This window comes from Somniosus microcephalus, chromosome 23 (genome assembly GCF_052327205.1).
Source record: "Somniosus microcephalus isolate GS21.2 chromosome 23, FLI_Smic_1.0, whole genome shotgun sequence".
Taxonomy (NCBI): domain Eukaryota; kingdom Metazoa; phylum Chordata; class Chondrichthyes; order Squaliformes; family Somniosidae; genus Somniosus; species Somniosus microcephalus.
The window spans coordinates 58793067-59081424 of NC_141009.1; the positions used below are offsets into that span (position 1 = coordinate 58793067).

General features: G+C 53.1%; 1 protein-coding gene across 2 annotated transcripts; it reads right to left on the reverse strand.

Annotated features, from left to right (window-relative positions):
• Nucleotides 1-4729: 4729 nt before the first annotated feature.
• On the reverse strand, nt 4730-112625 carry LOC147101892 (discoidin domain-containing receptor 2-like). Of its 2 annotated transcripts, none has more exons than XM_085965914.1 (17): nt 112521-112625; nt 40335-40470; nt 37058-37160; nt 29446-29674; nt 28276-28423; nt 26909-27014; nt 23829-24015; nt 22890-23145; nt 22062-22271; nt 21242-21399; nt 17273-17471; nt 11887-12131; nt 10486-10610; nt 9879-10076; nt 7431-7665; nt 6563-6712; nt 4730-5981 (listed from the first exon to the last, which is right to left on the reverse strand). In XM_085965914.1, the coding sequence occupies exons 2-17, from the start codon at nt 40396-40398 to the stop codon at nt 5841-5843; spliced, it is 2754 nt and encodes a 917-aa protein (XP_085822040.1). In that variant the 5' UTR covers nt 40399-40470; nt 112521-112625; the 3' UTR covers nt 4730-5840. The 2 variants fall into 2 exon arrangements, with proteins under 2 accessions (XP_085822040.1, XP_085822039.1); XM_085965913.1 differs by lacking the exon at nt 112521-112625 and adding an exon at nt 43585-44932.
• Nucleotides 112626-288358: the final 175733 nt, after the last annotated feature.

Here is a 288358-nt window from a genome sequence, read left to right on the forward strand (position 1 = left end):
GAGCTTTTTGATGAGGTAACAGAGAGGGTTGATGTGGTGTACATAGATTTCCAAAAGGTGTTTGATAAAATGCCACGTAATAAGCTTGCCAGCAAAGTTGAAGCCCATGGAATAAGGGACAGTGGCAGCTTGGATACAGAATTGGCTAAGTGACAGGAACAGAGAGTAGTGATGAACCATTGTTTTTCGGACTGGAGGAAGGTACACAATGGTGTTCCCCAGGGGTCAGTACTAGGACCACTGCTTATCTTGAAATATATTAATGACTTTGTTTATATTGCCTGAGTTCTAAGTCTAAGTGGTACAACTTTAAAAGGAGTGCAGGAACAGAGGGACCTGGGGGTATGTGTGCACAAATCGTTGAAGGTGGCAGGGCAGGTTGAGAAAGCGGTTAAAAAAGCATACGGGATCCTGGGTTTCATAAATAGAGGTATAGAGTACAAAAGTGTGGAAATTATGATGAACCTGTATAAAATACCGATTCGGCCTCAACTGGAGTATTGTGTCCAATTCTGGGCACCGCACTTTAGGAAGGATGTGAAGGCCTTAGAGAGGGTGCAGAAAAGATTTACGAGAATGATTCCAGGGATGAGGGACTTCAGTTACGTGGATAGACTGGAGAAGCTGGGGTTGTTCTCCTTAGAACAGAGAAGGTTGAAAGGAGATTTGATAGAGGTGTTCAAAATAATGAGGGGTCGAGACAGAGTAGATAGAAAGAAACTGTTCCCATTGGCGGAAGGGTCAAGAACCAGAGGACACAGATTTAAGGTGATTGGCCGAAGAACCAAAGGTGACATGAGGGAAAACTTTTTTACGCAGCGAGTGGTTAGGATCTGGAATGCACTGCCTGACAGGGTGGTGGAGGCAGATTCAATCGTGGCTTTCAAAAGGGAGTTGGATAAGTGCCTAAAGGAAAAGAATTTGCAGGGCTACGGGGAAAGGGTGGGGGAGTGAGACTAGCTGAAGTGCTCTTGCAGCGAGTCGGCATGGGCTCGATGGGCCGAATGGCCTTCTTCTGTGCTGTAACCATTCTATGATTTGAAAAGGGAAAATTTGCAGATCTATGGGGAAAGAGCAGGGGTGTAGGATTAATTGGGTAGCTCTTTCAAAGAACCGGCACAAGCACGACGGGCCGCAGGGCCTCCTTCTGTGCTGTAAGAGTTGATGAGTCTACACCCATTTGCCCTGTCACCTGTGACCAGAGCTCACAAGGAATCAAGCCACTCATGCAGTAACGGGTGCCTGTACCGCACCACAGACCTGCTCCTGGCCCCCTGCGAGAGTCTTACCCACCTCTCCAACCCCAGCTCCTCCCTCGCCCCATCTCGGGATCCTTTCTGGCCCTGTGGCGAGAGTCACCAGGTGACCTAGCACTGTGCCATACGGAGGGCCCCCGTGCAGTTACCAATGTTGGTTGGACATATTCCTGGCAGTGTCCCACCGGCAACCGCCCCGCCCCCACACTCCTGCCATTGGTCATGCACCATGTCCGTCCTCACAGTGCTCCACCTTCCCACAGCCTTGTCATTACCCGATTGGATTCTTGACTGTCAGTCAAACATTTTTCCAGTATTCAATATTTTTATAACTAGCAAACTAAAATGTTTGAAGAATTTTTTAAAAAGTTTTTTTTATTACTGTTATGATTTTTCTCCTGGGTTGCTCGCAGCAGTGTCCTGGACATTAGTCTTTGCTTTCTGGAGTCTCCAGGGCACTCGGGGAGGGTTGGTAACCCCAGGCCCCAGATATCCTCTTCGTGCATTCCTGAATGGGGAAAAAAGCCACTGCCCACACGCGTTTGAGGAAAACTAATTTTTATTTGATTTGCTTAAGAGATCAGAGGCAGTGAGAGTTCTGTAGGAATAGTCCCCAGCAACACCGATATATTACAGCACAAATCTGCAATCCGCAGTTCAAACTACGAGTTGGACCCACAGTCACCGGCTCCTTCACAGAGACTCGACAGGCTCGTGTTTGTGTGTTGTTTCACCGAGACCCGGGAGAGTCAAAGCCCCCCACACCAGTCCGTGAGAAGAGAGTTAAAATAGGCCCATTAATGAGAGAAATTCAGAGACGGTTAAAATTCAGAAAGGATTAAAATTCATTTCAATGAAAAAGTGAATGTATTTCTCACGGGCATTAAAGATAAACACTCCTTTCATTCCAGTCCGTCCCCCAGCATCACGTTACTCCTCCCCAGTACCTCACCAACAAAAACTACACTCCGAGCTACAACCTCCCCCCCACCCCCCCAAAAAACCCCACTGAACCCCAACACCCCCTCCCCGCTGAACCCCGACACTGCCCCACTGAACCCCGACACTGCCCCACTGAACCCCGACACCCCCTCCCCACTGAACCCCGACACTGCCCCACTGAACCCCGACACCCCCTCCCCACTGAACCCCGACACTGCCCCACTGAACCCCGACACCCCCGCCCCACTGAACCCCGACACGGCCCCACTGAACCCCGACACTGCCCCACTGAACCCCGACACTGCCCCACTGAACCCCGACACCCCCTTCCCACTGAACCCCAACACCCCCCTCCCCACTGAACCCCGACACTGCCCCACTGAACCCCGACACTGCCCCACTGAACCCCAACACCCCCTCCCCGCTGAACCCCAACACCCCCCTCCCCACTGAACCCCGACACTGCCCCACTGAACCCCGACACTGCCCCACTGAACCCCGACACCCCCTCCCCACTGAACCCCGACACTGCCCCACTGAACCCCGACACTGCCCCACTGAACCCCGACACTGCCCCACTGAACCCCGACACTGCCCCACTGAACCCCGACACTGCCCCACTGAACCCCGACACTGCCCCACTGAACCCCGACACTGCCCCACTGAACCCCGACACTGCCCCACTGAACCCCGACACTGCCCCACTGAACCCCGACACTGCCCCACTGAACCCCGACACTGCCCCACTGAACCCCGACACTGCCCCACTGAACCCCGACACCCCCCTCCCCACTGAACCCCAACAGTGCCCCACTGAACCCCAACACTGCCCCACTGAACCCCAACACTGCCCCACTGAACCCCCAAACCCCCCTCCCCCCTGAACCCCAACACTGTCCCACTGAACCCCAACACTGCCCCACTGAACCCCCCTCCCCCTGAACCCCAACACTGCCCCACTGAACCCCGACACTGCCCCACTGAACCCCAACACTGCCCCACTGAACCCCAACACCCCCCTCCCCACTGAACCCCAACAGTGCCCCACTGAACCCCAACACTGCCCCACTGAACCTCCAAACCCCCCTCCCCACTGAACCCCAACACCCCCCCTGAACCCCAACACTGCTCCACTGAACCTCCAAACCCCCCACCCCACTGAACCCCAACACTGCCCCACTGAACCCCCAAACCCCCTGAACCCCAACACTGCCCCACTAAACCCCCAAACCCCCCTACTGCCCCACTGAACCCCCAAACCCCTCTGAACCCCGACACTGCCCCACTGAACCCCCAAACCCCCCTGAACCCCAACACTGCCCCACTGAACCCCCAAACCCCTCTGAACCCCGACACTGCCCCACTGAACCCCCAAACCCCCCTGAACCCCAACACTGCCCCACTGAACCCCCAAACCCCTCTGAACCCCGACACTGCCCCACTGAACCCCAGATTGAGTAGATTGGGCCTACATTCTCTGGAGTGTAGAGGAATGAGAGGTGATCTCATTGAAACATGTTAAGAGGCTATCAAGGGCTATGGGGAGAAGGCAGGGACCGGGGAGAAGGCAGGGACCGGGGAGAAGGCAGGGACCGGGTACTGAATTTGGATGATCAGCCATGATCGCATTGAATGACAGAGCAGGCTCGAGGGGCCGAACGGCCTACTACTGCTCCTATCTTCTATACATGATTCTGAGGGGGGTTGACAAGGTAGGAGGCGGAGAGGCTGCTTGCCCTGGCTGGAGAGTCTAGAACTAGGGGCGGGGCACAGTCTCAGGATAAGGGGTCGGCCTTTTAATACCGAGATGAGGAGGAATTTCTTCACTCAGAGGGTTGTGAATCTTTGGAATTCCCTGTCCCAGAGGGCCGTGGAGGCTCAGTCACTGAGGATATTCTAGGCTGAGATCGAGAGATTTTTGGACTCTTAAGGTAATCAAGGGATATGGAGATCGGGCGGGAAAGTGGAGTTAAGGTCAAAGATCAGCCAGGATCTTATTGAATGGCGGAGCAGGCTCGAGGGGCCGAATGGCCTAATCCTGCTCCTAATTCTTATGCTCTAACCCCAACATCCCCCCACACTGAACCTCAACATCCCATCTCCACTGAACCCCAACCCCCGTCCCCCAAACCCCAACACCCCCTCCTCCTGAACCCCAACAACCCCTCCCCCTGAACCCCAACACCCCCTCCCCTTGAACCCCAACACCCCACTGAACCCCAATGCTCCCCATCCCGCTAAACCCCATTTCACTCCTCCACCCGTTCCAAACATCCCACACTACTGAGCTCACCTAGTACCAAGAGCCTTTCCCCCTCCGCACACACTGAGGAGACAGCCTGTCCACCAAGGCCTCATTACAACTCCTCAAGCCTCTCGGCTCCCAGCCCCGAACCCCACCCCAGAACACCGAGCCCCTCCCCCGAACCCCACCCCCGAACACCGAGCCCCACCCCCACCCCCGAACACCGAGCCCCACCCCAGAACACCGAGCCCCACCCCAGAACACCGAGCCCCACCCCACCCCCAGTATTGAATGCTCCCACCAGACCCACTCGGAGTGTATACGCTCCCACCCATGTACGGGGATTTTGGATGCTTTTTGGAGAACAGGGCTCAATGAAATGGAGAGCTTCCCCCCTCCCCTCCCCCCAATAATAAAAATCTATCTGTGCAGCTCCCTCATGAGCTTCCACACACAGGAGTATTCCCGGTGTGTGCAGGGGCCTGTGATAACCTCTCACCTTAAACCACCGGCGCTGAAAGAATGTGACATCAGTGCAGATGCAATATGCATCAAATGTTTGGGCAAAGCATCAGTCAGTCGGGCAGATAGTCCATCAACAGGCAACAGGCAACGCTCAGCTCCTGGAGGACTAGGCTTGCTATTCATTGCACAGCAGTCCATCGCATTTAAAGTACAAACCGTTCTAACTTAAAAAACAGTGACCACAGCACAGTAACGCTCTCCTTCAGGCTGACGGAGATCTCCTCGAGAGTTACCGGGGTCGTGTCTCCATTCCTAGATATAGGACACCGGCCACAGCCAAGCCACCCCCCGCCCCACGGGCTTCTCTGCCTAGCCGTTAGCGTTCAGCTCGGTTCCCGTAACTCCAGTGTGAGGAAGCAACGTCAAAACTAAGAAAGCAGTGCTTGTAATCGCCACAGGGAATGATAGAGGAAAGTAGTCTTGTGTATTCAAGCTTTGGCCTCGTGCGCGTCTCTGGGAATTCAAGTCTCGGCCTACTTCAGGCTCTCCCAGCCTCAGCCTCTCTTGCGTTCTCGAAACACTGGAAGCCGCCTCACTGTGCAGATACTTGCCAACTGGCTTCAACAGCGACACCTCCCGGACGCCTGGTCCCTTGGGTGTCCCCACAGAGAGGACCTATCACGGGCCAGTGGACAACCTGATCGCCAGGGGGTGATGTCATCAGACAGGGAGTGATGTCATCAGAGAGGCATGAGATGGAAGTGCGCAGAGGAATGAGCTCATCGCACGAGCAGCCGCCACGGGCCGTTCCTGCACCAGAGACGGCGGTAAGGCGAAGAGGCTGAGTCGTTCATTGGCGTACAGAAGCATGGCACGACGGCAGCAACCATCACATCAGCAAGAAGACGAGGGTCCATCCCACCGTGCGAACGCTAGGCCGCATTGACCAACTGCTGCTGGAGGAAGTGATGGATCTGCTCAAAGCCAGGCCGGTCCTTGATGTCTCTACTCCAGCAACTGAGCATTAAATCAAAGATCTGTTTCGGACACACAGCTGGCTGTGACAGATAGATCTGTAGAGAGAGGAATAGGCAACAGAATGGTAAGAAATACATTAGTTGCCCAAGAATTCGTTGCTTCCCTGTCTCACAGTACATGACACAGTGACCATCTGCTCTAGACTAGTATCAGCCCTGGTTACAACTGTAAGGGGGGTGGGCAGGCATCTCGAGTGTCCATACTGAGGGGGTGCTGCACTGTCGGAGGTGCCGTCTTTCAGATCAGTCGTTAAACTAAACCCGAGGCCCCGCCTGCCCTCTCAGGTGGATGTAAAAGATCCCATGGCAGTATCTGAAGAAGAGTGGGGGAGTTCTCCCCGGTGTCCTGGCCAGTATTTCTCCCTCAGCCAACATCACTAAAACAGTTTATCTGGTCATTATCACATTGCTGTTTGTGGGATCATACTGTGCGCAATATGGTTGTCACGTTTCCTACATTACAGCAGTGACTACACTTGCTTCATTTGCTGTAAAGCGGTTTGGGACATCCTAAGCTAGTGAAAGGCATGAAAGAAATGCAAGTTGTTTCTTTTTTCAAATAGAGACAAGCGCAAAGGGGGGGCCAGAACCTGAGGCCGCTTCCCAGTTCTACTTACCTGCCGCCCCTGATTCCGGAAGAATTCTCCTGTATTCTCAATGATCTGCTCGTCCGACTGCTGAGAGTACGGCTGCTCCTTGCAGAAGGTGAACATCTCCCACAGCGTTACTCCAAAGGCCCACACGTCGCTGGCTGTGGTGAACTTGCCCTGCAACAACACGCATTGGGCTCAGTGTCAGTCCCACCAGCGTGCGAGACACTGCCCCCCACAACAAAACCCCCTCCTCTCCCCACCCCCCGCCGCCCCCCACTCCCAAAACCCTCATTCTTGCGTTTGACTATTCCAACGTTCTCCTGGCCAGCCTCCCGTCTTCCATTCTCCGTTTACTTCAGCTCATCCAAAACTCTGCTGCCCGTATCCTAACTCGCACCAAGTCCCGTTCACCCCTCGCTGACCTCCACTGGCTCCTGATCCGGCAATGCCTCAAACTTCAAATTCTCATCCTAGCTTTCACAACCCTCCGCGGCCTCGCCCCTCCCTATCACTGTAACCTCCTCCTGCCCTACAACCCTCCGAGATATCTGCGCTCCTCCAATTCTGGCCTGCTATTCATCTCCCGCTCCCTTTGCCCCACCATTGGCGGCCGTGCCTTCAGCTGCCAAGGCCCTAAGCTCTGGAATTCCCTCCGTAAACCTCTTTGCCTCACCACCTCTCTCCACTTCTTTCTCCTCCTTAAAACCTACCTTTTTGACCAAGCTTTTGGTCACCTATCCAAATAGCTCCGCCTTTGGCTCGGTGTCTGACGACACTGCTGTGAAACGCCTTGGGACACTGGCCTACTGTAAAGGCACCGTATAAATGCAAGTCATCGTTGTAAATTCAGGACGCAAAGTGGGGTGCGGCCGATCACAGTCCCGGCACTCACCAGCAGAATGCTCTCCCAGGCCATCCAGCGGATGGGCAGCACTGCCCGGCCCTGGATCCGGTAGTAGTCGCCACTGTACAGGTTGCGGCTCATGCCGAAGTCGGCTATCTTGATGGTGAAGCGGTTCCCCACCAGGCAGTTGCGCGTTGCCAGGTCGCGGTGCACGAAGTTGAGCGAGGAGAGGTACTTCATGCCCGAGGCGACCTGGGTCATCATGTGCAGGAGGCACCGGTAGCTGAGGGAGGGAAGAGTAGGCCATGAACCGACTGAGACACCGACAGGGAACGGAGCCAACCGAGAACCACAGAGCTGCCTGGGGATGGCAGACCCTCACTGTTGGGTTTATATATCGTCATATACCCCTATTGCCCTTAAGAGGAGATATTACAGGATATTTTCATATTGCACTTATTTGGCGTATTATGCAGGGGTTCTCAACCAGGGGTCCGCAGCCCTCCGGGGGTCTGCCAAAAATAATAAGGAATTAAGTGTCCACCCAGTACACGGCAGAAGCCGGCAGTGAAGACCTTCCTGACTCTGACCCTGCCCGGTTGTCAGTCTCTGTGGAGCCACTAAATGACCATCCAGTGACTGACATCAAGTGAGCAGCTCCCGGCAGAAGGGAGGCTGGGAATGGGGACTCGGGGCCAGTGGCTCCGTCTCCACCACGCAGACAATTTAAAGTCGATCTAATGCCACTCCCCGAAGGTTACAGTGTCCAAGGCACAGGGTTTTACCTTCCAGCCCCGAGTCACCGATCGACACCAGCACAGCATCACTTAGTCCCCGGCCCCCCTACAGGGCCTGAAACCCGCTGCTTGGCCTCAGACGCTCATGGTTATTGGTCTGCCGTGTTGTCAAGGAGCCGGCGGCCAGTCTCAGCGGGCGCACCCCGCTCGGCTCGTTAGTAACGGACAAGAGGAGAAGCGAGAGCTGGTGCGGCCCTCGACACCATCGGTCTGTCAGCTCCCGTGACACTTCACCGCCCTTGGCCACCCGCTCTCCCGCCCGCCCCCGGCCCCACGCCCGCCTCTCCCGCCCTCGGCCACCAGCAATAATTTTCACATCAAGTAAAACAAAAATAATAAATATATATGTTTAATTGTATAACTAATTTCTATGCAAAAAAAAATACTTCTTGTGTTACAGGGGTCCGTGGAATTTTTATAACATGGGAGGGGGCACCCCCCCTCCCTGAGAAGCAAAAAGGCTGCGAACCCCTGTATTAGAGGATATTGTCATATATTCCTATTGTCCTTCTGTGGAGGTATTATAGGATATTACCGTACACCCTTTACCTGGAATACAAGTTTGAGCACTGGGAAAAGCTGAAAACGTCCGGTTAATAATTTTTCTTATAACTCGCGTGCAAAAGATTCTTCGTCGGTTGATTGCAAACCGTCTTTACTCTTTCTGAGGCTAGTGTAAGCAGTAGAGTGAAATTCCCAGGAACTGCAGTGTGCTGTATTTTAATAGGTTTAAATGTGAGTACAATGTGTCGATGCTCTCGATACAGCTGCGATTAGCTGTTGTAATAGCAAAATACTGCGGATGCTGGAAATCTGAAATAACAACAGAAAATGCTGGAAATACTCGGATGCTGCATGGCCCGCTGAGTATTTCCAGCATTTTCTGTTGTTATTTTTGCTATTAGCTGTTACCATTTGTTGTGCATGATTTTGATGTCTTATCTCTTACAATCTTCATTGGAAATGAAAAGTATTCCCTGGAATCCATCCAGCAATCAACACTCTCTCCCACCACTTGCTGGGCTCGAGGCCTGGCTGGTATATCTGTGTGTCTTTCTGAAGTGTGTTTTACTTCTAGCTCAAAATTATATAATTCTACATAATGCCAACCAGCTTTTTATGTTTAATAATCTATACGTGCCTATCCTTGCACTCTCTGCAGCATCACAGCTCAATACAAGTGGCCAGAGGCAGGCTTTGCCGTCTCACCTCATCAGCTCAGTGGGTAGCACTCTTGCCTCGGAGTCAGAAGGGCGTGGGTTCACTCCAGGTCTTTGAGCACATAATCTAGACTGCCTTTCGGATAAGACACTAAACCGAGGCCCCAAATGTCCTCTCGGGTGGACATAGAAGATCCCACTGCACTATTTCGAAGAAGCAGCAGGGGAGTCCTGGCCAATATTTAACCCTCAACTAACATCACTAAAAAAAACCACAGATTAATTGGTCATCACTGTTGTGGGATCTTGCTGTGCGCAAAATGGGTCGTCACATTTCCGACATTACAAGTGACTACACTTCAAAAGTGCGTCATTGGCTGTGAAACGCTTTGGGATGTCCCGAGGACATGAAAGGCACTATATCGAGATAAGTGAATGTTTTTTCTCTGTATCTCTTCAGGGCAGTGTCCTCTCCTCCACACCCCCCCCCCCCGTTACCTGCAGTACTGTGTGCCATCACATACTGTGCTGACTCCTACCTGACGCTGGGGATGTTGTTTGCTAGGGTGAAGTGGTTCTCCAGCTCCCGCTGGGACAGGAACTGGTTGAGGTCCCCGTTCTCCATGTACTCGGTGACCATGCAGAGCGGGTCGTCACGGATACAGACGCCGAGAAGCCGGATAATGTTCGGGTGCTTCAGTCGCGACATGATCTTCACCTCTTTGAGGAAGTTATTCCTGGAAGGGACGCACAGAGGGTTAACGGAGAGCTGCTCCTGGCCGTGCCTCTGATACAGCAGGACATCATCCATCGCGCCGTCCCCTGCCAGCGCCCCCCCCAACCTCCCCTACCCTGGTCATTCCGGGGGCAGGCTGTGCAGGGGCGGCAGTTTGTGTCAGCCGTAATGAGCGCATGGCAGCACAGTCTGGCATTCGCGCCGCGTCATGGGAGCTCGCAGTCCCGATAGCGACGGTGTCTGGAGTCTCGGAGAACTCTCAGAGCACGAGCTTCTCTACCTGGGACCAATCCGCAGGCCCGCAGTTTCCATCAGTTCCTCAGCTCCAGTCATGAATCGGCTGGCTGTACAGGGCCCTCCGCCCTCCCAAACACATTACGGGTCGGGCGGCATCGCCCTGGAGCGGGTACCTCGCGTTTGTCGTGGCATCCGACCTCAGCATCTTCACAGCCACCAGGACCGACTTGTGTCCAGCGTTGAAGAGGAACTCAGGCCGTAGGAACTCGTGCAGACTCACCGCCTCACACAGGTGGACCTGGAGAACGAGCACAGGCTTCATCACTCAGTCACTCCCTCCGCGCACCCTCCCCGCATCCGACAAACCCTCACTCCCTCCGCGCACCCTCCCCGCATCCGACAAACCCTCACTCCCTCCGCGCACCCTCCCCGCATCCGACAAACCCTCACTCCCTCCGCGCACCCTCCCCGCATCCGACAAACCCTCACTCCCTCCGCGCACCCTCCCCGTATCCGACAAACCCTCACTCCCTCTGCGCACCCTCCCCGCATCCGACTAATCCTCACTCCCTCGACTGACCCTCACTCCCCCACTGACCCTCACTCCCCCCTCACTCCCCCGACTGACCCTCACTACCCCCTCACTCCCTGACTGACCCTCACTACCACCTCACTCCCCCCTCAGACCCTCACTCCCCCGACCGACCCTCACTCCCACACTGACCCTCACTCCCCCGACCGACCCTCACTCCCCCGACCGACCCTCACTCCCCCGACCGACCCTCACTCCCCCGACCGACCCTCACTCCCCCGACCGACCCTCACTGACCCTCCCACTCCCCCGCTGACCCTCCCACACCCCCGCTGAACTCACTGACCCTCCTACACCCCCGCTGATCCCACCGACCCCCGCTGATCCCACCCCCCCGCTGATCCCACCCCCCCGCTGATCCCACCCCCCCGCTGATCCCACCCCCCCGCTGATCCCACCCCCCCGCTGATCCCACACCCCCACTACACCCCCACTGATCCCACACCCCCACTCCACCCCCACTAATCCCACACCCCCACTACACCCCCACTAATCCCACACCCCCACTAATCCCACACCCCCACTACACCCCCACTAATCCCACACCCCCACTAATCCCACACCCCCACTACACGCCCACTAATCCCACACCCCCACTAATCCCACACCCCCACTAAACCCCCTCCCACACCCCCACTACACCCCTTCCCACACCCCCTCCCACACCCCCACTCAACCCCCTCCCACACCCCCACTCAACCCCCTCCCACACCCCCACTCAACCCCCTCCCACACCCCCACTCAACCCACTCCCACACCCCCACTCAACCCACTCCCACACCCCCACTCAACCCACTCCCACACCCCCACTAACCCCCTCCCACACCCTCACTAACCCCCCCCCCCCACCACATCCTCACTAACCCCCTCTGCCCTCAAACCGCCGTCAGAGAGTGGGCAGAGACTGGGTATCGCTCGTTCGGACCAGGAGCTGGCCCTGGGCATGTGCCACGGTTGCACTGTGGGCCTTTGGGCGACTCACCTCCCCAAACTGCCCCTCGCCCAGCTTCTCCTTGAAGTGCAGCTGATGTCGGGAGATCTCCCCCACGGCCAGCTCCATCTTGATGAGGGAGTCGACGGTCAGCGCGGGCACTGCGTATGTGTTGTTCCCAGTCACGCCCTGCAGGCTGACTATATCAGCCTCTGCGTAGTGCGGAACCTTGCTCTGGAAACCCTGGTGCGGAGTGGCCTTCGTTAGGTCGGGCTCTGCGTAGTCCCCGCTGCAGGCTGGGAAAAGGACACATGGGAGAGTTAGTGTACCAGAGGGACCGGCTTCGATGAAACGTGCCAAGTTACAAGTTCAGCGCCTCCCTCCTCCATCATTCCCAGCTCACTTACACTGCCCCTCCTCCCCCGCATCAACATGAGAGTTAACGTACCAGAGGGACAGGCTTCAATGGGAGAGTTTGGGTACCAGAGGGATGGACTGATGGGAGATTTAGGTTATCAGAGGGATGGACTGATGGGAGAGTTAGGGCACCAGAGGAATGGGCTGTGATATGCTAAATGGCCTTTTCTTATCTCTGATCTTGGGCAAACTGTACTGGGCACCCACAGGAGGCTAACCCCATTCCAGCAATTCTGGATCAGCAAGTGATAACCAACTTTACAGCTTACAAGGGTCAGAGTTGCAGTTAATGGCACCATCTTTCTATGAAGATGCAGTTTCTCACTCAAGACCAACTACCATACAATCATAGAATGGTTACAGCACAGAAGGTGGCCATTCGGCCCGTCGAGCCCGTGCCGGCTCTCTGCAGGAGCACTTCAGCTAGTCCCCCTCCCCCGCCCTTTCCCCGTAGCCCTGCAAATTTATTTTCCTTCAGGTACTTATCCAATTCCCTTTTGAAATCCACAATTGAATCTGCCTCCACCACCCTTTCAGGCAGTGCATTCCAGATTCTAACCACTCGCTGCGTAAAAAGGTTTTTCCTCATGTCGCCTTTGGTTCTTCTGCCAATCACCTTAAATGTGTGTCCTCTGGTTCTCGACCCTTCCACCAATGGGAACATGTAACTGAAGTCCCTCATCCCTGGAACCATTCTTGTAAATCTTTTCTGCGCCCTCTCTAAGGCCTTCACATCCTTCCTAAAGTGTGGTGCCCAGAATTGGACACAATACTCCAGTTGAGGCCGAACCAGTGTTTTATAAAGGTTCATCACAACTTCCTTGCTTTCGTACTCTGTGTCTCTATTTATGAAGCCCAGAATCCTGTATGCATTTTTAACCGCTTTCTTAACCTGCTCTGCCACCTCCAACAATTTGTGCACAAATACCCCCAGGTCTCTCTGATCATGCACCCCCTTTTAGAATTGTACCCTTTAGTTTATATGTCCTCTCCTCGTTCTTCCTACCCAAATGTATCACTTAGCACTTTTCTGCGTTAAATTTCATCTGCCACGTGTCCGCCCGTTCCACCAGCCTGTCTGTGTCCTGTTGAAGTCTATCCCTATATTCCTCACTGTTCACTATACTTCCAAGTATTGTGTCATCTGCAAATTTTGAACTTGTGCCCTGTACACCCAAGTCTATGTCATTAATATACATCAAGAAAAGCAGCGGTCCTAGTACCGACCCCTGGGGAACACCACTGTATACCTTCCTCCAGTCCGATAAACAACCGTTCACCGCTACTCTCTGTTTCCTGTCACTTAGCCAATTTCGTATCCATGCTGCCACTGTCCCTTTTATTCAACTTTGCTGGCAAGCCTATTATGTGGCACTTTGTCGAACGCCTTTTGGAAATCCATGTATACCACATCAACCGCATTGCCCTCATCAACCCTCTCTGTTACCTCATCAAAAAACTCGATCGAGTTAGTTAAACACGATTTGACTTTAACAAATCCGTGCTGACTTTCCTGAATTAATTCACACCTATTCAAGTGACTGTTAATTTTGCCCCGGATTATCGTTTCTAAAAGCTTCCCCACTACCGAGGTTAAACTGACTGGCCTGTAGTTGCTGGGTTTATCCTCCCTTTGACGATGTTACATTGTGGGTCTTTTTATTCCAGATATTTTTGGCTTCTGAATCTCAGACTTGTGTGGTGGGTGAGTGCTCACTCGCCACATCCTAAGTGTTTACACTTTCCCTGATCTCAGGGTGATTTCTGATAGTGGGCCCAGGATAATGAACAGGAAAGCCTTCTCTAAATGACTGGTACTATCAGAGCCTCCGCGGAGCCCTCCTCATCCTCGAGATGTGGCAGAGTGACAGACGCTAGACCTTGGGGGTTAACTTCCTCGGGACATAGAAACATAGAAGATAGGAGCAGTAGTAGGCCATTCGGCCCCTCGAGCCTGCTCCGCCATTCAATGCAATCATGGCTAATCATCCAAATTCAGTACCCTGTCCCTGCTTTCTCCCCATATCCCTTGATCCCTTTAGCCTTAAGAAATATATCCAACTCCTTCTTGAATATATTTATAGAAAAATAGAAGATAGGAGTAGTAGGCCATTCTCCCACTTTTCCTGTTGTGTGTAAACGGGGCTTCTGCTAAACCTCAGCCAACATTCTGCTATAGTCAGTGTCCTCTGAACTTTTCTCTCTTGTTCCTGCCAAGCTCCAACAAAGTCTATCTCTCTCTGCTTCCTCACCGTGTTGAAATCAAAACTCACTGCACTGTCTCCTACTAACTCAGACATTCCCAGGATCCATGGAGCATCTCTCCTCCCTTAGTCTTCCCCTTCCTCCTACAATCTACAGCAGAAAGAGAGAGAAAAAGAGAAAGAGGGAGAAGAGAGAGAAATTGCATTTATATAGCACCTTTCACAACCTCAGGATGTCCCAAAGCGCTTTACAGCCAATGAAGTACTTTAGAAGTGCAGTCACTGTTGTAATGTAGGAAACCTGGCAGCTAATTTGCGCACAGCAAGCTCCCACAAACAGCAATGTGATAATGACTGGAGCTTGGAAGAATGCGGTGTGATTATATTAAACCATATAAAATTCCTAGAGGGCTTGACAGGATAGATGCTGAGATGCTGTTTCCCCTGGCTGGAGAGTCCAGAACAAGCGGTCACAGTCTCAGGATAAGGGGTCGGCCATTGAGGACTGAGTTGAGGAGAAATGTCTTCACTCAGAGGATGGTGAATCTTTGGAATTCTCTACCCCAGGCGGGCTGTGGAGGCTCAGTCGTTGAGAATATTCAAGACAGAGACTGATGGGTTTTTGGACTCTAGAGGAATCAAGGGATATGGGGATAGTGCAGGAAGGTGGAGTTGAGGTAGAAGATCAGCCATGATCTTATTGAATGGTGGAGCAGGCTCGAGGGGCCGAATGGCCGACTCCTGCTCCTATTTCTTATGTCTGGATAATCTGTTTTTAGTGATGTTGGTTGCAGGATAAACCTTGGCCAGGACACCGCGGGTCCTCCCCTGCTCCTCTTTTCTATTTCTAGAGTCAGCCTAGATTTTATGCTCAAGTCTCAGAGAGTGGGACTTGAACCCACGACCTTCTGACTCAGAGGCGAGTGTGTTTTTTTAAATTCATTCACGGGATGTGGGCACCGCTGGCAAAGCCAGCATTTACTGCCCCCCCCCCGCCCCCCACCAAATAGCCCTCGAGAAGGTGGTGGTGAGCCGCCTTCTTGAACCGCTGCAGTCCGTGTGGTGAAGGTGCTCCCGCAGTGCTGTTAGGGAGGGAGTTACAGGATTTTGACCCAACGACGATGAAGGAATGACGATATATTTCCAAGTCAGGATGGTGTGTGACTTGGAGGTGGTGGTGTTCCCATGCGCCTGCAGACCTTGTCCTTCTAGAGGTTGCAGGTTTGGGAGGTGCTGTCGAAGAAGCCTTGGCAAGTTACTACGCTAAAGGCGCTATATAAATGCAAGCTGTTGTTGTGGTAGATGCCGTGACTACACAATGCAGACCACAGTGAGGTATCCCATCGTCATTCCTTCAACGATATACATCCTCCACACACTCCGTGAGCTGACACTAACAGGGCAGTTTTCTAGGTAGAGCTTCGGATTATGCGATTAACCGGGGTGGGGGATTAAGGACCATATTAAAGGGGAACACTGAAGGTCTAAATGGGAATACAGTCTAAAAAAATAACTATATAAATCCCCTGGCTTAGCCCAGGCCACAGATTGCTGCAAATTCTCGGGATGTGGGAGTCACTGGCAAGTCAAGCATTTATTGCCCATCCTTAATTGTCCCCGAGAAGGTGGTGGTCGGCCTTCTTCTTGTACCGCTGCAGTCTGTGTGTTGAGGGAGCTCCCACAGTGCTGTTAGGCAGGGAGTTCCAGGGTTTCGACCCAGCGATGATGAAATATCTGAAGCTAAGCCCTTCCCCATAGGATGGGAGATGGCGTGCAGCCCTCCTCATTCCAGACTGAACTGCAAACACATTCCCTAGACAAGTTGAGCGAGTGGGCAAATACATGGCAGATGCAGTATAACGTGGATAAATGTGAAGTTATCCACTTCAGTAGGAAAAACAGAAATGCAGAGTATTACTTAAATGGTGATGGATTGGGAAATGTTGATGTACAAATGTTGGGTGTCCTTGTACACCAGTCACTGAAAGCAAACATGCAGGTGCAGCAAGCAATTAGGAAGGCAAATGGTATGTTGGCCTTCATTGCAAGAGGATGAGTGTACAGGAGCAAGGAAGTCTTACTACAGTTATACAGGGCCTTGGTGAGACCACACCTGGAGTACTGTGTGCAGTTTTGGTCTCCTTACCTAAGAAAGGATATACTTGCCATAGAGGGAGTGCAGCGAAGGTTCACCAGACTGACTCCTGGGATGGCAGGACTGTCGTATGAGGAGAGATTGGGTCGACTAGGCCTGTATTCACTAGAGTTTAGAAGAATGAGAGGGGATCTCGTGGAAACGTATAAAATTCTGACAAGGCTAGACAGACTGGATGCAGGGAGGATGTTTCCCCTGGCTGGGGTGTTTAGAACGAGGGGTCACAGTCTCAGGATATGGGGTAGGACATTTAGGACTGAGATGAGGAGAAATTTCTTCACTCAGAGGGTGGTGAACCTGTGGAATTCTCTGTCACAGAAGGCTGTGGAGGCCAAGTCACTGAATATATTTAAGAAGGAGATAGATAGATTTCTAGACACAAAAGGCATCAAGGGGTATGGGGAGAGGGCGGGAATATGGTATTGAGATAGAGGATCAGCCATGATCATATTGAATGGCGGAGCAGGCTCGAAGGGCCAAATGGCCTACTCCTGCTCCTATTTTTCTATGTTTCTATGGAAGCACACAGTTCCTCCTGAGCTCAACAGATTCTGCTGCCCCGCTCCTGACCTGCTGAATACAGTCCCAAGGACTTGGGCCATCCCAGTGTGATTTACACCCCTCCCAGCATGGAACAGCCCGGGACAGCTACAGTACCAACCCGAGTCCTCCGCACTCTGAGAAAGTTCTGGAAGCTTGCGCAGCAGCCTGGCGGGTTCCTGGTATTCCAGGTCCAATGGAAAGACGCGCTCGTATGTGGGGTTGGTCTGGAATATCTGCTTCTGGTTGTTGATGACGATGGTGTCATCGCACAGGGACAGCCGCACAGTGACATCCTCCTCCAGGATTCTCCGCGGAGCCTTGGGAAACAAGTCGAGAGATTAGAGCACAGACCATAATATCCACACACTCAACAGAATAGTGGGGCCTGGACTAATGATCCAGATACGTGAGTTCAAATCCCAGCACGGCAGCCGGGGAATTTAAATTCAGTTAATTAAATAAGTCTGGAATAAAAATAAACCAGCATCAGTAATGGTGATCAATAAACTATCGGATTGTTGTAAAAATCCATCTGGTTCACTAACGTCCTTTAGGGAAGGAAATCTGCTGTCCTTACCCGGTCTGGCCTATTTGTGACTCCAGACCCACAGCAATGTGGTTGACTCTTAACTGCCCTCTGAAATGGCCGAACAAGCCACTCAGTTGTAACAAACCACTACGAAAAAATAATAAGGAATAAAACCAGACGAACCACCCGACATCGACCTAGGCACTGACTTTGGACATGTCAACGGCACACCCAGCCCAGTCGACCCTGCAAAGTCCTCCTCACCAACATCTGGGGACTTGTGCCAAAATTGGGAGAGTTGTCCCACAGACTAGTCAAGCAACAGCCTGACATAGTCATACTCACAGAGTCATACCTTTCAGCCAATGACCCAAACTCCTCCATCACCATCCCTGGGTATGTCCTGTCCCACTGGCAGGACAGACACACCAGGGGTGGCGGCACAGTGGGAAGGAGTGGCCCTGGGAGTCCTCAACATTGACTCCGGGCCCCATGAAGTCTCATGGCTTCAGGTCAAGCATGGGCAAGGAAACCTCCTGCTGATTACCACCTACTGCCCTCTATCAGCTGATGAATCAGTACTCCTCCATGTTGAACACCACTTGGAAGAAGCACTGAGAGTAGCAAGGGCACATAATGTACTCTGGGTGGGGGACTTCAGTCTCCATCACCAACAGTGGCTCGGTAGCACCACTACTGACCGAGCTGGCCGAGTCCTGAAGGGCATAGCTGCCAGAGTGGATTTGCGACAGGTGGTGAGAACCAACACGAGGGAAAAACCTACTTGACCGCGTCCTCACCAATCTACCTGTCACAGATGCATCTGTCCATGACAGTATTGGTAGCAGTGACCACCGCACAGTCATTGTGGAGACAAAGTCCCATCTTCACACTGAGGACACCCTCCATTGTGTTGTGTGGCACTACCACCGTGCTAAATGGGATAGATTCAGAACAGATCTAGCAGCTCAAAACTGGGCATCCATCAGGCGCTGTGGGCCTTCAGCAGCAGCAGAATTGTATTCCACCACAATCTGTAACCTCATGACCCGGCGTATCCCTCACTCTACCATTACCATCAAGCCAGGGGGCCAACCCTGGTTCAGTAAGGAGTGTAGAAGAGCATGCCAGGAGCAGCACCAGGCGTACCTAAACATGAAGTGCCGACGTGGGGAAGCTGCAACACAGGACTACATGCATGCTAAACAGTGGAAGCAGCATGCTATAGACAGAGCTAAGTGATTGCACAACTAACGGATCAGATCAAAGCTCTGCAGTCCTGGCACATCCAGTCGTGAATGGTGGTGGACCATTAAACAGCTAACGGGAGGAGGAGGCTCCATGAATATCCCCATCCTCAATGATGGCGGAGCCCAGCACGCGAGTGCAAAAGACAAGGCTGAAGCGTTTGCAACCATCTTCAGCCAGAAGTGCTGAGTGGATGATCCATATCGGCCTCCTCCTGAGGTCCCCACCACCACAGAAGCCAGTCTTCAGCCAATTCGATTCACTCCACGTGATATCAAGAAACGGCTGAGCGCACTGGATACAGCAAAGGCTGTGGGCCCCGACAACATCCCGGCTGTCGTGCTGAAGACTAGTGCTCCCGAACTTGCCGCGCCTCGAGCCAAGCTGTTCCAGTACAGCTACAACACTGGCATCTACCCGACAATGTGGAAAACTGCCCAGGTATGTCCTGGGCAAAGTGATGGAAGGTGTCGTCGACAGTGCTATCAAGCGGCACTTGATAGTCACCAATAACCTGCTCACTGATGCCCAGTTTGGGTTCAGGCAGGACCACTTGGCTCCCAACCTCATTACAGCCTTGGTCCAAACACGGACAAAGGAGCTAAATTCCAGAGGCGAGGTGAGAGTGACTGCCCTTGACATCAAGGTAGCATTTGACCGAGTGTGGCATCAAAGAGCACTAGTAAAACTGAAGTCAATGGGAATCAGGGGGGAAACTTTCCACTGGCTGGAGTCATACCTAGCACAAAGGGAGATGGTTGTGGTGGTTGAAGGTCAATCATCACAGCCCTAGGATATGGCTGCAGGAGTCCTCAGGGCAGTGTCCTAGGCCCAACCATCTTCAGCTGCTTCATCAATGACCTTCCCTCCAACATAGGGTCAGAAATGGGGATGTTTGCTGATGACTGCACAGAGTTCAGCGCCATTCACAACTCCTCAGATAATGAAGCAGTCCATGCCCACATGCAGCAAGACCTGGACGACATTCAGGCTTGGGCTGATAAGTGGCAGGTAACATTCACACCACAGAAGTGCCAGGCAATGACTATCTCCAACAAGCGAGAGTCTAACCACCGCCCCTTGACATTCAACGGCATTACCATCGCCGAATCCCCCACCATCAACATCCTGGGGGTCGCCATTGACCAGAAACTTAACTGGACCAGCCACAGAAATACTGTGGCAACAAGAGCAGGTCAGAGGCTGGGAATTCTGCGGTGACTGTCTCACCTCCTGACTCCCCAAAGCCTTTCCACCATCTACAAGGCACAAGTAAGGAGTGTGATGGAATACTCTCCACTTGCCTCGATGAGTGCAGCTCCAACACTCAAGAAGCTCGACACCATACAGGACAAAGCAGCCCGCTTGATTGGCACCCCATCCACCACCTTAAACATTCACTCCCTCCACCACCGGCATACCGTGGCTGCAGTGTGTACCATCTACAAGATGCACCGCAGCAACTCGCCAAGGCTTCTTCGGCAGCACCTCCTAAACCCGTGACCTCTACCACCTAGAAGGACAAGGGCAGCAGACGCATGGGAACACCACCACCTCCAAGTCACACACCATCCTGACTTGGAAATATATTGCTGTTCCTTCATCGTCGCTGGGTCAAAATCCTGGAACTCCCTCCCTAACAGCACTGTGGGAGTACCTTCACCACACGGACTGCAGCGGTTCAAGAAGGTGGCTCACCACCACCTTCTCAAGGGCAACTAGGGATGGGCAATAAATGCTGGCCTTGCCAGAGACGCCCACATCCCAGGAACGAATAAATAAATAAAACCATAATAACCACACACTCAACAGATTATAGAGCACAGACCATAATAACCATAACCCCAGCCTCGACAAGATTGCAGAGCTGGGGGAGCAGGAACCTCTGTACTGATGCTAACTGCACCTCCGCTGTGATGAGCACAGAGCGAGGATAGGAGCTGGTAGCACGTAGCTCCATTGAACAGCAGGCACGATTGGGGGTTGGGGGAAGAGAGAAGGGCACCAGAAAGTATTTGGAGGGGGTATTGGGGGGGGGGGGGGGGGGCAGTGCAGGCACAGGACAGGTTTGAGGGGCAGATGAAGGAGGGCACATGTGAAAAGGGAAATGGGAGAGAGTAGGGCAGAGGCGGAGGCAATGGAGCTTATGAGGGAGTTTCAGCGCGGGTAGAAACAGTGCCAGGCGGCTGGGGTTGTGAGGGCACAGTGGATGGGCATTGCCAGGTGAGACAGACATCCCGGGATGGGGTGGAGGGTGTTAAGGCGACACAGCATGGTGGCGGGGGGCAGCCTTGTTAAAGGGACACACACCTTCTCCAGGATCCTCTTCCAGTGTTGCCTCCACAGGATGATGATGATAATGATCAGGAGGAGGAGGATGATGGTCACCAAACAGCCAATCAGAATGGAGGTGTTGCTGTCCTCGGCATTGTTCACGGGTCTGCCGCTGGTGGGAGAAAGGGAGCTGTCTGCAGAGAGACAGGTACAGCAGTGAGCAGTGAGTGACACAGCAAAATACCCACCCTCCAGCATCGTCTAGAGAGAGAGGCAGACAGACAGACATAGAGTCAGAGAGAGACACTCCCACACACAAACTCAAGTGCAGACAGCGAGCGGAGGGGGCAGAGAGCGAGCAGAGAGCGCGGAGGGCGATCGGAGGGCGAGCCGCGGGGGATCGGAGGGCGAGCCGCGGGGGATCGGAGGGCGAGCCGCGGGGGATCGGAGGGCGAGCCGCGGGGGATCGGAGGGCGAGCCGCGGGGGATCGGAGGGCGAGGCGCGGGAGCGGAGGGCGAGCCGCGGGGGATCGGAGGGCGAGCCGCGGGGGATCGGAGGGCGAGCCGCGGGGGATCGGAGGGCGAGCCGCGGGGGATCGGAGGGCAAGGCGCGGGAGCGGAGGGCGAGGCGCGGGAGCGGAGGGCGAGGCGCGGGAGCAGACGGCGAGCCGCGGGAGCAGACGGCGAGAGCGGAGAGCGCAGATAGCGAGCGGCGGGAGCAGACGGCGAGAGCGGAGAGCGCACGGCGAGAGCGGAGAGCGCAGATAGTGAGCGGCGGGAGCAGACAGCGAGCGGAGAGAGCAGACAGGGAGCAGACAGCAATGACCGAATGTTGCAAACTTCAGAAACTCTTTACCGAGGATGATAGTGGTCAGGCTGGTGGGAGTGTCGGTCATAGCGGGACGCGGCGTGCTGGTCAGCATCACTGTTGGTGCAAGGCTGGCTCCCAGGCCCAGGCCTCGGCCCACGTCCAGCCTGGGAGTACTGGGAGCTGCTGGAAATTGGGAACTGTCCTCTCTCCAGGAAGGCTGAGGGTTTTCCACCAAAGGATTCGTTCCACCAAAGTCTGTCAAAGAACAAAAGATCACATTAAAACTCCATCATGGCACAGCTTCCAACAAAATAATCCTGAGGGGAGGGCAAGGGGAGGCCCAACCTCAACCTCACCGGCACCCGTGGTCCTCAGAGTGAGGGGACCGGGAAACGGGAATAAACACAGAGCGAGGGGACCGGGAATAAACACAGAGTGAGGGGACCGGGAAACGGGAATAAACACAGAGCGAGGGGACCGGGAATAAACACAGAGTGAGGGGACCGGGAAACGGGAATAAACACAAAGTGAGGGGACCGAGAATAAACACAGAGTGAGGAGACCGGGAAACGGGAATAAACACAGAGAGAGGGGCCCCGATTTTAATGAGGGTGCGGGTACAGTGGGTGTGATTTTTGAAGTGGGTGAAACCTCCCTGCCTGGGCCTCCTCTCCCCCCGCTCTCGCTAAAATTGCAGTCTGGTCCCAATGACCTAATCAGCCCCTGATCTGCATATTTAAAGGGACCCCGATGCCTTCCTACAAGATGTGGCGGGAAGGGAGCAGGATTAGAGATACGTGACTGGCCTCATGTTAACTGCCCCTCCACACGAGTTACAATCAGGGCTCTGATTGGGTTGTGCCGGGTCCTTACCTGCGATTGTCGATTGGAAGGAGATCTCACTGAACAACATCCAGCGATCGGCAAAGTAGAAGCGGCAGCGGATGGCCTTCCCCACTCGCAGCCCCAAGGGCACGATGACAAAGCGGGCACTCGGGTTCTTGTCGTCCATCACTGTCGTCACGCCCACTGACTCCCGCTCCCAGTTCGCCACCAGCTGCTGCTTGAAGGAACACTCGACCCGGTGGAAAATCTTCACTGACTTAGTGTACAGGTTGTTGCAGTGCACCTGTGGGTGAGACACAGTCAGTCTGGGACAGAGGCAGGGGGAGAGGGGCAGAGGCAGGGGGAGAGGGAGAGAGGGACAGAGAGAGGGTCACACACACACACACAGAGTGCGAGGGGGAGGAGGGAAACGAGAGGGGGGGAATGAGGGGAAGGGGGGAATGAGGGGAAAGAAAGAGAGAGCAGTGAGGTAGACAGAGCTGGAGTAGGGAAAGAGACAGACAGTAAACAACAGAGAGGCACTGAGGGAAAACCTGGGAGAGACAAAGGAGAACGAGAGGGAGGAAGGAGAACTAGAGGGAGGAAGGAGAGAAGCGAGAGAGTAATATGATTTAAAGAGAGAGAATTAGTGAACTGGGGGACAAGGGGCAGTGAGAATGGGAGGACAGGGTGTTGGGAGTTTGTGTTCAAGTCTCAGGAGTGGGACTTGAACCCACAACCTACTGACTCAGAGGCGAGAGTGCTGCCCACTGAGGCACAACTGACACCTGATGGTCAGGGAAAGGAGTTTACAGATGGTGTGATAGTTGCCGAATGTTTGGGGGGGGGGTGGGTGGGGGCAGGGGTTGAGCGAAGGTTTTCTTTTGGGGAGAGGGGAGGCAATGGTTTTCGGGGGGTGAGGGAGGCAGTGGCTCTGAGGGGTGAACAAACGGACAGTCTCAACCCGCCAGTGTTGGGCGCGCTGACCTTCATGGTAGAGAAGTTCCTGCGGTGGTCGAAGTCGAACTCCAGCTCCACGTATTGGCCGTTGAGGGTGTCGTTGCTCCAGCCCATATAGTCATAGCCGGGCCACACCCGGTACTCGTGGCTCTGAGCAAAGTCATCCAGCCCCAGCACCCCGTCCGTCAGCTGACCTAGACCGCCATGACTGCGCCTAGGCAAAGGACGAATCAGTGAGGCACGGGTCAGAGAACCTTCCCTGGTGTTCGAGCCGCACCTCTGACCCACGACCCCTTCAACAGCAGTTCCCCCACTGGGATTGGTCAAGGCAGCCCATGACCTCTCGGCCAGGGACAGTACATGGCTTGGCACCAGGCAACCCCTCCCTCCACACAGAGATTATCACACATAGCTGCTTACACCCCGCCACCCATCATCGCTCCATCTATTGGAGGGAGGGAAGGGTCAGGGGATTACTGTCAGTTGAGCTGTGGCCAATCACTGAGGTGGGCCAAGGCGCGAAGCCAGGAACACGGCCTGGGAACAACCACAAGCACCAATGTGGGAATCTTGCAATTCTGGATTGTTACCAGGAGAGGTCAGCAGCAGGATTGAAAATGAGATATTCCCCCTGGGGTGCTGGTCGTCATCGACTACCCGACCACCATATACAGCCCATCACTCAGACTGGGGAGCAACACCGCTCTCAGTCTCTAACAGTTCACTGCTGTACCGCCCGGACCCCCACCGTCACTCTGGCTCCTGATTCTCCCCAAAGATCCTTACTCTTCGGCTGTCAGTTCCTGCATCCCCCCGGTCTCCTCCCCGTCCCCACACCATCTCCCCCGCCCACCGTCTCCCTCCCGTCTCCCCTCCCCCCACACCATCTCCCCCGCCCACCGTCTCCCTCCCGTCTCCCCCTCCCCCCCACACCATCGCCCCCGCCCACCGTCTCCCTCCCGTCTCCCCTCCCCCCACACCATCTCCCCCGCCCACCGTCTCCCTCCCGCCTCCCCCTCCCCCCACACCATCTCCCCCGCCCACCGTCTCCCTCCCGTCTCCCCTCCCCCCACACCATCTCCCCCGTCCACCGTCTCCCTCCCGTCTCCCCTCCCCCCACACCATCTCCCCCGCCCACCGTCTCCCTCCCGCCTCCCCCTCCCCCCACACCATCTCCCCCGCCCACCGTCTCCCTCCCGCCTCCCCCTCCCCCCACACCATCTCCCCCGCCCACCATCTCCCTCCGGTCTCCCCTCCCCCCACACCATCTCCCCCGCCCACCGTCTCCCTCCCGCCTCCCCCTCCCCCCACATCATCTCCCCCGCCCACCGTCTCCCTCCCGTCTCCGCCTCCCCCCATCCCCACACCATCTCCCCCGCCCCGCCCACTGTCTCCCCCTCCCCCCCCACACCATCTCCCGCTCCCGTCTCCCTCCCGTCTCCCCCTCCCCCCCACACCATCTCCCCCGCCCACCGTCTCCCCCTCCCCCCGTCTCCCCCTCCCCCCCACATCATCTCCCCCCACCGTCTCCCTCCCGTCCACCATCTCCCCCTCCCCCCCCGCCCACCGTCTCCCGCCCGTCCCCGTCTCCCCCCCACACCATCTCCCCTCCGCCTGTCTCCCTCCAGCCCCCTGAACCATCTCATCACCCCTGCCCCCCCCACAACCTTCTCACCCCCCGCCCGTCTGTGGCCCCATCCGTCTCGCTACCCCCTCCCTCACTGATCTCTCTTCCTGCCCGCCTCCTAAAGCAATGGGCAGATAGGCTGAAGAATTAGCCATAAATGGGTGCAGACTGGGGTTTGCATCACATGTACTCCGCGGCACAAGTATCGGGGGCAGAGTATTCAGTGTCAATCTTTTCAGCCCATCTGATTCTGTTGGTTCCAATTGTCCGGCTTTTTTTTTTTTAATCTCCCACCAGTTCCGCTGCTCCATCAGTGGCTCCCCAATGGAAATCCCACATCTCAGCTTACAGAACCCAGCAGAGGGGAACCAACCATGTCAGGCTGGGCCAGGGCTGCTCCGTGCCCAGTGCCCACTCCTCAGACCCCACCTGCTCGCCCGCCCGCCTGCTCACAGGTGCAGTCACAGGTGTGCGTACCTCATTTTGCAGCTGATGAGTGCTTACGATGGCAAATATCTGGCCGCATCGATTGTAGTGTGCCCAGAAACAAACATACGTCCAGCCAGTTACCCTGCTGTATGGAGGGGCACCCGTGCTCTGCATTGTGCAGGCATTAGCATATTAAAACCCCTTGGGGGAAAAATCCGGTTGTTTTGCGCCTCCCGTTAGTGCCCTCTTAACTAGCGCCTGGGCGCAGCGCTGTCAACACCTCCCACGAAATTCAGCAGGAGATTAGCGGCAGCGGTAACCGTTAGCGCCCTGCGCCACCACAATCTTCAGTAGCGCCCCCTGGCTTACCGCCAGACGCTATGTCCGATGGGGTCAGGGGGGCCTAACTGCGACTGGGGCGCGCTAAAGGCGAGGTGCCGGGCGGCCACTTTTGTTGCTGGCCGCCTACCAGCACCTGCCTCCGCTGCCGTCCCCGGTCTTCTCTTCAGCCCCCCCCCCCCCCGCGGGGTGCCGGCTGCGCTCCGTGAGCCCGGCACTTCTCTTGAGTGCCGGGCTCTTTTGCCGGCACTCCGATCCCTGGTGGCCCAGCTGGGCCCCGGGTCGCGCTGCGCAAGGCCCCTCCCCTTTAAGAAGGGGAGAAAGGCCTGCAGTACTGCGGCACGTATCACCGCGATATTCCCTCGCAGCATCCCAAGAGGGAGGAGGGGCGCTTCCAGTAGCACCCCGCTTCCCTCTTGGGGCGCTACCGTTGAATTTCGGCTGCGGGGGCACTAATTTTTTCCGGGCACTAAGGGGGCGCGACTCAATTTTTCCTCCCTTGTGTTCGACAGGAACAAACTACAAGTGCGTTCACTCCCTGAGGCACACCAGGCCATGCATAATCTCTGCAGTTTGCAGAGACAGCTAGCAGTAACTGACTCTAAACCTGGGTGCATAATGATTAGCAAGAAAGAGTTCAATAATTAATAGCTAAAAATGCTCCATTGTCGCTTCTTCAATATTATAACATGTGCCCGACATCGAGCCTTACCTGGAGTCCTGGAACCCATCATACGTGGAGTCATTGAGGTAGACGACCGCTGCCCCTGGGTTTGCGATGGTCTGTCCCACGGGCCCACTGTACGAGTAGAGGCCGTCTAGACACAGATAGCAATGAGTTCATTAGGTCCACACACATGGCCCAAGTCAGTATCTCCCACACATCGCACTGTGCCACTGTACGTACAGGTAATGGTGAAACTAGTCTGTTGTGTAGTTCTGGCACATCCGAGTGTGGGCAGAGACAATGGCCGGGTAGAATGGCTGACTTTCCAATCAGCCATTTTATTAACATGCTCACCTCGGCACCTCTCGCATGAGATTTTCTAAACACTCAATACCCTTTGATTACAAAGGAAAGGTGGTGCCCAGTCACCGGTTTTGATCCAGGCTGGGTAGAGTGAAGACCCCTCGTGTTCGACAGGAAGAGACCACCAGTGCATTCAGTGCCTGAGGCACACCAGCTAGCAGTAACTGACTCCCCTGGGCGCCCACAGCGACAGCTCTGGTACGACACAGGGCGCGATGCAGGCCTCCCAAGTGGGAATCCTAATCTAGGGTGAAAGGATGGGCCAAAGCATGCCAGAGGACAGGATCCAGATGACCTCTCCCACCCACAGTCACTTCCGCCCCTCCCCACCCGCCAGCCCACAACCAGCCACACACGTGGCATTGGGTTGTACCACGGAGCAATCAGCACTGGGGCAGAGGTAGCTGGCCAGCTCAAACTGATCGCACCCCCCAATGGCCCAGTTTGTCGCTTCACTCCCCACTGTGAGACAGAGCCGCAGAGAGGATAGAAAGATCCCGCGTTCAATTACCTGATCTTGCCTGGGGCAGTGGTGGGACAATCACCTTGATGCCCTGGGCTACCACGGAAAGAGGAAGATAAACACTCTCCTGATCACCGGTGATATGAGCCGGCTGGACCGTGCAGGTGTGATGGGCGGCCAAGGAGGGGCACAGACTCCACTGTGATGGCCTCCGTGGTCAAATAGCTTGCTCACAATTTCACACAAAGGAGGGAGGCCAATTGAGCTCAGTGGTGAGGTCAGCCAGTGCCCTTGGAGCTGCCCCTCAACACGGAGTCCAACAGGAGAGGGGAGAGCAGGGAATCGGAGAAAGAGGCTCATGTGGGATACACAAAAACAGCAATGGGCCGAATGGCTCATTTGTCTGATGTAAATTCTATGTAAACTGTAAGCTCATGGCCGAGGGCCCCCGGGATGTCACAGAGGGAATCGCAGAGCGCTGGTGATAATCTCAGAATTGATTGTAATAAAAAGGGGACCTGTCCGTCCCCCAATCTTTAAACTACGGGGCAGGTCTGTGGGAATATCGAGGAAGACTTGGACTCACCAATCCAGATACAGCCGTAGAGCTCGACACGCATACACACGCTCGACGGCTGCTCGGTCACGGGGATCACCCGCACATAGCGGGCAATGATCGGAGGCAACAGGTCCTTCAGAACAATGTCGTAAGTGTTGACATTTCCCGGGATAACCTGCAGGGCGGAAGAATGTGCCAGAGATTAGAGGGGCCGCGTATCGGGATAGGGACTGCAGCAGTGCGGAAAAGAGGCGAACGAAAGCGCATTAAGCTGTGGGATTGAGCAATGAAGGCGGCCATTCGGCCTGCCCAGCTCAGCCTTTTACCGAAGCCTACGAGGCTGCTCCCCTGTCACAGCATCTGATCTGCCTCTTGAATGACCCCTGAATTTTTGGCCTCGATTTTTACCGGGGTGGCGGGGGGCTATGGGGTAGAGTATGGGTGCAGGGCGCCCGGTAGTGGGTGAAGAACCCGTCCGACACCCGGCCAGATTGACTACCTCGCTGGAGTGGGACACGTGGGTGGAGGAGTTCCAGGGCAATCAAGTTGCGGAACTGGGGGGGGGGGGGCTGGGAATTCCCTCACAATCGGGGGAGGGACTGGGGAGGCTTGGCGCAGAGAAGGTTAGGAGAAGATTCAATGGAGGCGTTCAAAATCATAAAGGGTTTAATGAGAAACTGTTTGTACTGGCAGGAGAGCCACAGATTTAAGATAATTGGCAAAAGAACCAGAGGCGAGATGAGAAATTGTCTGACACCGCGAGGTGTTGTGATCTGGAATGCACTGCCCGAAAGTGGAGTGGAAGCAGATTCTATAATAACCTTCAAAAGGGAATTGGAATATATACTTGAATGGGAGATATTTTGCAGGGCGGTGGGGAAAGAGCAGGAGATAGCTCTTTCAAAGAGCTGGCAGAGGCACGATGGACCGAATGGCCTCCTTCTGTGCTGTACGATTCGACATCACTATAACAGATTATCTGGTCATTATCATTACTGTTTGTGGGAGCTTGCTGTGCCCGAATTGGCTGCCGGGTTTCCTACATTACAACAGTGACTACACTTCAAAAGTATTTAATTGGCTGTACAGCGTCCTGAGGTCGTGAATGGCGCTATATAAATGCAAGTCTTTTCTTTCTTAAAATTCTAAGATTCTATGAGGAAGCAGGCAGGTGGACGGGGTGGGCGCGTTCCTCACCCGTTTCCCCTGGCGATCCTTCCAGGTTATCCAGCGCCTCCCGTCCCGGCTGTAATCCAGCTGGTAAGCACGAGCAAACTCGTTGCCGCTCCCGTAGGCATGCCGCCCCTGCGTGCCGAGCAGCTTGATGAAGTTGAGGGCGTGGAGGTCAATCTGCAGGTACTCCGCGCTGTCTGGGTACAGGAGGTCGACCGGACACCAGGCTCCGTCCCCCCGCTCCTTCCCCAGTCTGAAAGACAAGACAGGGCACTCGCGTCACTGGTGCACGGCCAGCAGGGGGCAGCAAGGCACTGCACTGGACCCACAGGCCCTTACAGTGTTCAAAGGTGGAGTCACATTTTACACCACAGTAACAGCAGCCAGGGCTTGCTGGCACAACGCTTACGGTTTAAACAATCTGTATTCCTCCAAACATCCCCCGTGTTCTCCTGCAGTTCCAGAGTTCTCTGGGTCCAGTTCCACAGGCGCTGGTAGAACTCAAATAGCTCACACCCAGGTGGACATTCATCATATGTGATCCCAGGCAGTCAAGCTATTCTGCCGTGAGAGCATCAAAGCCAAGTCCAAGTCTGGCTTCACCCAATGCATGTACACCCGCACTCGCTCCCTCCCTCACACAAACTCACACTCACTCACACTCACAAACTCCCCTCCACACACACACACTCACACTGACTCACTCACACTCACACTCACAAACTCCCCTCCACACACACACACTCACACTGACTCACTCACACTCACACTCACAAACTCCCCTCCACACACACACACTCACACTGACTCACTCACACTCACACACACAAACTCCCCTCCACACACACACACTCACACTGACTCACTCACACTCACAAACTCCCCTCCACACACACAAACTCACACTCACTCACACACTCCCCTCCACACACACACACTCACACTGACTCACTCACACACACAAATTCCCCTCCACACACACAAACTCACACTGACTCACTCACACTCACACTCACAAACTCCCCTCCACACACACACACTCACACTGACTCACTCACACTCACAAACTCCCCTCCACACACTCACACTGACTCACTCACACTCACAAACTCCCCTCCACACACACACACTCACACTGACTCACTCACACTCACAAACTCCCCTCCACACACACACACTCACACTGACTCACTCACACTCACAAACTCCCCTCCACACACACACACTCACACTGACTCACTCACACTCACACACTCCCCTCCACACACACACACTCACTGACTCACTCACACTCACAAACTCCCCTCCACACACACTCACTCACATCCACACTGACTCACTCACTCACATCCACACTGACTCACTCACTCACATCCACACTCACTCACTCACATCCACACTGACTCACTCACTCACATCCACACTCACTCACTCACTCACATCCGCACTGACTCACTCACTCACATCCACACTGACTCACTCACTCACATCCACACTGACTCACACTCACATCCGCACTGACTCACTCACATCCACACTGACTCACACACTCACATCCGCACTGACTCACTCACTCACATCCGCACTGACTCACTCACTCACATCCGCACTGACTCACTCACTCACATCCGCACTGACTCGCTCACTCACATCCGCACTGACTCACTCACATCCACACTGACTCACTCACTCACATCCACACTCACTCACTCACATCCGCACTGACTCACTCACTCACATCCACACTGACTCACTCACTCACATCCACACTGACTCACTCACTCACATCCGCACTGACTCACTCACATCCACACTGACTCACACACTCACATCCGCACTGACTCACTCACTCACATCCGCACTGACTCACTCACTCACATCCGCACTGACTCACTCACTCACATCCGCACTGACTCACTCACTCACATCCGCACTGACTCGCTCACTCACATCCGCACTGACTCACTCACATCCACACTGACTCACACACTCACATCCGCACTGACTCACTCACTCACATCCGCACTGACTCACTCACTCACATCCGCACTGACTCACTCACTCACATCCGCACTGACTCACTCACTCACATCCGCACTGACTCACTCACTCACATCCGCACTGACTCGCTCACTCACATCCGCACTGACTCGCTCACTCACATCCGCACTGACTCGCTCACTCACATCCACACTGACTCGCTCACTCACATCCACACTGACTCACTCACTCACATCCACACTGACTCACTCACTCACATCCACACTGACTCACTCACTCACATCCACACTGACTCACTCACTCACATCCACACTGACTCACTCACATCCACACTGACTCACTCACTCACATCCACACTGACTCACTCACTCACATCCACACTGACTCGCTCACTCACATCCGCACTGACTCGCTCACTCACATCCGCACTGACTCGCTCACTCACATCCGCACTGACTCGCTCACTCACATCCGCACTGACTCGCTCACTCACATCCGCACTGACTCACTCACTCACATCCACACTGACTCACTCACTCACATCCACACTGACTCACTCACTCACATCCACACTGACTCACTCACTCACATCCACACTGACTGACTCACTCACATCCACAGACTCACTCACTCACATCCACAGACTCACTCACTCACATCCACAGACTCACTCACTCACATCCACACTGACTCACTCACTCACATCCACACTGACTCACTCACTCACATCCACACTGACTCACTCACTCACATCCACACTGACTCACTCACTCACATCCACACTGACTCACTCACATCCACACTGACTCACTCACATCCACACTGACTCACTCACATCCACACTGACTCACTCACATCCACACTGACTCACTCACATCCACACTGACTCACTCACTCACATCCACACTGACTCACTCACATCCACACTGACTCACTCACATCCACACTGACTCACTCACTCACATCCACACTGACTCACTCACTCACATCCACACTGACTCACTCACTCACATCCACACTGACTCACTCACTCACATCCACACTGACTCACTCACTCACATCCACACTGACTCACTCACTCACATCCACACTGACTCACTCACTCACATCCACACTGACTCACTCACATCCACACTGACTCACTCATATCCGCACTGACTCACTCACTCACACATTTCAGGGAGTCATTGGCCACGACCAGTACCAGGAGTCCTGGATGACTCGGTTGTCTAGCGTCACTGAGGCCAGTTGTAAAACGAAAGGTGAAGCCCATTTGTCCAGTCTTAGTCTGCTAGACATCCTTTGAACTCAGTCACAAGACACAAAAAAAGAAAGACTTGCATTTATATAGCGCCTTTCATGACCACCAGATGTCACAAAGATCTTTACAGCCAACGAAGCACTTTTGAAGTGGAGACACTGTTGTAATGTGGGAAACGCAGCAGCCAATTTGCGCACAGCAAGCTCCCACAAACCGCAATGTGATAATGACCAGATAATCTGTTTTAGTGATGTTGATTGAATGATAATTATTGGCCAGGACACCGGGGATAACTCTCCTGCTCTTCTTCCAAATAGCGCCATGGGATCTTTTACATCCACCTGAGGGGGCAGACGGGGCCTCGGTTTAACATCTCATCTGAAAGACGGCCCCTCCGACAGTGCGGCACTCCCTCAGCACTGCACTGGGAGTGTCAGCCTGGATTTCTGTGCTCAAGTCTCTGGAGCGGGACTTGAACCCACGACCTTCTGACTCAAGAGGCGAGAGCGCTGCCCACTGAGGCAAGGCCGACAAGAGCCGGGGGTTTTCCTTTTCTGCACTCGCCATCCCATCATTTTCCGCCCAATGATTGGAATGGCAGGAAATCCCAGGTTGGCAAGTGGAGAAAGGAGAAATCCTGGCACAGGGGGTGAAGGAACAAGCTGCAGTCAGAACCCTGTCTCCAGACTAACTCGATGCAAATGCTCCCACAGTATTTGTTGGCTGTCTTCAACCCTCGAGGGAGGAGCCAAGCCACAGCCAAACAGATGCACACTGTGCGGTTTGCTCAGTCATGGGCAGGACAGGCCCTTACTGCTGAGTGTAGCCGACAGATCTTCAAATACAGGGAGCCCCAGGATCTGTGTCGGGACAGCTAATGAGCTGGAGCATGAACTCAGTGAATTAAGCTGTGTTGAGCGGGTTGGAACTGTTCGAATAAGGCAGGGTTGGCCAGATTCGATCCTGTAGTCGAAGAAAAGGTTCCCGTGTGTGCAAAAGACAATTAACTACGGAATAACAACTCAGCATGTGACCTCTGGCCATTTACTCTTTATTCTGCCTTATTAATTTACTCTGTCCTGGCTAACATTTATCCCTCAACCAATATCACGTGAACAGATGGGCCTAGAAATTCACTTTGGGCCCGCCAGCTGGCGTGCGCCCAAAAGTTAGCGCTGAGCGCAGAGCCAGTTGCGCCCATCAGATATTCAGTTTTTGCGCCTGTGGTAAACCACTGTCATACCTGTCTGTGTCTGTGTCTGTATGTGTATTCCACTAGGTACAGGTCTGGACATGCCTCGGCTGACTCCTCCCACTATTCCAGGTATATAAGTGACTACCTCCCAGTCCCTTAGTATTCTGGACGGGTCGACCACTCGAGACAAGACCTTCATTCTTTAGTTAATAAAAGCCTGATTGTTACTCGCTCAACCTCAGTCTTTTGAGTAATTGATGGCGCATCAGCGCCCCAAGTCGGAACCGGGCGCTATTCCAGGGTGTGCCCGCCCCCGCTTGGGGCGCTGAAACTGAATTTCAGCGCTCTAGGCGCCGCTGCGCCACCCGCTGCGGAGCGGCAGGCTGCGGTACTGCAGGACTCCTCCTTCTCTTAAGGGGGAGGTGCCTGCAACGGGGAGATCGCCGCTGGATAGTGCCGGTAAATGAGCCCGGCACCACGGAGAAGTGCCGGGTTCGCGGAAAGCAGCCGGCAATGCCGCGGGGGGGGGGGGGGGGGGTTGGTGGAGGAGGCCGGGGAAGGAGGTGCGGGCAGGCAGCCGCCGAAAAAGCGGCCGGCCGCACCTCCACCTTAAAACGCCCCACTAAGGCTACAGGACGGCCCCGTTTTCTGATCGCTGTTTGCGGCCGCTGCGGAAGAGGCGGCCGCAACTCAATATGGCGGTCGGGCCGGTAGCGGGGCGCTGCGCACACTGATGACGTCATCGGTGGCGGCGCAGCGCTACTGGCTAACGCCGCCATTACCGCAGCGCTGAATATCGGCGAAAGCTCAGCAAGTGGCGCAAAAGCCCTCTTTGGGTGAAAACTGGGCGCAAAGCCGACTGAATTTCTAGCCCATGATCTTTAATTTTCCCATTGCTGTTTGTGGGAGCTTGCTGTGCATAAAATTAGCTGCCCGTGTTTCCTACATTACAACAACGACTACACTTCAAAAGTACTTAATTGGCTGTAAAGCGCTTTGGGACGTCCTGAGGATGTGAAAGGTGCTATATAAATGCAAGCCTCTCTTTCTCATTGGTTGAGGAGCTGACCGGTAGATGGTAGTAATTAGACGTCATTCTTGCTCAGCTGTCTGTTAAGTCCAAAGCCGTGTGCTTGCTCAGAGTGGGAGGAGGTCCTGAGGAGGTGAAGGATATTCCGCCACCAACACAATTCCCCTTGTCTGATTTTATTTGGGTTTTACCCGATTTTACTGAAAGGAGAGGAGATTTGGCAATCTATCCTGCTGGGCCATTCCCCGGGGAGACCAGGAAACCTGCAGCATTCTGGGAATCACACGGTCGACAAACTCTGGGCAAATCCCCACAGGACCACATCATCTCTGGGCAAATCCCCGCAGGACTGCACCATCTCTGGGCAAATCCCCACAGGATCGCACCATCTCTGGGCAAATCCCCACAGGACCGCACCATCTCTGGGCAAATCCCCACAGGACCGCACCATCTCTGGGCAAATCCCCACAGGACCGCACCATCTCTGGGCAAATCCCCGCAGGACCGCACCATCTCTGGGCAAATCCCCGCAGGACCGCACCATCTCTGGGCAAATCCCCACAGGATCGGACAATACCTGGGCAAATCCCCACAGGACCGCACCATCTCTGGGCAAATCCCCACAGGACCGCACCATCTCTGGGCAAATCCCCACAGGATCGGACAATACCTGGGCAAATCCCCACAGGACCGCACCATCTCTGGGCAAATCCCCGCAGGATCGCACCATCTCTAGGCAAATCCCCGCAGGATCGCACCATCTCTGGGCAAATCCCCGCAGGACCGCACCATCTCTGGGCAAATCCCCACAGGATCGCACCATCTCTGGGCAAATCCCCACAGGATCGCACCATCTCTGGGCAAATCCCCGCAGGACCGCATCATCTCTGGGCAAATCCCCGCAGGACCGCACCATCTCTGGGCAAATCCCCGCAGGACCGCACCATCTCTGGGCAAATCCCCGCAGGACCGCACCATCTCTGGGCAAATCCCCACAGGACCGCATCATCTCTGGGCAAATCCCCACAGGACCGCACCATCTCTGGGCAAATCCCCGCAGGACCGCATCATCTCTGGGCAAATCCCCGCAGGACCGCATCATCTCTGGGCAAATCCCCGCAGGACCGCACCATCTCTGGGCAAATCCCCACAGGACCGCACCATCTCTGGGCAAACCCCCGCAGGACCGCATCATCTCTGGGCAAATCCCCACAGGACCGCACCATCTCTGGGCAAATCCCAGCAGGACCGCACCATCTCTGGGCAAATCCCCACAGGACCGCACCATCTCTGGGCAAATCCCCACAGGATCGGACAATACCTGGGCAAATCCCCACAGGACCGCACCATCTCTGGGCAAATCCCCGCAGGACCGCACCATATCTGGGCAAATCCCCGCAGGATCGCACCATCTCTGGGCAAATCCCCGCAGGATCGCACCATCTCTGGGCAAATCCCCGCAGGGCCGCACCATCTCTGGGCAAATCCCCACAGGATTGGACAATACCTGGGCAAATCCCCACAGGATCGAACAAACTCTAGTACTGGATTAGATTGGATGGGGTACGACTGGCATGTGGTGTTAAGGCCAACATTTCTCTACTTGGCATCCAAAGCACAGCTCTTTCCAGCTGCTGCCAAGCTTGGACTAAACCAGGCTCCTGGGATCTCAGTACATGATGGACACAAGGAGAGGTCGGTGCAGAGTACACCTCGAGGGGTGGTTTGTGGAGACCCAGCCAAGGCTGACCCCCCACCGCTACTGAGCACAAATATTCTGGGAAGCAATAAGGAACACGCAGTCCCGAGACTTGCCCCAATAGAGTGGTGGAAGGGGGACACAGAAAGCGGAGAACCTTTAGCTGGAGAAATACGAGCTGGCACATGTCCGGGGGCTTCATAGGACGGAGAGAACACCAACCTACACCATCACGATGAGGGTCTGATGTGTGAGCTCAGCACATGGTCCCACAGAATGAGGCTGCACCAGGACAGAGTGAAGAATGGGAGACTGAGGAGGTCGCGAAACAGAGGACAGACACACACCCCTGGGGGGCGGAGGAGCAGGCGGGGCCTGCCCGATGACAGCGATACATGTTATTTAAAGGGGGGGCAGGGCAGTCGCTGGGCGCTTGCGCCGGATCCATACCTGCCAAATCGGGCTGCGGTTGACCCGTACCACTCACTGGAGGCGGTGACGTCTTCATCTCGGATCGTCCCATCCTGCATACCCAACGGGTAGCGGCACAATCCTGCCAAATGGAGAGGAGTATGGCAATAAAGGACACCTCAGTAACAGGTGAACCGGCACCTGGGCAACTGCAAGGTTACACTTCAGACCCCACGCAGAATAAATCCCAATGAATCAAATACGGCCAACTGTGCTCCTTCATCAATTGCAGAATCACTGAATCCTGCAGCACAGAAGGAGGCCATTCGGCCCATCGTGCCCCTGCCGGCTCTTTGGAAGGGCTGTCCAATTAGTCCCTTTCAGGCGGTGCATTCCAGATCACAACAACAGTTTTAACTGCCCCTGTGCTGTGCCGAGTTTATGTTGCTGGACTAGTAATCCAGGTAAAAATCTGTGGGTAGAGTCCCCGCTTTGGACGCAATCTGCAATCCGGGCGCAAATTGCGCTCGAAATGCCGCCGGCTTTCCGAAGTGAAGTTATGGCTCAAGTTCCCGCTCAAACTCATTTTGCATAATCACAAACGTAAAATCTTCCGTGAACGGGCAGCGTTTTAGAACGTAATTGTTCATCTCTTTCCCCTTGCATGAAAAAATATTCCTCGGTATATTTAAGAGCAGAAACCTGGTCTTATTAATACAGCTGAAAATGGGTTTATCACAAAAAAGAAGCATTTTAATCAGTGTCTCGTCCACCACCCGTGAGTGAACCGATTTTAAATCACTGAAAATGACTTTATAAAAACTATACAGAACCATTTAATAGTTTCATTGGTCTACAGTAATCAGTTCTTAATAAATTGAATATTTTTTTATTTTTTAAGGCTTTTACTAAGTGCTTATTAATGTCCTTGTGCCTAAAAAAAAAAGCTTAACTTTAAGAGCCTCCTCAAAGGGCCACAAACGGGCGCAATCAGCGGCAGCTCACCATGGTGATTACGTCGATCTGGGGCCGGGGCCAGCTTCCAGCGCGATGTTAAACCAGTGCAAAAAGATCGCGGAAACTTGAGTTGCGCTGGATACAACTTCCTCAACCTTTTCCGCCGGTTTTGGGTTTTTGGCCCTGGAAAAACCAGCACAACCCAGCGGAAACTCTACCACCTGGTATCAGAGAAAGTCACCACGAAGCTGTCGGATTGTCGTAAAGCACAACCGGTTCACTAATGTCCTTTAGGGAAGGAAATCTGCCGTCCTTACCCGGCCTGGAATACGCAACTCTCGTCCCACACTAACATGGTTGACACTTAACTCTGAAAGTGGTTGAGCAAATCTCTCAGTTGTTTCAAACCACTACCAGCGGTTCAAGGTGGCCCACCACCACCTTCGCAGGGTATCTAGGGCTGGGTAATAAATGCCGGCCCAATAAGTGCCAGCAGGAAACCCAGCAGGAGAGAGCATCCCAACTGAGCCTCACCAAACCTTCACACAATTACCAGCAGCAATCACTGGGTCATCTCAGGAGCAACGACCTCCCCTGAATCGACCCTCAGTGCCGGAACATTCCCTGAATCGACCCTCAGGGCCGGAACATTCCCTGAATCGACCCTCAGTGCTGGAACCTTCCCTGAATCGACCCTCAGGGCTGGAACATTCCCTGAATCGACCCTCAGTGCCGGAACATTCCCTGAATCGACCCTCAGTGCCGGAACATTCCCTGAATCGACCCTCAGTGCTGGAACCTTCCCTGAATCGACCCTCAGTGCCGGAACCTTCCCTGAATCGACCCTCAGGGCTGGAACATCCCCTGAATCGACCCTCAGGGCTGGAACATTCCCTGAATCGACCCTCAGTGCCGGAACATTCCCTGAATCGACCCTCAGGGCCGGAACATTCCCTGAATCGACCCTCAGTGCTGGAACATTCCCTGAATCGACCCTCAGGGCCGGAACATTCCCTGAATCGACCCTCAGGGCCGGAACATTCCCTGAATCGACCCTCAGGGCCGGAACATTCCCTGAATCGACCCTCAGTGCTGGAACATTCCCTGAATCGACCCTCAGGGCCGGAACATTCCCTGAATCGACCCTCAGGGCCGGAACATTCCCTGAATCGACCCTCAGTGCTGGAACCTTCCCTGAATCGACCCTCAGTGCTGGAACCTTCCCTGAATCGACCCTCAGGGCCGGAACATTCCCTGAATCGACCCTCAGGGCCGGAACCTCCCCTGAATCGACCCTCAGTGCTGGAACCTTCCCTGAATCGACCCTCAGTGCTGGAACCTTCCCTGAATCGACCCTCAGTGCTGGAACCTTCCCTGAATCGACCCTCAGGGCCGGAACCTTCCCTGAATCGACCCTCAGGGCCGGAACATTCCCTGAATCGACCCTCAGTGCTGGAACATCCCCTGAATCGACCCTCAGTGCTAGAACATTCCCTGAATCGACCCTCAGGGCCGGAACCTCCCCTGAATCGACCCTCAGGGCCGGAACCTCCCCTGAATCGACCCTCAGGGCCGGAACCTCCCCTGAATCGACCCTCAGGGCCGGAACCTCCCCTGAATCGACCCTCAGGGCCGGAACCTCCCCTGAATCGACCCTCAGGGCCGGAACCTCCCCTGAATTGACCCTCAGGGCCGGAACCTCCCCTGAATCGACCCTCAGGGCCGGAACCTCCCCTGAATCGACGCCTCAGGGCCGGAACCTCCCCTGAATCGACCCTCAGGGCCGGAACCTCCCCTGAATCGACCCTCAGGGCCGGAACCTCCCCTGAATCGACCCTCAGGGCCGGAACCTCCCCTGAATTGACCCTCAGGGCCGGAACCTCCCCTGAATTGACCCTCAGGGCCGGAACCTCCCCTGAATCGACCCTCAGGGCCGGAACATTCCCTGAATCGACCCTCAGGGCCGGAACATCCCCTGAATTGACCCTCAGGGCTGGAACATTCCCTGAATCGACCCTCAGTGCTGGAACATTCCCTGAATCGACCCTCAGTGCTGGAACATTCCCTGAATCGACCCTCAGTGCTGGAACATTCCCTGAATCGACCCTCAGGGCCGGAACCTCCCCTGAATTGACCCTCACTGCAACAACTGCACCACCTCAGTTGAGACCAGCCGACTCGACACAGAGCAGGGACAGGACCTGGGCATTCCAGTTCCGTGTAGCTCAGTCACTCACTGGATTCACTAGCGGAACCAATGTGCTCCCAGAACCGCCCCCCCCTTCTTGATGAACAGATACGCCAAATCACCTGAACCGGGATTACTGAACCAACATTGGAGATTCCCAGAATTTCTTACCAGGATTGACTTGAGCTTTGGAATTCCCAGGATAGTGAAGCATCAGCAGGAAGCACCAAAGCATTATGGGTAGGAAGGCACTGCTCAGACAGCGAGAGCGTTGACTTTGCAACAAAGGAGGTTCTGGTCTACATCTCTGCAAGAAAGGAAAACAAACAGAATAACCACTGGCAACATAAACTGGGGCAGGGGTTCTCAACCGGGGCAACCGCGAGAAGATTTCAAGGGGTCCATCAAAGTCACTAGAAGCTGAGCAATAATAAGCCCTCAAGAGAAGCTCCTTGGCCAGGTGGAACCTCTCTGCCATCGGCTCATTCTCTTGTCCGGGGATACAATGCGTCCGAGGAGCGAGAGCGAGAGACCCAATGGAAGTGCAGGTTTCCTGCATGCACTGCGCATGCGCGGGAAACCGGCACTTCCGGTCCCCTGAACAAAGGGATTCAGAGGTGGAACGCGTGCGCCGGAGAGGCAGCGCGTGCGCATCGAACTTACGTTTTTTTCCCCCAGGTTTCCCCGGGAGGGTAAGTCTCCAGGAGTTACACTTTTAAAAAGCAGGAGCAAGGCCTGCTTTTAACAAGGTAAGTGGTGAATTAATTAAAATTAAAACATATTTTCCACAGGTTTATTATTTTTAAATACTTTAAAGAAAGGTAAGTTTATTTTTAGCCCCGTTAGAAAACGTAATACATTTTTTCAAATATTTAAATTATTGTTTAAAAGTTATTTTATATAATTTAGTTATTTTAAAAATGTGATTTAAAAAAAATGTATTTGACATTTTAGTGATGTTTTGGGGCTTATAGTATTTATAGGTTTGACAGCTCTTCCTGTCAAACTTATGAATGAAGCATTCCCTGCTACCATTGGCTCTTCATGGCCCACGTGATCCCAGGGACGCATCGAACTAACTGCGCCCCTGGGATACGCAAGCACTGCACGCCGGCAGTTGGAGCAGGCCCAGGATCGGAATCCCACGCGGGCCCACAGCTCAACGGCCGGCGCGCTAGGTAAGTGCAGGTCGGGGGCTTGCACCCGCGGGAAGCCCCCGACCCGAATTTCTGGGCCAATGTAATGGCGGCAGTGTTAATAACACGAGCGGCAGCAGCATTTGGAGCAGACTTCCCCAACAATCAATGAACGGCAGCTAGCGGCCACCGGGATAGATCCAAACCGGGCTGGGAGAGGGATCGCAGTTACATCGCAAATCAGTCGCGTTTCAGATCAGTCGCAGAGCTCCTTTACGTTCCCTTCCTCTGCCCCACCTGCTCCGAAAGGTGAACAGAGGAAAGGTGAAGTAAATGTGCGCGACCCTGCCTCGTGCGCGCGCGGATCTCGGCCCCCAGCCTCCCACACAAGACAAGACGGCCCGGCACCAGTAGGTAGAAAGCCAAGTGGGCACGAGGAGCTAACCACCGGTAACCTGGTTTGGGCATTCAAAAGAACGAAGTCAGCACTGATTGACTGACTCATTCAATGTGTGTCAAACTGAATCTATGGGGAGCAGGGAGGAGGAAGAGATAAAACAGCAAAAAAAAAGTAGGAAAAATGACACGAGGTAGCTGTTTACCCGAATAACACAGTAAAAAACAATGTCTACAATAGTTTCCTTCTCTCTGTTCCATGAATGAAAATAGTCTTTTGGACTATAAACCATTCATTCCATAAGTCTTCTTAATCCCCTCTCCCCTGCCTCCTCCACCCTCACCTCCAACAACAAGCGCGAGGAGCTCATGGACGTCTTTGTCACTAAGATCGAGACCATCGATCAGCCGCCTCTGCTGCTTCCCTCCCTTCCCCAGTGGCTATAACAATGTGTGTTGTGTTACTGGGGGGGGGGGGGGAAAGAGAGGGTCTGTGGAGTTTTTATAACATGGGAGGGAGGCCACAGAAGCACAAAGGTTGAGAAGCCCTGCACTAAGGAATAACAGCCGGGAACAGGAACCAGGGAATGACCACTGGAACATCAACCAGGGAATAATCACCGTGAACATCAACCAGGGAATAATCACCGGGAACAATAACCAGGGAATAATCGCCGGGAACAATAGCCAGGGAATAATCACCGGGAACATCAAGCAGGGAACATCCACCGGGAACAATAACCAGGGAACATCCACCGGGAACAATAACCAGGGAACATCCACCGGGAACAATAACCAGGGAACAATCACTGGGAACAATAGCCAGGGAATAATCACCAGGAACATCAAGCGGGGAATAAACACCGTGAACATCAAGCAGGGAACATCCACCGGGAATAACCAGGGAATGATCACCAGGAACAATAACCAGGGAATAATCACCAGGAACAATAACCAAGGAATAATCACCAGGAACAATAACCAAGGAATAATCACCGGGAACATCAAGCAGGGAACATCCACCGGGAAAATAACCAGGGAATAATCACCAGGAACAATAATCAGGGAATAACCACCGGGAACAATAGCCAGGGAATAACCACCAGGAACATCAACTAAGGAACAATAACCAGGGAATAAAAGGAATAATCACCAGGAACATCAAGCAGAGTAAGAAGCCGGAGGGTGTCTCTGCCCACACAGCTGTACAATAACAAGCTTTGTTTCCATACTTGTTGGCCTTTGTGTTGTCCAAGTCCTGAGCCTCCCCTGACTCAGTGATGGATGTATTAGCTCTGGTCAATACTGTGCAAACACAGGCTTGGCAGCACTCTGCAAATTCCTCCACGAGATCCCTTCCAGCTTCTCTCTCTCTCTCTGACTCCTTCCAAGCAGGCTGATGTCACTTCAGTAACTAAAGGGCCCTGAACAATCAGTCGATGCTGGTGTGCTCGGGTCAGAGAATGCGATCCGTCACAGCCTCATTCAACCCTGGAAATCAGCCCAGGAAAGCTGCCCCAAATTGTTCCTCCTTTCGCCGTGAATACTGAACCGGTCAGCAGTGACACGAAGGAGAGCGGCGAGGCCTTGGATTACACCAAGGACTGTGCCATTGTGTTCGAGTCTGAAGTCAGCAGGCCGCACTTTAGGTCAGCTTGCGAACAAATAAATTCTTCATTAATCCCAGTGTCTCCTTCCAGATAAACACACAGCCTGTTTTGGGCATGACAGCTGCTGACTCAAGCTACCCACAGGCCTGTCGAGGAGTGACGCCCCCTCTTTCAGTTTAAATATGTAGAAATAACGGAAAGTAAACACAACGTACAAGTTTAAATGAGTTTGCCATCCACCTCACCCGCGGATGATTGCAGGAATCTCAACCCTCATACCTCTCTCAACAGTTGTCCATCACTAATCAGCATCAACACAGGAACAGCTCACTTGACGGAGGTTTGTGCAGAGGGTGCCAACAGACTGTGGCCCCGCAGTACCTACTCCCTGGCCCTAGCTGCCACGAGCCCAGTTATTTTCCAAAGTCCTCCCACTCCACTCTTCAATTTTATCACAATTTGAACCAGAATTGCAACAGAACTCAAAGGGATATAGTTAACCCCGAACTCTCTGGAGGCATATCATTCCCTGTGATCGTCTGTCTGATCTTTCCTGCAGGTAACGGAACATTAAACGGGGTTTCTGTGCAACCAGGTTTGAATGACAGGCAACATGTCAATAGATACTGCAGTGGATGCCTAGTGTGTGAGGAGCAAAGAATCAGACTCATCATCTTCCTCTTAGCTTCTGCTAAAAACGTCCGCTATGCCAGGCTTGTATTAAGCAAGAGTATCCCAATAAAGTCCCGTACATTCTGTGCTATTATCAGTGATCTACGAGGAGAGGGTGAAGAGCCTGGGGTCCTCTGTTCAAAACTCTTATGGGAATAGAGGAATTGAAGACCGATAATAATAGGTGGCACAGTGGTAGCGCTCGTCAGGTGGTCGAGAGTTCAAGTCCCACTCCAGAGCTCCTAAACCAGTGCTGCACTGTCGAAGGAGCCGTCTTTCGGATGTTAAACCAATCTGCCTTCTCAGATGGACATAAAAGCAATTTTATTCCTGCGAAAATCCGGTGCAATTTCAAAGAAGGGTTAGGGGGGTTCTCCCTGGTGCCCTGGCCAATATTTATCACTAAAATGGATTATTGGGTCATTATCACATTGCTGTTTGCGAGAGCTTGCTGTGCACAAACTGACTGCTGCATTTCCCACATTACACCATTGACTACAGTTCATTGGCTGTAAAGCAGTTTGGGACGTCATGAAAGGCGAGATATAAATGGAAGTCTTTCTTATTGTGGAGATTGCCACAGAGCTCTCAAAACAGGGGACATGGGCTATAGTTTAGAAGGTGGTCCATGGGCAACGTAGGGTTAACGTGGGGTTAACTGCTTTCCACGAAGGGGTGAACGTGTGGAATGAATTAGGCAGGGTGACACGGAAACAGCGTGTGGAAAGATATCAGGGCAGATGGGAAAGATTTTTGAGCGATAAGGGAGTCGAGGGTTATGGGGCACGGGCAGGGAAATGGAGCGGAGGCCAAGATCAGATCAGCCATGATCTTCTTGAATGGCGGAGCAGGCTCGAGGCGCCGAATGACCTACTCCTGCTCCTACGTCTTATGCTCTTATAATTGAGAGGCAAGGCACTGTTCGCCCGCTCCCAGACTAAATCAAGCAGGCACTCTTCCCCCACCCCCCTCCGTGCCCTCAGTTCAGGTTGGCACTGGTTTGTTCCCTCCCCCAGTTAATGCTGGCATTCTAATTCTCCACTTCACATCAGTTAACCCTGGTAGCCCATCTCAAAACATTGCTTCCAGATTCTGCCCTTTCCCCATTCCTTTTATTGCCCCCTTTCCCCTCCCTCTATTGCCATCGAGCACCCCCTCGTCGCTGCCCCCACTTGCACACTGAGCCCAGCTGTCATTGTCCCAGTCCGGGGCCCAGTATTGTCCCAGTCCGGGGCCCAGTATTGCCCCAGTCCGGGGCCCAGTACTGCTCCAGTCCGGGGCCCAGTATTGTCCCAGTTTGGGGCCCAGTATTGTCCCAGTCCTGGGCCCAGTATTGCCCCAGTCCGGGGCCCAGTATTGCCCCAGTCCGGGGCCCAGTATTGTCCCAGTCCGGGGCCCAGTATTGTCCCAGTCCGGGGCCCAGTATTGTCCCAGTCCGGGGCCCAGTATTGCTCCAGTCCGGGGCCCAGCATTGTCCCAGTCCGGGGCCCAGTACTGCTCCAGTCCGGGGCCCAGTATTGTCCCAGTTTGGGGCCCAGTATTGTCCCAGTCCGGGGCCCAGTATTGTCCCAGTCCGGGGCCCAGTATTGCTCCAGTCGGGGCCCAGTATTGTCCCAGTCCGGGGCCCAGTATTGTCCCAGTCCGGGGCCCAGTATTGCCCCAGTCCGGGGCCCAGTATTGTCCCAGTCCGGGGCCCAGTATTGTCCCAGTCCGGGGCCCAGTATTGCTCCAGTCCGGGGCCCAGTATTGTCCCAGTCCGGGGCCCAGTATTGCTCCAGTCCGGGGCCCAGCATTGTCCCAGTCCGGGGCCCAGTATTGCCCCAGTCCGGGGCCCAGTATTGCCCCAGTCCGGGGCCCATTATTGCTCCAGTCCGGGGCCCAGTATTGTCCCAGTCCGGGGCCCAGTATTGTCCCAGTCCGGGGCTCAGTATTGTCCCAGTCCGGGGCCCAGTATTGCTCCAGTCCGGGGCCCAGTATTGTCCCAGTCCGGGGCCCAGTATTGCTCCAGTCCGGGGCCCAGTATTGTCCCAGTCCGGGGCTCAGTATTGTCCCAGTCCGGGGCCCAGTATTGCTCCAGTCCGGGGCCCAGTATTGTCCCAGTCCGGGGCCCAGTATTGTCCCAGTCCCAGTCCGGGGCTCAGTATTGTCCCAGTCCGGGGCTCAGTATTGCCCCAGTCCGGGGCCCAGTATTGTCCCAGTCCGGGGCCCAGTATTGTCCCAGTCCGGGGCCCAGTATTGTCCCAGTCCGGGGCCCAGTATTGTCCCAGTCCGGGGCCCAGTATTGTCCCAGTCCGGGGCCCAGTATTGTCCCAGTCCGGGGCCCAGTATTGTCCCAGTCCGGGGCCCAGTATTGTCCCAGTCCGGGGCCCAGTATTGTCCCAGTCCGGGGTTCAGTATCGCCCCAGTCCGGGGCCCAGTATCGCCCCAGTCCGGGGCCCAGTATCGTCCCAGTCCGGGGCCCAGTATTGCTCCAGTCCGGGGCCCAGTATTGTCCCAGTCCGGAGCCCAGTATTGTCCCAGTCCGGGGCCCAGTATTGTCCCAGTCCGGGGCCCAGTATTGTCCCAGTCCGGGGCCCAGTATTGTCCCAGTCCGGGGCCCAGTATTGTCCCAGTCCGGGGCCCAGTATTGTCCCAGTCCGGGGCCCAGTATTGTCCCAGTCCGGGGCCCAGTATTGTCCCAGTCCGGGGCCCAGTATTGTCCCAGTCCGGGGCCCAGTATTGTCCCAGTCCGGGGCCCAGTATTGTCCCAGTCAGAGGCCCAGTATTGTCCCAGTCAGAGGCCCAGTACTGTCCCAGTCTGGGGGGTCCAGTATTGTCCCAGTCCGGGGCCTAGTATTGTCCCAGTCCGGGGCCCAGTATTGTCCCAGTCCGGGGCCTAGTATTGTCCCAGTCAGAGGCCCAGTATTGTCCCAGTCTGGGGTCCAGTATTGCTCCAGTCCGGGGCCCAGTATTGCTCCGAGCCTTTAATGGCAATGATCCCGACCTCAGTATAATGGATGCAGGAATTTCTGCTCTCCGACAATTCCTGTCCACACTATGCAGCATTCCGAAGGCCCACCATTAGCTCTGAGGGCGATGGAGGAGAGAGGGGTCCCTAACCCTGTTCAGTAGGAGGGGGGGGTCACACTGATTTTGTCACCCCAGACCTTCTCCCCAGAGGCGGTTGGGTTCCTCCCGAGAAGTGGATCCCAGTGTTTGCTGGTCTGGGCTCCGGGGGCCAGCACGTCCTGCCAATGAGATGCCGTTGGGGGCAGTCGCAGCTCTGAGCACTCCACTCGTCACTCACGGCGCCTGGGGTGAAACTTATATCTGGGTCCTAAAGCGTCTGTTGTATTGAGCACAGACCAGGGCGGGGCGTGATGAGACTCTGCTGAAGATAGGAGGGGCAGATGAGGCCCTCGGCTTTTCCTGTATTCCAGTGTCAATAGAGAATGACCATCTCCACACTTTCAGGGTCATACCATAGACTCGTACAGCACAGGCCATTCGGCCCACTGTGTCTATGCTGCAATTAATCCCACTCCCCTGCTATTTCCCCAGAGCCCTTTCATTCCTTTCAAGTATTTATCCAATTCCCTTTTGAAAGTTACCATTGAATCTGCTTCCACCGCCCTTTCAGGCAGCGCGTTCCAGATCACAACAACTCGCTGCGTTAACAGGTTTCTCCTCATCGACCCTCTGGTTCTTTGGCCGATTATCCTAAATCGTGTCCTCTGGTTACTGACCCTCCTGCCAGTGGAAATGGTTTGTCCTTACTTACTCTATCAAAACAAATTCATACTTTTGAACACCTCTACCAAATCTCCCCTTAACCATCTCTGCTGTAAGGAGAACAGCCCCAGCTTCTCGAGTCTCGCCACAAAACTGAAGTCCCCGGTACCGTTCTGAATGTGTGGTGTCTGTCGGAACAAGCCGTTCAGGCCTCAAAGTGTTAATGGTTGTGTTTGCAGAGCGTGGGTGGGGGAGGGGAGGCGGGCAGGGGGAGACGGGGCTAATTGACTGCAGCTGAAACCCTGAACGTAATCAGGCTGGAGCTGCCTGGGGAACTCGGGCAGGATTCAGGGAGAGAAGCCAAAAAAACAGGGCCCAGAAGGTGGAACAGATGGTTAAGGTCATGGAATTAGTTCCCTCTGCTGCAAGTTCATCACAAATTCCACTGTCAGTCTCTCTTCCCCTCCCCTCCCCACCCCCCGCCAGCAGAATCTGTGCAACTAAACAGACTGGGAACTAAGCAGAGCTCTTACTTCATGCTGCAGGAAAGCAGAGGGGGTAGAAACCTTCGGCTGAGCGCCAGAGTGAGGCCATTACACAGATAGAGCACAGACAGCCCACAGCTCGGCCTTGTATCTTAGGAACATTACAAACAGCAGGAGGCCATTCAGCCCCTCGGGCCTGTTCCGCCATTCAGTTAAGATCACGGCTGATCTGCATCTTAGCTCCAAATCCCGCCATTGTTCCAAATCCCTTGATAACCTCACCCAACAAAAATCTCAGTCCTGAAAGCTACAATTAACCCCCAGCACCCCGAGCCTGTTAAGGGAAGAGTTCCAGATTCCCAGCTAAAATTTTATGACGATGATCTTCGGGGCTTTGGTCATTTAAACCACATAATTCCACCTCTTCCTCTCTCTCTGCCGCAGCCAGCCCCCACCCCGCGATACCTTTGAAACTGCGACTCTCACCACCACATCACGAACCGTCTTAACAAGACACACAAATACAGGTCAAAATGGCCGCCGCGGTAACCATTACTGCCTGTGTAGAACAGGCCTGTTTATTCCTTGCATCCCCTCTCGGAGGGCACAACAAAGCTCGAGGGTATTAGGTTGCCTCTGGGCCAGCATTATTCAGGCAGCCACATCTCGTATCTTAAAGCTCCAATTGCTTGCCGCCTTCAACACACCGGTGAAGTCACGGGCTCATGTGTTCCTCCCAGAATTGCATGGGACAGGTCGAGTGGAAAAAATCGTACCTGGCTGGTGAGACACAACAGGGCTGTGAGAGTACCAGGGTGAATGACAGTGGGTGTGAGAGTACCAGGGTGAATGACAGTGGCTGTGAGAGTACCAGGGTGAATGACAGTGGGTGTGAGAGTACCAGGGTGAATGACAGTGGGTGAGAGTACCAGGGTGAATGACAGTGGGTGTGAGTACCAGGGTGAATGACAGTGGCTGTGAGAGTACCAGGATGAATGACAGTGGGTGTGAGTACCAGGGTGAATGACAGTGGCTGTGAGAGTACCAGGGTGAATGACAGTGGGTGAGAGTACCAGGGTGAATGACAGTGGGTGTGAGAGTACCAGGGTGAATGACAGTGGGTGTGAGGGCAAAGGGGGGAAAATGATGAAGTGCGCGGAGGAGGAAAGGTATAAAGAGGAATGAGTGGCTAGACATGGGACAAGAGATAGCACAGCCTGCAATGGAGTGTATAACGGAAAACAGCAAGCAAGAGTGATGGCTATAGAATTACATAGAATGTACAGCACAGAAACAGGCCATTCGGCCCAACTGGTCTGTGCCGGTGTTTATGTTCCACACCAGTCTCCTCCCATCCTACTTCATCTCACTCTATCAACATCTCCTTCTATTCCTTTCTCCCACAGGTATTTATGTAGCTTCCCCTTAAATGCATTTATGCTAATCACCTCAACACTCCCTGTGGTTCCACACTCTCACCACTCTCTGAGTAAAGAAGTTTCTCCTGAATTCCGTTGGATTTATTAGTGACTCTCTTATATTTATGGTCCCTAGTTCTGGTCTCCCTACAAGTGGAAACATCTTCTCTACGTCTACCCTATCAAACCCTTTCATAGTCTTAAAGACCTCGATCAGGTCTTCTCTTTTCTGGAGAAAAAAAGCCCCAGCCGGTTCGGTCTTTAGGACTGGTCGATTTCAGAGCTAGTTGGAGATCTTCAATGACTTCACTCTCTGAAATCACCCCTCCCCCATCGAATTCTTGATTGATGAGTGTGTTCCCGTGCAGCAGACTCCTGACGTTTCAGAATTACCCCACCAACTATATGGCAGACCTCTGCCTTCAGTGTGGTGGACCTACCCAGGGAGGTGTGTGACTGGCCAGCTCCTTCGACAGTATAGCTGTTCAAATGCAATGCTGCTTACTAGGCTTATTCATCACTAACTGCTTAATCCAGATCCTCGTGTGACAGATTCTCCCACTGCAAGACCAAGTCTCCCCCCACCAACTCCCAGGGCATTGAGTGACTGGTTATGTAGGCCATCGTACTCCCCACTCTTTGCTGCAGATCTACCTCACAGCTCGGATCTTGCACATGGCTCGATGGAAGACCTCCTCCTGCCGCCCTAGAAGCTCAGAACCATGACTAAGAACAGTGTCCTGGTAGTCCCAGCATTCACTGTAGACATCAACACTCAGACACTTCAGTGAGCACACAGAGTCCGCCACTAGGTCATGGACCATACCGATTGTCTCAGAGATCAGGTCAACAGCCCAATGAGTAGCAAGGGTTGGCTGCGGAGACTGTGGGGAATTAACTATAACACTGGAGGCCAGAATCTGCCCTCGGACGTCTCGGCTGGAATTCAATGGAGGGGCTGGGCTCGGCTTCACCGATCCGGCTCCGGCGGGGGCGGGGCTTCGCCGATCCGGCTCCGGCGGGGGCTGGGCTTCGCCGATCCGGCTCCGGCGGGGGCTGGGCTTCGCCGATCCGGCTCCGGCGGGGGCTCGGCTTCACCGATCCGGCTCCGGCGGGGGCTGGGCTTCACCGATCCGGCTCCGGCGGGGGCTGGGCTTCACCGATCCGGCTCCGGCGGGGCTTCACTGATCCGGCGGGGGCTGGGCTTCACCGATCCGGCTCCGGCGGGGCTTCACCGATCCGGCTCCGGCGGGGGCTGGGCTTCACCGATCCGGCTCCGGCGGGGGCTGGGCTTCACCGATCCGGCTCCGGCGGGGGCTGGGCTTCACCGATCCGGCTCCGGCGGGGGCTGGGCTTCACCGATCCGGCTCCGGCGGGGGCTGGGCTTCACCGATCCGGCTGGGGCTGGGCTTCACCGATCCGGCGGGGGCTGGGCTTCATTGGCCAGCCTGGGCAAGGTTGGGCCGGGTTTAGCTTCAATGGTCTAATTATGACTGCGCTGTGCTTCACTGGCCTAAGTGGGTCTAGGCTGGGCCAGGCCCAACACTGTAATCGTGCACCTGTCCAGACAACCTTACACAATGCATAAAACTCAGGCCATCTTCGATTAGTGTCTGACACACCAGCCCTGTCCAATGTGACCCCCCCACCCCACCCCACAGAACAAAGGTGACAGTGTCCTCGAGAGGAGGGACGAAAGTGTCCTACGCTGGGAGGGGGGAGATAGACAGGGTCCTGGGTGGGGGGGGGTGGGGGTAGACAGTGTCCTGGGTTGGGGGTGGTGCTCTCTGCTGCTCTCCTCAGTGAGCAGTATCTGGGTACCCAGCATCTCACAAACAGCTCCAGCCTCTGAACCCAACACCACAATCACTTTGAGCACAAGTACACTTAACGCGAGACACTCAGTGTTATAAATCTCATCATTGTAAAGAAACTACTCATGAAATAACACTGGACAGCCAGCTGGTGGCGCCGTCCAAGGAGTATAAATACTCGGGCGTGGGCCCAGCTTGCCAGGGACATTTTGTAAGACAAGGAGCTAGTGAAGTACAACTAGACCTCCATGTTCTGAAACAAGTTGATTAAAGCCTTGCTTTATACTCAAACCAAGTGTGTAGTGAGTTTTATTACATCACTCAGTGAATGAGCCCTTTCTCCCAGGTAAACAAGGCAGTGTGCAGAGTGCCTTCTCCTGGCCTCTCGTGCCAGTGAAGCCAATACCACAGCCTGCATCGCTTTAGACTGTGGAGCTCCTAATCAGACCCTGGAGCACATCATTCAGCACTGCCCTGAGGAAATTTGCAGGCAGCCTACAAGATATCCACGCTGTTACACCGGAAGCTTTGGCCTGGATATCTGACTTGGATATTGACATCTGATTTGCTTTGCTACTACCATCATAGGAAAGACGACGACAACAGCTTTCGAAAGCTGGAATTACAGGTCAACAGTGTCACGCACACATCCCATCGCACAGTCACAGGCTCCAACTAGCAACGGGGCTACTGGGCAAAGGAATATGTCACTGGCCACACAGGAGGATAAACAACATTAAAACATTCATGTGTATAAACCAGTCACAACCCACATTTGCACAGCTCTCTCAAAAGCCGCCAGTGCAACACAGGTACAAAGTTGTAGGTACACCTGTCACTGTAATACAGTACATGTCCAGCACAGAGTCAGTGGACCTGTGGGTCGAGCATCCTGGACTCTGGGTAGAATGCCAGCAGTGGTCAGTGCCCATTCTGGACTCTGGGTAGAATGCCAGCAGTGGTCAGTGCCCATCCTGGACTCTGGGTAGAATGCTAGTGGTCAGTGCCCATCCTGGACTCTGGGTAGAATGCTAGTGGTCAGTGCCCATTCTGGACTCTGGGTAGAATGCTAGTGGTCAGTGCCCATCCTGGACTCTGGGTAGAATGCTAGTGGTCAGTGCCCATCCTGGACTCTGGGTAGAATGCTAGTGGTCAGTGCCTGTTCCAGACTCTGGGCAGAATGCCAGCAGTGGTCAGTGCTTGTCCTAGACTCTGGATAGAATGCCAGCAGTGGTCAGTGCTTGTCCTAGACTCTGGATAGAATGCCAGCAGTGGTCAGTGCTTGTCCTAGACTCTGGATAGAATGCCAGCAGTGGTCAGTGCTTGTCCTAGACTCTGGATAGAATGCCAGCAGTGGTCAGTGCTTGTCCTAGACTCTGGATAGAATGCCAGCAGTGGTCAGTGCTTGTCCTAGACTCTGGATAGAATGCCAGCAGTGGTCAGTGCTTGTCCTAGACTCTGGATAGAATGCCAGCAGTGGTCAGTGCTTGTCCTAGACTCTGGATAGAATGCCAGCAGTGGTCAGTGCCTATCCTGGACTCTGGATAGAATGCCAGCAGTGGTCAGTGTCCATCCTGGACTCCGAGTAGAATGCCAGTGCACCTCCTGGACTCTGGATAGAATGCTAGTGGTCAGTGCCCGTCCTGGACTAATAACATAAGAAATAGGAGCAGGAGTAGGCCATATGGCCCCTCGAGCCTGCTCCGCCATTTAATGAGATCATGGCTGATCATCGACCTCAACTCTACTTTCCCGCCCGATCTCCATATCCCTTGATTCCCCGAGAGTCCAACAATCTATCGATCTCAGTCTTGAATATGCTCAAAGACTCAGCATTCACAGCCCTCTGGGGCAGAGAATTCCAAAGATTCACAACCCTCTGAGTGAAGAAATCCCTCTTCATCTCGGTCTTAAATGGCCGCCCCCTTATCCTGAGACTATGCCCCCTAGTTCTAGACACTCCAGCCAGGGGAAACAACCTCTCAGCATCTACCCTGTCAATCCCCTTCAGAATCTTGTATGTTTCAATGAGATCACCTCTCATTCTTCTAAACTCCAGAGAGTATCGGCCCATTCTACACAATCTCTCCTCATAGGACAGCCCTCTCATCCCAGGAATCAATCTGGTGAACCTTCGCTGCACCGCCTCCAAGGCAAGTATATCCTTCCTTAGATAAGGAGACCAGAACTGTGCCCAGTACTCCCGGTGTGGTCTCACCAAGGCCCTGTACAATTGTAGCAAGACTTCCTCACTCTTATACTCCAACCCCCTTGCAATAAAGGCCAACATGCCATTTGCCTTCCTTATTGCTCGCTGTACCTGCATGCTAACTTTCTGTGTTTCCTGTACGAGGACACCCAAATCTCTCTGAACACCAACATTGGAAAGTTTCTCACCATTTAAAAAATATTCTGTTTTTCTATTCTTCCTACCAAAGTGAATAACCTCACATTTCCCTATATTATACTCCATCTGTCACCTTACTGCCCACTCACTCAGTCTATCTATATCCCTTTGCAGACTCTCTGTGTTCTCCTCACAGCTTACTGTCCCACCTAGCTTTGTATCGTCAGCAAACTTGGATACATTACACTCGGTCCCTTCATCTAAGTCATTAATATAGATTGTAAATAGCTGAGGCCCCAACACTGATCCTTGCGGCACCCCACTAGTTACAGCCTGCCAACCTGAAAAAGATCCGTTTATCCCTACTCTCTGTTTTCTGTCCGTTAACCAATCCTCTAGCCATGCTACTATATTACCCCCAACCCTGTGAGCCCTAATCTTGTGTGTGGCACCTTATCGAATGCCTTTTGGAAATCCAAATATACTACATCCACTGGTTCCCCTTTATCTACCCTGCTAGATACATCCTCAAAATACTCGAATAAATTTGTCAAACAGGATTTCCCTTTCATAAACCATGTTGACTCTGCCTGATCATGTTATGATTTTCTAAGTGCCCTGTTACCACTTCCTGAACAATGGATTCCAGCATTTTCCCAATGACTGATGTCAGACTGGCCTGCAGCTCCTTGCTTTCTCTCTCCCTCCTTTCTTAAATAGTGGGGTTACATTTGCGAGCTTCCAATCCGCTGGGACCATTCTATAATCTAGGGAATTTTGGAAGATCAAAACCAATGCATCCACTACCTCTTCAGCCACCTCTTTTAGAACCCTAGGATGTTGGCTGTCAGGTCCAGGGGATTTGTCGGCTTTTAGTCCCATTAGTTTCTCTCGTACTTTATCTCTACTTATATTAATTACGTTAAGTTCCTCACCCCCATTAGACCCTTGGTTCCCCACCATTTTTAATATGCTTTTTATGTCTTCTACTCTGAAGACAGATACAAAATATTTGTTTAACGTTTCTGCCATTTCCTTATTCCCTGTAATAATTTCTCCTGTCTCAGCCTCGAAGGGGCCAACGTTTACTCTGGGTAGAATGCCAGCAGTGCTCAGTGCCTGTTCCAAACTCAACAACTTGTATTTATATAGCACCTTTAACATAGTAAAACGTCCCAAGACACTTAAACAAAATTTGACACCGAGCCATATAGAAATATTAGGGCAGATGACCAAAAGCTTGGTCAAAGGGGTAGATTTTAAGGAGCATCTTAAAGGAGGAAAGAGGTAGAGAGGCGGAGAGGTTTAGGGAAGGAATTCCAGAGCTTAGGGCCTTGGCAGCTAAAGGCACGGCTGCCAATGGTGGAGTGAATAAAATCGGGAATGTTCAAGAGGCCAGGATTGGAGGAGTGCAGATATTTCGGAGGGTTGTAGGGCTGAAGGAGATTACAGAACAGGACTTGATGCGAGTTAAGGCACGGGCAGCAGTTCTGGACAACTTCAAGTTTACGGAGGGTAGAACATGGGAGGCCACCCAGGAGAGCTTTGGAATCGTCAAGTCTAGAGGTAACAAAGGGATGGATGAGAGGTTCAGCAGATGAGCCGAGGCAGGGGCGGAGTCAGGCAATGTTACGGAGATGGAAATAGGTGGTCTAGGTGATAGCGCAGATATGTGGTCGGAAGCTCATCTCATGGTTGAATATGACACCAAGACAGGTCGAGACGGACGAGGTGGGAAAGTTTATCTTTGTCACAGTCACACAGGGTGTCACTTGTGACTTTGATAAGAGCCGTTTCGGTACTGTGGCAGAAGCGAAAACCTGATTGGAGGGATTCAAACACGGAGTTGCAGAAAAGATGGGCACGGATTTGGGAGGACTTTGGAGAGGAAAGGGAGGTTGGAGATGGGGTGGTAGTTTGCAAGGACAGAGGGGTCAAGGGTTGGATTTTTAAGGAGAGGGGTGATGACGGCAGATTTGAGGGAGAGGGGAACAGTACCCGAGGAGAGAACCGTTAACAATGTCAGCTAACATGGGAGCCAGAAAAGTAAGTTGGGTGGTCAGCAGTTTGGTGGGAATAGGGTCGAGGGAGCAGGAGGTGGGTCTCATGGACAAGAGCTCGGAGAGGGCATGAGGGGAGATCGAAGAGAAACTAGAGAAAGATGTGAGTTCGGGGCGAGGGCAGGGGGGAACCTTAAAGGAATTTTGGTCCAGTGGGCTAGGGGAAGGAAGGGAAGTGGCAGAGGCAGCTGATCGGATGGACTCAATCTTAGAGTCAAAGAAGTCCATGAGCTCCTCGCACTTGTTGGAGGTGAGGGTGGAGGAGACCGGGGAGAGGGGTTTAAGAAGACAGTCTGCAGCAGAGAAAAGCCTGGGTAGAATGCCAGCAGTGGTCAGTGCCCATGCCATGTGCAGATGCAATATGAACTTTGGTCAGCTTCAGCCTTGTCCAGAAACATCCAGGAACTGAATCGGTGTAACGCCAAACACAAACCAAGAATAGTCGGCAAATTCCTTCAAAAAAGGGCTGAGAATAGGACCGCAGATTACAAATAGAGGCACAGGTCTGGGTCTTCAATCTGCATCTCAGCCCGGCCCTCATTTCCACTGTTCCCTCAGCCCTCCCACCATTCCCTCATCCCTCGCACCCACCCCCACAATCACCTTACCCCACCACAGCCCCTCCACCCCCATCCTCCCGCCACCTCACCACCATAAGCCTTTTCCATTTCCAGTGTCTCATCACTTCGCCCCTTCTCTTGCACATATCTCCCTGCCCACCTTCAACCCTTGCACCCTCCCTATCCACATGGTTTCTAACTCCCTCTCCACTGGCATCCATCCACACTGACACAAAGGAGGCTGCTGGACGAGGAGCACCTCTTGCTCCAACTCCCTAAATCTCCCTGCTACTCAGTTCAAACTTACGCTCATGACGTGCAGCTTTGCTATCCTGTTCGGCCCTGAGTGGAATTTTGTAATCCCCATCCAATCCATCACCAAGACCACCTTCTTCTTCCACCTCCAGACATCACTGATTCATTGACCTCTCTACTTCACCCTCCCCACTACTGAGATGCTCATCTACCCCTCATTAACCACGGCATCCATTTCACAAATCCTCTCAATGGCCTCCCCTCCTCTGCTAGTTCCTGTTAATCCAAAGTTTCATGCTCCGAGTGCCATCCAACGCCAAGCTCCCTATACCCATTGCCCAGCTTCACTGGTGCCCTCTCCTGATTCCCACCCCCACCTAGCTCTGGCGTCACCTTCGCCTTCCCCCACAAGTTCTCCCCTCCCCCTCTCCGCCAAACTCTCCCTTCCCCCTCTCCCCCAAACACTCCCTCCCCCCCCCCCACTTATCCCCTCCTCCTCTTCCCCTCAGGCTCTCCCCTCCCCCTCTCACCCCCACCCCAGGCTCTCCCCTCCCCTTCTTCCTCCCAGGCTCTCCCCTCCCCCTCTTCACACAGAAACCCAATCACTCACAGAAACTCATTCACACTCACACAGAAACTCATTCACACTCACACAGAAACTCATTCACACTCACACACTCATACAAAAACTCATTCACTCAAACACACTCACACAGAAACTCATTCACACTCACACAGAAACTCACTCACACAGAAACTCATTCACTCTCACACACACTCACACAGAAACTCATTCACTCACAAACACACACACACAGAAACTCATTCACACTCTCACACGCACTCACACTGAAACTCATTCACACTCTCACACACTCACACAGAAACTCATTCACATTCACACACACTCACAGATACTCATTCACACTCAGTCACACTCACAAACACAGAAACTCATTCACACTCACACACACTCTCACACTCACACAGAATCTCATTCACAGTCACACTCGCACAGAAACTGATTCACACTCACACAGGAACGTATTAACACTCACACTTATCTGAGGAAGGATGTTCTTGCCATGGAAGGAGTGCAGCGAATATTCACCAGACTGATACCTGGGATGGCAGGAATGACGTATGAGGAGAGATTGGGTCAATTGGGCTGATATTCGCTGGAGTTTAGAAGAATGAGAGGGGATCTCATTGAAACTTATAAAATTCTAACAGGACTAGACACAGGAAGGATGTTCCCGATGGCCGGGGAGTCCAGAACCAGGGGTCACAGTCTAAGGATAAGGGGTAAGCCATTTAGGACAGAGATGAGGAGGAATTTCTTCACCCAGAGAGTGGTGAACCTGTGGAATTCTCTACCACAGAAGGCAGTTGAGGTCAATTCATTAAATATATCTATCTATCTTACAAAATAGCGGTTGACCAATCCTACTGCTCATTAGCTTTGAGTTCATGGTGTTTGTGGGCGGGGCCTAATCCTTCAAACTGCCGAGCGGGAGCTGAGCTGAGGTGAGGTGAGTGGCGGCCTGAAGCTAAAAAAATGGTAATGGAGGTGAGGAAATTGTTGATTCATTAGTATTGATTCAGGAATTTCACTCTCTCTCTCTCTCCTTCCCCCCCTCTCTCTCTCTGTCTCTCCTTCCCCCCCTCTCTCTCTCTGTCTCTCCTTCCCCCCCTCTGTCTCTCTCTCTCCCGAAGCGGGAGCTCAGCTGAGGTAAGTCGCGGCCCGAGAGCCCAGCTGGGCCTGAAGCGCTAGGCCGCGCACGGCCACCGCGGCCGGGCTCAATTTTCCAAGCCCTTCCCCGGGTGGGAAATTAAATGGCGGCCGCCCTTCTTCACCCGCAAAATCTCCCTCCGGCTCTCACCTTTTAGCGGGGGAGAGGCTGCTTTAAATTAGATCGTTCACTCAGTCGCGTCTCTCTTCATCTCTTTTGTTTTTCTTCTCTCTGGCCGGCTGCGCGGGAAAACAGAGAACCACGCGGCCCGAGAGACAGCGAGCAGGGGAGCAGCGGCGAGGGCTCCAGCTCAGCGGATCGGGCGCTCATCAGGGGTCGGCCCGCAACACATCGACCGGAGGAGCGGCGGCTCTCTCTCTCCTTCCTCCCCTCTCTCTCTCTCTCCATCCCCCCCTCTCTCTCTCTCTCGCTCTCCTTCCCCCCCTCTCTCTCTCTCTCTCCTTCCCCCCCTCTCTCTCTCTCTCCTTCCCCCTCTCTCTCTCTCTCTCCTTCCCCCTCTCTCTCTCTCTCTCCTTCCCCCTCTCTCTCTCTCTCCTTCCCCCTCTCTCTCTCTCCTTCCCCCTCTCTCTCTCTCTCCTTCCCCCCTCTCTCTCTCTCTCCTTCCCCCCCTCTCTCTCTCTCCTTCCCCCCCTCTCTCTCTCTCTCTCCTTCCCCCCTCTCTCTCTCTTTCCCCCCTCTCTCTCCTTCCCCCCCTCTCTCTCTCCTTCCCCCCTCTCTCTCTCTCTCTCTCTCTCTTTCCTTCCCCCCTCTCTCTCTCTCCTTCCCCCCCTCTCTCTCTCTCCTTCCCCCTCTCTCTCTCTCTCTCTCTCTCCTTCCCCCCCTCTCTCTCTCTCCTTCCCCCTCTCTCTCTCCTTCCCCCTCTCTCTCTCTCCTTCCCCCTCTCTTTTTTCTCTCTCTCTCCTTCCTCCTCTCTTTTTTCTCTCTCTCTCCTTCCCCCCTCTCTCTCTTTCCCTCTCTCTCTCCTTCCCTCTCTCTCTCTCCTTCCCTCTCTCCTTCCCCCTCTCTCTCTCTCCTTCTCTCTCTCTCCTTCCCCCACACAGACAGACGGACAGACTCATCATTGATATATATAGATAAAAATTATTTCTACTTTTTTCATAACAACATGCCCTCAAAAAACCCTCGGCACCGCCGGGCACTCCAGCTAGTATTTAATAAGTTGGCCTCAACTGCCTTCTGTGGTAGAGAATTCCACAGGTTCACCACTCTCTGGGTGAAGAAATTCCTCCTCATTTCAGTCCTAAATGGCTTACCCCTTATTCTTAGACTGTGACCCCTGGTTCTGGACTCCCCCGCCATCGGGAACATCCTTCCTGCATCTAGTCTGTCTAGTCCTTTTACAATTTTATAAGTTTCAATGAGATTCCCTCTCATTCTTCTAAACTCTAGCGAATATAAGCCTAATCGACTCAATCTCTCTTCATACGTCATTCCTGCCATCCCAGGTATCAGTCTGGTGAATCTTCGCTGCACTCCCTCCATGGCAAGAACATCCTTCCTCAGATAAGGCGACCAAAACTGCACACAATACTCAAGGTGTGGTCTCACCAAAGCCCTGTACAACTGGAGCAAGACATCCTTGTTCCTGTAATCGAATCCTCTCGCTATGAAGGCCAACATACCCTTTGCCTTCTTAACCGCCTGCTGCACCTGCATGCTTACCTTCAGCGACTGGTGCACAAGGACATCCAGGTCTCGTTGCACTTCCCCTTTTCCCAATCTATTGCCATTCAGATAATAATCTGCCTTCCTGTTTTTGCCACCAAAGTGGATAACCTCGCATTTATCCACATTATACTGAATCTGCCATGCATCTGCCCAATCACCCAACCTGTCCAAATCATACTGGAGTTTCTCTGCATCCTCCTCACAGCGCACACGCCCACCCAGCTTAGTGTCGTCTGCAAACTTGGAGATATTACATCTAGTTCCCTCGTCTAGATCATTAATATATATTGTGAATAGCTGGGGTCCTCGGACCGATCCCTGCGGTGCCCCACTAGTCACTGCCTGTCACTCGGAAAAAGATCTGTTTATTCCAATTCTTCGCTTCCTGTCTGCCAACCAGTTCTCTATCCAAGTCAGTACCTTACCCCCAATCCCATGTGCCAATCTCTTATGCGGGACCTTATCGAAAGCCTTCTGAAAGTCCAAATACACCACATCCACTGGTTCTCCCTTATCTACTTTACCAGTTACATCCTCAAAAAATTCCAGTAGATTAGTCAAGCACGATTTACCTTTTGTAAATTCTTGTTGACTTTGTCTGATCCTGTCACTGTTTTCCAAATGCTTTGCTATTACATCTTTTATAATGGACTCTAGCATTTTCCCCACCGTGTACCGGGCATCACAGCATCATAGCCGCACCGTGTACCAGACCCACAGCACCATTACCGCACCGTGTACCAGGTCCCACAGCACCATTACCGCACTGGTTACCGGATCCGACATCACCATTACCGCACAGTGTACCAGACCCACAGCACCATTACCGCACTATGTACCAGACCCACAGCACCATCACCGCACCGTGTACCAGGCCCACAGCAACATTACTGCACCGTGTACCAGACGCACAGCACCATTACTGCGCTGTGTACCAGACCCACAGCACCATTACCACAACATGTACCGGGTCCCACCGCAGCATTACCACAACGTGTACCGGGCATCACAGCACCATAGCCGCACCGTGTACCAGACCCACAGCACCATTAACGCACCGTGTACAAGACACACAGCACCATTACCGCACTGTGTACTAGACTCACAGCACCATTGCCGCACCGTGTACCGGGCCCACAGCACCATTACCATACCGTGTACAGGGACCACAGCACCATTACCGCCCCGTGCACTGGGCGCACAGCACCATTACCGCACCGTGTACCAGACCTACAGCACCATTACCACACCGTGTACCGGGCTAACAGCACCATTACCGCACCATGCTCACAGCAGCATTATCGCACCGTGCACCGGACCCACAGCACCATTACCGCACCCTGTACCAGGCGTCACAGCATCATAGCCGCACCGTGTACCAGACCCACAGCACCATTACCGCACCGTGTACCAGGTCCCACAGCACCATTACCGCACTGGTTACCGGATCCGACATCACCATTACCGCACAGTGTACCAGACCCACAGCACCATTACCGCACCGTGTACCAGACCCACAGCACCATTACCGCACCGTGTACAAGACACACAGCACCATTACCGCACTGTGTACCAGACTCTCAGCACCATTGCCACACCGTGTACCGGATGTCACAGCAGCATTATCGCACCATGTACCGGGACCACAGCACCATTACCGCATCTTGTGCCAGACCCACAGCAACATTACCGCATAGTGTAATGGGCCTCACAGCACCATTACCGCATCATGTACCAGACCCACAGCACCATTACCGCACCGTGTACCAGACCCACAGCACCATTAACGCACCCTGCACCAGACCCACAGCGCCATTACCGCACCGTGTACCGGGCCCACAGCCCCATTACCGCACCGTGTACTGGGACCAACAGCACCATTACCGCATCATGTACCAGAGCCACAGCACCATTACCGCACCGTGTACCAGACCCACAGCACCATTAACGCACCCTGCACCAGACCCACAGCACCATTACCGCACCGTGTACCAGCAGACCCACAGCCCCATTGCAGCACTGTGTATAAGACCCTCAGCACCATTATTGCACCGTGTACCAGATCCACAGCACCATTACCACACCATGTACTGGGCCCACAGCACCATTAAGGCACCGTGCACCAGATCCGACATTACCATTACCACACCATGTACCAGACCCACAGCACCATTACTGCACCGTGTAATAGACCCACAGCACCATTAACGCACCCTGTACCAGACCCACAGCACCATTACTGCACCGTGTACCGGGCCCATAGCACCATTACCGCACCATGTACCGGGCCCACAGCACCATTACCGCACCGTGTAAAGGGCCCTCAGCACCATTACCATACCGGGCACTGGGCCCACAGCACCATTACCGCACCGTGTACCAGACCTACAGCACCATTACCGCACCGTGTACCGGGCTCACAGCACCATTACCGCACCATGCACCAGGCTCACAGCAGCACTATCGCACCGTGTACCGGACCCACAGCACCATTACCGCACCGTATACCGGGCCCACAGCACCATTACCGCACTGTGTACCAGACCCACTGCACCATTACTGCACAGTGTACGAGACCCACAGCACCATTACCGCACCGGGTACCGGGCCCACAGCACCATTACCGCACTGTGTACCAGACCCACAGCACCATTACCGCCCCGTGCACTGGGCCCACAGCACCATTACCGCACCGTGTACCAGACCTACAGCGCCATTACCGCAACGTGTACTGGGCTCACAGCCCCATTACCGCACCGTGTACCAGGCTCACATCACCATTACCGCAATGTGTACCAGACCCACAGCACCATTACCGCACCGTGTACAAGGCCCACAGCACTATTACTGCACCGTGTAACAGGACCCACAGCACCATTACCACACTGTGTACCAGACCCACAGTACCATTACCACACCGTCTACGAGACCCAAAGCACCATCACCGCACCATTTACCAGACCCACAGCACCATTACTGCAGCATGTACCAGATCCGACAGCACTATTAACGCACCGTGCACTGGGACCCACGGCACCATTAACACACCGTGTACCGGACCCACAGCACCATTACCGTACCGTGTACCAGACACACAGCACCATTACCGCACCGTGTACAGGGCCCACAGCACCATTACCGCCCCGTGCACCGGGCTCACAGCACCCTAACCGCACCGTGTAACAGACCTACAGCACTATTACTGCACCGTGTACCGGGCTCACAGCACCATTACCACACTGTGTACCAGACCCACAGCACCATTAACGCAACGTGTACCGGGCGCACAGCCCCATAACCGCACCATATACTTCGCCCGACAGCAACAATACCACACCATGTACCAGACCCACAGCACCATTACCGCACTGTGTACCAGACCCACAGCACCATTACCGCAACGTGCTCACATCACCATTACCACAATGTGTACCAGACGCACAGCACCATTACCGCACCGTGTACAAGACCCACAGCACCATTACCGCAGCGTGTACCGGGCCCACAGCACCATTGCCGCACCGTGTACCGAGACTCTCAGAACCATTACCGCACCGTGTACTAGACCCACAGCACCATTACCGCACCATATACCGAGCGTTACAGCACCATTACCGCACCGTGTACCGGGAGTCACAGCACCATAGCCGCACCGTGTACCAGACCCACTGCACCATTACCGCACCGTGTACCAGACCCACAGCACCATTACCGCTCTGTGTACCAGACCCACAGCACCATTACCGCACAGTGTACAAGACCCACAGCACCATTACCGCACTGTGTACCGGGTCCCACAGCACTGTTACACCGGACCCACAACACCATTACCACAACGTGTACCGGGTCCCACAGCACCATTACCGCACCATGTACTGGGCGTCACAGCACCATAGCTGCACCGTGGACCAGACCCACTGCACCATTACCGCACTGTGTACCAGACCCACTGCACCATTACCACACCGTGCACCGGGTCCCATAGCACCGTTACCGCACCGTGTAACGGGTCCCACAGCACCGTTACCGCACCGCGTTGCAGACCCACAGCATCATTACCGCACCGTGTACCGGGCCGACAGCACCATTAGCGCACCGTGTACCAGATCCACAGCACCATTACCGCACCGAGTACCAGACCCACAGCACCATTACCGCACCGTGTACCAGACCCACAGCACCATGTACCAGATCCAACAGCACTATAAACGTACCGTGTACCGGGCCCACAGCACCATTACCGCACCATGTATCGGGCCCACAGCCTCATTACCGCACTGTGTACTGGGATCCACAGCCCCATTACCGCACCGTGTAACAGACCCACAGCACCATTGACGCACTGTGTACCAGACCCAGACCACCATTGCCGCACCATGTACCAGATCCAACAGCACTATTAACGCACCATGTACCGGGCCCACAGCCCCATTACCGCACCGTGTACTGGGACCAACAGCACCATTACCGCACCATGTACCGGGCCTACAGCACCATTACCGCACTGTGTACAAGACCCACAGCCCCATTACCGCACCGTGTACTGGGACCACAGCCCCATTACCGCACCGTGTACCGGGCCTACAGCCTCATTACCGCACCGTGTACCAGACCCACAGCACCATTACCGCACCCTGTACCGGGTCCCACAGCACCGTTACTGCGCCGTGTACCGGACCCACAGCACCATTACCACAACGTGTACCGGGTCCCACAGCACCATTACCACAATGTGTACCAGGTCCCACAGCACCATAGCCGCACCGTGTACCAGACCCACTGCACCATCACCGCACAGTGTACCAGACCCACAGCACCATTACCACACCTTGTACTGGGTCCCACAGCACTGTTACCGCACCGTGTTGCAGACCGACAGCATCATTACCGCACCGTGTACCAAGCCGACTGCACCATTAGTGCACCGTGTACCAGACCCACAGCACCATTACAGCACCGAGTACCAGACCCATAGCACCATTACCGCACCATGTACTGGGACCCACAGCACCATTACCACACCGTGTACTGGGACCTACCGCACCATGTACCGGGCCTACAGCACCATTACCGCACCGTGTACAAGACCCACAGCACCATTACCGCACCGTGTACCAGACCCACAGCACCATTAACGCAGCGTGTACCGGGCCCACAGCACCATTACCGCACCGTGTTAACTAGACCCACAGCACCATAACCGCACAGTGTACTGGGCGTCACAGCACCATAACCACACTGTGTACCGGTCCCACAGCACCGTTACCGCACCGTGTACCAGACCCACAGTACCATTACCACAACGTTGACCGGGTCCTACAGCACCATTACCGCACCGTGTACCACACCCACTGCACCATTACCTCACTGTGTACTGGACCCACAGCACCATTACTGCACCGTGTACCGGGTCCCACAGCACCGTTACCGCACCATGTACCAGACCCACAGCACCATTACCACAACGTGTACCGGGTCCTACAGCACCATTACCGCACCGTGTACCGGGCGTCACAGCACCATAGCCGCACCGTGTACCAGACCCACTGCACCATTACCGCACCATGTACCAGACCCACTGCACCATTACCGCACCGTGTACCAGACCCACAGCACCATTACCGCACCATGTACCAGACCCACAGCACCATTACCGCACCGTGTACTGGGACCAACAGCACCATTACCGCACCATTTCGGGCCCACAGCCTCGTTACCGCACTGTGTACTGGGAGCCACAGCCCCATTACCGCACCGCGTACAAGACCCACAGCACCATAGCCGCACCGTGTACCAGACCCACTGCACCATTACCGCACCGTGTACCGGGTCCCACAGCACCATTACGGCACCGTGTACCGAGACCCACAGCACCATTACCACACCGTGTAGTAGACCCACAGCATCATTACCGCACTGTGTACCAGACCCACAGCACCGTTACTGCACTGTGTACCGGACCCACAGCACCATTACCACAAGGTGTACCGGGTCCCACAGCACCATTACCGTACCGTGTACTGGGCGTCACAGCACCATAGCCGCACCGTGTACCAGACACACTGCACCATTACCGCACCGTGTACCAGACCCACAGCACCATTACCACACCTAGTACCAGACCCACAGCACCATTACCGCACCGGGTAGCAGGCCTCACAGCACCATAGCCGCACCGTGTACCAGACCCACTGCACCATTACTGCACCGTGTACCGGGTCCCACAGCACCATTACGGCACCGTGTACCGAGACCCACAGCACCATTACCGCACCGTGTAGTAGACCCACAGCATCATTACCGCACTGTGTACCGGACCCACAGCACCATTACCACAAGGTGTACCGGGTCCCACAGCAGCATTACTGCACCGTGTACTGGGCGTCACAGCACCATAGCCGCACCGTGTACCAGACACACTGCACCATTACCGCACCGTGTACCAGACCCACAGCACCATTACCACACCGAGTACCAGACCCACAGCACCATTACCGCACCGTGCACCAGACCCACAGCATCATTACGGCACCGTGTACCGGGCTGACAGCACCATTAACACACCATGTACCAGGCCCACAGCCCCATTACCGTGCCTCACAGCCCTGTTAACTCACCATGTACTGGGACCCACAGCACTATTACCGCACCGTGTACCGGGCCCACAGCACGATTACCGCACCGTGTACCGGGCCCACAGCACCATTACCGCACCGTGTACCAGACCCACAGCACCATTACCGCACCGTGTACCAGACCCACAGCACCATTACCGCACCGTGTACCAGACCCACAGCACCATTACTGCACCGTGTACTGGGCCCACAGCACCAATACCGCACTGCATACTGGGCGTCACAGCACCATAACCGCACTGTGTACCGGACTCACAACACCATTACCACAACGTGTACCGGGTCCCACAGCACCAATATCGCACTGTGTACCAGGCGTCACAGCACCATAGCTCCTCCGTGTACCAGAGCCACTGCACCATTACCGCACCGTGTACCAGACCCACAGCACCATTACCGCACCGTGTACCGGGTCGCACAGCACCGTATACCTGATCCACGGCACCATTACCGCACCGTGTACAGGGCCCACAGTACCATTACCACACCTTGTATCGTGCCCACAGCACCATGACCGCACCATGTACCAGACCCATTGCATCATTACCGCACAGTGTACTAGACCCACAGCACCATTACCGCACCGTGTACCGGGCTCACAGCACCATGACCGCACCGTGTACCAGACCCATTGCATCATTACTGCACCGTGTACTAGACCCACAGCACCATTACCACACCGTGTACCGGGTCCCACAGCACCATTACCGTACCGTGTACCGGGCGTCACAGTACCATAGCCGCACCGTGTACCAGACCCACTGCACCATTACCGCACCGTGTACCAGACCCACTGCACCATTACCGCACCGTGTACCGGGTCCCACAGCACCGTTACCGCACCATGTTGCGGACCCACAGCATCATTACAGCACCGTGTACCGAGCCGACAGCACCATTAGCGCACCGTGTACCAGACCCACAGCACCATTACCGCACCATGTACCAGATCCGACAGCACTATTAACGCACTGTGTACCGGGCCCACAGCCCCATTACTGCACCGTGTACTGGGACCAACAGCACCATTACCGCAGCATGTATCGGGCCCACAGCCTCATTACCGCACTGTCTACTGTAGCCCACAGCCCCATTACCGCATCGTGTACAAGACCCACAGCACCATTACCGCACCGTGTACCAGACCCACAGCACCATTACCGCACCGTGTACCGGGTCCCATAGCACCGTTACCGCACCGTGTTCCGGACCCACAGCACAATTACCACAACGTGTACCAGACCCACAGCACCATAGCCGCACCGTGTACCAGACCCACTGCACCATTACCGCACCGTGTACCAGACCCACTGCACCATTACCGCACCGTGTACCAGACCCACAGCACCATTAACGCACCATGTACCGGGCCGACAGCACCATCAACGCACCGTGTACCAGACCCACAGCACCATTACCGCACCGAGTACCAGACCCATAGCACCAAGTACCAGATCCGACAGCACTATTAACGCACTGTGTACCGGGCCCACAGCCCCATTACCGCACCGTGTACTGGGACCAACAGCACCATTACCGCACCGTGTACCGAGACCCACAGCACCATTACCGCACCGTGTATCAGACCCACAGCACCATTACCGCACCGTGTATCAGACCCACAGCACCATTACCGCACCGTGTATCAGACCCACAGCACCATTACCGCACTGTCTACCGGGCGTCACAGCACCATGAGCGTCGGCGGGAATTCAGCGGCGGCAGCGGGGCTATAAAAGGCTCCAGAGACCAGGTAAGGTTCACTAATCTCTGAATTCGGAACTCAGAGGGAAGGAGAGAGGTAAAAAATAATCGAAGTGTGACGTCACCAGAAAGCAGGTAAGTGATTGGTTGGTGAGTATTTCTCTCTTTTTAAACTTAAACTCTGTGGTTTATAGTTTCTAAGGTGCGATTTTCATCATCTAGAATCGGGGCAGAGGGTATTTAAAAATAATATTAATAAATTTAATTAATTACATAGAATGGGAGATCAGGCGATGTGTTGCTGCTGCAATATGTGGGAGCTGGTGGACACCATTGATGCTCACGGTGATCACATTTGCAGTAAGTGCTGGCTGCTCGAGGAATTCCGGCTCCGTGTTGAAGAGCTGGAGTCCGAACTTCAAACACTGAGACACATCAGGGAGCGGGAGAGTTACCTGGACTCTGTTTCAGGAGGTAGTCACACCAATTAGATTAATTAATTCAGATGTAGTCCGTGGCCAGGGTCAGGATGGTGTGACTAGAAGTGAGGCAGGTACGGGGATCCAGGAGGTAGTGTTGGAGGAGCCGCAGCCCTTGCTCTTGTCCAACAGGTTTGAGGCTCTTACTCCCTGTGAGGATGGAAACGGGGACTGCGGGGAGGATGAGCAACCTGGCCACAGCACCGTGGAGCGGGGGGCCATTCAAGTGGGGGGAGATAAAAGAAATGTTGTAGTGGTAGGGGATAGTATCGTTAGGGGGATAGATAGGGTTCTTTGCAGCCGAGAGCGAGAGTCCCGAAGGCTGTGTTGCCTGCCCGGTGCCAGGGTTAAGGACATCTCCTCTGAGCTGGAGAGAAACCTGGAGTGGGAGGGGGAGGATCCAGTTGTCGTGGTCCATGTTGGTACCAACGATATAGATAGGACAAGGAAAGAGGTTCTGCTGAGGGAGTTTGAGCAGCTAGGGGCCAAATTAAAAAGCAGAACCACAAGGGTAATAATCTCTGGATTACTACCTGAGCCACGTGCAAATTTGGCTAGGGTAAATAAAATTAGAGAGTTAAATGCGTGGCTCAAAGACTGGTGTGGGAGAAATGGGTTTTGCTTCTTGGGACACTGGCATCAGTACTGGGACAGGAGAGAGCTGTTCCGTTGGGACCGACTTCACTTGGCCAGTGCTGGGACTAGAATCCTGGCGAATCGAATAACTAGGGCTGTAGAGAGGGCTTTAAACTAATTAGTGGGGGGAGGTTTTAAGAGAGTGAAAAATAAAAATGACAACGGAGAAGGCAATAGAGCAAGGTAGCAGTGGGGGAATTAAAAACCAGAGCGTGTCAGGAAGGGACAGAATGTATATAATGATAAAGGTAAAGTAGTAAAAGCAGGGATAAATTGTCAGAAAACATATTTGAAAGTTCTTTATCTGAATGCACGCAGCATTCGTAACAAAATAGACGAGTTGACGGTAGAAATAACTACACATGGGTATGATCTGGTGGCCATTACGGAAACATGGCTGCAAGGTGATCATGACTGGGAACTAAACATACAAGGGTATTTGACAATTAGGAAGGACAGACAGGAAGGAAAGGGAGGTAGGGTTGCTATGTTAATCAAGGATGGAATCACTGCAATAGTCAGAAATGATATTGGGTCAAAGGATCAGGATAGTGAAACAGTTTGGGTGGAGATAAGGAATAATAAGGGGAAAAAGTCACTCGTGGGCGTAGTCTATAGGCCTCCTAACAGTTGCAACTCTGTTGGTTGGAGTATAAATCAGGAAATAGTTGGGGCTTGTAATAAGGGAACAGCTATAATCATGGGGGAATTTAACTTTCATATTGACTGGACTAATCAAATTGGGCATGGCAGCATTGAGGAAGAGTTCATAGAGTGTATTAGGGACGGGTTCCTTGAGCAGTATGTAACTGAACCAACCAGGGGGCAGGCAATCTTAGATCTGGTCCTGTGCAATGAGACAGGATTAATAAAAAATGTCCTAGTAAAGGATCCCCTTGGAATGAGTGACCACAATATGGTTCAATTCCAAATTCAGTTTGAGGGTGAGAGAGTTGGATCTCAAACTAGCATACTGAGCTTAAATAAAGGAGACTATGAAGGTATGAGAGTAGAATTGACTAAAGTGGACTGGGAAAATAGATTAAAGTGTAAGACGGTACAAGAGCAGTGGTCTACATTCAAGGAGATATTTCACATCTTTCAAGATAAATATATTCCACTGAGGAAAAAGGGGAGTAAAAGAAAAGACAGCCATCCGTGGCTTAGTAAAGTAATAAAGGATAGTATCCGACTGAAAACAAGGGCATATAAAGTAGCCAAATCTAGTGGGAGGATAGAAGATTGGGAAGCATTTAAAAGCCAGCAAACAATAAGAACATAAGAAATAGGAGCAGGAGTAGGAGTAGGACAATCGGCCCCTCGAGCCTGCTCCACCATTCACAGAATCACAGAAACCCCACAGTGCAGATAGAGGCCATTTCGGCCCATCGAGCCTGCACCGACACATATCCCACCCGATCTCTGTAACACCTACACCAACACATGTCCCACCCTATCCCTGTAACCCCACGTATTTAATCCCCCCAACACTAAGGGTCAATTTATCATAGCCAATCAACCTAACCCGCACATCTTTGGACTGTGGGAGGAAACCGGAGCACCCGGAGAAAACCCACGCAAACACGGGGAGAATGTGCAAACTCCACACAGACAGTCGCCCGAGGCCGGATTCAAACCCGGGTCTCTGGCGCTGTGAGGCAACAGTGCTAACCACTATGCCACCGTGCTGATTCAATAAGATCATGGCTGATCTGATCCTAACCTCAAATCTTCTATCACTCTCCATCCACCCGAGCCCATGTGATCTCCCGGGAGAGGCGAAAAACCAGATAAAAGACCCAATGGCCAATTTGGGAGAAAAAAATCTGGGAAATTCCTCTCCGACCCATCTAGGCGATGGAAACTCGTCCAGGAGATCACTCTGTCCCTATATTTTCTACAGTACTTACCTTCTGTAAAGGCGATCTCCACCCCAGCCAGGAACAGGAATAAAACCATCTCCTGAAATCTAACACAGAATTAGAATACAGTAGGAGCAGAACCAGGCTACACAGCCCCTGGGCCCACTCCACTACCCACAGGGCCATGACCATTCCGAACCTAGACTCATGTCCAATTTCCTGCCCGCTCCCCGTAACCCTTAATTCCCTTTACTGCTAGGAAACTATCTATTTCTGTTTTAAATTTATTTAATGATGTAGCTTCCACAGCTTTCTGGGGCAGCAAATTCCACAAACCTACCACCCTCTGAGTGAAGAAGTTTCTCCTCATCTCAGTTTTGAAAGAGCAGCCCCTTATTCTAAGATTATGCCCCCTAGTTCTAGTTTCACCCATCATTGGGAACATCCTCACCGCATCCACCCGATCAAGCCCCTTCACAATCTTATATGTTTCAATAAGGTCGCCTCTCATTCTTCTGAACTCCAATGAGTAGATTCTTATGTTCTTGTGGTGGGGAACATGGAGATGGCAAAGACGCTGAACAAATATTTTGTACCAGTCTTTACAGTAGAGGACACTAAAAATATCCCAACACTGGACAAACAGGGGGCAATGGGGGGGGGGGGGGGGGGCGGCGGGGAAGGAGCTAAACACGATTAAAATCACTAAGGAGATGGTACTCGGTAAAATAATGGGACTTAAGGCGGATAAATCCCCCGGACCTGATGGCCTACATCCTAGGGTCTTGAGAGAAGTGCCGGTAGGGATTGTGGATGCATTGGTGATTATTTTCCAAAACTCCCTGGACTCAGGAAAGGTCCCGGCAGATTGGAAAACTGCTAATGTAACACCCTTATTTAAGAAGGGAAGTAGACAAAAAGCTGGAAACTATAGACCAGTTAGCCTAACATCTGTGGTTGGCAAAATGTTGGAGTCCATTATTAAGGAAACAGTAACAGAGCATTTGGATAAACATAATTTAATAGGACAGAGTCAGCATGGTTTTATGAAGGGGAAGTCATGTTTGACAAATTTGCTCGAATTCTTTGAGGACATAACATACAGGGTGGATAAAGGGGAACCAGTGGATGTAGTGTATTTGGACTTCCAAAAGGCATTTGACAAGGTTCCACATAAAAGATTATTGATCAAGATAAAAAATCACGGGATTGGGGGTAATATACTGGCATGGCTGGAAGATTGGCTATCTAACAGAAAACAAAGAGTTGGGATAAATGGTTCATTCTCGGGCTGGCAATCAGTAACTAGTGGTGTTCCGCAGGGGTCAGTGCTGGGACCCCAACTCTTTGCAATCTATATTAACGATTTGGAGGAAGGGACCGAGTGCAACATATCCAAGTTTGCCGATGATACAAAGATGGGAGGGAAAGCAGTGAGTGAGGAGGACATAAAAAACCTGGAAAAGGACATAGACAGGCTAAGTGAGTGGGCAGAGATTTGGCAGATGCAATATAATGTTGGAAAGTGTGAGGTTATGCACTTTGGCAGAAAAAATCAAAGAGCAAGTTATTATCTAAATGGAGAGAAACTGCAAAGTGCTACAGTACAAAGGGATCTGGGGGTCCTGGTGCATGAAACACAAAAAGTTAGTCTGCAGGTGCAGCAGGTGATCAGGAAGGCCAATGGAATCTTGGCTTTTATTGCAAGGGGGATGGCGTATAAAAACAGGGAAGTCTTGCTGCAGTTATACAGGGTATTGGTGACGCCACACCTGGAATACTGCGTGCAGTTTTGGTTCCCATATTTAAGAAAAGATATACTTGCTCTCAAGGCGGTTCAGAGAAGGTTCACTCGGTTGATTCCGGAAATGAGGGGGTTGACGTATGAGGAAAGGTTGAGTAGGTTGGGACTCTACTCATTGGAGTTCAGAAGAATGAGAGGCGATCTTATCGAAACATATAAGATTGTGAGGGGGCTTGATCGGGTGGATGCGGTGAGGATGTTTCCACTGATGGGTGAGACTAGAACTAGGGGGCATAATCTTAGAATAAGGGGCTGCCCTTTCAAAACTGAGATGGGGAGAAACTTCTTCACTCAGAGGGTAGTAAATCTATGGAATTTGATACCCCAGAGAGCTGTGGAAGCTGCAACATTAAATAAATTTAAAACGGAGATAGACAGTTTCCTAGCAGATAAGGGAATTAGGGGTTACGGGGAGAGGGCAGGGAAGTGGACGTGAGTCTAGATTCGGATCAGCCATGATCCTATTGAATGGCAGAGCAGGCCCGAGGGGCCGTATGGCCTACTCCTGCTCCTACTTCTTATGTTCTTATGGCTGCACCGTGTGCCAGACCCACTGCACCAATACCACACCGTGTACCAGACCCACAGCACCATTACCGCACCGTATAGTGGGCGTCACAGAACCATAACCACACTGAGTACCGGACCCACAGCACCATTACCGCACTGTGTACCAGGCCCACTGCACCATTACCTCACCATGTACCAGACCCACTGCACCATTACCGCACCGTGTACCGGGTCCCACAGCACTGTTACCGCACCGTCTACCAGACTGATGCGCTATCAATTACTCATAAAAGACTGAGAGTTAAGAGAGTAACTAAAGGCTTTTATGAGCAAAGAACAGAGCATGCCTCTCGTGGTTGACTGGGTTCCAAGAAGGCAGGGGGCTGCAGGTCAATCACCTTTATACCTGGGCCTGTGTGGGTGGAGCCAGCCGAGACATGTTGAGGCATGCATAGGTACAACAGTGTGTAACAACAACAACAACAACAAGTGGTTTACCACATTCACCCCTTGTTTAAAATTGAGTCCGGCGGGGTGAAGTGTACTAAAGGTTCGTGTAAGTAGGTCTATCAGGTGGCCTTGTATGCCGTCCTGATCGTCGTGGTGGCGGCGGTGATGGTGCAGCATCCAACGTTGAGTCTGGCGTCTCATTGAGTGGTTGGGTGGTCAATGACGGGTCCTGGGGCTGCGGCATGCCGTCTAGCGGGGTTGGGTTGTGGGTAGTGGTGGATGGCAATGGTAGTGTTTCAGGGGCACCCAAAGGTGCGAGATCTCGTGTGGGGGGTGTGTCCTCCCGCCCGTCCGGGTACGCTACGTAAGCGTACTGGGGGTAGGCGTGGGTAGTGGTGGATGGCGAGGGGGGTGTTTCGGGAGCACCCGAAGGTGCGAGGTCTCGTATGGAGACTGTGTCCTCCCGCCCGTCCGGGTACACCACGTAAGCATACTGAGGGTTGGCATGGAGGAGGCTCGTCCTCTCGACCAGGGGGTCCGTCTTATGGGACCTCACGTGCTTCCGCAGTAGGACGGGTCCTGGAGAAGTCAGCCATGTCGGTAATGAGATCCCCGATGTGGACTTCCTGGGGAAGGAGAACATTCTCTCGTGAGGGGTAGCATTGGTGGCTGTACAGAGCAGTGACCGAATGGAATGGAGCGCCGCAGGGAGGACTTCCTGCCAGCGAGAGGTCGGAAGGCCCTTAGATTTCAAGTTTAAAAGGACTGCCTTCCAGACCGTCGCATTCTCCCTTTCCACCTGGCCATTCCCCCGGGGGTTGTAGCTGGTGGTCCTGCTTGTAGCGATACCTCTCGAGAGCAGGTACTGCCGGAGTTCGTCGCTCATAAAGGATGAGCCCCTGTCGCTATGAATATAGCTAGGGAAACCGAACAAGGCGAAGAGGTCATTCAGACATTTAATGACCGTGGTACTGGTCATGTCTGAGCAAGGGATGGCAAACGGGAATACTCGTCAATTATGTTGAGGAAGTACACATTGCGGTCGGAGGAGGGGAGGGGCCCTTTAAAATCGACGCTCAGCCGTTCAAAGGAGCGCGTGGCTTTGATCAGGCTTGCTCTGTCTGGCCTATAAAAATACAGTTTGCACTCGGCACAGATTTGGCAGTTCCTGGTCATGGTCCTGACCTCCTCGATGGAGTAGGGCAGGTTACGGGATTTGATGAAGTGAAAAAACCTGGTGACCCCCGGGTGGCAGAGGTCATTGTGGAGGGTCTTCAGTCTATCGACCTGCGCGTTGGCGCATGTACCACGTGATAGGGCATCTGGGGGCTCATTGAGTTTCCCGGGCCGGTACAAGATATCGTAATTGTAGGTGGAGAGTTCGATTCTCCACCTCAAGATCTTGTCGTTCTTGATTTTGCCCCTCTGCTTATTATTAAACATAAAAGCTACTGAACGCTGGTCAGTGAGCAGGGTAAATCGTTTTCCGGCCAGGTAATGCCTCCAATGTCGCACAGCTTCCACAATGGCCTGGGCCTCCTTTTCGACAGAGGAGTGTCGAATCTCGGGGCCCTGGAGGGTCCTTGAGAAAAAAGCCACGGGTCTCCCCACCTGGTTAAGGGTTGCAGCTAGGGCAAAGTCGGATGCGTCGCTCTTCACTTGGAAAGGGATGGACTCATCCACTGCGTGCATTGTGGCCTTCGCAATATCTCCTTTTATGAGAGTGAAGGCTGCACAGGCCTCTGCTGTCAGGGGGAAGGAGGTGGACTTGATGAGGGGTCTGGCTTTGTCCGCATAGTTGGGCACCCACTGAGCATAGTACGAGAAAAACCCTAGGCATCTCTTCAGTGCTTTTTGGCAGTGGGGGAGGGGGAGCTCCATAAGGGGGCGCATCCTGTCGGGGTCGGGGCCGATGACTCCGTTCTCCACTACACAGCCAAGAATGGCAAGGCGCTTGGTACGAAACATACATTTGTCCTTGTTGTATGTTAGGTTCAGCCGCTGGGCCGTACGGAGGAATTTCTCTAGATTAACATCATGGTCCTGCTGGTCGCGGCCGCAGATGGTGACGTTGTCTAGATAGGGGAAAGTGGCCTGGAGCGCGTTCTGGTCGACCATCCGGTCCATCTCCCGTTGGAAGACTGAAACCCCGTTGGTGACGCCGAAGGGAACTCTGAGGAAGTGGTAGAGACGACCGTCAGCTTCAAAAGCTGTGTACTGGCGGTCCTCAGCCCCGATGGGGAGCTGGTGGTTTGCCGACTTCAGATCAATCGTCGAGAACACCCGGTATTGTGCTATCTGATTGACCATGTCAGATATGCGGGGGAGTGGGTATGCATCTAGCTGGGTGTAGCGATTGATCGTCTGGCTGTAGTCAATAACTAGGCGCTGTTTTTCGCCAGTCTTCACTACCACCACTTGTGCTTGCCATGGGCTGGTGCTACTTTCAATAATCCCTTCCTTCAGGAGTCTCGCTACCTCGGATTTAATGAAGCTCCTATCCCCGGCACTGTAACGCCTGCTTTTGGTAGCGATGGGCTTACAGTCGCGGGTGAGGTTAGCGAACAAGGAGGGGGGGGGGACTTTAAGGGTGGAGAGGCTGCAAATGGTGCGCGGCGGGCGGTTTAAAAGCTGCTGGCTGCAGACTGTGAGTGGGGGGAGGGGTTCGTCGTACGCTAATGTGACACTCTTAAGGTTGCACTGAAAATCCAACCCCAGTAGAACGGCAGCGCAAAGATGGGGCAGGACCAGGAGTTTAAAATTTTTGTATTCTGTGCCCCTTACTGAAAGGGTCACTACACAGTAGCCACCGACGTCCGCTGACTGGGCTTTGGAAGCCAAAGAGATCCGATGTCGCGTCGGCAGGACCTGGAGAGAGTAACTGCGCACCGTGTCGGGGTGGATAAAGCTTTCCGTGCTCCCGCTGTCAAAAAGGCAGGTAGTGGCGCGGCCGTTTACCTTAATGTCCATCATGGACCTGGACAGTTGATGAGGGAGAGATTGGTCCAGCGTCACGGAGGCCAGCGTATGGTCGAGCGAGTCGATGTGGTCGTCAGATGAGGCGGTGGTTGAGTCCGGGTCCCCCGTGGTTGAAGTTGGAGACGTCCGAGATGGCGGACAAAATGGCGGCGCCCATGGTCCCGATCCCCACGCGGCTGGGGGAGCCCAAGATGGTGGACAAGATGGTTGCCCCCACGGTTCGCACGCGGCGCTGCTGGCGTTAGCGGTTTTACCTTTGCAGGCGCTGACATAGTGTCCTTTCTTCCCGCAGCCGGAGCAGGTAGCGTTTCTCGCCGGGCAGCGTGCTCTGGGGTGTTTTGCCTGGCCACAAAAATAACATTTCTGTGCCTTGGACATCGCAGCAGCAGTTGAAGGTGGTGGTCCCATGACCCAAGGTTGTGGCGTCCACGTTGCGGAGCGGTTAGGGGAGAAGGCGTCCATATTCCTGTGGGCCGCGTCGAGCGAGAGCGCGAGGGACACTGCCTTTCTCAGGTCCATTTCTCCCTTTTCCAACAGTCTCTGCCGGGAGTAGTCGGACCTTAGACCCGCAACGAAAGCATCTCGGATCAGTCCCTCCGTGTGTGCTGCGGCTGATGCTTCTTTGCAATCGCAGTCTCGGCCGGGTATCCGTAGTGCCCGTAGGAAGGCCTCCACCGATTCCCCGGGCTGCTGTCTGCGGGATCTTAAGAGGTGCCGGGCATAGACCGTATTTACCGGGCGTGTGTATTGCCCTTTTAGCAGACCGATAGCCGCCGCGTAGGTCGTCGCGTCCTGGATTATTGTATAAACTTGGTGGCTCACCTTTGAGGCCAGGATTTCCAACTTGTTTTCGTCCAGGGTCACAGTTGAGGCTTGCAGGTAGGCCTCGAAGCAACGCAGCCAATGCGCGAATTTGGTAGCCGAACCCGCTTCTTGGGGGTCTAGGTCCGGGCATGTTGGTCTGAGGGCTCGCAGCAGCTCCTGTTGCTCAGCGTTTGGTGCAGCAGCCTGCTGTTCAGCAAATGTCGACATTTTGTTTTTGCTAATAAAATTGATGCACTATCAATTACTCATAAAAGACTGAGAGTTAAGAGAGTAACTAAAGGCTTTTATTAGCAAAGAACAGAGCATGCCTCTCGTGGTTGACTGGGTTCCAAGAAGGCAGGGGGCTGCAGGTCAATCACCTTTATACCTGGGCCTGTGTGGGTGGAGCCAGCCGAGACATGTTGAGGCATGCATAGGTACAACAGTGTGTAACAACAACAACAACAACAGTGGTTTACCACACAGACCCACAGCACCATTACCGCACCGTGTACCGGGCCGACAGCACCATTAATGCACCGTGTACCAGGCCCACAGCACCATTACCGCACCGAGTACCAGACCCATAGCACCATTACCGCACCATGTACCAGACCCACAGCACCATTACCGCACCATGTACCAGATCCAACAGCACTATTAACGCACCGTGTACCGGGCCCACAGCCTCATTACCGTACCGTGTACTGGGACCAACAGCACCATTACCACACCATGTATCGGGCCCACAGCCTCATTACCACACCGTGCATAAGACCCACAGCACCATTACCGCAACGTGTACCGGACCCACAGCCCCATTACCGCACCGGGTAGCAGGCCTCACAGCATCATTACTGCACCGTGTACCGGGTCTCACAGCACCATTACCGCACCGTGTACTAGACCCACAGCACCATAACCGCACCATGAACCAGACCCACAGCACCATTACCGCACCGTGTACCAGACCCACAGCACCATTACCGCAACGTGTATCAGACCCACAGCACCATTACCGCACTGTCTACCGGGCGTCACAGCACCATAGCCGCACCGTGTGCCAGACCCACTGCACCATTACCACACCGTGTACAAGACCCACAGCACCATTACCACACCGTGTACCAGATCCCACAGCACCGTTACCGCACCGTGTACCAGACCCACAGCACCATTACCACGTGTACCGGGTCCCACAGCACCATTACCGCACCGTGTACCGGGCGTCACAGCACCATAGCCGCACCGTGTACCAGACCCACTGCACCATTACCGCACCGTGTACCAGACCCACTGCACCATTACCGCATCGTGTACCAGACCCACAGCACCATTACTGCCCCGTGTACCAGACCCACAGCACCATTACCGCAACGTGTACCGGGCCGACAGCACCATTAACGCACCATGTACCAGACCCACAGCACCATTACCGCACCGAGTACCAGACCCATAGCACCATTACCGCACCGTGTACCAGACCCACAGCACCATTACTGCACCGAGTACCAGACCCATAGCACCATTACCGCACCATGTACCAGGCCCACAGCACCATTACCGCACCATGTACCAGACCCACAGCATCATTACCGAAATGTGTACCGGGCCGACAGCACCATTAACGCACCGTGTACCACACCCACAGCACCATTACCGCACCGAGTACCAGACCCATAGCACCATTACCGCACCATGTACCAGGCCCACAGCACCATTACCGCACCATGTACCAGACCCACAGCATCATTACCGAAATGTGTACCGGGCCGACAGCACCATTAACGCACCGTGTACCAGACCCACAGCACCATTACCGCACCGAGTACCAGACCCATAGCACCATTACCGCACCATGTACCAGGCCCACAGCACCATTACCGCACCATGTACCAGATCCGACAGCACTATTAACGCACCGTGTACCGGGCCCACAACCCCATTACCGCACCGTGTACTGGGATCAACAGCACCATTACCGCACCATGTATCGGGCCCACAGCCTCATTACCGCACTGTGTACTGGGACCCACAGCCCCATTACCTCACCGTGTACAAGACCCACAGCACCATTACCGCACCATGTACCGGACCCACAGCCCCATTACCGCACCGGGTACCGGGCCTCACAGCACAATTACCGCACCGTGTAACGGGCCCACAGCACGATTACCTCACCATGTACCAGACCCACAGCACCATAGCCGCACCGTGTACCAGACCCACTGCACCATTACCTCACCATGTACCAGACCCACTGCACCATTACCGCACCGTGTACCGGGTCCCGCTGCACCGTTACCGCACCGTGTACCAGACCCACAGCACCATTACCGCACCGTGTACCGGGCTGACAGCACCATTAAGGCACCGTGTACCAGGCCCACAGCACCATTACCGCACCGAGTACCAGACCCATAGCACCATTACCGCACCATGTACCAGACCCACAGCAGCATTACCGCACCATGTACCAGATCCAACAGCACTATTAACGCACCGTGTACCAGACCCACAGCACCATTATCGCAACGTGTACCGGACCCACAGCCCCATTACCGCACCGGGTAGCAGGCCTCACAGCATCATTACTGCACCGTGTACCGGGTCTCACAGCACCATTACGGCACCGTATACCGAGACCCACAGCACCATTACCGCACTGTGTATCAGACCCACAGCACCATTACCGCACTGTCTACCGGGCGTCACAGCACCATAGCCGCACCGTGTGCCAGACCCACAGCACCGTTACCGGACCGTGTACCAGACCCACAGCACCATGAACCAGACCCACAGCACCATTACCGCACCGTGTACCAGACCCACAGCACCATTACCGCACCGTGTATCAGACCCACAGCACCATTACCGCACTGTCTACCGGGCGTCACAGCACCATAGCCGCACCGTGTGCCAGACCCACAGCACCGTTACCGGACCGTGTACCAGTCCCACAGCACCATCACCGCACCGTGTGCCAGACCCACAGCACCATCACTGCACCGTGTACCAGACCCACAGCACCATTACCGCACTGTCTACTGGGCGTCACAGCACCATAGCTGCACCGTGTGCCAGACCCACTACACCATTACCGCAGCGTGTACCAGATCCCACAGCACCGTTACCGCACCATGTACCAGACTCACAGCACCATTACCGCACCGAGTACCAGACCCACAGCACCATTACCGCACCATGTACCAGATCCGACAATACTATTAATGCACCATGTACCGGGCCCACAGCCCCATTACCGCACCGTGTACTGGGACCAACAGCACCATTACCGCACCATGTATCGGACCCACAGCCCCATTACCGCACCGTGTACAAGACCCACAGCACCATTACCGCAACGTGTACCGGGTCCCACAGCACCATTACCGCACCATGTACCGGGCGTCAAAACGCCATAGCCGCACCGTGTACCAGACACACTGCACCATTATCACACCGTGTACCAGACCCATAGCACCATTACCGCACCATGTACCAGGCCCACAGCACCATTACCGCACCATGTACCGGACCCACAGCCCCATTACCGCACCGGGTACCGGGCCTCACAGCACAATTACCGCACCGTGTACCGGGCCCACAGCACGATTACCGCACCGTGTACCGGGCCCACAGCACCATTGCCGTACCGTGTACCAGACCCACAACACCATAGCCGCACCATGTACCAGACCCACTGCACCATTACCTCACCGTGTACCAGACCCACTGCACCATTACCGCACCGTGTACCGGGCCCACAGCACCATTGCCGCACCGTGTACCAGACCCACAGCACCATAGCCGCACCGTGTACCAGACCCACAGCACCATTACCGCACCGTGTACCGGGCTGACAGCACCATTAAGGCACCGTGTACCAGGCCCACAGCACCATTACCGCACCATGTACCAGACCCACAGCAACATTACCGCACCATGTACCAGATCCAACAGCACTATTAACGCACCGTGTACCGGGCCCACAGCACCATTATCGCAACGTGTACCGGACCCACAGCCCCATTACCGCACCGGGTAGCAGGCCTCACAGCATCATTACTGCACCGTGTACCGGGTCTCACAGCACCATTACGGCACCGTATACCGAGACCCACAGCACCATTACCGCACTGTGTACTAGACCCACAGCACCATAACCGCACCATGAACCAGACCCACAGCACCATAGCCGCACCATGTGCCAGACCCACAGCACCGTTACCGGACCGTGTACCAGACCCACAGCACCATCACTGCACCGTGTACCAGACCCACAGCACCATTACCGCACTGTCTACCGGGCGTCACAGCACCATAGCTGCACCATGTGCCAGACTCACAGCACCATTACCGCACCGAGTACCAGACCCACAGCACCATTACCGCACCATGTACCAGATCCGACAGCACTATTAACGCACCGTGTACCGGGCCCACAGCCCCATTACCGCACCGTGTACTGGGACCAACAGCACCATTACCACACCATGTATCGGGCCCACAGCACCATTACCGCAAGCGTACCGGACCCACAGCACCATTACGGCACCGTGTACCGAGGCCCACAGCCCCATTACCGCACCGTGTACAGGGTCCCACAGCACCGTTACCTCACCATGTACTAGACCCACAGCACCATTACCGCACCGTGTACCAGACCCACTGCATCATTACCGCACCGTGTACCAGACCCACTGCACCATTACCACACCGTGTACCGGGTCCCACAGCACCGTTACCGCACCGTGTTGCAGACCCACAGCATCATTACCGCACCGTGTACCGGGCCTCACAGCACCATTACCGCACCGTGCCCACAGCACGATTACCGAACTGCAGACCGGGCCCACAGCCTCATTACCGCACCATGTACCGGGCCCACAGCACGATTACCGCACCGTGTACTGGGCCCACAGCACCATAGCCGCACCGTATACCAGACCCACTGCACCATTACCGCACCGTGTACGAGACCCACAGCACCATTACCGCACCGTGTGCCGGGCCCACAGCACTATTACCGCACCGTGTACCGGGCTCACAGCACCATTACCGCACCGTGTACCAGACCCACAGCCCCATTACCCCACCGTGTACCGGGCCCACAGCACCATTACCGCACCTTGTACCAGGCCCACAGCACCATTACCGCACCGTGTACCGGGCTCACAGCACCATAACCGCACTGTGTATCTGACCCACAGCACCATTACCACAACATGTACCGGGTCCCACAGCACCGTTACCGCAACGTGTACCTGACCCACAGCATCATTACCGCACCGTGTACCGGGCCCACAGTACCATTACCGCACAGTGTACTGGGCCCACAGCAACATTACCGCACCATGTACCAGATCCCATAGCACCGTTACCGCACCGTGTACCAGGCCCACCGCACCATTACCACAACGTGTACCGGGTCCCACAGCACCATTACTGCACCGTGTACTGGGCGTCACAGCTCCATAGCCGCACCGTGTACCAGACCCACTACACCATTACCGCACCATGTACCAGACCCACTGCTCCATTACTGCACCGTGTACCAGGCCTACAGCACCATTACCGCACCGTGTACCAGACCCACAGCACCATTACCGCACCGTGTACCAGACCCACAGCACCATTACCGCACTGTGTACCAGACCCACAGCACTATTACCGCACAGTGTACTGGGCCCACAGCACTGATACCGCACTGTGTACCAGGCGTCACAGCACCATAGCCGCACCGGGTACCAGACCCACTGCACCATTACCGCACCATGTACCAGACCCACTGCTCCATTACTGCACCGTGTACCAGACCTACAGCACCATTACCGCACCGTGTACCAGACCCACAGCACCACTACCGCACCGTGTACCAGACCCACAGCACCATTACCACACCATGTACCAGACCCACAGCACCATTACCGCACCGTGTACTAGGCCCTCTGCACCATTACCGCACCATGTACCGGGCTCACAGCACCATTACCGCACCGTGTACCAGGCTCACAGCACCATTACCGCACCGTGTACCAGACCCACAGCCCCATTACCACACCATGTACCGGGTCCCACAGCACCATTACCGCACAGTGTACCGGGCCCACAGCACCATTACCCCACCGTGTACCGGGCCCACAGCACCATTACCACACCGTGTACTGGGCCCACAGCACCATAACTGCTCCGTGAACCAGACCCACAGCACCATTACCACAACGTGTACCGGGTCCCACAGCACCGTTACCACAATGTGTACCTGACCCACAGCACCATTACCGCACCGTGTACCGGGCCCACAGCACCATTACCGCACTGTGTACCAGATCCCACAGCACCATTACCGCACCGTGTACCAGGCCCACCGCACCATTACCACAACGTGTACCGGGTCCCACAGCACCATTACCGCACTGAGTACCAGGCGTGACAGCACCATAGCCGCACCCTGTACCAGACCCACTGCACCATTACTGCACCGTGTACCAGACCTACAGCACCATTACCGCACCGTGTACCAGACCCACAGCACCATTACCGGACCGTGTACCAGACCCACAGCACCATTACCGCACCGTGTACCAGACCCACAGCACCATTGCCGCACCGTGTACCGGGTCCCACAGCACCGTTACCGCACCGTGTACCTGACCCACGGCACCATAACCGCACCGTGTACCGGGCTCACAGCACCATTACCGCACCGTGTTCCAGTCTCACAGCACCATTACCGCACCGTGTACCAGACCCACAGCCCCATTACCACACCATGTACCGTGCCCACAGCACCATAACTGCTCCGTGAACCAGACCCACAGCACCATTACCGCACCATGTACCGGGCGTCACAGCACCATAACAGCACTGTGTACCTGACCCACAGCACTATTACTGCACCGTGTACCGGGCCCACAGTACCATTACCGCACCGTGTACCGGGCCCACAGCACCATTACCGCACCGTGTACCGGGCCCACAGCACCATTACCACACCGTGTACCAGACCCACAGCCCCATTACCACATCGTGTACAAGACCCACAGCCCCATTACCGCACCAGGTACCGGGAGTCACAGCACCATAACCGCACTGTGTACCTGACCCACAGCACCATAACCACAACGTGTACCGTGGCTAACGAGGGAAATTAGGGATAACATAAGATCCAAAGAGAGGACATATAAATTTGCCAAAAAAAGCAACTAACCTGAGGATTGGGAGCAGTTTAAGATTCAGCAAAGGAGGGCAAAGGGATTGATTAAGAGGGGGAAATAGAGTATGAGAGTAAGCTTGCAGGGAACATAAAAACTGAATGTAAAAGCTTTTATAGATATGTGAAGAGAAAAAGATTGGCGAAGTCAAGCGTAGGTCCCTTGCAGTCAGAATCAGGGGAATTTATAATGGGGAACAAAGAAATGGAAGACCAATTAAATACATATTTTGGATCTGTCTTCACAAAGGAGGACACAAATAACCTCCCAGAGATGTCGGGGAACATAGAGTATAATGAGAGGGAGGAACTGAAAGAAATCAGTATTTGTAGGGAAATGGTGTTGGGGAAATTGACGGGATTAAAGGCCGATAAATCCCCAGGGCCTGATAATCTACATCCGAGGGTACTTAAGGAAGTGGCCCTAGAGATAGTAGATGCATTACTGGTCATCTTCCAGAATTCGCTAGACTCTGGAACAGTACCCATGGATTGGAGGGTAGCTAATGTTACCCCACTATTCAAAAAAGGTGGTAGAGAAAAAACGGGGAATTACAGACCGGTGAGCCTGACATCGGTAGTGGGGAAAATGCTAGAGTCCATTATAAAGAATGTAATAGCAGAACACTTGGAGAACAGTGACCGGATCGGACAAAGTCAACATGGATTTACGAAAGGTAAATCGTGCTTGACTAATCTACTGGAATTTTTTGAGGATGTAACTGGTAAAATAGATAAGGGAGAACCAGTGGATGTGGTGTATTTGGACTTTCAGAAAGCTTTCGATAAGGTCCCGCATAAGAGACTAGCGTGCAAAGTTAAGGCACATGGGATTAGAGGCATGGTATTGACTTGGATAGAGAACTGGTTGGCAGACAGAAAGCAAAGAGTTGGAATAAACGGGTCGTTCTCTGAGTGGCAGGCAGTGACTAGTGGGGTACCGCAGGAATCGGTCCTAGGACCCCAGCTATTCACAATATATATTAATGATCTAGACGAGGGAATTTGATGTAATATCTCAAAATTTGCAGACGATACAAAGCTGGGTGGGAGGGTGTGCTGTGAGGAGGATGCCCTGAAAATCCAGTATGATCTGGACAGGTTGGGTGATTGGGCGGAAGCGTGGCAGATGCAATATAACGTGGATAAATGCGAGGTTATCCACTTTGGTGGTTAAAACAGGAAGGCAGATTATTATCTGAATGGCAATAGATTGGGAGAAGGGGAAGTGCAACGAGACCTGGGTGTCCTTGTGCACCAGTCGCTGAAGGTAAGCATGCAGGTGCAGTAGGCGGTTAAGAAAGCAAATGGTATGTTGGCCTTCGTAGCGAGAGGGTTTGAGTACAGGAACAAGGATGTCTTGCTGCAGTTGTACAGGGCGTCACAGCACCATAGCCGCACCGTGTACCAGACCCACTGCACCATTACCGCACCGTGTTGAGACCCACAGCATCATTACCGCACCATGTACCGGGCCGACAGCACCATTACCTCACCGTGTACCAGACCCACAGCACCATTACCGCACCGAGTACCGGACCCATAGCATTATGTACCAGACCCACAGCACCATTGCCGCACCATGTACCGGGACCCACAGCACCATTACTACACCGTGTACCAGACCCACAGCACCATTACCACACCGTGTACTGGATCCCACAGCACCGTTACCGCACCGTATTCCAGACCCACAGCACCATTATCACACAATATACCGGGTCCCACAGCACCATTACCGCACCGTGTACCGGGCCCACAGCACCATTACCGCACCGTGTACCAGGCCCACAGCGCCATTACCGCACCTTGTACTGGGCCCACAACACCATTACCGCACCGTGTACCGGGCTCACAGCACCATTACCGCACCGTGTACCGGGCCCACAGCTCCATTACCACACCATTACTGCACCGTCTACCGGGCCCACAGCACCATTACCGTACCGTGTACCGGGCCCACAGCACCATTACCACACCATGTACCGGGCCCACAGCACCATTACCGCACCGTGTACCGGGTCCCACAGCACCATTACCGCACTGTGTTCCGGGCCCACCGCACCATTACCCCACCATTACCGCACCGTGTACCGGGCCCACAGCACCATTACCGCACCATGTACAGGGCCCACAGCACCATAAACCAGACCCACAGCACCATTACCGCACCATCTACCAGACCCACAACACCATTACAGCACCGGGTACCGGGTCCGACATCACCATTACCGCACCATGTACCAGATCCGACAGCACTATTAACGCACCGTGTACCGGGCCCACAGCCTCATTACCGCACTGTGTACTGGGACCCACAGCCCCATTACCGCACCGCGTAGCAGGCCCACAGCCCCATTACCGCACCGGGTAGCAGGCCTCACAGCACCATTACCGCACCGTGTACCGGGCTCACAGCACCATTACCGCACCTTGCTCCAGGCGCACAGCAGCATTATCGCACAGTGTACCGGACCCACAGTAAAAATTAACGCACCATGTACCAGGCCCACATCACCATTACCGGACCGTGTACCGGGTTCACATCACCATTACCGCAATGTGTACCAGATGCACAGCACCATTACCGCACCGTGTACCAGACCCACAGCACCATTAACGCACCGTGTTCCAGGCCCACAGCACCATGAACGCACCGTGTACAAGACCCACAGCACCATTGCCGCACCGTGTATCGAGACCCACAGCACCATTACCATCACGTGTACTAGACCCACAGCACCATTACCGCACCGTGTACCGGGCGTCACGGCACCATAACTGCACTGTGTACCAGACCCACAGCACCATTACCGCACCGTGTACCGGGTCCCACAGCACCGTTACCGCACCGTGTTGCAGACCCACAGCATCAATACCGCACCGTGTACCGGGCCGACAGCATCATTACCGCACCATGTACCACACCCACAGCACCATTACCGCACCGTGTACCAGACCCACAGCACCATTGCCTCACCGTGTATGGGCCCACAGCGCCATTACCGCATCGTGTACCGGGCCCACAGCACCATTACCGCACTGTGTACCGGGCCCACAGCACCATTACCGCACCGTGTACCGGGCTCACAGCACCATTAGCACACCGTGTACCGGGCCCACAGCTCCATTACCACACCATTACTGCACCGTCTACCGGGCCAACAGCACCATTACCGCACCGTGTACCGGGCCCACAGCACCATTACTGCACCATCTACCGGGCCCACAGCACCATTACCGCACCGTGTACCGGGCCCACAGCACCATTACTGCACCATCTACCGGGCCCACAGCACCATTACCGCACCGTGTACCGGGCTCACAGCACCATGAGCACACCGTGTACCGGGCCCACAGCTCCATTACCACACCATTACTGCACCATCTACCGGGCCCACAGCACCATTACCGCACCGTGTACCGGGCCAACAGCACCATTACCGCACCGTGTACCGGGCCCACAGCACCTTTACCGCACCATGTACCAGGTCCCACAGCACCATTACTGCACCGTGTACCGGGCCCACAGCACCAATACTGCACCGTGTACCGGGCCCACAGCACCATTACCGCACCGTGTACCGGGCCCACAGCACCATTACTGCACCGTGTACCGGGCCCACAGCACCAATACCGCACTGTGTACCGGGCCCACAGCACCATTACCGCACCATGTACAGGGCCCACAGCACCATAACTGCACCATGAACCAGACCCACAGCACCATTACAGCACTGGGTACCGGATCCGACATCACCATAACCGCACCCTGTACCAGACCCACAGCACCATTACCGCACCGTGTACGAGACCCACAGCACCATTACCGCACCATGTACCAGATCCGACAGCACTATTAACGCACCGTGTACCGGGCCCACAGCCTCATTACCGCACTGTGTACTGGGACTCTCAGCCCCATTACTGCACCGCGTACCAGGCCCACATCCCCATTACCGCACCGGGTAGCAGGCCTCACAGCACCATTACTGCACCGTGTACTGGGCCCCTCATCACCATTACCGCACTGTGTACCGGGCTCACAGCACCATTACCGCACCTTGCTCCAGGCGCACAGCAGCATTATCGCACAGTGTACCGGACCCACAGTAAAAATTAACGCACCATGTACCGGGCCCACATCACCATTACCGCACTGTGCACCAGACCCACAGCACCATTACCGGACCGTGTACCGGGTTCACATCACCATTACCGCAATGTGTACCAGACGCACAGCACCATTACCGCACCGTGTACCAGACCCACAGCACCATTGCCGCACCGTGTATCGAGACCCACAGCACCATTACCATCACGCGTACTAGACCCACAGCACCATTACCGCACCGTGTACCGGACGTCATGGCACCATAACTGCACTGTGTACCAGACCCACAGCACCATTACCGCACCGTGTTGCAGACCCACAGCATCAATACCGCACCATGTACCAGACCCACAGCACCGTTACCGCACTGTGTACCAGACCCACAGCACCATTACCGCACCATGTACCAGACCCACAACACGATTACCACACCGTGTACCAGAACAACAGCACCATTTCCGCACCATGTACCAGACCCACAGCACCATTGCCGCACCGTGTACCAGACCCACGGTACCATTACTGAAGCATGTACCAGACCCACAGCAGCATTACCGCACCGTGCACACAGTAGCATTACCGCACCGTGTACCGGGCCCACAGCACCATTACCGCACCGTGTACCAGACCCACAGCACAATTACCGCACCGTGTACTGGGCCTCACAGCACCATTACCGCACCGTGTACTGCGCCTCACAGCACCATTACCGCACCGTGTACAGGACCCACAGCACCATTGTGATCCAGACCCACAGCACCACTACTGCACCGTGTACCAGGACTCACCGCACCAAAACCGCACCATGTAACGGTCCGACAGCACAATTACCGCACCGTGTACCAAACTGACAGGGCAATTACCCCACCGTGTACCAGGCGTCACAGCACCATTACCGTACCATGTACCAGACCCACAGCACCATTACCGTACCGTGTACCAAACCCACAGCACCATTGCCGCACTGTGTACCGGACGTCACAGCACCATTACCGCAACGTGTACCAGGCCCACAACACCATTACCGCACCGTGTACAAGACCCACAGCACCATTACCGCAGCTTGTACCGAGACCCACAGCACCATTACCATCACGTGTACTAGACCCACAGCATCAATACCGCACCGTGTACCAGGCCGACAGCACCATTACCGCACCATGTACCAGACCCACAGCACCATTACCGCACCGTGTACCAGACCCACAGCACCATTACCGCACCGTGTACCGGGCCGACAGCACCATTACCGCACCATGTACCAGACCCACAGCACCATTACCGCACCGTGTACCAGACCCACAGCACCATTACCGCACCGTGTACCGGGCCCACAGCACCATTACCGCACCGTGTACCAGGCCCACAGCACCATTACCACACCGTGTACCAGGCCCATAGCGGCATTACCGCACCGTGTACCGGGCCGACAGCACCATTTCCGCACCATGTACCAGACCATCAGCAACATTACCGCACAGTGTACCAGACCATCAGCAACATTACCGCACCGTGTACCAGGCCGACAGGACAATTACCGCAACGTGTACCGGGCGTCACAGCATCATAACTGCACTGTGTACCAGACCCACGGCATAATTACCACACCGTGTACAGGGTCCCATAGCACCATTACTGCACTGTGTACCAGACCCACAGCACCATTACCACACAGTGTACCGGGCCAACAGCAGCATTACCGCACCATGTAGCAGACCCACAGCACCATTACCGTACCGTGTACCAGACCCACAGCACCATTACCGCACCATGTACCAGACCCACGGTACCATTACAGCACCGTGTACCAGACCCACAGCAGCATTACCGCACCATGTACCGGGCCCACAGTAGCATTACCGCACCGTGTACCGGGCTCACAGCACCATTACCGCACCGTGTACCGGACCCGCAGCACCATTACAGCACCGTGTACCAGACCCACAGCACAATTACCGCACCGTGTACCAGACCCACAACACCATTACCGCACCGCGATCCAGACCCACAGCACCATTACCGCACCGTGTACTGGGCCTCACCGCACCAAAACCGCACCGTGAACCGGGCCCACAGCACAGTTACTGTACCGTGTACCAGACCAACAGGGCAATTACCTCACCGTGTAGCAGACCCACATCACCATTACCGCACTGTGTACCAGACCCAAAGCACCATTACCACATCGTGTACCAGACCCACAGCACCATTACTGCACCGCAATCCAGACCCACAGCACCACTACTGCACCGTGTACTAGGACTCACCGCACCAAAACCGCACCGTGTACCGGGCCGACAGCACAATTACCGCACCGTGTACCAAACCGACAGGGCAATTACCCCACCGTGTACCAGGCGTCACAGCACCATTACCGCACAGTGTACCAGACCCACTGCAGCATTACTGCACCATGTACCAGGCCCACAGCACCATTACCATACCGTGTACCAGACCCACTGCACCATTGCCGCACCATGTACCAGACCCACAGCACCATTACCGCACCGTGTACCAGACCAACAGCACCATTGCCGCACCATGTACCGGACATCACAGCACCATTACCGCACCGTGTACCAGGCCCACAGCACCATTACCGCACCATGTACCAGACCCACAGCACCATTACCGCACCATGTACCAGACCCACAGCACCATTACCGCACCATGTACCAGACCCACAGCACCATTGCCGCACCGTGTACCGGACGTCACAGCACCATTACCGCACTGTGTACCAGACCCACGGCAGCATTAACGCACCGTGTACCAGACCCACAGCACCATTACCGCACCGTGTACCAGACCCATGGTACCATTACCGCACCGTGTACCAGACCCACAGCAGCATTACCGCACCGTGCACACAGTAGCATTACCGCACCGTGTACCGAGCCCACAGCACCAATACCGCACCGTGTAGCGGGCCGACAGCACAATTACCGCACCGTGTACCAAACCGACAGGGCAATTACCCCACCGTGTACCAGGCGTCACAGCGCCATTACCGCACTGTGTACCAGACCCACTGTAGCATTACTGCACCATGTACCGGGCCCACAGCACCATTACCGCACCGTGTACCAGACCCACAGCGCCATTACCGCACCGTGTACTGGGCCTCACAGCACCTTTACCGCACCATGTACCAGGCCCACAGCACCATTACCGTACCGTGTACTAGACCCACAGCACCATTGCCGCACCATGTACCAGACCCACAGCACCATTACCGCACCGTGTACCAGACCAACAGCACCATTGCCGCACCGTGTACCGGACGTCACAGCACCATTACCGCACCGTGTACCAGGCCCACAGCACCATTACCGCACTGTGTACCAGACCCACAGCACCATTACCGCACCATGTACCAGACCCACAGCACCATTACCGCACCATGTACCAGACCCACAGCACCATTACCGCACCGTGTACCAGACCCACAGCACCATTGCCGCAGCGTGTACCAGACCCATGGTACCATTACCGCACCGTGTACCAGACCCGCAGCAGCATTACCGCACCGTGCACACAGTAGCATTACCGCACCGTGTACCGGGCCCACAGCACCATTACCGCACCGTGTACCAGACCCACAGCACAATTACCGCACTGTGTACCAGACCCACAGCACCATTACTGCACCGTGTACCAGACCCACAGCACCATTACCGCACCGAGTACCAGATCCATAGCACCAATAGCGCACCATGTACCAGGCCCACAGCACCATTAACCAGACCCACAGCACCATTAACGCACCATGTACCAGACCCACAGCACCATTACCGCACCGAGTACCAGACCCACAGCACCATTACCGCACCGTGTACCAGACCCACAGCACCATTGCCGCACCGTGTACCAGACCCATGGTACCATTACTGCACCGTGTACCAGACCTACAGCAGAATTACCGCACCGTGTACCTGTCCCACAGCACCACTACTGCACCGTGAACCGGGCCCAAAGCACCATGTACCAGACCCACAGCACAAATACCGCGCCATGTACCAGACCCACAGCACCATTACCGCACCGTGATCCAGACCCACAGCACCATGTACCGGGCCCACATCACCATTACCGCACTGTGCACCAGGCACACAGCACCGTGTACCAGACCCACAGCACAATTACCGCACTGTGTACCAGACCCACAGCACCATTACCGCACCGAGTACCAGACCCATAGCACCATTACCGCACCATGTACCAGGCCCACAGCGCCATTACCGCACCATGTACCAGACCCACAGCACCATTAACGCACCATGTACCAGACCCACAGCACCATTACCGCACCATGTACCAGACCCACAGCACCATTAACGCACCATGTACCAGACCCACAGTACCATTACCGCACCGAGTACCAGACCCACAGCACCATTACCGCACTGTGTACCAGACCCACAGCACCATTGCCGCACCATGTACCAGACCCATGGTACCATTACCGCACCGAGTACCAGACCAACAGCACCATTGCCGCACCGTGTACCAGACGTCACAGCACCATTACCGCACCGTGTACCAGGCCCATGGCATAATTACCACACCGTGTACGGGGTCCCACAGCAGCATTACCGCACCATGTAGCGGACCCCCACAGCACCATTACCGCACCGTGTACCAGACCCACAGCACCATTACCGCACCGTGTACCAGACCCACAGCACCATTACCGCACCGTGTACCAGACCCACAGCACCATTACCGCACCGTGTACCAGACCCACGGTACCATTACAGCACCATGTACCAGACCCACAGCAGCATTACCGCACCGTGTACCAGACCCACAGCACCATTACCGCACCGTGTACCAGACCCACGGTACCATTACAGCACCATGTACCGGGCCCACAGTAGCATTACCGCACCGTGTACCAGACCCGCAGCACCGTGTACCAGACCCACAGCACAATTACCGCACCGTGTACCAGACCCACAGCACCATTACCGCACCGTGTACCGGACCCGCAGCACCATGTACCAGACCCACAGCACAATTACCGCACCGTGTACCAGACCCACGGCACCATTACCGCACGGCGATCCAGACCCACAGCACCATTACCGCACAGTGTACTGGGCCTCACCGCACCAAAACCGCACCGTGAACCGGGCCCACAGCACAATTACTGTACCGTGTACCGGGCCCACAGCACCATTACCACACCATGCACCAGGCCCACAGCAACATTACCGCACCGTGTACCAGACCCACAGGACAATTACCGCAACGTGTACCGGGCGTCACAGCATCATTACTGCACCGTCTACCAGACCCATGGCATAATTATCACACCGTGTACGGGGTCCCACAGCACCGTTACCGCACTGTGTACCAGACCCACAGCACCATTACCACACCGTGTACCAGACCCACAACACGATTACTGCACCATGTGCCAGACCCACAGCACCATTACCGCACTGTGTACCAGACCCGCGGCACCATTACCGCACCGTGTACCAGACCCACAGCACCATTACCGCACCGTGTGCCAGACCCACGGTACCATTACCGCACCGTGTACCAGACCCACATCAGCATTACCGCACCGTGTACCAGACCCACAGCACAATTACCGCACTGTGTACCGGACCCGCAGCACCATTACCGCACCGTGTACCGGACCCGCAGCACCATTACCGCACCGTGTCCCAGACCCACAGCACAATTACCGCACTGTGTACCAGACCCACAGCACCAGTACCGCACCGTGTACCAGACCCACGGTACCAATACCGCACCGTGTACCGGACACAGCACCATTACTGCATCTTGAACCAGACCCACAGCAGAATTCCCTCACCGTGTACCTGTCCCACATCACCACTACTGCACCGTCAACCGGGCCCAAAGCACCATGTACCAGACCCACAGCACAAATACCGCACCATGTACCAGACCCACAGCACCATTACCGCACCGTGATCCAGACCCACAGCACCATTACCGCACCATGTACCGGGCCCACATCACCATTACCGCACTGTGCACCAGGCACACAGCACCATTACCGGACCGTGTACCGGGTTCACATCACCATTACCGCAATGTGTACCAGACGCACAGCACCATTAACGCACCGTGTTCCGAGCCCACAGCACCATTACCGCACCGTGTACAAGACCCACAGCAGCAATACCGCAGCTTGTACCGAGACCCACAGCACCATTACCATCACGTGTACTACACCCACAGCACCATTACCGCACTGTGTACTGGGCTTCACGGCACCATTACCGCACCGTGTACCAGACCCACAGCATCAATACCGCACCGTGTACCGGGCCGACAGCACCATGTACCAGACCCACAGCACCATTACCGCACCGTGTACCAGACCCACAGCACCATTACCGCACCGTGTACCAGAACCACAGCACCATTACCGCACCGTGTATGGGCCCACAGCGCCATTACCGCACCGTGTACCGGGCCCACAGCACCATTACCGCACCGTGTACCGGGCCGACAGCACCATTTCCGCACCGTGTACCAGACCATCAGCAACATTACCGCACCGTGTACCAGACCATCAGCAACATTACCGCACCGTGTACCAGACCAGCAGGACAATTACCGCAACGTGTACCAGGCGTCACAGCATCATTACTGCACTGTGTACCAGACCCACGGCATAATTACCACACCGTGTACGGGGTCCCACAGCAGCATTACCGCACCATGTAGCAGACCCCCACAGCACCATTACCGCACCGTGTACCAGACCCACAGCACCATTACCGCACTGTGCACCAGGCACACAGCACCATTACCGGACCGTGTACCGGGTTCACATCACCATTACCGCAATGTGTACCAGACGCACAGCACCATTAACGCACCGTGTTCCGAGCCCACAGCACCATTACCGCACCGTGTACATGACCCACAGCACCATTACCGCACCTTGTACCAGACCCAAAGCACTATTACCGCACCGTGTACTGGGCCTCACAGCACCATTACCGCACCATGTACCAGGCCCACAGCACCATTACCGCACCGTGTACCAGACCCACTGCACCATTGCCGCACCATGTACCAGACCCACAGCACCATTACCGCACCGTGTACCAGACCAACAGCACCATTGCCGCACCGTGTACCAGACGTCACAGCACCATTACCGCACCGTGTACCAGGCCCACAGCACTATTACCGCACCGTGTACCAGACCCACAGCACCATTACTGCACCGCGTTCCAGACCCACAGCACCATTACTGCACCGTGTACCGGGCCCACAGCACCATTACCACACCATGCACCAGGCCCACAGCACCATTAGCGCACCGTGTACCGGGCCCACAGCACCATTACCGCAACGTGAACGAGACCATCAGCAACATTACCGCACCGTGTACCAGACCGACAGGACAATTACCACAATGTGTACCGGGCGTCACAGCATCATTACTGCACCGTGTACCAGACCCTCGGCATAATTACCACACCGTGTACGGGGTCCCACAGCACCGTTACCGCACTGTGTACCAGACCCACAGCACCATTACCGCACTGTGTACCAGACCCACAGCACCATTACCACACAGTGTACAGGGCCAACAGCAGCATTACCGCACCATGTAGCAGACCCCCACAGCACCATTACCACACCGTGTACCAGACCCACAACACGATTACTGCACCATGTACCAGACCCACAGCACCATTACCACACCGTGTACCAGACCCGCGGCACCATTACCGCACCGTGTACCAGACCCACAGCACCATTACCGCACCGTGTACCAGACCCACGGTACCATTACCGCACCGTGTACCAGACCCACAGCAGCATTACCGCACCGTGCACACAGTAGCATTAACGCACAGTGTACCAGACCCACAGCACAATTACCGCACTGTGTACCAGACCCACAGCACCATTACCGCACCGTGTACCAGACCCACGGTACCAATCCCACAGCACCATTACCGCACCGGGTTCCATACCCACAACACCATTACCGCACCGTGTACCGGACACAGCACCATTACTGCATTTTGAACCAGACCCACAGCAGAATTACCGCACCGTGTACCTGTCCCACAGCACCACTACTGCACCGTGAACCGGGCCCAAAGCACCATGTACCAGACCCACAGCACAAATACCGCACCATGTACCAGACCCACAGCACCATTACCGCACCGTGATCCAGACCCACAGCACCATTACCGCACCATGTACCGGGCCCACATCACCATTACCGCACTGTGCACCAGGCACACAGCACCATTACCGGACCGTGTACCGGGTTCACATCACCATTACCGCAATGTGTACCAGACCCACAGCACCATTACCGCACCGTGTACCAGACCCACGGTACCAATACCGCACCGTGTAGCAGACCCACAGCACCATTACCGCACCGGGTTCCATACCCACAACACCATTACCGCACCGTGTACCGGACACAGCACCATTGCTGCATTTTGAACCAGAGCCACAGCAGAATTACCGCACCGTGTACCTGTCCCACAGCACCACTACTGCACCGTGAACCGGGCCCAAAGCACCATGTACCAGACCCACAGCACAAATACCGCACCATGTACCAGACCCACAGCACCATTACCGCACCGTGATCCAGACCCACAGCACCATTACCGCACCATGTACCGGGCCCACATCACCATTACCGCACTGTGCACCAGGCACACAGCACCATTACCGGACCGTGTACCAGGTTCACATCACCATTACCGCAATGTGTACCAGACGCACAGCACCATTAACGCACCGTGTTCCGAGCCCACAGCACCATTACCGCACCGTGTACAAGACCCACAGCAGCAATACCGCAGCTTGTACCGAGACCCACAGCACCATTACCATCATGTGTACTAGACCCACAGCACCATTACCGCACTGTGTACTGGGCTTCACGGCACCATTACCGCACCGTGTACCAGACCCACAGCATCAATACCGCACCGTGTACCGGGCCGACAGCAACATGTACCAGACCCACAGCACCATTACCACACCGTGTACCGGGCCCACAGCACCATTACCGCACTGTGTATGGGCCCACAGCGCCATTACCGCACCGTGTACCGGGCCCACAGCACCATTTCCGCACCGTGTACCAGACCATCAGCAACATTACCGCACCGTGTACCAGACCATCAGCAACATTACCGCACCGTGTACCAGACCCACAGCACCATTACCGCACCGTGTACCAGACCCACAGCACCATTGCCGCACCGTGTACCAGACCCACAGCACCATTACCGCACCGTGTACCAGACCTACGGTACCATTACCGCAACGTGTACCGGGCCCACAGCACCATTACCGCAACGTGAACCAGACCATCAGCAACATTACCGCACCGTGTACCAGACCGACAGGACAATTACCACAATGTGTACCGGGCGTCACAGCATCATTACTGCACCGTGTACCAGACCCTCGGCATAATTACCACACCGTGTACGGGGTCCCACAGCACCGTTACCGCAGTGTGTACCAGACCCACAGCACCATTACCGCACCGTGTACCGGGCCCACAGCACCATTACCGCAACGTGAACCAGACCATCAGCAACATTACCGCACCGTGTACCAGACCGACAGGACAATTACCGCAATGTGTACCAGGCGTCACAGCATCATTACTGCACCATGTACCAGACCCACGGCATAATTACCACACCGTGTACGGGGTCCCACAGCACCGTTACCGCACTGTGTACCAGACCCACAACACGATTACTGCACCATGTACCAGACCCATGGTACCATTACTGCACCGTGTACCAGACCTACAGCAGAATTACCGCACCGTGTACCTGTCCCACAGCACCACTACTGCACCGTGAACCGGGCCCAAAGCACCATGTACCAGACCCACAGCACAAATACCGCACCATGTACCAGACCCACAGCACCATTACCGCACCGTGATCCAGACCCACAGCACCATGTACCGGGCCCACATCACCATTACCGCACTGTGCACCAGGCACACAGCACCGTGTACCAGACCCACAGCACAATTACCGCACTGTGTACCAGACCCACAGCACCATTACCGCACCGTGTACCAGACCCACAGCACCATTACCGCACCGAGTACCAGACCCATAGCACCATTACCGCACCATGTACCAGGCCCACAGCGCCATTACCGCACCATGTACCAGACCCACAGCACCATTAACGCACCATGTACCAGACCCACAGCACCATTACCGCACCATGTACCAGACCCACAGCACCATTAACGCACCATGTACCAGACCCACAGCACCATTACCGCACCGAGTACCAGACCCACAGCACCATTACCGCACTGTGTACCAGACCCACAGCACCATTGCCGCACCATGTCCCAGACCCATGGTACCATTACCGCACCGTGTACCAGACCGACAGGACAATTACCGCAATGTGTACCGGGCGTCACAGCATCATTACTGCACCGTGTACCAGACCCACGGCATAATTACCACACCGTGTACAGGGTCCCACAGCACCATTACCGCACTGTGTACCAGACCCACAGCACCATTACCACACAGTGTACAGGGCCAACAGCAGCATTACCGCACCATGTAGCAGACCCCCACAGCACCATTCCCACACCGTGTACCAGACCCACAACACGATTACCGCACCATGTACCAGACCCACAGCACCATTACCACACCGTGTACCAGACCCGCGGCACCATTACCGCACCGTGTACCAGACCCACAGCACCATTACCGCACCGTGTACCAGACCCACGGTACCATTACCGCACCGTGTACCAGACCCACAGCAGCATTACCGCACCGTGCACACAGTAGCATTAACGCACAGTGTACCAGACCCACAGCACAATTACCGCACTGTGTACCAGACCCACAGCACCATTACCGCACCGTGTACCAGACCCACGGTACCAATCCCACAGCACCATTACCGCACCGGGTTCCATACCCACAACACCATTACCGCACCGTGTACCGGACACAGCACCATTACTGCATTTTGAACCAGACCCACAGCAGAATTACCGCACCGTGTACCTGTCCCACAGCACCACTACTGCACCGTGAACCGGGCCCAAAGCACCATGTACCAGACCCACAGCACAAATACCGCACCATGTACCAGACCCACAGCACCATTACCGCACCGTGATCCAGACCCACAGCACCATTACCGCACCATGTACCGGGCCCACATCACCATTACCGCACTGTGCACCAGGCACACAGCACCATTACCGGACCGTGTACCGGGTTCACATCACCATTACCGCAATGTGTACCAGACCCACAGCACCATTACCGCACCGTGTACCAGACCCACGGTACCAATACCGCACCGTGTAGCAGACCCACAGCACCATTACCGCACCGGGTTCCATACCCACAACACCATTACCGCACCGTGTACCGGACACAGCACCATTACTGCATTTTGAACCAGACCCACAGCAGAATTACCGCACCGTGTACCAGACCCACGGTACCAATACCGCACCGTGTAGCAGACCCACAGCACCATTACCGCACCGGGTTCCATACCCACAACACCATTACCGCACCGTGTACCGGACACAGCACCATTGCTGCATTTTGAACCAGACCCACAGCAGAATTACCGCACCGTGTACCTGTCCCACAGCACCACTACTGCACCGTGAACCGGGCCCAAAGCACCATGTACCAGACCCACAGCACAAATACGGCACCATGTACCAGACCCACAGCACCATTACCGCACCGTGATCCAGACCCACAGCACCATTACCGCACCATGTACCGGGCCCACATCACCATTACCGCACTGTGCACCAGGCACACAGCACCATTACCGGACCGTGTACCGGGTTCACATCACCATTACCGCAATGTGTACCAGACGCACAGCACCATTAACGCACCGTGTTCCGAGCCCACAGCACCATTACCGCACCGTGTACAAGACCCACAGCAGCAATACCGCAGCTTGTACCGAGACCCACAGCACCATTACCATCATGTGTACTAGACCCACAGCACCATTACCGCACTGTGTACTGGGCTTCACGGCACCATTACCGCACCGTGTACCAGACCCACAGCATCAATACCGCACCGTGTACCGGGCCGACAGCAACATGTACCAGACCCACAGCACCATTACCACACCGTGTACCAGAACCACAGCACCATTACCGCACCGTGTATGGGCCCACAGCGCCATTACCGCACTGTGTACCGGGCCCACAGCACCATTTCCGCACCGTGTACCAGACCATCAGCAACATTACCGCACCGTGTACCAGACCATCAGCAACATTACCGCACCGTGTACCAGACCCACAGCACCATTACCGCACCGTGTACCAGACCCACAGCACCATTACCGCACCGTGTACCAGACCCACAGCACCATTACCGCACCGTGTACCAGACCTATGGTACCATTACCGCACCGTGTACCAGACCCACAGCAGCATTACCGCACCGTGTACCGGGCCCACAGCACCATTGCTGCACCGCGTTCCAGACCCACAGCACCATTACTGCACCGTGTACTGGGCCTCACCGCAACAAAACCGCACTGTGTACTGGGCTCACAGCACCATACCACACCGTGTACCAGACCCACAGCACGATTACCGCACCTTGTACGAGACCCACAGCACCATTACCGCACCGTGTACTGAGCTCACAGCACAATTACCGAACCGTGTACCAGGCGTCACAGCACCATTACCGCACTGCGATCCAGACCCACAGCACCACTACCGCACCGTGTACTGGGCCTCGCCGCAACAAAACCGCACCATGTACCGGGCCCAAAGCACAATTACCGCACCGTGTACCAGACCGACAGGGCAATTACCGCACCGTGTACCAGACCCACAGCACCATTACCGTACCGTGTACCAGACCCACAGCACCATTACCACAACGTGTACCGGGTCCCACAGCACCATTACCGCACCGTGTACCAGGCGTCACAGCACCATAGCCACACCGTGTACCAGACCCACAGCACCATTACCGCACCGTGTACCGGGCCCCACAGCACCATTACCGCACCGTGTACCGGGCCCACAGCATCTTAACCGCACCGTGTACCGGCCCCACAGCACTTATACCTCAGCGTGTACCAGACCCACAGCACCATTACCGCACAGTATACTGGGCCTCACAGCACCATTACCGAACCGTGTACCAGACCCACAGCACCATTACCGCACCGCAATCCAGACCCACAGCACCACTACCGCACTGTGTACTGGGCCTTGCCGCACCAAAACCGCACCGTGTACCGGGCCCACAGCACCATTACCACACCGTGTACCAGACCGACAGGACAATTACCACAACGTGCACCGGGCCTCACAGCACCATTACCGCACCATGTACCAGACCCACAGCAGCATTACCACACCGTGTACCGGGCCCACAGCACCATTACTGCACCGTGTACCAGACCCACAGCGCCATTACTGCACCGTGTACCGGGCCCACAGCACCATTACTGCACCGTGTACCAGACCCACAGCGCCATTACTGCACCATGTACCGGGCCCACAGCACCATTTCCGTACCGTGTACCAGACCCACTGCACCATTACCGCACCATGTACCATACCCACAGCACCATTACCGCACCGTGTACCAGACCCACAGCAACATTACTGCACCGTGTGCCGGGCCCACAGCACCATTACTGCACCGTGTACCGGGCCCACAGCACCATTACCACACCGTGTACCAGACCCACAGCATCATTACAGCACCGTGTACCAGGCCCCACAGCACCATTACCGCACCGTCTACCAGACGCACGGCAGCATTACCGCAGCGTGTACCGGGCCCACAGCACCATTACCGCACCGTGTACCAGACACACAGCACCATTACTGCACCGTGTACCAGACCGACAGGGCAATTACCGCACCGTGTACGAGACCCACAGCGCCATTACCGCACCATGTACCGGGCCCACAGCACCATTACCGCACAGTGCACTGGGCCTCTCAGCACCATTACCGCAGCGTGTACCAGACCCACAGCACCATTACCGCACTGTATACTGGGCCTCACAGCAACATTACCGAACCGTGTACCAGACCCACAGCACCATTACCGCACCGCGATCCAGACCCACAGCACCACTACCGCACCGTGTACTGGGCCTTGCCGCACCAAAACCGCACCGTGTACCGGGCCCACAGCATCATTACAGCACCGTGTACCAGGCCCCACAGCACCATTACCGCACCGTCTACCAGACGCACGGCAGCATTACCGCACCGTGTACCGGGCCCACAGCACAATTACTGCACCATGTACCAGACCGACAGGGCAATTACCTCACCGTGTATCAGACCATCAGCACCATTACCGCACCGTGTACCAGACTGACAGGACAATTACCGCAACGTGCACCAGGCATCACAGCACCATTACCGCACCGTGTACCGGGCCCACAGCACCATTACCGTACTGTGTACCAGACCCACTGCACCATTACTGCACCATGTACCAGACCCACAGCACCATTACCGCACCGTGTACCACACCCACAGCACCATTGCCACACCGTGTACCGGATGTCACAGCACCATTACCGCACCGTGTACCAGACCCACGGCACCATTAACGCACAATGTACCAGACCCACAGCACCATTACTGCACCGTGTACCAGACCCACAGCACCATTACCGCACCGTGTACCAGACCCACGGCACCATTAACGCACAATGTACCAGACCCACAGCACCATCACCGCACCGTGTACCAGACCCATAGCACCATCACCGCACCGTGTACCAGACCCGCAGCACCATTACCGCACCGCGTTCCAGACCCACAGCACCACTACCGCACCGTGTACTGGGCCTCGCTGCACCAAAACCACACCGTGTACCGGATGTCACAGCACCATTACCGCACCGTGTACCAGACCCACGGCACCATTAACGCACAATGTACCAGACCCACAGCACCATTACTGCACCGTGTACCAGACCCACAGCACCATTACCGCACCGTGTACCAGACCCACGGCACCATTAACGCACAATGTACCAGACCCACAGCACCATCACCGCACCGTGTACCAGACCCATAGCACCATCACCGCACCGTGTACCAGACCCGCAGCACCATTACCGCACCGCGTTCCAGACCCACAGCACCACTACCGCACCGTGTACTGGGCCTCGCTGCACCAAAACCGCACCGTGTACCGGGCCCACAGCACAATTACTGCACCGTGTACCAGACCGACAGGGCAATTACCGCAACGTGCACCAGGCCCCACAGCACCATTACCGCACGATGTACCAGACCCACAGCACCATTGCCGCACCGTGTACCGGGCCCCACAGCACCATTACCGCACCGTGTACCGGGCCCACAGCACCATTACCGCACCGTGTACCAGACCCACAGAATCATTACAGCACCATTACCGCACCATGTACCAGATCCGACAGCACTATTAACGCACCGTGTACCGGACCCACAGCCCTATTACCGCACCGTGTACTGGGACCAACAGCACTATTATCGCACCATGTACCGGGCCCACAGCCCCATTACCGCACCGTGTACCGGGCCCACAGCATCTTAACCGCACCGTGTACCGGGCCCACAGCACTTATACCTCAGCGTGTACCAGGCCCACAGCACCATTACTGCACCGTGTAGCAGACCCACAGCGCCATTACTGCACCATGTACCGGGCCCACAGCACCATTACCGCACCGTGTACCAGACCCACTGCACCATTACCGCACCATGTACCATACCCACAGCACCATTACCGCACCGTGTACCAGACCCACAGCAACATTACTGCACCGTGTGCCGGGCCCACAGCACCATTACTGCACCGTGTACCGGGCCCACAGCACCATTACCGCACCGTGTACCAGACCCACAGCATCATTGCAGCACCGTGTACCAGGCCCCACAGCACCATTACCGCACCGTCTACCAGACGCACGGCAGCATTACCGCACCGTGTACCAGACACACAGCACCATTACCGCAGCGTGTACCGGGCCCACAGCACAATTACTGCACCGTGTACCAGACCGACAGGGCAATTACCTCACCGTGTATCAGACCATCAGCACCATTACCGCACCGTGTACGAGACCCACAGCGCCATTACCGCACCGTGTACTGGGCCTCACAGCACCATTACCGCACCATGTACCGGGCCCACAGCACCATTACCGTACTGTGTACCAGACCCACTGCACCATTACCGCACCATGTACCAGACCCACAGCACCATTACCGCACCGTGTACCACACCCACAGCACCATTGCCACACCGTGTACCGGATGTCACAGCACCATTACCGCACCGTGTACCAGACCCACGGCACCATTAACGCACAATGTACCAGACCCACAGCACCATTACTGCACCGTGTACCGGGCCCACAGCACCATTACCGCACTGTGTACCAGACCCATAGCACCATCACCGCACCGTGTACCGGACACACAGCACCACCTCCACACCGTGTACCAGACCCGCAGCACCATTACCGCACCGCGTTCCAGACCCACAGCACCACTACCGCACCGTGTACTGGGCCTCGCTGCACCAAAACCGCACCGTGTACCGGGCCCACAGCACAATTACTGCACCGTGCACCAGACCGACAGGGCAATTACCGCAACGTGCACCAGGCATCACAGCACCATTACCGCACCGTGTACGAGACCCACAACGCCATTACCGTACCATGTACCAGGCCCCACAGCACCATTACCGCACGATGTACCAGACCCACAGCACCATTGCCGCACCGTGTACCGGGCCCCACAGCACCATTACCGCACCGTGTACCGGGCCCACAGCACCATTACCGCACCGTGTACCAGACCCACAGAATCATTACAGCACCGTGTACCAGACCCACAGCACCATTACCGCACCATGTACCAGATCCGACAGCACTATTAACACACCGTGTACCGGACCCACAGCCCTATTACCGCACCGTGTACTGGGACCAACAGCACTATTATCGCACCATGTACCGGGCCCACAGCCCCATTACCACACTGTGTACTGGGCCCACAGCCCCATTACCGCACCGTGTACCGGGCCCACAGCACCATTACCGCACCATGTACCGGGACCCACAGCACCATTACCGCACCATGTACCAGATCCGACAGCACTATTAACGCACCGTGTACCGGACCCACAGCCCCATAACCGCACCGGGTACCGGGCCTCACAGCCCCATTACCGCACTGTGTACAGGGACCCACAGCTCCATTACCGCACCGTGTACCGGGCCTCACAGCCCCATTACCGCACTGTGTACAGGGACCCACCGCACCATTACCGCAACGAGTACCAGACCCACAGCCCCATTGCCACACCGTGTACCGGACGTCAAAGCACCATTACCGCACCGTGTACCAGGCCCACAGCACCATAACCACACCCTGTACCGGACCCACAGCCCCATTACCGCACTGCGTACCGGGCCTCTCAGCTCCATTACCGCACTGTGTACCGGGCCTCACAGCACCATTACCGCACCGTGTACCGGGCCTCACAGCACCATTACCGCACCGTGTACCGGGCCCATAGCACCATTACCGCACCGTGTACTGGGACCCACCGCACCATTAGCATACCCTGTACCAGACCCACAGCCCCATTACTGCACCGTGTACAAGACCCACAGCACCATTACCGCACCGCGTAACGGGCCTCACAGCACCATTACCGCACCTTGTACCAGACCCACAGTACCATTACCGCACCGTGTACCAGACCCACAGCACCATTACCGCACCGTGTAGCAGACCTATGGTACCATTACCGCACCGTGTACCAGACCCACAGCAGCATTACCGCACCGTGTACCGGGCCCACAGCACCATTGCCGCACCGTGTACTGGGCCTCACCGCAACAAAAACGCACTGTGTACTGGGCTCACAGCACCATTACCACACCGTGTACCAGACCCACAGCACGATTACCGCACCTTGTACGAGACCCACAGCACCATTACCGCACCGTGTACTGAGCTCACAGCACAATTACCGAACCGTGTACCAGGCGTCACAGCATCATTACCGCACTGCGATCCAGACCCACAGCACCACTACCGCACCGTGTACTGGGCCTCGCCGCAACAAAACCGCACCATGTATCGGGCCCAAAGCACAATTACCACACCGTGTACCAGACCGACAGGGCAATTACCGCACCGTGTACCAGACCCACAGCACCATTACCGCACCGTGTACCGGGCGTCACAGCACCATAGCCGCACCGTGTACCAGACCCACAGCACCATTACCGCACCGTGTACCGGGCCCCACAGCACCATTACCGCACCGTGTACTGGGCCCACAGCATCTTAACCGCACCGTGTACCGGGCCCACAGCACTTATACCTCAGCGTGTACCAGACCCACAGCACCATTACCGCACCTTGTACCAGACCGACAGGACCATTACCGCAGCGTGTACCAGACCCACAGCACCATTACCGCACCTTGTACCAGACCCACAGCACCATTACCGCACTGTATACTGGGCCTCACAGCACCATTACCGAACCGTGTACCAGACCCACAGCACCATTACCGCACTGCGATCCAGACCCACAGCACCACTACCGCACCGTGTACTGGGCCTTGCCGCACCAAAACCGCACCGTGTACCGGGCCCACAGCACAATTACCGCACCGTGTACCAGACCGACAGGGCAATTACCTCACCGTGTATCTGACCATCAGCACCATTACCACACCGTGTACCAGACCGACAGGACAATTACCGCAACGTGCACCGGGCCTCACAGCACCATTACTGCACCATGTACCAGACCCACAACAGCATTACCACACCGTGTACCGGGCCCACAGCACCATTACTGCACCGTGTACCAGACCCACAGCGCCATTACTGCACCGTGTACCGGGCCCACAGCACCATTACCGCACTGTGTACCAGACCGTGTACCAGACCCACAGCACCATTACCGCACCGTGTACCAGACCCACAGCAGCATTACTGCACCGTGTGCCGGGCCCACAGCACCATTACCGCACCGTGTACCGGGCCCACAGCACCATTACCGCACCGTGTACCAGACCCACAGCACCATTACCGCACCGTGTACCAGACCCACAGCAGCATTACCGCAGCGTGTACCGGGCCCACAGCACCATTACCGCACCGTGTACCAGACACACAGCACCATTACCGCACCGGGTACCGGGCCCCACAGCACCATTACCGCACTGTGTACCAGACCCATAGCACCATTACCGCACCGTGTACCGGACACACAGCACCACCTCCACACCGTGTACCAGACCCACAGCACCACTACCGCACCGTGTACTGGGCCTCGCCGCACCAAAACCGCACCGTGTACCGGGCTCACAGCACAATTACTGCACCGTGTACCAGACTGACAGGACAATTACCGCAACGTGCACCAGGCATCACAGCAGCATTACCGCACCGTGTACGAGACCCACAGCGCCATTACCGCACTGTGTACTGGGCCTCACAGCACCATTACCGCACCATGTACCGGGCCCACAGCACCATTACCGTACCGTGTACCAGGCCCCACAGCAACATTACTGCACGATTTACCAGACCCACAGCACCATTACCGCACCGTGTACCGGGCCCCACAGCACCATTACCGCACCGTGTACCGGGCCCACAGCACCATTACCGCACCGTGTACCAGACCCACAGAATCATTACAGCACCGTGTACCAGGCCCCACAGCACCATTACCGCACGATGTACCAGACCCACAGCACCATTACCGCACCGTGTACCGAACCCACAGCACCATTACCGCACCTTGTACCAGACCCACAGCACCATTACCGCACCGTGTACTGGGCCTCACAGCACCATTAACGCACCGTGTACCAGACCCACAGCACCATTACCGCACCATGTAGCAGACCCACAGCACCATTACTGCACCGTGTACCGGGCCCATAGCACCATTACCGCGCCGTGTACCGGGCCCCACAGCACCATTACTGCACCGTGTACCGGGCCCACAGCATCTTAACCGCACCGTGTACCGGGCCCACAGCACCATTACCGCACCGTGTACCAGACACACAGCACCATTACCGCAGCATGTACCGGGCCCACAGCACCATTACCGCACCATGTACCAGACCCACAGCACCATTACTGCACCGTGTACCGGGCCCCACAGCACTATTACCGCACCATATACCGGGCTCACTGCATCTTACCCGCACTGTGTACCAGACGCAGAGCACCATTACCGCACCGCGTACCAGACCCACAGCACCATTACCGCACTGTGTACCAGACCCACAGCAACATTACCGCACCGTGTACCAGACCCACAGCACCATTACCTCACTGTGTACCGGGCCCACAGCAGCATTATCGCACCGTGTCCCAGCCCACTGCACTATTACCGCACCCTGTACCAGACCAACGGCACCATTACCGCACCGTGTACCAGACCCACAGCACCATTACTGCACCGTGTACCAGATCCACAGCACCATTACCGCACCGTGTACCAGACCCACAGCACCATTACTGCACCGTGTACCAGATCCACAGCACCATTACCGCACCTTGTACCAGACCCACAGCACCATTACTGCACCGTCTCCCGGCCCACAGCACCATTACCGCACCGTGTACCAGACCCACAGCACCATTACCGCACCGTGTGCTAGGCCTCACAGCACCGTTACTGCAACGTGTACCAGAGCCACAGCACCAATACCGCACCACGATCCAGACCCACAGCACCATTACCGCACCGTGTACCAGACCCACAGCACCAATACCACACCGTGAACCGGGCCGACAGCACCAATATCGCACCGTGTACCAGACCCACAGCACCATTACCGCACCGTGTACCAGACCCACAGCACCAATACCGCACCGTGAACCGGGCCCACAGCACCATTACCACACCGTGTACCAGACCCACAGCAACATTACCGCACCGTGTACCGGGGCTGCCACAGACCACTACCCCTCCCCCCACAGCATTTACTTAACTTCACAATCCTGCCGATGCCTTGCAACATAACGAGGCTGTGCCACCTTTCCACTGGTAGGGCCCCTCCCCCCCACCATCTGATCGACGATACGAGGATCGACGTCCTCCGAATGTTCATCCTGTTTCTCCAAAAGCTGCAAATTCCACACACCAGGCATTCCTCCTCCTCCAACATTCTCACTTTGTTCAAATCAAGTCTGTCTCTGGCACTATCTCACTTTTCCCAGGGTCTCCCTTCCTCCACAATCACAAACCCTCAGCTCGGCGTCACCTAACTCGATTTACCATCTTCTCTCCTAACCTTTCACCTTTGATCATGTCCTGCTGTCTGGGATCTTGGTCCTTCAATCAGATCCAGCAACTTTATGCATCGATTCTGTTTAAAATCCTGGATCAATCTCACTCTTTACTTCGACAGATCCACTTACTGTATCGCTCTGTGGGTAGAAGGCCACAAAGCAACCAGAAGAAAACCTCCTCCTCTGTCGCTGGACCCCGAGCTGGGTGACCAGCCCAGACCCAGGACTGGGTGACCAGCACTGACCCTGAGCGGGATGACCAGCACTGACCCTGAGCGGGGTGACCAGTCCAGGCTCACAGGCCCTGAACTGGGTGACCAGCACTGACCCACAGACCCTGAGCGGGGTGACCAGCCCAGACCCAGGACTGGGTGACCAGCACTGACCCTGAGCGGGATGACCAGCACTGACCCTGAGCGGGGTGACCAGCCCAGGCTCACAGGCCCTGAACTGGGTGACCAGCACTGACCCACAGACCCTGAGCGGGGTGACCAGCCCAGACCCAGGACTGGGTGACCAGCACTGACCCTGAGCGGGGTGACCAGCACTGACCCACAGACCCTGAGCTGGGTGACCAGCACTGACCCTGAGCGGGGTGACCAGCACTGACCCACAGACCCTGAGCTGGGTGACTAGTCCAGCACTGACCCACAGACCCTGAGCTGGGTGACCAGCACTGACCCACAGACCCTGAGCTGGGTGACCAGTCCAGCATTGACCCACAGACCCTGAGCTGGGTGACCAGCACTGACCCACAGACCCTGAGCGGGGTGACCAGCACTGACCCACAGACCCTGAGCTGGGTGACCAGTCCAGCACTGACCCACAGACCCTGAGCTGGGTGACCAGCACTGACCCACAGACCCTGAGCTGGGTGACCAGCACTGACCCACAGACCCTGAGCTGGGTGACCAGCACTGACCCACAGACCCTGAGCTGGGTGACCAGCACTGACCCACAGACCCTGAGCTGGGTGACCAGTCCAGCACTGACCCACAGACCCTGAGCTGGGTGACCAGCACTGACCCACAGACCCTGAGCTGGGTGACCAGCACTGACCCACAGACCCTGAGCTGGCTAACCAGCACTGACCCACAGACCCTGAGCTGGGTGACCAGCACTGACCCACAGACCCTGAGCTGGGTGACCAGCACTGACCCACAGACCCTGAGCTGGGTGACCAGCACTGACCCACAGACCCTGAGCTGGGTGACCAGCACTGACCCACAGACCCTGAGCTGGGTGACCAGCACTGACCCACAGACCCTGAGCTGGGTGACCAGTCCAGCACTGACCCACAGACCCTGAGCTGGGTGACCAGCACTGACCCACAGACCCTGAGCTGGGTGACCAGCACTGACCCACAGACCCTGAGCTGGCTAACCAGCACTGACCCACAGACCCTGAGCTGGGTGACCAGCACTGACCCACAGACCCTGAGCTGGGTGACCAGTCCAGCACTGACCCACAGACCCTGAGCTGGGTGACCAGTCCAGCACTGACCCACAGACCCTGAGCTGGGTGACCAGTCCAGCACTGACCCACAGACCCTGAGCTGGGTGACCAGCACTGACCCACAGGGTGATTGCAGCAACGCTGTGTGAGCCTGGAGTGGCGGGGTGACCACAGGCAGCAAAGCCCGCTCCTGCCCAGCCTCCCTCACAGGCCTGGCGGGGATGGGGAGCCGGCCCCCCGGGTGGTCGGTGGCTCAGGCCGGACTGCAGCTTGGAAATGTGGGGCGCTCCCTCACCGCCCGGGACAGGGGGACCTCCCCCCGCACAGCCCGGCTCCTCAGCGCGTCTGCAAACAGCCGGGGGCTGTCCGCACTCCAGGCCGGCCCCGGCCCCCAGGCACGGCTCACTGTTCGGCCGGCGGTGATGAAGCCCCAGCGCCGAGGCCGCGGTACCTGAGTCTCCCGCTCCCGCTCTCTGTCTCCCTGCTTCTCTCTGTCGCTCCGGAAACCACTGAAACCCGAGCCTCCGCTCTCCCCGGCCCGGCCCGTCTGCTGGTCCCTCCCCCGACCCTCCCCCAGCGCGGGGCCCAGCCCACGGCCCGACCCGGCTCCACCCCGGGGGGATCCGGCCCCGGGCCCACAGGACGGCCAGGCGGCTCTCCCTGCCCTGGGAAGGGGCGGCACAACGTGCCTCAGTGCCGGGAGAGGAAGATCCCACGCTCCCCGCTGGCGGAGACACGCCGCCCCCCATGGCTGAAGAGCTTGTCAGTGGCTGGGCGCCCAACAGAGGAGAGGGGCGGGCGGAGGAGGGTATGAGGAGAGGCGGGGGGGGGTGAGGAGAGGCGGGGGGGGTGTGAGGAAGGGCGGGTATGAGGAGGGGTATGAGGAGGGGCGGGGAGGAGGGTATGAGGAGGGGAGGGGGGTGGAGGAGGGTATGAGGAGGGGAGGGGAGGAGGGTACGAGGAGGGGCGGGGGGAGTGTGAGGAGTGGCGGGGGTATGAGGAGGGGCGGGGGGAGTGTGAGGAGGGGTGGGGGGGAGTGTGAGGAGGGGCGGGGGGTTATGAGGAGTGGCGGGGGGTATGAGGAGGGGCGGGGGGAGTGTGAGGAGGGGCGGGGGAGTGTGAGGAGGGGCGGGGGGGTGTGAGGAGGGGCGGGGGGAGTGTGAGGAGGGGCGGGGGGTTTGTGAGGAGGGGCAGGGTGGTATGAGGAGGGGCGGGTGGGTATGAGGAGGGGCGGAGTGGGGGTATGAGGCGGGGCGGGTATGAGGAGGGGCAAGGCGATCCGACTGCACGAGGTATTCATAGAATCTTGCAGCACAGAAGGAGGCCTTTCGGCCCATTGTGCTTGTGCCGGCTCTTTGATAGTGCTCTCCAATCAATCCCCTCCCATGCTCTTTCCCCATAGCCCTGCACATTTTTCCTTTTCAAGTATTTATATTCCCTTTTGAAAGTTATTATTAAATCTGCTTCCACCACCCTTTCAGGCAGTGCATCCCAGATCACAACAACTCGTTGTGTAATTTCTCCTCATCTCCCCCCCCCCTCCCCGCCAGTTCTTTTGGCAATTACCTTCAATCTGTGTCCTCTGGTTACTGACCCTCCCGCCCCTGGAAAGTGTTTCTCCTCAGTTACTCGATCAAAACCCCCTGTAATTTTGATTCTCTCTGCGTTCGGCTGTCTTATTTCTGCCTGAGGTCACTCTGTTTAAAAAGCACAGAAGCCCACGAGGGCCAATGCTGGACCACACCAATAGCTTGAGAGAGCGGAGAGAGATGGTCAGGAACCTTGGGGAGAGCGGGAGCTGCTCATGATTGACCAGACCATGTCGCTAAGCCTGTGATAAGTCACAGTTAACAAGGTGCAGGGAACAACGCAATAAAGATGGGTTTGGAGTTGGAAACCCTCATCCTTGCCTTTGTTACCTCTTGAGTTGACTATTCCAACACACTCCTGGCCAGCTTCCCACATTCTATCCTCCATAAACTTAAGCTCATCCAACACTCTGCTGCCCATGTCCTAACTCACAACAAGTCAACGTTCGCCCATCACCCCTGTGCTCGCTGACCTGCATTGGCTCCTGGTTAAGCAACGCCTCGATTTTAAAATTCCCATCCTTGTTTTCAAATCCCCCCAGGGCCTCGCCCCTCCCTATCTCTGTAATCTCCTCCAGCCCCACAACCCCCCGAGATATCTGCACTCCTGTGGCGGAGCCACTGAATGACTCTGGGCAACTGTGCATAATTCCCTTTAACGATGTTCTAACACCAGCCTAAGCCTGTACCATTGTGTTAGACATTACTTCGTTTTGTATATAGTGTTTTGTATGCACGGGGCGTGGCCCCTTTAAGAGCGCGGGAAAACGTGGGCAAACGCGATGACGTCATGTCGCAAACCACGTGACTGCCCAGGCAGTTCTCGTGGAAGCTCCATCTTGTTAAGACCTGTTTTCGTGGTTCTCCTGTATCGATCTCATCAAACTGTTTGAACTCGTTTAGTTTTACATTAAAGACCTGTTTGATTGATCTCCTGAGTCGACCTCAGTTATTAGTGACCCCGTCTTTTGTGAACGTTTTTCGCAAAAAGGACACAGCATGGAGGCCAACGCCGTTTCGCTGAAGCTACCGCAGTTCTGGGAGCAGCAAGCGACCTAGTGGTTCATTCAGGTCGAGGCCCAATTCGCCCTGAGGGACATCGTTGCGGATCAGACCAAATATCTCTATGTGGTCTCCGCCTTCGACGGCTCTACCGCCTCGTGGATCGTCAGCCTCCTCGAGAACCCTCCAGCGGAGCGCAAGTATGAAACCCTCAAGGCGCGGTTGCTGCAAGTTTTCGGGCTCACTAAGGCGGAGCGCGCCCGTCGATTGCTCGCTATGCCCGGGCTCGGGGACTCCAAGCCTTCGGAGTTAATGAGCCAAATGCTCACACTCCATGGCTCCAAACCGGAATGCTTCCTATTCCGGGAAATATTCCTCAGCCAGCTACCGGAGCAGGTGCAAGCCGCCCTGGCCAGATCCGAAGTTGAGGACTGCGCAGCACTCACGGCAGAGGCGGACAAAATTTTCGCGGTTACTCAGCACAACTGCGCCGCCATGAGGCGCCCATCCCCCACAGACGCCGCCCCAGCTCATCAGCCTGTTGGGCTGTGTTTCTACCACGCGCAGTTCGGCGTGAAAGCGAGACATTGCCGCCCTCCCTGCAGCTTCCCCCAATAAAAAAAACAACTGCAACCACCGAGGAACAGGTCTAACGGGCGCCCCGCGGCCGCGATGGCAATCGGCAACGCGGGCAAGTTGCTGTTTATCACCGATACTCTCTCCGGTCATCGTTTTCTCTGCGACACCGGAGCGCAGTGCAGCATATTACCTGCGTCCGCCCTCGATGTGCAGACCGGGATTCATGGCCTCGCCCTTGAAGCGGCCAATGGCGGAGCAATTTGGACCTTCGGCAGACGGCGGGTGCAGTTGTGTTTCGGGGGCCAACACTTTTACTGGGACTTTGTTACAGCCAAGGTTTCGCAACCCATTCTCAGCGTGGATTTCCTGTGCACCAACAGCCTCCTGGTCGACGTGCGGAACCGGCGGTTGGTCAACGCGGTAACTTTTCATTCTATCCCTTGTTACCGCAGTAACACTACGTCGCGCACCGTCGCCTGTGCTTTTCCGGCTCCGGACGAGTTAGCTCGCCTGCTAGACGAATTCCCCGACCTGACCAGACCCACGTTCTCCTCCACAGCCATGAAACACGGTGTGGAACACCACATCACCACCAACGGCCCCCTGGTCTACGCGCAGGCCCGGCGTCTGGAACCTGGCAAGCTGACGGTCGCAAAAGCGGAGTTCGCGACCATGGAACGGTTAGGGATTATTCGCCGGTCGAATAGTCCCTGGTCTTCACCCCTCCACATCGTCCCGAAGCCTGGCGGCGGATGGCGGCCATGCGGCGACTATCGACACCTAAATGATGCCACCACTCCTAATCGGTACCCGATCCCCCACATCCAGGATTTCTCCGCCCATTTGGCAGGGAACACTGTCTTCTCGAAAGTCGACCTCGTCCGGGGCTACCACCAGGTCCCCGTTCATCCCCAAGACGTCCAGAAGACCGCAGTCATCACCCCATTCAGCCTTTTCGAGTTTTTAAGAATGCCGTTTGGGTTGAAGAACGCCGCCCAGGCTTTCCAACGCCTGATGGACTCCGTGCTGCGGGACCTCAAGTTCCTCTTCATCTACCTGGACGATATTCTCATTGCCAGTCCCAATAAAGAAGAACACATCTGTCACCTACGCACCCTCTTTCGACGTCTCAGCCAACATGGCCTGATTATCAACCCGGCCAAGTGTCAGTTTGGCCTGCAACAAATTGATTTCCTGGGGCATCGCATCACTTCAGAGGGAGCAGTTCCTTTACAAGCAAAGGTAGAGGCAGTGACATCCTTTCCACGGCCGCAAACCATTAGGGCCCTGCAGGAATTCCTAGGGATGGTAAACTTTTACCACCGTTTCGTGCCTAAGGCAGCACTACTCATGCAGCCCCTGTACGAGGCCCTCAAGGGCAAGACTGGCAAGAACCTGGTAGACTGGACGGATGACATGGCCTGGGCGTTCGCTGACACCAATAGCGCCTTGGCCAATGCGACTATGCTGGCGCACCCGCTGCCAGGAGCCACCATCACCCTCACCACCGATGTGTCAGATTACACAATCGGCGCCGTGCAAGAGCAGTGGGTGAACGGGACATGGCAGCCGTTGGCATTCTTCAGCCGTCAACTACGGCGGAACGAGAGAGCGTATAGCACTTCCGACCGGGAGTTGCTCGCTCTTTTTCTGGCCATCCGCCATTTTCGCTTCCTCCTCGAAGGACGTCCCTTCACCGCCTTCGTGGACCATAAACTGCTCACCTTCGCCATGGCCAAGACCGCCGAACCGTGGTCAGCCCAACAGCAACGTCAACTGACCTATATATCCAAGTTCACCACGGATATACAGCACGTGGCTGGTAAGGACAACCTGGTGGCCGACTGCCTCTCCCGCGCGGCCGTCAATACGGTTCATTTAGGCATCGATTACACCCTCATGGCAGCAGATCAAGCCTCGGACCCAGAAGTCCAAGCCTACAGAACCACCGTCACTGGCCTCCAGTTGGCTGACATCAAGCTCCATGCGGCAGGGACCACGCTCTTGTGTGACGTCTCTGTACGGGACCCTCGCCCTGTCGTACCGGCCGGCTGGCGCCGTGAAGTGTTCGACGCCATACATGGGTTGTCACACCCTGGAATGAAGGCCTCCCAGAAGCTGATGTCAGCGAAATTCATATGGCACAGCATGCACAAGGATGTCCGCGACTGGACCAACACCTGCGTGGCCTGCCAAAAGGGCAAAGTGCAGTGTCACATCAAAGCTCCGTTGGCCACCTTCACAGTGCCAGAGCGATGGTTTGACCATGTCAATGTGGACCTGGTGGGTCCACTCCCACCCTCCCATGGTTTTTCACACATCCTGACCATGGTTGACCACACCACCAAATGGCCGGAGGTGGTTCCCCTATCGTCCACTACTTTGGCGGACGTGGCCAGGGCGTTCATTTCCACCTGGGTCGCCCGTTTCGGACTGCCCGCTGATATTTCTTCAGACAGGGGAACACAGTTTTCCTCCGAACTCTGGAATGCAGTGGCCCAAGGACTCGGTGTCAAATTACACCGCATCACAGCCTACCACCCACAGGCGAATGGTCTCTGTGAACGTTTCCACCGGTCGCTGAAAGCCACCCTGAGGGCCAGCCTCCAGGATGCTGGATGGGCAGACAAGCTACCATGGGTCCTGTTGGGCCTTCGCACGGCCCCCAAAGAAGACCTTCACTCTTCATTCGCGGAGCTGGTGTACGGACAACCGTTGCAAGTCCCAGGAGATTTCCTACCAGAATCGACGAAGCCTTGGTCCGCGTCTGACCAGCTTACTAGTCACTGGGAGGCGGCCAGCTGTTTCGCGCCGGTGCCCACTTCGCACCACGGGCTGCAGAGTTCGCACGTTCCAACGGAGCTTCACAAGGCAGAATACGTCTTTATCCACCACGATGCTCACAGGAATCCACTCAAGGCCCCATATACTGGTGCCTTCCGCGTGTTGGAGGCAGGGGACAAAACCTTCACCATAGATATCGGTGGTAAGCCGGACCACATTTCAGTCGATCGATTGAAGCCGGCACATCTGGACCTCGACCACCCCGTCGAGACAGCACTACCGCCGAGACGAGGTCGGCCACCCATCGCCGTTCCGGCAGACCAAGCGCAACCGCCCACCAGACCGCCAGCCGCCCAGCAGCCTCCCCCTCAGGAGTACCGGAGTCGTTCCGACAGGCTCATCAGACCCCCTCGCCGTTTGACTTTGTCTGTTAAAGCGAATTCTGGGGGGGCGCATGTGGCGGAGCCACTGAATGACTCTGGGCAACTGTATATAATTCCCTTTAACGATGTTCTAACACCAGCCTAAGCCGGTACCATTGTGTTAGACATTACTGTGTTTTGTATATAGTGTTTGTATGCACGGGGCGTGGCCCCTTTAAGAGCGCGGGAAAACGCGGGCAAACGCGATGACGTCATGTCGCAAACCACGTGACTGCCCAGGCAGTCCTCGTGGAAGCTCCATCTTGTTAAGACCTGTTTTCGTGGTTCTCCTGTATCGATCTCATCAAACTGTTTGAACTCGTTTAGTTTTACATTAAAGACCTGTTTGATTGATCTCCTGAGTCGACCTCAGTTATTAGTTAGGAATTCGTCAATTCCTACACTCTAATTCTGGCCGCTTGCGCATCCTCGATTATAATCGCTCCACCATTGGCGGCCGTGCCTCCTGCTGCCTGGGCCCTAAGTTCTGGAATTCCCTGCCTAAACCTCTCCGCCTCTCTGCCTCTCTTTCCTCCTTTAAGACGCTCCTTAAAACCTACTTCTTTGACCAAGCTTTTGGCCACCTGCCCTAATATCTCCTTATGTGGCTCGGTGTCAAATTTTGTTTGTTACTGTTCCTGTGAAGCGCCTTGAGATGTTTTACTATGTTAAAGGAGCTATATAAATACAAGTTGTAGTTGTTGGGAGTGCTGCTTTAAGAGATTCCAGTCGTGTGCATGAGCATTAACCCGAGAACATTCCTGCTGTAAATCTCCATGGGAGTGATGGGAAAATGCAGACGAATTTATAGTCCCTTTCCTTGGCCTGAGCTCTCTGCGATCGGTGGAATCTTGCCTGGATCGTTTCAGCTGACAGGCCGGGAGCAGAGTGACAGAACAGCACAGCACCTAACCCTGGGCTCCTGCCCAGCCATTAACCCCTTCACTGCCTGTTGCCTCTCGCTCCGACAGTGTTCCGATTGCCGTGGTGAGGAGCAGGGGGACCCTGGGTCAACTCTCCAGTCAGAGGTGGTTTAAACAGGACAGCAGTGAAGATGAGGGGGGTTGGAGGGGAGCGGCTGAGGGGAGGCAACAGTCAGTGTTACACACCAGGGAGAGACATACAGACTGAACCAGTCCGTCACACTGTGCAGCGGAGGGACAGAGAGAGAGAGAACAGCCACAGGGAGCAGAGTCTTTGTTATCTGGGGGAGGGGGGCCATTGTGACTCAACAGCACATTGGGAGGGGCAAAAAGAGCCAAACACAGTAAAAAAGAAAGACTTCCATTTATATAGCGCTTTTCATAACCTCAGGACGTCCCAAAGCACTTTACAACCAATTAAGACATTTTTCCGATGTGTAGTCACTTGTTGTAATGTAGGAAACGCTGCAGCCAATTTGCTCACAGCAAGATCCCACAAACAGTAAAGAGATAATGATCAGGTAATCTGTCTTAGTGATGTTGGTGAAGGGATAAATATTGGCCAGGACACCGGGGAGAGCTCGCCTGCTCTTCTTCCAAATAGTGCCATGGGATCTTACACAACCACCTGAGAGCGCAGACGGGGCCTCAGTTTTAACGTCTCCTCCGTGTTTGGGAGTGGGAGTGGAGGAGGTGTGGGCTGGTGCTTGGGGTGGGGATCCCCCATCGGTCCGCACCCCTGGGGCTGACCTACATTTCGCCATCACATTCCCAGGCCACGGGAGCCTCCTGCTCTTTGCCGGATTTTCCATGCTTCCCTCCCCCTCTGCTATCCTGCTGTAACCATTTACATCTGCTCTAGACCCATCTTTTCTTTCTTTGCATCATCATCATCGCTTTTATCATTTAATCACTCCTGCCTTCCACCCTTTGTTGTTTTCCTCCCTCCCCTCTTTTCCCTGGCTCTCGACTTGCTTAAAAACTGTTCATCTCCAATAGTTTCCAGTTCTGATGAAAGGTCATCGACCTCAAGCATTAACTCTATTTCTCTCCACAGATGCACAAGCCCGCCTGCATGGAGAGTGCAACATACATAGAATGCACAGCTTGAAGGAGAGCAAATGCTGCTGGGGTACGGTGACAGTGTAGGCACCAGGGGCACGGTGATAGTGTCCACACCAGGGGCACGGTGATAGTGTAAACACCAGGGACACGGTGATAGTGTCGACACCAGGGGCACGATGATAGTGTCCACACCAGGGGCACGATGGTAGTGTCCACACCAGGGGCACGGTGATAGTGTCGACACCAGGGGCACGGTGATAGTGTTCACACCAGGGACACGGTGATAGTGTCGACACCAGGGGCGTGGTGATAGTGTCGAAAACAGGGGCAATGTGATAGTGTAAACACAAGGGGCACGGTGATAGTGTAAACACCAAGGACACAGTAATAGTGTCCACACCAGGGGCACAGTGATAGTGTAAACACCAGGGACACAGTGATGGTGATGGTGTCGACACCAGGGACACGGTGATAGCGTCGACACCAGGGACACGGTGATAGTGTGGACATCAGGGGCACGGTGATAGTATCGACACCTGGGGCACGGTGATAGTGTAAACACCAAGGACACAGTAATAGTGTCCACACCAGGGGCACAGTGATAGTGTAAACACCAGGGACACAGTGATGGTGATGGTGTCGACACCAGGGACACGGTGATAGCGTCGACACCAGGGACACGGTGATAGTGTGGACATCAGGGGCACGGTGATAGTATCGACACCTGGGGCACGGTGATTGTGTCGACACCAGGGGCATGGTGATAGTGTCGACACCAGGGGCACGGTGATAGTGTAAACACCAGGGACACGGTGATAGTGTGGACACCAGGGACACGGTGATAGTGTGGACACCAGGGACACGGTGATAGTGTCCACACCAGGGGCATGGTGATAGTGTAAACACCAGGGACACGGTGATAGTGTCCACACCAGCGGCACGGTGATAGTGTAAACACCAGGGACACGGTGATAGTGTCGACACCAGGGGCGTGGTGATAGTGTCGAAAACAGGGGCAATGTGATAGTGTAAACACAAGGGGCACGGTGATAGTAAACACCAAGGACACAGTGAGAGTGTCCACACCAGGGGCACAGTGATAGTGTAAACACCAGGGACACAGTGATGGTGTCGACACCAGGGACACGGTGATAGCGTCGACACCAGGGACATGGTGATAGCGTCGACACCAGGGACACGGTGATAGTGTGGACACCAGGGGCACGGTGATAGTATCGACACCTGGGGCACGGTGATTCTGTCGACACCAGGGGCATGGTGATAGTGTCGGCACCAGGGGCTCGGTGATATTGTGGACACCAGGGACACGGTGATAGTGTCGACACCAGGAGCACGGTGATAGTAATGGCACCAGGGGCACAGTGATAGTGTCGACACCAAGGGCACGGTGATAGTGTCCACACCAGGGGCACAGTGATGGTGTCGACACCAGGGGCACGGTGATAGTGTCCACACCAGAGGCACGGTGATAGTGTGGACACCAGGGACACGGTGATAGTGTCAACACCAGGGGCACGGTGACAGTGACACGGTGATAGTGTCGACACCAGAGGCACGGTGATACTGTGGACACCAGGGGCACAGTGATAGTGTCCACAGCAGGGAAATGGTGATAGAGTGGACACCAGGGGCATGGTGATAGTGTCTAAACCAGGGGAACGGTGATAGTGTCAATACCATGGACACAGTGATAGCGTCGGCACCAGGGCCACGGTGATAGTGGTGGCATTAGTGGCATGGCGATAGAGTCGACACCAGGGGCACCGTGATAGTGTCGACACCAGGGACACAGTGATTGTGTCGACACCAGGGACACTGTGATAGTGTCGACACCAGGGGCGTGGTGATAGTGTCGACAACAGGGGCAATGTGATAGTGTAAACACAAGGGGCACGGTGATAGTGTAAACACCAAGGACACAGTGATAGTGTCCACACCAGGGGCACAGTGATAGTGTAAACATCAGGGACACGGGATGGTGTCGACACCAGGGACACGGTGATAGCGTCGACACCAGGGACATGGTTATAGTGTGGACACCAGGGGCACGGTGATAGTGTCAACACCAGGGGCAAGGTGATTGTGTCGACACCAGGGGCACGGTGATAGTGTCGGCACCAGGAGCTCGGTGATACTGTGGACACCAGGGACACGGTGATAGTGTCGACACCAGGGACACGGTGATAGTGTCGACACCAGGGACACGGTGATAGTGTCGACACCAGGAGCATGGTGATAGTAATGGCACCAGGGGCACGGTGATAGTGTCGACACCAAGGGCACGGTGATAGTGTCCACACCAGGGGCACGGTGACGGTGTCGACACCAGGGGCACGGCGATAGTGTCCACACCAGAGGCACAGTGATAGTGTGGACACCAGGGACACAGTGATTGCGTCAACGCCGGGGGCACGGTGACAGTGTCCACACCAGGGACACGGTGATAGTGTTGACACCAGGGACACGGTGATAGTATGGTCAGCAGCGACATGGTGAAAGTGTCCACACCAGAGACACGGTGATTGTGTCGACACCAGAGACACGGTGATAGTGTCGACACCAGGGGTACGGTGATGGTGTCAACACCAGGGGCACGGTGATAGTGTGGACACCATGGTCACAGTGAGTGTCGAAACCAGGGGCACGGTGATAGCATGGACACCAGGGTCACGGTGAGTGTCGACACCAGGGGCACGATGATAGTGTGGTCACCAGGGGCACGGTGAGTGTCGACACCAGGGACACGGTGATAGTGTCCACCCCAGGGACACGGTGATAGTATGGACAGCAGGATCACGGTGATAGTATGGACAACAGGGGCACGCTGATAGACTGCACACCGGTAACACGGTGATATTGTCGACACCAGGAGCACGGTGATAGTGTCAACAACAGGGACAATTTGATAGTGTCAACACCAGGGGCAAGGTGATTGTGTCGACACCAGGGGCACGGTGATAGTGTCGGCACCAGGAGCTCGGTGATACTGTGGACACCAGGGACACGGTGATAGTGTCGACACCAGGGACACGGTGATAGTGTCGACACCAGGAGCATGGTGATAGTAATGGCACCAGGGGCACGGTGATAGTGTCCACACCTGGGGCACAGTGACGGTGTCGACACCAGGGGCACGGCGATAGTGTCCACACCAGAGGCACAGTGATAGTGTGGACACCAGGGACACAGTGATTGCGTCAACACCGGGGGCACGGTGACAGTGTCCACACCAGGGACACGGTGATAGTGTTGACACCAGGGACACGGTGATAGTGTGGTCAGCAGCGACATGGTGAAAGTGTCCACACCAGAGACACGGTGATTGTGTCGACACCAGAGACACGGTGATAGTGTCGACACCAGGGGTACGGTGATGGTGTCAACACCAGGGGCACGGTGATAGTGTGGACACCATGGTCACAGTGAGAGTCGAAACCAGGGGCACGGTGATAGCATGGACACCAGGGTCACGGTGAGTGTCGACACCAGGGGCACGATGATAGTGTGGTCACCAGGGACACGGTGATAGTGTCCACCCCAGGGACACGGTGATAGTGTCCACCCCAGGGACACGGTGATAGCATGGACAGCAGGATCACGGTGATAGTATGGACAACAGGGGCACGCTGATAGACTGCACACCGGTAACACGGTGATATTGTCGACACCAGGAGCACGGTGATAGTGTCAACAACAGGGGCAATTTGATAGTGTAAACACAAGGGGCACGGTGATAGTGTAAACACCAGGGACACGGTGATGATGTTGAAACCAGGGCCAAGTGATAGCGTCGACAACAGGGACACGGTGATAGTGTGGACACCAGGGGCATGGTGATAGTAACGACACCAGGGGCACGGTGATTGTGTCGACACCAGGGGCACAGTAATAGTGTCAGCACCAGGGGCACGGTGATACTGTCGACACGAGGGACACGGTGATAGTGTCGACACGAGGAGCACGGTAATAGTAATGGCACCAGGGGCACAGTGATAGTGTTGACACCAAGTGCATGGTGATAGTGTCCACACTAGGGGCACAGTGACGGTGTCGACACCAGGGGCACGGTGATAGTGTCCACACCAGAGGCATGGTGATAGTGTGGACACCAGGGACACGGTGATAGTGTCAACACCAGGGGCATGGTGACAGTGTCCACACCAGGGACATGGTGATAGTGTCGACACCAGGGGCACGGTGATAGTGTTGACACCAGGGACACGGTGATAGTGTCGACACCAGAGGCACGGTGATAGTGTGGACATCGGGGACACAGTGATAGTGTCGACACCAGGGGCACGGTGATATTGTTGACACCAGGGACACGGTAATAGTATCCACACCAGGGACAAGGTGGTAGTGTCGACACCAGAGGCACGGTGACAGTGTTCACACCAGGGACACAGTGGTAGTGTCCACACCAGGGACACGGTGATAATGTTGACACCAGGGGCACAGTGATAGTGTGGACACCAGGGACACGGTGATAATGTGGACACAAGGGACACGGTGATAGTGTCGACACCAGGGTCACGGTGATAGTGTCGACACCAGGGGCACGGTGATAGTGTCCACACCAGGGACACGGTGATAATGTTGACACCAGGGGCACAGTGATAGTGTGGTCAGCAGGGACACGGTAAAAGTGTCCACACCAGGGACACGGTGATAGTGTCGACACCAGGGACACGGGGATTGTGTCGACACCAGGGACATGGTAAAAGTGTCCACACCAGGGACACGGTGATAGTGTCGACACCAGGGACACGGTGATTGTGTCGACACCAGGGACACGGTGATAGTGTGGACACCAGGATCACAGTGAGTGTCGACACCAGGGGCACGGTGATAGTGTCGACACCAGTGGCATGCTGATATTGTCAACACCAGGATCACGGTGTGTGTCGACACCAGGGGCACGATGATAGTGTTGTCACCAGATGCACGGTGATAGTATGGACACCAGGATCATGGTGATAGTATGGACAACAGGGGCACGCTGATAGACTCCACACTGGTAACACGGTGATAGTGTTGAGACCAGGGGCATGGTGATAGTGTCAACAACAGGGGCAATGTGATAGTGTAAGCACAAGGGGCACGGTGATAGTGTAAACACAAGGGGCACGGTGATAGTGTAAACACCAAGGACACAGTGATAGTGTCCACACCAGGGGCACAGTGATAGTGTAAACACCAATGACACGGTGATAATGTCCACACAAGGGGCACGGTGCTAGTGTAAACACCAGGGACATGGTGATGGTGTTGGCACCAGGGCCAAGTGATAGCGTCGACACCAGGGACACGGTGATAGAGTGGACACCAGGGGCACGGTGAAAGTGTCGACACCAAGGGCACGGTGATAGTCTCCACATCAGGGGCACGGTGATGGTGTTGACACCAGGGGCATGGTGATAGTGTCCACACCAGGGACATGGTGATAGTGTGGACACCAGGGTCACCGTGAGTGTCGAAACCAGGGGCACGGTGACAGTGTCGACACCAGGGTCATGGTGATAGTGTCGACAACAGGGGCAATGTGTTAGTGTAAACACAAGGGGTACGGTGATAGTGTAAACACCAGGGGCACAGTGATAGTGTAAACACCAGGGATACAGTGATGGTGTCGATACCAGGGACACGGTGATAGCGTCAACACCAGGGACACGGTGATAGTGTGGACACCAGGGGCACAGTAATAGTATCGACACTTGGGGCATGGTGATAGTGTCAACACCAGGGGCAAGGTGATTGTGTCGACACCAGGGGCACGGTGATAGTGTCGGAACCAGGGGCTCGGTGATACTGTGGACACCAGGGACACGGTGATAGTGTCGACACCAGGGATACGGTGATAGTGTCGACACCAGGAGCATGGTGATAGTAATGGCACCAGGGGCACGGTGATAGTGTCGACACCAAGGGCACAGTGATAGTGTCCACAGCAGGGGCACGGTGACGGTGTTGACACCAGGGGCACGGTGATAGTGTCCACACCAGAGGCGCAGTGATAGTGTGGACACCAGGGACACGGTGATAGTGTCAACACCAGAGGCACGGTGACAGTGTTCACACCAGGGACACGGTGATAGTGTCGACACCAGAGGCACGGTGATAGTGTGGACACCAGGGGCACAGTGATAGTGTCCACAGCAGGGGAATGGTGATAGAGTGGACACCAGGGGCATCGTGATAGTGTCTAAACCAGGGGCACGGTGATAGTGTCAGCACCAGGGCCACGGTGATAGAGTCGACACCAGGGGCACGGTGATAGTGTCGACACTAGGGACACGGTGATTGTGTCGACATCAGGGACACGGTGATAGTGTCGACAGCAGGGGCACGGTGATAGTGTCCACACCAGGGGCACGGTGATAGTGTCCACACCAGGGACACGGTGGTAGTGTCGACACCAGGGACACAGTGATAGTGTCGACACCAGAGGCACGGTGATAGTGTGGACACCAGGGACACGGTGATAGTGTCGACACCAGGGGAATGGGGATAATGTTGACACCAGGGACACGGTGATAGTGTCGACACCAGAGGCACCGTGGTAGTGTGGACACCAGGGGCACAGTGATATTGTCCACACCAGGCACACGGTGATAGTGTTGACACCAGGGGCATGGTGATAGTGTTGACACCAGGGACACGGTGATAATGTGGACAAAAGGGACACGGTGATAGTGTCGACACCAGGGGCACAGTGATAGTGTCCACACCAGGGACACGGTGATAGCGTTGACACCAGGGACACAGTGATAGTGTGGTTAGCAGCGACACGGTAAAAGTGTCCACACCAGGGACACAGTGATAGTGTTGACACCAGGGGCACGGTGACGTTTTCGACACCAGGTGCACGTTGATAGTGTCCACACCAGAGGCACGGTGATAGTGTGGACACCAGGGGCACGGTGATAGTGGTGGCACTAGCGGCACGGTGATAGAGTTGACACCAGGGGCACCATGATAGTGTCGACACCAGGGACACAGTGATAGTGTCGACACCAGGGGCACGGTGACGGTGTCCACACCAGGGGCACGGTGACAGTGACATGGTGATAGTGTCGACACCAGAGGCACGGTGATAGTGTGGACACCAGGGACACAGTGATAGTGTCCACAGCAGCGGAATGGTGATAGTGTCTAAACCAGGGGAACGGTGTTAGTGGCGACACCAGGGGCACGGTGATAGTGTCGGCACCAGGGCCACGGTGATAGTGGTGGCACTAGGGGCACGGTGATATAGTCGACACCAAGGGCACAGTGATAGTGTCCACACCAGGGGCACGGTGACGGTGTCGACACCAGGGGCACGTTGATAGTGTCCACACCAGAGGCACAGTGATAGTGTGGGCACCAGGGACACGGTGATAGTGTCAACACCAGAGGCACGGTGCTAGTGTGGACACCAGTGCCACGGTGATAGAGTTGACACCAGGGGCACGGTGACAGTGTTCACACCAGGGACACAGTGATAGTGTCGACACCAGAGGCACGGTGATAGTGTGGACACCAGGGGCACAGTGATAGTGTCCACAGCAGGGGAATGGTGATAGAGTGGACACCAGGGGCATCGTGATAGTGTCTAAACCAGGGGCACGGTGATAGTGTCAGCACCAGGGCCACGGTGATAGAGTCGACACCAGGGGCACGGTGATAGTGTCGACACTAGGGACACGGTGATTGTGTCGACATCAGGGACACGGTGATAGTGTCGACAGCAGGGGCACGGTGATAGTGTCCACACCAGGGGCACGGTGATAGTGTCCACACCAGGGACACGGTGGTAGTGTCGACACCAGGGACACAGTGATAGTGTCGACACCAGAGGCACGGTGATAGTGTGGACACCAGGGACACGGTGATAGTGTCGACACCAGGGGAATGGGGATAATGTTGACACCAGGGACACGGTGATAGTGTCGACACCAGAGGCACCGTGGTAGTGTGGACACCAGGGGCACAGTGATATTGTCCACACCAGGCACACGGTGATAGTGTTGACACCAGGGGCATGGTGATAGTGTTGACACCAGGGACACGGTGATAATGTGGACAAAAGGGACACGGTGATAGTGTCGACACCAGGGGCACAGTGATAGTGTCCACACCCGGGACACGGTGATAGCGTTGACACCAGGGACACAGTGATAGTGTGGTTAGCAGCGACACGGTAAAAGTGTCCACACCAGGGACACAGTGATAGTGTTGACACCAGGGGCACGGTGACGTTTTCGACACCAGGGGCACGTTGATAGTGTCCACACCAGAGGCACGGTGATAGTGTGGACACCAGGGGCACGGTGATAGTGGTGGCACTAGCGGCACGGTGATAGAGTTGACACCAGGGGCACCATGATAGTGTCGACACCAGGGACACAGTGATAGTGTCGACACCAGGGGCACGGTGACGGTGTCCACACCAGGGGCACGGTGACAGTGACATGGTGATAGTGTCGACACCAGAGGCACGGTGATAGTGTGGACACCAGGGACACAGTGATAGTGTCCACAGCAGGGGAATGGTGATAGTGTCTAAACCAGGGGAACGGTGTTAGTGGCGACACCAGGGGCACGGTGATAGTGTCGGCACCAGGGCCACGGTGATAGTGGTGGCACTAGGGGCACGGTGATATAGTCGACACCAAGGGCACAGTGATAGTGTCCACACCAGGGGCACGGTGACGGTGTCGACACCAGGGGCACGTTGATAGTGTCCACACCAGAGGCACAGTGATAGTGTGGGCACCAGGGACACGGTGATAGTGTCAACACCAGGGGCACGGTGACAGTGTTCACACCAGGGACATGGTGATAGTGTCGACACCAGAGGCACGGTGCTAGTGTGGACACCAGTGCCACGGTGATAGAGTTGACACCAGGGGCACGGTGATAGTGTCGACACCAGGGACACGGTGATTGTGTCGACACCAGGGACATGGTGATAGTGTCGACACCAGGGGCACAGTGATAGTGTCCACACCAGGGGCACGGTGATAGTGTCCACACCAGGGACACGGTGGTAGTGTCGACACCAGGGGCATGTTGATAGTGTGGACACCAGGGACACGGTGATAGTGTCGACACCAGGGGCACGGGGATAGTGTTGACACCAGGGACACGGTGATAGTGTCGACACCAGAGGCACGGTGATAGTGTGGATACCAGGGTCACAGTGATAGTGTCCACAGCAGGGGAATGGTGATAGTGTGGACACCAGGGGAACAGTGATAGTGTCTAAACCAGGGGAACGGTGATAGTGTCGACACCAGGGGCACGGTGATAGTGTCGGCACCAGGGCCACGGTGATAGTGGTGGCACTAGGGGCACGGTGATAGAGTCAACACCAGGGGCACCATGATAGTGTCGACACCAGGGACATAGTGATTGTGTCGACACCAGGGATACCGGGATATTGTCGACACCAGGGGCGTGGTGATAGTGTCGACAACAGGGGCAATGTGATGGTGTAAACACAAGGGGCACGGTGATAGTGTAAACACCAAGGACATAGTGATAGTGTCCACTCCAGGGGCACAGTGATAGTGTCAACACCAGGGGCACGGGGATAGTGTGGACACCAGGGGCACGGTGATAGTGTTGACACCAGGGGCATGGTGATAGTGTGGACACCAGGGACACAGTGATAATAAGGACAAAAGGGACACAGTGATAGTGTCGACACCAGGGTCACAGTGACAGTGTCGACAGCAGGGGCACGGTGATAGTGTGGTCAGCAGCGACACGGTGAAAGTATCCACACCAGGGACACAGTGATAGTGTCGACACCAGGGGCACGGTGACGGTGTGGACATGAGGGGCACGGTGATAATGTCCACACCAGAGGCATGGTGATAGTGTGGAAACCAGGGACACGGTGATAGTGGTGGCACTAGGGGCACGGTGATAGAGTCGACACCAGGGGCACCGTGATAGTGTCGACACCAGGGACACAGTGATAGTGTCGACACCAGGGGCACGGTGACGGTGTCCACACCAGGGACACGGTGATTGTGTCAACACCAGGGACACGGTGATAGTGTCGACACCAGGGGCACGGTGATAGGGCTAGAAATTCAGTTGGCTGCGCCAGCCGTTAGCGCCTTAGGAGGAGTAGATGTCGAGCGCTAGGCGCTTAGCGCCCGGGCGCAGCGCGATCTGCGCCTCGCCCCAACTTCAGTAGACATTTAGCACCGGCGCAAAGTCTTTGTGCGCTCTCAGCTGCGCGCGCAGATCATGACATCATTTCCTCGTGCAACGCCCTTTGTGCGCCCCCAACCGGATCTTCAGTCGCGCCGCCCCACTGTGCGCCGGGCGGCCCTAGCGACTGTTGAGTGGAACGGTGCTCAGCCGATGCGGGCCGCGGGGAGCGCAAATTAAAGGGCACTTCCCCTGCACTATAAAAGGCTGCCATTTTGCAGCACTCATTCTTGTGAACCGGATCTTTGGAGAGAGACCAAGGTAGAGAGCTTACTGCTTTGGCCCAACACTAGGACAGGTACTTCTGGCTTCTGGCCACAGCTTTGCAATTGTCTTTGCCTTCATTGATATCTCATTGTTTGCCAGCATATTATGAGGGCTGCAATGGGTGTCAACGCTGGCTTTCACAATTACATCCAAAGGGCTCACAGACGCCGTGAGAGAGTGGCAGCCCTGGCTAGACGGAGAGGGGGCAACAGGCATCGGCAAGGGAGGCCTTACCCACCCAAGGTATACCGCCAGCAGTTCTCCTATCTCAACATGTCTGACGAGCAGTGTGTTAGGAGGCTGCGATTCCGAAGGGAGGTGGTCACAGAGATCTGCCAGCTGCTTCAGAGAGATCTGCAGCCACAGCTGAGGTGCAGGACGTCTCTGTCGGTGGCAGTGAAGGTGCCGGTTGCTCTCAACTTCTATGCCACCGGCTCCTTCCAATCCGCTGCAGGGGACATTGCCAACATCTCCCAGTTCGCCGTGCATTGCTGCATCCGCCAGGTGACCAATGCCCTTTTCAGAAGGAGACGTCAGTTCATCTCCTTCCCCATGACCCTGGACAAGCAGCAACAGCGTGCAATGGGATTTGGAAGAATAGCGGGCTTCCCCATGGTGCAGGGCGCCATTGACTGCACGCATGTGGCTTTGCGGGCACCTCTGGAGAATGCCGAGGATTACCGCAACCGGAAGGGCTACCATTCGCTGAACGTGCAGCTGGTGTGTGACCACAGGCAGCTCATCCTAGCTGTCAATGCCCGCTTTCCAGGCAGCAGCCACGATGCCTTCATCCTGCGACAGACTACTGTGGCTGACATGTTCCAGGCACAGCCTCAGCCACGAGGATGGCTTATCGGGGACAAAGGCTATCCGTTGTGTACCTGGCTCATGACCCCGCTCCGTGCGCCCAGGACCCCTGCTGAAGTGGCATACAACGAGAGCCATCAAGCGACCAGGAACATCATCGAACAAACAATCGGCGTCCTGAAGCAACGGTTCTGCTGCCTGGATCGTTCCGGCGGAGCCCTGCAGTATTCTCCGGAGCGAGTCTCCCATTTCGTGGTCGTTTGCTGCATGCTGCACAACCTGGCTATCCGCAGGACTCAGGCACTGCCACCACAGATTGGAGCACCACCTCAGGAGGAGGAGCAGGAGGAGGAGGACCAGCACAGGAGGGAGGCACAAGGTCCAAGGGCTGCCCGTCGGCGGCTTATTGAATGTAGGTTCTAGGCCCCCTCTCAGGGAATGGCTTGTGCCAATGAAAGAAGATGAATGGAGCCGCTCCGCAAGCCCTCAGCCGGTCAAGGCAACAAAGACTTCAAAGTTCAAACATGGACAATCTGAATAAAGAAAATTGTTTATTTCACAAACTCTGTGCCCTTCCCGCATGACAAACAACAACAGAAAAAACCCCCAAAAAACAGTCAGACACATAACTGGCTCCCACAACCTGGAGAGGATGATCAAACCAGTGAAACAAAAATGACCGTGACCCTCGGCCTTCATAAAAAACAAACATAACATTTTCGGCCTTCATAAAAACCAAACACAACATCCTCGGCCTTCATAACAAACAAACACAACTGCCCACACATTCTACTTTTTGCCCTGCGAGGGCGATGCCTTCCGCATCTTTGTGTGGCCCCTGGCCGCCCTGCTGCTCCTCCTCAATGTGAGCCCAGTGGCTGCAGCAAGGCTGGGGGAAGGCTCCTGAGGGGCACATGGCGTGACGGCAGATGCCCTTGGGGGTCGGCCTGCACAAGCTCTGGCCCTCGAGGGGCCGGCTGGTGACTGCTGCAGCTGTGGCTGGGCGGCATCAGTCTGTCCAGCAGCTCGTGGCAGCTCCACTGGGGGAGTGGCAGTGGCGGCTGCAGGAATGGGGGCAAGCTGGCTGATCGCAGGCGCTCGCTGCTCGCCTGAGACACTGGCACTCGCCCGGGCCAGCACTGCAGCATGCGCAGCAATCTGCTGAAGGACAGACCGCTGTGCTGCTGCAGCGCGGCGGGTGCCCTGGCGATGCCTGCCTGACGCAGCGAGTGTGGCAGCAGTTAGTGCCCGTGTTGCCCTGGTCTGTGACCGCATGAGACCAGCCAGTGGCTGGACGGCACGACTGAGCATTTGGATACTAGCTGCCTGTGCTGCCCCGAATTCCTGCAGACTCCTGGCCTGTGCTGCCCCGAATTCCTGGACACTCTTAGCCAGTGACTCTATGGAGTCAGGCATCCGTGCCACTACCACCATGAGCTCAGTGTGCCTACGCTCAGAGTCGACAGCCATCTCCTCTAGGAGGCGCACCTCCTCTGCGCTGACCGTCGCAGGACTGGAGGCCGCACTCACCCTCTGGGGAGAAGGCCGCCGAGCTTCCTCACCCCTCCTGCGTTGCTGCAGGCCGCTGGGCCCCGGAACTTGACTCTCCTCTGACCCTTCCCCCAGGCTCCCCTCCAGGGAAGCCGTGTCCCCTACATTGCCATGGGCTGGCACGGCTAAGGGTGCCACTGATGGGCCGGCTTCCTCTTCCTCCTCCTCCTATTCCGAGGGGCTGACACTGGCAGCTTGAGGGACCTCCTCCTCACCTGGCGAGTCACCATCTGAAAGCAGGAAGGCACAAGAGTAGCTTTAGAGTGAGGACAGGGCGTCAGAGAGGGAGGCATGAGTGGTGCCATTCACCGCATTGGTCGGACAGTGGCAAAGGACATTGATCTGATGCGCAAGTGGAACGAGAGAGGTCCAAAAGGTGATGTCCTTACCATTGGTGCCCAGAACAGAGTCAGCATCTCCAGTGGCAACGGGGCCAATCACCCGGACTCCCATAATGCGCTCCACGCGCTGGTCGAGGTCGGTGAGCTCTTGGAGCTGAGGTCGGCCTCCCCCGGTCCCAATCTGGCTACTGTGGCGACACGCCACCACTGGACATAATCCGCTCACGGTGGCACAGACAGTCTAAGCAGAAGCCCCCAGCCGGGGGGCCCTTTCCTCCAGCAACTTGTTTCCCGCAGGGACAGGCTGCCGGGAGCACTTCCTGTCTGGGAAGTATTTAAGTGGATGCGCGGGCTTTTCTAGTTCCTGTTTGTCATGTGGTTGGAATAAAGCAGTTGTGTTTACAATAGCTCTGGTCTCGACTCCCACGTTTGCCGCGGTATCGCAACACTGGTGACCCCGACGCTCAGGACGAATCCTAAGCTAGCATGGCGGATACAAACGCAGTCATGGTTAAATTACCAGACTTTTGGGAGAACCTCGCCGAAGCCTGGTTCGTTCAAGCTGAGTCCAGATTCCGGCTGAAAGGCATTACAGTCGACACCATAAAGTACGACTACCTCGTCGCCTCGCTCACCTACGCTACAGTCCCCAAGGTTTGGGCAGCGCTGCAGAATCCACCAACGGAGGGCAAGTACGAACATCTGAAGGCTGCGCTACTTAAAAAATTTCAAACGTCCTCTTACCAGCGCCACTGCCAACTCCTGGACCTCCCCGGCCTTGGTGACGCTTCACCATCAGACCTGCTTTCCCACATGCTGTCCCTCTCAGACGACAAAAATCCCGGCGCCCTTTTTCGCACGCTTTTCATTCGGCAGCTCCCCGCCAGCATCCGCCCGCTCATTGTGGAGTCTGACTCCACGGACCTGAATGATATAGCCGAAAAGGCCGACCGGCTGCTCTCTGCACAGGCCGCTCGCGACGTCGCGCCCGACCTCACGGCAACTACCACGCGGTCTTCCCGGGCCGCTAGGCCCGACCGCCCTACCACTCCGGGTCACTGCTACTACCACACCCGTTTTGGCGCTAGGGCTCAACGCTGCACGCCACCGTGTACCTTCAAACCCCCCCCCGCACCGGCCCCCGCGATGGCCGCGGGGCAGAAGGAGCCCCTACTGTACGTCACTGACGACAGAACCAACCGCCGATTTCTGTGCGACACAGGGGCCCAGCACAGCATCACCCCCGCCTCCGCCCTCGAGATCCAACGCGGCACACGGGGTATCACACTGGCTGCAGCCAACGGCTCTGAAATCCGCACATATGGCACCCGCATGGTCACGCTCGACCTCGCGGGCCGCCGCTACCGCTGGGAGTTCCTCACAGCCAAGGTCCTCTGCCCACTCATCGGCGCCCACTTCCTACGCGCCCACGGCCTCCTTGTCGACATTCCGAGGCACCGCCTCGTCGACATCAACACTATGGCCCCCATCCCCGGCGCCTTTACCTCGGCCCGTTCAGCCGGCCTGACGACCTACTGCCTCGCCGGAGCCACGGACGACTACTCGGCACTCCTAGCTGAGTTTCCCGCCCTCACTAACCCGACCTTTTCGGCCAAAGCCGCCAAGCACGGTGTGGAACACTATATCCCCACCACCGGCCCCCCAGTTTCTGCCCACGCCCGCAGACTCAACCCGGCCAAGCTGGAAATCGCGCGGGCCGAGTTCACCAACATGGAACAACTCGGCATCATCCGCCGCTCCAGCAGCCTTTGGGCCTCGCCCCTCCACATCGCCCCCAAGCCCGGCGGAGGCTGGCGCCCTTGCGGGGACTACCGCCGCCTCAACGACGCCACCACCCCCGATCGATACCCGGTGCCACACATCCAGGACTTCTCGGCCCGACTGGCCGGACGAACCGTCTTTTCCAAAGTCGACCTGGTGCGCGGTTACCACCAAGTCCCCGTACACCCCGCGGACATCCCCAAAACAGCCGTCATCACCCCATTCGGCCTGTTCGAGTTCCTGAGGATGTCCTTCGGCCTCAAGAATGCAGCACAGGCTTTCCAGCGCCTTATGGACTCAGTCCTCCGGGACCTGAACTTCCTATTCGTCTATCTAGACGACATTCTCGTGGCCAGCTCCTCCAAACAGGAACACCTCGAACACCTTCGCATCCTGTTCGGGCGCCTAGCCCAACACGGGCTCATCCTCAGCCCGGCGAAGTGCCAATTCGGCCTAACCGAGATCGATTTTCTCGGTCACCACATCACCCCTGCTGGGGCCGTCCCCCTGCCCAACAAGGTGCAGGCCGTCCAGCAATTCCCCCGCCCCACAACCATCAAGGGCCTCCAGGAGTTCCTCGGGATGGTGAACTTCTACAACAGGTTCATCCCCAGAGCCGCAGCCCTCATGAAGCCCCTATACGACTCCCTCCGTGGAAAATCCGGCAAGATGGACGTAGCCTGGACCACTGACACGGCAGCCGCCTTCGACGCCACCAAAAACGCGCTCGCCGACGCCACTCTGCTCGCGCACCCGAGGGCCGATGCCCGGGTCGCGCTCACCACCGACGCCTCCGACCACGCGGTCGGGGCCGTGTTCGAGCAGTGGGTCAATGGCGCGTGGCAGCCACTTGCCTTCTACAGCCGCCAACTGCGCCCCCCGGAGGTCAAATACTCCACTTTCGACCGCGAGCTTCTCGCACTCCACCTGTCGGTCCGCCATTTCAGGTTCCTCCTGGAAGGCCACCCCTTCACCGCGTATGTGGACCACAAGCCACTCACATACGCGATGGCCAAGCACACCGAACCCTGGTCCGCTAGGCAGCAACGCCAGCTCGCGGCCGTCTCCGAGTTTACTACGGACATTCAGCACGTCTCCGGTAGAGACAACGTGGTCGCCGACTGCCTTTCCCGTCCCGCCGTCTGTGCGAATCACCTCGCGGTCGACTACGCACAACTAGCAGCGGCCCAGCTCACGGACCCAGGCCTCCTCTCGGCGGCTACCAGCCTGCCAGGGCTACGCCTAGCCAAGGTCGCGCACGGGCCCGAAGCCACGGCAGTCACGTGCGACGTCTCACTCGGCCAACCCAGGCCGGTCGTCCCTGAGACCTGGCGCCGCCGCGTCTTTGACGCGCTCCAAGGGCTCTCTCACCCGAGTTCCCGCGCATCCGTCAAACTCCTCTCCAAGCGCTTCGTCTGGCGCGGCCTCAGCAGAGATGTTCGGACTTGGGCCACCTCCTGCCTCGCCTGCCAATGGGCTAAGGTACAGCTGCACACCAAAGCACCCCTGGGAGACTTCGAGGTACCCAGCCGCCGCTTCGACCATGTACACGTCGACATCGTCGGTCCCCTGCCGCCATCGCAAGGCCAAACTTATCTCCTCACGATGGTTGACCGCTACACACGCTGGCCTGAGGCAGTGCCGCTGACCTCCACCACCACAGCCGACATCGCCAGGGCGTTCGTTAACACCTGGGTTGCGAGGTTCGGCGTACCGGCCGACATAACCTCTGACAGAGGCGCCCAGTTCACCTCCGAACTCTGGACGGCCACAGCACGCAACCTCGGGGTGACGCTCCACCGCACCACGGCGTACCACCCGCAGGCCAACGGACTTTGTGAACGCTTCCACAGGTCACTCAAGGCCTCACTCCGCGCCGGCCTGCAGGACAGTACCTGGACTGACCGCCTACCGTGGGTGCTACTCGGCCTACGCACCGCGGTCAAGGAAGACCTCCAGTCCTCGGCAGCGGAGTTAGTCTACGGACAACCGCTGCGCGTCCCAGGCGAATTCCCTCCGGAGCCTACCAAGCCTTGGTCGGCCGAACAGCAGCGGCTCGACTCTTTCTCTTCCGCTCAGCAGTTCGCCCCACTTCCGGTCAACCGACACGGCGAACTCGCACCTCACGTCCCGCCAAATTTACAGCAGGCGCACTTCGTCTTCGTGCGACACGACGCGCACCGCGGGCCCCTGCGACCCCCGTACGACGGTCCGTACGAGGTACTACAAACCGGGGACAAGGTCTTCAAGCTGCGACTCGGCGACAGGGTCGAGACAGTCTCCATCGACCGGCTCAAACCAGCACACACAGAACCAGGGGAACAGGTCCCCGTGGCCCAGCCTCCAACTAGAGGCCGTCCCCCCGGCAAGCCAGCACAGCCGGCGGCGAACCGCCCGACCCAACCAACCAGACCGGCGACCACTCAGAGCCGCTGCGGCAGAACCATTAGACCACCGTCACGACTCGTCCACTCCTCCTAAGCGGATTCTGGGGGGAGCTCTGTGGCGACACGCCACCACTGGACATAATCCGCTCACGGCGGCACAGACAGTCTAAGCAGAAGCCCCCAGCCGGGGGCCCTTTCCTCCAGCAACTTGTTTCCCGCAGGGACAGGCTGCCGGGAGCACTTCCTGTCTGGGAAGTATTTAAGTGGATGCGCGGGCTTTTCTAGTTCCTGTTTGTCATGTGGTTGGAATAAAGCAGTTGTGTTTTCAATAGCTCTGGTCTCGACTCCCACGTTTGCTGCGGTATCTCAACACTACGCTTGTTGTTAGCCAGCTTGGCCTGCAAGAGAAAGGACGGCCTCTAAGTACGGTGTGTAGCCCTGATCTTGTCTGCACTGCCTCCCATGGTCGGATAGCTTGGACAGTGTGTAAAGTGCAGAATGTGCAATTGATGTTCATGCCAGTCCCATAGCTGCTGGATGAGGGCTGGCCATTAGGGCTTTCAGGTCCCTTTGTCCATAATGTGAGGTGCACATGCAAGGATGAGGAGGACACTGGAAAGGGTACTCACCCTGACAATCCGAGTGAGGTCGTTGAACTTCTTCCTGCATTGTACAGGATTCCTGGCAACCATGCTGTTGGATGTCACCCTGTTGGAGACATCCCTCCAGGCTTTGCGGTAGACGCTGGCCAGCGGCTTCTTGCCACTGTCAGGAAACAAATGGCGTCTTCCCTCCACTGAGCTAACCAGCAGCCTCAGGTCACCTTCGCTGAAGCGCTGCGCTCTCTCCCGGGCCTTCTGCATCGTCCTGGGCGGTAAAGAGTTGCAGCAGCAGTGCTCAGGCCTAGGTGGAGGGCTGCAGTGTCCAGGGCGTTGCAGGCAAACAAATCGACCCTTCCCCCTTTAAGAGCTGGCCGGAGCCAGCGTGTCTGCCGTCAATCAAAAAATCACCGCACCTGCGCTGTGCCCGGCCTCGGCGGTATCACTCAGCACCACCGGCTTAGCGCCTAAAGATAGTCGTGCATCGCCAGTTTTAGCGCAGTAGCAACCTCTTAGGGCGATGCTACTGAATATCGGCGAAGTGGCCTCGACTTTGCGCCGGGCGCAAACTTCAGCGGCCGCCCGACTTTACCGCCCCAAAAGTGGCTACACTGAATTTCTAGGCCATAGTGTCCACTCCAGAGGCACAGTGATAGTGTGGACACCAGGGACACGGTGATAGTGTCAACACCAGGGGCACAGTGACAGTGACACAGTGATAGTTTCGACACCAGAGGCACGGTGATAGTGTGGACACCAGGGGCACAGTGATAGTGTCCACAGCAGGGGAATGGTGATAATGTGTACACCAGGGGAACGGTGATAGTGTCTAAACCAGGGGAACGGTGATAGTGTCGACACCAGGGGCACGGTGATAGTGTCGGCAGCAGGGCCACGGTGATAGTGTCCACACCAGGGGCACGGTAATAGAGTCGACACCAGGGGCACCGCGATAGTGTCGACACCAGGGACACGGTAATAACGTCGACACCAGGGACACGGTGATAGTGTCGACACCAGGGGCACGGTAATAGTATCGACACCTGGGGCATGGTGATAGTGTCAACACCAGGGGCAAGGTGATTGTGTCGACACCAGGGGCTCGGTGATACTGTGGACACCAGGGACATGGCGATAGTGTCGACACCAGGGACACGGTGATAGTGTCAACACCAGGAGCATGGTGATAATAATGGCACCAGGGGCACGGTGATAGTGTCGACACCAAGGGCACAGTGATAGTGTCCACACCAGGGGCATGGTGACGGTGTCGACACCAGGGGCACGGTGATAGTGTCCACACCAGAGGCACAGTGATAGTGTGGACACCAGGGACACGGTGATAGTGTCAACACCAGGGGCACGGTGACAATGTTCACACCAGGGACACGGTGATAGTGTCGACACCAGAGGCATGGTGAAATTGTGGACACCAGAGGCACAGTGATAGTGTCCACAGCAGGGGAATGGTGTTAGAGTGGGCACCAGGGACACGGTGATAGTGTCGGCACCAGGTGCTCGGTGATACTGTGGACACCAGGGACACGGTGACAGTGTCGACACCAGGGACACGGTGATAGTGTCGACACCGGGAGCATGGTGATAGTAATGGCACCAGGGGCACGGTGATAGTGTCCACACCAGGGGCACGGTGATGGTGTCGACACCAGGGGCACGTTGATAGTGTCCACACCAGAGGCACGGTGATCGTGTGGACACCAGTGCCACGGTGATAGAGTTGACACCAGGGGCACGGTGATAGTGTCGACACCAGGGACACGGTGATAGTGTCGACACCAGGGGCACAGTGATAGTGTCCACACCAGGGGCACAGTGATAGTGGCCACACCAGGAACACGGTGATAGTGTTGACACCAGGGGCATGGTGATAGTGTGGACACCAGGGACACGGTGATAATGTGGACAAAAGGGACATGGTGATAGTGTGGACACCAGGGACACGGTGATAGTGTCGACACCAGGGGCACGGGGATAGTGTTGACACCAGGGACACGGTGATAGTGTCGACACCAAAGGCACCGTGATAGTGTGGACACCAGGGGCACAGTGATAGTGTCCACACCAGGGACACGGTGATAGTGTTGACACCAGGGGCATGGTGATATTGTGGACACCAGGGACACGGTGATAATGTGGACAAAAGGCACACGGTGATAGTGTCGACGCCAGTGTCACGGTGACAGTGTCGACACCAGGGACACGGTGATAGTGTGGTCAGCAGCGACATGGTGAAAGTGTCCACACCAGGGACACAGTGGTAGTGTCGACACCAGGGACACAGTGATAGTGTCGACACCAGGGGCACAGTGATAGTGTGGACACCAGGGACACGGTGATAGTGTCAACACCAGGGGCACAGTGATAGTGTCTAAACCAGGGGAACGGTGATAGTGTCGGCACCAGGGACACAGTGATTGTGTCGACACCAGGGATACCGTGATAGTGTTGACACCAGGGGCGTGGTGATAGTGTCGACAACAGGGGCAATGTGCTGGTGTAAACACAAGGGGCACGGTGATAGTGTAAACACCAAGGACATAGTGATAGTGTCCACACCAGGGGCACAGTGATAGTGTAAACACCAGGGACACAGTGATGGTGTCAACACCAGGGACACGGTGATAGCGTCGACACCAGGGACACGGTGATAGTGTGGACACCAGGGGCACGGTAATAGTATCGACACCTGGGGCATGGTGATAGTGTCAACACCAGGGGCAAGGTGATTGTGTTGACACCAGGGGCATGGTGATAGTGTCGGCACCAGGGGCTCAGTGATACTGTGGACACCAGGGACACGGTGATAGTGTCGACACCAGGGACACGGTGATAGTGTCTAACCAGGAGCATGGTGATAGTAATGGCACCAGAGGCAAAGTGATAGTGTCGATACCAAGGGCACAGTGATATTGTCCACACCAGGGGCACGGTGACGGTGTCGACACTAGGGGCACGGTGATAGTGTCCACACCAGAGGCACAGTGATAGTGTGGACACCAGGGACACGGTGATAGTGTCAACACCAGGGGCACGGTGATAGTGTTCACACCAGGGACACAGTGATAGTGTCGACACCAGAGGCACGGTGATAGTGCGGATACCAGGGGCACAGTGATAGTGTCCACAGCAGGGGAATGGTGATAGAGTGGACACCAGGGGCATGGTGATAGTGTAAACACCAGGGACACAGTGATGGTGTCGACACCGGGGACACGGTGATAGCGTCGACACCAGGGACACTGTGATAGTATGGACACCAGGGGCACGGTAATAGTGTTGACACCTGGGGCATGGTGATAGTGTCAACACCAGGGGCAAGGTGATTGTGTCGACACCAGGGACACGGTGATAGTGTCAAACCAGGAGCATGGTGATAGTAATGGCACGAGGGACACGGTGATAGTGTCGACACCAAGGGCACAGTGATAGTGTCCACACCAGGGGCACGGTGACGGTGTCGAAACCAGGGGCATGGTGATAATGTCCACACCAGAGGCACAGTGATAGTGTGGACACCAGGGACACGGTGATAGTGTCAACACCAGGGGCATGGTGACAGTGTTCACGCCAGGGACACGGTGATAGTGTCGACACCAGAGGCACAGTGATAGTGTGGACACCAGGGGCACAGTGATAGTGTCCACAGCAGGGGAATGGTGATAGAGTGGACACCAGGGGCATGGTGATAGTGTCTGAACCAGGGGCACAGTGATAGTGTTGACACCAAGTGCACAGTAATAGTGTGGACACCAGGGGCACGGTGACAGTGTTGACACCAAGTGCACAGTAATAGTGTGGACACCAGGAACACGGTGCTAATGTGGAGACTAGGGTCACGGTGAGTGTCGACACCAGTGGCACGGTGATAGTGTTGACACCAAGGGCACGGTGATAGTGTCCACACCAGGGACACAGTGATAGTGTGGACACCAGGGGCATGGTGTTAGTGTCAACACCAGGGGCACAGTGATAGTGTCGACACCAGGGGTACGGTGAGTGTCGACATCAGTGAACCATAGACGTCTCCTCTGCAAGATTCTAGAGATGACAAAAGACATTCACTTAACAGAGCTGTTAGAAAGCATGCTTCAGAATCGCTGGTTCCATGTTGAACTAGGTGGGAAGCGCAGCAGGTGGCGTATTCAGAAGAATGGTCTTCCTCAGGGAAGCGTGTTTGCACTGCTGCTGTACAACATCTACACGAATGACCAACCTATAGACAGTGTCACACGCCGTTTTATATATGCTGATGACTTATGTGTCACTGCCCAAAGCACTGATTTTAACACCGTGGAGAAAACGCTTTCTGAGGCCTTGGAGGGACTAAAATCCTACTATGAAGCAAACCACCTTCGCGCAAACCCATCAAAGACGCAAGTTTGTGCATTCCACCTCAGAAACCGTGAAGCCAAACGCCAGTTGAAAGTAACCTGGTGTGGAGCAACACTGACGCATTGCGAGCACCCTATCTACTTAGGAGTCACCCTTGACCGATGCCTCACCTTCAAGAACCACATCGAGAAGACAAAGGCAAAAGTGAGCGTACGAAACAACATCCTGAATAACCTCACTAACACAAGATGGGGAACAAGCCCGAAAACATTGCGAACCAGTGCACTTGCTCTTTGCTATTCCACTGCCGAATACGCCTGCCCTGCATGGGAAAGGTCTACTCATGCCAAGAAGATGGATGCCGTTCTGAATGCAAGCTGCCGATTTATCACAGGCTGCTTAAAACCAACAAACACCAACAGCCTATATATCCTGGCGGGTATCGCTCCCCCTGATATAAGAAGAACGGTAGCCAGCAAGAAAGAGCGACTCTGTCAAACATCAGATGAGAGACACCCTCTGCATTGTCATACACCTACACCCAGCCGCCTAAAGTCAAGAAAGAGCTTCATGAACAGTGTTGTTCCATTACAATCAACCTCATCTGAAGCCCGCATTGCCTTGTGGAAAGACCGGCTCGCCAGTCTTGAACAACCCCCAGCGATGGAAATTTTACTTGATGAAAGCCTTCCCCCAGGAGCTAATTGCAACTGGGCAACCTGGAAGTGCCTTAACAGACTTAGGACCGGTGTAGGTTGCTCAAAGGTGTCACTAAGCAAATGGGGATATTCAACCAGCCCGACAACTTGTGAATGTGGAACTGAGGCACAGACTATGCAACATCTCCTGCAATGCCCATCGTTAGAGGAACCTTGCACTGTTGCAGATCTTGCCGAATTCAACAACAAGGCGCAAAAATGTGTCCAGTTCTGGCTGGGCTATGTATAGACTGTCCGTGGACACGATAAGAAGAAGAAGGGACATGGTGACAATGATGTCAACACCTTGGGCACGGTGACACTGTCGACACCAGGGGCACGGTGATAGTGTCGACACCAGGGGTACATGATAGTGGCAACACCAGGGGCACGGTGGTAGTGTCGACACCAGGGGCACGGTGCTAGTGTCCACACCAGGGGCACAGTGATAGTGTGGACTCCAGGGGCACAGTGATAGTGTGGACACCAGGGGCACGGTGACAGTATTGACACCAGGGGCACAGTGATAGTGTGGACTCCAGGGGCACGGTGACAGTATTGACACCAGGGGCACGTGATAGTGTCGACACTAGGGGCACGGTCTTAGTGTCGACCCCAGGAGCACAGTGATAGTGTTGACACCAGGTGCACGGTAATAGTGTGGACACCAAGAACACAGTGCTAGTATGGACACCAGGGACACGGTGATAGTGTGGACACCAGGGTCACGGTGAGTGTCGACACCAGTGGCACGGTGATAGTGTCGACACCAGGGGCACGGTAATAGTGTGGACACCAAGAACACGGTGCTAGTATGGACACCAGGGACATGGTGATAGTGTGGACACCAGGGTCACGGTGATAGTGTTGACACCAAGGGCACGGTGATAGTGTCCACACCAGAGGCACCGTGATAGTGTGGACACCAGGATCACAGTGATAGTATGGACAACAGGGGCACGGTGATAGACTCCACACCGGTAACACGGTGATAGTGTCGATACCAGGGGCACGCTGACCGTGTTGACACCAGGGGCACGGTGATAGTGTCAACACCAGGGTCACTGTGAGTGTCGACACCAGGGGTACGGTGATAGTGTGGACACCAGGGGCACGGTGATAGTGTCAACACCAGGGCACAGTGATAGTGTCGACATCAGGGGTACGGTGAGTGTTGACATCAGGGACATGGTGACAATGATGTCAACGACTTGGGCACGGTGACACTGTCGACACCAGGGGCACGGTGACAATGTCGACACCAGGGGCATGGTGATAGTATCAGCACCAGGGACATGATGATAGTATTGACACCAGGGGCATGGTGATAGTGTCGACACCATGGGCACGGTGATAGTGGTGACACCAGGGTCACGGTGATAGTGGCCACACGAGGGGCACAGTGATATTGTGGACACCAAGGGCACGGTGATAGTGTCCACACCAGGGGCATGGTGACGGTGTCGACACCAGAGGCACGTGATAGTGTCCACACCAGAGGCACAGTGATAGTGTCGACATCAGGGGTACGGTGAGTATCGACATCAGGGACATGGTGACAATGATGTCAACAACTTGGGCACGGTGACACTGTCGACACCAGGGGCACGGTGATTGTGTCGACATCAGGGGCACGGTGATAGTGTGGACACTAGGGGCTCGGTGAGAGTGTCAGCACTAGGGACATGGTGAGAGTATCAACACCTGGGGCATGGTGATAGTGTCGACACCATGGGCACGGTGATAGTGTGGACACCAGGGTCATGGTGATAGTGGCCACACAAGGGGCACAGCGATATTGAGGACACCAGGGTCACGGTGAGTGTCGACACCAGGGGCACAGTGATAGTGTGGACACCAGGGGCACGGTGATCGTGGCGACACCAGGGGCACGGTGATAGTGTCGACACCAGGGGCACGGTGAAAGTGTCGACACCAGGGGCACGCTGATAGTGTCGACACCAGGGGCACGGCGACAGTGTCGACACCAGGGGCATGGTGATAGTGTCAACACCAGGAACCCGGTGACAGTGTCAAAAACAGTGATAGTGTCGACACCAGGGTCACGGTGATATCACAGAAATCCCACAGTGCAGATAGAGGCCATTTTGGCCCATCGAGCCTGCACCGACACATATCCCACCCGATCCCCGTAACCCCACGTATTTAATCCCCCTAACACTAAGGGTCAATTTATCATAGCCAATCATCCTAACCCGCACATCTTTGGACTGTGGGAGGAAACCGGAGCACCCGGAGGAAACCCACGCAAACACGGGGAGAATGTGCAAACTCCACACAGACAGTCACCCGAGGCCGGATTCGAACACGGGTCCCTGGTGCTGTGAGGCAACAGTGCTAACCACTATGCCACCGTGCTGCTGATCGTGGCAACACCAGGGGCACGGTGATAGTGTCGACAGCATGGGCATGGTTACAGTGTCGACACCAAGGGGCACAATGATAGTGTCCACACCAGGGGCACAGTGATAATGTGGACACCAGGGGCACGGTCTTAGTGTCGACCCCAGGGGCACGGAGATAGTGTCGACACCAGGTGCACGGTAATAGTGTGGACACCAAGAACACGGTGCTAGTATGGACACCAGGCCCATGGTGATAGTGTGGACACCAGGGTCACGGTGTGTGTCGACACCAGTGGCACGGTGATAGTGTCGACCCCAGGGGCATGGTGATAGTGGCCACACGAGGGGCACAGTGATATTGTGGACACCAGGGGCACGGAGATAGTGGTGACACCAGGGGCACGGTGATAGTGTCGAAACCAGGGGCACGGTGATAGTGTCGACACCAGGGGCACGGTGATAGTGTCGACACCAGGGGCACCATAATAGTGTGGACACCAGGAACACGGTGCTAGTATGGACACCAGGGGCACGGTGATAGTGTCGATACCAGGGGCACGGTGACAGTGTCGGCAGCAAGGACATGGTTATAATGTCGACACCAGGGGCACGGTGATAGTGTGGACACCAGGGGCACGGTGAGTGTCGACACCAGGGGCACGGTGATAGTGTCAACACCAGGGGTACGGTAATAGTGTCCACACCAGGGGCACGGTGATAGTGTGGACACCAGGGACATGGTGATAGTGTGGACACCAGGGTCACGGTGTGTGTCGACACCAGTGGCACGGTGATAGTGTCGACCCCAGGGGCATGGTGATAGTGGCCACACGAGGGGCACAATGATATTGTGGACACCAGGGGCACGGAGATAGTGGTGACACCAGGGGCACAGTGATAGTGTCGACACCAGGGGCATGGTGATAGTGTCGACACCAGGGGCACCGTAATAGTGTGGACACCAGGAACACGGTGCTTGTATGGACACCAGGGGCACGGTGATAGTGTCGATACCAGGGGCACGGTGACAGTGTCGACAGCAAGGACACGGTTATAATGTCGACACCAGGGGCACGGTGATAGTGTCGACACCAGGGGCACGGTGATAGTGTCGACACCAGGGACACGGTGATAGTGTGGACACCAGGGGCATGGTGAGTGTCGACACCAGGGGCACGGTGATAGTGTCGACACCAGGGGCACGGTGATAGTGTCGACACCAGGGGCACCGTAATAGTGTGGACACCAGGAACACGGTGCTAGTATGGACACCAGGGGCACGGTGATAGTGTTGATACCAGGGGCACGGTGACAGTGTCGACAGCAAGGACACGGTTATAATGTCGACACCAGGGGCACAGTGATAGTGTCGACACCAGGGGCACGGTGATAGTGTCGACACCAGGGACACGGTGATAGTGTGGACACCAGGGGCACGGTGAGTGTCGACACCAGGGGCACGGTGATAGTGTCAACACCAGGAGCACGGTGCTAGTGTCGACACCTGGGGCACGGTGATAGTGTCGACACCAGGTCACGGTGACAGTGTCATCACCAGGGAAACGGTGATAGTGTGGACAGCAGGGACACGGTGATAGTGTGGACACCAGGGACACGGTGATAGTGTCGACACCAGGGGCACGGTGATAGTGTGGACACCAGGGACACGGTGATAGTGTCGACACCAGGGGCACGGTGATAGTGTTGACACCAGGGGCATGGTGATAGTGTTCACACCAGGGGCATGGTGATATTGTCGACACCAGGGGCACATTGATTGTGTCGACACCAGGGGCATGGTGACAGTGTCAACACCAGGGGCACGGTGACAGTGTCGACACCAGGGTCACAGTGAGTGTCGACACCAGGGGCACGGTGATAGTGTGGACACCAGGGTCACTGTGATAGTGTCCACACCAGGGTTACAGTGAGTGTTGACACCAGGGGCACGGTGATAGTGTCAACACCAGTGGCACCATGAGTGTCGACACGATGGACATGGTGACAGTGTCAACACCTTGGGCACGGTGACAGTGTCGACACCAGGAGTAGGGCGACAGTGTCGACACCAAGGGCACGGTGACCATGTCGACACCTAGGGTACGGTGATAGTGTCGACACCAGGGTCATGGTGATAGTGATGGCCCCAGGGGCACGGTGATAGTGTCGACCCCAGGGGCACGGTGATAGTGTCGACCCCAGGGGCATGGTGATAGTGTCGACCCCAGGGGCACGGTGATAGTGTCGACCCCAGGGGCACGGTGATAGTGTCGACACCAGGTGCACAGTAATAGTGTGGACACCAGGAACACAGTGCTAGTATGGACACCAGGGACACGGTGATAGTGTCGACACCAGGGTCACGGTGAGTGTTGACACCAGTGGCACAGTGATAGTGTGGACACCAGGGTCACTGTGATAGTGTCCACACCAGGGTCACAGTGAGTGTCGACACCAGGGGCACGGTGATAGTGTCAACACCAGTGGCACCGTGAGTGTCAACACGATTGACATGGTGACAGTGTCGACACCAGGGGCACGGTGATAGTGTCGACACTTGGGGCACGGTGATAGTGTCATCACCAGGGAAACGGTGATAGTGTGGACAGCAGGGACACGGTAATAGTGTGGACACCAGGGACATGGTGATAGTGTTGACACCAGGGGCATGGTGATAGTGTTGACACCAGGGGCATGGTGATAGTGTTGACACCAGGGGCACAATGATAGTGTCCACACCAGGGACACGGTGATAGTGTTCACACCAGGGGCATGGTGATAGTGTTCACACCAGGGGCATGGTGATAGTGTTGACACCAGGGGCACGGTGATAGTGTTGCTACCAGGGACACGGTGACAGTGTCGAAAGCAGGGGCACGGTGATAGTGTCAACACCAGTGGCACCATGAGTGTGGACACGATGGAGACAGTGGCAGTGTCAACACCTTGGGCACGGTGACAGTGTCGACACCAGGAGTAGGGCGACAGTGTCGACAGCAAGGGCACGGTGACCATGTCGACACCTAGGGCACGGTGATAGTGTCGACACCAGGGTCATGGTGATAGTGATGGCCCCAGGGGCATGGTGATAGTGTCGACCCCAGGGGCATGGTGATAGTGTCGACACCAGGTGCACGGTGATAGTATGGACACCAGGGACACGGTGATAGTGTGGACACCAGGGTCACGGTGATAGTGTTGACACCAGAGGCATGCTGATAGTGTTCACACCAGGGGCATGGTAATAGTGTCGACACCAGGGGCACAATGATAGTGTCCACACCATGGACACTATGATAGTGTTCACACCAGGGGCATGGTGATATTGTTCACACCAGGGGCATGGTGATAGTGTCCACACCAGTGACATGGTGATACTGTCGACACCAGGGTTTCGGTGATAGTGTCGATACCAGGGACACGGTGACAGTGTCGACAGCAGGGACACGGTGATACTGTCAAAACTAGGGGCAAGGTGATAGTGTCGTCACCAGGGTCATGGTGATAGTGATGGCCCCAGGGGCACGGTGATAGTGTCGACACCAGGGGCACGGTGAAAGTGTCGACACCAGGTGCACGGTAATAGTGTGAACACCAGGAACACGGTGCTAGTATGGATACCAGGGACACGGTGATAGTGTCGACACCAGGGTCACAGTGAGTGTCAACACCAGGGGCACGTTGATAATGTCAACACCAGTGGCGCCATGAGTGTCGACACAATTGACACGGTGACAGTGTCAACTACTTGGGCACGGTGACAGTGTCGACACCAGGAGCAGGGCGACAGTGTCGACACCAAGGGCACGGTGACCGTGTCGACACCTAGGTCACGGTGATAATGTCGACACCAGGGGCACGGTGATAGTGATGGCCCCAGGAGCACGGTGATAGTGATGGCCCCAGGGGCACGGTGATAGTGATGGCCCCAGGGGCACGGTGATAGTGATGGCCCCAGGAGCACGGTGATAGTGTCGACACCAGGTCACGGTGACAGTGTCATCACCAGGGAAACGGTGATAGTGTGGACAGCAAGGACACGGTGATAGTGTGGACACCAGGAACACGGTGATAGTGTCGACACCAGGGGCACGGTGATAGTGTGGACACCAGGGACACGGTGATAGTGTCGACACCAGGGACACGGTGATAGTGTTCACACCAGGGGCATGGTGATAGTGTTCACACCAGGGGCATGGTGATATTGTTGACACCAGGGGCACAATGATAGTGTCGACACCAGGGACGCGGTGATAGTGTCGACACCAGGGGCACGTTGATTGTGTCGACACCAGGGGCATGGTGACAGTGTCGAAAGCAGGGGCACGGTGATAGTGTCAACACCAGTGGCACCGTGAGTGTCGACACGATGGACACGGTGACAGTGTCAACACCTTGGGCACGGTGACAGTGTCGACACCTAGGGCACGGTGATAGTGTCGACACCAGGGTCATGGTGATAGTGATGGCCCCAGGGGCACGGTGATAGTGTCGACCCCAGGGTCATGGTGATAGTGTCGACACCAGGTGCACGGTGATAGTATGGACACCAGGGACACGGTGATAGTGTGGACACCAGGGTCACGGTGAGTGTCGACACCAGTGGCACGGTGATAGTGTGGACACCAGGGTCACTGTGATATTGTCCACACCAGGGGCACGGTGAGTGTCAACACCAGGGACACGGTGATAGTGTCGACCCCAGGGGCATGGTGATAGTGTCGACACCAGGTGCACAGTGATAGTATGGACACCAGGGACACGGTGATAGTGTGGACACCAGGGTCACGGTGAGTGTCGACACCAGTGGCACGGTGATAGTGTGGACACCAGGGTCACTGTGATATTGTCCACACCAGGGGCACGGTGAGTGTCAACACCAGGGACACGGTGATAGTGTCGACCCCAGGGGCATGGTGATAGTGTCGACACCAGGTGCACAGTGATAGTATGGACACCAGGGACACGGTGATAGTGTGGACACCAGGGTCACGGTGAGTGTCGACACCAGTGGCACGGTGATAGTGTGGACACCAGGGTCAGTGTGATATTGTCCACACCAGGGGCACGGTGAGTGTCAACACCAGGGACACGGTGATAGTGTGGACACCAGGGGCATGGTGACAGTGTCGACACCAGGGTACATGGTGATGGTGTCGACACCAGGGTCACGGTGAGTGTCGACACCAGTGGCACGCTGACCGTGTCGACACCAGGGGCACGGTGATAGTGTCAACACCAGGGCACAGTGATAGTGTCGACACCAGGGACACGGTGATAGTGTTGACACCGGGGGCACGGTGACAGTGTCGACACCAGGGGCACGGTGATAGTGTCGGCACCAGGGACATTGTGATAGTATCGAAAGCTGGGGCATTCTGATAGTGTCAACACCATGGGCACGGTGATAGTGTGGACACCAGGGTCACGGTGATAGTGGCCACACGAGGGGCACAATGATATTGTGGACACCAGGGTCACGGAGAGTGTCGACACCAGGCACACGGTGACAGTGTCAAAAACTTGGGCACGGTGACAGTGTCGACACCAGGGACACAGTGATAGTGTCCACACCAGGGGCACAGTGATAGTGTGGACACCAGGGGCATGGTGAAAGTGTTCACACCAGGGGCTCCTGATAGTGTCCACACCAGGGGCACGGACTTAGTGTCGACCCCAGGAACACGGTGCTGGTATGGACACCAGCGACACGGTGATAGTGTGGACACCAGGGTCACGGTGATAGTGGCCACACGAGGGGCACAATGATATTGTGGACACCAGGGTCACGGAGAGTGTCGACACCAGGCACATGGTGACAGTGTCAAAAACTTGGGCACGGTGACAGTGTCGACACCAGGGACACAGTGATAGTGTCCACACCAGGGGCACAGTGATAGTGTGGACACCAGGGGCATGGTGAAAGTGTTCACACCAGGGGCTCCTGATAGTGTCCACACCAGGGGCACGGACTTAGTGTCGACCCCAGGAACACGGTGCTGGTATGGACACCAGCGACACGGTGATAGTGTGGACACCAGGGTCACTGTGATAGTGTCCACACCAGGGTCACGGTGAGTGTCGACACCAGGGGCACGGTGATAGTGTCAACACCAGTGGCACGATGGACACGGTGACAGTGTCAACACCTTGGGCAAGGTGACAGTGTCGACACCAGGAGCACGGTGATAGTGTCGACACCAGGGGCACAGTGATAGTGATGGTCCCAGGGGCACAGTGATAGTGTCAACACCTGGGGCACGGTGATAGTGTCGACACCAGGTCACAGTGACAGTGTCAACACCAGGGGAATGGTGATAGTGTGGACACCAGGGCCATGGTGATAGTGTCGACACCAGGGGCACGATGATAGTGTTGACACCAGGGGCACGGTGATAGTGTCGACACCAGGGCCACGGTGATATTGTTCACACCAGGGGCATGGTGATAGTGTCCACACCAGTGACATGGTGATACTGTCGACACCAGGGGCTCGGTGATAGTATCGACACCAGGGACACAGTGATAGTGTGGACACCAGGGGCATGGTGATGGTGTCGACACCAGGGTACACGGTGACGGTGTTGACACCAGGGTACATTGTGACAGTGTGGACAGCAGGGACACATTGATAGTGTCGACACCAGGGACGCGGTGATAGTGTCGACACCAGGGGCACGTTGATTGTGTCGACACCAGGGGCATGGTGACAGTGTCGACACCAGGGGCACAGTGACAGTGTCCACACCAGGGTCACAGTGAGTGTCGACACCAGGGGCACAGTGATAGTGTCAACACCAGTGGCACCATGAGTGTCGACACGATGGACATGGTGACAGTGTCAACACCTTGGGCACGGTGACAGTGTCGACACCAGGAGTAGGGCGACAGTGTCGACACCAAGGGCACGGTGACCGTGTCGACACCTAGGGTACGGTGATAGTGTCGACACCAGGGTCATGGTGATAGTGATGGCCCCAGGGGCACGGTGATAGTGTCGACCCAAGGGGCACGGTGATAGTGTCGACACCAGGTGCACAGTAATAGTGTGGACACCAGGAACACGGTGCTAGTATGGACACCAGGGGCATGGTGATAGTGTCGACACCAGGGTCACGGTGAGTATTGACACCAGTGGCATGGTGATAGTGTGGACACCAGGGTCACTGTGATAGTGTCCACATAGGGTCACAGTGAGTGTCGACACCAGGGGCACGGTGATAGTGTCAACACCAGTGGCACCGTGAGTGTCGACACGATTGACATGGTAACAGTGTCAACACCTTGGGCACGGTGACAGTGTCAACACCAGGGGCACGGTGATAGTGATGGCCCCAGGGGCACGGTGATAGCGTCGACACTTGGGGCACGGTGATAGTGTCAACACCAGGTCACGGTGACAGTGTCAACACCAGGGGAACGGTGATAGTGTGGACACCAGGGGCACAGTGGTAGTGTCGACAGTAGGCGCACGGTGATAGTGTGGACACCAGGGACACAGTGATAGTGTCAACACCAGGGGCACGGTGATAGTGTTGACACCAGAGGCATGGTGATAGTGTTCACACCAGGGGCATGGTGATAGTGTCCACACCAGTGACATGGTGATACCGTCGGCACAAGGGTCTCGGTGATAGTGTCGATACCAGGGACATGGTGACAGTGTCGACAGCAGGGACACGGTGATACTGTCAAAACTAGGGGCACGGTGATAGTGTCATCACCAGGGGCACGGTGACAGTGTCGACAGCAGGGACACAGTTATAATGTCGACACCAGGGGCATGGTGATAGTGTCGACACCAGGGACACGGTGATAGTGTGGACACCAGGTGCAGGGTGACGGTGTCGACACCAAGGTACACGGTGACGGTGTCGACACCAGGGTACACGGTGAGGGTGTCAACACCAGGGTACACGGTGACAGTGTGGACACCAGGGACACATTGATGGTGTCGACACCAGGGACGCGGTGATAGTGTCGACACCAGGGGCACGTTGATTGTGTTGACACCAGGGGCATGGTAATAGTGTTGACACCAGGGGCATAATGATAGTATCCGCACCAGGGACACTGTGATAGTGTTCACACCAGGGGCATGGTGATATTGTTCACACCAGGGGCATGGTGATAGTGTCGACACCAGGGGCACGGTGATAGTGTTCACACCAGGGGCATGGTGATAGTGTCCACACCCGTGACATGGTGATACTGTCGACACCAGGGACTCGGTGATAGTGTCGATACCAGGGACACGGTGACAGTGTCGACAGCAGGGACACGGTGATACTGTCAAAACTAGGAGCACGGTGATATTGTCGTCACCAGGGGCACAGTGACAGTGTCGACAGCAGGGACACGGTTATAATGTCGACACCAGGGGCATGGTGAAAGTGTCGACACCAGGGGCACGGTGATAGTGTTCACACCAGGGGCATGGTGATAGTGTCCACACCCGTGACATGGTGATACTGTCGACACCAGGGACTCGGTGATAGTGTCGATACCAGGGACACGGTGACAGTGTCGACAGCAGGGACACGGTGATACTGTCAAAACTAGGAGCACGGTGATATTGTCGTCACCAGGGGCACAGTGACAGTGTCGACAGCAGGGACACGGTTATAATGTCGACACCAGGGGCATGGTGAAAGTGTCAACACCAGGGACATGGTGTTAGTGTGGACACCAGGTGCACGGTGACGGTGTCGACACCAGGGTACACGGTGAGGGTGTCAACACCAGGGTACACGGTGACAGTGTGGACATCAGTGACACATTGATGGTGTCGACACCAGGGACGCGGTGATAGTGTCAACACCAGGGGCACGTTGATTGTGTCGACGCCAGGGGCACGGGGATAGTGTCAGAACCAGGGGCATGGTGATATTGTGGACACCAGGGACACGGTGATAGTGTCCACACCAGGGACACGGTGATAGTGTCCACACCAGGGACACGGTGATAATGTGCACACCAGGGGCACAGTGATAGTGTCAACACCAGGGACACGGTGATATTGTCGATATGAGGGTACACGGTGAAAGTTTCCACACCAGTGACACGGTGGTAGTGTCAACACCAGGGGCATGGTGATAGTGTCCACATCAGGGGCACGGTGAAAATGTCCACACCAGTGACACGGTGATAGTGTCAACACCAGGGGCATGGTGATAGTGTCCACATCAGGGGTGTAGGGGGTTTCTCTTGCTCGTTCTGGTCTCCTACCAGGCTTTGTGCAATAATTACCCTTGAGTGGTTCGACCCACTCTTCCCTACGGTTCTAGACCTTGGACTTAGGTGCAGGGAGCTGTAGTGCAGAGAAAAACTCAATAGACCAGGTTGAATAGCACGAAATGGATGCCTTTATTAAACAGTTTGCAGCATTATAAAATACATGTCATATGCACAGATTAAAGTAACTACAAGCATGCACACATCTATAAACTTAACTCTATGGAAATGGGAAACACACGGCACATCGTAAAAGGGGAAACACATTACGATTACCCTTAACCCCCTCCCCTAGACCTAAACTAAGTTTTGACTTGAGGAACTCGGGATCGTGCTCACCACTTTCAGATTCGCGAAAAGGGGTTCGCAGCCTTTTTGGCACAGCTTTCCGTTGTCACGTGGATTTGGAAACTTCTGGCGCAGTTTGTTTTCTTACGCGATGCAGCAGCAGATACAGCCTTGATGAGCGCTCGTCATGGATGAGAATCCGTTAAACCTGTGTTACCTTTACTGAAAGGCTGCCGAAGAACTGGATGCACATGTAGACTCTGCTACCGACGTGATATTGAAGAATTGCACATGGAAGGTCCGTTACCGAATGGGATGTTGAGGCACTGGAGTGCTAGGCCTGGAGTGTCCTTTCATACAGTCATAATGATTGTCCTTCTGAGAGTCTTCCCCGGGACGGGACGCTGATACCGAATTGCTTTCTTTATGCCGTCATAATTATCCTTCTGAGGGTGTCTTCTTCTTCGGCCTGGGTCGTCAATGATCTCCCGACAAAAGTACCCGGGCCACCCTCGTCGTCTTCCCGTCGTGGCTGAGCCTTGCCTGGCCGAACACCGACCACGTTCCGAAACCGAAGTGCTGCCTTAACCGAAAAGTCGTAGAAGTTCCGAAGCGAAGCGTAGCGTCCAGCGTTCTTGATGGACTTTTCAAAATCCATAGTTCACAGAAATCACAGAAATCCCACAGTGCAGATAGAGGCCATTTTGGCCCATCGAGCCTGCACCGACACATATCCCACCCGATCCCCGTAACCCCTACACCAACACATATCCCACCCTATCCCCGTAACCCCACGTATTTAATCCCCCTAACACTAAGGGTCAATTTATCATAGCCAATCAACCTTAACCGCACATCTTTGAACTGTGGGAGGAAACCGGAGCACCCGGAGGAAACCCACGCAAACACGGGGAGAATGTGCAAACTCCACACAGACAGTCACCCGAGGCCGGATTCGAACCTGGGTCCCTGGCGCTGAGGCAACAGTGCTAACCACTATGCCACCGTGCTGCCCCTTTTATACCCTTTTGGGACAGTCTTATCTCCCGCCAGATCATAGTCCTGTGTTTGTAATATTTTTGGCGGGCAGAAATCTCTGCAGGGGCGCTTTGTCTTGTAACGGGAGCCGGTGATAGCTTAACTGGCCTTCCTGGGCCGATAATGTCTTTTACTTTGTCACCGTAACTCGGTTCGTATATTGATCGGTCTGGAGATTGCCCTTGATGGCTGTCAATCGGTTTTCCTTTGTACAGTAAATGGGTTTAAGTGTTCATTCAATTGTCTGCCCATTTCTAGATGGGCCTCATCCTGTAACCCAAGACTGTCCTGTACTTAGAATCCAATGAATATGTATGCTCAGTTCCATGAGTTTCGGTTTCCCGATACTGGTTTTCGCGGGCTTACTGTCCTCAATCCACAAGCCTGTCTGGCTTGCAGTAACAGAAATCAAATGGTCCCTGAAACTGATCACGAGGTCCGGCGGCCATTTTGTATGCCCTTTTATCAAAGGTTTTTCTGTACAAGCTTCTTTTTGGTCAATAAAACTGTCTTATTAACCCTATTTTCTTGCGTGATTATTGCTGAAAATTTCAAATCTTACAGTCCGCCCTATGATACTGATAGCTTGCTTAAAGTATCAATAAACCTTGGTGAGCAAATTTTCCCTGATTCCTCACATCCAACATTCCTGGCAATTAACTATCTATGACCTTCACGACACATGCAGTTCCCATTTCAGAAAAATTACCTGTGTACAATTGGACAATCATAGACAGTATTGTCTTAAACTATAACACATTCATCTTTCAGATGTGAAGGGGGCCAATACACCTTGCACCACCTGCATACACCTTTTATTAATCAAAAACCGAAAATTTTATCAACGGCCATAACACAACAGTATTCGCACACTTAAATCATGCAGTGGCTAAAATCAAGAGTGGAGGGACGCTTTAACTTTTAATACTTAGCAGCTTAAACTGGGGTGTCCTCTTCCCCCACTCGTACGTAGCGTTCTCTCCATTCTCCTGTGTTCTCGTGCCTCTGGAGGCGTTTGCCTCTCTTGCAATGCACGAACAGTAGGAATATTACAATTAAAACCTGACACAGTACTAGGATGTGGGATGCTATTCTAATCCAGGCCAGGATCTCTATATTAGTGAACAGGTCCCACCATGGTGGGGTGACTATATCCAATATGTCTTTCCCTATCTCTAATGTCTTCTGCTCCAGTGTGTAGAAATGCTTCTGTGACACTATAACGGCTTTTAAAATCTTGGTGAGGTGTTCGGGGAGAGGGGGAATGACATAACCAAAATGCGCGACGAATCACTGCAAGTCCGTGAAATTCTCTTTTACAGTGAGGTGAACGGTGGAAGGTGTGCAGGAATGGGGACAATTCGTTGTTGTGCCACTTGAACTTCAGCCCTGGGTTTGAAACAGAAACTGCTGTCACTGACCAGACACCACTCGTGCTGTCCGTGGCGGTAGTGAGGCGCTGCAGTGGTGACACAGTATGTCCCACCTCCGATATATGCTACCTGCGGGGGCACATGGTCCTTTGCCATTGCCTCCATGGTGCAATTTATCGGCTTCGCGCTAGCGGCTCTGAACCCGCACTGTGGTTTCAAAAAGGCATTCAAGTGCTGGGGACACAGGATGATGTGTGCTCCCCGGCTACGACACCCCGAGAGGTCGGTGCCTGTCATCGTATGCTCCCATCTGATGACATAAGGCGGGACCACTGCGTAACGAATGTGCGCACCCCCCTGAATGACTCCAATGTTCTCCACCCTGTATACCGGGGCGGGCTTTGCTGCGGGACCCAACACCGGCATCCTTACCACTATTCCCATGATAGTGTGATTCGAGCGTCCGCAGTCCACTGGGACTGGGTACGCCTCTGCAGCTAGTCTGAGCTGGCACGGACTTAATGCGTTCTCAAAAGGGTGGAGCGCTTGCAAGTGCTTGTTGCTGATCCAGGACGGGACCAAACCTTGTTTTAAATCCTCCAGATTACTGCGGCCCTCGCCCAGTAACCACGCCCCGTATAGCACACAGGCCTCGTTCTGCGCAGCCTGATCGGACGCATTCCGATCCTCCTTAATGAGTGCATTTACCGTTCTAGCGTGTTTCTCCAGCTCAGCAATTATTTCTTTTAAGTGTAGTGTCATGGCCTGGTCCTCATGTAGCTCAGAACCCACTACCTTATTTTCGTCAGTCAGTATATTCCTTAACTGGGTTTTTAAACCATTGATCTGTGTCTGCAGCGCCACGTTGTCTAGAGCGTTGACAACAGACGTCCCGGTGTTAAAAGCAGTGAAAATGTCATTTACAGTACCCCTTCTTTGCCTCCCTACCCGATCCAAAACTTCCTGTGGTGTGGTGTACAATTTGGCTTTGTCGATGTCGGCAAAGTCAAACTCGTAAAATTGTCTGAACATTCTGGTTAACAGGACCTGGTACAATTGTTCCGTTTCCTTGGGACACCACTCCGGCAGTCGTACCTCAGTGAGGTTTAAAATCACTGAGGCCACCGCGTAGTGTACCCCTTGGTACAGCACCTGACCGTTGGGTACCAATACTAAACCGTTCCCGGGTCCCTTTGTGGTGGTGGGGCACCCTTCCTTCTGGGCTAGTGCTACCGGAATCGTGGGCAGGGGCTTGCGTGGGCGGGTGATGAGTTCAGTGGCGTTTACCGGAATCGGGGAGAATGGGGCTCCGCACGCCCGAGTGCTGACATCCCATCTCATCCCTTTCCCTTCATCCTGCCACTGCCTCTGGAAAAAGATGGATACGCCCTTGGGGCAAACGCGTTTTGAACCCCACATACAGACATATATCCCTTCATCTAGTTCCCACCATTTGTCCCAACACACACGTAATTGTCCGTGAATCCCCGTAATTGTCCGATAACGAAGTCTCTTGGTAGGCAAAACCGAAATTGCTGGAGTATTCCGTAGAATTCGTCCCCAGCCATCCTGGCCATCTCCCTTGGTGGAAGTAGGTGGCGGTTTCCTCAACCTCTCGCTTCCCCGTCCCATCCGTCGCGATGGGGGCTGTGTCCCCGGAACATCCGAACACGATGACGTCCTTGGTGCGGCCTCGGTATGCCAGCCCGCACCCGATCGCCGCGAGCGCTATGAGAATCCTTTCCATTGTATCCCTGGTTTCTGTAATCGATAAGATGATGTAGCCAGGCTCCCAATAGGTGCTGGCCTAATTAAATGGACGCGCGGGTCCCTTGACCCCGCTTCCAAACAACCACACATACTGGGCAGACTCCGAAAACTACCTTTTAAAACATCCCATCATCTTAAACTTTACATACCTTAAACTAACATTATAATTACCAAGCTTAACTTATCAGTACCTAAACCTATGTACAGCGCCGCCCTACCTTCGGGCGGCCTACCTAATTCCTGTGAGGGCTGCAGCGTGCCGCTCCCTGTGGCGGGGCTGCACTGACCTTTGGCTTTGATCCCCCGCAGCCTGTCGCTGCTGAACGGGAACCGTGCCTTTCCTGGGCTGCTCTGGACCGAGGTTGGGGAAGATGAGGAGAATTTGGCCAAGGCTTTCTGGGCTGAGGCGTTCGAGTCGACCTACGAGGGGATGCCTTGGGCGAGGCTCCCAGGGCTGACGGACCGGGGGTCGGGACTTTCATCGTCACAGCCTGTGGTTCCACTGGCTCCGGCTCCCTTCCCTCTGGCTCCGCCCCCCCGGGGCCGAGATTTGTGGCATCCGGCTCCACCTCACCTGTCCCTACAGGTGGTGAGTCTCCGCCCCCAATCCCTACCTCCCCTAAGCTTGAGTCGAGGGCGGGATCTTCGTCCTCTGACTCTTCCTCCTCCGTGATCGGGTTAAGGGCGGGGTTGAGCTGTTCGGGCTCTTCCTCGTCCGAATCCCAAATTAGAGGGGAGACCTCCCACTCCATTGGGATGACTCCTCCCTTCACGCAGGCTACAGTTCCAGCCTGTGTGGTCTGTGACTCTGTCGCAGGCTGAGGATTTTTGTCCTCAGACTTGGCCCCTGTTGTTGGCCCTTGTGCACCCGGCTTAAACAGTTTACACTGGTTAATGTGAAACCATTTAGTACGTCGGGGCACCTTCACTGCATAAACCATGGGGCTAGCCTTGTCTCCAATGCTGTAAGGCCCCATGTACAGTGGTTCAAAACTCCCCACCCGGGCATAGTTCCTAACCATGACCTGGTCTCCGACTTCCCACTCTTGTTGCTTACGAGGTTCCAGCAACAGTCGATTTCCCTGATGCTGTCTCCCCATGTTCCCAGCCGCTTGCCCATAAATTTGTTTCAGGCGCTCCAAAAGGGTTTGGACGAACTTGTCTCGCTTCACCTCCTGGAGCTGGCCCTCAGTGAGCACCGGGGCTAGTACATGGGTGGGTGTTCGCATGATCCTTCCAGTCATTAATTCGTGCGGGGAGTACCCCGTACTCTTGGACTGGCTGGCCCGGATCCCCATGAGGACTAAAGGCAGGATCTCCGCCCATTTCTGGGGCGAGCCCATTGTCTCTTTCCTCAGCTTTTCCTTGAGGGTCCGGTTCATGCGTTCCACAATCCCGGATGACTGGGGATTGTACGCTACGTGCCACTTCCCTTCAATGCCCAAGAGCATGAGGATGTTCTGCATCACTTGACCGGTGAACTGACTCCCTTGGTCGGACTCAACAAAACGGGGGAGCCCCCACCGTGAGAACACCTCCCGGATCAAGATCTTGGCAGTGCCCAGCGCAGTAGCTGTTCTACACGGGAAAGCTTCTACCCACTTGGTGAACACATCCACCAGGACAAGGCAGTACTTATAGCCTCCCTGGGCAGTGGGCAGGGGCCCCATGTAGGCGACCTAAATCGATTGCCATGGTCCCTGTACCCTCCTGATGTGCCCCATGGGTAGCTTCCTTTTCTGGGGGTCTGGGTTGTTTGCAGCGCACACAAGACAGCTTGCACAGAACTCGCGGACATCGTCTCTAAGTCCCAGCCACCATCCCGCCTGCTCTACCCGTTGCCAGGTAACCTCAGGCCCGGGGTGTCCTGCCCCTGGACCCTCATGGGCCAGTTGAAGGAATTCCCTCCGGTGCTGCTGCGGCACAACCCACTGTTCCTCTCGGAACAGCATGCCTTCCTTGACGGAGAGGGCTGCCGTACTGTACGGACCCTCTACCTGCTTGCCCTCAGTGATGGCTTTGAGTACTGTTTTTAGGGCGGGATCCAGGGTTTGGACGGTCTTTAGGTCTAGGGGCGGTGTCACCCCTGTGTTCCCTGGAGTTCCCTCCCTGCCTCGGATCGCTGCCACGGGTCCGGGTCCATAGGGGTCCCAGAGAATGCCGTTGCGGGCACCCTCCCTGGCTAGCGCATCCGCCTGCTGGTTGCCCTGACTGCGGGGTTCTGTGGTGGAATGAGCCTTCACCTTGTGGATGAACACCTCCCCTTCCTCCCCCACTGCTGCCAGGATCTTTTCCAGCAAGGGCTTAACTGTTAAAGGTCGTCCGTCCGCGGAGGTATATCCGCGACGAGACCAAATGGCCAGGTACTCCGTGCAGGAATTGCATGTGAACATGCTGTCCGAGCAGATCGTGTATGGGGTTGGGAAGATCTCGGGGTGGGTTACCACGTACGCCACCGCGGACAGTTCAGCCTGCTGTGCGCTCATAGTGCTGGGGAGCCTAATCGCCAGGGCAATGTTTGCCGCGGGGTCATAAACTCCACACCCTGTGAGTCGTTCGCCAGCAGATACCGTGCTGGAACCGTCTACGTAGATCTCGCGGCCTGTGGGGTGTATCCCGGCCCGTAAACCTATGTCGACCTCCCATACCCCTTCTACGGAACACCGATGGGCTGTTCTGGGATATACCATGTTGGCTGCGAGCTTTGGCTCGCAGAGACCTTTTACTTTGAGATCCATCTGGGAAAGGAGGAGGGTCCAGCGCGCAATCCGAGCGCTGCTCACAGTCCCATCCTTAATCCTTCCATCCAGAAGCATCTTTGTGGGGGTGTGATGGGTGAGGAGAGTGATGGGAGAGGTTCCTGTGAAGATCACCGATCTGTTCACAGCCCAATGCGTGGCCAGGAGATGCCGTTCGCAATTGGAAAAACTCCTCTCCACATCCGTAAGCACCCTGGAGGAATAGACCACTGGTCTCAGCTTGCTGTGTCGCTCCTGGAGCAGCACGGCGCTCAGGCTGTCTCCACAAGCGGCTACTTCCAGGAAAAACTCCTCCTCCCCATCTTTGGCCCCTAGGGCTGGCGCGGTCTGCAGATCCCTTTTCAACTTCTCGAATGCTGCCTGACAACACTTGTCCCAAGACCACTCGACTCCCTTGTGTAAGAGTCGGAGTAGCGGGGCTGCTGTGGCTGCATAGTCCTCGATGAAGTCTCTGCAGTACCCGGTCAATCCCAAAAAGGACCTCACACCCCTTACTGCGTTAGGAATCGGCAAATCTTGCACCGATTCCCGTCTAGCCTTATCTATGGCTCTTTCCCCAGCGCGGATGGCCAGACCCAGGAATTTCACCTCCTGCTGGCCGATCTGTGCTTTCTTTGGGTTTACTTTAAAACCCTTCCTTTCCAGCAGCTCCAATAATTCGGCTAATAGTGGGCCGTGCTCCTCCCTTGAGTCCGTGAACAGGAGTAAGTCGTCCACATACTGCACTATCTAATTGGGCTGGCTAAATTCCTTTAAACTTCCCGCCATGCATTGATGGAAAATGCTGGGGCTGTTGTGAAAACCCTGTGGCAAGCAGTTCCAGGTGTACTGTTGCCCTTTAAAGGTAAAGGCAAACTTGTACTGATCCTCCCGCCGCAGCGGAATGGACCAAAAACCGTTCGAGATATCCAGCACCGTGAACATGGTCGCAGATGCTGGAATACTCCCTATTAGGTCGGCAACTGCTGCTACCGTGGGCGCGCAGGCTGGGATGTTACTGTTGAGGACTCTGTAGTCCACCGTCGCCCTCCATGAATTGTCTGGCTTCTTTACCGGCCATAATGGGGAGTTCACGTGAGTGGCTATTGGCCTCAACACGCCCTGCTGCACCAATGAAGATATTGCTGTCTCCATGTCGGGTTCTGCCTCCTTGGGGAAGTTATACTGCTTTTGGGGTCGGATCATGGGGTCCCCGTCTACGCTGACCTCAAACCCGGTGACTCTCCCACAGTCGTGCTTGTGGGTGGCAAACGCGGTCAGATTGCCCGACACACACGCCTGCAAGTCCGTTGGGACGTCCGCGACCATAAGCTCGAGATCGTAACCTCCTGACGGCTTCATGGTGCACAGGGTCCCCTTTTCTCCCCTCTCTGGGATCACGACTACCTTGCCTAACCCATTCTCGGCTCCCCAGAGACAGTGATTCCTGAGGTCCACGAGGATCCCGTGTTCCACCAAGAAATCAGCCCCGAGGATGCCTTTACCACCCCCCTCATTCCACTTCAATAGGATACACGTCCATGTGGTGTGGAGTGCTCCCAAATGAATGGAGAGCGGGATGGAGTACGCGCCAGCCTGTTCTCTGCCTGTGAAACCCGCTACTGAGAATGGAGCCTGGGTAGACAGAGGTGAGGCAAAAGGTTTAGCTGTGTGGATCACGGTACATGATGTTCCCGTATCCAACAGGTAACTACCTTTTTCCTTTTCCACCTCCATTTCCACAACAGGTCTTCTCCAAGCGTCATAGCGGAGCGGACACAAGTAGACGGGCTGCACGGGCGTCAGTCATTTGGGCGCTGCGGTTGGGGTTTCGGGAGCGACAGGGCTGTTGGCGACTGCTACCTTCCCCTGCGAGGTCATTAGAGACCGCATTGCCTCTAAAACTGACTCGATCGCAGCGGGATCCACAACCGCACCCGCTCCTGGTGCTGGGGCAGGAGCTACGGCTTGGGTTTGGGCTGGTGCTGGGGGATTTTTTCCCTTTAAATCCTTCCAGGGATTTTTACAGTCTCGGCACCAATGACCCTCCTTCCCACACCCATAACAACTGCTCTTGGCTTGGGGGGCGCGATTCCCCTCCTGATGCCATTCCTTTTTAGCAGGAGCTGCAGGCCTCGCCTCATGCACCTTTCCCTTTGAGGAAGGCACATCCCTACTCTTGTTGTTCCTGTAACTTATCGTGAGCTGATCAAGTACTACGTCCTCCGTGGAGCGGGGGTTAGTGGGGTCAAACCATGCTTTGGCCTGCTCCCTCACCGGTGGCAAGCAATTGGCGACCAGACACCGGAGCCAATGAGCCCTTTGGTCATCATTCAGCCCGTCCCGGTCCGGCCCGCCCGGACAGCTGCGCCGATACACTGGCCACAACCTTCCGGCGAAAACCCGCGGGGGTTCTCCCTCTAGCTGTACCGTCCTTTCCAATCGGAGGAACGGACTTCTGTCACCCTCCCCTATAATCTCCATGATCTCGTCCCGTAACTCCTCATACGCCTTGTGCCCTCTCTTGCTCTCGTCAGGGAGACACTGGAGGAGCGAGCTGTCCAGGGAGAACAGCAGCATTTTGGACTGTTCAACCCCGTCGCAGTCATTAACTGCTGCGGTCTGCTCCACGTCCCTAAAATGGACGGAGGGATCTCCTGACTCGGAGAGTTTTGGGATGTGACTGATCATTTCCCTTAGCTGTCGTGTGCTATGGGGCATTATGATCTGGTTCACAAGGGGTCCGTCCTCACCATCATTGGCGCCTGGACCGAGCCTCCGGTGTCGCGTGGGACACATCGGTGCCGGTCCCGACTCTACTACCTGGTGTTGCTCTACCTCAAGAACCTCTGTGTCTGACTTCTCCGTTTCCTTCCCCGGAGTCCAAGACTCAGTATAGGCGGGAGGTGCCGAGGGCTCCGGGGTTGGTACCCCAACTGCCTCTTGTGGAATCGGTCGTTTGGATTCCTTGGCTAACAGTAGCTGGCTCGCTGGTGGGTTGATGAGACATACCAAGCCGTTTGCCTTTGCTAGGGCCGCTCTCAGGTCCTCTAGCTCCTTGTGGCAAGCGCTATGGTTGGTGTTCTCAGACCTATCCTCCATGGCCATCTTATATGCTGCCCTAGCCCCCAAAATACTTTCCTCCTGTGCTGCTACCTGCTTAGTTAGGCGGAAACACCTCTCTCTCATTCTACCTTCACTGGCCTTGGCCTCAACGACCTGACACTCCAAGTAATCTATCCTGGTCTCATGGCGGTGAGTTACGGATTGGCGTTCCTGATTCAGCGCGTTAAGCGGTTGAATCAGTTTCTGGCCTCCCGCAACCTTTTCCTCTACTTCTGTTAGTAGCCCTTTGATCTGGGCTGTCTGTGCTACAACGACCTGGTCCAAAAGCTGGACTTGCTCCTTGTAGCACATCAGCCAAACCGCCTTTTCTACCGATTTCTTATGCTCTTTGCTTTCTGTCCACTTGATGGCTGCGTCTAGCGGGCGCCTATCCCTTAATAGGTCAGATATCCATTGTTTTGTAAGGTTTATCTTCCCAAAAACATAATCCGCTATTCTCTCATCCATCACATTTCGTTTATTCAGACCTTGATCTAACACACTACATTCCTGCTGCCAAGGTCCTGCCGCGGTCGCCATCTCTGTAGGGGGTTTCTCTTGCTCGTTCTGGTCTCCTACCAGGCTTCGTGCAATAATTACCCTTGAGTGGTTCGACCCACTCTACCCTACGGTTCTAGACCTTGGACTTAGGTGCAGGGAACTGTAGTGCAGAGAAAAACTCAATAGACCAGGTTGAATAGCACGAAATGGATGCTTTTATTATTAAACAGTTTGCAGCATTATAAAATACATGTCATAAGCACAGATTAAAGTAACTACAAGCATGCACATATCTATAAACTTAACTCTATGGAAATGGGAAACACACGGCACATCGTAAAAGGGGAAACACATTACGATTACCCTTAACCCCCTCCCCTAGACCTAAACTAAGTTTTGACTTGAGGAACTCGGGATCATGCTCACCACTTTCAGATTCGCGAAAAGGGGTTCGCAGCCTTTTGGCACAGCTTTCCGTTGTCACGTGGATTTGGAAACTTCTGGCGCAGTTTGTTTTCTTACGCGATGCAGCAGTAGATACAGCCTTGATGAGCGCTCGTCATGGATGAGAATCCGTTAAACCTGTGTTACCTTTACTGAAAGGCTGCCGAAGAACTGGATGCACATGTAGACTCTGCTACCGATGTGATATTGAAGAATTGCACATGGAAGGTCCGTTACCGAATGGGATGTTGAGGCACTGGAGTGCTAGGCCTGGAGTGTCCTTTCATACAGTCATAATGATTGTCCTTCTGAGAGTCTTCCCCGGGACGGGACGCTGATACCGAATTGCTTTCTTTATGCCGTCATAATTATCCTTCTGAGGGTGTCTTCTTCTTCGGCCTGGGTCGTCGATGATCTCCCGACAAAAGTACCCGGGCCACCCTCGTCGTCTTCCCGTCGTGGCCGAGCCTTGCCTGGCCGAGCACCGACCACGTTCCGAAACCGAAGTGCTGCCTTCACCGAAGAATCGTAGAAGTTCCAAAGCGAAGCGTGAAGTGAAGCGTAGCGTCCAGCGTTCTTGATGGACTTTTGAAATCCATAGTTATACCCTTTTGGGACAGTCTTATCTCCCGCCAGATCTTTGTCTTTGTAATATTTTTGGTGGGCAGAAATCTCTGCAGGGGCGCTTTGTCTTGTAACGGGAGCCGGTGATAGCTTAACTGGCCTTCCTGGGCCGATAATGTCTTTTACTTTGTCACCGTAACTCGGTTCGTATATTGATCGGTCTGGAGATTGCCCTTGATGGCTGTCAATCGGTTTTCCTTTGTACAGTAAATGGGTTTAAGTGTTCATTCAATTGTCCGCCCATTTCTAGATGGGCCTCATCCTGTAACCCAAAACTGTCCTGTACTTAGAATCCAATGAATATGTATGCTCAGTTCCCTGAGTTTCGGTTTCCCGATACTGGCTTTCGCGGGCTTACTGTCCTCAATCCACAAGCCTGTCTGGCTTGCAGTAACAGAAATCAAATGGTCCCTGAAACTGATCACGAGGTCCGGCAGCCATTTTGTATGCCCTTTTATCAAAGGTTTTTCTGTACAAGCTTCTTTTTGGTCAATAAAACTGTCTTATTAACCCTATTTTCTTGCGTGATTATTGCTGAAAATTTCGAATCTTACAGGGGCACGGTGAAAATGTCCACACCAGGGACACGGTGATAGTGTCAACACCAGGGGCATGGTGATAGTGTCCACATCAGGGGCACGGTGAAAATGTCCACACCAGGGACACGGTGATAGTGTCGACACCAGGGGCACAGTGATAGAGTCGACACCTGTCGCAGCGTGAGTGTCGACACTATGGACACGGTGACAGTCTCAACACCAGGGACACGGTGATAGTGTCGACACCAGGGGCACAGTGATATTGTGGACACCAGGGGCACGGTGATAGTGTCCACACCAGGGGCACGGTGATAGTGTCGACACCAGGGGCACGTTATAGTGTCGACACCAGGGGCACAGTGATATTGTGGACACCAGGGGCACGGTGATAGTGTCCACACCAGGTGCACGGTGATAGTGTCCACACCAGGGACACGGTGATAGTGTCGACAACAGGGGCACAGTGATAGAGTCGACACCTGTCGCAGCGTGAGTGTCGACACTATGGACACGGTGATAGTCTCAACACCAGGGACACGGTGATAGTGTCCACACCAGGGGCACGGTGATAGTGTCAACACCAGGGGTAAGGTGATAATTTTGACACCAGGGGCACAGTGATAGTGTTGACACCAGGAGCGCGGTGATAGTGTCCACACCAGGGACATGGTGTTAGTGTCCATGCCAGGGACACGCTGATAGTGTTAACACCAGGGGCAATGTGACAGTGTCGACACCGTGGTCACGGTGATAGTTTCGACACCAGGTACATGGTGATAGAGTCGGCACCAGGGGCACGGAGATAGAGTTGGCACCAGGGGCACGGTGATACTGTCGGCACCAGGGACATGGTGATAGTGTGGACACCAGGGTACACGGTGATAGTGTCGACAACAGGGGCACGGTGATAGTGTCGACAGCAAGGACACGGTGATAGTATCAACACCAGGGACACGGTGATAGTGTCGACACCAGGGGCACGGTGATAGTGTCGACAGCAAGGACACAGTGATAGTATCAACACCAGGGACACGGTGATAGTGTCGACACCAGGGGCACGGTGACAGTGTGGACACCAGGGGCACGGTGATAGTGTCAACACCAGCGGCACGGTGACGGTGTCGACACCAGGGGCACGGTGATAGTGTGGCCACCAGGGGCACGGTGACGGTGTCGACATCAGGGGCATGGTGATAGTGTCGACACCAGGAGCACGGTGACAGTGTCGACACCAGGGACACAGTGATATTGTCAACACCAGGGGCACGGTGATAGTGTCGACACCAGGGGCATGGTAACAGTGTCGACGCCAGGTGTACAGTGACAGTGTCGACACCAGGGGCACGGTGATAGTGTTGACACCAGGGACACGGTGACAGTGTCGACACCAGGGACACGGTGACAGTGTCGACACCAGGGGCACGGTGATAGTGTCGACACCAGGAGCACGGTGACAGTGTCGACACCAGGGACACGGTGATAGTGTGGACGCCAGGGGCTAGAAATTCATTGTAGCCAAGGAATGGGCGGTGTCAGTCGAAATGTTGGAGAATAAGCACCAGGCGCTATTGCTTTAGACTGCACTCAAAATTCGTGCTCAATGCTCCAAAAAAATGTTTTGTGTCCTTATTCAAGTCTTAAAGCCCAAGCTCATTGGCGTACACGCTATGGATGGACAAATATCAGGTGCAATCTAATCGCAAGTCCTGATTACCACAAGAGTTTTTCAGTGCTTAAAGAGGAGGCTCATTGCTGCTGCAGCACCTCATTCTCAGCATTGCTGGTTGTGCAGCTGCCTCAGCAAGCACAAGCACAAGCACCGAACCAGGTGGACTCACGTCAGATCCACACCCCAGGGAGAGAGCCCGCAGATTCTACAACGAAGCATTGGAGGCGTTGGTTTTCGCTGTGGATAGACGGAGGGCAGTGCTCTACCCAGCAAGTGGCAGGAGGCCCTCGCCACAAGTCCTCCGCACCATGTGGAGGGAGGTAGCGCAGCACATCTCGGGCAGCACTGTGGTCCCCAGGACCCACACACAGTGCAGGAAGAAATTTAACAACTTCACTCGGGTGGTCAGGGTGAGTCAATGCTTCAACAAATGCTACATCCACCATCTGAACCTCAGTCTGCACACACTAGCGGGAACGATAGCCTAGTGGCTACGTTGCTGGTCTAGCAATCCAGAGGCCTGGACTAATGATCCAGAGACAAAATGAGTTCAAATCCCACCACAGCAGCTGGGGAATTTAAACTCAGTTAATTAAATAAATCTGGAATAAAAAGCTAGTATCATAGAGTCATAGAGCTTTACAGCACGGATAGAGGCCCTTCGGCCCATCGTGTCCGTGCCGGCCATCAAGCCCTGTCTAATCTAATCCCATATTCCAGCATTTGGTCCGTAGCCTTGTATGTTATGGCATTTCAAGTGCTCATCCAAATGCTTCTTCAATGTTGTGAGGGTTCCTGCCTCCACAACCCTTTCAGGCAGTGAGTTCCAGACTCCAACCACCCTCTGGGTGAAAAAGTTCTTTCTCAAATCCCCGCTAAACCTCCCGCCCTTTACCTTGAATCTATGCCCCCTAGTTATTGACCCTTCTACTAAGGGAAAAAGCTCCTCAGTATCCATCCTATCTATGCCCCTCATAATTTTGTACACCTCAATCATGTCCCCCCTCAGCCTCCTCTGCTCCAAGGAAAACAAACCCAATCTGCCCAGTCTTTCTTCATAGCTGAAGCGCTCCAGCCCTGGTAACATCCTGGTGAATCTCCTCTGCACCCTCTCCAAAGCGATCACATCCTTCCTGTAGTGTGGCGACCAGAACTGCACACAGTATTCCAGCTGTGGCCTAACCAGTGTTTTATACAGCTCCATCATAACCTCCTTGCTCTTATATTCAATGCCTCGGCTAATGAAGGCAAGTATCCCATATGCCTTTTTTACCACCTTATCCACCTGTTCCGCCACCTTCAGGGATCTGTGTACTTGCACACCCAGATCCCTCTGACCCTCCATCTTGTCTAGGGTCTTACCATTCATTGTGTATTCCCTTGCCTTGTTAGTCCCCCCAAAGTGCATCACCTCGCACTTTTCCGGGTTAAATTCCATTTGCCACTGTTCCGCCCATCTGACCAACCCATCTATATCGTCCTGCAGACTGAGGCTACCCTCCTCGCTATTTACCACCCTACCAATTTTTGTATCATCCGCGAACTTACTGATCATACCTTTTACATTCATATCCAAGTCATTAATGTAGACCACAAACAGCAAGGGACCCAGCACCGATCCCTGTGGCACCCCACTGGCCACAGGCTTCCAGTCACAAAAACAACCTTCGACCATCACCCTCTGCCTTCTGCCACTAAGCCAGTTTTGTATCCAATGTGCCAAGGCACCCTGGATTCCATGGGCTCTTACCTTCTTGACCAGTCTCCTGTGCGGGACTTTATCGAAGGCCTTACTGAAATCCATGTATACCACATCCACTGCGTTACCCTCATCCACACACCTAGTCACCCCCTCAAAAAATTCAATCAAATTAGTCAGACATGATCTTCCCTTGACAAAGCCATGTTGACTATCCCTGATTAATCCTTGCCTCTCCAAGTGGAGACTAATTTTGTCCCTCAGAATTTTTTCCAATAATTTTCCTACCACTGATGTTAGGCTCACTGGCCTGTAGTTCCCCGGTTTTTCCCTACTTCCCTTCTTGAATAATGGTACTACATTAGCGGTTCTCCAGTCCTCTGGCACATCCCCTGTGGCCAGAGAGGTCCTGAATATATGTGTTAGAGCCCCCGCAATCTCTTCCTTTGCCTCACACAGCAGCCTGGGATACATTTCATCCGGGCCTGGGGATTTATCCATTTTTAGGCCTGCTAAAACCGCCAATACCTCCTCCCTCTCGATGTTAATATGTTCGAGCATATCACAGTCCCCCCGCCCTATTTCTATGTCTACATCGTCCTCCTCCATAGTGAAAACAGATGCAAAAAATTCATTTAGAACCCCTCCTACATCTTCCGGCTCCACACACAGATTGCCACTTTTGTCCCTAATGGGCCCTATTTTTTCCCTAGTTATCCTCTTACCCTTAATATACTTATAAAACATCTTAGGATTTTCCTTTATTTTGCTCGCCAGTGTTATTTCATGGCCCCTCCTTGATCTCCTAATTTCTTTTTTAAGTATCCCCCTGCACTTTTTGTACTCCTCTAGGGCTTCCTCCGTCTTTAGCCTTTTGTATCTGCCAAAAGCCCTCCTTTTTTTCCTAATCCATTCTCGTATATCCCCTGACATCCAAGGTTCCCTGTGGTTTTTGGAACCACCCTTGACCTTTACGGGAACATGTTGCCATTGTATGATCTCAATCTCCCTTCTGAAAGCCTCCCATTGCTCCGATGCGGATTTTCCTACAAGTAGCTGATCCCAGTCCATTTTGGCCAGATCCTGCCTTATCCTATTAAAATCGGCCTTCCCCCAATTTAGAACCTTTATTTCCGGCCCATCCCTGTCCTTTTCCATGACCACCTTAAATCTCACCATATTATGGTCACTGTCACCAAAGTGCTCACCTACTAGCACTTTTTGCACTTGGCCGGCCACATTCCCTAGAATTAGGTCCAGTACCGCCCCCTCTCTTGTAGGACTTTCTACATGCTGGCTCAAAAAGCTCTCCTGGATTTACTTTAAGAATTCTACACCCTCTGAGCCTTTCACACTTTGACTATCCCAGTTAATATTGGGGAAGTTGAAATCCCCCATTATTATTACCCTATTATTTGCACATTTCTCTGAGATTTGCCTACATATCTGTTCCTCTATCTCCCCCTGACTGTTTGGAGGCCTATAGTACACTCCCAGCAAAGTGCTTGCCCCCTTTTTGTTTTTAAGCTCCACCCATATGGCCTCATTAGAGGAACCTGCTAATATATCATCCCTCCTTACTGCAGTAATTGACTCCTTAATTAATATTGCGACACCCCCTCCTCTTTTACCTCCCCCTCTGTCTCGCCTGAAGATTCTGTACCCCGGATTATTGAGCTGCCAGTCTTGCCCCCTCCCTCAACCATGTCTCCGTGATAGCAACAATATCATACTCCCATGTGTTTATCAACACCTTCAGTTCATCCACCTTATTTGCAAGACTCCTTGCATTAAAATAGATGCCATCCAGCCTTGCCCTTATATATTTGCCCTGTCTACCAAGCTGACTTGTTTTTTTCTCTATAATTGGCAGCACATCACCCCCTATTTCAGCTCCCCTCTGTATCCCATCCCCCTGCCAAGTTAGTTTAAACCCCCCCCAACAGTGCTAGCAAACCTCCCCGCAAGGATATTTGTCCCGCTCTGGTTCAGGTGCAACCCGTCCGACTTGTACAAGTCCCACCTTTCCCAGAAGCAGGCCCAGTGATCCAGGAAACTAAAACCCTCCCTCCTACACCAACTCTTTAGCCACGCATTCATCTGCACTATCCTCCTATTCCTATACTCACTAGCACGTGGCACTGGGAGTAATCCAGAGATTACAACCTTTGAGGTCCTGCCCTTTAATCTGTTACCTAGCTCCCTAAATTCTTGATGCAGGACCTCATTCCCCTTCCTACCTATGTCGTTGGTCCCAATGTGGACCACGACCTCTGCCTGCTCACCCTCCCCCTTAAGAATGTCCTGTAGCCGCTCAGTGACATCCATGACCCTGGCCCCAGGGAGGCAACAAACCATCCTGGAGTCACGTTTGCGGCCACAGAAACGCCTATCTGTTCCCCTTACGATAGAATCCCCTACCACTATTGCTCTCCCACTCTTTTTCCTCCCTTCCTGAGCAGCAGAAGCATCCCTGGTGCCAGGAAGCTGGCTGCTGCTGCCTTCCCCTGGTGAGTCATCCCCCTCAACAGTATCCAACTTGGTATACCTGTTTGAAAGGGGGATGTCCACAGGGGTTCCCTGCACTTCCTGCCTGCCTCTGTTGCTCCGCCTGATGGTCACCCCCTGTGCAGCCCTACCCTGAGGCGTGAACAACTCGCTAAACGTGCTATCCACGACCCTCTCAGCATCGCGCATGCTCCAAAATTCATCCACCCGCAGCTCGAGCGCCGCAATGCGGTCTACAAGTAGCTGCAGCTGGATGCATTTCCCGCACACATGGTCGCCAGGGACATTGGCAGCGTCCCTGACTTCCCACATGGAGCAAGAGGAGCAGAACACGGGTCTGAACTCTCCTGCCATGACTTACTCCTTTATTAATTAAAAAATTTATTCAATACCCCAGTTACAGGTATACTCTAGGGCGCTTTATTTACCAACTGTCCCCACTACACCACAGAGACCCTAGAAATTTAACCACAGAATTCAAGCTTGTATTGAAAAGAGAGAAAATACTCACCAACCAATCACTTACCTGCTGCCTGCTGACGTCACACTTGGACTACTTTTTACCTCTCTCCTGGAACCTGGATTGGTATGCCTCTGACTGCTCCCTCTCAAGCCTTTAAGCTCTCCCGCCTCGGGCTGCTCCCACGCAAGTCCGCTGCTTCTCCGGTCTCGGGGCTGTGGGCCTCGGTGCCTCTGACTGCTCCCTCTCAAGCCTTTAAGCTCTCCCGCCTCGGGCTGCTCCCGCGCAGGTCCGCTGCTTCTCCGGTCTCGGGGCTGTGGGCCCCGTAATGGTGACCATGAAACTATCGGATTGGCCCATCTGGTTCACTAATGTCCTACAGGGAAAGAAATCTGACGTCCTTACCTGGTCTAACTTATGTGTGACTCCAGACCCACAGCAATGCCCTCTGAAACAGCCTAGCAAGCCACTCAGTTGTAAAAAACCGCAACAAAAAAAAGAAGAATTAAACCGGATGGATCACCCGGCATCGACCTCGGCACCGGCTATGGACATGACAACGGCACACCCAGCCCAGTCCTGCAAAGTCCTCCTCACCAACATCTGGAACTTGTGCCAAATTGGGAGAGCTGTCCCACAGACTAGTCAAGCAACAGCCTGACATAGTCATACTCACAGAGTCATACCTTTCAGCCAATGACCCAGACTCCTCCATCACCATCCCTGGGTATGTCCTGTCTCACCGGCTGGACAGACCCACCAGGGGTGGCGGCACAGTGGTATACAGTCGGGAAGGAGTGGCCCTGGGAGTCCTCAACATTGACTCCGGACCCCATGAAGTCTCATGGCTTCAGGTCAAGCATGAGCAAGGAAACCTCCTGCTGATTACCATCTACTGCCCTCCCTCAGCTGATGAATCAGTACTCCTCCATGTTGAACACCACTTGGAAGAAGCACTGAGAGTAGCAATGTACTCTGGGTGGGGGCCGAGTCCTGAAGGACATAGCTGCTGGTCTGGGCCTGCGACAGGTGGTGAGAGAACCAACACAAGGGGAAAAACCTACTTGACCTCATCCTCACCAATCTACCTGTCACAGATGCATCTGTCCATGACCATTGTACAGTCATTGTGGCGACAAGTCCCGTCTTCACACTGAGGACACCCTCCATCGTGTTGTGTGGCACTACCATTGTGCAAAATGGGATAGATTCAGGACAGATGTAGCAGCTCAAAACTAGGCATCCATGAGGCGCTGCAGGCTATCAGTAGCAGCAGAATTGTATTACATCACAATCTGTAACCTCATGGCCCGGCATATCCCTCACTCTCCCATTACCACCAAGCTAGGGGACCAACCCTGGTTCAATAAGGAGTGTAGAAGAGCATGCCTGGAGCAGCACCAGGCGTACCTAAAAATGAGGTGCCAACCTGGGGAAGCTGTAACACAGGACTACATGCATGCTGAATAGTGGAAGCAGCATGCTATAGACAGAGCTAAGCAATCCCGCAATCAATAGATCAGATCAAACTCTGCAGTCCTGCCACATCCAGTCGTGAATGGTGGTGGACCATTAAACAACTAACGGGAGGAGGAGGCTCCATGAATATCCCCATCCTCCATGATGGTGGAGTCCAGCACGTGAGTGCAAAAGACAAAGCTGAAGCATTTGCAACCATCTTCAGCCAGAAATGCCGAGTGGATGATCCATATCAGCCTCCTCCTGAGGTCCCCACCATCACAGAAGCCAGTCTTCAATCAATTCATTTCACTCCACGTGGTATCAAGAAATGGCTGAGCGCACTGGATACAGCAAAGGCTGTGGGCCCCGACAACATCCCGGCTATCGTGCTGAAGACTTGTGCTCCAGAACTAGCTAAGCTAAGCTGTTCCAGTACAGCTACAACACTGGCATCTATCCAACAATGTGGAAACCTGCCCAGGTATATCCAGTCCACAAAAAGCAGGACAAATCCAATCCGGTCAATTACTGCCACATCAGCCTACTCTCAATCTTCAGCAAAGTGATGGAAGGTGTCATCGACAGTGTTATCAAGCGGCACTTACTCAGCTTTCACGGTGTCACAGCAGGCCAGCAATCTGTGCTCCAAGAGATTGCTAGCGCTGCTGAGGTGCTGCCCCGGAGGAGTGGCAGTGGGTCAGTGGAGCAAGAACCTGCTGTCCTCTCTCAGGATGACAGCATTTCTGCTCCCACCGCTGTCAGCTCACCATTGCCCTTGTCGCTGCCTGTCATCCAGTCAGTCCAGACTGCTGCCACCCATGCTGAGGTGGTGCAGTCTACAACTGGGCCTTCCAGGCCCAGAGCTGGTCGAGCGCATCCTGCAAGGCCATCTGAAGTCTCCCGCACGGACACTCAGCAGCCTTCCACCCGCCCTGCTGCAGCCACTGGGCCAACACTTCGTAGGAGCACTAGAGTAGGCAAAGGCACAGTAACGACAGGCACTAAGGGTGAATAGTTAATATTTATGGTGTAAGTGTGTGTTCACTGATTTTTGATAAATTTATGAATTCAGTTTGGATTCTTTTCTGGTGTGTCTCATTTCAGCTTTGCGCTGTGATGTGGCCTGCGACAGGGATGGAATGATGGGGATGTGGTGAGCAACGGGGATCTGGGGTTTAATTTATTGGAACCGCAGTCTGATGAGGTGGTCACGGACCGCCCTTCCAGAAGACCGATTGAGTGGGTGCCTCCTCCCTCACTCCTGTTCCTCCTCCTCGTCCTCCTTGTCATCCTCCTCCTCGTGGTCCTCCTTATCTTCCTCTTCTTCCTCGTTGTCCTCCTCCTCTCCCTCTGCCTCCTCCTGAGGTGGTCCCGCAATCCCTAGTGGCAAGGGCTGGGCCCTCATTATGGCCAAGTTGTGGAGCATGCAGCAGACCACCACGAAATGGGACACCCACTCAACCGAGTACTGGAGGGCTCCTCCCGAGTGGTCAAGGCAGTGGTACCGTTGCTTCAGCAGGCCGATGGTCTGCTCGATGATGTTCCTGGTGGCAGCGTGGCTTTCATTATATGAGTGCTGGTCAGGAGTGTTGGGTTTGCGGAGGGGAGTCATGAGCCAGGTGGAGAGTGGATAGCCCTGGTCTCCGAGCAGCCAGCCGTGAGCTTGACGTAATGGCTGGAAGAATGCTGGCACACCAATCTGGCGCAGGATGAAGGCATAGTGGCTGCTGCCAGGATAGCGGGCATTGACATTGAGGATTCGCGGTCTGTGGTTGCACACCAACTGCACATTAAGTGAGTGGTAGCCTTTGTGGTTACAGAAGATCTTAGGATTGTTATGCGGTGCCCGCAAAGCCACATGGGTGCAGTCAATGGCGCCCTGCACCATGGGGAATCCCGCTATCCTGGCAAAGACACATGCACCCTCGTCCTGCTTTTCTCTGGTGATGGGGAAGGAAATGTAGTCCCTTCTCCTGTTGTAGAAAGCCTCCGTGACCTCCCGGATGCAGCAATGGATGGCGAACTGTGAGATGTTAGCTATGTCTCCTGTTACAGACTGGAAGGATCCGCTGGCGAAGAAATTGAGGGCGATGGTGACCTTGACCGCCACTGAGAGAAACGTGGTCGTCCTGATCTGAAGCTGGAGGTCTGGTTGCAGAAGGCGGCAGAGTTCTGTGATGACCTTCTTGGTGAAGCGAAGCCTTCAATTACACTGCTCCTCACTTAATTGGAGGTTGGAGAAGTGCTGTCGGAAAACCCTTGGAGGATAAGGCCTCCTGTTGAGAGGCCTGATGGCCCTCCTCCTTCCTCTGGGCAAATGTTCCAATCATTCTCGCTGTCTCCGCTCCCGTCGCCATAGATCTTGGAGGGTGAGGTTGACTGTCAGTACAGCCACCATTAAACATAGAAACATAGAAGATAGGAGCAGGAGTAGGCCATTCGGCCCTTCGAGCTTGCTCCGCCATTCAACGAGATCATGGCTGATCATCCAAACCCTAGCACCCGGTCCCTACACCGACAGCCATCCCACCCAAGCCCTATCCCCATAACCCCATGTATTTAATCCCCCCTAACACTAAGGGTCAATTTTTATCATGGCCAATCAACCTAACCCGCACATCTTTGGACTGTGGGAGGAAACCGGAGCACCCGGAGAAAACCCACGCAAACACGGGGAGAATGTGCAAACTCCACACAGACAGTCACCCGAGGCCAGATTTGAACCCGGGTCCCTGGCGCTGTGAGGCAACAGTGCTAACCAAGTGTAGCAGTTTGATTCTTTGAAAAATAAATGTAGCTACTTTTTAGTTGCCACAACACTCCTGATATAAAAGAACCTTGAAATTACTGAATGAAACTGTTGGAGTATGTGAAACTGACAAGAAACCACTGAAACTGCACTAACCTGACAGCTGTGAGTGATTACTGATGATTCCTTTAAATAATATCCCTGGAGCCGGCTTCCTGGTGCTTCACGCCAACTCTCCCTGTTGGTGTTTACTCCAGGTGCTAAGGTAGGTGGCTGTTATAAATCTCACCATTCAAGAAACTACTCGTGAAATAACACTGGATGGCCAGCTGGTGGCGCCGTCCAAGGAGTATAAATATTCGGGTGTCGGCCCCAGCTTTCCAGGGACATTTTGTAAGACAAGGAACTAGTGAAGTACAACTAGACCTCCATGTTCTGAAACAAGTTGATTAAAGCCTTGCTTTATACTCAAACCAAGTGCGCAGTGAGTTTTATTATGTCAGTGGTGTAGTGTATGTACTTTTAAGGGGAGAACTACTTTTTACAGCTCCTGTATACTGTAGTACCGGCAGTGACCACACCTGTATATAACCCTGAGTAGGGATCTGTACTTTAGTTTTAGAGTAACCTGCATCCAGTAAACACCTGTTAATTGTTCCTCTGCAGCCTCTGTCGATTTATTGAAGAACACCATACATCAACATTCACGGATTCAACAGTGGCGACGAGTCGATTTGAACCTACCTGCAATTCTGTAGAAGAAGACCGATTCCACCAGTGCGGGCGTTGACCATCCGGAGAGGACTTGAACATCGCAGAGGAGGTTGTGGAGAGAAGGGCTTGGTTCCCCAGTCGAGACGATCCAGCACAGCAGGCTGGCAGCAGGTACGGCGCAGACCCTTCCCGGACGGCAGCGGCTGGAGTCGACCGACGGCACAGAAAAAGGCCGAGCAGTGTCGACGGGGTAAGAGAGAGGGTGAAGCGCACAGGGCGCAGCCGGGGTTGAAGACCGAGCGGCGTCAACAAGAGAAGGGAAAACGCGCAGAGCGCGGCCGGGGTTTCAAGGGCTGAGCAGCTTCCGCGGGGGAAGAAAGAAGCGCGGGAGATGCCATTTTGAGCCAGCGGAGAAGAAGGAAGAGCGCGGGAGACGCCATTTTAGCCAGTCTAACCACACCCAGGGATGCAGAAGAGTGGCAGTGTCACAGCGTTCGACAATGAAGTCGAAGATTGGGCAACATATATAGAACATGTAGAAGTGTACTGCAAGGCGAATGAAGTGCCAGATGCCAGGAAAGCACTGGTATTGTTGAATTCCATGGGTGCAAAAACGCACGGCTTACTGCGAAACCTAATAACCCCAGAGAAGCCAGTGGAAAAGGATTTTGAAAGCATAGTAGAAATCCTACAGGACCACTTAAACCCCACACCGCTGCTGATAGCAGAAAGATTTAAGTTTCACAAAAGGAACCAGCATAAAGACGAAAGTAATGCTGAGTATTTAACGGAACTGCGCAAGTTATCGAAACACTGCCAGTTTGGAACGGGACTAGCAGATACTTTAAGGGACAAGGTTGTGTGTGGGCTTCAAAGTGAAGGAACCCAGAAACGGCTTCTATCAGAAAAGGATCTTATGCTGGACAAGGCTTTCAGCATGGCAGTATCACATGAAGCAGCCGCACGGGGCGCTGCAGAGATACAACGGAGATCGCAGGAATATGGCACAAATGAAATGTCATATGGAGCAGTGAAGTGTTATCGCTGCGGCAAAACAACACATGACCATAAGGATTGTTGGTTCAAGGACCAAGGGTGCAGACAGTGTGGAAAAGTAGGACACAGAGCAAGTGTCTGCAGGTCGGGAAAGAAAACCAGCAGCAAGAAATCTCCACAGGAGAAGTACAAAAAGGTACATAAGGTGACGGAGAGTAGTTCAGACGAACAGAAAAGTGATACAGACTCCGGAAGCAAGGAGCTGGGTTGCCTGAAACTACATCATGTAATCAAAATGGAGCAGCACTAAACTATCTGGGTCACGCTCAAGATAGACGGAGTCCAAGTGAAAATGGAATTGGAGACAGGATCAGCCCTAACAGTCATAAACCGAAGGGACTACAAGCAGCTATTCTCACATATACCCTTGAGAGATACAGAGATTGTCTTGAAGACGTACACGGGGCAAAAAGTCTACCCCAAAGGAAAAATAAGGGTGAACGTGATATACAACGGCAAGGAAACACCAAAAATGGACATATATGTATTGCCAGATGGAGGACCGCCACTACTAGGGCGTGAATGGATCCGGAAGATACAGCTAGATTGGCATTCCATACAAGCACTGACTGTAGATGCCAAAAAGGATGACGACGTCACACCGGGACGACTGTCAAAAATGCTAACTGACGCACAAGAAGTGTTCCAGGAGGGACTCGGAACACTAAAAGGCATAACAGCAATGATCAAAATAGAGGAAAATGCAAGCACAAAGTTTTTTAAGGCCAGACCGGTACCTTATGCGATCCGCCCAGCCGTCGAAGCAGAGCTGGAAGGTTTGGAACGTTCAGGAGTACTATCCAAAGTGGACTGGAGCGAGTGGGCTACACCCATCATTCCTGTAATGAAGAGGTCGTTGAGTGATACGCCTGGGGAACCAAAGAAGGTTCGCATCTGTGGGGACTTTAAGGTGACAGTGAACCCAGTCCTTCACACTGTACAATATCCGCTTCCGCGGATTGAAGATATTTTCGCCTCGCTATCTGGAGGGAAACGCTTCACTAAGATTGATCTGGCCCAGGCGTACCTGCAAATGGAGGTAGAAGAAGCCTCGAAATAGTACTTCACAATCAACACACATAAAGGTCTCTACCAATACAACCGGCTGGTGTTCGGGGTAGCATCAGCTCCGGCTATTTGGCAAAGGGCAATGGATCAAGTCCTGCAAGGGATTCCAGGGACCCAGTGTTATTTGGACGACATCCTGGTCACGGGCGAAAATGACAGTGATCACCTCGCCAACCTGGAGCAGGTGCTCACTAGATTGAAGGATTATGGGCTCCGAGCTAATCGCCACAAATGCGAGTTTTTCCAGAAGCAGATCTCGTATTGTGGCCACGTTATTGATGAAGAGGGGTTAAATAAGTCCCCTGAAAAGATTGAGGCAGTAGTCAAGGCTCCAGCACCGGAAAATGTGTCACAACTGAGGTCATTCCTCGGGTTGGTGAACTACTACCATAAGTTCTTGCCGAATTTGTCTACAGTTCTACACCCACTGACCACCCTACTGCAAACGGGGGTACCATGGAAGTGGAATGACGAATGTAAACGAGCTTTCCAGAAGTGCAAAGAATTGATCACATCAAAAGAGGTGTTGGCTCATTTCAAACCAGCACTATCAATTCAGCTGGCGTGTGATGCATCACCCTATGGCATTGGAGCGGTGCTGTCGCACAAATTCCCGGACGGCTCGGAGAGGCCAGTAGCCTTTGTGTCTCGGTCACTAACCTCAGCCGAGCGTAACTACGCCCAGATTGACAGGGAGGCCCTCAGCCTAGTGTGGGGAGTGAAAAAGTTCAACCACTATCTGCACGGGCAGAAGTTCACCTTGCTGACTGACCACCAACCACTTGTCTCCATCTTTAACCCAAAGAAGGGCGCTCCGGTGATGACTGCACAACGGCTACAAAGATGATCCCTTTTTCTAGGGGCGCACCAACATGATAAGGGTATGAAACAGCATGGAAACGCTGATGGGCTATCACGCCTGCCACTACCTACTGCGGAGGAAGCACCAGCAGTGGATCCTGTCGAAATATTTCATTCGACTATAATTGAATGCTTGCCAGTAACTAACGCTAGTATAGAGAAGGAGACCCGAAATGACCCGACACTGTCTCGGGTATATGATTTGACGGTGAAGGGATGGCCAGCACATGGCGACTCACTGTTGCCAGCATTCTCATCCAGAAGAGAACAGCTGTCAGTATGCCAGGGGACTTTGATGTGTGGATCCCGAGTGGTAATTCCACCCTTGTTAAGGGAGAGAGTGCTCAATGAGCTTCACGAAGGCCATCTGGGAGGGGTGAAAATGAAAAGCCTTGCTAGGGCTTATGTGTGGTGGCCGGGGATCGATCAGCAAATCGAGGACCTGACAAAGAGCTGCTCAGGATGCCAGAAGGTCCAAAATGCACCACCACATGCCCCTCTACACCCATGGGAGTGGCCCTCATCTCCATGGCAAAGGGTGCATATTGATTTTGCTGGTCCATTCGTGGACTCAATGTTTTTAATAGCCGTGGATGCGCACTCGAAATGGCCTGAGGTGATCAAAATGTCCTCCACCACCACGGAGAAAACTATTGCAGTCCTACGGACCATCTTTGCCAGGAACGGCTTGCCAGAGCAGATTTGCTCTGATAATGGACCACAGTTTGTGTCCGAAGAGTTTCGAAGGTTTATGAAAAGGAATGGGGTAAGGCATTACACCTCCGCCACGTATCATCCAGCCACCAATGGATTGGCTGAGAGGTTCGTAGAAACCTTTAAAAAAGCAGTAAGGGCCATGTGCGATGACGACATTCCACTGCAGCATAAGGTGGACAATTTCCTGTTAGCCTACAGAAATGCGACACATACAGTCACCAACCAGACCCCGGCCATGATGTTCTTTAACCGAAGGTTGAGATCTCGTCTGGATTTGCTCAAACCAAATGTATGAAGAGATGTTGAGAATAAGCAATTCCAGCACATCAATGAGAAGCCGACAAGGAGCTTCAATGTAGGGCAACCAGTCTTGGCTCGCGACTACCGAACAGATAAATGGCAACCAGGAATGATATGCACACGGCAGGGGCCACTAATGTACACAGTGGATGTTGGGGAGAACATTGTGAGACGCCATATCGACCAGATCCTAGAGTCACAGTCGCGTACCTGGTGATGAACCCGACATACCGGTAGCATCTACCCCAGAAACAGTAGCATCGGATGCTGATGAACCAACCGACAACAGGGGGCCAGAATCGCCTCCGCACCAAGAGCAAGACACTCAGGAAAGGCGCTATCCAGAAAGGATCAGGAAGCCGCCCGAAAGACTGAACTTATAAATGGACTATTTGCCGTTAATGTTGCATTTTAAAAGTGTTAATTGTTAAATGAATGTTATGGTACTGTTAATCTAAAAGGGGAGGAATTGTCGTGTATGTACCTTTAAGGGTAGAACTACTTTTTACAGCTCCTGTATACTGTAGTACTGGCAGTGACCACACCTGTATATAAATCCTGAGTAGGGATCTGTACTTTAGTTTTAGAGTAACCTGCATCCAGTAAACACCTGTTAATTGTTCCTCTGCAGTCTCTGTCAATTTATTGAAGAACACCATACATCAACATTCACGGATTCAACAAGTGGCAACAATCAATTTAGCAGATCAGGCGGTCAATGAGCATTGCACACTCACTGACATCACGATCCACTTGGCGTTGGCGTTCCAAGTGATAACTCTTACCACCGGCGCTACAGGATCTGTTGAGATTTGACGAAAAGGTCAGGCTGGAGCCGTCCGCCGGGAGGTAATGTTCCCAGCAGAGCTGCAAATAAAGTTTCATAAAGCAGGACAAGCTCGCTGCAAAATAATGTTTCAATTCAAAATGATGAAGGGTTTTGTTCGAGTAAATGAGGAGTAACTGTTTCCACTGGCTGGCGGGTCAGTAACCAGAGGACAGATAATTGGCAAAAAAAATGTTTTACGCAGCGCGTTGTTGTGATGTGGAATGCGCTGCCTGAATGAGAGAGGAAGGGCATTCAGTAATAACTTTCAGAAGGGAATTGGAGAAATACTTGGAAAGGAAACATTTGCAGTGTCATGGGGCAAGAGCAGAGACTAATTGGATTGCTCGACCAAAGAGCCGGCACAGGCACAATGTTGGTGCTGTAAGATTCTGTGATTTCAAGTTGGACCGGTCAAGTGCCAGGCCGGCTCCGAGAGAGGAGCAGTAAAGGGTTCGATCCGCTGAGCTTCAAGCAGTGAATCTCACTGGTATCTTATCAGCCTAATAAACTTTTATGCGTGGCTGGGGGAGAGCGAATTATCCAGCGTTCCTGCCCAAACCGCACTCTCTGCTGGGGCAAGGGTTGTGTGAGTGAGGGTCATGTTAAAAAATGTCACAACTTTAATACAATGAGAAAGGGGAGTGGAGTTTAAGGGGCAGAAAAGGTGCGAGTGAAATTTGCAGCTTGGCCATGGCTAGAACTGGAGCTCCTTGTACTTCTTGGTGCTTTATGCTGTGTGCAGGCTGTGCCGACCTCTTCTTTTGCTTTTGTTTGGCTGCGTGCTATGTCGCTGAAGTCTGTCTTCGGGACCTGTGCCTGCTGTTCTTGCAACCCGCTGCTCGTATTTCTCTCTGTGTGAGTGATTGTGAATGAGTTTCTGTGTGTGTGTGAGTGTGTGTGAGTGAGTGTGAATGAGTGTGTGAGTGTAATTGAGTTTCTGTGTGTGTGTGAGTGAGTGTGAATGAGCTTCTGTGTGAGTGTGAATGAGTTTCTGTAAGTGTGTGTGGGTGTGAATGGGTTTCTGTGTGTCTGTGTGAGTGTGAATGAGTTTCTATGTGAGTGTGTGTGAGTGTGAATGAGTTTCTGTGTGAGTGTGTGTGACTGTGAATTAGTTCCTGTGAGTATGTGTGTGAGTGTGAATGAGTTTCTGTGTGAGTGTGTGTGAGAGTGAATGAGTTTCTGTGTGAGTGTGTGTGAGAGTGAATGAGTTTCTGTGTGAGTGTGAATGAGTTTCTGTGTGAGTGTGTGTGAGAGTGAATGAGTTTCTGTGCAAGTGTGAATGAGTTTCTGTCTGAGTGAGTGAGTGTGAATGAGTTTCTTTGTGAGTGTGTGTGAGTGTGAATGAATTTGTGTGTGAGTCTGTGTGAGTGTGAATGAGTTTCTGTGTGAGTGTGTGTGAGTGTGAATGAGTTTCTGTGTGAGTCTAATTGAGTGTGAATGAGTTTCTGTGAGTGTGTGTGAGTGTGAATGAGTTTCTGTGTGAGTGTGTGTGCGTACGTGAGTTTCTGTGAGTGTCTGTGTGAGTGTGAATGAGTTTCTGTGAGTGTGTGTGAATGAGTTTCTGTGTGAGTGACTGTGAGTGAATGAGTTTCTGTGTGCGTGTGTGAGTGTGAGTTTCTCTGTGAGTGTGAATGAGTTACTGTGTGAGTGAGTGTGAGAGTGAATGAGTTTTGGTGTGAGTGTGTGTGAGTGTGAGTGTGAGTGATTATCTCTGTGAGTGTGAATGTGTTTTAGTGTGAGTGTGTGTGAGTGTGAATGAGTTTCTTTGTGTGTGTGTAAATGAGTTTCTGTAAGTGTGTGTGGGTGTGAATGGGTTTCTGTGTGTCTGTGTGAGTGTGAATGAGTTTCTATGTGAGTGTGTGTGAGTGTGAATGAGTTTCTGTGTGAGTGTGTGTGACTGTGAATTAGTTCCTGTGAGTATGTGTGTGAGTGTGAATGAGTTTCTGTGTGAGTGTGAATGAGTTTCTGTGTGAGTGTGTGTGACTGTGAATGAGTTTCTGTGAGTATGTGTGTGAGTGTGAATGAGTTTCTGTGTGAGTGTGTGTGAGTGTGAACGAGTTTCTGTGTGAGTGAGTGCGAGTGTGAATGAGTTTCTGTGTGAGTGTGAATGAGTTTCTGTGTGAGTGAGTGTGAGTGTGAATGAGTTTCTGTTTGTGAGTGTGAATGAGTTTCTGTGTGAGTGTGTGTGAGTGTGAATGAGTTTCTGTGTGAGTGAGTGTGAGTGTGAATGAGTTTCTGAGGGAGTGTGTGTGAGCGTGAATGAGTTTGTGTGTGAGTGTGAATGAGTTTCTGTAAGTGAGTGAGTGTGAATGAGTTTATGTGTGAGTGACTGTGTGAGTGAATGAATTTCTGTGTGTGTGTGTGAGCGTGAATGAGTTTGTATGTGAGTGTGAATGAGTTTCTGTGTGTCTGTGAGCGTGAATGAGTTTCTGTAAGTGAGTGAGTGTGTGAGTGTGAATGAGTTTCTATGTGTGTGAGTGTGAATGAGTTTCTGTGTGAGTGACTGTGAGAGTGAATGAGTTTCTGAGGGAGTGTGTGTGAGCGTGAATGAGTTTGTGTGTGAGTGTGAATGAGTTTCTGTAAGTGAGTGAGTGTGAATGAGTTTATGTGTGAGTGACTGTGTGAGTGAATGAATTTCTGTGTGTGTGTGTGAGCGTGAATGAGTTTGTATGTGAGTGTGAATGAGTTTCTGTGTGTCTGTGAGCGTGAATGAGTTTCTATAAGTGAGTGAGTGTGTGAGTGTGAATGAGTTTCTATGTGTGTGTGTGTGAGTGTGAATGAGTTTATGTGTGAGTGTGAGATAGTGTGTGAGTGAGTGCGAATGAGTGTGTGAGTGTGAGTGTGAATGAGTTTTTGTGTGAGTGTGTGTGAGTGGGAATGAGTTTCTGTGAGTGTGTGAGTGTGAATGAGTTTCTGTGTGAGTGTGACTGAGTGTGAATGAGTTTATGTGTGAGTGTGTGTGAGTGTGAATGAGTTTCTGTGTGAGTGTGATTGAGTTTGAATGAGTTTCTGTGAGTGTGTGTGAGTGTGAAAGAGTTTCTGTGTGAGTGTGTGTGTGTGAATGAGTTTTGGTGAGTGTGTGTGAGTGTGAGTGAGTTTCTGTGTGAGTCTGAATTAGTTTCTGTGTGAGTTGTGTAAGTGTGAATGGGTTTCTGTGAGTGTGTGTGTGAGTGTGACTGAGTTTCTGTGTGAGTTTGTGTGAGTGGGAATGAGTTTCTGTGAGTGTGTGTGTGAGTGTGAAGGAGTTTCTGTGAGTGTGTGTGTGAGTGTGAAAGAGCTCTGTGTGAGTGAGACTGTGAATGAGTTTCTGTGTGAGTGTGAATGAATTTGTGTGTGTGAGTGTGAATGAGTGAGTGTGAATGAGTGTGTGAGTGTGAATGATTTTCTGTTTGCGTGTGAGTATTTTTGAGTGAGTGTGAATGAGTATCTTTGAGTGTGAATGAGTTTCTGTGAATGTGTGTGTGATTGTGAATGAGTTTCTGTGAGTGTGTGTGAGTGTGAGTCAGTTTCTGTGTGAGTGTGAATGAGTTTCTGCGTGAGTGTGTGTGAGTGTGAATGAGTTTCTGTGGGTGTGTGTGTGAGTGTGAATGAGTTTCTGTGTGAGTGTGTGTGAGTGTGAATAATTTCTGTGTGTGAGTGTGAGTGTGAATGAGTTTCTGCGTGAGTGTGAATGAGTTTCTGTGTGTGTGAGTGGGTGAGTGTGAATGCGTTTCTGTGTGAGTGTGTGTGTGAATGCATTTCTGTGTGAGTGTGTGTGTGTGAATGAGTTTCTGTGTGAGTGTGTGTGTGAGTGTGAATGAGTTTCTCTGTGTGTGAGTGTAAATGAGTTTCTGTAAGTGTGTGTGAGTGTGAATGAGTTTCTGTGTGCGTGTGTGAGTGTGAATGAGTTTCTGTGTGTGAGTGTGAATGAGTTTCTGTGTGAGTGTGAATGAATTTCTGTGAGTGTGTGTGTGAGTGAATGAGTTTCTGTGTGAGTGTGTGTGAGTGTGAATGGGTTTATGTGAGTGTGAATGAATTTCTGTGTGAGTGTGTGTGAGTGTGAATGAGTTTATGTGAGTGTGAATGAAGTTCTGTGTGAGTGTGTGTGAGTGTGAATGAGTGTATGTGAGTGTGAATAAGTTTCTGTGAGTGTGAGTGTGAATAAGTTTCTGTGTGTGTGAGTATGATTGAGTTTCTGAGTGTGAATGAGTTTGTGTGTGTGTGTAAGAGTCTGTGAGTGAATGAATGTCTGTGTGTGTCTGTGAGTGCGTGTGACTGAGTGACTGAGTGTTTGAGTGAATGTGTGTGAGTGTGCGTGTGTGTGTGTGTGTGTGTGTGTGTGACGGTGAGTGTGAGAGTGTGTGTGAGTGCAATGCAGGGCTGTCTGGGAGTGAGTGTCTGTGTCACTGGAAGTACCAGACGAGTTGCTGCGTCTGATTATTATCCGGGGGTGATAGGCAGGAATTGGAAGCAGGCTGAGGCACAGAGTTCCCGTACTAACTGGCTGGGGCTGAGACTTGACTCAACAAGCACTCAGTAACTCCCAGACCTCGGGGCACGGGACACAATCACCAACAAACACTGAGCAACAGGAGAAGTCACCAGACCCACTCCGCCCAGCCCTTGTCTCATCGACAATCCCAGCCACTCCGCACAGCCCCGGTATCCCGCTCTCTCTCTCTCTATAATGAATTGACTCTGTCTAACTGAGCGCTTCAGTGTCCTTCTCCCAATGAGGATTTAAGCTGCAACTCGATTCCACCCTTTGTCGGAACAGATTCCTCTTTCCCCTCACATCCTAATGTTTAACTCGTGTTGCCAGGGATTCCAACCCTTCACCTCAAGTGAGATTAAGCTGAAATAAATCAGAAACGGTGGAAAGACACACACAGGACAGCGGCTTCTGAGAGACTGAGATGGGACGGAGTTTCAATGGGAGCCAGTCCCACTGACAGGCCTCATCCGAATCCTCATTGGCCCAGAAATTCGGGTCGGGGGCTTCCCGCGGGTGCAAGCCCCCGACCTGCACTTACCTAGCGCGCTGGCCGTTGAGCTGTGGGCCCGCGTGGGATTCCGATCCTGGGCCTGCTCCAACTGCCGGCGCGCAGTGCTTGCGTATCCCAGGGGCGCAGTTAGTTCGATGCGTCCCCTGGGATCACGTGGGCCATGAAGAGCCAATGGTAGCAGGGAATGCTTCATTCATAAGTTTGACAGGAAGAAATTTATAGATACTACGGGCCCCAAAACATCACTAAATCTTCAAATAAATTTAAAAAAAACATCACATTTTTTAAATAAACTATAAATTACATGAAATAACTATTTTAAACAATAATTTAAATTTTTGAAAAAAATAATTTTATTTTCTAACGGGGCTAAAAATAAACTTACCTTTCTTTAAAGTATTTAAAAATAATAAACCTGTGGAAAAAATGTTTTAATTTTAATTAATTCACCACTTACCTTGTAAAAAGCAGGCCTTGCGACTGCTTTTTACATGTCTAACTTCTGGAGACTTACCCTCCCGGGGAAACCTGCAAAAAAAACCTAAGTTCGATTCGCACGCGCTGCCTCTCCTGCGCACGCGTTCCACCTCTGAACCCCTTCTTTCAGGGGAACGGAAGTGCCGGTTTCCCGCGCATGCGCAGTGCATGCAGGAAACCGGCACTTCCATTCGGCCTACGCGTGAGTACCCCGTGCGTACTCACCCATGGAGACCCGAAGTTCTGGGCCATTCTGTCTTTTCCCCTTTTCCAATGCCGTGTTCTTCTGATGTTGTTGTCGGAGGGGACAGTCTGTCTGGAAGTTTCTGAGGGGCAGACACATCTACAGGAGCCCCGCAGGGCAGAGACAGGACTCCCACCTCTCCATCATTTCCTCACTCTCTGTAATTATCGACATGACACTCAACTATCAGGATTCCTTCACTCCGATCAGATTCAGCCAGCGCTCCCCAGGTCAGGGGAGGGGGAGAGGTGGTTGGAGAGCTTGGCTATGTTTAGTAACAGGAGATCCCCCAACTCCACCGTTAGAGCAGATCACCAAAACAACATTAGTTCAAGGGCTATATCACACAGCAGGGGGGAATACACACTAACAGGCACAGATAGCCAGATACCAGCAACACCTGAGAAAGAATGTGAGAGAGAGAGATGTAAAGTCTGTGGGTATTATGTTGAATTAATACACAGACTACAAGAGTAACTTTAACAGGACTTTACTATTCAAAGGTCAGGGCGAATCTGCCCAATAAATCCTGACACAGCACTTATATACCGGTGTGGTCACCGTCGGTATTACAGTATACAGCAGCCAAGATAAAGTAGTGCCACACCTAAAATAGTTCTCTTAAAGGTGAACGGTTACATACAATAGTTCTCTTAAAGGTAGAACAGTTACATACACTACAATCCTCCCTTTTTAGCTTACAACATACTTATTCCCCATTAAACATAACATCATAACATATATCCAACTTCATGTTAAAACAGTTCACAGATGTAGTCTCTGCGGAAACAGTTCACAGATTCAGTCTCTGCGGGAAACAGTTCATAGATTCAGTCTCTGCGGAAAACAGTTCACAGATTCAATCTCGGTGGATGCGCCTTCCATGCTTCTTGACTCGGTCCTGACAACACCTCAGTGGTGTAGCAGTTCCCTGTGGTGTAGTCGGTTCATGTTGCTGGAGTGACTCATCCAATAGTCCTTCACTGGACTTAACAGATTGAACTTCCGTCCTTCTGAACCAGCATTGTTGGCTTGTAAAAACTTGAGTACCTTGGGAAGTTTTTCTACTTCCAAACTGATTTGGCTCCATTCGAAGGGACCCCGTGCGTGATCTAGTAGTGATGATGATGGTCCAGATGATCATCATCTTCTGCTTCGTCTTTTCCTTTTCTGCTTCTTGGAGACTCTCTGGGCTCCACTGTCAGCTGCCAGCTGCATGCACAGTTCCTCCTTCTCATCCTCCTTTTTCCGTAGTAGCGCCACCATCTCCCGATGTTCCTTAGACTTTTTGTGATTCTTCATGGTTTCTGCACTTTGGGAGTTTTCATCACAAGCTGGGCAGAACAGGTCATAGTAATATTCGATGTCGTCCAACAGGTCATGGTAATATTCGGTGTCATCTTGAGCTAGGCCAGTGAGAGGGTCTTCTATTTCCTCCATACCCAGCTGGACATTAGCCAGCTTTTGTTCCAAATCCAGACATCTTTCCTGAAGAGACTTCTTCAGGCGTTCAGCTTCATCCAGCTTTTTCTGGGCTTCCTGCAAGTCTTTTACTAATGACGTCATTTGTGATTTCAATACTTCAACTTCATTCGGAGATTGGTTGATCGGACTATTCAATCCCTCTACTGCAGCAGCTGTTTCAACCTTCTGTTGTTCAACATTGACGTGAGTCAGTGTACTTTTGGCATCCAAGGGTTGCTCTGCTGCCATCTTCTCAGTCTGTGTTGCAACCTCAGCTATTTCAATAACTTTTGGGAGCTCCAAACCCCTCTCCTTTGAAGATTTAAACTCCTGTTCAATTTGTTCCCATTTCAGAGTCTTGTCCTTCAGCATATGAAGGAGTTGGCTGACCGTTAACTCTTCTGACCTCATACGTTTCCCAGTAGCTGCAGGGCTGTTTATAACCTTGCCCTGGGGCTCCTTTGCTGCTTCTACTTCGCCATCATCCGCAGCCTCCACCATTCGAATTTCCCCACTTGAATCGTCCGGTGATGCTGCACCCAACTTCAGTAGGAGCTCGGAGTTCATGGCGACCAAATCAGTCTTTTCTGCCTGCAATCCGCTAACAAGCGCTTTCAGTTGCTGAACCTCTTGCTCCACCAGATTAAAGCACGCACCTTCTGAAACTGAATCAGCTTTGATTCGTTTGGCCTCCTTGCCCCGACGGTTTGTGTGCTCCTGCTCCCTTTTCTCCATCAGCTGTTTCTGTTGTCTTTCCAGGTTCTCCCACTCTGTGTCACAGAACATTTTCATTGCTTTCATCTCTTGTTCGAGACGGCAACTCAATTGTTCTAATTGCTGTTGTAATTTGAAATGGAGTTGAGTTCGAGCCCGGTGTTCCTCAGAATTGTGCATATCTGTAAACTGGACAGACTCAGAATTCTCTGTCAAACTATGTTGTTGTTGTTCAGTGGAATTCTGTTCTGAAACTTTGTTCTCCTCTGAAGCATAAGTATTTATGCACTCCTTCGTTTTTCCAACCTTAGTCAGCAAGTCCATTTTAAACTTGTCTTTCGCACCTGGGCTGGTCTTATCGTCATCCGTTTCAGAGTCTGAGCTGATTGTCTTCACCGAGTTCTCACTCATTATTGCTTTTACATAGTGCCATTCCATGTTTATTTCCCAGGTCCACTCCCGTCCCAGAAGTGGTGGACCTCCCTCAGGTAGTACATATAAATACATCCCTTGGTGTTCTTTGCCCCTGCCTCTCACCTTGACTTTTATCTTTCCCATGGGGTATACTTTCTGCCCCGTGTATGTCTGCAATACGATCTTGGTATCTCTCAAGGGTATGTGTGAGAATAGCCAGTTGTAATCCCTTCGATTTATGACTGATAGGGCTGATCCTGTGTCCAATTCCATTTTCACTTGGACTCCGGCTATTTTTAGCATGACCCAGATAGTTTGCAGGTCAGCTTCCTTACTCACATTGTGAATTCTCAGACTACCCAGTTCCTGAACGGTTGGGTCTGAATCCGAATTCTGTTCATCTGAACTCTTCTCAGCCACCTTGTGTACCTTATTGTACTTTTCCTGCGGTGACTTTTTTTTGTTGTTGTTGGTCTTCTTTCCTGACTGGCATACCTTAGCTATGTGACCAAGTTTGCCACATTTTCTACATTCCTGGTTTCTAAACCAGCATTGGTTCTGGTCGTGTGTTGTCTTCCCACAACGATAACATTTCGATGTACCCGAAGTAATTTGATCCACACTGAGTACCGCTGCCTTCAGCTGCATTTCCGCTGTGCCTCTCGCTGCGGCTTCGTGCGATGCTGCAATAAGGACAGCCTTATCAAGTGTGAGATCGTTCTCTTCTAGCAGACGCTTTTGTGTTCTTTCCTTCGACAACCCGCACACGAACTTGTCTCTCAATGCCTCTGTCAGATTTTCCCCAAACTGGCAGTATTTCGCTAGTCTACGCAGTTCGACCAAGTATTCCGCGTTGCTTTCCTCTTTCCTTTGCGTTCTCGCATAGAATTTGAATCGTTCCGCCAACATCAGTGGTGTGGGGTTCAAATGATCCTTCAGGACAGCAACAATATTAGCGAAAGTCTGATCCGCCGGTTTAGCTGGTGATAGAAGATGCTTCAATAGCCCGTATGTCTTTGCCCCCATTGCGTTTAATAAGGTGAGAGCTTTATCATCATCTGCTATCTTATTGGCCTCACAATATATCTCGATACGCTCTACGTACGTGGCCCAATCTTCCACCTCGGAATCGAAGTTGTTGATGTTACCATGCTTAGGCATCTTCACTATCTCTCACTATCTTTCTGCGAAACAAACACGAAATTTTTCTTTAACTTTTTTTTTTTCAAAATGGTGGTTTCCCGCGCTTGTCTTCTTCCCCCGCCCACTTCCAAAATGGCGGTTTCCCGCTTCTGTCGTCTTCCCCGCCTACTGGCGGCTTCCCGCGTTTCTTCCCCTGGCGGGAGGGGTAAGCTTTTCCCTCGGGCGACGACCGCTGGCTTTCGGGGTTCACAGCCTGCGCGTCAGCTTCAGTGCGTTCCTTGTTCCCTTTTCTCGGCAGGGCAACCGGCGCTGGGTACAACCCGTTGACGGCGAACAGTTTCAGCCGCTGGGCTGGATCTCGCTCAGTCTCCCTCGCTCGGGCTCTGTCTCTCCCGCTCGCTCGGGCTCTGTCTCTCCCTCAGCGGCTTCCAATCGCGCCTCCCAGCCCTCTCGCAGTCCGGTGCTTTCCTCCCCCAGCTGCGGCTGAGTTCTCCGTGATTTATTTATTTTTATATCTTCCCGCGCCTTACGATCCCGGTCGCAGCGCTTCGTGGCCTCGGTCGCTGCCCGGCCTTTTTCACTCCAATCGCGTCTCCCAGCCCTCTCGCAGTCCGGTGCTTTCCTCCCCGGCTGCGGCTGAGTTCCCCGCGGTTTATTTATTTTTATATCTTCCCACGCCTTACGATCCCGGTCGCAGCGCCTCGTGGCCTCGGTAGCTGCCCGGCCTTTTTCGCCGGTCGCGGCCTAGCTGTCTCACGACGCCGTTGCGTCTCCCAGCCCGCTTGTACCGCGGCTTCCGTGCTCCATGCTGCCCCAGTCTCAGCGCCTCTGGGCCCGACTTCTGTCCGGCTCCTTTCCCCCGACCGTGGTCGAGTTCACCGCCCTTATCCTCCGTTTATTTTTTTTAATTTTCCCTTTACTCACAGTCACCGTGGCCGACTTGCTTCTCGTGCTGATCGGCTCACTCACCACCGTGGCAGAAGGGACAATCAGTGCCTGTTGCTGATGGAAGGCTTCGTGTCTGAATTCTTCCTTCTTCCTTGCTCTGCAGACTCGAGTTTTCTCTCAGCAGAACGACGAGGGCGGGTGCCTCTTCTCGACGCTCGTTAACTGCTTCGGAAGTATTGTTGCCGCAGGGTAAGATCGAACTCGTCGCCACTGTAAAGTCTGTGGGTATTATGTTGAATTAATACACAGACTACAAGAGTAACTTTAACAGGACTTTACTATTCGAAGGTCAGGGTGAACCTGCCCAATAAATCCTGACACAGCACTTATATACCGGTGTGGTCACCGTCGGTATTACAGTATACAGCAGCCAAGATAAAGTAGTGCCACACCTAAAATAGTTCTCTTAAAGGTGAACGGTTACATACAATAGTTCTCTTAAAGGTAGAACAGTTACATACACTACAAGAGAGGAGAGCAGAGAGAGAGAGTGCGAAGAGGGAGAGGGAGAGAGGGGGGGAGGGGGAGAGAGTGAGAGGAAGAGAGAGGGGGGAGAGGGAGAGGGGTGAGAGAGGGGGAGTGGGAGAGAGAGAGCAAAGAGAGAGAGAGGAGGAGAGGGGAGAGAGAGGGAGAGAGCGGGAGAGGGAGAGGGGGGAGACAGGGGGAGGGGGAGAGAGAGAGAGTAAAGAGAGAGGGGAGAGAAGGAGAGAGAGAGGGAGGGGGAGAGGGGAGAGAGAGGGAGAGGGAGGGGGGAGAGGGGAGAGAGGGAGTGGGAGGGGGAGAGAGAGGGGAGAGAGAGGGAGAGGGAGGGGGGAGAGAGGGAGTAGAGAGGGGAGAGAGAGGGGGAGAGAGAGAGGGGGAGAGAGAGAGGGGGAGAGAGGGAGGGGGAGAGAGAGAGGGGAGAGAGAGAGGGGGAGAGAGAGAGGGGGAGAGAGGGAGTAGAGAGGGGAGAGAGAGAGGGGGAGGGGGAGAGAGAGGGGAGAGAGAGAGGGGGAGAGAGGGAGTAGAGAGGGAGTAGAGAGGGGAGAGAGAGAGGGGGAGAGAGAGAGGGGGAGGGGGAGAGAGAGGGGAGAGAGAGAGGGGGAGAGAGGAAGTAGAGAGGGGGAGAGAGAGGGGGAGAGAGGGAGTAGAGAGGGGAGAGAGAGAGGGGGAGGGGGAGTGAGAGAGGGGGGGAGAGAGAGAGGGGGAGGGGGAGAGAGGGAGTAGAGAGGGGGAGAGAGAGGGGGAGAGAGAGAGGGGGAGGGGGAGAGAGAGAGGGAGAGAGGGGGAGAGAGAGGGAGGGGGAGAGGGGAGAGAGAGGGGGAGTGGGAGAGAGAGAGAGCAAAGAGAGAGAGGAGGAGAGGGGAGAGAGAGAGGGAGAGAGAGGGAGGGGAGAGGGGAGAGAGAGGGAGTAGAGAGGGGGAGAGAGAGCAAGGAGAGAGAGGGGGGAGGGAGAGAGAGGGGAAAGAGAGAGAGGAGGAGAGAGAAAGAGGAGGAGAGAGAGGGAGGAGGAGAGAGATGAGAAGGGGAGAGAGAGGGAGGGGGAGGGAGAGAGAGGGGGAGGGGGAGAGAGAGGGGAGAGAGGGAGAGAGAGAGCGAGGACAGTGAGAGCACATTTTATGGCTTTGTTAACCTGCGTTGCTACTTTTAGTGATTTGTGAATCCGTATCCCTAGATCCATTTGCTCCTCTACCCCATTTAGACTCTTAGGGCTGGATTTTAACTCGGGTGCGGGCTGGTGTCGTGTTATCCAAATTTCGTGTTTCCCACACGAATCTAATTGGATGTGGGACATTGATGCAATTTTAACTTAATTGGCCAATTGATTTCCAACGTGTGGGAAGCCTTTGCAAATGGGTTTTTCATGACTGAAAGTCCCCTCCAATGACGTCATCATTGCTGCTGCATTTAAGGTCCACAGCAAGCCTGGCTTCTTCTGCAGACTGCCAAGCTTCTTGACTGTGCAGTGTGAGGGAGCTGTAGCAAAAATGACAAGCGGGAGGGCAAGATCAGCTCCTCGCTTTGACGAGGTGGCACTGCAGGCATTGGTGGATGGGGCTAGGGCCAACAGGGAGGCGCTCTTCCCTTCATCAGGGAGGAAGAGGCCTCCCACTCAGACCAAGGCAGTGTGGATGCAGGTGACTGAGGAGGTCAACTCCTTGGGAGTCACCCGCAGAACCTGGATACAGTGCAGGAAAATATTTCATGACCTTCAGCGCACTGGAAAAGTGAGTATGAATTTCCCATCACCCTCAATCTGATCCCCATTGCCTTTCCTCACCAACACTCAGCTTTAGAAATCTCTTCCTCCACATCCCACTTGACACTGACATCCATGCACCCTTACCCATTCCCTCTCTCTCTATGCTCACATTTACATAACTATTCCACCATGCAGCCCTCACACTCCCTATCACTCTGATGCTTTGAACACAACTGACAACACACAGGGAGGGCCCTTGGTCTTGCAACCTCACTCCATCTTTGTCTCCTTCTAAGTATCTATGCTATGGATTCTCTACACTCACTGCTTCATTCTCACTCAACCTCCACTTGTCTCCCTCATTGCAGGAAAAGAGAGCTCACAACAAAAGAGAGCGAGAGAGGACAGGAGGAGGGACAGCCTCAATAGCCCACCTGAACCCCTGGGAGGAGGCCATCCTGGAAATCATGGGCATTGAGGATGATTCGCGCGTAGGGTATGGACAGATGGGTGCAACACAGCAAGCTGGTGACAGAAAAGTTTCCCATCTCTCTCTTTGACATTGCATGAGTTGCTGATAATGATTCTGAAGCTGTAACAGATGCACTTATGAGCATCTGCAAAAAGCAATGTGCATGTAGCCTTTGCATCACATCTCTGACTCTTTCCTTTACTCCCCCACAGGACCATCACAAGCATCCGTACCCCCTAGCCAGGAAGAAGAGGCTGAGCAGCCAGACTCCTCAGAGGAAGCTGCAACCTCTGAGGGCGCAGCGTCACCAGAATTCAGCGCACCCAGCACCAGCGCAGACACTCACACCACGGTGGGACCTTCGGGACATAGAGTAGAGTTGTCACCTGGCGTATCACAGCTCACAAGTGAGCATCAGCAGATTGTGGAGACAGGGACAGTAGTGGAGAGTCCTAGTCGGAGGGCGCAGGACTCTGCCAGCTTGGCTCAGCAGCATGTCGACCCTCTGCCTCTGGGTCCATCCATAAGATCAGAGGTGATGGAATTCCAGGCACAGATGCAGGAGTCTCTGGTAGGTTTTGTCTCTAGGGTCGCTGCGAGTGTGGAGCGAATGGAAGAGTCCATAGCGAACATGAACAGAGCCTTTCTGGAGTCATTGGCGCATGAACGCATCACCACGGAAAGGATGGCTACCTCCGTGGAAATGATTGCTACCTCCGTGGTAAGGCTGGCTACCGAACAGGAGAGGATGGCTACGGTAGAGGAGATGAGGGCTACGGCCATGGAGGAGCTTAGTCGCCAGGGTATGGAAAACATGGTCATTGTTCAGAATAGAATGACATCTCTTGCGGAGCGATGGGCATCTATTGAACAGAGAAACCAGACCTTCATGGAAGTCCTTCTGAGTAGGACTGCCATTGCAGATACGGATCCCCATGGCCCCCCTGATGTGCAGCAAGGTGCTCTCCAGCCACTTGCAGGCATTGAGGGGGACCTGACCCATGAGAGGGAGGTTGGTGGCATACTTCAAGGAAGTGGGGGCTCCTCTCCAAGCGCTCACACTCAGTCAGAGCCCCACCGGAGTCCACACCCAAGTGAGATAGACATCTCAACCCCTGCACAGCCGCAGGAGCAGCAGACTGTTGACGAGCCCTCACAGGCTCGCAACCCCAGAGGACACCCGCCAAAGGTGTCGAGACAGGAGCAGCAGGAATGTGAGCAAGTGGCCTCCACATCTGCTGAAGCCACAGGGGAAGCACTATGTAGGAGCACGCGTAAGAGGAAGATAAAGCACAAGTAGTCACAAGGGTAGTCACTTGGGTGGAATTTTGTGTTTAGTGTAAAAATGCCATCACGTCGTAATTGTACATAAATATTCAGATGGCAAATGTTGCAGTTGTGGCGCCTGTCATTTCGCTATTGGGACTTCCACATTGAGGCCTTAGGAATATTTGCAACTGTCAGTATGGTGGTCAGAGTGCTAGGAATCACAGAATCACAGAATCACAGAAACCCCACAGTGCAGATAGAGGCCATTTCGGCCCATCGAGCCTGCACCGACACATATCCCACCTGATCCCCGTAACCCCACGTATTTAATCCCCCTAACACTAGGTCAATTTATCATAGCCAATCAACCTAACCCGCACATCTTTGGACTGTGGGAGGAAACCGGAGCACCCGGAGGAAACCCACGCAAACACGGGGAGAATGTGCAAACTCCACACAGACAGTCACCCGAGGCCGGATTTGACCTCTGGTTCTTGGCCATTGTCAATGCTCTGGTAAGAAGCTGCGAGGCAAAAGTGTTTGATTGACTAGGCTAAGCAAATCTGGCCAGGATGAGTGCGTTCCTTGCATCCCGGCCAGCAATGTTCTCGCGTAATGCTGCTGCTGGTTGATGGGCCTCTGCAGGATGTTCGTTTTTGCCCTCCTCCTCCTCCTCATCTGAGGAGGATATGTGAGGAGCCACTTGGTCCTCAGGAATCTGCAAGCCACGACGCTGTGCCATGTTGTGAAGTGCACAGCAAACCACGACGATTCTGGAGACCCTGGCTGCTGAGTACTGCAGGGCTCCACCTGATCTATCCAGGCATCTGAAGCGCATCTTCAGCAAACCGATGGTTTGCTCGATTATGGCTCTGGTGAACATGTGGCTGGAGTTGTAGCTCTCCTCAGCTTCATTGGATGGTCTCCTCAATGGCGTCATCAGCCACGTCCTCAGGGGATAGCCCTTGTCTCCAAGTAGCCATCAGTTAAGTTGGTCTGGCGGACTGAATAGCGGAGGCACACTAGACTGGCGCAGTATGAAGGAGTCATGGCAACTGCCAGGGTACTTGGCACAAACATGCAAAATTTTCTTCTTGTGGTCACACACCAGCTGGACGTTAAGGGAGTGGAAGCCCTTGCAGTTGACAAAATTACCTGGATTGCGATGGGGTGCCGCAAGGGCCACATGTGTGCAGTCAACGACGCCCTGCACCCTTGGAAAGCCTGCCAGATGAGCTAAGCCAACCGCTCGCGCCGTGACACTTGCTCGATCCTTGGTGAAATGGATGTGATTGTGCGCGAGGGCAAAGAGGGCATCAGTTACCTGCCTGATGCAAGTGTGTGCGGCCGCCTGGGAGATGCCGCTGATGTCTGCTGCTGATCCCTGGAATGAACCTGAGGCAAAAAAGTTGAGTACGGTGGTGACTTTGACGGCCACTGATAATGCTTGTCCACCTGGTCCTCTGGGCAGCAGGTCTTGCTGTAGCATTGCGCAGATGTCAGTCACTACCTCTTGCGAAAGTCGGAGCCGCCTTTGACACTGCTGCTCAGACATGTTGAGATAGGTGACCCTGCGTCTGTAGACCCTGTTTGGGGGGTATCTCCTGCGCCGACGGGCTTCCAGGCGCTGGCCCCTTCTGACCTGTGCAGCCTCAGGTGGGTGAGCAGCAGCCTGGTTCTCCTGCTGTTGCTGCTGCTGCTGTTGCTGCTGGTGCTGGTGCCGCGGCTGGTGCTCGAGCTCCTCTAATGCCCAAATGGCTCCCATGCTTCTGGTATATGCCTCCGTTGAGGAAGTGCTGAGTGAAGGTGGTGAGAGGAGTTTCCCAGGAGTTCACACTGGAGATGTGTGTGAGGCTCCAACCTTCCACAGGTGTGGTTAAGCCTGGTAAAAGTTGCCCCAGACCTGAGACCACTAAGTCCTGCCACCTGCAAATGATGGCTGATCAAATCTCCTCTTTAATGGTTGACCTGCAGTTGATAGTCAGCAATCCAATAGCGCTCCCGCCAGGTTTCACATTCGTGTTTCGCACCAGATGTGTTTTACTTGGGAAAAGGGTTAACTTTGCAAGGGCCTTTTAAAATAGGATTATAGAGGCCATTTAATGGTTATTAAGGGCCTTAAAGACCAGTCCCGCCGGTTGGATGCGGGACGGAGTCAGGACCATCAGACATGCCTGAGTTAAAATTGCTCAGAGTCGGGAATGAGGCGGGGGGGGGGGGGTGCGATTTTAACCCCCTGCACGCCTCCAAGCCCGACTCCACGGCTCAATGAAAATCGAGCCCTACTTTCCAAGGAGTGTGGGGCCTCCTTCTTCCTCCTAACAAAATGCACCACCTCACACTTACCTTTTTTGAAATTAATTTGCCAATTTGTATGAATTACATGCCCATTCTGAAAGTCTTTAATGTCATCCTGCATTTTGTCAGACTCATCTTCTGTATTAACTATACCCCCAGCTTGGTGACATCTGCAAATTTTGAAATTGTACTTTCGATTCCCGAGTCCAATTCATTGGTGTAAATGGTGAACAGCAGTGGTCCCAGCACCGATCCCTGTGGAACACCATTTCCCATCTTCCACCACTCTGAGTAACTACCTTTAACCCCTACTCTCTGTTTTCTGTTTTGTAGCCAGCTTGCTATCCATTCTGCTACCTGTCCCCTCACTTCACATGCTCTGACCATAGTCAAGAGTCTACCAAGCGGCACCTTATCGAAGGCCCTTGGAAAGTCCATGTATATGACATCCACTGCATTAACCTTCTCTACTCTTTCTGTTACTTCTTCAAAGAAATCAACCTGAGAGGACAGACGGGGCCTTGGTTTAACGTCTCATCCAAAAGACGGCACCTCCAACAGTGCAGCACTCCCTGCACTGGAGCATCAGCCTAGATTATGTGTTCAAGTCTCTGGAGTGGAGCTTGAACCCACAGCCACCTGACTCAAAGGTGAGTGCGCTGCCCACTGAGCCACGGCTGACACAGTCAATCAGTCAGTCCGTCGCCCTTCATACCCACAGTCACTTCAGACCCCTTGCGTGGGCTCCGGGGGACGGGGTGGGGGAGGGGAGGGGAGGGGGGAGCTTCCTCGGTTCCGCACCTGCTCCACCTCAGGTGAGAATGGAAGCCTCGCAAAGCGAGAAGCCACAGCTTCCAACCCGAGCTGCCATTCCTCCCGCCACCTCCCCGCAAAGCTGGGCAGGGTCACCAACCCTCCAGGATTGCCCTGGAGTCTCCTGGAATTAAAGACCAATCTCCAGTACTTATAAAAATATCAGGAAAATATCGAGGAAAATGAGTGACGGGGCGGGCGGAGTCGAGAGGTCATGCGATGAAGCCTCCAGGAATACATCCACCCAGAGTTGGCCACACTAAGTACTGGTGGGCAGCAGCTGACTCGATCGATGTGGCGACACTAATGGCCGACAGCCCCAGTCTGCACTGAACTGCACTGAACTGAACTGATCATTTGAAGGATTTCCTCCCCATCTTGCTGCTTGGCCGTGACCAACATCAGTTATTTTTGTTGCGCTTGAAGAAGAATTCAATCCAGGCAGACTCGAGGGGAAGGCGGGGGAGGGGGAGCCGACACATGACACTTCCGGAAGTGTGGGTCCGACGGAGTCTTCTTGCTAATAGAAGTCACATTTAGATTGCAGACGTTGGGACCTGTTTAGAACTACAATTGAGGACAGGGTCATTTACACGTAGCTACACGGCCGTGCATCGAGCCCCCTGAGGAACTCCTTCCCTCCTCCCCTCCCCCTCTGCTCCCCACGCTCCAATCACCTCCTGATCGAAACACATCCATCACACTCAGCCTGCTTTGGATTAGCTGAGGTAAAAATGAAGCTGGTGCCTGATGGATCCCATCTGTTGCACTGAGTCACGATCAGCTGTCAGGCCTCGGCCTACGCCTTTGTGGGTGAGGGCAAAGGACTCTGGGAATTGGCATGCGTTGCCGGGAACAACGCTGACTGATTTAGCAATGGGACAGGCCGTGCCCAGTCTGTGCGGAGCGAGCGGGCCGCTGCTAAATTCATTGGGCCTGTTTTTCAGGTGCCCCCGTTGTTAGGCCCCTCGCTGATGTTGGTAAGCGATAAGGTTCCCAAGAGTGGGGCTGACTCCGCTCGGGATCCTTCATCAGTCCCTGTGGTCACCAACCACAGGGCGAGTCTAGGGGGGAAAAATTCAGTATCGACCATTTTGGGCCGCTAGCATCACCTGGGCACTAATTTTAGCACTGATTAGCGCCGGTGACCGCAAAATTCAATTTTAGCGCCGCAAGAGGGAGTTAGCGTGCTAATTCAAGCGCTCCATGGTGGCATAGTGGTTAACACTGTTGCCTCACAGCGCCAGGGACCCGGGTTCAAATCCGGCCTCGGGTGACTGTCTGTGTGGAGTTTGCACATTCTCCCCGTGTTTGCGTGGGTTTTCTCCGGGTGCTCCGGTTTCCTCCCACAGTCCAAAGATGTGCGGGTTAGGTTGATTGGCTGTGATAAAAAAATTGACCCTTAGTGTTAGGGGGGATTAAATACGTGGGGTTACGGGGATAGGGCTTGGGTGGGATGGCTGTCGGTGTAGGGACCGGGTGCTAGGGTTTGGATGATCAGCCATGATCTCGTTGAATGGCGGAGCAGGCTCGAGGGGCCGAATGGCCTACTCCTGCTCCTATCTTCTATGTTTCTATGTTTCTTAGAGCGCTAACCCCAAATATCGGGGCGGTGCGTTCTGCAGCGCTGTGCACTGGGCCACGTAGCACTGCCGCATGGAAGGGCTCTTCCCCTCATTAAAGGGGGGTGCTCAAGCCCACAACTCTGCAGGGCCCTACCTGGACCACCGGGGAGCAGGGTGCCGTGCCAGCAGCCCGGCACGCAAGAGGAGTGTCGGGCTGCCCGATTGCGGACACAGGCCCCGCGTTCAAAGAGGCAACGAGCCGTAACAAGTAAGTCGGACGATATTTTTTCCCCACCCGCCACTTCCCCTTTAATTAGTGCCCCGCGAGCCTCCTGCTGCTCCGTTCCCGCCCCCTGAATTGGTCACTGTCGTCGCCTGGCGCAGATTCAGGGGGCGCGGCCCAATTTTGCCGGCGGGATGAAAATGGGGCGCTGCACACGGTGATGACGTCATCATCGCCAGTGGAGCGGGGTGCTACCGGTTACCGCCACCGTTAAACTCCTGTTGAATTTAGCGGGAGTCGTTAGCGGTGCCGCGCCTGGGCAAAAAGTCACTTGCACCCTGTTAGCGCCCCCAGAAATGGTTGCTGCCGACACAGGAGGAGCAGGAGTGCCCCCTTCTCCCTCCCCTTGATGTCACGGCACTCGCCCTTCACCCCCCCCCACCATTGTTGCTCCAAACCCTCCCCCCTCCCCCGCTGCCCCGAGACCTACCTTCAGGTGAGGTCTGACATTCATCTCAGTAAAATGCCTGTGGAATGACAGCAGGATCCAGTAGTTCACACCGATAATGTCAAGGACAAATATCGGGCAGGCCTCGAGCCTACAGGTTGGGGCACATGCTATCAGCGCACCGCTGGTTATAGACCCATAAACAGGCCCCAGCCAATGTCCACCCCTCTGTCTCCACAGTGAACTGACAATGGGACTTCAGCAAGGTCACGCCGGGTGCGTGACACTTTTGTATATCGCCACCGAACTGTGAAGCAATACAATTCGACACTCAGGTCTCAGCCGTGGCTCACTGGGTAGCACTCTCGCCTCTGAGTCAGGAAGTCGTGGGTTCAAGCCTCATTCCAGAGACTTGAGCACGTAATCCAGGCCGACACTCCAGTGCACTACTGAGGGAGCGCTGCACTGTCAGAGGTGTCGTCTTTTGGGTGAGACGTTAAACCGAGGCCTCGTCTGCCCTTTCAAGACCCTATGGCACTATTCGAAGAAGAGCAGGGGAGCTCTCCCCAATGTCCTGGCCAATATTTATCCCTCAACAAACATCACTAAAATAGATTATCTGTTTGTGGGACCTTGCTGTGCACGAATTGGTCTCCTATATTACAACAGTGACTACATTTCAGAAAGTACATGGCTGTAGAATGCTTGGGACGTCCAGAGGCTGTGAAAGGTGCAAAATTCTTTCTTTCTGTGTCCTTCCGAACAGGTACCTGATGAGTATTTAAGAACATAAGAAATAGGAATATGTTTCAATGAGATCACCTCTCATTCTTCTAAACTCTAGAGAATACAGGCCTGGGCTCCTCAATCTTTCCTCACAGGACAATCCCCCATCCCAGGAACCAGTCCAGTAAACCTACGTTGATCTCCCTCTAAGGCAAGTATATCCTTCCTTAGGTAAAGAGACCAAGGGCTAGAAATTCCGTATCGCCCCATTTTGGGCGCTAAATTTTCAAAAGTTGTAAAAGTAGGGCCAGGCACTAATCATTCTCTCCTGCCGAGAACTTTGGCTTTAGCGCTCCAAGAGGGAAGTGGAGCACTATCAGCTGTGTCAGCTGTGGGTCAGTGGGTAGCACTTTCTAGGTGGGAGGGGCTAGGAGTGAGCAGGTGTTACTGGTTGCCTGATTGCTGCAGGGAGTTGGAGTATGTTTGTAAAAAGTTGGTGGTGGTTTTTTTCTCAGGTTTAAGGGCCTTTTTGGCCGATAAACAACAGCCAGATGGCTGCTGAGGGGTCCAGAGTGCCGGGCCCCTCAGAGGACAGTGTTTGTTGTGTATGTACCTTTAAGAGAATAACTGGTCTCAGACTGCAGTACCGGCAGTGACCACCCCTGTATAAAAGGCGCTAGCGAGCCTCTGTAGTTTCAGTTTCCCGATTGACTCCTTTCAGTAAAGGCTTGTTTTGTTCAACTCCTGCTGTCCGTGTCTCAATCATACACGGACATAATAGTGTTCCCAAGATGAATTTAATTAGGGGAGAAACTCTGGTTGGAAGGGAAAGAAAAAGGCCCAAAGATTTATAAAAAGGCCTATAAAAAGGGAGTTCTCCAGAACAGGTTGGGTGGGTGATGTTTTAAAACAGAGCCGAATAGATTTTGTGTTAATGCGGGAAGGGTTAAGTTCTGAGGTGATGGAGATTTATTATAAAAAAGTATTTTTTAGTGACCACTCGGCTTTGGTTCTTAGAATTAGGAACAGCAAAGTTAAGATCGGTTCAGGGCTGTGGATTTTAAACAATCAATACCTGAAAGAAATTGCTTATAAAGAAGGGATTTTAAAAATAATAAAGAATGCTCGGAAGGAACCTTTGTTCTTGAAAGAAAGAAAAAGAGGGCGGCAGCTAACCGGCGTCGAGAAGAGAATATAAACAAAAGGTTTACGGATGTCTGTAAAGCAGTTGACGGAGGGGATAAGGGAGCTGAGACTAAGTTCCAGGTGCTAAAGGAAGAGTGGGAATTATTGCAAGCTGAAAAATGCAAGGGGGCCATTCTCCGTGCAAAGGCTAGTGATGCATTGGAGGGTGAAAGATGCACTAGACATTTTCTAGAGCAAGAGAAGCTACGACAGAGATTATCGTTAATTGGAGAGTTGAAGGTTGGGGAGAAGATCATTCATGAAAGTGGGGCGATTTTAGAGGCGGCTAGCAGCTTTTTTCAAGAGTTATATACAAAATAAGGCATTTCCAATTTGGCGATGGAGAAGGATAGTGTTTTTATTGAAGAGGGTTTAAAGGAGGATGAGAGGAGCATGTGTGACAAAGAAGTAGAATTAGCGGAAATAAAAGTAGCAATAAGTGGAATGAAGGGGGGAGGGGGGAGGAAAGCCCAGCGTCCGATGGATTAAGTGCAGAATTTTATAAAGAATTTTTTGCGATTTTAAGTCCATTGCTCTTAGGAGTTTTTAAGGAAATTAAAATTGAGGGAAGCCTGGCCCTATCTATGAGGAGAGGTGTCATAAGCTTAGCTTATAAAAATAAAGGGTATAGAAGGGATCTGAAGAATTGGAGGCTCATCACATTATTAAATGTGGATTATAAGATCTTGGCGAGGGGTATGCCAAATCGTATGAAGGAGGTCTTGCCGCAGATAGTTTTGCCCTCTCAGTCCTATGGAGTCATAGGCCGGGACATCGCAGACTCTGTGGTCTCAATCCGAGATGCGATAGAGCTCATGGAGGGAGACTTATGTATTAAAGATAGATCAAGAGAAAGTCTTTGATAGGGTCTCTCATGGGTTTTTATTGAAGGTTTTGGAAGCATTTGGTTTCGGGGAAAATTTCATTGAGTGGATAAGGATTTTTTATTCAAACATATTTAGCTCTGTTAAATGTAATGGTTTTTAATCCAAGTATTTTCTGATACAGAGACCAGTGAGACAGGGTTGTCCCCTGTCCCCATTGTTGTACACATTGGTAGCAGAACCATTATTAGATTACATGATGCGAAAGAAACAAGGTGTAGTTGAGATTGTGGTTCCCAGTTCTGGGCTGGTGTCGGTGATACACCAATATGCAGATGACACAACCTTAACATTGAGAAATGGGGAGTCAGTGAGGAAAGCTATGGATGTAGTGGAGGAATATTGTAGAGCTTCAGGAGCCAGAGTGAATTATAGTAAGTCCCAATGCCTGGTTGCAGGGAGGGGTAGGGGGGAATGGTTGGGGGAAAGTCCCTTTAAGGTGGTGGGGGTTTTGGAAGTCCTGGGGGTGCATATGGGGTGCAAGAAAGACAGGGATGAAGTGGATCGATTAAATTGGGAGCCGAAGGTTATGAAAATTAAAAAGATTTTGGGAAGATGGGAAAGAAGGTGGTTGAAAGTGCAAGGAAGAGCGACAGTGGTGTCTGCTCTCCTGCTATCTAAGCTATGGTACTTATTGACGGTGGAGGATATTCCTGAGTGGGCGGAAAAGTCCATCCGAGAGGCTTGTGTGAGGTTTTTATGGGAAGGGAAACCAGCCTTGGTGGCTTACAATACCATCATTGGATGGAGAAATCAGGGAGGACTCAATTTCCCAGATATTGATTTGAAGAAAAAATCCTTTAGAATCAAATGGGTGAAGAGATTTCTTCAGAAGTCAAATACAAGTTTTTGGAAGAGTTGTTTTGAGCATTTTTTAAAACAAAGTGGGATAGGAGGGCAGGGGATATTGTATATGGAATACAATACTGTAATATGTTTTCGAAATCGATTAAACTTCTCCCTAGGTTTTATAAGGGGGTTGTAGAGACTTGGGCTCAATTTTTAAAAAGTGTGCAGTTTATGCCCAAGGGGGCTGAGGAATTTTTAGAACAGCTCTTACTTTTTGAACAGGTGGGTCAACATCGAAGGAGAGGTATTGGCCCAGAACTCGGTGTCGGGGGCTTGCCGCGCGTGCAAGCCCCCGATCTGCACTCACCCTGCGCGTTGACATCTGAAGCCCGGGGCCTGCTTGCATTTCCTGTCCCTGGCCCGGTTCAGATGTCAGCGCGCAGTGCTTACCTGATCCAGCGGCGTAGTTAGTGCGATGCGCCGGCTGGGATCAGGTGAGCACTGTACAACCAATCAGGGGAGGGGAAGGTTCATTCATGAGTTTGAGAGTAAGAACTGTCAAACTCATGAAAACTACGGGGGCCCAAAACACTATTTAAACTTTAAATAAAAATTTAAAAAACATCCCAATCATTAAATTAAGTATAAATAAGTAAAAAAAAAATTTAAACAATTTTTATTTGTAAATTTTTTTTTTAATAAAAAGGATCTAAAACTAAACTTACCTTATTGTAGATTCTTTAAAATAATAAACCTGTGGAAAAAAAATTCTAAATTACACTAAAACACCACTTACCTGTAAAAATAAATACTTACGTGTGCTTTTTACAAGCGTAAAGACCGGAGGCCTTTACACATGCGCAAATCCCCCAAAACACAGGAAATGCAAGACGCACGCGCTGCCCCCTACAGCGCACGTGCTAGCCTCTTCACCTCTTGGGTTAGAGGAGAGGAAATGCCGGTTTTCAGCGCATGCGCTGTGCATGCTGAAAACTGGCATTTCCTCCGGCCAGACGCATGAGCACCCCTTCCGTACTCACGCGTTTGGGGAGGAATTTCTGCCCCATTATTTAATCAAGCTTTTATAAAAGCTGGTATTATATGTGTGAAAGATGTATTATACGAGGTATTTCCAGGTTGGTTGCCGGAAGCGATAGTGAGGGACATGGTGTGGGAGGAGGATCAGGAAGTAGAGGAAAAAGCAATAGGGATCATGTATGAGAAGATTGTGAGGGCAATGCCACAGGATTGGATGGAAGAAATAAATGCGGAAATCTTCAAAGGAAGTAAAATGCGTCCTGTTTTTCCAAGCTTTCTGCTGGAGAAAGGGGGAGAGTTGGTCCAATTTGACAACTGTAATACTCGAGATTTCTATGAAGTATTTAGAGAATGGAGATTCAAGACACATGCTGGTCAGGAGTTTTGGCAGAGTATATACCCACAGCTGGACTTCAACAGGATTTGGAAGGGAGTGTGGGCGAATTTTAAATGTCCAGAGTGGATTGAACTGGATTTCAAATTGGCTCATAACCGGATTTTTACCATGACGGTCTTGTGCAAGATTGGACGAGTGGAGGGGGCAACTTGCCCAGTGTGTGGGACACGGGATGAGACTCTGTCCCATTTATTGGTGTTATGTCCACAGTTAAATGATTTTAAGTACCATGTTCGACAGTTGTGTGAAGTTCAGTTGTGTGAAGTTTTTTTGCTGGGTGGAGACCGAAGAGCGAGAATGGGAATCCCGTGGGACTCAATTTTGAGATGGGGATTGCAGGAGAGTCTGCCCGAGTCTAGCGGAGCAGCAATTAATTAAATGTTCAGTTTGGCTAGCTCCGTGATTGTGCAAAGCAGGAATGCTCTGTTTTTTAAGGGGAGGAGAATCAATCTAAAAGTGTATTTTAAATATAAGCTAAAAAATCATTATAAGGCTCTGTGGATGTTTTATTCAGAAAGGAATTTAAAGATAGTATTTTACAATCAATTTTTAAAGTACAATCGATTAATATATGTTACAGGAGACAAATTAAACTTTAGGTTTTGATGTTAAAATGTGGTGGCGGAATGGCTGTGCAGAGCGGCGGAATTGATTTGTATGATACAATGAAATGATCACGATGTTGTAAATGTTCTTAATGTTCAATAAAGTATATTAAAAAAAAAGTGGATAGCGCACTCGCCTCTGAGTCAGAAGGTTGTGGGTTCATGTCCCACTCCAGGGACTTGAGCACAAAATCCAGACTGACACTCCAGTGCAGTGCTGAGGGAGTGCTGCAGAGTTGGAGGTGCCGTCTTTCAGATGAGATGTTAAACCGAGGCCCCGCCTGCTCTCTCAGGTGAATGTGAAAGATCTCATGGCACTATTTCGAAGAAGAGCAGGGGAGTTCTCTCCGGTGTCCTGGCCAATACTTATTACGGCAGGAAGAGGAGGCGTTGTCACCTCAGCTGGCCGCTTGGGGACCACTAATTAAAGGCAGTGGTTTTCAGGTATGCCACCCTTTATTATTTGCACTAGTCTGGTGCCTGCTCAAAGTTTTTGATTTCCAGCATCCGCAGTATTTTGTTTTTGTGTCAAAGATTTTGATGTTTCATTGCTGCAAGATGTCCAAGCCCTCCACTTTGTGAGAGTGTTTGGGGCTGTAATGGCAGTCGTGCCGGTCGCCTGGCAACGCAGAACTGCCGACAAGTAGGATGTGCTCCATCATTGGCCCTTCCCTTTAAGCGAGCCTCTGATGCCGTTAGCAATGCGTTCCAAATTGTTCAGCGCTGCCGCCCCGCTCTCGGACTTTAGCGCCCTAAGATTTAGTGCTCCACTTCCCTCTTGGAGCGCTAAAGCTGAATTTCCGGGCAGGAGAGAATCACTAGCGCCTGGCGCTACTTTTTCTACTTTCCAAATGTTAGCGCCCCAAACGTGGCTATACTGATTTTCTAGCCCAACTTTTTATACTCTAATCCCTTTGTAATAAAGGCCAACATACCATTTGCTTTCCTAATTGCTTGCTGTACCTGCGTGTTAACTTTCAGTGATTCGTGTACAAGGACACCCAGGTCCCTGTGAACACCAACATTTCCCAATCTCTCACCATTTAAAAATATTCTGCTTTTCTATTTTTCCTACCAAAGTGGATAACTTCACATTTCTCCACATTATATTCCATCTGCCATGTTCTTGCCCCCTCACTTAACCTGTCTATATCCCCTTTGCAGCCTCTTTGTGTCCTCCTCACAGCTTACTTTCCCACCTAGCATTGTATTGTCAGCAAACTTGGATACATTGCACTCGGTCCCCTCATCTAAGTCATTGATATAGATTGTAAATAGAAACATAGAATCATAGAAACATAGAAGATAGGAGCAGGAGTAGGCGATTCAGCCCCTCGAGCCTGTTCCGCCATTTAATGAGATCATGGCTGATCATCCAAATTCAGTACCCTGTCCCTGCCTTCTCCCCATATCCCTTGATCCCTTTAGCCTTAAGAAATATATCTAACTCCTTCTTGAATATATTTAATGAATTGGCCTCAACTGCCTTCTGTGGTAGAAAATTCCACAGGTTCACCACTCTCTGGGTGAAGAAATTCCTCCTCATCTCAGTCCTAAATGGCTTACCCTTTATTCTTAGACTGTGACCCCTGGTTCTGGACTCCCCGGCCATCGGGGACATTCTTCCTGCATCTAGTCTGTCTAGTCCTGTTAGAATTTTATAAGTTTCAGTGAGATCCCCTCTCATTCTTCTAAACTCTAGCGAATATAAGCCTAATCGTCCCAATCTCTCCTCATACATCATTCCTGCCATCCCAGGTATCAGCCTGGCGAATCTTCGCTGCACTCTCTCCATGGCAAGAACATCCTTCCTCAGATAAGGCGACCAAAACTGCACACAATACTTAAGGTAATAGCTGAGGCCTAAGCACTGATCCTTGCGGCATCCCACTAGTTACAGCCTGCCAACCTATTTATTCCTACTCTCTGTTTTCTGTCCGTTAACCAATCCTCAATCCATGCTAATATATTACCCCCAACCTCATGAGCCCTAATTTTGTGTAATAACCTCTTGTGTGTCATCTTATCGAATGCTTTTTGAAAATCCAAATACACCACATCCACCAGTTCCCCTTATCCATCCTGCTGGTTACAACCTCAAAAAACTCTGACAGATTTGTCAAACACTATTTCCCTTTCATAATCCGTGTTGACTCTGCCCAATCCTATTATTATTTTCTAAGTGCCCTGTTACCACGTCTCTAATAATAGATTCTAGCATTTTCCCTACTAATGATGTCAGGCTAACTGGTCTGTAGTTCCCCGATTTCTCTCTCCCTCCTTTTTTGAACAGTGGGGTTACATTTGCTACCTTCCAATCCGCGGGAATCTAGGGAATTCTGGAAGATCACAGATCACAACCAATGCATCCACTATCTCTGCAGCCACCTCTTTCAAAATTCTAGGATGGAGGCCGTCAGGTCCAGGAGATTTGTTGACTTGCAGTCCCATTAATTTTTCCAGTACTATTTTTTTACTAATACTAATTTCTTTAAGTTCCTCATTCTCACCAGGCCCTTGGGTCCCCACTATTTCTGGAATGTTTTTGTGTCTTCTACCGTGAAGACAGATATTTGAAGCTGTATCCCACCAGGGTGAAGGACTGATGGGCACAGTCTGTTACTGGGGGTAGGAGCTATTTGAGTGACTGAACTGCAAGTTTGTTACCAAACATTATGGGGGAAAAATTCGGTATCGCCCCAATGTGGCGCCATTACTGGCGGTGCGCAAAGTTTTGCGCCTGACGCTAATTATCGCCTCCAACAGCAAACTTGGCTTTTATCGCCCCTGGAGGTGATTGGAGCGCTAAATCAGGCGCTACACACCTCTCTTAAGGCGCTAAGGCCGAGGAGCGAGGCGCTACCTCAGAGGGCGGGCACAGCGCAGGTGCTGTCAGTTAGCGATTGAACACAGATACACTGACACCAGTCAGTTCTTAAAGGGGAGGGTCGATCTTGCTCTGCAGCCACACCCTGCTCACTGGAGCCTTGAATCTCGGCCTGGGCAGCCCTGTGGCTAAATCTAGCAGCCAGACACTATGGAGAGGGCCAGGGAGCGAGCACAGCGCTTCTGCAAGCAGGCCTTGGAGGCTCTGGTTGGCGCGGTGGAGCACAGAAGATCCATTCTGTACCCAGAGAGTGGCAGGAGGCCTTTGCCACGCGAGTACAGAAGAGTGTGGAGGGAGGTGGCTCAGAGAGTCTCCTCAAGCAGCATGGTGCCTAGGACCTGTAGTGTATGTAACCGTTCCACCTTTAAGAGAACTATTTTAAGGGTTGCACTACTTTATCTTGGCTGCTGTATACTGTAATACCGGTGGTGACCACACCGGTATATAAGTGCTGTGTAATGATTTATTGGGCAGTTCCGCCCTGACCTTCAACCAGTAAAGACCTGTTAAATCTTACTCTTGTGGTCTGTGTAGTAATTCTCAATTTAACACACAGACTTAACAATGGCGACGAGTACGATCTTACCCTGCGGCAGAGATACATCCAAGGCAGTTTAACGGGCGTCGAGAGGAGGCATCCGCCCTCATCATTCTGCTGAGAGAAGACTCGGGTCTGCAGAGCAAAGGAAGAAGGAAGAATTCTGACACGAAGCCTTCCATCAGCAACAGGCAGTGATCGTCCCTTCTATCACGGTGGTGGGTGAGCCGATCAGCGACGAGAAGCAAGTCGGCCACGTTGACTGTGAGTAGGGGAGAAAATAAAAAAAACGGAGGATATAAGGGCGGAGAACTCGACCACGGCCGGGGAAAGGAGCCGGACAGAAGTCGGGGCCAGAGGCGCTGAGACTGGGGCAGCGTAAGGCACGGAAGCCGCGGTGAATGCAAACGCAGCCGGTGCGAAAGACCGGGCTGCAAGCGGGCTGGGAGACGCAACAGCGTCGAGAGAGAGCTCGACCGCGACCGGTGGAAAAGGCCGGGCAGCTACCGAGGCCACGAGATGCAGCGACCGGGTCAGCGTAAGGCGCGGGAGAAAAAAAAAAAAAAAAAAAACCGCGGAGGACTCAGCCGCAGCCGGGGGGGGAAAGGACTGGACTGCAAGAGGGGCTGGGAGGCACGATTTGAAAACCGCTGGGGGAGGGCGAACGCAGCAAATCGGCAATCGCCATTACAGCCAGCGGGGGAGAAAGGCAAACGCGGGAAGCCGCCATTTTTGGAGGCGGGGGAAGAAGACAAGCGTGGGAAACCGCCATTTAGTAAAAAAAATAAAAAAATAATTCTTTTGTTTCTCAAGAAGATCGCGAGGATGCCTAAGCGTGGTAACATCAACGATTTCGACCCCGATGTTGAAGATTGGGCCACGTATGTAGAACGCATAGAGATATATTGTAAGGCAAATAAAATATCAGATGAAGATAAAGCACTAACCTTACTAAACTCAATGGGTGCGAAGACATACGGGCTATTGAAGCATCTTCTATCACCAGCTAAACCGGCGGATCAGACTTTCGCTAATATTGTTGCTGTCCTGAAGAATCATTTGAACCCCACACCGCTGATGTTAGCGGAACGATTTAAATTTTATGCGAGGACGCAACTGAAAGAGGAAAGCAACGCGGAGTATTTAATTGAACTGCGCAAGCTAGCGAATTACTGTCAGTTTGGGGAAAGTCTGACAGAGGCACTGAGAGACAAATTCGTGTGTGGATTGTCGAAAGAAGGAACACAAAAGCGGTTGCTTGAAGAGAATGATCTTACACTTGATAAGGCTGTCACTATTGCAGCATCGCACGAAGCCGCAGCGAGAGGCACCGCGGAAATGCAGCTGAAGGCAGCGGTACTCAGCGTAGATCAAATGGCTTCGGGTACAACGAAATGTTATCGTTGTGGGAAGACAACACACGATAAGAACCAATGCTGGTTTAAAAACCAGGAATGTAGAAAATGTGGCAAGCTTGGTCACATAGCTAAAGTATGCCGGTCAGGGAAGAAGACCAGCAACAAAAAGTCACCACAGGAAAAGTGCAGAAAGGTACATAAGGTGGCTGAGAAGAGTTCGGATGAACAGAATTCGGATTCAGACTCCAACAGCAAGGAACTGGGTAGTCTAAGAATTCACAACGTGAGTAAGGAAGCTGACCGACAAACTATCTGGGTCACACTGCAGATAGCAGGAGTCCAAGTGAAGATGGAATTGGACACCGGATCGGCGTTGACGGTCATGAATAAGCAAGATTACAAAAAGTTATTCAAACATATTCCCCTACGGGATACGGAGATAGTATTGCAGACATACACGGGGCAAAAAGTATACCCCATCGGAAAGATAAAAGCGAAGATAAAGTAGTGCAACCCTTAAAATAGTTCTCTTAAAGGTGGAACGGTTACATACACTACAGGACCCATCTCCAATGTAGGAAAAAGTTCAACGACCTCACTCGGGTCGTCAGGGTGAGTGCCTTCTTTTCAAAACCTCTCCATCCCTCCATCTCAACCTCACTTTATGGCCAGAGGGTCTTGAAAGCCCCAGTGCCCAACACTCATCCAACCCCTATGGCCCTTTCATCAAACACACACGCACATTCCACACTTTGCATACAGTAAGGGCTATTCAACTATGGGAGGCATTTCAGGCAAGACCATGGCTGCATACAGTAAGGGCTATTCAACCATGGGAGGCATTTCAGGCACGATCATGGCTGCATATTTACTCAGACACCGTCCTTTTTCTTGCAGACCAAGCTGTCTCATAATAGGAGACAGCAGCAACGGACCGGTGGCGGGCAGCCTCAGCTTCAACCCCCCAGTGATCTTGAGGAGCGCGTCCACAGGATTGTGGGGCAAGCCATGTGATTGGTCCCATCATCACTGGAGGCGCCGACCCCGTTCTGGACAGCAGTGGTAAGGTCATCACCTTTTTGTCCTCTCTCCTTCCACTTGTTCCTCACAACAGCAGCCTTTGACACTTTCAATCCAAATCACTAAATCGCTGCACTCATGCCTCCCTTGCTGCCACCCTGTCCTCATGCTAAAGCCACTCTTGTACCTCCCTGCTTTGAGAGTGAAGCTGAAGGCGAGGAGGAAGAGGAAGCCGGACCATCAGCGCCACCCTCTACCGAGACAGCCCATGCCCACACTGGGAACACGCCTTCCCTGGAGGGGAGCAGGGGGGAATGGTCTGATGTGGGTGAAGCTCCAGGACCCAGCAGGCTGCAGCAACGCGATGGGGGTCGGGAAGCTTGGGGGCCTTCTCCCCGGAGGGAGAGTATGGCCTCGAGTCCTGCTGCACTGGACGCAGACGAGGAGTGGGTCCTCGCTGAAATAAGCGCCCAGGCGGAGCACAGGCACACTGAGCTCATGGCAGCAGTGGCAAGGATGCCCGAATCCATTGAATCACTGGCAAGGAGTGTGGAGCACTTCGCTGTAGCACAGGCGGCTGCCACGCAAATGCTAAGTGCTGCAATGCAGTCAGTGGCTGGTCTCATGCAGACGCAGATTGAGGCCACGCGAGCACTGACTGCTGCCACCCTCGCTGGATCGGGCAGATTTCCCCGGGGCTCTCACTGCGCTGCAGCAGGCCAGCAATCTGTGCTCCGTCAGATTGCTCTGGATGCTGAAATGCTGCCCCGTGGGAGTGCCAGTGTGTCGGTCGAGCAGGGAGTTGCTGTCCTCTCTCAAGATGACAGCATTCCTGCTGCCACCACTGGCACTTCTCCACTGCAGTTGCCACCACCTGTAGGACAGACTGCTGCCGCCCATGCAGAGTTGGTGCAGTCAGCAGCCGGGCCCTCCAGGCCCAGAGCTGGTCCAGGCCGTCCCTCAAGGGCTTCTGCAGTCTCAGTTTCTGACACTCAGCAGCCTTCCCCCAGCCTTGCTCCAGCCACTGGGGTCCCATTACGGAGGAGCTGCAGGGTGGGAAGGGGGGAATTTCAAAAGGGAAGCAGATCACCCTTGAAGGGCAAAATGTAGGAGGTGTGGCAAAATGTTTTTCATTGTTTTATTGAAGGCCGAGGTTCGTAGTCAAATTTTTGTAACTGTTTTGGACATTGTCTCCAGGTTGTGAGAATGACTGCTTTTTTTTGTGTTTCTTTCTATTACTTTGTCATGCGGAAATGAGACACACAGAGCTTGTGAAATAAAGAAGTGTCTGTATTCAAAATGTACATGTTTGGTCTTTGCACTCATTGTTGCCTTGACTGGCTTAGGGGTTGCGGGATGCTTTCATTCAGGTTGTTTGAATGGCAGAAGCCATTTCCTCAGAGGGGGCCTAGAAGCGACTTGCTATGAGCCTTTGTTGGACGGCCCTTCCACTTTGTACATTGTGTGCCTCCCTCCCGCCTTGGTGCTGCTGATGATCATCCTCCTCATCTTCCTCCTCCTCTTCCTCCTCCTCCTCTGCTGGTGCTCCAATGCCTGGTGGCATTGGCTGGGTCCTGAGGATTGCAAGGTTATGCAGCATGCAGCACACAACAACGAAGTGGGAGACTCACTCGGCCGAGTACTGAAGGGCTCCTCCAGAATGGTCCAGACAGCGGAACCGTTGCTTGAGCACGCTGATTGTGTGCTCAACGATGTTCCTGGTAGCTTGATGGCTCTCATTGTATCATAGCTCAGCAGGGGTGCTGGGCGAACGGAGCGGTGTCATCAGCCAGGTGCACAGAGGATATCCCTTGTCCCCGAGAAGCCAACCTCCTGGGTGATGCGGTGCCTGGAAAAGGTCTGCCACAGAAGTCTGGCGCAGGATGAAGGCATCGTGACTACTGCCTGGAAAGTGGGCATTGACAGCGAGTATCAGCTGTCTGTGGTCACAGACCAACTGGACGTTTAAGGAATGGAAGCCCTTTCGGTTGCGGAAATCCTCGGCATTCTCTTGCGGCACCCGCAAAGCCACATGCATGCAGTCAATGGCGCCCTGCACCATGGGGAAGCCCGCTATCATCGCAAAGCCCGTTGCGCGTTCTTGCTGCTTGTCCGGGGTCATGGGGAAAGAGATGTACTCTCGTCTCCTTTTAAAGAGGGCATTTGTTACCTGACGGATGCAGCAATGCACCGCGAACTGGGAGATATTGGCGATGTCCCCAGTAGCTGATTGAAATGAGCCGGTGGCATAAAAGTTGAGAGCCACTGTTATCTTCACTGCCACCGACAGAGATGTCCTGCTCCTCAGTTGAGGCTGCAGATCTGGCTGAAGCAGGTGGCAGAGCTCAGTGACCACCTCCTTGCTGAATCGCAGCCTTCGGAAACAGTGCTCCTCAGACATATTAATGCAGGAGAACTTTTGGCGAAAAACCCTGGGAAGTTAAGGTCTCCTGTACCGAGGCCTGTTGGCCCTCCTCCGTCTGGCCATGATTGCCACTCTCTCTCTACGTCTCAGGCCCTCCGAATGTGATGGAGAAGGACGACGTTCTCATTCATTGCATCCCCCATAGTATCTGGGCAATCAAGTTATGAAGGTCAAAAAGCAAAGTACCTGCAAAGTTATGGTCAGAAGCCAAAACTACCTCAGACAGCGTTGACTCAATGCAGAAGTCTCTCTTTCTCTCTTTGTCTCTCTCAAAATCTCTCTCTCTCTCTCAGTACAAGTGGTGCAAAAATGGCTACCACACAAGAGCCAGGAAGGGGCCCCCTTTAAATAGCGCCCCCCTAGCCCCACAGCGACTGGGAATCGTTCCAGTTAACCGGTCGTTGGTTGCGTCAGGCGGAAAGGAGGGGGGCGCCACTCAATTCCCGTTCCGGGGCGTTGCACACTCGAATGACGTCAAGATCTGCATGCGCAGGAGATCGGGCGGTATTGTTTAGCGCCACCGCAAAATGTCTGGTCAATTTCGCGAGAGGCACAGATATCGCCGCACCCGGGCGCTAGTTGCTTTGCGCCCCACTTAGCGCCCTCTTAATGCGCTAATGGGAGGCGCTACCAACTGAATTTTTCCCCCTATAGGTTTTAGTGTGATTTATTCCAACCCAATGCACTAAAGTTGCCCAGTCGCAACACAGATGTACCAGCCAGCTCTTCCCTACTTAGATACAATCACAAACCAGGAGGAAGGAACAATGGCTGCCATCTCAAACAGTTTCTACAAGCCCACCTATGCACTGGTTTGCATGTTTTACAGGGACAGTCAGTGTTTGAAGCGGTCAGCTCGTCCATCAATCAGCACCAGAGCTCCTCCTCCAGCCCCGCCCCTGCCCCTCCTCCAGCCCCGCCCCTCCACCGCCTCCTACCCCGCTCCTCCTCTTCCTCCTCCTGCAGCCCCACTCCTCCTCCACCTCCACCTCCTGCCCCACTCTTCCTCCTCCTCCTCCAGCCCTGCCCCCACTCGTCCTCTACCTCCTGCCCCGCTCCTCCTCCACCTCCACCTCCTGCCCCGCTTTTCCTCCACCACCACCTCCCGCCCTGCTCCTCCTCCACCTCCTGCCCCGCTCCTCCTCCACCTCCACCTCCCGCCCCGCTCTTCCTCCACCTCCTGCCCCGCTCCTCCTCCACCTCCACCTCCCGCCCCGCTCCTCCTCCACCTCCTGCCCCGCTCCTCCTCCACCTCCCGCCCCGCTCCTCCTCCACCTCCTGCCTCGCTCCTCCTCCACCTCCACCTCCCGCCCTGCTCTTCCTCCACCGCCTGCCCCGCTCCTCCTCCACCTCCACCTCCCGCCCCACTCCTCCTCCACCTCCTGCCCCGCTCCTCCTCCACCTCCACCTCCCGCCCCGCTCTTCCTCCATCTCCTGCCCCGCTCCTCCTCCACCTCCACCTCCTGCCCCGCTCCTCCCCCGCTCCTCCTCCATCTCCAACTCCTCCCCCGCCCCTCCACATCCTCCAGCCCCACCGCTCCACATCCTCCAGCCCCGCCCTGCCCCTCCTCCTCCTCCACCTCCAGCCCCACTCTTCCTCCTCCTCCTCCAGCCCTGCCCCCGCTCCTCCTCCTCCACCTCCCGTTCCGCTCTTCCTCCACCTCCAGCCCCGCTCCTCCTCCTCCTCCACCTCCAGCCCCGCTCCTCCTCCTCCTCCACCTCCAGCCCCACTCCTCCTCCTCCTCCACCTCCCGCCCCGCTCTTCCTCCACCTCCAGCCCCGCTCCTCCTCCTCCTCCACCTCCAGCCCCACTCCTCCTCCTCCTCCACTTCCTGCCCCTCTCCTCCTCCTCCTGCACTGCCCATCCTCCACCTCCTCCTCCTATCCCGCTCCTCCCCCGCCTCCTCCTCCTCCAGGTCCGCCCCTCCTCCTCCTCCTGCCCCGCTCCTCCTCCTCCTCCACTTCCTGCCCCGCTCCTCCTCCTCCTCCTCCTCCTGCCCTGCTCCTCCTCCGCCTCCTCCTCCTCCAGGTCTGCCCCTCCTCCTCAAACCTCCCCCGAGCTCTGCTCACTGCCTGTGCTTCGGTGTCCTCGGAACTTGCTGTTTTAGGAAAAGCCACAAACTAACTTATTGCACTGCCCACTCCGATCTACCAAACCCTGGGATCAGTCCCTGCACTGCCCACTCCGATCTACCAAACCCTGGGATCAGTCCCTGCACTGCCCACTCCGATCTACCAAACCCTGGGATCAGTCCCTGCACTGCCCACTCCGATCTACCAAACCCTGGGATCAGTCCCTGCACTGCCCACGCCGATCGACCAAACCCTGGGATCAGTCCCTGCACTGCCCACTCCGATCTACCAAACCCTGGGATCAGTCCCTGCACTGCCCACTCCGATCTACCAAACCCTGGGATCAGTCCCTGCACTGCCCACTCCGATCTACCAAACCCTGGGATCAGTCCCTGCACTGCCCACTCCGATCTACCAAACCCTGGGATCAGTCCCTGCACTGCCCACTCCGATCTACCAAACCCTGCGATCAGTCCCTGCACTGCCCACTCCGATCTACCAAACCCTGCGATCAGTCCCTGCACTGCCCACTCCGATCTACCAAACCCTGGGATCAGTCCCTGCACTGCCCACTCCGATCTACCAAACCCTGGGATCAGTCCCTGCACTGCCCACTCCGATCTACCAAACCCTGGGATCAGTCCCTGCACTGCCCACTCCGATCTACCAAACCCTGTGATCAGTCCCTGCACTGCCCACTCTAACTCATCCTATCCCGGGGCTCCGTGCCCGCACCAGCTGCTCCAAAGCCACCAATCCCAGAGAGCAGCGTGGCAGAGTTGCCCATCACCACCCTGTACAGCCAGCGCCATTGCACAACAGCCCAGACCCCGAGTGTGGGTTTGCTGCCAGTTTGAACTGCCAACAGTCTGAGCTCTTGCTCTTGTGTGGTTGGCAGCTTTATCACATGCTGCCGTCACTGAGCTGTAACCCGATCCCTCACAGCCCTGAGGCATTAACTCGACAGCACAAACACAGAGTCTTCAAGTAAACAACTGCAGCGGGCGAATGGGGAGGTCTGAAGCGGTTTGTAACGTCTCGGTGTCCAAACTCACCCCAATGTCGACAACTCAACCAGTCCACATGTACCCAGCCACCCGCCCTTTCACTTACGCATTGTGACCTAGGTATTGGGTGATGTGCCTCAATAATTCCGAGACTCGAAGGTAGCAGAACAAAACAAGGCTTTTATTAACTTAGAACGAAACACGTAAGCGAGAGAGATGTCGTCCTTCTGGAGACTGGGGCTAGACTGAAGCTAGCTTACAAACGGGGCCAGGTATGGGCGGAGCCCTACACACAGCACATTCCAGCACATTCCAGTATACAATACAGCACATTCCAGTACACAATACAATGAGGTCTGGGGGAAGGGAAATGACACTGAAACCGATCTCAGTCACAGGCAGTGATGAATGGAAATATTTCATCACATTCACCCCTTCTATAGATTTAGTCTGTTCGGGGGTTTGATAGTCCTCTGCGACCGACGTGGCTGTTGCGGTGCCGCGGGTGTCGGCTGGGTGTCCCCGGTAGCCTCCTGGGTCTCTGCCGGGGGTGCCGCCAGGGTTGTTGAAGGGGTAGTTGGTGGGGGTGCCGTTGGTCGGTGTTCTTCCGGGGGTGATGAAAGAGTAGTGGGTGGGTAAGAGTTGCTGTGATCGTCGTTGCCGCTATTGCCATGGTTGTTGTCGATGCCGGCTGGGGCGACGTCTTTTATGGACACGGTGTCCTCCCTTCCATCGGCGTGCCGGACATATGCGTATTGGGGGTTGGCGTGGAGTAGGTGTACTGGCTCCACGAGAGGGTCCGTCTTGTGGCCCCTCACATGCCTTCGCACGAGTACCGGACCTGGGGTGGAGAGCCATGACGGCATGGATACGCCTGAGGTGGATTTCCGGGGAAAGACAAACATTCGTTCATGAGGCGTGGTATTAGTGGCCGTACACAATAGCGACCGTATCGAATGGAGCACATCCGAGAGGACTTCCTGCCAGCGGGAGATAGGGAGGCCCTTGGTCCTTAGAGCTAGAGTGACTGCTTTCCATACTGTCCCGTTCTCTCGCTCCACTTGGCCGTTACCCCGGGGGTTGTAGCTGGTGGTACGGCTCGTGGCGATCCCCCTGGACAGCATGTACTGGCGTAGCTCTTCACTCATGAAGGACGCCCCCCTATCCGTATGGATGTAGCTCGGCATACCGAACAGGCAGAACAGGCTGTTGAGGCATTTAATGACCGTGGCGCTGGTCATGTCTGGGCAGGGGAAGGCGAATGGGAACCGGGAGTATTCGTCCACAATATTCAGGAAGTAAACATTGCGGTCGACGGACGGGAGGGGGCCCTTGAAATCTAAGCTGAGCCACTCAAAGGGCCGTGTAGCTTTGATTAAGTGGGCTCTATCTGGGCGGTAGAACCGAGGTTTGCACTCAGCGCAAGTGCGGCAGTTCCTGGTCAGGGACCGAACTTCCTCAATCGAGTAGGGTAAGTTACGGGACTTTATGAAGTGGAACAGCCGCGTGACCCCTGGGTGGCAGAGGTCGTTGTGGAGGGTCTGTAGCCGATCCCCGGTGGCGCTGGCACACATCCCTCGTGAGAGGGCGTCAGGGGATTCGTTAAGGGCCCCTGGCCGGTAAATGATGTCGTACTCGAAGGTGGAGAGCTCGATCCGCCACCTAAGAATCTTATCATTTTTAATCTTCCCCCTCTGTTTATTATTGAACATAAACGCTACCGACCGCTGGTCGGTAAGTAGGGTGAAGCGTTTGCCGGCTAGGTAGTGGCGCCAGTGGCGCACTGCCTCCACGATGGCTTGGGCCTCCTTTTCCACGGAGGAGTGTCTGATCTCGGGCCCTTGGAGGGTCCTCGAGAAGAAAGCTACGGGCCGCCCCGCCTGGTTGAGGGTGGCCGCCAAGGCGAAGTCAGACGCATCACTTTCCACTTGAAATGGAGTGTTCTCGTCCACTGCCTGTAGCGTGGCCCGCTCAATGCTTTTGAAGGCGGCACGGGCCTCAGCAGAGAGCGGGAAAGAGGATGCTTTCAAGAGGGGGCGGGCTTTGTCGGAGTAGTTGGGGACCCATTGGGAATAATAAGAAAATAACCCCAGGCACCTTTTCAGGGCTTTGGGAGTGTTGGACAGGGGCAGCTCCCGTAGGGGGTGCAATCGGTCGGGGTCTGGTCCGATTTCCCCATTCTCCACCACGCTGCCTAGTATGCAGAGGCACGTGGTGTTGTGAACGCACTTGTCCTCGTTGTAGGTGAGGTTGAGTTTTTGTGCGGTTTTCAGGAACCTCTCGAGGTTTGAGTCGTGATCCTGCTGGTTGTGACCGCAGATGGTGACATTGTCGAGGTAGGGGAAGGTTGCCTGCAAGTGGTGGTCATCGACCATGCGGTCCATCTCCCTCTGAAAGACCGAGACCCCATTCGTCACCCCAAAGGGGACTCTGAGGAATTGGTAGAGGCGTCCGTTCGCCTCGAAGGCGGTGTACGGGCGGTCCTCTGGTCTGATAGGGAGCTGGTGGTACGCTGACTTGAGGTCGATGGTGGAGAACACCCGGTATTGGGCGATTTGGTTCACCATTTCTGATATGCGGGGTAGCGGGTAGGCGTCTAGTAGGGTGTACCTGTTGATCGTTTGACTATAGTCGATCACCATCCGTTTCTTCTCGCTACCCCTTACCACTACCACTTGGGCGCGCCACGGGCTGTTGCTGCGTTCAATAATGCGCTCTTTCAGGAGCCTGTCTACCTCGGTCGCGATAAACCGCCTGTCCTCCCAGCTGTACCTCCTGCTTTTGGTCGCTATTGGCCGGCAGTTAGGGGTAAGGTTCGCGAATAGCGAAGGCGGCTTTACCTTCAGGGTAGCCAGACCGCACACTGTGAGGGGCGGCTGGGACCCACCGTACTTGAGCGTGATGCTTTGGTGGTTGCACTGGAAATCCAGGCCCAAGATCACGCTCGCACATAGGTTCTTCATGATTAATACTTTAAAATTATCATATACAGTTCCGTTAACGCACAATTGTACCGTGCAGTAACCCAGAATGGTCGATGTCTGGGTTTTGTCAGCCATAGAGATGGTACCCTGAGTAGGGACCACCTTTAGGGAGAGTTGTTGTGCCAGTTCTGGGTGGATAAAGCTCTCCGTGCTTCCACTGTCAATTAAGCATTTAACCCGGCACCCGTTTACCTCAATGTCCACCATTGATCTGGATAGCGGGTGCGGCCTGGTCTGGTCCACTGTGACCGATGCCACTGTAGGGCCCTGATCGATACAAGATGGCATCCACGCTGTCTGCTCACAAGATGGCGGACCCCACGAGGTCGGGCAAGATGGCGTCCAAGATGGCCGCTCCCACGGCGCACACGCGGCGGTGGCGGGTTTTCCGGCGGTTGGTTTTCCGGCGGGGTTCCCTCTGCACACCTTCCCGAAGTGCCCCTTCTTACCGCACTTAAAGCAGGTGGTGCCTTTCGCCGGGCACAGGTTTCTGGTGTGCTTTGGCTGCCCGCAGAAGTAGCAGTTGGGTCCCTGACGCGTCGCGGCTGTCATAGGGCTTCTGGGGGGAGAGCGGGGCCCAGCCGGTGTCGGGCTGTCGGGCGGGGAAGATGCCTTCCAAGATGGCGGCGCCCTCGGTGCACACGTGGCGGCGTGGACGGCGCGGGCTGAAGAGTAGGCGTCCGAGTTTCTCTGGGCCACATCCAGGGATCGCGCGGTGTCCGCAGCCTGTTTCAGGTCCAACCCCGTTTTTTCCAGCAGTCTTTGCCGGATGTAAGTGGAGCTGAGGCCTGTGATGAAGGCATCGCGAACAAGCTCGTCAGTGTACACTGCGGCTTTTACATCTTGGCACTTGCAGTCTTTGCCAAGCATTTTCAGGGTGCTTAGGAACTCCTCCACCGATTCCCCAGGTCGCTGTGCGCGGGTGGCGAGCAGGTGCCTAGCATACACCTCATTTGTAGGCTGCTGGTAATGCGCCTTTAAGATGTCGCAGGCGGCCAGGTATGTCTCGGCATCTTGGATGAGGGGGTAAACCCGGTGGCTTACCCAATTCCGCAGAATTCCGAGTCTCATCCTTGCAGCGTCCGTAGCGTCTTTGACAGCTGCGGAATTGTCCAGGAAGAATTCCATACACTCAAACCAGTGTCCGAAGCGTGCTGATGCGTCCGGAGCATGTTGATCCAAATCCAAACGTTCGGGTTTCAGGAGTTGATCCATAGTGTTGAAAAATAAGTTAATAAAATTGATGTGCCTCAATAATTCCGAGACTCGAAGGTAGCAGAACAAAACAAGGCTTTTATTAACTTAGAACGAAACACGTAAGCGAGAGAGATGTCGTCCTTCTGGAGACTGGGGCTAGACTGAAGCTAGCTTACAAACGGGGCCAGGTATGGGCGGAGCCCTACACACAGCACATTCCAGCACATTCCAGTATACAATACAGCACATTCCAGTACACAATACAATGAGGTCTGGGGGAAGGGAAATGACACTGAAACCGATCTCAGTCACAGGCAGTGATGAATGGAAATATTTCATCACATTGGGCTGACCTCCCCCGCTGCCACCCCTGCCCATGGGTGTCAGACCATGGCCCATGTGATGGTCTCTTGCGCTCCCCCTTTACTAATGCTCTTGGTCCTTCCTACAGCCCAGTTCCATGGGCACCGGCAGCCCTTTGGTATCCCACTCAATTCATGGGTGAGTCTTGATGGGTAGAGTTCAGCCACAGAGGGCATCACTGTGGACTGAGTCTGACCCCACTGTATAAACCTACACATTTCCAGCAAAGGTCACTGGACAGATCAAGAGGAGGCACTTGGATTCAATTGACCATCTCTACTCCAGGCCCTGAGGTCGAATGTGGACCGCCATTACCCAGCCAGGATTGGCTAACTCAAGAGACCAAGGGGTAGAAACTCATCTTGGGCGGCAGTGCAGAATGGGCGGATGGTATTGTATCGATCACCCGTTATACGGCCTGCCCGATATTCTGCTACCTGTTCCCGGAATCCACATGTTCTGACCATAGTCATCAATCTACTATGCAGTACCTTATTGAAGGCTTTTTGGAAATCCAAATATATTACATCTATGACACTACCCTTATCTACCTTAATGTACACAATTCACCGCACTCATCGTGTAATGTACATTAGTTATTGCCTGGAGTGCAGTTCGCCAAACCCCAGAGCTGGGCTGTAGGAAAAGGGGCTAAAGGGCTATAGGAACAGGGAAGGTAAATGTGATTAGGATTATTTGGTCGTACGGAGGTGAGGCATCCTGGACTGGTTGGGCTGAATGGTCTGCTTGCATGCTGTAACTTCTATGTATTCTCTCAAAGCCTCCTTGAAAAAGTGTAACATCCCCATCAACACCTGGGAATCCCTGGCCCAAGACCGCACAAAGTGGAGGAGAAGCATCCGGGAAGGCGCCGAATTCCTCGAGTCTCTTCGCCGGGAGCAAGCGGAAGCCAAGCGCAGGCAGCGCAAGGAGCGCACGTCAACCCAAGCACCCCACCCACCCGCCCCTTCAACCACCGTCTGCCCCACCTGTGACAGAGACTGTAGGTCCCGCATTGGACTCATCAGTCACCTGAGAACTCATTTTTAATGTGGAAGCAAGTCATCCTTGGCTCCGAGGGACTGCCTAAGAAGAAGAAGATGGTGTTACTGTGTCACTTTCCCAATTGCAGGATGTGTCCCAGCCTTCAGCAGCCTGAGAGCGGAGGAGGTTGGCCCTTCCAGAGCACTCTGTCCCGGGGCAGTGTACATACTGGTTCCTCAGGGATCAGCTTATTGACTGAAAATAAATCACAAAAAATTACACAGTTTACTGCAACAAGAACACACTCTTCCTGCTCCGATCAGTCTCCCATTGTTCTCTCTGGCTGGAATCCATCCAGGAATTCTCTGGCAACATTCCCAGCCTCATCCTCCAACAACCAGCACAACAACACACAATCTCAGCTATATTCTTCAGCAGGAGTAAGTAGAGCGTTCCCAGCCTTGGCATCCAGCAGAGACCAGCAGAGCAACACACACCCAGCTTGGAAACCAGCAGAGACCAGCACTGAAATACACTCCCAGCCTAGGACTCTAGCAGAGATCAGTAACCAGTACAGCAACACATTTGCAACACTAGATTCCAGCAGAGAGCAGCACAGCAATATACTCCCAGCCTAGGACTCCTGCAGAGACCAGCACAGAAATACACTCCCAGCCTAGGACTCCTGCAGAGACCAGCACAGGAATACACTCCCAGCCTAGGACTCCCGCAGAGACCAGCACAGGAATACACTCCCAGCCTAGGACTCCCGCAGAGACCAGCACAGGAATACACTCCCAGCCTAGGACTCCCACAGAGATCAGTAACCAGCACAGCAATACACTCCCAATACTAGATTCCAGCAGAGACCAGCACTGCAACATACTCTCAGCTGTGAACTCCAACAGAGACCAGCACAGCAATACAATCCCACCGTTAGACTTCAGCAGAGACCAGCACATCAACACACTTCTAGCTTAGGACCCCAATTTCCACTGTTTACGCAGGGTCCGAGAGAGACTGACTCTCAATTCCAGATTGTCTAAGCCCAATTTCAGCTGTTTATACAGGGACCAGGAGAGAATAGCCCTGATTCCAGCCATTTACACAGGGACAGGGAGAGACTAACCCCAATTCCAGATGTTAATAGAGGGGCCGGGCAGGCAAACTTCCATTCCAGATGTGTATACCGGGGCCAGTAGAGACTGATCCCAATTCCAGATGTTTACACGGGGACCCAGAGGGACTGACACAATTCCAGATATTTACACAGGGACCAGTAAATAACCCCAATTCCGATGGCATATACAGTCAGATTCTCTCTCACAGACACACACAAACACAGTCAGACACACATGGTCAGAATCTTGCTCACAAACAGAGTCAGACACAAACACACACAGTCACACACACACACACAAACTCACACAGTCAGACACACACACAGACACACACACAGTCAGGCACACACACAAACACGCAGTCAGACGCTCACATACAAACACACAGTCAGACACACACACACACAAACACACACAGTCAGACACACACACAGACACACACAGTCAGACACACACACAAACACACACAGTCAGACACACACACAGACACACACAGTCAGACACACACACACACAAACTCACACAGTCAGACACACACACAGACACACACAGTCAGACACACACACAAACACGCAGTCAGACGCTCACATACAAACACACAGTCAGACGCACACAAACACAAACACACACAGTCAGACACACACACACACAAACACACACAGTCAGACACACACACACACAAACACACACAGTCAGACTCTCTCACACACACACAAACACACAGAGTCAGACTCTCTCACACACACACAGACACACAAACACACACAGTCAGACACACACATACAAACACACAGTCAGACTCTCTCACACACACAAACACACACAGTCAGACACACACACACACAAACACACACAGTCAGACTCTCTCACACACACACACACAAACACACACAGTCAGACTCTCACATACAAACACACAGTCAGACTCTCTCACACACACAAACACACACAGTCAGACACACACACAGACACATACAGTCAGACACACACACACACAAACACACACAGTCAGACACACACACAGACACACACACAGTCAGGCACACACACAAACACGCAGTCAGACGCTCACATACAAACACACAGTCAGACACACACACACACAAACACACACAGTCAGACACACACACAGACACACACAGTCAGACACACACACAAACACACACAGTCAGACACACACACAGACACACACAGTCAGACACACACACACACAAACTCACAGTCAGACACACACACAGACACACACAGTCAGACACACACACAAACACGCAGTCAGACGCTCACATACAAACACACAGTCAGACGCACACAAACACAAACACACACAGTCAGACACACACACACACAAACACACACAGTCAGACACACACACACACAAACACACACAGTCAGACTCTCTCACACACACACAAACACACAGAGTCAGACTCTCTCACACACACACAGACACACAAACACACACAGTCAGACACACACATACAAACACACAGTCAGACTCTCTCACACACACAAACACACACAGTCAGACACACACACACACAAACACACACAGTCAGACTCTCTCACACACACACACACAAACACACACAGTCAGACTCTCACATACAAACACACAGTCAGACTCTCTCACACACACAAACACACACAGTCAGACACACACACAGACACATACAGTCAGACACACACACACACAAACACACACAGTCAGACTCACACACAAACACACACAGTCAGATGCTCATGCACAAATACACACGGTCAGACTCTCTCTCACACGCACAGTCAGAAACACAGTCAGACTCTCAAGAATGTGAGAATATGAGAGGTGAGCATGGTATGTTTTTTGTGCTTTCCACTGTGAAGACAGATGCAAAATATTTGTTTAACGCCATTTCCTTATTCCCCATTATAACTTCTCCTGTCTCTGCCTCCAAGGGACCCATATTTACTTTTGCTACTCTCTTTTTTTACATACTTGTAGAAGCTCATACAACCTGTTTGTATATTTCTTGCTAGATTACTTTCATATTCTATTTTCTCCTTCTTTATCAATTTTTTGGTTGTCCTTTGTTGGTTTACAGAACTCTCCCAATCCTGAGGTTTACTACTCTTCTTGGCAACATTATAAGCCTCTTCTTTTAATCTAATACTAGATCTCACCTTCCTCGGCACCTTCCCAGGAAACGCAGGAGATGCAACACCTGCCCTTTAACCTCCTCCCGTCCCACCACCCAGGGCCCTAAACATTCCTTCCAGGTGAAACAGCGATTTACTTGTACAGGTAGACTATCCTTTATCCGAAAACCTCGGGACCAGCCGTGTTTCGGTTTTCGGAAAATTTCGGATTTCGGAAGGTGGGTCGGCAGGGGTCCGCGGGGGGGTCGGGGTCGGCGGGGGTCCGCGGGGGGGTCGACGGGGGGGTCGGCGGGGGTCGAGGTCGGCGGGGGTCCGCGGGGGGGTCGGCGGGGGTCCGCGGGGGGGTCCACAGTCGTGGCTTGTCCGTCACTGCTAGCCTGGAATGCAATGAAGTTCCGCATTTCCACCACCAGGTCGTCGTGCTCGGTCGGAACAGGGGCCGGCACCGCCGCGGGCGCAGAGCTCTCGTTGCTTTCGAGCCTTTGGAAGAGAGTGAGGTGGTTCCGCGGGGGGGGTCGGCAGGGGGTCGTGCGCACGACTTACGCTGACCCTCTGCTCAGCGTAAGTCGGCGGGGGTCCACGGGGGGGTCGGCGGGGGTCCGCGGGGGGGTCGGCAGGGGTCGGGGTCGGCGGGGGTCCGCGGGGGGGTCGGCGGGTGTTGGGTTCAGCGGGGGTCCGCAGGGGGGTCCGCGGGGGGGTTGGTGGGGGTCGGGGTCGGCGGGGGGGTCGGCAGGGGTCCGCGGGGGGGTCCGCGGGGGGTCGTGCGCACGACTTACGCTGACCCTCTGCTCAGCGTAAGTCGTGCGCCACTCTGGTCATGTCGTGCGCACGACTTACACTGACCGAAAAAACCTTCGGTTTTTAGAGGGTTTCGGCTTTCGGAAGTTCGGAAAGGGTAGTCTACCTGTAGTTCTTTTAATTTAGTATACTGTATTCGCTGCTCACGATGTCTCGAGTTTGCGCTTGCTCTCCTCTACATTGGGGAGACCATTCACAAATTGGGCGATCGTTTTGCTGAACCTCTCCGCTCAGTCTGCAAATGTGACACTGCGTTTCCGGTCGCCTGTCCCTTTAATTCTCCGCCCCGCTACGACTCTGACCTCTCTGTCCTCGGCTTCCGATACTGTTCCAATGAAGCTCAATAGAAGCTTGAGGAACAGCACCTCATCTTCGATCAAGCACTTTACAGCCTTCAGGACTTGACATTGAGTTCAACAACTTTGGTTCATAACCACTGCTCCCATTTTTTCAGACAGCAGGTGCTGGTATTGATCCTGTGTAACCGATCCTGTGTAACTGATCCGGTGTAACCGATCCTGTATAAGTGATCCTGTGTAAGTGATTCAGTGTAACTGATCCTGTATAAGTGATCCAGTGTAAGTGATCTGGTGTAACCAATCCTGTGTAGGCGATCCAGTGTAAGTGATCCAGTGTAACCAATCCTGTGTAAGTGACCCTGTGTATGTGATCAGGTGTAACAGATCCTGTGCAAGTGATCCTATGTAAGTGATCCAGTGTAAGTGATCAGGTGTAAGTGATCCAGTGTAAGTGATCTGGTGTAAGTGATCCAGTATAAGTGATCTGGTGTAAGTGATCTGGTGTAAGTGATCCAGTGTAAGTGATCAGGTGTAAGTGATCCAGTGTAAGTGATCTGGTGTAAGTGATCCAGTATAAGTGATCTGGTGTAAGTGATCTGGTGTAAGTGACCACGTGTAAGTGATCATGTGGAAGTTATCACATGTAAGTGATCATGTGGAAGTGATCCTGTATAAGTGACCCAGCATAAGTAATCTGGTCTAAGTGATCCAGTGTAAGTGATCCTGTATAAGTGATCCGGTGTAAGTGACCCTGTATAAGTGGTCTGGTGTAAGTGACCCTGTATAAGTGGTCCGGTGTAAGTGACCCTGTATAAGTGATCCGGTGTAAGTGACCCTGTATAAGTGATCCAGTGTAAGTGACCCTGTATAAGTGATCCAGTGTAAGTGACCCTGTATAAGTGATCCGGTGTAAGTGACCCTGTATAAGTGATCCGGTGTAAGTGACCCTGTATAAGTGGTCCGGTGTAAGTGACCCTGTATAAGTGGTCTGGTGTAAGTGACCCTGTATAAGTGATCCGGTGTAAGTGACCCTGTATAAGTGGTCCGGTGTAAGTGACCCTGTATAAGTGGTCCGGTGTAAGTGATCCAGTGTAAGTGATCCGGTTTAACCGATCCAGTGTACGTGATCTGGTGTAAGTGATCTGTTGCAACTGATCCAATGTTAGTGATCCAGTGTAAGTGATCCAGTGTAACCGATCCAGTGTAAATGATCCAGTGTAACCGAGCCAGTGTAAGTGATCCAGTGTACGTGACCTGGTGTAGCCAAACCAGTGTAAGTGATCTGGTGTAAGTGATCCAGTGTAAGTGATCCCGTGTAAGTGATCTGGTGCAACCGATCTGGTGTAACTGATCCGGTGTAACCGATCCAGTGTAAGTGATCTGATGTAACCGATCTGGTGTAACTGATCCGGTGTAAGTGATCCAGTGTAACTGATCCAGTGTAAGTGATCTGGTGTAACTGATCCAGTGTAAGTGATCCGGTGTAACCGATTCTGTGTAAGTGATCCAGTGTAAATGATCTGGTGTAGGCAATCCAGTGAAAGCAAGCCGGTTTAAGTGATCTGGTGTAAGTGATCCAATGTAACTGATCCTGTGTAAGTGATTAGGTGTAAGTGATCCAGTGTAAGTGATCTGTTGTAATCAATCCTGTGTAAATGATCTGGTGTAAGTGATCTGGTGTAAGTGATCTGGTGTAAGTGATCTGGTCTAACCGATCTGGTGTAAGTAATCTGGAGATACTGGGATTGTTTTCCTTGGAGAAGGGAAGCCTACGAGGAGATTTGATAGAGGTATTTAAAATCATGAAGAAAGAAAGACAGAAAGAAAGACTTGCATTTCTATAGCGCCTTTCACGACCACCGGACGTCTCAAAGCGCTTTACAGCCAATGAAATACTTTTCGAAGTGGAGTCACTGTTGTAATGTGGGAAACAATGAAGGGTTTAGATAGAGTAATTAAAGAGAAACTGTTTCCAATGGCTGAAGGATCAATAACCAGAGGGCACAGATTTAAGGTGATTAGCAAAAAAAACAGCGGTGACATGAGGTAAAACTTTTTTACACAACGAGTGGTTAGGATTTGGAATGTGCTGCCCGATAGGGTGGGGGATACAGATTCAATAGTAGCCTTCAAAAGGGAATTGGATAAATACTTGTAGGAGAAAAATTGCAGGGATATGGGGAAAGAACGGGGGAGTGGGACTGACTGGATTGCTCATCGAAAGAGCCGGCGCAAACTTGATGGGCCGAATGGCCTCCTGCTGTGCTGTAATGATCCAGTGTAAGTGATTCTGTGTAACAGATCCTTCAAAATGATCCTGTGAAAGTGATCCAGTTTAAGTGATCTGCATTAAGTGATCCAGTTTAGGTAATCTGGTTTAAGTGATTCAGTTTAAGTGATTCGGCTTAGATGATTCGATTTAGGCAATCCAGTTTAAGTGATCTGCATTAAGTGATCTGGTTTAGGTAATCTGGTTTAGGTGATCCAATTTAAGTGATCTGATTTAAGTGATATGGCTTAAGTGATCTGGTTTAAGTGATCCGGTTTAGGTGATCTGGTTTAAGTGATCCAGTTTAGATGCTCTGGTTTAAATGATCTGGTTTAGGTGCTCCACTTTAAGCGATCTGGTTTAGATGATCTGGTTCAGGTGATCCAGTTTAAGTGATCCAGCTTAAGTGATCTGGTTTAAGTGATCCACTTTAGGTGATCTGGTTTAGGTGATCCAGTTTAAGTGATCCGGTTTAGATGATCCAGTTTGGGTGATCCAGTTTAAGTGATCTGGTTTAGACGATCCAGTTTAGGTGATCCGGTTTAGGTGATCTGGTTTAGGTGATCCAGTTTAAGTGATCCAGCTTAGGTGATCTGATTTAAGTGATTCAGTTTAGGTGATCCAGTTTAAGTGATTTGCTTAAGTGATCTGGTTTAAGTGATCCAGTTTAAGTGATCCGGTTTAAGTGATCTGGTTTAAGTGATCTGGTTTAAGTGATCCAGTTTAAGTGATCCAGTTTAGGTGATCTGGTTTAAGTGATCCGGTTTAAGTTATCTAGTTTAAGTGACTCTGTTTAAGTGATCTGGTTTAGGTGATCTGGTTTAGGCGATCCAATTTAAGTAATTTGTTTTAAGTGATCTGGTTTAGATGATCCGGTTTAGGCGATCCAGTTTAAATGATCAGGTTTAAGTGAGCTGGTGCAACCGATCCAGTTTAAGTGATCCATTGTAAGTGATCCATTGTTAGTGATCCAGTTTAAGTGATCCAGTTTAGGTGATCTGGTTTAACTGATCTGGTTAAAGTGATCTATTATAAGTGATCTGGTGTTAGTGATCCAGTGTAACCGATCTGGTGTAAGTGATCTGGTGTAACGGATCCAGTGTTAGTGTTCCAATGTAATGATCCAGTGTAACTGATCCAGTGTAAGTGATCCAGTGTAAGTGATCTGGTGTAACAAACCCAGTGTAAGTGATCTGGCATAAGTGATCTGGTGTAAGTGATCCAGTGTAAGTGATCTGGTGTAACTGATCCAGTGTAAGTGATCCAGTGCAAGTGATCCAATGTAACTGATCCTGTGTAAGTGACCCCGTGTAAGTGATCCAGTGTAAGTTATCCAGTGTAACCAATCCAGTGTAAGTGATCTGGTGGAACAGATCCAGTGTTAGTGATCTGGTGTAACCGATTCTGTGTAAGTGATCAGGTGTAAGTTATCTGGTGTAGGTGATACAGAGAAAGTGATCCAGTGTAAGTGATCCAGTGTAGGTGATCCAGTGTAACTGGTCCTGTGTAAGTGATCTGGTGTAGGTGATCCAGTGTAACACATCCTGTGTAAGTGACCCTGTTTCAGTGATCCGGTGTAAGTGATCTGGTTTAAGTGATCCGGTTTAAGTGATCCAGTTTAAATGATCCAGTTTAAGTGATCCAGTTTAGATGATCCGGTTTAAGCAATCCAGTTTAAGTGATCCGGTTTAAGTGATCTGGTTTAGATGATCCAGTGTAAGTGATCCAGTTTAAGTGATTCAGCTTAAGTGATCCAGTTTAAGTGATCCGGGTTAGTTGATCCAGTTTAGGCGACCCAGTTTAAGTGATCTGGTTTAAGTAATCCAGCTTAGATGGCCCAGTTTAAGTGATCCAGATTAAATGATCCTGTTTAGGTGTTCTAGTTTAAGTGATCCAGTTTAAGGGATCTGGTTTAAGTGATCTGGTTTCAGTGATCCAGTTTCAGTGATCTGATTTAAGGGATCTGGCTTAAGTGATCCAGTTTAAGGGATTTGGTTTACGTGATCCTGTTTAAGTGATCCAATTTAAGTGATCCAGTTTAAGGGATCTGGTTTAAGTGATCCAGTGTAACTGATTGGTAACTTCCCACCGAATTTCCGGCTGTTTTTGGGGAGGTTGTCCAGCTAGCGAGGCTCGGCCGTCACAGTTCAATGGGCCTCCCCATTGCCACGCTAAGGGCATGACAGCCTCTCGCTCGGCTCCATTCCTGCTCGGGATTTAACACAGGCCCCATGTGGGGCCTGGACCTGTAACTGTCTGGGACTCTCCAATTCTCACACTGCTGTTCAGACATCCCAGTGAGCAGCTCAGACTGGGTCAGTTGTGTCACTTTGTCCCGAGTCCAGAGGTGTGTGTGGGTGGTGAGCGGCCCACTCGCCACGAAGCACCCAGTGATGTTTGTATGAACCGCGATCACCCAGTTCAGCTCTCATTGCAGATTGTTCACCGCCAGCTCAGTAACCAATATTTACAGGTTAACCACCGGCTCCAACTCCAGTCAGTGATCATTTATCCCCTGTCTCCCTCTCCCCCCCCCCCACCGTCCACACCTCGGCCCCCGGGTCCTGTCTTCCCCTCACAGTCTGTCTGTCCCTCGCGGTTTGTTTGCCCTTCACGGTCTGTCTGTCCCTCGCGGTCTGTCTCTCCCTCACGGTCTGTCTCTCCCTCACGGTCTGTCTTCCCCTCACGGTCTGTCTCCCCCTCACAGTCTGTCTGTCCCTCGCGGTATGTCTCCACCTCACAGTCTGTCTGTCCCTCGCGGTCTGTCTGTCCCTCGCGGTCTGTCTGTCCCTCGCGGTCTGTCTCCCCCTCACAGTCTGTCTGCCCCTCGCGGTCTGTCTGCCCCTCACGGTCTGTCTTCCCCTCACGGTCTGCCTCCCCCTCACGGTCTGCCTCCCCCTCACAGTCTGTCTGTCCCTTGTAGTCTGTCCCTCGCAGTCTGTCTCCCCCTCACAGTCTGTCTGTCCCTCACAGTCTGTCTGTCCCTCGCGGTCTGTCTGCCCCTCACAGTCTGTCTGTCCCTCACAGTCTGTCTGTCCCTCGCGGTCTGTCTGTCCCTCGCAGTCTGTCTCCCCCTCACAGTCTGTCTGCCCCTCGCGGTCTGTCTGCCCCTCACGGTCTCTCTGCCCCTGGGGGACGGTTCCATGGGTGCAGCTCTCTGGTGCTTTGAGCCGTGGACTCCACAGTCAATTCCCATCCTGTCCATGCTCGACCCCAACCCCGAACCCCCGAACCCCCGACACCCACAGCCCTGTCAGCAGGAGCTGGAACCCAGGCTGAGTTTGTTCCTCTCCCGAGCCTCAGGGGTGCTGAGGCCGATATCTGCTAAACTACACTGCCCCCAACCACCCCTCCTATGGTTGGATGTATTCCTGGTGGTTTCATCACATGACCTCACCCCCCCCGACCACCCCGCCCCCATCCATCCGCCCCTCCCCCAACGTGAGTTCAACTCTCACCACGGCAGCTGGAGAAATTAAATTCAGTTAATTAAATAAACCTGGAATAACAAACTAGTATCAGTAATGGTGATCAGGAAACTATCAGATTGTTGTAAAATCCCATCTAGTTCACTAATGTCCTTTAGGGAAGGTAATCTGCCGTCCTTACCCGGTCTGGCCTATATGTGACTCTAGGCCCGCAGCAATGTGATTGACTCTTAACTGCCCTCTGAAATGGCCCAGCAAGTCACTCAGTTGTAACAAACCGCGACAAAACTAAATAATAAGAATGAAACCGGACGGACCACCCGCATCAACCTCGGCACCGGCTACGGGCACGGCAACGGCACACCCAGCCCAGTCGATCCTGCAAAGTCCTCCTCACCAACATCTGGGGACTTGTGCCAAAATTGGGAGAGCTGTCCCACAGACTAGTCTAGCAACAGCCTGACACAGTCATACTCACAGAATCATACCTTTCAGCCAATGGCCCAGTGAGCAGCTCAGACTGGGTCAGTTGTGTCACTTTGTCCCGAGTTCAGCTTTTGTTGCAGATTGTTCACCGCCGGCACAGTAACCAATATTTACACGTTAACCACCGGCTCTGTTGGAGGAAATTTTAAAATGGCACCGTAGTGCCTGCTGAAATTCTGGACATTCATTAACATTTTGCAGACACTGGCACAACAGGCAGCTGACTTGATCTGCTTACACCAAACGTGTGATGTCACTTGCACAGAACAGTAATATAATTAAGTTGTTTGCTAACGGTATAATAATATGATCAACTTGTTTTTGATAGACTGTGATTAAGGGTTGCTAAGCTATCGGATTGGCCAAAGTTAAAGAATGCTAAAGTGCCTGATTGGTCAAATGTAATATGGTATCTTTCCTGTTTTTAAATGGTATAAAAGGAGCACGGCTGCTATTGCAAAATTGAGAAGTTTGGCGATCACATCCATAAGGTGTTAGCGCTTCTCCCAGAGCTCTGTAGTATAATAAATACTGTTCTCCTTTGCTTGGTGTCCGTGTCCGGTTTATTTAAAGCAGAGAGTTAAGTTGGGTACGCGTCGACTTTGTATATCACTTAGTCCGCTCAGGCACCAATTAATTCTATATCAGGCTCCAACTCCAGTCAGTGATCATTTCCCCAATACATTTATCCCCCGTCTCCCCCCCCCATCCCCACCACCCACACCTCGGCCCCCAGGCCTGTCTCCCCCTCACTGTCTGTCTGCCCCTCACTGTCTGTCTCCCCCTCATGGTCTGTCTCCCCCTCACAGTCTGTCTGTCCCTCGTGGTCTGTCTGCCCCTCACGGTCTGTCTGCCCCTCACTGTCTGTCTGCCCCTCACTGTCTGTCTCCCCCTCACGGTCTGTCTTCCCCTCACGGTCTGTCTCCCCCTCACAGTCTGTCTGTCCCTCGTGGTCTGTCAGCTCCTCGCGATCTGTCTGTCCCTCGCGGTCTGTCTGCCCCTCACGGTCTCTCTGCTCCCAAGGGACGGTTCCATGGGTGCAGCTCTCTGGTGCCCTGCTCCAGTGACCATTCTACACGGGAGAGGCCGAGAGCTTTGATCCGTGGACTCCACAGCCAATTCCCATCCTGTCCACGCTCGACCCCGACCCCGAACCCCCGACCCCCGACACCCACAGCCCTGTCAGCAGGAGCTGGAACCCAGGCTGAGTTTGTTCCTCTCCCAAGCCCCAGGGGTGCTGAGGCCGATATCTGCGAAACTACCCCGCCCCCAACCATCCCTCCTATGGTCAGACGTATTCCTGGTTGTTTCATCACATGACCTCACCCCCCCCGACCGCCCCGCCCCCATCCGTCCGCCCCTCCCCCAATGTGAGTTCAGCTCCCACCACGGCAGCTGGAGAAATTAAATTCAGTTAATTAAATAAATCTGGAATAACAAACTAGTATCAGTAATGGTGATCAGGAAACTATTGGATTGTTGTAAAATCCCATCTGGTTCACTAATGTCCTTTAGGGAAGGTAATCTGCCGTCCTTACCCAGTCTGGCCTATATGTGACTCCAGGCCCACAGCAATGTGGTTGACTCTTAACTGTCCTCTGAAATGGCCCAGCAAGTCACTCAGTTGTAACAAACCACTACGAAACAAAATAATAAGAATGAAACCGGACGGACCACCCGGCATCAACCTCGGTACCGGCTACGGACACGGCAACAGCACACCTAGCCCAGTCGATCCTGCAAAGTCCTCCTCACCAACATCTGGGAACTTGTGCCAAAATTGGGAGAGCTGTCCCACAGACTAGTCAAGCAACAGCCTGACATAGTCATACTCACAGAATCATACCTTTCAGCCAACGTCCCAAACCCCTCCATCACCATCCCTGGGTATGTCCTGTCCCGCCGGCAGGACAGACCCACCAGGGGTGGTGACACAATGGTGTACAGTTGGGAAGGAGTGGCCCTGGGAGTCCTCAACATTGACTCTGGACCCCGTGAAGTCTCATGGCTTCAGGTCAAGCATGGGCAAGGAAACCTCCTGCTGATTACCACCTACCACCCTCCCTCAGCTGATGAATCAGTACTCCTCCATGTTGAACACCACTTGGAAGAAGCACTGAGAGTAGTAAGGGCACATAATGTACTCTGGGTGGGGGACTTCAATGTCCATCACCAAGAGTGGCTCGGGAGCACCACTACTGACCGAGCTGGCCAACTCCTGAAGGACATAACTGCCTGTCTGGGCCTGCGACAGGTGGTGAGTGAACCAACACGAGGGAAAAACCTACTTGACCTCGTCCTTACCAATCTACCTGTCGCAGATGCATCTGTCCATGACAGTATTGGTAGCAGTGACCATCGCACAGTCATTGTGGAGATGAAATCCTGTCTTCACACTGAGGACACCCTCCATCATGTTGTGTGGCACTACTGTTAAGTATGTGTATTGTATTGAACAATTAACACAAAGACTTAAACGTATAACTCAAACAGGTCTTTACTGGTTGGAGGTAGGGACTATACATAGGTCTTTACTTCATGCCCACAGGCGGGAACTGAGGGGAGATCAGTACCCACAGTACTATTTATACCCCTATGGCCAGGAGTGGTACTGCGTATCACTACGCCCAACAAGTAGTGCAGTCCTGTCCATAGGTTCAAAGTAGCACACATATTACATACACAACATTCCTCCCTTCCTAGCTTTACAGTCATCTCCCCATTTAACATAACGTAATAACATATATACATATATAACTTTAGGTTTACATAACAGAATAACATAGATACATAGATAACTTCATGTCAAAACAGATCACAGATTCAGTCTCTGCGGAAAACAGTTCACAGATTCAATCTCTGTGGTGTAGTCGGTTCACGTTGCTGGAGTGACTCATTCAATAGTCCTTCCATGGATTTAACAGTTTGAACTTCCGAACTGAATTGGCTCCGTTCGGAGGGACCACGTGTGTGATCTGGTAGAGGTAATAATGGTTCAGATGGGTCATCTTCTGTTTCGACTTTTCCTTTTCTGCTTCTTGGAGACTCTCTGGGCTCCACTGTCAGCTGCCACAGCTGCCAGCTGCATGCGCAGTTCCTCCTTCTCTTCCTCCTGTTTCCGTCGTAGAGCCAGCTTCTCCCGATGTTCCGTAGACTTTTGGTGCTCCTCCATGATTTCTGCACTTTGGGAGTCGAAGTTACAAGCTGGGCAGGACAGGACATCGTAATATTCGGTGTCGTCCACCAGGTCATGGTAATATTCGGTGTCGTCCTGAGCTAGACCAGTGAGAGGGTCGTCTATTTCCTCCATACCCAGCTGGACGTTAGCCAGCTCTTGTTCCAAATCCAGACATCTTTCCTGAAGAGACTTCTTCATGTGTACCTCTGCATCCAGCTTTTTCTGGGCTTTCAGCAAGTCGTTTACTAGTGACCTCATTTGTGGTTTTAATACTTCAACTTCCTTTGGAGATTGATTGATCGGACTATGCAATCCCTCTACCGGAGCAGCTGTTTCAGCGGTCTGTTGTTCTACGTTGACGTGAGTCAGCGTACTTTTGGCATCCAAGGGCTGCTCTGTTGCAGTCATCTCAGTCTGTGTTGCCACCTCAGCTCTTCCAATAACCTTTGAGAGCTCCGAACCCCTTTCGTTTGAATATTGAAGTTCGTGTTCAAGTTTTTCCCATTTCAGAGTCCTGTCCTTCAGCATATGCAGGAGTTGGCTGACCGTTAACTCCTCTGACATCAGACGTTTTGTGTGCTCCTGCTCCATTTTCTCCATCAGCTGCTTCTGTTGTCTTTCCAGATTCTCCAACTCTATATCAAAGAACTCTTTCGTTGCATTCAACTCTTGCTCAAAACGGCGAAGCATTTGTTCTAATTGCTGTTGTAGTTTGAAATGGAGTTGAGTTCGAGCCCGATGTCCCTCAGAAATGGGCACATCAGTAGACTTGCCAGACTCAGAATCCACAGTTAAAGTATGTTGTTGTTGCTCAGTGGAATTCTGTGCTGAAACTTTGTCTTTTGCACCTGAGTTGGGCTTACCATAATCCGTTCCAGAGTCTGGGCCGACTATCTTCACCGAGTTCTCACTCTTTATGGCTTTTAGCGAATGCCAGTCCATATTTATGTTTCTAAACCACTCCCGGCCTAGTAGTGGTGGACCTCCCTCCGGTAGCACATATAAGTCCATTATTTGACTTCCTTCGCCCTTGTTGGCCACTGCAACCTTTATTGTCCCGATGGGGTACACTCTCTGCCCCGTGTAGGTTGTCAATGTAATCTCCGTATCCTGTAGGGGAATATGTTGGAATAACCTTCTGTAATCTTTCTTATTCATGACCGACAATGCCGATCCAGTGTCCAATTCCATTTTTACTTGGACTCCTTCTATCTGAAGAGTAACCCAAATTGTCTGGAGGTCTGCACCCTTACCAACGTTGAGTACCCTTAAGCTAGCCAGTTCAATACTGCTTGCGTCTGAATCGGACTCCTGTTCGGCCACCTTGTGTACCTTTGCGTATTTCCCTTGCGGTGACTTCTTGTTGCTGGTCTTCTTCGCTGACCTGCATACTCTAGCTATATGTCCAAGCCTACCACAAGTTCTACATTCTTGGTTTTTAAACCAACACTGGTTCTGATCATGCGTTGTCTTTCCACAACGATAACATTTGCCAGAACTCACACCCAATTTGTGTGCACTGAGCTCCGGTGACCGTAGCTGCATTACTGCCGTGCCTCTCGCTGCGGCTTCATGTGCTGCTGCCATAGTGACCGCCTTCTCAAGCGTCAGCTCATTCTCCTCGAGCAGTCGCTTTTGTGTATCCTGTTTAAATAAACCACACACAAATTTGTCTCGAAGTGCCTCTGTCAGTCCCGTTCCAAACTGGCAATATTTCGCTAATTTACGCAATTCCAGCAAATATTCAGCATTGCTTTCATGCTGTAGCTGCCTTCTGTCGTAAAATTTAAATCGTTCCGCTAGCATCAGCGGCGTGGGGTTTAGATGATCTTTCAGGACAGTAACAATCTCATCGAACGTCTTATCCGCCGGTTCATCTGGTGATAACAGGTGTTTCAATTGCCCGTATGTCTTCGCACCCATTAAATTTAATAATGTTAGAGCTTTATCTTGGTCACGAATTTTATTGGCCTTACAATAATTTTTTACTCTTTCAACATATATGGCCCAATCTTCGAGGTCACTATCAAAGGTGCTAATATTCCCGTGTTTAGGCATTGTAGATTTGCAATTTCTCAGATTTTTTTTTTTTTTACTGCTATCCAAGATGGCGGCTTCCCGCTCTTGCCGTCGTCCTCCGCCCACAAAATGGCGGTTTTCCCGCGCTTGGCGGTCTTCACCCGTCCCCCAACGCCGTCTCCCTTCAGCCCCCGAGTGCGGCCCTTATCTTCGCCGCGATCGCCCGAGTGCGGCCCTTATCAGCGGATGCGATCGCTGGATCGCGAAGCGGCTCTCGGCTCTTATCAGGAGATGCGATCGCTCTGTTGAAACGCCTCCCGCTCGAAGCGGCTCTCGCGCCCTATTCCTCCAGCTCCCCCAGCCCCGTTCGTGCGGCCAACACGGTCGACTGCCTGTCGCGTCGCTGCCCGGCTCAGACAACGGCTTACCCACCACCAAGCTGGAGAAGAAGCTGACGGTCGCCGATGGAGGCTCCGAGGTCAGGATGTCTTCCAGTGGGGTGGAGAGGGTGGAAACCTCTCTGCAACGTCCTGGCTGTGGACGAAGCTGCCGTGGAGTGACTGCTGCAGGGTCCGAATCAGACTCGTCGCCAGTGTTAAGTATGTGTATTGTATTTAACAATTAACACAAAGACTTAAACGTATAACTCAAACAGGTCTTTACTGGTTGGAGGTAGGGACTATACATAGGTCTTTACTTCATGCCCACAGGCGGGAACTGAGGGGAGATCAGTACCCACAGTACTATTTATACCCCTATGGCCAGGAGTGGTACTGCGTATCACTATGCCCAACAAGTAGTGCAGTCCTGTCCATAGGTTCAAAGTAGCACACATATTACATACACAACAACTACCACCGTGCTAAATGGGATAGGTTCAGAACAGATCTAGCAGCTCAAAACTGGGCATTCATGAGGTGCTGTGAGCCATCAGCAGCAACAGAATTGTATTCCACCACAATCTGTTACCTCATGGCCCGGCATATCCCTCACTCTACCATTACCATCAAGCCAGGGGACCAACCCTGGTTCAATGAGGAGTGTAAAAGAGCATGCCGGGACCAGCACTAGGTGTACCTAAAAATGAGGTGTCATCCTGGGGAATCTGCAACACAGGACTACATGCATGCTAAAAAGCAGAAGCAGCATGCTATAGACAGGACTAAACAATCCCACAATCAACGGATCAGATCAAAGCTCTGCAGTCCTGCCACATCCAGTCGTGAATGGTGGTGGACCATTAAACAACTAACGGGAGGAGGAGGCTCCATGAATCCTCAATGATGGTGGAGTCCAGAATGTGAGTGCAAAAGACAAGGCTGAAGCGTTTGCAACCATCTTCAGCCAGAAGTGCCGAGTGGATGATCCATATCGGCCTGCTCCTGAGGTCCCACCACCACAGAAGCCAGTCTTCAGCCAATTCCATTCACTGCACGTGATATCAAGAAATGGCTGAGCGCACTGGATACAGCAAAGGCTATGGGCCCTGACAATCCCGGCTATCGTGTTGAAGACTTGTGCTCCAGAACTAGCCGCGCCTCTAGCCAAGCTGTTCCAGTACAGCTACAAAACTGGCATCTATCCGACAATGTGGAAAACTGTCCAGGTATGTCCTGTCCACAAAAAGATGGACAAATCCAATCCGGCCAATTACTGCACCATCAGTCTACTCTCAATCATCAGCAAAGTGATGGAAGGTGTCGTCGACAGTGCTATCAAGCAGCACTTACTCACCAATAACCTGCTCACTGATGCCCAGTTTGGGTTCCGCCAAGACCACTCGGCTGCCGACCTCATTACAGCCTTGGTCCAAACATGGACAAAGGAGCTGAATTGCAGAGGTGAGGTGAGAGTGACTGCCCTTGACATCAATGCAGCATTTGACCGAGTGTGGCATCAAGGAGCCCTAGTAAAACTGAAGTCAATGGGAATCGGGGGGAAAACTCTCCACTGGCTGGAGTCATACCTAGCACAAAGGAAGATGGCTGTGGTGATTGAAGGTCAATCATCACAGCCCCAGGACATCGCTGCTGGAGTTCCTCAGGGCAGTGTCCTAGGCCCAACCATCTTCAGCTGCTTCATCAATGACCTTCCCTCCAACATAAGGTCAGAAATGGGGATGTTCGCTGATGACTGCACAATGTTCAGTGCCATTCACAGCTCCTCAGATAATGAAGCAGTCCATGCCCTCATGCAGCAAGATCTGGACGACGTTCAGGCTTGGGCTGATAAGTGGCAGGTAACATTCGCGCCACAGAAGTGCCAGGCAATGACTATCTCCAACAAGCGAGAGTCTAACCACCACCCCTTGACATTCAATGGCATTACCATTGCCAAATCCCCCACCATCAACATCCTGGTGGTTACCATTGACCAGAAACTTAACTGGACCAGCCACATAAATACTGTGGCAACAAGAGTATTCTGTGGCGAGTTTCTCACCCCCTGACTCCCCAAAGCCTTTCCACCATCTACAAGACACAAGTCAGGAGTATGATAGAATACTCTCCACTTGCCTGGATGAGTGCAGCTCCAACAACACTCAAGAAGCTCAACACCATCCAGGACAAAGCAGCCCGCTTGATTGGCACCCCATCCACCACCTTAAACATTCACTCCCTCCACCACCGGCGTACCATGCCTGCAGTGTGTACCATCTACAAGATGCACTGCAGCAACTCGCCAAGGCTTCTTCGGCAGCACCTCCCAAATCCGTGACCTCATCCACCTAGAAGGACAAGGGCAGCAGACGCATGGGAACACCACCACCTCCAAGTTCCCTCCAAGTCACACACCATCCTAACTTGGAAGTATATCGCCATTTCTTCATCGTCGCTGGGTCAAAATCCTGGAACTCCCTCCCTAACAGCACTGTGGGAGTACCTTCACCACATGGACTGCAGCAGTTCAAGAAGGCGGCTCACCACCACCTTCTCAAGGACAATTATGGATGGTCAATAAAGGCTGGCCTTGCCAGCGACGCACACATCCCATAAACGAATAAAAAAAACTTTCCCACAATATTCCCACAAGACTCTGCCTGGGTGTGTGGGGATTTCAGTCGGGCGGAGGCCAATGGGGTGAAAGTCTCTCCTTTTGGCGGGCAGTAAGATTGCTGCATCAGCTCGGTCGGGCATTCCCTAACGACCCAGGGCAACAGGCTCAAACCGCCCCCAAACGGACAGTCTGCCTCAGAGACAGACGGGAGCTCCTTATAGTCTCTCACTGCCACTCACTAGGCCGCATTCCACCTAGAGTTAACATTCCCACCCTATTCCAAGCTGACAATCCCAGTGCACTACTGAGGGATTGCCGCACTGTCGGAGGGGCAGTACTGAGGGAGCGCTGCACTGTCGGAGGGACAGTACTGAGGGATTGCCGCACTGTCGGAGGGGCAGTACTGAGGGAGTGCTGCACTGTCGGAGGGGCAGTACTGAGGGAGTGCTGCACTATCGGAGGGGCAGTATTGAGGGAGTGCTGCACTGTCGAAGGGGCAGTACTGAGGGAGCACTGCGCTGTCGGCGGGACTATGCTGAGGGAGCGCTGCACTGTCGGAAGGGCAGTACTGAGGGAGCGCTGTACTGTCGGAGGGTCAGTACTGAAGGAGCACTGCGCTGTCGGCGGGTCAGTACTAAGGGAGTGCTGCACTGTCGGTGGGGCAGTACTGAGGGAGAGCTGCACTGTCGGAGGGACTGTGCTGAGGAAGCGCTGCACTGTCGGAGGGACTGTGCTGAGGGAGCGCTGCACTGTCGGAAGGGCAGTACTGAGGGAGCGCTGCGCTGTCGGAGGGGCAGTACTAAGGGAGCACTGTACTGTCGAAGAGGCAGTACTGAGGGAGTGCTGCACTGTCAGAGTGGCTGTACAGAGGGAGCACTGTTCTGTCAGAGAGGCAGTACTGAGGGAGCACTGCACTGTCGGAGGTGCAGTACTGAGGGAGAGCTGCACTGTCAGAGGGGCAGTACTGAGGGAGCACTGCTCTGTCAGAGAGGCAGTACTGAGGGAGTGCTGCACTGTCGGAGGGACAGTACTGGGGGAGCACTGCACTGTCGGTGGGGCAGTACTGAGGGAGAGCTGCACTGTCGGAGAGGCAGTACTGAGGGAGTGTTGCACTGTTGGAGCGGCAGTACTGAGGGAGCACTGCACTGTCGGAGGTGCAGTACTGAGGGAGCACTGCACTGTCAGAGGTGCAGTACTGAGGGAGAGCTGCACTGTCAGAGGGGCAGTACTGAGGGAGCACTGCTCTGTCAGAGAGGCAGTACTGAGGGAGTGCTGCACTGTCGGAGGGCCAGTACTGAGGGAGCACTGCACTGTCGGAGAGGCAGTACTGAGGGAGTGTTGCACTGTTGGAGCGGCAGTACGGAGGGAGTGCTCCACTGTCGGAGGTGCCGTCTCTTGGATGAGACATTAAACCGAGGCCCCGTCTGCCCTCTCAGATGGAAATAAAAGATCCTATGGCACTATTTCAAAGAAGAGCAGGGGTGTTCTCCCCAGTGTCCTCGCCAATATTTATCCCTCAACCAACATCACTAAAAGCTGGTCATTATCACATTGCTGTTTGTGGGAGCTTGCTGTGTGCATATTGTGTAAGATTCACAAAATTCAACAGATTCCCCAAAACCAAGAAGATTACCCGAAAGAAGGGATTTTTGGACTGTTAATAAACGGTGTCTGAATGGTATAAGAATACTGGGCCTAAAGGGAGATTTAAAAATCAAGGACCCCAGGATTTTGGGTTTTATTTTAAAAGTATGTTCGAGCCTGTGGAAGAAAAGGGGGCTGCGGCAGGGGAGTTGGGATTGGCCTCTGTAAATGGACAGTTTTGGGTATTGGCATTAGCCAAGCTGTCTGGGGGCTATCTGGACTGTCTCAGCCATTTTACATAATGACAATAGACCAACGGAAGAGCAGTTCCCACCCAAAATTACAGAACCATCCAAAGTACACATAATGCAGAACATGCCACCAACTAACAAAGGAACCTTGGGCCCCACAGGAAAAGACAAATGTTACTGCAATTAAACAAAAGGTTAAACAATCGCTTAAAACCACTTACGAATCGATGGGACCATCCCAAAACCTATTAAACAATTTTTAACCCATCAATGTTAACGAGCCCACCAAAACTAACAATGAGACAGAGCTGATTTGGCGCGCAGATTAGCAGGCCTCAAACGGTATAATTGAAGGCCTCAAACGGTATAGTTGAAGGCCTCAAACGGTATAGTTGAAGGCCTGTTTTTACAGCAGTCAGTTCAAGGAGTTCAAAACGGTGGGAAGAGGGCAAACAGTGAAAGAGAAGAGTTCAAGAAAGCAGTGCTGGAGGAAGTTCGTTTCATCGTTCATGTCAAATCAATTCACCAAGTTCAGTCCAAGAAGAAGCTCCCTCTCGAAGAAGTAACACACCGTCGGAGACCTCGCGGCAGACCAGGGCCCGACAAAACAAACAATCAAATATTACCAGCAGCCGGGTAATATTGGGCCACTGCAACCAACGAAACTCAACTCGGAAGAAAACCAAAGATCCGCAAGTTTTTCCACTCTACAATCTACCCCGACTTACCCCTGGGTAAGATTTTACTGAAAAGACTCTAAACCCTACTTCTAACCAAAAGAAATTGGGTACTCACCTGATAGATCCAATACGCACCCTACCGCATCAGCGGACTTGTGAAGACTGACCAGCCACGCAGGTGAAGTCCTCTACCACGTCCGGGGTATGGCAGGCCCCAACCGGCACATCTAGAGAACCCCGAAAATCGCGAACCTCTTTTGGTGAGCATTATCCCTGGTCCTCTGGAGCCCAACTTAGCTAGTGAAGTGGGATTGGGAGGGGTGTAATATTCTGTCTATTGTTATTTTCCCTCGTATATTCCAAAGTGTTCCCCCAATTTAGAGTGTTAAGATTATTGTATTGTATATTTTCTTTCTCAAATAAAGATCTTGTTCCTTTCACCAAAATTCAGTTGTCTGCTGCACTTTTCATCACAACCCCCAAATAAGTCCCAGGTCTAGAACCAAGGGAGTGGGAGCGATTCGAACCGCTCACAAGTCAGAGGGGAAGCTGACCCACACACCACCCCCTTACAATTGGCTGCCATGTTTCCTACATTACAACAGTGACTCCACTTCAAAAATACTTCACTGGCTGTAAAACCCTTTGGGAGGTGCTGAGGCCGTGGGAGGTGCTCTAGAAAGGCAAGTCTTTGTGGATGTTCTCCCAATACCCTAGAACTTCTATTGGAAACTCTGGGAGGTTTTTTTTGACAGGCTGGGCCTGTAATCTGCAATGAGACAGCAGCCACAGGGACCAGTCATGTTTCTGGGCAGACAGCTGTTCACCAGGAACCATGGGTCCTTGGTCATTCCCAGTGTGTGAAATGTGGAGACGTACTGTCTTCCCACAACAAACCTCCAATGGCCTGTGGTATTTCCAGCATGATTCTGCTGTAAAAGGAAGTTGTATTTACAAAGTCTGACACACTGTTAATTATGGTCTGGGCTAAGTGCTGCTTTAAATCTTTCTCAGTGTTTTGATTTGCCAATTAAAAGAGGACTGGAATCTGCGGGAAACAGTGGAAGGTTCGGCAGATCAGTGGTGAGGGCCGCCCTCTGATGGCCGACAGTAGGTTTAACTTGAATATAAACAGAGGTCATTGAGTTGATCCAGCGCGACGCCACCACCAAACTCGCCTTCCCCTCCCCAGCCACCCCCCCCTTTTCAACATTCCAACGCTCTGGTCCACTCTTCCATCACCTCCAACGCCCGCTCACATAAGAACATAAGAAATAGGAGCAGGAGTAGGCCATACTGCTGTAAGGGGTTTTCCTCGAGAGATTTCCCTGAGGTTTCTCTCTCTGGAGGCCTCTCTCTCTTGCACAGTAAAACCTTGAGTGGTTCGACCCACTCGCCCCTTAGATTCTGTACTCCGGACTTAGGGGCAGGAGCTACAATGTAGAGAAAACTCTTGTAGACCAAGTTTGATGAAACAAAATGAAATTTTATTGCATAAGGAAAAATATTAAATCAAATGCAAGCAGATAAGGGAGTACATGGGAGGGAAAAACACACAAACAAATCATAACGACACAGTACTAACTAAAGCAAATACAGGCATCTTATACTCTACAAAGATCATCATGAAATAAGGAAACACACGGAACATCGAGGGACAACAACTCATGTTAATTGTACCCTTAAATCCACCCCCTTATTAAACCTATCTGGATCTGATTGTGAAGGGCAAGAAACATGCTCACCAATCCCACTAGGAAGTACAAGGTTTTGAAATCAAGTGTGTGTTAGGTCCTTTCAGGCGTTTCGTCTCCACGTGGATCATGGAGCTCCTGCGAGCTGCGCCACACCTCTGTCCTGAGGTGGGGGTCAGGGGCGGCTGGACACCGGCGGGCCTGGATGTCGGTGGGGTCGAGGATCATCGGCTCGACCCTGGTTAGAGGAGCCTTGGGCTGGCTCCCATCACTTCTTCAGGTTCCTTTCCTCTCGTCTCCTGAGCCGGGGTGGCTGGAAGATTTCTTCGCTTGGGACCTTTATTTTTTTGTTTCTTCTCCCAAGCTGGGTCTATTGTGTCTGTGTGTTGATAGAGACACTGAAGACAGGAGTTGGTTTCATAGGTGTTTACTAAACAAAGTCTGCAGGGGAACTAACTGATACAACACAATATACAGGCTTATATAGCCCGAGTGGCCATTACTGGCATTACAGTACACATGGGGCTCTTAAAGGCACTTACACTACAATTCCTCCCCTTTTAGCCAACCAGTACATAATATTTTAAGTAATTATTAATTACATGTTACAAGAAAAATAATCTACACATTGCTGCAGTTAATTAATTGTAAGTCAGTCTCTCTGGAGGCTTCCTGACTCGGTCCGGATAACGCCTCGGTGGTGTAGTAGTTTCTGGTGGTGTAGTAGATTCTTTTGGCAAGGCTGATTCGGCTTGAATGCCAGTGTTGGGTTCATCGGGTTCCAGTATCACCGGATCGGAGGTAGATATGGGTATCTCTACTTCATCGTTAGGCGTATAGAGTTGTGGTGTAGGTTGTCCCTTTTCGGATGACTCTATGATTTGGTCAGCATGGCGCCTTATTATGCTTTCTCCGATGTCCACGGTATACATCAGCGGTCCTAGTCGTGTGCAGATAGTTCCAGGCTGCCATTTCTCGGTACGGTAGTCCCGGGCCAAAACTTGTTGACCTATCTGGAAGGTTCTAGTTGGCCTTTCATTCATGCCTTGAAATTGCCGGTTCTCCACGTCCCTTCTGATGTTGGGCTTGATCAAATCCAGCCGGCATCTTAGGCTTCTATTGAAGAACATCATGGCGGGAGTTTGGTTTGTAACTGTATGTGTTGCATTCCTGTATGTGAACAAGAAGTTATCCACCTTGTGCTGAAGTTTTATGTCTTCATTACCCATGGCCTTTATGGCCTTCTTGAAGGTCTGGACAAACCTTTCAGCCAATCCATTGGTGACGGGATGGTATGGGGCGGACGTGTAGTGCTTAACCCCATTGTTTTTTAAGAACTTCCTGAATTCTTCGGACACAAATTGCGGTCCATTATCAGAACAGATCTGTTCCGGCAGCCCATTCCTGGCAAATATGTCCTTAATACTGTGATGGTTTTTTCCGTGGTGGTGGAGGACATCTTTATTACCTCCGGCCACTTGGAGTGTGCATCAACCGCGATTAAGAACATTGAGTCCATAAATGGACCAGCAAAGTCGATGTGTACCCTTTTCCAGGAAGATGAGGGCCACTCCCATGGATGTAGAGGGGCTTGGGGTGGAGCGTTTTGGACCTTCTGGCATCCTAGGCAGCTCTTGGTCACTTCTTCGATATCTCCATCGATACCTGGCCACCATACAAACGCCCTGGCTAGGTTCTTCATTTTCACTCCACCCAGATGCCCCTCGTGAAGCTCCTTTAGAACTTTATCCTGGAGTTTGGGTGGAATCACCACTCGGGATCCACACATCAAGGTTCCTCGGCACACTGACAGCTGTTCTCTTCTTTGCGAGAATGCTGGCAACAGTGGTTCGCCATGTGCTGGCCATCCCTTCACTGTTAAATCGTAGACTCGTGAGAGAGTCGGGTCATTTCTAGTTTCCCTTTCAATGGCAGAATTTGTTACTGGTAGACATTCGACTATGGTAGAGTGGAAAATCTCCACTGGGTCTACGGTAGGTGCTTCTTCTACCGTTGGCAACGGTATGCGCGATAACCCGTCAGCATTCCCATGCTGTTTTGATCCTTTGTATTCTATGTTGTATTGGTGTGCCCCTAGAAAAAGGAACCACCTCTGTAGCCTTTGCGCTGTCATAATGGGAACACCCTTTTTAGGGTTGAATATGGAGATGAGGGGTTGATGGTCAGTCAACAAGGTAAACTTTTGTCCGTGTAGGCAATGGTTGAATTTCTTCACTCCCCATACCAGGCTGAGTGCTTCCCTGTCGATTTGGGCATAGTTACGCTCAGCTGAGTTCAATGAGCGTGACGCAAAAGCTATCGGCCGTTCCGAGCCATCAGGGAATTTATGCGATAATACTGCTCCTACACCGTAAGGGGATGCATCGCACGCCAATCTGATTGGAAGTGATGGGTTGTAATGAGCCAAAACTTCTTTGGACGTGATTAAGTCTTTGCATTTTTGGAAGGCACGTTTACAGTCTTCGCCCCATTTCCAAATTACTCCTGTTTGTAGCAGTTCATTAAGAGGGTGTAGAAGAGTTGATAAGTTCGGTAAAAATTTATGATAGTAATTTATTAATCCCAGGAACGACCTTAATTGTGAAACATTTTCAGGTGCTGGGGCTTTTATGACCGCTTCAATTTTTTCAGGTGACTTATGCAACCCTTCCTTATTAATTATGTGGCCACAATATGATATTTGATTTTGGAAAAATTCGCACTTGGGGTGATTTGCTCGTAGGCCCCGTTCTCTCAGCCTAGTGAGCACCTGCTCCAAATTGGCAAGGTGCTCGTTGTCGTTTTCTCCTGTTACAAGGATGTCGTCTAGGTAGCATTGAGTCCCCGGAATCCCTTGGAGGACTTGCTCCATAGCTCTTTGCCAGATAGCTGGAGCGGATGCTACTCCGAAAACCAGTCGATTGTACTGGTACAGACCTTTGTGTGTATTTATCGTGAGATATTTTTTAGAGGCCTCTTCAACCTCCATCTGTAGATATGCCTGTGCCAAGTCAATTTTGGTGAAACGTTTCCCTCCGGATAGTGAGGCGAAAATATCTTCTATCCTCGGAAGAGGATACTGTACCGTGTGAAGGACCGGGTTTACAGTCACCTTGAAGTCTCCACAGATGCGAATTTTTCTCTGTTCTTCAGATTTATCATTATTCAATGCTTTCTTCATGACTGGAACGATGGGTGTTGCCCACTCGCTCCAATCTATTTTGGATAATACGCCTGCCTTTTCCAAATTCTCCAGCTCTGCCTCGACTGCTGGACGAATTGCGTATGGCACCGGTCTTGCCTTAAAAAACTTGGGAATTGCTGCATCTTCCACTTTTATTGAGGCGGTGATGCCTTTCAAGGTTCCTAGTTTCTCTTGAAACACTTCTTTGGCGTTGGCCAAGATGTCTTTTAATCGTTCAGGTATGATGTCATCCTCGTTTTTTTTCTTGCTGGTCACCGTCAGTGCCTGAATGGAGTGCCAGTCTAAATGTATTTTCCTGATCCATTCACGTCCCAACAGCAGTGGACCACCATCTTGTAGAATGTATAAATACAACTTTTGTATTTCCTTGCCGTTGTATACAACAGGCACCCTTATTTTTCCTTTGGGGTATACGTTCTGCCCCGTATGTGTTTTCAAGATAATGGATGTGTCTTTTAAAGGTATATGCGGAAATAGCCGCTCGTAATCCCGTCGATTTATGACGGTCAGAGCTGATCCTGTATCTAGCTCCATTTTAACTGGGGACCCAAATGGTCTGGTAATCATCTTTGGCAATTACATTATGTAATTTGAGACAGCTTAGTCTCTTGTTTTCGGAGTCGCTATCGCTCTTCTGCTCTTCGGAGCTACTGTCCGTCATCATTTGTACCTTTCTGTACTTTTCTTTATTGATTTTTTTTTTCCTGTCTGTGGATTTTTTTTGTCCAGATCGGCATACCCATGCAATGTGTCCAATCTTTCCGCATTGCCTGCATGCTTTGTCCTTGAACCAGCAGTCCCTCTGGTCATGGGTGGCTCTGCCGCAGCGATAACATCTCTCGAAACCCTGTGTCATTTCATGGGTGCCGAAGTCCTGTGTCTTTTGTTTTATCTCTTGCGGCTGCTTCGTATGATACAGCCATACTGAAAGCCTTGTCCAGTGTTAAATCTTTTTCAGACAGCAGCCTTTTTCTGTGTTCCTTCACTTAAGAGACCGCAGACGAATTTGTCTCGAAGATAATCTGCTAGTCCTGCCCCGAATTGGCAGTGTTTTGATAGCTTTCTTAATTCGGTGAGGTAATCAGCGTTACTTTCATTCTTGTGTTGATTTCTCTTGAAGAATTTGAATCGTTCCGCTATCAGCAGCGGTGTTGGGTTTAAGTGCTCCTGTAGGGTATCAACAATTTCTTTAAAATTCTTGTCCTTTGGTTTGGCTGGAGTGATTAAATTTCGTAACAGCCCGTATGTCTTTGCACCAATTAGATTTAGCAGTACTGAAGCTTTTTTTTCATCTTCTATTCCATTTGCAGTGCAATAAAACTCCACTCTTTCCACATATGTGGTCCAATCCTCTATCTCGTTATCAAAAGCATCAATATTGCCAGACTTAGGCATCCTAGAAATAAAATGGCGCTTCCCGTGCTTTTCTTTCTTTTCTGCAGAAAGGATATGGTGCTTCCCGCGCTTCCCCGCCGCTGCTGCCGATGACAACACTGTTTCCCGCGGTTTCCGTTCTTTTTATTTATTTATTTACAGTTGGAGACTCGTTCCCGCCGGACTCTCTCTCTAGGTCTGAACGCCGACCTGCTTGCAGCGCCGGCCGTCTCCCAAGTGCTCCCTCCCCGTCTGTTACTGCTTGCCTCCGCTTTCGCTGCTTGGCCTAGCTGTAGAGCCAGCCGCTGGAGCCCCAGCCCGACGCCCAGGAAGGATTATTGCAGTACCTGCCACCAGCTTGGCTAGCTGGTAAAACCACAGCTTTTTCTTTTTCTTGATTTTTCTTCAACTTTGGACGCCAGAGGAATCGATGTCCTTGAGGTGCTGCCGAATTGCAGGTAAGTCCGTTTCCAATTCGTCGCCACTGTTGTGTCTGTGTGTTGATAGAGACACTGAAGACAGGAGTTGGTTTCATAGGTGTTTACTAAACAAAGTCTGCAGGGGAACTAACTGATACAACACAATATACAGGCTTATATAGCCCGAGTGGCCATTACCGGCATTACAGTACACATGGGGCTCTTAAAGGCACATACACTACAGGGTCGATGGCCTCTCGTTCCGGCAACGGCCCGGGGACGGTCGATGATCTCCCGATGTGCTTCCCCGGGGCGGAACGCCAGTCTCGAGACGGCCTTCTCGATGTTGGCTTTCTTCTTCCTCCTGCGAGTGCCTGCTTCTTCTTCTGGCTGTCCGGATTCAAGCTGCGTGTTTCCAGCTCTCCAACCCGGCATGTCTGCCTGTGTGCCTGCGTGTCCTCCAGCTGCCAGCTTGTTCAGAGTGCCTTCTGCTGAAAAAGTATCCCAGACATACCTTTCTTCCAGAGGCTTCACCTTCCGCCCAAAATCAGGTTAGTCTTTGTTTTATTGTTGGCTGGCTGCGAGCACAGTGGGGTAGCCATTATATTTTAAAATGTCTTAAACGGCTGGTAACAGGCCCATCTCTGGCCTGGAATTACCTCCATTGTTTTTAATGGCCTGCTGATCTCGTTATCTAGTCCTGGGTGCTGTTCTCATGAATATGAAATTGTCCCCTTTTGTCTGGGGCGACATTTTGATGGCCTCTGTCTCCAGGCTGATCTTGACTAGATCTGCATCTAATCCATATGCATACGTGTGGGTCTGGTTTCGTTCTCAGAAACGGCTTCCAGAACTTACTGTGGGTTGAATCCACAAATCTGTCTGAGGTTGCGCAGGAACCATTTTAAAGTGTCCCAATAAGCTGATCACATGGTATGGCGGCCATTTTGTATGCCCCTTTTTCTGGGCTTCTTTTAAAACAGTCTTTAAAATCACGGCCTCTTCTGCCATTTGACCCTTATTAATATGAAATCCAATTTTGCGAATCCTACACTCCCCCCTGATGATACTGTAACTTGCTTGAAGTATCATAATTCTGGGTGAGCAAAATTTACTGACTTTCCACAATCTAACCATCCCCAGTATTTACCTATCTATGACCCCACGACACATGCATTTCCCATTTCAGAAAAATCTAGTGTACATTAAGCATCTATAGATGGCAATACCTTGGAGTTAAAAATCTAACAACTTACTTCCAGGCATGGAGGGGGTCCTTATACCCCTACATCACCTAGTGCATACACGTTACCTTCTAATAATGACATCACATCTAATTCAAATGCAATAATAAAAATAAAGTACATACACGAAAAATTCAAGATACACATGAATACATATCAAAAATAATACAGAGGAGGGAGGGAAAACTTTAACTTTATACAAAGCAGCAAAATCTAAACGGGTGTCTCTTCTTCTACCCGCACATAATGCTCCCTCCATTCCCCTCTATTCTCATACTTTTGCGAGTGTTTGACCTTCTTACAGTGTACAAACAACAAATAAACTACAATGACAACCTGGCACACTACAAGAATGTGGGAGGCTATCCTAATCCAGAAAGGGACTTCTATATTAGTGAACAGGTCCCACCACGGTGGGGTCACTATGTCCAATATGTCTGCCCCTATCTCTAAAGTTTTCTGCTCCAGTGTGTAGAAGTGTTTCTGTGAAACAACAACGGCTTTCAATATCTTGGTGAGGTGTTCAGGGAGAGGGGGAATGATATATCCAAAATGTGCAATGAAACGCTGCAAATTGATGAAATTCTCTTTCACAGTGATGTGAACAGTGGAAGGTTCAGGAATGGGGACAATTCGCTCTTGGGCCACTTGAACTTCTGCCCTGGGCTTGAAACAGAAGCTGCTGTCACTCACCGGACACCAACCGTGCTGTCCATGCTGGTAGTGGGGCGCTGCAGTGGTGACACAGTATGTCCCACCTCCTATATATGCCACCTGCGGGGGCACATGGCCTTGTGCCATTGCCTCCATGGTGCAATTTATAGGCTTCGTGCCAGCAGTCCTGAACCCGCACTGCGGTTTTGAATGGGCATTCAAGTGCTAGGGACACAGGATGATGTGTGCTCCCCGGCTCCGGCACCCCGAGAGGTCGGTACCAGTTATCGCATGCTCCCATCGAATGACGTAAGGTGGTGTTGTGTCAGTACCTTTCTACCTAGACACAATTTAGGACTCAGAACTCAGAGATTCAAACATGAAGTGCTTTATTGGAAGGAAAGGAAGTTCTGGAAAGTTCCGAACAAAGAGAGCTAAACTTAACAGAGAACACCCAACCATTTATCTCCTGTGACAGCGCCACCACAGGTGGGAGGAGAACACAAAATACATAACATTTCCTCCCCTCTTAAATGGAAGGTCCACATTATTCCTCAACAGGTAAGTTACTTTCAATGCACTCAACGAACCTAGGGTAGAGGTAGACTGCCTCAACCCCTGACTTTACCCTGGGGTTTATTCTGCCCCAGTCTTGTGGGTAAGTCACTAAGCCTACAGATCCAAGCGTCTTGGAGGCCGCCGCTCTCTGACAGGATACCGGCGGTCATCGCTGGCTTCCACAGCAGTAGGCATTGACACAGGCCTGGATGGAGAAGGTGCCTGTGTCAGTCGAAAGTCAGGAGTTTGCACAGGTGGAACAGTCTCTTTGACTTCCTGTGTTGGAGAATAGCACTGTGGCAAAGGATGCTGGTTTGCGGTATCATCCGGAAACAGTTCAGGCCAACCAGCTGTTGGAGCCTCTGTGGCTGTCTCTGCTCCTAGCAACAGTTGATCTGTGTGTCTTCTCCAGACGACGTCCTCAGCAGTCTCAACCATGTAAGACACAGGGCCCATCTGCGCTTTCACCGTAGCAGGAACCAATTTCGGTCCAGTGTTGTAGTTTCGAGCTAGGACGTGCTCTCCAGGGTGAAACCGTCTCTCCTTTGCTCTTTTCTCTCTCTTTTCAACTTGAGCTTGTTGTTGACAATGGACAACCTGTTCTGCCCTTGGAGGTTTGAGTAAGTCAAAACTTGTCCGCAGCTGCCTCTTCATCATGAGCGAAGCGGGGGATGTTTTGGTTGTGGCATGCGGCTCGTTCCTGTAGGACAACAGGAAGCTGTTCAGACGTTGGTGGATTGAGCCCTGACCTTGTGATGCCTTCAAGGCGTGCTTCAAAGTTTGCACAAACCTTTCTGCCTGGCCGTTAGTAGAGGGGTGATAGGGCGCAGACCTGATGTGTTGGACACCATTCACATGCAGGAAGGTTGCAAACTCCTGTGATACAAATTGTGGACCGTTGTCACTTACAAGTTGTTCCGGTGAGCCATAACGGCTGAACATCTCACCAAGTTTCTCAATTGTTTTCTCTGCTGTGGTAGACCTCATCACAGCGACCTCCGGCCACTTGCTACGAGTGTCCACAACCACCATAAACATCTTCTCTTTGAAAGGACTGGCGAAGTCCACATGTACTCGCTGCCACACTTCTGCAGGCCAATCCCAGGGGTGTAGGGTTGCCAGCTGTGGAACATTCCGGACCCTTTGACATGGGGAACATGTTTTGGCTTTCTCCTCAATATTCCCATCGAGACCTGGCCACCAGAAGTAGCTTCTTGCCATTTCCTTCATCCGAACCATCCCACTGTGGCCTGTATGAAGTTGTTGCAGTATAGGTTCCCTCAAAGGGGGCGGAATGATGACACGGCATCCCCAAAGGAGACAACCTGCCTGGACGGAGAGCTCATTTCTTTTTGAAACGTAAGGTTTCAAACTAGGAGAATCTCCTATAGCTCTCCCTCGAATGACATCGTTCATTACCTCAGACAGGACTGGATCGTTGCGGGTGTACCTTCGCACCTGAACTGCAGTGACAGGTGCTCCCTCCACTTGTCTAAAGTAGAAGATGTCTATCTGACGAGGCTCTGGGGGAGTAACAGGCAAGGGTAGCCTCGAGAGACCGTCTGCGTTGCCGTGCAAGTCTGATTTGCGATATTTGATGTCGTATGTGTGTCCTGACAACAGTAAAGCCCACCTTTGCATCCTGCTTGCAGCGAGAGACGGAATACCGGTGTGGGGCCTGAAGATTGAAGTCAATGGACGGTGGTCCGTCAGGAGTGTGAACCTTCTCCCAAACAGGTACTGATGAAATTTTCGAATTCCAAAAACGATTCCCAAGGCCTTGCGCTCGATCTGCGCATAGTTACTCTCGGCCTTGTTCAAGGTGCGTGATGCGAAGGCGATAGGTTTCTCTTCACCCGAAGGCATGATGTGGGATATGACTGCTCCCACACCATATGGTGATGCATCATATGCTAGCTGCACGGGTAGCTTTGGGTCGAAGTGTGTCAGGACCTCCGATTTCAGCAATGCTTTCTTTGCTTGGGCGAAAGCTTCGTTGCACAGTTCAGTCCATTTCCATGTTTTGCCTTGACATAGCAACTGATGTAACGGCTTCAGCAATGTTGCTAAGTCTGGAATAAACTTCCCATAGTAGTTAAGTAGCCCCAGAAATGAATGTAACTGGCTCACATTCTGGGGTGCTGGGGCCTCCACGATCACTTTGACCTTTGACGGCGCCTTATGCAGGCCAGTAGCGTCAATCACATGCCCCAGGTACTCAACTGAATACTGAAAGAATTCACATTTGTCTTTACGAACTCTGAGTCCGTAATCTTTCAGTCGTTGTAGTGTCGCATCCAAGTTCAGAAGATGATCCTCCTAATTTGTCCCAGTGACAAGGATGTCGTCCAGGTAGCACTGGACTCCTGGCAGTCCACTCAAAATCTGATCCATTGCCCTTTGGAATAGAGCAGGGGCCGACGTAATTCCAAACGGAAGGCGGCAGTACCTGTATAGCCCCTTGTGTGTCACAATTGTCAGCAGCTCCTTTGATTTGTCATCGACATGCATTTGTAGATAAGCCTGGCATAAGTCTATTTTGCTGAACTTTTGCCCTCCGGCCAGGCCCGTAAAAAGATCATCAATGAGGGGAAGAGGGTACTGTTCCACAGACAGCACCGGGTTAATAGTCACTTTAAAATCCCTGCAGATTTGAACAGATCCATCCTTTTTCAGGACAGGAACAATGGGTGTGGCCCATTTGCTCACGCTCACAGGCTCCAGGACTCCATTCTCGACTAAGGCCTCCAAGTTAGCCTCAACTTTTGGCCTAATTGCATAGGGTACAAGTCGGGCTTTGTGAAACTTCGGCTTTGTTGTGTATGTAATATGTGTGCTACTTTGAACCTATGGACAGGACTGCACTACTTGCTGATCTCCCCTCAGTTCTCGCCTGTGGGCATGAAGTAAAGACCTACGTATAGTCCCTACCTCCAACCAGTAAAGACCTGTTTTATTGTTACTGATTAAGTCTGAGTATTAATTACTTGAACAACTCACAGATTTAACACTGGCGACGAGTCTGATTCGGACCCTGTGGCAGTCACTCCACGGCAGCTTCGTCCACAGCCAGGACGTTGCAGAGAGGTTTCCACCCTCTCCACCCCACTGGAAGACATCCTGACCTCGGAGCCTCCATCGGCGACCGTCAGCTTCTTCTCCAGCTTGGTGGTGGGTAAGCCGTTGTCTGAGCCGGGCAGCGACGCGACAGGCAGTCGACCGCGTTGGCCGCACGAACAGGGCTGGGGGAGCTGGAGGAATAGGGCGCGAGAGCCGCTTCGAGCGGGAGGCGTTTCAACAGAGCGATCGCATCTCCTGATAAGAGCCGAGAGCCGCTTCGCGATCCAGCGATCGCATCCGCTGATAAGGGCCGCACTCGGGCGATCGCGGCGAAGATAAGGGCCGCACTCGGGGGCTGAAGGGAGACAGCGTTGGGGGACGGGTGAAGACCGCCAAGCGCGGGAAAACCGCCATTTTGTGGGCGGAGGACGACGGCAAGAGCGGGAAGCCGCCATCTTGGATAGCAGTAAAAAAAAAAAAAAAAAATCTGAGAAATTGCAAATCTACAATGCCTAAACATGGGAATATTAGCACCTTTGATAGTGACCTCGAAGATTGGGCCATATATGTTGAAAGAGTAAAAAATTATTGTAAGGCCAATAAAATTCGTGACCAAGATAAAGCTCTAACATTATTAAATTTAATGGGTGCGAAGACATACGGGCAATTGAAACACCTGTTATCACCAGATGAACCGGCGGATAAGACGTTCGATGAGATTGTTACTGTCCTGAAAGATCATCTAAACCCCACGCCGCTGATGCTAGCGGAACGATTTAAATTTTACGACAGAAGGCAGCTACAGCATGAAAGCAATGCTGATTATTTGCTGGAATTGCGTAAATTAGCGAAATATTGCCAGTTTGGAACGGGACTGACAGAGGCACTTCGAGACAAATTTGTGTGTGGTTTATTTAAACAGGATACACAAAAGCGACTGCTCGAGGAGAATGAGCTGACGCTTGAGAAGGCGGTCACTATGGCAGCAGCACACGAAGCCGCAGCGAGAGGCACGGCAGTAATGCAGCTACGGTCACCGGAGCTCAGTGCACACAAATTGGGTGTGAGTTCTGGCAAATGTTATCGTTGTGGAAAGACAACGCATGATCAGAACCAGTGTTGGTTTAAAAACCAAGAATGTAGAACTTGTGGTAGGCTTGGACATATAGCTAGAGTATGCAGGTCAGGGAAGAAGACCAGCAACAAGAAGTCACCGCAAGGAAAATACGCAAAGGTACACAAGGTGACCGAACAGGAGTCCGATTCAGACGCTAGCAGTAATGAACTGGCTAGCTTAAGAGTACTCAACGCTGGTAAGGGTGCAGACCTCCAGACAATTTGGGTCACTCTTCAGATAGAAGGAGTCCAAGTAAAACTGGAATTGGACACTGGATCGGCATTGACGGTCATAAATAAGAAAGATTACGGAAAGTTATTCCAACATATTCCCCTACAGGATACGGGGATTATATTGGAAACATACACGGGGCAAAGAGTGTACCCCATCGGGAAAATAGAGGTTGCAGTGGTCCACAAGGGCGAAGACAGTCAAATAATGGACTTATATGTGATATCTGAAGGAGGTCCTCCACTACTAGGATGGGAGTGGATTAGGAAAATGAATATGGACTGGCATTTCCTACAAACAATAACGAGTGAGAACTCGGTGAAGATAGTCGGCCCAGACTCTGGAACGGATGATGGTAAGCCCAACTCAGGTGCAAAAGACAAAGTTTCAGCACAGAATTCCACTGAGCAACAACAACATAGTTTAACTGTGGATTCTGAGTCTGGCAAGTCTACTGATGTGCCCATTTCTGAGGGACACCGGGCTCGAACTCAACTCCATTTCAAACTACAACAGCAATTAGAACAAATGCTTCGCCGTTGTGAGCAAGAGTTGAATGCAACGAAAGAGTTCTTTGATATAGAGTTGGAGAATCTGGAAAGACAACAGAAGCAGCTGATGGAGAAAATGGAACAGGAGCACACAAAACGTCTGATGTCAGAGGAGTTAACGGTCAGCCAACTCCTGCATATGCTGAAGGACAGGACTCTGAAATGGGAAAAACTTGAACACGAACTTCAATATTCAAACGAAAGGGGTTCGGAGCTCTCAAAGGTTATTGGAAGAGCTGAGGTGGCAACACAGACTGAGATGACTGCAACAGAGCAGCCCTTGGATGCCAAAAGTACGCTGACTCACGTCAACGTAGAACAACAGACCGCTGAAACAGCTGCTCCGGTAGAGGGATTGCATAGTCCGATCAATCAATCTCCAAAAGAAGTTGAAGTAGTAAAATCTCAAATGAGGTCATTAGTAAACAACTTGCTGAAAGCCCAGAAAAAGCTGGATGAAGAGGTACGCATGAAGAAGTCTCTTCAGGAAAGATGTCTGGACTTGGAACAAAAGCTGGCTAACACCCAGCTGGGTATGGAGGAAATAGAAGACCCTCTCGCTGGCCTAGATCAGGACGACACCGAATATTACTATGTCCTGTCCTGCCCAACTTGTAACTTCGACTCCCACCATACAGAAATCATGGAGGAGCACCGAAAGTCTACGGAACATCGGGAGAAGGTGGCTCTACTACGGAAAAAGGAGGAAGAGAAGGAGGAACTGCGCATGCAGCTGGCAGCTGACAGTGGAGCCCAGAGAGTCTCCAAGAAGCAGAAAAGGAAAAGTAAAAACAGAAGATGACCCATCTGAACCATTATCACCTCTACCAGATCACACACGTGGTCCCTCCGAACAGAGCCAATTCAGTTCGGAAGTTCAAACTGTTAAATCCATGGAAGGACTATTGAATGAGTCACTCCAGCAACGTGAACCGACTCCACCACAGAGATTGAATCTGTGAACTGTTTTCCGCAGAGACTGAATCTGTGATCTGTTTTGACATGAAGTTATCTATGTATCTATGTTATTCTGTTATGTAAACCTGAAGTTATATATGTATATATGTTATTACGTTATGTTAAATGGGGAGATGACTGTAAAGCTAGGAAGGGAGGAATGTTGTGTATGTAATATGTGTGCTACTTTGAACCTATGGACAGGACTGCACTACTTGTTGGGCGTAGTGATACGCAGTACCACTCCTGGCCATAGGGGTATAAATAGTACTGTGGGTACTGATCTCCCCTCAGTTCCTGCCTGTGGGCATGAAGTAAAGACCTACGTATAGTCCCTACCTCCAACCAGTAAAGACCTGTTTTATTGTTACTGATTAAGTCTGAGTATTAATTACTTGAACAACTCACAGATTTAACAGGCTTGCTGTCAGGTTTAATGTCCAGTCTCACGCTGATCTTTTTCATGCTCCCAAGTTCCCCATTGAAGAGTTCTGCATGTTTGTTTAACACTGCAGTCAGACCTGACTCCCCTTTTGACATCATGCGGACTGCAGGCCAGTCCAGCATGATTTTCTCTAGCCACGCACGTCCCAGTAGCGATGGGTAATTTCCCTTTACCACATATAGTGGCAGTTTTGCAGTCTGTCCATTCAATTTAACTGTCACCTCAATGACGCCTCTCATGGCCACAGGTTCGCCGGTATACGTCTTTAGCACAATGTATGTTGGCTGAAGGGTAAGATGCTTTCGCATTTTGTTGTAGACAGTGTCTGAAACAAGGGACACAGCCGCGCCTGTGTCCACCTCCATCCGCACTGATTGTCCCTCCACCAGTGGTGACACCCAGTAGCCATTTGAATCACCTGCAACCGTCAGTATGTGCACCTCTTCCTCCTCAGAGGTGCCGCTCCCCTCTATTTTGCTTGTTTCATCATACTGCACTGAATGAACACTCTTTTTCCTCTCTTGTCCAAATACTGTTGAGATACCGCGGCAAACGCGGGCGTCGAGACCAGAGCTAGTAAAACACAACTGCTTTTTTTCTACCTCATGGCAAAGAGAAACTGGAAAAGCCCGCACATCCACTTAAATACTCCCCAGACAGGAAGTGCTCCCGGCAGCCTGTCCCTGCGGGAAACAAGTTGCTGGAGGAAAGGGCCCCCGGCTGGGGGCGTCTGCTTAAACTGTCCGTGCCGCCGTGAGCGGATTATGTCCAGTGGTGGCGTGTCGCCACAGAGCTCCCCCCAGAATCCGCTTAGGAGGAGTGGACGAGTCGTGACGGTGGTCTGATGGTTCTGCCGCAGCAGCTCTGAGTGGTCACTGGTCTAGTTGGTGGGGCCGGGCGGTTCGCCGCCGGCTGTGCTGGCTTGCTGGCGGGACGGCCTCTAGTTGAAGGCCGGGCCACGGGGACCTGTTCCCCTGGTTCTGTGTGTGCTGGTTTGAGCCGGTCGATGGAGACTGTGTCGACCCTGTCGCTGAGTCGCAGCTTGAAGACCTTGTCCCCGGTTTGTACTACCTCATACGGTCCGTCGTACGGGGGTCGCAGGGGCCCGCGGTGCGCGTCTTGTCGCACGAAGACGAAGCGCGCCTGCTGTAAATTTGGCGGGACGTGAGGTGCGAGTTCGCCGTGTCGGTTGACCGGAAGTGGGGCGAACTGTTGAGCGGAAGAGAAAAAGTTGAGCCGCTGCTGTTCGGCCGACCAAGGCGTGGTAGCCTCCGGAAGGAATTCGCCTGGGACGCGCAGCGGTTGTCCGTAGACTAACTCCGCTGCCGAGGACTGGAGGTCTTCCTTGACCGCGGTGCGTAGGCCTAGTAGCACCCACAGTAGGCGGTCAGTCCAGGTACTGTCCTGCAGGCCGGCGCGGAGTGAGGCCTTGAGTGACCTGTGGAAGCGTTCACAAAGCCCGTTGGCCTGCGGGTGGTACGCCGTGGTTCGGTGGAGTGTCACCCCGAGGTTGCGTGCTGCGGCCGTCCAGAGTTCGGAGGTGGACTGGGCGCCTCTGTCGGAGGTTATGTCGGCCGGTACGCCGAACCTCGCAACCCAGGTGTTAACGAACGCCCTGGCGATATCGGCTGTGGTGGTGGAGGTCAGCGGCACTGCCTCAGGCCAGCGTGTGTAGCGGTCAACCATCGTGAGGAGATAAGTTTGGCCTTGCAATGGCGGCAGAGGACCGACAATGTCGACGTGTACGTGGTCGAAGCGGCGGCTGGGTACCTTGAAGTCTGCCAGGGGTGCTTTTGTGTGCAGCTGTACCTTACCCGTTGGCAGGCGAGGCAGGAGGTGGCCCAAGTCCGAACATCTTTGCTGAGGCCGCGCCAGACGAAGCGCTGGGAGAGGAGTTTGACGGATGCGCGGGAACCCGGGTGGGAGAGCCCATGGAGCGCGTCGAAGATGCGGCGGCGCCAGGTTGCAGGGACGACTGGCCTGGGTTGGCCGAGTGAGACGTCGCAAGTGACTGCCGTGGCTTCGGGCCCGTGTGCGACCTTGGCTAGGCGTAGCCCTGGCAGGCTGGTAGCCGCCGAGAGGAGGTCTGGGTCCGTGAGCTGGGCCACTGCTAGTTGCGTGTAGTCGACCGCGAGGTGATTCGCGCAGATGGCGGGACGGGAAAGGCAGTCGGCGACAACGTTGTCTCTACCGGAGACGTGCTGGATGTCCGTAGTAAACTCGGACACGGCTGCGAGCTGGCGTTGCTGCCTAGCGGACCAGGGTTCGGTGTGCTTGGCCATCGCGTATGTGAGTGGCTTGTGGTCCACGTACGCGGTGAAGGGGCGGCCTTCCAGGAGGAACCTGAAATGGCGGACCGACAGGTGGAGCGCGAGAAGCTCGCGGTCGAAAGTGGAGTATTTGACCTCCGGGGGGTGCAGTTGGAGGCTGTAGAAGGCAAGTGGCTGCCACGCGCCATTGACCCACTGCTCGAACACGGCGCCGACCGCATGGTCGGAGGCGTCGGTGGTGAGCGCGACCCGGGCATCGGCCCTCGGGTGCGCGAGCAGGGTGGCGTCGGCGAGCGCGTTTTTGGTGGCGTCGAAGGCGGCTGACGTTGTAGAAGTTCACCATCCCAAGGAACTCCTGGGGGCCCTTGATGGTTGTGGGGCAGGGGAATTGCTGGACGGCCTGCACCTTGTTGGGCAGGGGGACGGCCCCAGCCGGGGTGATGTGGTGACCGAGAAAATCGATCTCAGTTAGGCCAAATTGGCACTTTGCCGGGCTGAGGATGAACCCGTGTTGGGCTAGGCGCCCGAACAGGATGCGAAGGTGTTCGAGGTGTTCCTGTTTGGAGGAGCTGGCCACAAGAATGTCGTCTAGATCGACGAATAGGAAGTTCAGGTCCCGGAGGACTGAGTCCATAAGGCGCTGGAAAGCCTGGGCTGCATTCTTGAGGCCAAAGGGCATCCTCAGGAACTCGAACAGGCCGAATGGGGTGCTAACGGCCATTTTGGGGATGTCCGCGGGGCGTACGGGGACTTGGTGGTAACCGCGCACCAGGTCGACCTTGGAAAAGATGGTTCGTCCGGCCAGTCGGGCCGAGAAGTCCTGGATGTGTGGCACCGGGTATCGGTCGGGGGTGGTGGCATCGTTGAGGCGGCGGTAGTCCCCGCAAGGGCGCCAGCCTCCGCCGTGCTTGGGGGCGATGTGGAGGGGCGAGGCCCAAGGGCTGCTGGAGCGGCGGATGATGCCGAGTTGTTCCATGGTGGTGAACTCGGCCCGCGCGATTTCCAGCTTGAGTCTGCGGGCGTGGGCAGAAACTGGGGGGCCGGTGGTGGGGATATAGTGCTCCACACCGTGTTTGGCGGCTTTGGCCGAAAAGGTCGGGTTAGTGAGGGCGGGAAACTCGGCTAGGAGTGCCGAGTAGTCGTCCGTGGCTCTGGCGAGGCAGTAGGTCGTCAGGCCGGCCGAACGGGCCGGGGTGAATGCGCCGGGGATGGGGGCCATAGTGTTGTTGTCGACGAGGCGGTGCCTCGGAATGTCGACAAGGAGGCCGTGGGCGCGTAGGAAGTCGGCGCCGATGAGTGGGCAGAGGACCTTGGCTGTGAGGAACTCCCAGCCGTAGCGGTGGCCCGCGAGGTCGAGCGTGACCATACGGGTGCCATATGTGCGGATGTCAGAGCCATTGGCTGCGGCCAGCGTGATACCCCGTGTGCCGCGTTGGATTTCGAGGGCGGAGGCGGGGGTGATGCTGTGCTGGGCCCCTGTGTCGCACAGAAATCGGCGGTTGGTTCTGTCGTCGGTGACGTACAGTAGCGGCCCCTTTTGCCCCGCGGCCATCGCAGGGGCCGGTGCGGGGGGGGGTTTGAAAGTACACGGTGGTGTGCAGCGTTGGGCCCTAGTGCCAAAACGGGTGTGGTAGTAGCAGTGACCCGGAGTGGTAGGGCGGTCGGGCCTAGTTGGCCGGGAAGACCGCGTGGTCGTTGCCGTGAGGTCGGGCACGACGTCGCGAGCGGACTGAGCAGAGAGCAGCCGGTCGGCCTTTTCGGCATTGTCATTCAGGTCCGTGGAGCCAGACTCCACAATGAGCGGGCGGATGCTGGCGGGGAGCTGCCGAATGAAAAGCGTGCGAAAGAGGGCGCCGGTGTTTTTGTCGTCCGAGAGGGACAGCATGTGGGAAAGCAGATCCGAGGGTGAAGCGTCACCAAGGCCGGGGGGGTCAAGGAGTTGGCAGTTGCGCTGGTAAGAGGACGTTTGAAATTTTTTAAGGAGCGCAGCCTTCAGATGTTCGTACTTGCCTTCCGGTGGTGGATCCTGCAGCGCTGCCCAAACCTTGGGGACTATGGCGTAGGTGAGAGAGGAGACGTGGTAGTCGTACTTTGTGGCGTCGACTGTAATGTGTTTCAGCCGGAATCTGGACTCAGCTTGAACAAACCAGGCTTCGGCCAGGTTCTCCCAAAAGTCCGGTAGTTTCACCGTGACTGCGTTTGTATCCGCCATGCTAGCTTAGGATTCGTCCTGAGCGTCGGGGTCACCAGTGTTGAGATACCGCGGCAAACGTGGGAGTCGAGACCAGAGCTAGTAAAACACAACTGCTTTTAATCTACCTCATGGCAAAGAGAAACTGGAAAAGCCCGCGCATCCACTTAAATACTCCCCAGACAGGAAGTGCTCCCGGCAGCCTGTCCCTGCGGGAAACAAGTTGCTGGAGGAAAGGGCCCCCGGCTGGGGGCGTCTACTTAAACTGTCCGTGCCACCGTGAGCGGATTATGTCCAGTGGTGGCGTGTCGCCACAATACAGACATTTTGCTTCCATGCTTCCCAGCTCTGTCTGTTCTTTTTTTACCTCTACAGGCGCGTTCAATGTGACCCTTTTTGCCACAATTTCGGCATTCCAGCTCTGTACACCAGCAGTCATTAGCGTGATGGCCCATTTTCCCACAACGGTAACTTGTGCCGTTCCGCGCACCTTTAGGCTCAGACGACACCTTGTGAACTCTCCCTGTTGAACTCAACTGGTGAGCCTCCTTTTCCGCCATCTCCATGGAGACACTAACTTCAATGGCCTTTTCAAGAGTAAGGTTGTCCTCAGTAAGAAGGCACTTCTGTGTGGCTGCATTTTGCAGACCACACACAAGTCTGCCTCTAATGGTGTCATTCAGCACCTCCTTGAACTGGCAGTGTTCTGACAACCTTTTTAAAGCAGCAATAAACATCGTCACTGATTCCCCCTCCTCTTGATTCCGTTTGTGAAATCTAAATCTCTCAGCAATAACCAGAGGTTTTGGTGAGTAATGTGCTCCAAGAATTTCCATTAGTTGCTTGTATGTTTTAGTTCCTGGCTTATCTGGTTGCACGAGGCTGCGAAGTAAATTGAATGTCTTCGGCCCGATTACACTCAAAAAGGTAGGCACGACCTTTTCATTTGCCACCGCATTCGGCAATACAAAATAGTCAAAATGTTCTGTATAAGCGCTCCATTGCTCCACATTTTCATCAAAATCACCGATGTTTCCTAATGTAGTAGCCATCTCAAGTTTCAAATTAAAATTTATGTTTACTCACTGCACTCGTAACGTACGCAGATTCATCCGCTCCTCGTTGCCACTTGTTGTGTCGGTACCTTTCTACCTAGACACAATTTAGGACTCAGAACTCAGAGATTCAAACATGAAGTGCTTTATTGGAAGGAAAGGAAGTTCTGGAAAGTTCCGAACAAAGAGAGCTAAACTTAACAGAGAACACCCAACCATTTATCTCCTGTGACAGCGCCACCACAGGTGGGAGGAGAACACAAAATACATAACAGGTGGGACCCCCGTGTAGCGAATGTGCGCACCCCCCTGAATGACTCCAGTGTTTTCCACCCTGTATACCAGGGCGGGTTTTGCTGTCTTTCCCATCACTGGCATTCTTACCACTATCCCCATAATGGTGTGATTAGACCGTCCACAGTCCACTGGGGCTGGGTAGGCCTCTGAAGCTAATCTGAGCTGGCACGGACTCAATGTGTTCTCAAAAGGGTGGAGGGCTGCGAGGTGCTTGTTGCTGATCCAGGAGGGGACTAAACCTTGCTTTAAATCCTCCAGATTACTGCGGCCCTCGCCCAGTAACCACGCCCCGTATAGCACACAAGCTTCGTTCTGCGCAGCCTGATCGGACGCATTCCGATCCTCCCTGATGAGGCGTGTTTCTCCAGCTCTGCTATAATCTCTTTTAAATGTAGTGTCATGGCCTGGTCCTCATGTAACTCAGAACCCACTACCTTATTCTCATCAGTCAGTATCTTTCTTAACTGTGTTTTCAAACCATTAATCTGGGTTTGCAGCTCCACATCATCCAGTGTGTTGATGACGGAAGTTCCTGTATTAAAAGCTGTGAAAATATCATTTACTGCACCACTTCTTTGTCTCCCTATTCTGTCCAAGACCTCATGTGGTGTGGTGTACAATTCGGCTCTGTCGACATCGGCAAAGTCGAATTCGTAAAACTGTTTAAACATGTTTGTTAACAGGACCTGGTATAATTGCTCCGTTTCCTTGGGGCACCACGCTGGCAATCGTACCTCGGTGAGATTTAAAATCACTGAAGCCACCCCGTAGTGGACCCCTTGGTACAGCACCTGATCTGTGGGTACCAATACCAATCCGTTCCCGGGTCCCTTTGTCATGGTGGGGCACCCTTCCTTGAGGGCTTTAGCTACCGGAACTGTGGGCAGGGGCTTGCGGGGTCGGGTGATGAGCTCAGTGGCGTTTACTGGGATCTGTGAGTATGGGACTCAGCGCGCCCGTGAGCTGACGTCACACCTCATTCCTTGTCCAGCATCCTGCCACTGTCTTTGGAAAAAGATGGAGACGCCTGTGGGGCAAGCGCGTTCTGAACCCCACATACAGATGTAGATCCCCTCATCTGGTTCCCACCATTTGTCCCAACAGACACTCAACCCCCCGTGTGTTCCCGTTATTGTCCGATGGGTATTATTACCTAATCTCTCCCACTCCACAGTGGAGTTCTTCATGGTGCTGCTCAATTTGCGCAGCCACCATCAGCGGTCCAAAGGTACATTTACCAAACAGTTCAAGCAAATCTTGCCCACGGTGACGCTGATTCTGGGCGCAATGATCCGCACCCTGGGGCACATCAGAGATGTTTCCCTGTACGCGAACCCCGTCTGGCTGGAGTATTTAGAAGAGTTCGACCCCAGCCAGCCTGGCCATCTCCCTTCATGGAAGTAGGCAGCAGTCTCTTCAGCATCCCGTGAGCCGGTTCCGTCAGTTGCGATGGGGCCTCTATTTCCAGAGCACCCATAGACGGTGGAGTCCTTGGTGCGGCCCCGATAGGCCCAGCTCCATCCGACCATCACGAATGCGACGAGGATCCCTCTCATCTTTACTGGCTTCTGCAACAAATCAGACAATATAGCCAGGCTCCCGAGAGATTCTGGCTTAGGTGACGGCATGATCGGGTCTTTCGACCTCGATCCCAAAACACACGCATACTGGGCAGATTTAAAACTACTTAAACTCTAATCATCTTAATATTTTACACACCTTAAACTTAAACCTAAACTAAACTTATGTACAGCGCCGCCCGTCCCCGGGTGGCTTGTCTAATCCCTGATTGGACTGCAGCTCGCCGCTCCCTGTGGCGGGGCTGCAGTGACCTGTGGCTTGGGTTCCCCGCAGCCTTTTGCTGTCAATCGGGGACTGTGTTTTTTCATGGATTTCTGAAGTCGGCGTTTGCTGGGAGTGGGGGACTCGGGCCAAGGTTTTACACGCTGAGGTGTTCGAGTCGACCTGCGAAAAGGTACTTTGGGTGTGGCTCCCTTAGCGAGTGGACCTTCGGGTGGGACCTTAGCTCTCACAGCCCGTGGCTCTTCCACGACTGTAGGCTTCGGCTCCCTTCCCTCAGGCTCCACCCCTTTGGGATTTGGGCAGGCTCCCTTGGCGAGTGGACCTTCGGGTGGGACTTCAGCTCTCACAGCCCGTGGCTCTTCCACGACTGTGGGCTTCGGCTCCCTCCCCTCAGGCTCTGCCCCTTCGGGAATTGGGCCTGTGGCAGACGGCTCCTCCTCACCTGTCCCTACAGGTGGAGAATCTCTGCCCCCAATTTCTACCTCCCCCACGCTCGAGTCGAGGGCGGGACCTCCGTCCTCCGACTCCACCTCTTCCAGAATCGTGCCGAGGGCGGGACGTTGTTGTTCGGGCCCCTCCTCGTCCGAGTCCCAGGCCATCGGAGAAAGCTCCCCGCAGGTGGGCGGGACCTCTTCTCCTTCCAAGCAGGCTACAACGCCAGCTTGTGTGGTCTGTGACTCGTCGCGCGCCTCAGGCTGAGGATCTTTATCCTCAGCCCTGGCTTCTGTTGCTGATGCTCTTGCACCCGATTTAAACAGTTTGCACGGTTGATGTGAAACCATTTAGTGCGCTGGGGCAACTTCACTGCATATACCATGGGGCTGGCTTTGTCTACAATGCTGTAGGGCCCCATGTACAGTGGTTCTAAACTCCCTACTCGGGCATAGTTTCTCACCATGACCTGATCTCCAACTTCCCACTCGATTGTCTTTCGGGGTTCAAGCAGCAATCGGTTGCCCTGATGCTGCCTTCCCATGTTCCCAGCTGCTTGCCCATAGATCTGTTTCAGGCGCTCAAAGAGGGTCCGGGCAAACTTGTCCCGATTCACCTCTCGGTGCTGCCCCTCAGTGAGCACCGGGGCTAGTACATGGGTGGGGGTTCGCATGACTCTTCCAGTCATTAATTCGTGCGGGGAGTACCTCGTACTTTTAGACTGGCTAGCCCGGATCCCCATGAAGACTAGAGGCAAGGCCTCCGCCCATTTCTGGGGCGAGTCCCTCGTCTCCTTCCTCAGCTTTTCCTTTAAGGTGCGGTTCGTGCACTCCACAATCCCAGATGACTGCGGGTTGTGGGCCACGTGCCACTTCCCTTCAATGCCTAAGAGCATGAGGGTGTCCTGCATCACTTAGCCAGTGAAATGAGCCCCTTGGTCAGACTCCACAAACCGTGGTAGTCCCCACCGCGAGAACACCTCCCGGACCAAGATCCTGGCAGTACTAAGTGCCGTGGCTGTTCGGCATGGGAAGGCTTCCACCCACTTGGTGAACACATCCACCAGGACAAGGCAGTACTTATAGCCTCCCTGGGCAGTGGGCAGGGGCCCGATGTAGTCGACCTGTATCGACTGCCATGGTCCCTCTACCCTCCTGATATGCCCCATGGGCACCTTCCTTTTCTGGGGGGACTGGGTTGTTTGCAGCGCACACTAGGCAATTGGCGCAGAACTTGCGGACATTGTCTCGAAGTCCCGGACACCACCCCGCCTGTTCCACCCGTTGCCAGGTGACCTCAGGCCCGGGGTGTCCTGCTCCTGGACCCTCGTGGGCCAGTTGAAGGAATTCCCTCCGGTGCTGTTGCGGCACAACCCACTGTTCCTCTCGGAACAGCATGCCTGCCTTGATGGAGAGGGCTGCTGTACCGTATGGACCCTCTACTTCCTTGCCGTCAGTGATGGCCTTGAGGACTGTTTTTAGGCCGGGATCTATGGCTTGGACGGTCTTGAGGTCTGGGGGCAGTGTTACCCCTGTGGTACCCTGAGTCCCATCCCTGCCTCGGATCACTGCCACGGGTTTGGACCCATAGGGATCCCAAAAAGTACAGGTGCGGGCACCCTCCCTGGCTAGCGTATCCGCTTGCTGATTACCCTCGCCGCGGGGTTCCGTGGAGGAATGGGCCTTTACCTTGTGGATAAAGACTTCCCCTTTCTCTCCCACCGCAGCTAAGATCTTTTCTAACAGGGGCTTCACGGTTAAGGGTCGCCCGTCCGCAGAGGTATATCCGCGGCGGGACCAGATGGCTAGGTACTCCGTACACGAGTTGCATGTGAACACGCTGTCCGAGCAGATCGTGTATGGGGTGGGGAAGATCTCGGGGTGTGTAACGACGTACACTACCGCAGCCAGTTCAGCCTGCTGGGCGCTCATGGTGCTGGGGAGCTTAATCGCCAGGGCAATGCTTGCCACGGGGTCATAAACTCCACACCCTGTGAGTCGTTCGCCAGTTGATACCGTGCTGGAACCGCCTACGTAGATCTCGCGGCCTGTGGGATGTATACTGGCCCGTAAACCTACGTTCACCTCCCATACCCCTTCTACAGAACACCGATGGGCTGTTCCGGGATATACCATGTTGGCCGCGAGCTTGGGCTCGCAGAGACCCTTTACCTTCAGCTCCATCTGTGAAAGGAGGAGGGTCCAGCGCGCAATGCGTGCACTGCTTACGGTCCCATCCTTAATCCTTCCATCTAGAAGCATTCGGGTAGGTGTGTGATGGGTGAGGAGGGTGATGGGCGAGGTGCCTGTGAAGATCAGAGATCTTTTCACAGCCCAATGCGTGGCCAGGAGATGCCGCTCGCAATTGGAAAAGCTCCTTTCCACATCAGTGAGCACCCTGGAGGAATAGACCACCGGCCTCAGCTTGCCGTGTCGCTCTTGAAGCAGTACAGCGCTCAAGCTATCCCCGCTAGCCGCTACCTCCAGGTAAAACTCCTCTCCCCCATCTATGGCCCCCAGGGCTGGCGCGGTCTGCAAGTCTCTCTTGAGTTTCTCAAATGCTGCCTGGCAACCCTCATCCCAGGACCACTCCACTCCCTTGTGTAGGAGTCGGAGCAGCGGGGCTGCTGTGGCTGCATAGTCCTCAATAAAGTCTCTGCAGTACCCGGTCAGTCCCAGAAAGGACCTCACACCCGTTATGGTGTTGGGGATCGGTAGATTTTGCACCGATTCCCGCCTGGCCTTATCTATGGCTCTCTCACCGGCGTGGATGGTCAGACCCAGGAATTTCACTTCCTGCTGGCCGATCCGTGCCTTCTTTGGGTTTACTTTGAAACCCTTTCTTCCTAACAGCTCCAATAGCTCAGCCAATAGTGGGCCATGCTCCTCTCTCGAGTCTGTGAGCAGGAGCAGGTCGTCCACATGCTGCACTAGCTGATTGGGCTGGCTGAACTCCTTTAAATTCCCTGCCATGCATTGATGGAAAATGCTGGGGCTGTTGTGGAAACCCTGTGGCAAGCAGTTCCAGGTGTACTGTTGCCCTTTAAACGTAAAGGCAAACTTGTACTGATCCTCCCTCCGTAAAGGGATGGACCAAAACCCATTGGAAATATCCAGCACCGTGAACGTGGTCGCGGATGCTGGAATACTCCCTATCAGGTCGGCAACTGCTGCTACCGTCGGCGCGCAGGCTGGGATGTTGCTATTGAGGACTCTGTAGTCCACCGTGGCTCTCCAGGAATCGTCCGGCTTCCTCACTGGCCATAACGGAGAGTTTACATGGGTGGCTATCGGTCTCAACACACCCTGCTGCACCAGTGAAGATATTGCTGTCTCCATGTCAGGCTCCGCTTCCCTGGGGAAGTTGTACTGTTTTTGGGGTCGGGCCATGGGGTCCCGGTCTACGCTAACCTCAAACCCGGTGACCCTCCCGCAATCGTGCTTGTGAGTGGCAAACGTCGCCAGGTGGTCGCACACGAATGCCTGCAAATCTTGTGGGACACCCGCGACCATGAGCTCGAGGTCGTAGCCCTCTTTTGGCTTCACAGTACACAGGGTCCCTCTTTCTCCTTCCCCTGGGATGATGACTACCTTGCCTGGCTCACCCTTACCCACTCCCCAAAGACAATGGTTTCTTAGGTCCACGAGGATCCCGTGTTCGACCAAGAAATCGGACCCGAGGATCCCTTTCCCATTCTCCACCTCCCACTTCATCAGTATACACCTCCACTTGGTGTGGAGTGGTCCTAAATGAATGGAGAGGGGAATGGAATGTGTGCCAGCCTGTTCCTTGCCTGTGAAGCCCGACAGAACATATGGAACCCCGGTGGACAGAGGCGAGGTGGCGGGGTTATCTGTGTGGACCACGGTGCACGATGCCCCCGTATCCAACAAATAGGTCCCTTTTAGCTCCTGCACATCCATCTCCACGAGGGGTCGCCTCCATATATCATATCGCAGTGCACAGAAGTAAACGGGCTGCGCCGGCTCTAGTCATTTGGGTACAGCGGTCGGGGTTTCGGGAGTGACAAGAGCGGTGGTGACGGCTACTTTCCCCTGAGAAATCATCAGAGACCGCATTGTCTCTAAAATCAATTCAATTGCAGCGGGATTCATAACCGCACCAGCTCCTTGTGCTGGGGCAGGAGCTACGGCTTGGGTTTGGGCTGGTGCTGGGGCAGCGGTCTGGGCTTGGGCTTGGGCTGCGAGAAATCTCCCTTTATTATCCTTCCACGGATTTCTACAGTCCTTGCGCCAATGTCCATCCTTCCCACACCCGTAGCAATTGAGCTTGGCCTGGACAGGGCGATTCCCCTCCTGACGCCACTCCTGCTTGCTTGGGGCTGCGGGTTTTGCCTCATGCACCTTTCCTTTCTGGGGTGGTGTTTCCTGACCTCTGCAATTCTTATACGCTACATTTAACTGACGGAGTGCCGTCTCTTCGGTGACACCGGGACCTTGGGGATCAAACCATGATCTGGCTAGGGCCCGTATCTCTGGCAAGCTGTTGGTGACCAAGCAACGGAGCCAATGAACCCGCTGTTCGTCGCTCATTAAAGCCCGTTCAGGCATGCCCGGACAGCTGCGTCGATATACTGGCCACAGCCTTTCTGCGAAAACCCGTGGGGGTTCTCCAGATAGCTGCACGGTCCCTTCTACGCGGTCGAACGGACTGCCGTCGTCCACTCCCATTACCTCTAGAACTTCCTCCCTGAGATCCGTATACCCTTTCCGTCCCCTCTTGCCATCCTCTGAGAGGCACTGAAGGATTGTGGGATCCAGGGAGAAAAGCAACAGTTTGACCTGTTCCTGTTCATCACAGTCATTGATGGCTGCTGTTTCCTCTATCTCCCTGAAATGAATCGAGGGATCTCCCTTTACTGTGAGTCGTGTTAGGTGGCTCACCATGGACCTTAATTGCGGGCCAGCGTAGGGCACCATGAGCTGGTTCTGGTGGGGTCCGATATGCCATCGACAGCGTTGGGACCGAACCTCTGGTGCCGAGCGGGACACATCGGTGCTGGTCCCGGCTTTTCGACCAGTGGCTCTTCCACACACTCCACCTCGGCTACCTCCTCTTTTGCTACCCCTTCCTTTTCCGACCAAGTCTCAGTATAGCTCGGCGGAGCTGAGGGCTCGGTGGCTGGTACCACAATTACCTCAGCTGGAATCGGCTGTTTAGATTCCTTTAAAAATTCCATGTGACTGGCTTTCGGGCTGACGAGACACACCATGCCTCTTGCCTTAACCAGGGCCATTCTTAGGTCCTCTATGGTCTTTTGGCAGGGGCCGTGGTCTGTGCTCTCAAACCCATGCTCGAGGGCTAGCTTGTAAGCTGCCTTAACCTCCACTACTCTCTCCTCCTGCGCTCTTAGCTGTTGTGCGAGGCGGGCGCTTTTCTCCCGTATCCTCGTTTCATTGATCTTTGCTTCAGTAACCTGGCACTCCAGGTACTCTATCTTAGCCTGATGTTGACTAGCTACCACTTGGCGTTCCTGATTCAGCGCATGAAGCGCTGTGATGAGTTTTTCCCCACCCATGGCCTTTTCCTCTATCTCTGCTGCCTGGGTTGTGATCTTGGCTGCCTGTGCTGCAACGACCCGGTCCAAAATCTGGACTTGTTTCTTGTAACACATCAGCCACACTGCCTTTTCCACTGACCTCTTATGCTCTTTGCTCTCTGTCCACCTGATGGCTGCGTCCACCGGACACCCATCCAGCAAGAGATCGGAAATCCACTGTTTAGTGAGATTTACCTTGCCAAAGACATAATTCGCTATCCTCTCATCCATTGCATTTCGACCATTCAAACTTGGATTGACTACATTGCAATCCTGCTGCCAGAGTCCTGCTGCGGTCGCCATTTTCTGTAAGGGGTTTTCCTCGAGAGATTTCCCTGAGGTTTCTCTCTCTAGAGGCCTCTCTCTCTTGCACAGTAAACCTTGAGTGGTTCGACCCACTCGCCCCTTAGATTCTATACTCTGGACTTAGGCGCAGGAACTACAATGTAGAGAAAACTCGTGTAGACCAAGTTTGATGAAACAAAATGAAATGTTATTGCATAAGGAAAAATATCAAATCAAATGCAAGCAGATAAGGGAGTACATGGGAGGGAAAAACACACAAACAAATCATAACGACACAGTACTAACTAAAGCAAATACAGGCATCTTATACTCTACAAAGATTATCATGAGATAAGGAAACACACGGAACATCGAGGGGCAACAACTCATGTTAATTGTACCCTTAAATCCACCCCCTTATTAAACCTATCTGGATCTGATTGTGAAGGGCCAGAAACATGCTCACCAATCCCACTAGGAAGTACAAGGTTTTGAAATCGAGTCTGTGTTTGGTCCTTTCAGGCGCTTCGTCTCCACGTGGATCGTGGAGCTCCTGCGAGCTGCGCCACACCTCTCTCCTGAGGTGGGGGTCGGGGGCGGCTGGACACCGGCGGGCCTGGATGTTGGCGGGGTCAAGGATCATCGGCTCGACCCTGGTTAGAGGAGCCTTGGGCTGGCTCCCATCGCTTCTTCAGGTTCCTTTCCTCTCGTCTCCCGAGCCGGGGTGGCTGGAAGGTTTATTTGCTTGGGACCTTTATGTTTTTGTTTCTTCTCCCAAGCTGGGTCAATGGCCTCTTGTTCCGGCAACGGCCCGGGGACGGTCGATGATCTCCCGATGTGCTTCCCCGGGGCGGAACGCCGGTCTCGAGACGGCCTTCTCGATGTTGGCTTTCTTCTTCCTCCTGCGAGTGCCTGCTTCTTCTTCTGGCTGTCCGGATTCAAGCTGTGTGTTTCCAGCTCTCCAACCCGGCGTGTCTGCCTGTGTGCCTGCGTGTCCTCCAGCTGCCAGCTTGTTCGGGGTGCCTTCTGCTGAAAAAGTCTCCCAGATATACCTTTCTTCCAGAGGCTTCACCTTCCGCCCAAAATCAGGTTAGTCTTTGTTTTATTGTTGGCGGGCTGCGAGCACAGTGGGGTAGCCATTATATTTTAAAATGTCTTAAACGGCTGGTAACAGGCCCATCTCTGGCCTGGAATTACCTCCATTGTTTTTAATGGCCTGCTGATCTTGTTATCTAGTCCTGGGTGCTGTTCTCATGAATATGAAATTGTCCCCTTTTGTCTGGGGCAACATTTTGATGGCCTCTGTCTCCAGGCCGATCTTGATTAGATCTGCATCTAATCCATATGCATACGTGTGGGTCTGGTTTCGTTCTCTCCGAAACGGCTTCCAGAACTTACTGTGGGTTGAATCCACAAATCTGTCTGAGGTTGCGCAGGAACCATTTTAAAGTGTCCCAATAAGCTGGTCACATGGCATGGCGGCCATTTTGTGTGCCCCTTTTTCTGGGCTTCTTTTAAAACAGTCTTTAAAATCACGGCCTCTTCTGCCATTTGACCCTTATTAATATAAAATCCAATTTTGCGAATCCTACACGGCACAGAGCGGGATTAAACAGAAAGGACTTGAACAGAGTGCTTTATTTGGGAATTTGGATTGAGTGGGAATTTCTGCTAAGTGTTGGGTAAGTAGTAGATATGAAAAGTGATTTAAAAATTTTTTAACCTTGAACTTTAAAAACTGTTAACAGAAGCTGCCTGCCAGTGGCAGTTAATTGTCAGTCAGCTGTAATTGTTTGTCTTAAATAGGTGCTAATCACCGGGAGCAGGAGAGCTGAGGCAGCACTTGTAAATTGGGTGAGGCTCCTAGAGTATAAGAGTAATCAGGTCTGCAGAGCCCAGAGCAGTCAGCACAGAGTGGGGTTGAACGGAGTGCTGTTGAACAGAGTGTTTTATTTGGAAAGAGAGGGAAGGAGTTGCTGCTTTTTGTCTACACTACTTGTAGTGCTTTGTGTTACAGGTAGATGTTTAATTTCAGTACCCTTAACTTAATCTAGATCAAGTAAATAGTCAAAAACCTACACTGTAAACTAAGTTACCTAATTACAAATTTAATTAAATAAAACAAGGTCATATAGGAATGGCAGTGCAGGTGATGTGCTGCAACTGCAGCATGTGGGAGTTTGTGGAGAGCATTGTGATCCCGGACAACCACGTCTGCATCTTGTGGAACTTCAGCTCAGAGTTGCTGAGCTGGAGTCTGAGGTGCAGACATTGCGGGGCAGCAGGGATGGGGAGAGTTACCTGGACACTTTGATCCAGGAGGCAGTCACACTCCTTAGGTTAGGTAGTGGTACAGGTCTGGTTAGTGGTCAGGGACAGGAGGGTGTGACTGCGACTCAGGCAGGTAAGGGCACCCCAGGTGCAGCGCTGGAGGAGCTTCAGGCTTTGCCCTTGTCCAACAGGTATGAGGCTCTTGCTGTCTGTGTGGATGAGGGAAAAGCCTGCAGGATGGATGAGCAAGCTGGCCATGGCACCATGGTACAGGAGGCCATTCAAGTGGGGGGAGTGAAAGGGAATGTAGTTGTGGTAGGGGAGAGTATAGTCAGAGGATAGATACTGTTCTCTGCAGCCGTGACCGAGAGTTCCGAAGGTTGTGTTGCCTGCCCGGTGCCAGGGTTAAAGGCATCTCCTTGTGGCTGGAGAGGAACTTGGAGTGGAAGGGGGAGGATCCAGTTGTCGTGGTCCACGTAGGAACCAACGTCATAGATAGAATTAGGAATGAGATTCTGCTGAGGGAGTTTGAGGAGCTAGGATCCAAATTAAAAAGCAGAACCTCAAAGGTAATAATCTCAGCCTCAGGTAATAAAGGCAGCGGGTGGAGGCGGAGCAGCGCGGCAGAGCAACTACAAGAGGCCCCAGAGGCTCAGGTAGGCCTCAGTGCGGCATCGGCAGCGGGTGGAGGCGGAGCAGCGCGGCAGAGCGACTACAAGAGGCCCCAGAGGCTCAGGTAGGCCTCAGTGTGGCATCGGCAGCGGGTGGAGGCGGAGCAGTGCGGCAGAGCGACTACAAGAGGCCCCAGAGGCTCAGGTAGGCCTCACCAATCTCCAATCTCAGGCAAGGAGAGAGGTAAAAAGTATTCAAGGTGTGGCGTCACCACAAAACAGGTTGGAGTATTTCTCTCGTTTTAAAACTTTAAGTCTGTGGTTTATAGTTTTTAAGGTTGCTGTGGTGTACCAAGGCCTTTCTGGTGCAGAGTGACTGTTGGTAAACCATTTAACTGGTGTAACTAGAGGGATTGATTTAATTTAAATCCAATTAATTAAAGGGGATACTAGCATCTAAAATTGGGCAGAGGGTGTCCATAACTAACAATAAAAAATTTAATTAATTAAATAGAATGGAGCAGGTGGTGTGTTACTATTGCGAGATCTGGGAGCCGGTGAACCCCATTGAGGCTCATGGTGATTACGTCTGTGACAAGTGTCTGCTGCTACAGGAACTCCAGCTCCGTGTTGATGAGCTGGAGTCTGAGCTTCAGACACTGCGACACATCAGGGAGGGGGAGAAGTTCCTGGACTCTGTGTATCAGGAGGTGGTCATACCTATGAAGTTAAGTAATTCAGATGTAGCCCATGGTCAGGGACAGGACGGTGTGACTACGAGTGAGGCAGGTATGGGGATCCAGGAGGTAGAGCTGGAGGAGCCGCAGCCCTTGCTCTTGACCAACAGGTTCGAGGTTCTTACTCCCTGTGGGGACAGGAGCAGGGACTGCAGGGAGGATGAGCAACCTGACCACAGCACCGTGGAATGGGGGGCCATTCAAGAGGGGGGAGTAAATAGAAATGTTGTAGTGGTAGGGGATAGTATTATTAGGGGGATAGATAGAGTTCTCTGCAGCCGAGAGCGAGAGTCTCGAAGGCTGTGTTGCCTACCCGGTGCCAGGGTTAAGGACATCTCCTCTGGGCTGGAAAGAAACTTGCAGTGGGAGGGGGTGGATCCAGCTGTCGTGGTCCATGTTGGTACAAACGACGTAGATAGGACTAGGAAGCCGGTTCTGTTAAAGGAGTATGAGCAGCTAGGGGTCAAATTAAAAAACAGAACCTCAAGGGTATTACCTGAGCCACGAGCGAATTTGGCTAGGACAAATAAAATTAGAGAGTTAAATGCGTGGCTCAAAGACTGGTGTGGGAGAAATGGGTTTTGCTTCCTGGGACACTGGCACCAGTACTGGGGCAGGAGGGAGCTGTTCCGTTGGGACGGGCTTCACTTGGCCAGTGCTGGGACTAGAGTTCTGGCGGATCATATAACTAGGGCTGTAGAGGGGGCTTTAAACTAACTAGTGGGGGGGAGGTTCCTAGAGAGCAAATAATAAAAATGACAACAGAGAAGGTCATAGACTTAGGTAGCAGTAGGGAAATTAAAAACCAGAGTGTGTCAGGAAGGGGCAGAAGGTATGGAGTAAAAGGTAAAGTAATAAAAAGGGCAAAAGCAGGAACTAAGTGTCACAAATCATATTTGAAAGTTCTCTATCTGAATGCACGTAGCATTCGTAACAAAATAGACGAGTTAATGGCACAAATAACTACATATGGGTATGATCTTGTGGCCATTACAGAAACATGGCTGCAGGGTGACAATGCCTGGGAATTAAACATACCAGGTTATTTAACGATCAGGAAGGACAGGCAGGAAGGAAGGGGAGGTGGGGTGGCTATGTTAATAAAGGAACGAATCACTGTAATACAGAGAAATGATATTGGGTCAAAAGATCAGGATAATGAAACAGTTTGGGTGGAGGTAAGGAATAATAAGGGGGAAAAAAACTAGTGGGCGTAGTCTATAGGCCTCCGAACAGTTGCAACTCTGTTGGACGGAGTATCAATCAGGAAATAGTTGAGGTTTGTAATAAGGGAACATCTATAATTATGGGGGATTTTAACTATCATATTAATTGGACAAATCAAATTGGGCAGGGCTGCCTTGAGGATGAGTTCATTGGATGTATTAGGGATGGGTTTCTTGAGCAGTATGTAACTGAACCGACCAGGGGGCAAGCAACCTTAGATCTGGTCCTGTGTAACGAGACAGGATTAATTAAAAATGTCCTAGTAAAGGATCCCCTTGGAATGAGTGACTATAACATGGTTGAATTCCATATTCAATTAGAGGGTGAGAAGGTTGAATCTCAAACAAGCATGCTAAGCTTGAATAAAGGAGACTATGAAGGTATGAGAGCGGAATTGAGTAGAGTGGATTGGGAAAATAGATTAAAGGGTAAGACGATACATGATCAGTGGTCTACATTTAAGGAGTTATTTTACAACTTCCAAAAAATATATATTCCACTGAGAAGAAAAGGGTGTAAAAGAAAAGACAGCCATCTGTGGCTAAGTAAAGAAATTAAGGATAGTATTCGACTAAAAACAAGGGCATATAAGGTAGCCAAATCGAGTGGGAGGATAGAGGATTGGGAAAACTTTAAAAGACAGCAAAAAGTAACAAAAAGATTGATTAAGAAAGGGAAGATAGATTATGAAAGTAAATTAGCAAAAAATATAAAAACAGATAGTAAGAGTTTTCATAGTTATATAAAAAGAAAAAGGGTGGCTAAAGTAAATGTTGGTCCCTTAGAGGATGAGACCGGGAAATTAATGGTGGGAAATATGGAGATGGCAAAAACACTGAATGAATATTTTGTATCAGTCTTTACAGTAGAAGACACCAAGAATATCCCAACACTGGACAAACAGGGGGCTATAGTGGGGGAGGAGCTAAACACGATCAAAATCACTAAGGAAGTGGTACTCGGTAAAATAATGGGACTCAAGGCAGATAAATCACCTGGAACTGATGGCTTACATCCTAGGGTCTTGAGGGAAGTGGCGGTAGGGATTGTGGATGCATTGGTAATAATTCTCCAAAACTCCCTGGACTCAGCAAAGGTCCCGGCAGACTGGAAAACTGCTAATGTAACACCCTTATTTAAAAAGGGCAGTAGACAGAAGGCTGGAAACTATAGACCGGTTAGCCTAACATCTGTGGTAGGTAAAATATTGGAGTCCATTATTAAGGAGACAGTAACAGGACATTTGGATAATCATAATTTAATAGGACAAAGTCAGCATGGTTTTATGAAGGGGAAGTCATGTTTGACAAATTTGCTGGAGTTCTTTGAGGAAGTAACATATAGGGTGGATAAAGGGGAACCAGTGGACGTAGTGTATTTAGACTTCCAAAAGGCATTTGACAAGGTGCCACACCAAAGATTACTGCTTAAGATAAAAAATCACAGGATTGGGGGTAATATTCTGGCATGGATAGAGGATTGGCTATCTAACCGAAAGCAGAGAGTTGGGATAAATGGTTCATTCTCGGACTGGCAATCAGTAACTAGTGGTGTTCCACAGGGGTCAGTGCTGGGTCCCCAACTCTTTACAATCTATATTAACGATTTGGAGGAGGGGACCGAGTGTAACATATCAAAGTTTGCAGATGATACTAAGATGGGAGGGAAAGTAGTGAGTGAGGAGGACATAAAAAACCTGCAAGGGGACATAGACAGGCTAAGTAAGTGGGCAGAGATTTGGCAGATGGAATACAATACTGGAAAGTGTGAGGTTATGCACTTTGGCAGGAAAAATCGTAGAGCAAGTTATTATCTTAATGGCAAGAAACTGGAAAGTACTGAAGTACAAAGGGATCTGGGGGTCCTGGTGCACGAAACTCAAAAGGTTAGTATGCAGGTGCAGCAAGTGATTAAGAAGGCCAATGGAATGTTGGCTTTCATTGCTAGGGGGATAGAATATAAAAATAGGGAGGTATTGCTTCAGTTGTACAAGGTATTGGTGAGACCGCACCTGGAATAGTGCATACAGTTTTGGTGTCCATACTTAAGAAAAGACATACTTGCTCTCGAGTCAGTACAAAGAAGGTTCACTCGGTTAATCCCGGGGATGAGGGGATGGACATATGAGGAGAGGTTGAGTAGATTGGGACTCTACTCATTGGAGTTCAGAAGAATGAGAGGCGATCTTATTGAAACATATAAGATTGTGAAGGGGTTGGATCGGGTGGATGCGGGGACGATGTTCCCGATGACGGGTGAAACTAGAACTAGGGGGCATAGTCTTAGAATAAGGGGTTGCTCTTTCAAAACTGAGATGAGGAGGAACTACTTCACTCAGAGGGTGGTAGGTCCATGGAATATGCTGCCCCAAAAAGCTGCAGAAGCTACATCGTTACATAAATTTAAAACAGAAATAGACAGTTTCCTAGAAGAAAAGGGAATAAAGGGTTATGGGGAGCGGGCAGGAATTTGGACACGAGTCTAGGTTCGGATCGGTCATGGCCCTGTGGGTAGCGGAGCGGGCCCAGGGGCCGTGTAGCCTGATCCTGCTCCTATTTCGTGTGTCTAATTCTGTTAGATTCAGGAGATGGTTCTGTGATAGTAGATTGGCGGTTAGGATCAGATCAGCCATGATCTTATTGAATGGCGGAGCAGGCTCGAGGGGCCGATTGGCCTACTCCTGCTCCTATTTCTTATGTTCTTATGTTCTTATGAACTGAATAACTAGGGCAGTAGACAGGGCTTTAAACTAATGAAGGGGGGGTGGGAGGATTCAGGAAAGAGTAAATTTAAAAACAGCGAGAGAAATGTCAAGGCTCTAGAGCAGAGTAGAGTTTTGGGTAAAAATAAACAGTGGGTCAGGAAGGGACAGAGAGAGTAACAAAGGCAATAAGACATCATTGACTAAGGTGATATCAGGGAAAAATAGAAAAAAGTCAAAGCTAAAGGCACTACATCTGAATGCGCAAAGCGTTCGCAACAAAATCAATGAATTAATAGCGCAGACAGAAATGAATAGGTTTGATCTAATAGCCATAACAGAGAGGTGGTTGCAAATTGGCCAAGATTGGGAACTAAATATTCCAGGATACTTAACTTTTAGAAGAGATAGGCAAAATGGAAAAGGAGGAGGGGTAGCCCTGATAATAAAGGATGGGGTAAAGACAGTAGAGAGAAAGGATCTTAGCTCCGAAAATCAAGAAGTAGAATCAGTTTGGGTGGAGCTAAGAAACAGCAAGGGGCAGAAAACATTGGTGGGAGTTGTTTAAAGGCCCCCAAACAGTGGTTGTAATGTAGGGCAGAGTATAAATCAGGAAATTAGAGGCGCATGTAACAAGGGTAATACAGTAATCATGGGGGACTTTAATCTACATATAGACTGGGCAAACCAAATTTGCAGTAATAGTGCGGAGGATGAATTCATGATGGAAGGTAGTTTTCTAGATCAGTATGTTGAGGAACCAACTAGGGAACAGGCTATTTTAGATCTAGTATTGTGCAATGAGAAAGGGTTAATTAATAACATTCTAGTTAAGGGGCCTTTAGGGAAGAGTGACTATAATCGGATAGAATTTTATATTGAGTTTGAAAGTGATTTAGTTAAATCCAAAACTAGGGTCTTAAATCTAAACAAAGCAAACTATGTAGGTATGAGGGGCGAGTTGGCTAAGGTAGATTGGGAAACTATATTAAAAGGTATGATGGTAGAGAAGCAATGGTTAGCATTTAAAGAGTTAATACATAATTTACAACAAATATACATTCCTTTTAAGACGCAAAAACCCCACAGGAAAAGTGGTCCAACCGTGGCTAACGAGAAGTTAAAGATAGTATTAGATCAAAGGAAGAGGCTTATAATGTTGCCAAAAGAGTAGTAAGCCTGAGGATTTTAGAATTCAGCAAAGGAGGACCAAGAACTTGATGATGAAAGGGAAAATAGAATATGAGAGTAAAATAACGAGAGGCATAAAAACAGACTAAAAGCTTCTATAGGTATGTAAAAAGGAAAAGATTAGCGAAAGTAAACATGGGTCCCTTACAGGCTGAGACAAGAGAAATTATAATGGGGAATAAGGAAATGGCGGAGAAATTAAACAAATACTTTGGGGTCGATTTTATCTCAGGTGCAGGGAATTGGCGGATTCCCTGTATTTAGTGATTTCGACATGATTGTAAATGGGTCTGTGAGATTGATTTAATACAATTGGCCAATTGATTTCCAGCGTGTGGGAAGCCTTGGCAATTGAGTATTTCCAGTCAGAAAGTCGCAGAATATGACGTCATCATTGCTGCTGCTTTTAAGGTCCACAGCAAGCCTTGCTTCCTCTGCAGGCTTCCAACCTTCAACATTAAGATGGCACAGGAGCCTGCAGGAGGAACGGCCAGCGGGAGGGCCAGATCTGCGCCCAAATTTGGTGAGGCTTCACTACAGGCATTACTGGATGGTGCTAGGGCCCACAGAGAGGTCCTCTTCCCTTCAGGGAGGAAGAGGCCTCCCAGCCAGACCAAGGCTGTGTGGCTAGAGGTGGCAGGTCAAGTCAACTCCTTGGGGCTTACACAAAGAACATGGTTGCAGTGCAGGAAAAGATTCCATGACCTCCTTCGCACTGGAAAAGTAAGTACTGTATGAAGTTTCCATCACCCTCAATCTGTTCCTCATTGCCTTTCCTCACCAGCACTCAGCTTTAGCAATCTCTTCCTGCACATCCCAGTAGACACTCACATCCATGCACTCTTACCCATTCCCTCTCTCTCTATGCTCACATTCACAGAACTATGCCACCATGCAGCCCTCACACTCCCTCTTACCCTGATGCTTTGAACACAACTGACAACACACAGGGAGGGCCCTTGGTATTGCAACCTCACTCCATCTTTGTCTCCTTCTAAGTATCTGTGCTATGCAATCTCTGCACTCACTCCTTCATTCTCACTCAACCTCCACTTGTCTCCCTCATTGCAGGAAAAGAGAGCTCACAACAGGAGAGAGCGAGCCAGGACAGGAGGAGGGCCGCCTTCATTAGCCCAGCTCACCCCCTGGGAGGAAGGCATCCTGGAGATTGCCGGGGCTGACCGAGATGTGGACGTTGGGGAAGGACAGACAGGAGCATCCCTGCAAGCTGGCGACAGAATAGTTTTCCATCTCTCTCATTGACATTGCATGAGTCGCTGATAATGATTCTGAAGCTACATCATATGGACTTGTGATCATCTGCAAAATGCAATGTGCATGTAACCTTGGCATCATATTTCTAACTTTTTCCTTGACTCCCCCACAGGACCATTGAGAGCCCCCATTCCCACTGTGCAGGAGGAAGAGCCTGAGCAGCCAGACTCCTCAGAGGAATCTGCAACCTCTGAGGGCGCAGTGTTAGCAGAAATAAGCATACCCAGCACCAGCGCAGACACTCACACCTCGGTGGGACATTCGGGACATAGAGTAGAGTTGTCACCTGGTGTATCTACCTGAGCCATGTGCAAATTTGGCTAGGGTAAATAAAATTAGAGAGTTAAATGCGTGGCTCAAAGACTGGTGTGGGAGAAATGGGTTTTGCTTCTTGGGACACTGGCATCAGTACTGGGACAGGAGAGAGCTGTTCCGTTGGGACAGACTTCACTTGGCCAGTGCTGGGACTAGAATCCTGGCGAATCGAATAACTAGGGCTGTAGAGAGGGCTTTAAACTAATTAGTAGGGGGGAGGTTTTAAGAAAGCGAAAAATAAAAATGACAGCGGAGAAGGCAATAGAGCAAGGTAGCAGTGGGGGAATTAAAAACCAGAGCGTGTCAGGAAGGGACAGAATGTATGATGATAAAGGTAAAGTAGTAAAATAGGTAAAAACAGGAATAAATTGTCAGAAAATATATTTGAAAGTTCTTTATCTGAATGCACGCAGCATTCGTAACAAAATAGACGAGTTGACGGTACAAATAACTACACATGGCTATGATCTGGTGGCCATAACGGAAACATGGCTGCAAGATGATCATGACTGGGAACTAAACATGCAAGGGTATTTGACAATTAGGAAGGACAGAAAGGAAGGAAAGGGAGGTGGGGTTGCTATGTTAATCAAGGATGGAATCACTGCAATAGTCAGAAATGATATTGGGTCAAAGGATCAGGATAGTGAAACAGTTTGGGTGGAGATAAGGAATAATAAGGGGAAAAAGTCACTAGTGGGCGCAATCTATAGGCCTCCTAACAGTTGCAACTCTATTGGTTGGAGCATAAATCAAGAAATAGTTGGGGCTTGTAATAAGGGAACAGCTATAATCATGGGGGATTTTAACTTTCATATTGACTGGACAAATCAAATTGGGCATGGCAGCCTTGAGGAAGAGTTCATAGAGTGTATTAGGGATGGGTTCCTTGAGCAGTATGTAACTGAACCAACCAGGGGGCAGGCAATCTTAGATCTGGTCCTGTGTAATGAGACAGGATTAATAAAATATGTCCTAGTAAAGGATCCCCTTGAAATGAGTGACCATAATATGGTTGAATTCCAAATTCAGTTTGAGGGTGAGAGTTGGATCTCAAACCAGCGTACTGAGCTTAAATAAAGGAGACTATGAAGGTATGAGAGTAGAATTGACTAAAGTGGACTGGGAAAACAGATTAAAGTGTAAGACGGTACAAGAGCAGTGGTCTACATTCAAGGAGATATTTCACATCTTTCAAGAAAAATATATTCCACTGAGGAAAAAGGGGAGTAAAAGATAAGACAGCCAACCATGGCTTAGTAAAGTAATAAAGGATAGTATCTGACTGAAAACAAGGGCATATAAAGTAGCCAAATCTAGTGGGAGGATAGAGGATTGGGAAGCATTTAAAAGCCAGCAAAGAATAACTAAAAGATTAGTTAAGAAAGGGAAGATAGATTATGAAAGTAAATTAGCAAAAAATATAAAAACAGATAGCAAGAGTTTCTACAGCTATATAAAAAGAAAAAGGGTGGCTAAAGTGAACGTTGGTCCCTTAGAGGATGAGGCCGGGAAACTAGTGGTGGGGAACATGGAGATGGCAAAGACGCTGAACAAATATTTTGTATCAGCCTTTACAGTAGAGGACACTAAAAATATCCAAACACTGGACAAACAGGGGGCAATGGGGGGGAGGAGCTAAACACGATTAAAATCACTAAGGAGGTGGTACTCGGTAAAATAATGGGACTTAAGGCGGATAAA

Coding starts and splice junctions, on each gene's coding strand:
- LOC147101892 (XM_085965913.1), bottom strand. CDS start 43,617: ATGCTGATTAGTGATGGACAACTGTTGAGAGAG. Junction 29,675..37,057: donor ACCGCAGCCCGATTTGGCAG/GTATGGATCCGG, acceptor CTTGTCTTTCAG/ACTGGGGAAGGAGCGGGGGG. Junction 5,982..6,562: donor TCCGGAATCAGGGGCGGCAG/GTAAGTAGAACT, acceptor CTCTCTCTACAG/ATCTATCTGTCACAGCCAGC.